At 38.7% G+C, this 287,752-nt stretch overlaps 2 protein-coding genes across 7 annotated transcripts; one reads left to right on the top strand and one right to left on the bottom strand.

Annotated features, from left to right (window-relative positions):
• The first annotated feature begins 36,585 nt into the window (after positions 1-36,585).
• On the top strand, positions 36,586-73,569 carry KLF13 (Kruppel like factor 13). The gene is made up of 2 exons (XM_030015433.2): positions 36,586-37,591; positions 67,915-73,569. Exons 1-2 carry the CDS (start codon positions 37,051-37,053, stop codon positions 68,205-68,207), a joined length of 834 nt encoding a protein of 277 aa, XP_029871293.1. The 5' UTR covers positions 36,586-37,050; the 3' UTR covers positions 68,208-73,569.
• Positions 73,570-96,244: 22,675 nt separating this feature from the next.
• Positions 96,245-243,362, bottom strand: OTUD7A (OTU deubiquitinase 7A). Of its 6 annotated transcripts, none has more exons than XM_030015270.1 (16): positions 243,135-243,362; positions 192,737-192,849; positions 192,069-192,174; positions 168,785-168,921; positions 156,383-156,539; positions 151,981-152,135; positions 132,936-133,118; positions 129,633-129,851; positions 120,563-120,664; positions 118,901-119,028; positions 117,691-117,803; positions 107,663-107,790; positions 106,648-106,797; positions 100,074-100,188; positions 99,742-99,826; positions 96,245-97,788 (listed from the first exon to the last, which is right to left on the bottom strand). In XM_030015270.1, the coding sequence occupies exons 6-16, from the start codon at positions 152,129-152,131 to the stop codon at positions 96,355-96,357; spliced, it is 2,808 nt and encodes a 935-aa protein (XP_029871130.1). In that variant the 5' UTR covers positions 152,132-152,135; positions 156,383-156,539; positions 168,785-168,921; positions 192,069-192,174; positions 192,737-192,849; positions 243,135-243,362; the 3' UTR covers positions 96,245-96,354. The 6 variants fall into 6 exon arrangements, with proteins under 6 accessions (XP_029871130.1, XP_029871128.1, XP_029871134.1 ...); XM_030015268.1 differs by having other exon boundaries at positions 192,777-192,849; XM_030015274.1 differs by having other exon boundaries at positions 96,245-97,785; positions 192,777-192,849.
• Between the last annotated feature and the right edge of the window lie 44,390 nt (positions 243,363-287,752).

Genomic DNA, 287,752 nt, shown 5'->3' with positions numbered 1-287,752 from the left:
AATGTAAGAGTAATTAATGTAGCAAAATCTAGCCAATAATAAATGAAAAAAGCAGATAAGTATTTTACAGGACCCAAACAGGAATTCTGGTTAAGAATCCACTGCCCCTCTAAGGGGCTCTGAGACAAAGAAAACTGCTGAAGCCAGAATAATACCATTAGCAGCATCTTGTTAGAAAATTAGACTTACAGCTGGTAATAAGAGACTCTTAAAACTGTTAATAATATTGCATAAACTTCTGGAAAACACATAAGGAGATTTATAACTACCATAAAAAATGATTGCTTCACTGCTATTGTAAGCAGTATCAAACCCAGGCACTAAATAATGTTGAACTAGAACTAATCTAAGAAATTCAAGATTTTGATTGAGGCTCTGCTTTTAACTAGCTCAATTTTTTAAAAAAAAAAAAGGATAGAAAGAGAGAGAGATGAATGTTCATTTTTGGTTTTGGTTAGTGTTCATAGATTCACAGAATGCCCAGCCACTGGACGTCACTGTACTGGATGTCCAGGATGTTGGACAAAAAGGTAATTAAATAGGTTAAGATCCCCAGGCCCTCAGACTTCTCCCAGAGCATTTGCCAATTCCCAGTAAAGGCATTCAGAATGTTCCAGTTCCCACCCTGGTCCATCAATCTCCCCCAGCTATTCTTCCTCCTTACCAGAAGGGAAGTAGGTGCTTCACTGCATTTGGATGCAGACTGAGAAGGAATCGGGCAATTTCTAAGCCAAAGACATCTGTGTGAGCAAACCTCAATGGCACAACCACATGATCTTATTTCTGAAACCCAGGTCTATCTTTTAGGCAGCTAGCCCACATACCAGCTCTACTGCTCAGTGCTTTTGTTCTTACACTTGCATAGGGCAGAAGTATTTTTAAGTCACTGTGTTCCTCATCTGCAGGGACAGTTTGCCTTCATCTGATGTAAACAGACCCTTCTGCGTCTGCACAGGTTCTTGGTGTTCCAAGCAGAAGGCAGTCAGAGCACACAGTGTTCATAACACCTCCACTGTGGCCCATGTTGCATTGCAGTCTGACAGATACACTGGCACACAGCCATCGTCTTTTCTAAAAGGGTCCAAGGAACAATCAGACAAAGGAAAATACATGCTTTCCTTCTGGAAAGGGTCTTCCTAAGGCTCAGCTTCCACTTGCCTATCCTTTTATGCTGCCAACATGGTACAGAGGGACAACGTATCAAAGGAAAGCTAATCTCACAAGCATTTTCAACTATGTGACATCTCTGCTGGAAATGCAGTGGGGTGAGGATTCTGAGATGTCTTGAAGGGTTTTGGGGGGCTTGGGCAATGACTGAGGGATTTTTCATAAGCTCTGAGAGTCATTTCATAACACTGAATTTGAATAGTGCCAGTGGGGTCCCTACTGCAGTGAGGCAGCTGGGCCATGTAAAATGGCTGACACAAGAAACAGGGACATAGTCGACACATTGTTTGCTCCTTTTCCTCCCTAGAAGATCCCTCCCTGTCACCCTGTGTGGCACTGTTGCAGGGCAGCTTTCTCTCCCATCCTGAGCACAGTTCAGTGATACAGGTAAGTCATACATGGGATGCATGATGCGATGCTTGTCCTCATTCCCTCTAGTAGACAGCTCATGACTGAGTTCAATAGTAGTAGTATAAAGCAGAGAGTTAAAAATAGCTCTGTCTCCTACACATTAATTAGCTTTCAAATCTCTGCAGTGCATCTGTTTTGACATCTCCAGAGGTCTTAATCTCTGTTAGGAACTAATTAAAGTTATGAGGAAAGATTCTCACCCATACCTTAGCACATTTGCTCAAGGAAAAGCGGTCCGAAAAGCCTGAAGTCAGGTAGAGCAGAAAATGCTGGCAGCTTCTGAGGACCCCAATGACAGTTCAGGTGTAAGATGTCTGCCAGGGACAGGACCACAGGGCACAATGTTGCTGACCTACGTCAGACATGAGATACTACATGTTGTAAATCTTCCTAGCTGCTGAAGCTGTCTAGAATCATAAAAGTAGAGAAGTAATTTAAGTAGTCTTCTCCCTTGCTAGGTTGCCAGTCTTGTGATCTGCTTCTTACAGCTATGTCAGATTATGGGCCAAAACCAACATTCTGAAAAACATGACTACCAACTAAAAGGCAAGCTAATTCTTAAAAAAAAGAGTAAGAAAGAAAATACTGGAAGTCAGATTCCTAAGCTGACACATTTGTTCAACAGTGCTAAACAGAAGCTATTGCAATAAAAAGTTTTACTGTGACTATTACTGGAATTACTAAAATTAGAACAAGAGGGGGAAAAAGCATCCTCATTTGAAGTGGTTAGTCTCATTGTTTTATGATTTCAGCTACACAACTAGCTAACTGATGATTTTAGCCATCAGCTGTGGCTTAAATGGGATATTGTGAATGCTGGCAGGCCCACTTACATAGAGAAAACAGACTTCTGCACCTTTTTATATATAGCTTGTAATCCAGAAATGAACAGATGACTGTGCGCAAAGTCTGGTTCTCCTGATCTCACACTGATGTCAGCTTCAAAATCAACATTTCCTTCATTCAAATTCCTTAAACACCAGCTTATTTTCCATATTTGTATTCAGAAGTAAAAAACTGGAATAAACACAGAAATACTGTACAGCAGGTGTTGTGCAGATCAAGATCTTTGTTCCTACTGGGATAGGTGGGGGTTTGTACTTTAATTGTGCTGTTAAGAAGTTTACATAAGTCACTGCCTCTCCTCTTTCCTGCCTTTCTAATGGGCCTGTACTATACCAACAGGCATGTGTGTGAGGGTATGATGGGTATAGTAAAAAGAAACTTGAAGAGTCCCTGCAGAGATACCAATGCAGCTGGTGCTGTTTCTAATCTTGATTTAGAATGACAATACATAAGAAGTTGCATTGCTAATAAAAACAAGAAGAAGGAAAATAGATAATACTAATGAATCCCAGAGAATCCAAATTAGGAACTAAACAAAAGTACCCCAGCTAATCTCTTCTGAGTGCCAGCACTCCAACAGTTATTTGATAGCCAAGGCAGAATAAATAATAAGCCAAAATTATTTTTTTTAATTAATTTATTGGGAGGGGGAAGCAGGAAGGGAATGTAAGTTGTCTTTGTGGAATGTTGTCAGATGAGAATTAAAATTCTAGTCTTTACTGAGGCCTCTGCTGGAATGTGCAAAACACTGGGTACATTCCCTTGTGCACATATACACTTTGTGTTTTATTTTTCCATGGCATGCTGCTTAAAGGCTCACAGCTGCATTCTTACTTGGTTTCTCAGTAATCTTGGTACATAAACACAGTGACCCCCAAAGCTGCACTCCTCAGCCCTGGTGCCTGAAATACAAGCTGTTTCACCCATGAGTGAGATACATCTGAAGGTCCATGCTGGGACTAGGAGGAAACTGCTGTATGGGATCATCCTGAGGTTTAGTCTGCTGCCCCCACCAAAAGCTTCTCAAACATGCTACCAAAGATGGCTTAGCAAATCTTCAGTGGTCAGCAGTAGGACAGTGTGAGGCCCAACAGAGCTCTAATTTCACTTTCAAATGGTTAGAATTTGGCTTATGCTCTAAAATACCACTGTTAATATTCATCATCTATCACACTGTTGATTGCAGTTGTTACCCAAAGCACTTACCTTTCACAAACAATAGAATATTCTTTCCAGGGATAGGAAAGGAAGAGGAGAGGAGAGATGTGATTTTTCTTCCCATGGTAGTTTCCCAGAAAATGCAGTCTGAACACCAAAGACAAGGAAGGCTTGTAGAGTGGACAAACACATCCCTTCACAAAAGGACTGTTCCACAATTCATAACAGAATGATATAAATGTTTTTCCTACTACCAAATAAACAAACTATACAGGCCACTTACTTATTGTAGGCAACTATTCAATAAATCACGAAATAACATTGTGCAATAATAAAGTCAGATGCCAATTACCGACTCTTTTTACAGTCCATTCCCACTAAAGTCAAAGGCAAACTTCCAAGACAAGTATAAATGGAGACTTGGAGCTGGATTTGATCAAGTATTTTTTCAATAGATGCCTTACGATGCAGACAATACATTAAAATATGTCACTGTATGCCTTAATCCCATTTGCTTTTCTGAAGATGAGTGAGATTTGCAGCTCTGAAAATCCCACTAAATATTACCTGAATTTCTAGGAGCTTAAATAGCTTTGAAGAAATGCATTCATGCATGAAATTCACCCTGTGTTGGGGCCAGAAGAGGATTTTACGAACTCTGTTGGGAGCTAAGGTATACTGAGCCCTTGTGATGTAATGCGCAGGGAATCTCATCCTGGTGACACTCTTTAAGGTTGCATATGCCATGTTGTAAATTAGCATTAAAACTCAGATGCTAGAAAGTAACTCCCCTATGCAAGAAGAATGTAACAGATCACAGGACAGAGACAGGCTGTATGTATATAACAAACAGCAACGCCTCACAGACTGTCAAAAATTATGTCCCTGGAAGCCCTACAGTGCCAAAGGAGATTCCCCTTGTATGGGAACTTTCCAGAGACTACAAGTACTGTCCAGTTAGCAAGGGTGGTGACAGAGAGTCCTACCCATGTGCCTTATCACTAATTGGAATGAGTCATTAGTCACTAACTGCAGTTTCTGTTGGACTCACTGAGGGGAATTAGGCCAACAGTCAAGTTTAAATTTTAACTCGTAGATACAAAACGTTGCTCTTCTAAGAGTAGTTCAAGTACACTTCAAATTCCACAAGAAAATCTCTATTCTCCATGGCAGAAGTGCTTCCTAGTTCTTGCAGCACTGAGCACATTCGAGAAAGCACTGTGCTCCAGATGACTGCCACCAAATAACATCTAAACCAATCAATGAATTCCATGAGCACAGACACTAATGAAGTCAGTTCTCTATGGATTTGTATCTTACGGCCTCACTGCTGCATATTAATACACGAGCTCATGATACAGTCTCCCTCTCATACAATTATTTGGTCTCTTCCATCCTATTAACCTATTTAGCCTAGTTTCAGACACTGCTTTGCTGTTAAAGCTAGCCAAAATTATCCAGGGAATCAGCAGTAGACAGACAAACAGTAAGGTTGCATCAGGTCTCCCTGACTTAGGAATCTAGGCTAAAAGTAATCTATCCTCTGCACAGCTATTGTTAAACTGCTGTACTGTCGGGAAAGATCAGAAGAAAAAAATTCTTAGAATTCTGAGCATGTCTGCTCTTACTCTCCAAATACAGAAATCAGAGTAAATTCTTTTCTGCAGACCAAACTCCAGTCAGCCTAGGAAAATATAGGCTTACCCGGATCTAATACTGCCTAGTGCCAACAGAACATTGCCTGAGTCACTTCCAGAGAACAGTCCCCAAGCCTACGTTCCCAAACACAAACAGGCCTACCCATTTATTTGGAAAGTTAATATTTAACAGTTCTGACCTCAGTTACTGGGGCAGCGTGTGTTTCCTCAACATAGCATGGAGAAAAGCAACTTGGCTTCATTGGAAGACACAGTGGAGTGAGGAGCCTTTTGTGTTCACAAAATTCACCCAGGTTCTGATTGGCTGTGTTTCCATGCAGACCTTAAAAAAAAAAGTCAGGAAGAGAATAAGCTTTAAGTGTCAAAAAGAACATATAGTCCATTGTCCAAGACATGCCCACTTACAAAGCCAGTACTGCTACTAAATTATTTTAGACCTGGGTAAAATCATTTTACTTCTCCATCGTAATTTCCTTGTTAAATGAAGCAATAGTATATACCATTTTTTCCTGCAATGTGTTTTTCAAAGATTGTTATCTATAGAATTTTGAAAATGCAAGTGGCCAGAGTGAACTAAACATTATGTCTTCAAGAGCAGAAAACTGAGCATATTTGACAGGTAATTTGAAGTGCATGTGAGCAGATTATTTTGTAGCCCATATATTCACTTCCATCAGTTCTTTATTTTTCTTAAGGGTCTCAACAAAACTGCTTACGTTTTTCTTGAGCAAATCTGATATTTGAAAATCCATTTATTTAATGACTTCATGGGAACCTTAAACTATTAAAGCTCATACTTGGAAAATCCTTTTTGTCACAACTTAAAAGCTTGATTCTCCACTTTCTCATTACATGACTACTTGTTCATTACTTGCTGAAAACAGCAGAAGCCTTTTCAGTTACTTTAGGTCAGACCCTTGCAACACTATAAGACCTCAGTTAAAAAACCAAGATTAGTCCTGATTTACATGAGCAAAAATGAAGGAAGAGTTACAGACTACAACTGGATCTAAATTAAGAATGGAAATTTTGCAGAACACAAAAAGGAGCTTTAACTACACTCACAGCTATACCTATTATCATCATGTCTTACAGCTGCACTGTTCAATACACTGATGAATGCCAGGCACATCTGTTTTGGTTTTTTTTTAAAGCCAACATAATTGATAACCTCAAATATTCTATTACTCTCTCACTAATATTTAAATGAATGCAACATCCATTTTATTTAATTACAGCAGCATAGAGAACCCGCAAATTAAATAGCACATTTCCAGTCAACGTAAGATTATACAGATGCAAAATCACTTGTTCACAAAACTGTCCAAATCTATTTACTGTCTCAGATATACTAAAACCAAAACCGACCCACAGTATGAAGCCAACCTTTCCAAACTTGTATAACTAGCTTTAAAAAAAAAATATATATGAGAAAATTTTATTCTTTACCGTATCTCTCTTGTCTATGTAAGACAGGTTAAATGTATCCCTTCCTTCTGTGGTACTAAACAAGTTTGACAAGGAGTCTAAGACAGATCTTTAGCTATCTCCAGAGTGGGATTAAAAGTGAAAGGACATATGGCCAATTTTACCATCAGTTGTGAAATTCTGACCTTTTATTCTGACCTCCCAACTATAATCTTCTCTTTATGTTGTTTTTTTCATTAGGTATTTTCAGCCATGACTGTGAAGAACTTCTGCAGTCCCTAAAGCTCCTAGATTGTAAACTTCAAACGCAACACATTACGAAGAGTAAGTATTTGCAGTGAAATATGTATGCACTTAAAGTTTGATCAACACAAATGAACTTTGTACTTGTGTATTCCCATCAAATTCAGTGGGACACTTGATTAAGTAAGGACCACTACAACACAGAAACGTATAAGTGATGATGTCTTTAGATCATCTGTTATATGAGGTGTGGAACTTATCTAAGTGACATTTAAAGTATGTTTCTTAGTATGCAAAATAATAATCGATCAAACAGTCCAAAAGCAAACAATACAAAATGAGCCCAAGAGCAAAAAGTGAGGGTGTAAGCTTCTTAAAGTGAGTTCTGAAAGTACCAGAAAATTGCTGTCCTTCGAAGAGTTACAATTTGGTTTACTGTGTTTCCTCCATTAGTTCACTGAGCACTTCTATTCAGTGTTTTGGCACGATGGCAGGTGTTTGGCACGATGTTTTGCCCACACCAACAGGCCAGTCTCCACGAGAGGCTTTGACACCATGAAGAGTCAGCAGTCAAGTCTAACAAAGGCCAAAGTTCAGTCTATCAGTCAAAACGTTTTGACTGAGCAAAAAGTACTACAAATCTCCCTTACATTGCGGCACCAACAGACACCTAGGATAAGCCCAAAAGAATATGCTGCAAATAGTAAGCAAAAGCCAAGGCAAAACAGAAGATTTGTCACCTTTAGTAGCCTCCAAAGGTATGATTTTCAGGGAGGCTAAGTGAAACATAAAGTTACTGTTATTCTGCTGAAACCAAAGGCAGAATGTGGGTATGCAAAGACCTGAGGTCCAGCAGATCAGTCAGGCCTCAATTCTTATCGTCACATGAAGCTGAACTAAGCAGTTAAGCTCTTTGTACACTCAGAAATATAATTTTGTATTTCAGCTTTACAACAGACAGACCATAAACTCCGGACCAAAATTCCCCATGCTTCAAAACAAACTTCACCAGATAAATCCCCTCTGGCAACATACTGAGATGACTAGTCTCAGTACAGTGACCAATACTGCATAGCAAAATAAAGGTCTGTGGATATGTAGCCCTCAATTTATTTGGCTCAGCTGTGTTCAATTTGTCAACTATTCAAAGAAAAGATGACACTCCAGAACATGCATACAAAAACAAGGCTACCTTTGAATGACTTTCTCATTTTGTCTGTTCATTTAAGAACGTATGGGGCACTCAACCCTCTCACCATTTTCAAACAATGTTGATCTTTTTATCTAGTCTCAGAACTATGCAACTTTTTCTGTGCGTATGGTTCTAGAGACCTGTATTTATCAGAATAAATTCTGTCATGAGATACCATTTGTCTCTGATTATGTAACACATTGTGACAGAAGCCCATGTTGTAATGCAGTGGGAATTTACTAGCAGACACTTTTGAAGAAAAACATGGTGCTACAGTCTCAAGAGGTTCATAGAGTATTTGTAGAGCAAATCACACCTCCAAAGAGCAAAGGGCAAAAGCATTACTAAAGCACACTTGAAACTCCTGTCCTAATGCTGTGGTTTAAGGTGCTGAGGGCGTTCCTGCACTTAAGAGATTACTTTTGCTCTCTTCACCCCAAACACCCCTAAGGTAAACTCTCTCTGCCACTGGCTGATTTGTTATATATTAAAGGAGCTGGCAGCAAAAGGTGTGGGGATGAACACAGCATTTGTCCTGAAAAGCGAGCAAATCCCCTAATATCCAAGAAAGCTATAAAATCAATGTCTCAAAGACACCCCCAACTCACTCAAACTCGGTGACTCATGCTCGTTTGCTGTAACACAGCTTTGCTGGCAGAGGCATTGAAGCAACTGGCCTTATTTTCAATGTACGTCACGCTCAGGCAGTTGCTGATCAGATATCACTGGTGCCAAAAGCGGTTGGGTGGCAGAGTACATGCAATTACCCTGTGCTCCAGGGTAAAGGAGGAGGGAAGCTGTTCTACGTAGTGGAAACTACCTGCTGCTTTTCAGATGAAAACTGTAGGAGAGATGCCAAACTGAAAGCATCAGATGTGGACACCCGCTCTCTCCATCTCCTCTACTAATGACAGAGACAGGGCATTGCTTACTAGATTCATCCTTTGTAAAAAAAGACTGACAATATGTAAATAACTTGGGGGAGGGGGAATTGTTGCCACACTCCAATGGACTTGGACTGAAATAATGTCATTTTTAATGACTAACAGGAGTATTTCTCACTGTATTGAAATAAAAAGCGTATAAAAATTAAAGTTCCAAGGTGCAGGCTAACTACCGAAGTAATACTCATAATATGCAGTAACGTACTGCAATATTTTTGAAGGAAGTACAGGAAAAGAGGAGCTACACATTCCCTTCCTCCGCAATGTCTTTTTCTGGCTAGGTTCACACAGGATACTGAAGGAGGTGGCTCTAATCCAGTACGGCAATTCCTACTTCTCATGCAGCACAGCCTCTTTTTCTCTTTGATTACAGAGGATATACAAATACATTACATTGTTATACAGCCTTTACAGTGAGACAAAGGCTCTTCACTGCTTTTACAAAGTACGGTTTGTGTGTAGTAAATGATACCCCTCTGTGGAAGGAAAGCGTTCCATTCCTTTCTCCCCAGATCAGAGCGTGGGTGGACTGCTAAGAGAACACACGTCGGCGTTTCTCTTGAATGTTTCCCATTTACCAGAACGAAGGGAAAAATCTTGGCTCTGCAGCTAGATCAGGTGGAGATTTCAGTGCCTATCCCTAAACCCGTGGGGGGGAAGGGAGGAAGACACTGTTCTCCCCTCAGGAGAGAAGGGACCGACGGAAACGTCACTTGCCTGCAGGGCAGAACAGCACTGTTTCCTCTCCCCTGCCCTCGCCAGCGGGAGCTGCACAAACGTTTGCGGCTCTGCGACGGGGAGAGAGGGACCATTTCTCCCCCGCTGCCTGGGGGAAGGGCTCACCCCCGCGCTCGCCACACGCACGGCGCGCCGGTGGCCGAGGCGCACGCAAGCCTGACGCCAGGCTCTGGCCCGACACGCGGGCTCCTCCCCTGCTCCTCCGCCCGCAGCCTCCGAGCCGAGAGAGGCCGTGGGGAGCCGGGCGCGGCGCTGAGGCCGGCCACGGCCACGCGTGTCTCGGCGGCCCGGCTGGCGGCGGGGGCGCCGGGCGCGCGCGGCCCGCGGCAGAGGCGGGCGGCCCGCGCGAGGAGCGCCCATCGCGTGTCAGGGGCCGCTCCGCCCCCGGCCCGCTATTAATAGCGCGCGGGCGGCGGCGGGCCAGGCGCGCGCGGGGCACCCGGGGACAGCAGCGGCTCCCGCTTAAAAGGGCAACGGCGCCCTCGCCGGCCCGGGCCTCCTCCTCGCGTCTGGCCCCCGCCGGCCGCGGCGCCCTCCGCCGCCCGAGCGCCCTTCGGGCTTCACCCGAGGCGCGCACCGACCGCGGGCCCTTCTCGTTGCGGCGAGGGGCCCCACCGCGCTCTCCTCGGGCGAGGGAGGCCGCCGCCTCGCCGCCGCCGGCTCCGGCTTTTTCGGAGCCTCCCAGGCTCTGCCGCTGGCTGGTGTTTTCTCATCCGCGCCCTCCCCTCGCCTGCCAGAGAGCCTGGGCTGTCTCTGCTGGGATCCCTCATTGCTCCTCCTTTGGGTCCTCGTGTTTTAGTTGCTTCAACATTAAACAGATTCCAGGCGATCTGTTGAGGTTGAGCCTAGTAAACAAGGATATACTGGAAATGGGTATCAAAAGCACCCACATTTCACATACTGCCTCATTTCTAGCAGCGAGAAATGTAAAAAGGAATGTATCTGAACACCAAGAAGCAAAAGTTTCTGTGGTTTGATCCTTTCTATATCAGTACTTCTGCAAAAACTTCCCTAGAGTTAGGCGTGACTGACAGAATACCACTTGCAGTGAGGTACATACGTCAGCAGTGGAAATTTCCACTTGACTGGGTGTTGGTTTTGTCAGAAGGAAAGTGGCTGAGGAGCAGAGCTTGCCCCTCTCCTGTGGTCCTCACGATAATCTAGAAGGGTGGGATAACCCAAACAAAGACAGACCTTCAAAGCCTTAAGTAAGTGTTCAAGCCTCTTGGTTTCTGCTAAGACCAGAAGGACATTACCCTGTATCTTCGAATGCATAACACATACTTTAACTAAGGTAAAACCTTACCAGACAGAAGGGCTTCTATCTTACCAGCCACTATCTGCACAACAGCAAGGATCCAGTACAGCTTTAATGTTCATCTTTGAATTTGCAGTTCAGCATGAATTTCACCCGAGGGTCACTAAGAGGAGGAATCCATATTCTGTGAAAAGGACTACAGAGTTACACTTAGCTGTGCACCCAGCTTACCAGGAACCTACAGTAATTGCCAATTTCCACCTCTCCTTCACTCTTAACAAGCCACAAAAACTTGGTATGCTATATTCAGTCTTTGGGGCTTAAGCAAAAATTATTGGCTCTGCCCTCAGCCTAACTGAATTAAGTCAACCTTGAACTCTGCTAGACGACTAAATTTATAATGTAGTCAGCAACATTTGCGTTTCTGTAAGTCCTGACTTAGTGGCCTGGACACATCTTGACACAAGCTGCTGACTACTACCCTTCTTCCTACTTATTCTAGCCCCATCATGTGTAGAAGCCAAAATGAGAACCGAATGAACTCAATGTGCCCACCAGCTGGAAATCGTGCTTTTGCATCAGGAGTGCTTAGCTATCTTATACCTAGTGGGATTATCATTAATTTTTGGAGAAATTAACTTAATCACAACAACAACAAAACCTCCTGCCCTCTCACATCAAATACCCTAATTTGTGTGTATTAATTATGGTACCTTTTGCTCCATTTTCTTGCTGTTAGTATGACCATGCTTGCCACAGACTGAGATCAAAACATGCCTTTTTTGACCCAGCTGAAGGGAGTAGACCCAGTTCTGTATCGGCAGCTCTTCTGTATCTGCACCTCTGTGGCCACCCAGACATATATATCCTCACTTTTTCTTGGTTTGGGATTATTCACACATTGAAATTTATTATGCAGGAAGAAAAGAAACATTCATGTATACATTTAAGTCATGCTAGCCTTTGTGTTTCTGTTTTGTTGTATGACCTCACCATGCACTTACAGTAAGTATACACACAGATACACAAGTCTACAACTGCTACTATAATTATTGCTATCTCCACAGGCTTTTAAGTGTTTAGCTGACTAGCTATACTGCATGGTGGCACAATCACATGAGATTTACCAATACCATGAATTTTGGGCTTTATTTTCTTTTTTTACCATAGTTGGACTAACAGTCATTGTTCTGGCAGATTCCTCACTGGATATTGCCCTTCACAGCATCTAATATATTGTAACCTGTTTCCACTATGTCCATGGAAGCTGTCTTCCCTGTCCTAGTGGACTTTACACACCAAATCCCCCTTTCTAATCAAACTCTTTACTCAACAAAAGTTAAAGCACACTTTGGAGTTACAGAAGCAAACATGATATTCCACCCCCTACCCCCCACCCCCACCACCCCCCCCCCGCCCCCGCCCCACTTTCCAGAATAGCCTGATGGCAGACAATACATTTTGGTAAATCTATTTACTGCATGTGATTTTCTGATGAGTCATGGAACATCTAGTCAACCAGACCTGGAACCAATAGCCTTGATTTTCCAGTTTTCTATGCCATATAGCCATATACACCTGAGCTGGAATGCTCCATTTCCAGTTTTTGAACTAACATGTACCTTTGCACTGACATGGAGTGAAACCCCAAGGGCCCAAGACAGTGAAAATACAGTAGCTAGTCTATATAAGCCTCTACAAAGAAAAAGAGAGTTAGTGAGGTCTGCCTGGAGCCATACATATTTAATGTGAAAGTATCCAAAACTGTTGTTTTTCTTGTAAAAAGCAGCTTGTTCTGGCCAACATTCTTTAAGAGGTCTTCGCCAAGTTATGAACAATGCTTCATCAAAACATAGTACTGTGCAAAGCATGTAAACCTATGCCATAAAGGTTATGCTGTTATTCTTTCCAGACACAGATCACCCTTGTTTTCATAAAGATGTTTCAAGAGGAACATCTAATTCAATTAATAGGATTCTTTCATTTTTTAACTTATGTACATACTTTTCAGATGCATCACCAAAGTTTAATCTCTAGCATGCATGCTGAAAATAATGCACTGAAGTTCACAGTGTGAAAAGTTACATGCAGATGAATTACATATTTGTGGTGGACACAACGGTGAATAGACTACTGAGACAGGAGGTCTAAACCAAGTCAAAAACCAAAATAAGTTACTTAGTCCAAACAAATTCAGAGATAAACTAACCTCCCTACTTTGGGATAACATGATATTTTGATTAGTAAACTTAGTCATGTGTGTATGAATGGATAATGGTAACAGAAAGAGAGGGGAAGAGTCCTTAAAAGAGAAGGACAACAAAAGAGAAAAGGGCTAAATTCTGTAGAACATGAGATGGAGTGGGACTAAAGGAGGATTGGGACAGTAGCAAGACAGGTGATACCAGGGCCTGTCCTTTTACATGGCTGCTGATCACCAGAAATAGGTGGTTGTGCGTGGCATCACCATGTTCATCATTCTAGCCAAGCCTAAGGGAGGCAGAGTTACTGTCTGCATCTCTGGATGTGGTCCAGACCAGACCTCAGCTGTGGTCTGCGATACTCTGGGAGGTAACATACACACATTTTGCTTTAGGATCCAGACAATTCTGGCAAACCCCTGTACTTTTGGAAACAGCTGCTCCTCCTGTCAATGGCAGCAGTTAGCCTATACAGAGCAAGGGGTGCACCTGGGCCCATGCCACCCCCTGGGTAACTAAGCCTCAAACACCCTGCTCCCTGGCCTATACAGGTGGCATTCTTGGCTAGATTGTTAAAGAAAGAATCCTTGGGGGGTCCTATAGGAAACTGTATATGCAGACCATGTGAACCATGGAGCGTGCATTTATTCACCTGATTACCTATACAACCCTGCAATCCATCTGTTGTAGTGCCATTATTCCAAGGAGCATCTACTCACTGACCATGACTAAACAATGAAAAACGATGGGATTGAAAAGACAAATGGCAGAACATATCCTTAAGAAAAATGAGCAGTCTTCCTTCTTTTCACCTTGACATCAATGCAAATGTCGGAGAGACAGAGGGGGAGCTTTACAGCACTGAACCTCCCTCACTATACTTTTGCAAGACAGGAAGCATTGCACTTTTAGGATCTTCCATTGCCTTTCCTCTAGCTCAACTATAGCTGCTATTGCTGATGACATTTTGATTCCATATGATACATACCTCCAAATCTTTGTGAATTTCACGTATTTAAGAAAGGCAGGATTGTACGCTCTGGATCTAGCCAAATCTCACACCATTTTGTTCTTGCGAGCCTTGGGACACGGAAGAGACAGGCATTACTCTTTTTTATTACAAGAGTTATTTTCACTTCTTAAATTCATGGCTTTGCATATGGAGAAAGTCAACATACCATGCTTTCCTTGCCATGGTGGGTCCCTTCCAAGACCAACACCATCAACAGGTGTCTAAGGTAACAACAGTCTGCAATCTATTTAACTGTGTGACATTTTCCAAAACATGCCAAAAGCAAATCTCACAAGGTGACAAGTGAGATACAAAACCATAGCTTAAGTGCTAAAGAAGGAATCTTAGTTCAGTCACGCTTACTGAAAATCAAAATTTGTCTTTGTGTGGTTGTTCTGACAGACAATTTCAGTAAAACATAGTAACACACTCAGCAATTAATTTCAAACAGCAAGGGGTTAAATAAGAACAGTCAGGAAAAAAAAATTTAAAAAGGCTCTTATCCAGCATGATTTATGTTGGGGCTTTGAGTCTTCCTCAATATACAACTTCCACAGACTTGAGCAAGAGTATCAAAAGGAGCACACAAGTTACGCTAGTTATGCCATGAGGAAAACATTGAAGTATATTGTCCAAGATGACACAGGCTGAACACAGCAAGTCCCATGCCTGTAAGAGGGAGGTAACATGGGCAAAAATGTACCTAAGAGTAAGATAGTATTCTTCAAGATGAACTCCACCGAATGACAGGATAGGAGAGTGGGTGTTATGATTGCCAAGAAGCATTCAGCATTTCTGCAAGAAACTTTTTGAACAAAGACACAATGACAAAGGTAATAGGAACAGTGGAAGACAACTTTGAATGGGAGGTCAATAGGAAAAAAAAAAAAAAAAGAAAGAGAACTAAAAAAGCCAAGGCAGTTTAGCAAGAAAAAAGACAAGATATATGTGTGTCTGTGTGTATATAAAAATAAATAAAATGAGCTATGCGAGCTGTTTGGAGCCTGTCAAATTGATAAGAAATGGCTGACATTGAACTCAAATCTAGCAAGAGAATGTAATTCCTTACAGTATTAAAGAATGTGCACAATATTATTTGTTCTCCAGGTTTTTGGTATCTATAAATAGTAGTTTGTACTGCAGTAACACCAAATTCAAATGTCTCTCTGCCCAACAAAGATCAGTACTCAAAATGGCATGGCATTACGTGGCAGCATGATTAGAAATGATGATGTTATCATCCTGTTGCAGGTGAGGCTGTGGAGGTAGGGATAAAAACCCCAACATTTACCAGAATGCTCTTTAGTTTTAGATTTTGCAATTTTGGGAATGCTGAACTTTGAATATACAGACCACCTCAGGTCTAGCTGGAAGCTGTGAAAGTTTTGTACTTGATTTAGCAGCCTCCAACTGGGCACCGGAAATAAAAAATCCAAAACGAATGGAAAGTTTGAAATAGTTGAGATTAATGACTTGCCAAAGGCCACACAGGAGATTTGGCACCTACTAGCTTTACTACCATCTTACTCAGAAAAGCACATATGGCAGGTATAATCTTCAGTGGGACTTTATTGTTTCAATGGCACATTTCCTAGATTCAGGTAACATAATGGAGAAGATATTTCTATAAGCAAACAGATGAATGGAAATAATACTTTAAACTTACATGTTTTAAAAATGTTTCTTAAGAAGGAAGTAGTTTTCACCATTCTGAAAACATTATCCATGAGGCACCATAAGGACATGCTGCTGAACACAAAAGTTTCACAGCTTTTAACTTCTGCAATTTTGGACCATAGCAGTCTGTTAGTCTTCCAATGTTAATGTCATTTAAAATAGAAATTGAACATCCAAAACCAAAACTGCAACTTCATTACTGTTCTGATGGTACCGTCACAGCTTTCACCCCATGCAGGAGGGCTGGCCACTTCTTCCTGAACTACACCAAAGCAGCAAGCGATACTGCAGACGGGCTGCTGATAGAGCCTGCAGTGAGGACGTACACAATCAAACCTCCAGCAACTACCAACTGGAATCAGAACACTTATCCTCATGGAAATATCTGGGCAGAACAACTTACAAACAAACGTCTCACTGTATTAACACGCTGCCTGGCTAAATTGGTATGGGCTACGCAGAAGTCACTGTCTGCAACACAGGAAGCCACACATCAACATAATTCATGCTTGTGCCCCAGAACTTAATCCCAAAGAAAAGTAAAATGTCACTTGGAGCTATTGAAAACACTTGGAAGACATTTTTGCCATGAATGCTAATTCCCAGCTCCCACAGATGAGATATGTCGTTAGGATTCTGCGTAGCAGAGGTTAAGCCACTAGAGAGCTATCTAGTTGCTAAATTTAAAATAGAATTGGATTGTTTTATTTGCAACTTTTTGTTTCCAGTCTTGTACCTCAAAAGTCTGACTTAACCTCTCCAGCCTTGTTTGGGATTTGGGACAAAGTGAATCAAGATGAAACACAAGGTAACATGAGGAGTTCAAGCAGTTTAGTTCACAGGAATCCCTGGGGGATCTGTAGCACTAAACATACTTGAGATCCAAGGCCTGAAAATTGTTTACTGTTGCACTGCACAGGGACATTGCACAGACTGATACTACTGAGGGAAAAGAATTCCCATAACAAGCCCAAACCAGTACGTGTCCTGTGAGGAAAACACTTTAGAGTTGTGGGCAAACCTTGAATCTTACGCATTAACTCAAGTTAACATATTTTGCCTAGGCATTAGCACAGGTAGAGAGATCAGACACAGTATGACACCCTTACTGAGTATTTCTTAATCAGTTCCTATTACAGCTGCTGACAAACAAATGAATAATACCTAGATGTGATCCTAATTAGGGTTTCTGCATGTCCTATGCCATGAAACCCTGGGAGGAGTATGTAGATTAACCAACATATTTTTTGTAATATGCCACTTCTTTCCCACAAACTCCATATCCCACAGGGGTTAAATGGTACAGTAACAAGAGTTAAAATAGGCGCAAGAAAGAGCATGAGACTTAAAAATAGATGAGGAATCCAGGAGGCAAAGATACAGGAAGAGGTCTCTGAGACAGGCTGCAACAAGCCCATGGAGGCCTTTGATAAAAATGAAACTTAAAATCCTTTGCTTCATTTAAGTCAGTGTGGGTTTTACCAGTGCCCTTTTACTGAGGCAGTACTTCATCCAGAGAGATCAAACTTGGATCTCATCATCAAGTGAATGAAAAGCCAGTGTAGTGGGAGACAGTGACAAACATTTCACTGTTTATGTGGAGTGCAGGGTGCAGTGGCCCTTGAAAGACACAGACTGGCCTCAAGTCTGGCTTTATGCAAGCAAATGTGATAGCTTTTAAACGAAAGTATTAGAACAAGATATGCTTTTGTTCTGCAGGGATATGAACCTCCCCCCCCTTGTTTTTTTAAGGAAAAGCAAGGCTCAAAGAAGCCTCATTGGGTTTGAAACTATGAAAGTTATTAATTTACAAGTCTTTAGTCTTAATGCAACACTGCAGCAGACTGCTTCAGGCCTAAGGTAGTACAATGCGTGCTTAGACACAAAGAACAAGACGACTAACTACACAGCTGAGTTTGCATACATCTTGCAATGAAATTCTTCAGGCCCTTTAACCTACAACATACAAGTGACTGAACCTAAAAAAAAGCATAACCATTAGGTACTGTAGCAGCAATGCCTCAAATACACGTTTGCATGTGTTGACACTTCTGAAAGGAAGGCTGTTGAACAGTTAAGCTGGGAAATAAACATTGCCTAACCCTGAAAAGTAACCACAAGAACAGAAAAACAAGTGTTACTGCAGCTAGTGTCTTCCTCCCACAGCACTAGTCTCCGATTACTGAAATAAAAAGATTAAAAGTCACCTGAGGGTCTAGCTGGTATTTAAGTAACTTTCTTATAGCTATGTAAAGCGTGCAGTTCAAAAGTCTAGTAACTACTTCCACCCCAATATCCTCCACCCCTCAAAAAAGTTTGGCTACTGGCAAAACAAAATAAGTTCTCTCTCACAAACTTTCTACTAGGTGTATTTCTAAGTTTGGCTCTGCAAGTTTAACCATGATCTTGGCTGATGGGGACATTAGGGACAGCATAATTTACTTGTCCCCAAGGAGTAAATTTCTGGACATTTTGGGCAAGGAAGGAGAGGAGGAAATCTACTGAAAGAGATGGTCTTCCTCCTCATGCCCCTATTTGCATCAAGTACTAGGACATATACATGCAAGAGGCTGAATTACTATGCTGCTTGTGCCTAGCCCCCCTCACGAATGAAGCTGCATCCAACCTTGCAGGCTAGTTTACTCTTTCAGGAAGCAGCTTAGTTGAGCCTACTCTCCATTACAGCTGCTACCTCCACACGAACTAAAGAGTTGCTTGTGTAGACTGTAATTACAGTCACCAAGTGATCACTGCCCATTTTACACTCTGATATTAGTCAGTTGGATTAGAAAGCTAGTCTAGCCCAATGAGTCTCAAAACATGGGTATGATCTCATCAGAGCCAAGCAGCAATAACTGCTTATTCTAGTATTTGGGTTCATGAGCCTGGTAGACACAAACTTGTGGCCCAAAATGGATGGCAGTTGGAATAAATTTGGAAAACTCTGATGAAGATCATGGAATTTTGAAATGTTTCCTCAGAGAAAACCACCAAGTGTACTAGTTAGCATCCTTTACCATGAGAATGTTTTGCTGGAGGATACATGGTGTTGGCTTGAGGGGAGTGGAGAGGGCCAGAAATCAACAGAATCTCTCTTTGCCCTGATTCTTTTTCAAGGGTTGGGCTCAGATTGTCTTTTCACTTTGAATTTGGTGGATAATCTTGAAAGAAACACCTTCCTTGGGAAGAGAACACAGGTGTGAGGCATCCTGAAAGATATATCCAATCTGCCATATATAGATGAATGATCCATGAACCACATGTGATGATTTGTAGAAACATTGGACTTAGGGCAAATGTGTGACACTGCCTCAGAACACTTCTGTTTGAAATTCCTAACTGAAAATAAACAGCAAACATAACAACAGAGCCTCCCAGGAACTCACTTCCACCTGAATATTTTGTAAGCTCTTGGAGGTTAGGAAAATCTTAACTTCCTCTCTTTGGAGGTTAAGATTTTCTTTCCCTCAAGCTATAGAATGAGATGGTAAGAATGAGAATCACCAGCAGATCTAGCTTTTGGCAATAAAAAAGGAGGTAAAAACACATAATGAGTTGAGCAGCTCTTCTTTCATTTGTGGATCTATATTGCAGATTGGGGAGAAGAATCACCTCCCAGATACTGCCCACAATTTAAATCCCAAGCACCTTCTGGCCAAGCAAAAGTCCATGAACATGCCCTCCCCTCCCCCCCCCCCCCCAGTCTTCAGGGGTCAGCTTCACTAAAACCACCATTGCATTGTAGTGGCTGGAACAGAAGAACCAAGTTTCTATAGTGGGAAATAAAGTTTGTGAAGTACAACATTCTGTATGCGCCTGTACTCATACAAAGCCTCATACAACAGCAGCAGCCCCAAGCTGGCAATTTAGCCTTTATTAACAGGTAATGATTTCCATTGTATAGAGCTCATGCATACATGAGCAGTAAGCATCATGAGTGCAACTAACTAGCATACTTCCAAAGTTCAGCACAACAAAAAATTACCTGATGCCAATCCAATAGTGACTGTGATCCTACATAATGAGACTGGCCTGTGGGAGAAAAAGAAATGTGAAAAAAAACCCTGTGCTGTATGTTCAAATTTCAGCCAAGAGTAAAATTGAAGCAAATGGCAGGAATTATATGCTTGCTATGAGGCATGAAGCCAGAACTAAAAGAATTGCCTCTATTCAGCGTCTCAGCTTTAGAAACAAGGAGTGGATAAACAATTAGACAATGGGTTTGGTGTACAATTTCATTGCACTGAGTCAGAAGTGGTGGGGATGTATAGACTAGTACTCTTGGAGAACCAATGCTTGCATGAGGATGAACTGCAGCACCATCACTTCTGATCCATGAGAAACAAAGAAACCTGGCAGAGATTGAAAAGCACCCCCTCCCCATGCCATGGATACCACTTACTTCCAAAGCATTCAGTCCAGAATGCCTGCTACGGTTCTCCAATGCCAGCATTAGACTAAACTGCATAGTGTAGTAAACACAGGGAAAACACATTACAAAGCCCTTTGATGGGCTTCAGGGGGCGGGGGGTGAGGGAGAGAGATTTCCATACTTCAAGGCCTTGGCAAGTACAATATTCATCCAGGCCTGACTGCAATCATGACTGACTACTTTATTCACCTATTTCTGTAGACACTGGCCTTACTCCAGGTACTGCTGATGCTTTTCAAGCAGAGTGTGCTTTCCAGCAATACCCCTTGTATGCTTCCAGCAGCCATCCTGGGCCCCTGCAACAGCACACTGCCTTGGCCATGAATGGGCTTGCTGCCCTGCCTGTCACGGCACTGCCAGCTGAACAGTCTTGTTTTATCAAAACGCCAGGACTTTGGCCAAATTTTTCAGTTGCTCTTTAAACAAACCCTCAGTTCCAGGTCTCACACCCACAATAGCACATGCCATAGAAGATAACACTCCTTAAAGCTGGGGTTTGCAGCACCTGTGGGTTATGTTTTCATTCTCCAGTTTCTAGCTGTGCCACAATGCATGTAATGGGAAAAGGCTTTTGTAGGTACCATCCACCTCCTAATGTCAGCACCCCTTGGAAGAACAAGATCTGTTTTGAAGCTGCTTTCTACCAGCAGACAACTGGCAATAATGGATATCCACTGCATGATCTAATCCACCTTCCAGTTACTAAGGTCAACCTACTATTTCTTTTCACTAGCTAAGTGTCCTTAAAACTATATACAAATATTCATGTACGATCCAGAGCTTACTTGAGGTGCTGTTGCTATAGTCTATAGTCTTGCTGAGCAGCGTTACACAAGAGGATTTCACACAAGATTTCACAATTTCCTAAATTAGACTGTGCTGGGAGCGGAAGTAGGAGATGGGGGGAGAAGAATGCAAATACTCGATAGAGCTAATTCAGTGTTACACAGAGTCAGAGCCATGCATCTGAACATCTGATTCAATTACAAACTTGAAATCAAGGATTTGAAACTCATTTTGCTTATTTTACACCCCTATTAGATACTTGCCACTAGAGGTATTTGCCACCTACCGCTATCCACTTGGGGGACAGAAGGAGAAAGGAAGGACAATATATTCTGTGAATAGTGCAAAACTGAAGCAATAATATCCAAAATCCTTCACTTTGCGTGCCATTTTCTGCACCTTATCTCTTGCCTTTGCTCTGTTACATATACTCTCAGTTCTTCATTCACCTTTTATTTTTTTCCTTTAACCTCCTCCACCCAGAAGGCCCTTCACTGAACAGTAACCTGGCAAATTGCACTCATACCGGCCTGTCTGCACTCATATTGACTGCAAGAGCCAAACCTGCTCCTGGTGAAGCATGTCACAGATGACAGCACAGCTCTTTGTGATCAGGTGGCCTGAAATGCATTGCACAAAGCTGCTCTAGTAGTCTGACTGCCAGCCCCTCTCAGAATGTCTCATCCTCCTTTCTCTTCTCATTGCATATGCCGCTTGTCAGACACTGATAAAGATTACTTATTTTCACTTGTAGCAAGGGAAACAAAATGTATCACAACCTGTAGGTATGAAGTTATTCAGAGTAACTGTTCTTGGCTTTATTGTTTCTCTGAAGTCTATGGATCCTAGAAAGCATGTTTTCCTTTCATTAGGCAAATGGCTAGCTGCGAGCATTCCCTGCCTATGGACTGCCTAGGCACTACCCACACAACTGGGCAGAAATGGAGTCACCAGGTTTTAACACAGGGCCACAAGAGGGATGTCTGAGTACAAATCCTGTCCTAAGGTGACACGCTCCCTTTCCCCCTCCAAAAATCGGTTAACATTTTTATATATCTGTACTGAAGTTACAGAGACCCACATGTTCAGCTGCCAGGTGCAGTCAGCAGAGTAGCTCCTCAGCTTCCTCCAGGGCCGTAAAATCTTACAGAATAACCACAGTTTTCAGATTTTAACCCTGCCATAAACTACAGACCTGCCCTTCCCATCACCTATGGCTGGGAACTGGCATGGGCAGGAAGGAGAAATAAAAAAGAAATAAAAAAGAAAAAGAAGAAAATTCTTCACCTCAAGTTGCTGGTTGATGGAAATTTTGTAAGTACTTTCCTATATTATAGAAGAATACTTATTTGCACCTATAGCAATAGAAAGTGACCCTTTGCTGTTCACATTGAAAGCCAAAACATACAAATATTTTGAGTATATGGACAGAACAGTGCCTTAGGAAAAAGAGAAAAAGTATTCTGCTATGCAGCACCACTGCCCTGGCATCTCCAGCAATGCTGTACATAAATTCATTTACCAGAAGTTGCTCTTTTACCTTATGTGTGGCCTCAGGATCACCAATTGTGGCTATGTCCTTTTTGCTCTAAGGGAGAAAACTGTGTGCAAAAAAAATATCATTCCTTGTAGCCCTCTAATAGTCTAGAATAGAGAACATTTAACTACCAACTTGAGGGTTCGAGTTTGTGGAAAGTGCTAAAACACCCACATCTCAGTGGAAGTCCCAAGATCTTATGCCACTTTTGAAAATGGAAAGTAAATACTTAAGTTACTTGGATGGTTTTGAAACCTCTCCCCTACATAAAAAAAAGAGAAAAAAGGCCCAGTTATGTAGACCTTGTGCTTCCAGACTTCCTAAAGGGCAAGGAATGCAGGCCCTGTAGACACAAGCACAATATAATGGATAAGATTGCAATTTTAGCAAGGTGCATCATTTACATGAGTAAGATGTGGATGTAAAGAGGCTGGCCAGTCTTCCAGCTATGCTGGCTCATCACATCCCAAGGCTATTTCACTATAAACACATTTTATACAATGACAGTGATCTCTTGAAGTGGCATTTCTTCACCCTGGGAAAAATACTCAGAACTACATACAGACTAAGGAGCACAGTGGTCTTGCCTCTACCTACTTGCCTCAGTAACAGTCATTTGTTTTAATCCGTATTTACTACCACAGCTACTGTTACACATTCAAGTAACTGCAAAAGATCACACAGGACCCCAGACTCTAAGGCTTTGCATCAACACACACCTTACTGCAGGAGCAAGGGCTCAACTTGTTGTTGTTAATGAATTTTAATTTCTAGCAAACATATTCGAAACCAGCTCAAGACTACACAGCAATCTACATGATTTAGTAAAGGGAAACAGAAAGCTTCTACCTAAAGATGGTAAGTTTTGCACCTCACCACTCATATTCATTTCAACATTTTAATGTTTGTTTCCTAAAATACTTTGGGGGGAGGTGTCATGGCAACCAGCACTCACAACAAAGCGATTTCCCCTTCCGCTGTGCTGAGAAATGGCCATTTTCCCCTCACTGACAGAGCCACCAGCTAAATTAGGTAACAAGCAACTTCTAGAATGTTTATAAAAATCAAGGACATTTGTTCAGCCTTTCTGAGCCCTTGCCTCACCCCCACCTCTCACTGTAGATAAGCAAAGCACCAGATGCTCTCCCTCCTCTCTTTGCCAAGAGCCCTGCTCTGAAAGCAACAAACCTTCTTCTACTCCAGCACTCACACAGCCAAACTACTACATTTGCCTCAACGGAAAGCTAAACCCCTTCTTCTTCTTACTGCTGCTCCACACCCACCACAGTCACACCCAGCTCTTTGAGACAAATGTTTTCCACTACCTTCTCTCCTGTCTGTCTCTCAGACTCTGCCTTAGCTAGCACCTGCTGAACTGCGAAATGCCTGTCTCCTGCTCATTTTAATAGCAAGATCTGCAGCAGGTGGGACTTCCTCCCAGAACACAAAGACTACCAGCACTGCACTGCTTCCAGCCCCAGAAGCCCCATGCTTCCTGGGGGACAATAGCCCTTGCAGAACCGTGTCTGCAAAGAGCCTGAAATCTGTCAAAGCCCAGCCATCTTATGAAGTAGAGCAATACTGTAAAGGGATAGTAATGAATTGGTTCCATTAGGCACAAATATGTTAACTAAACGCAGTAGAAGAAAAATGAATATATCTCTTGAAAGAGACTATACTACTGTACAGCAGCATAACTTGAATTAGCTCACAAATACCTAGATGCAGGGGAAGCATTAACTCATGATAGTTGCAAAGACCTGGAGACACCAAATCACATGGCATAGTAGAGAAAGGAGACCCTCAGAATTGTTAAATAGGTCCTTGATGGACATTATTGAAATATTTTCTCAACATCTTTATCAGAGAATTAAATAGGCAGTCTTAGTTGATGGGTTATTTGTGGATATCCGATACAACAGATGCAACAGAATGATAAAACTCCACTGTGCTAAGTGTTCGTCTTCTGTCTCTGACCAACAGCTCTGGGTTTTGCAATAGCTTGCTGGAAAGGTGCATTTCTGCAAATACTTATCAGACCTAAATTAAACAGAGTTACAGCAGAATGGCAGGGGGGGTGTTAAAAAATAAATTAGAGAATTAAGGAAAGGGGACATGGTGAGCCTATTCTAGATGACAGGAAAGGATAGAGAGGAGACTCTTCTAACAGTTTTCCCACTGAATGCAAGACTGTAGGACTTCCCTATTCTCAATACTGCATAAACTACGCACAGGAAATACTCCTACAAGGTAAACTGCAGTATTTGCTTAAGCAAAATTCACAGCCAAGCTTTCAGAGCCCTCCCTCTCTTGAGCGTCAAAGCATTTTTATTTACAACATGCAACATGCTAGTTAACAGTGTGGTGTTTTATTGCTCAAATCCACTCTGAGACATACTCCATAGGCTTTGACTGTAACTGTGCCATTTACTTACCACAGTGCATTACATGTCTTGAAATATACATGAACCGTATGTGTGCAGAATACAATGGGCAGTTTGTACATTGGAGCTAATCCTTTGGGTTACGAACAGTGAGCTCGAGGGTTGGGAAAAGGGCCCCTTAGAACCCTGCATCTTTGCCCCACGGTTCACACACATTAAAAATGCTTGTTGTTTTTTAATGGTGTCATTCACTACTTGCAGAAAGTCCTTCTAGTAATCTCCATAAAAGATGGAGCAAAGTACCTAACATATATGATATATCCCCTAAAGACAGCTTTGGAAAATTCAGAGATCTGGGATAGAAGAACATTCTCCAAATTCAAGACAGTGCTTGGACTGAGTATCTCAAAGTGACTCTTTGCTGCTGCTGTTATTTTTCACGTACTTAGCCTTCTCCTCCCCCTTTGTTTCCTTGTATTTTCTCCCTATTTGAATTTATTTGCCTCAGTTTTTCTTATTAAACATTTTTCTTCTCTGAGTGCTCTCTGCGCATATGTGATGCTTGCTATTTGATCTATACCCGTGCAGTGCAGAGTCATGCCATTGGCTCTACTCCCTGCTTGGGTGAGAAACTCCAAGGTTCTAGTTCAGAAGAACACTGTTGGTTTTGGTGGACCTTAAGGACACAATCAGGGAGCCCTTACTGAATACAGCTGTCTTTCCAAACCAGGGACACTGCTAGGAGGACAGTTTCAAGGAACAAAGCCAGATGTGAGGAGTAAAAAAACCTCACTGGTGGCAGGCAAAAGAGTTGGAAAGCAGGGCCCCATTTAAGACAAGCACCTAGTCAAAAAGGATAGACTAGAGCGAAGAGGAGAAATCGAGGTTGTTTTTTTTCCTTACTTTGTTAAAAACAGATGCAGGTTGTCTCTGCCAACTGGCAAAATTAGTTTCCCTCTGAAAGAGAAATCAAGGATGCAGTTTGGCTCCTTCCTTACTCTGAAGGCATCCATGTCCTGTTGTTTGATCAGAAGCTGTCAGATGCTGAACCCCGACTGCTTCCTGCACAGATTAAACCACGTTGTACATGCCCTTTCACTAAGGGTCATCTGCAGTTAACTGCCTCTGCATCATCATGCTTGTTGCTTCCTGATCTGCAAGGTTTCTCACCTGGGAAATCCCCTAGCCCAAAGAAAATCTGTTGCTCAAAGATGAGCTAGGGAGTCAACCCTCTCTTTATGCAGCTACTTTCAAATACAAAGGCATTGTCTCTACTTCTGTCGGTGCTGTGAGCTCCAGCCAGAGGGTGTGTGCTCTGACTCATAATACACACATTAACACTTTTCACCCAAACAATGGTATTGTCTTATTTAATATTTTCATCATATAATCACTAAAGCATTTACATGTGTTATTAAGTATCACCACATTCTAATCTGAACTGCGTGTATGGGATTATTTCTGAAAGGTATTGCAGATTATAACATTCAGACAGAATGGAAATAAAATCTAACTTAGCTATTAAATGCCGGTTTCTAATATACGAACAAGTGCTGTCATGGCAGTGTACTAATTAGTGCAACAAGTAATTAAGCCTGCATCTTTATTTTGCCTGTACAAGATTTCTCTTCCAACCATCAGCCTTCGTAGTGCAACTCAAAAACTAGGCAGTTATGGGAGAAGGACAGAAACACATCGTGACTGAAAGTGATTATACAATGATGTTATTTCTCTTATTCTGAGACACAGCATGGCAGTTCTGCACTATGGAATAAGTACATTGTCATCAGGAAGGCAGCACCCTTGCTGCTGGAGGCTGCAGAGTACAGCCCACTTACTTCCCCCGAAAGCATCCCACTCACTGAAGAGATTTATTATGATTTTCTTTTATCTACGTTTCTTGGAAAATGCATTACATCATGTCACTCATTCACTGTGCTTTGTTCAGCCCCTGTGCTACACAAAATCATCAAAAACTGTTGAACAGCCAGCACTGCCCCATGGCGTTTTGCTGTCACCACAGCAGGACAAGCAGTCCCTTGTTCTGGGCTGTTATTGACCACAATCATGGTTCAGATGAACCCTGATGTGCTCAGCTGGACAGAAGAACACTGGCAGCTGTGAGACGAACACATGCAATTAGCCAGCACCTGCCATGCAGAGCACTTGCAACCCTCATTGACAACATTAAGTTATCCTCTGATAAATAAGGAGGCTACTAAAGACTGAATAACCACACTGGAGAGAACATTATAAATTAGACAAGCAACTGTTGCAGTGTCTAGGTATTACTAGTCACGCGCGCTAAAACCCAGAAAATAAATATAAGTGTTACTACGGGAAGATCTATCCTTCCTCGCAGGTACAGACAGAACTAACTGCAGAGACACTGTGGGGTTCCACTGCAGGTGTTTGGCAGGGGAAGACAAGAGAGGGTTTGTAGAAGAGCTACTCACAGATTGCACCCAAAACCTAACGTAGTTGCTATTATATAGACGATTAAACCTTTCACCCCTTCCAGCTCCAGCAGGTTTCCCTAAGTTCATTGTGCACTTGGAGTTTACAGGTAAGGCTTTGTCCTAAATCCAAATGACTATCAGCATGTTATATAGTCTGCTGAATGTCACTGAACTTGTCTCCTTACTGACCAAGTTTTTCCTTTTTTTAATACACAAACCACCAAAAAGGAAACCAAGCTTCTCAGTCAGGCAATGAATATTCCCACTGTAGAATATATTCAACCACTTAACTGCCGAGAACACAAGCCGATCGCCTAGCAGATCTAGCCAGACCACATTTCCCACTACATTTTTACTCTTGAAAACAGATGAATGCACAAAACAAAGGTCAGATTCATTACCCGAGTAAATAATCTGGGCTAAGGGTAAATCAACTAATGCACTTAGAAAACTATCAGTATCTGTATTCTAAACACATTGCAGTTAGTGCTATTTGAGCCCTTTTATGTTTGGTTTCCTTGAATCTGAGTGAAAGCATTTGATTCTGATGAATGATAAATCCTCTGAAGAGCTAAGTTTAAGTCCACATTTATTTTTTTAACATGTGCTCAAAGTAAATTCTGGATTACACAATTACTCTGCAACAATACAAATTGTGCACTGAAAATCTATGTTGCCAGTGTTTTCCTATGGTGGTTACATTCAGGAAATGGAACTACTGCATGAATTGGGAAACTAACCAGTAAAACAAACTGCAGATTTTCAGACACCTGTCTGTAAACCATCTGCACACCAAGAATTCCTTAGTACAATGTGTGAATAGTGTTAAACAGCAAACTATGTTTTGTGATATATCCACAGGCAGCTCGACAATAAGCAAATAGTTCCACAGGCAGCTGAATTAAAGAAAACCTATTCCCTAGGGACATCAGCGTGGAGTCACTGATGCCCCAAAAGGGGAAAATTCTGCTGCAGCTTCCCATCAGCATGGACAGGGACCTGTCCTCTAGCCACTTACCTGTTTTCAAAGGACATCTATGAAACTGTTTTTATTACTTGAGCTCACAGAACAAGCTGAAAACCTATTAAGTAGGAAACAGACATGGAATTGAGTAAGCCTGGCTTCCATAACAAAAAAACCTAACCAACTAAAAGGAAGTGGGACCATGCAAAGGACACTCCAGGAATTTGGCTCTGGATTTTTATACATTTTTCCTTGAGCAAAATTTGTGTGGTGACTGCAGTGGTTCCTCTGTCTTCTAACGAGGTCCAGATTTTCCTTCCTTTTATTCAAAACATGCCCTTGAATACTCAATGCAAAGTCTGAAGTCTTACAGGCCAGGTGCCTTTGATTTCAGCTGTATTAGAAACAGGATGGCACACTAAGGACATTAAAGATTTGTGAGAACTATAGCAACAATTTCACTAATCATTTTAGGAAAGAGAGAAAGAAGTTTTAGGGTTCACCTCTACTGTACACTTCCATTTGCACCAAGAAGCTATTTGGTAAATCTACTTTACAGAGAGATGGCACATGCTCTTCCTCAAAGGTGGGATGATCAGCTTGAACAACAAATGCTGGAAACTTAGGATAACTCCTAGGGAAAACCATTACTGTGAAAAGTCACTCCCTGATCCTGGCAAAGCCTATTTAAGCCTGAGCCAGTGAGAAAATCACTGGCTATGGTAAGCCTTTCCTGAAGGATATTATGTGATTTCAGATGTTTACAGTATATGGACCAGTAAGTGTGCAAGAAGTCATAGAATCGTTTAGGTTGGAAAAGACCTTTAAGATCAAGTCTAGCCATAAACCTAACACTGTCAAGTCTGCCACTAAACCATGGCCCTAAGCACCACATCTACATGTCTTTTAAATACCTCCAGGGATGGTGACTCCACCACTTCCCTGGGCAGCCTGTTCCAACGCTTAATAACCCTTTTGGTGGGGAAATTTTTCCTAATATCCAATCTAAACCTCCTCTGGTGCAACTTGAGGCCATTTCCTCTTGTCCTATCACTTGCTACTTGGGAGAAGAGACCAACACCCACCTCACTACAACCTCCTTTCAAGTAGTTGTAGAGAGCGATAAGGTCTCCCCTGACCCTCCTTTTCTCCAGGCTAAACAACTCCAGTTCCCTCAGCCACTCCTCATAAGACTTGTTCCCTAGACCCTTCACCAGCTTCATTGCCCTTCTTTGGACATGCTCCAGCTCAATGTCTTTCTTGTAGCGAGGGTCCCAAAACTGAACACAGTATTCGAGGTGCAGCCTCACCAGTGCCGAGTACAGGGCACTGTACACAACTTGTGCACAAGTCTTATCTCAGTACATTCATTCCAGGGAAAGGAACAGTTCCAGTGCTCCCAAAGGGTATTACTCTCATATAGCTCAATGTAGCACATAGGCCTGCTTCAGAACAAGTTAAACTACTGTTAGTTTAAAAGGAAGAAATCACAGCCAGGAATTTACAAAATGGATGTCCAAGGTCTCCAAAAGTACATCAAAAGTACCTAAAATAAAGAACCCACTTTTCAAAATGTCCACGTGCCCAATGCTCTCAGAAATGGATAGCATTGATATGCCTATGCAGGGACATACTGGAGGATGGGGAAACTTCTGGGCCACTTCCCTTAGTGCCAGCTGGCATAGCTCATGCTCCTGTGTCATATAAAATGCACATCTTGCCCCCACTGATTTGGTTTCCTGGAAATATGTCTAAGTTTCTGCACAGTACTTCCTTAGTGAGATTGAGTGATCATTTCTGTACTTCACACTACAAACTGAGCCTTTTGGTAGTTTGATGACACATTTCTGCAACTGTCCTTCTCTGCTTTAGAGATATGATCTATCTTCTGTCTCAGGAACTGACTCAGGAGAGGAGAAAATATTGTCGTGTTAAATGATGTCATTGTCACCTAGTGTCCCTGAAACAAACAAGAGGACTCTCTGTAGTCTCTCTCCATATGACACATAACATTTAAATTGTGGGTCTAGCACTTAATCCATTTAATGGCATAAACTACACCATTAAAAAGTATTTGCTTTTCAGGTGTCAGCAAAACCTGTGACTGGGCATTTCTGAAAATGGAAGAATCAGATTCTCAACAAATACACAAAAGTATCATGGTTCTCATCCTAGAACAATAATGGCTTGGCTTCAGAGCACCTTTTTCTAGTTTATATTAGCTTCCCACATGGATTAAGTTTGGGCATCTATGAATTGCTACGGGGTAACTCATCCAATCTCAGTCAAAATAATCTGGGTTTTAGGCATCTGTAAGGCTGGTACTCAGACTTCAGTATGTGCATATCAGGGTTATTGTAAAGATGAAGTCATAACACTGTCATGAAAGTGAGAGATGCCACCACAGTGGCTGAGGAGCATGAGACATGGACCAGATGAAGTCTTGTACTGGTAGTCTCGATATAGTGCAAACATGGGCAATAAACAAGAAGAAAAGAAAAGAAAAGAAAAGAAAAGCAGGACACAGCTTCATAAATGGTTTCTGTTCATAAGGAATCAAACAAACACTGCATTTAAGAAAGTACATGTGTTAAATACATAGGAGACAATGAATCACAGAGTTTACAGTAATATCTGTGAATGTACGCTGCTTCACTGCCTTATAAGAAAGAAAGGTTGGCTTAGCTTCTCAGGCCCTGTTTCAGGGAGCAGGAATATCTGTTGGATAAATCTCCTTTACAGAAGTGGCAATAAAAGTTCTTGGCTGGAGAAGAACTGATAGTGGTGCTGAAGCAGGGGGAATCAAATCTCATAAAATGAGCCAAATCTCCCATTGCTGCCAAAAAATCCACAGCAGAGCAGGAGTCACCAAAAGCCCTGGGCTGGACCAGCCAAACCAGAGCACCAGTACACTGCCCAGGGGATACAGGATCAGGAAAAGGGACTGGTTTTGGTTAACACCAGTAGACAACTAAGTAAGTCCCACACAGATGCTCCCTCACTCCCCTGCAGTGGGATGGGCAAACGAATTGGAAGGGCAAAAGTGAGAAAACTTGTGGGTTGAGAAAAAGACAGTTAATAAGGCGAGGGGAAACCAAAACAAAACAAAGAAAAATGAGTGATACAAAGTGATCCTGACCCATAAACTCTCAGGATTAAATAAAGATGAACTGGAACTTCTTACAAGGGCATGTAGTGATAGGACAAGGGGTAATGGCTTTAAACCGAAAGAGGGTAGATTTAGATTAGATGTAAGGTAGAAGTTCTTCACTGTGAGGGTGGTGAGGCACTGGAACAGGTTGCCCAGAGAAGTTGTGGATGCCCCATCCCTGGAAGTGTTCAAGGTCAGGTTGGATGGGGCTTTGAGCAACTTGGTCTAGTGGAATGTGTCCCTGCCCATGGCAGGGGGGTTGGAACTAGATGATCTTTAAGGTCCCTTCCAACCCAAACCACGCTATGATTCTATGATTCTAATCCCGTGGCTATGAACTCAACCAACCACTCTTACACAGCTCTTTCCAGAGCCCCCCTCAAACCATGGAACCACTAAGAAGCAACCACAGGAAATCATCAGTAAAAACTAATATTCTATCAAAATACAGGATTGTGAATACAGGTACCACAAGAACGCAGGCAGAGATGTCTGCTATTTTTTCTGTTTCCCTTTTTTCTGTTTCTTCAGTTTTCCTAGACAGAGAACTATTTGTGTAGACAACATAAAATGAAACTAGGTCTTTTCATCTTACAGCTGCTGTGTAGGAGTTGAAACAGGGAGAGGGACTACATGGCCTTTTACTTTTTCCATTCTCATGAAGAGCTTCCTGAGGTGATGTAAAATAACGTAACTTCACTGAAGTCCATAGAACTCCTGTGGTTTACACTTTTTGTGCATCTGACTCACTTGATCTAAAGCAGAAGTGTATGAAAATAGGAGAAATTACTGGGCAAACTCATGCAGGAAAAGTGCTGATGAAATGTCTGCTACTATAAAACTGCATGTTTAGATCTTATCATGTTCTTGGGAATAGGAAACTAATTTTTCTCAGATCAAATTCCTCATATGTCCCACTCATAAAATTCCTGCTTCAGATTGCCCAATTTTGCATGTTGCAGACTTCCACTGTCATTTGGTTTATAAGGATGTGATACTACAGCATCCTTTAAGCTGGAATAGTGGTTTTTATACCAGTTATGAAAAATGTTGCTATAGCTCCATTTTTTAAAAGTTTCTTTTGGCCATGCAAAACGAAACATCAGCTGATTGTGAAGCAAGTCTGGCATTTGTATAAGGGCTTTGTTCTATTCTGTTTAAAGCTTTTGCTAATAGAGTTCATAAAACTATTTTCATTTCACAAAGCATTTTAGAGCTTCTTATTCCTGTAATTTTTTAAAGCAATGAGCTATTTTGGGAGGGGCAGAACAGGGTGGATTCAATTTAAAATTATTCCGCTGCTATGCATTTGTAGCTAAACAAAACTCTAAATTATGTATTAAGAAAACACTAAATATTAAAAACCCCTGCCAAAACCCAGGCTGTATTACTTGATGGATGGAAAAATAGTGCCATAACAGAGAGAAAAATTCTCACCTCAGTCTGTGGGACAAATGCCTGCAGGTGAGAACACATCAACAACATAATCAAATAAAGAAAATTAAAGAGGGAGGTAGGATCTATTTTTATTAAATGTTTTTGGTAATCTCAGTTTCAAAATTCAGCTCATTTGGTGAGAACAAGTCAACAGTTGCAGGATATTCAGCAGAGGTGAATTTAAGATTTACTGTGTACTTCCAGAAATTCACTTTTCCACTTAGAGAAAATAAATATGCAATAAATAATAACAATGAACAAATAGGCAGGTAAATATATTATCATTACAAGAAAGAGCTGATAAATGGGCACAGTATTTTGGCTAGTGATTTTCCATAAAATCTTTTTGTACTACTGATCTAATGTAATGACTGAAATTTCTTACAAAGGAGAGTCTTCACCTCTGCTGCTTGCAGGGAGGCTATTTGCTACTGTTAGTTCACACAGAGGCATTTAATATTTGGAATCCTGCACTAAAAGCCAAAGCTGGTTCCACTGGGCAGCTAGAATTTTCAGGTCCAGACAACAAACACACTACACCCTGTTCTTGTACATGCAAAGAGATAGTGACTCTTTCATACTGATAGTGTGCAAGACATGACAATTTTTTACTTCTAGTCAGCTATTAAAAAGTAAGTCAGGCATATTTTCATAGTCATGATTTAAAAGAGAGTAATACCTGAACCGTAACCAGGTTACATACCCATCTGCCGAATATTACTAACTATTCTTTTGCAGTAAAAAGCCTTTCTGTTACAAGTAACCTTCACAACATTGCTCTCTCCCAAATGAAGAAGTCACGCCCAAAGGGTTCATCCATCCAAAAAGAGGAGTAAGCTCTCATCAAAACAAACCTCCTCCTCTGAACCCCCCCAGCCTCAGCAGCCTACCCTTAACCACACAGAGCACAGCCAGTGTCACATTTCCAGGCTGATAGCGAAACAAGCTCTCAACCGCAAAATTGCAGAAGTACTAGAGAGTTCGTGAAGTTCATTGGGGACTTGGTTACGGCCATTAATTTTACATGAAAGGCACTCCTATATAACAGGAGCTGCTACCAGGACAAGGCTTTAACCTAACAGATCTGTTGAAAAAGAAAGTTAGGTCTTCTCCCTGCCATCAGCTATAGCCAACCATTACCTCCTCACAGCCCGCCTGCTGCCAGCGGGCCCACCTGTGGACACGACGCATTGCCTCTCTCCTCCGGCCAAAGACCCCAGGAATGTGGTGAGCTGTGTCCTGCCTGCTCACGCCACGAAGGCAAAACATAAGCAGCATCAGATAATCACCCAGGTAATCCCCCTGGAAATACAGGCTCCTCCACGCCAACACGGTGCCCAGCAAATGCTCCACTGAAGAAAACCTCACACAGCATGTAAGGTCCTTTCCTGATTGGCTGGCCTTCTCTGGAAGGTTCTGGAAGGGGGCAGAGCAGCCAATCACATCTCTTGGCCCTCCTGAGGGAGCTCTCCTCATGCCAGGCAGGCAGTGGGCTATGCTGAGGGAGGAGATTGTCAGGGCTTGCTGAATTCGCTGTTGGCCTCCGCCAGCACCTCTCCCCTCTGGCTAGGGCCGGGCCGCGCCAACCCTTCTGAGCCACAGGAGCTCTGGAGAAGCCGCTGCTACACAGCATGGCCAGGATAGGCTATGGAGGAACACCGCAGGATGAGAGAGCAGCAAGGAGAGGCGGTAGGAGAGGGGCACAGCTGTGCTCAGGGGGCTGCTTGGGGGGGGGGGGCCACAGAGATATCAGGGTGCCTCTGGAACCCCCCTGTCAGTGCTGGGGCAAAGGCTGCTGTTGGCTGGCAACCAGGATAGTCCAGGTCTCCCTTTTCCTGTCCAGTTACTGACGTTGGGGTAAGAACTGAGAACTTGTGCCTAAACTCTGCCCTTTGCTCACTCCCCTGAAAATGGCCTACGTTTCTCCTCAAACTGGGGGAGCTGCTGGGTTTCTGCTCTGAATCTACTACTAATTCTAAAGAACTGCCAGGTAGGTCTATTTAAGCAATCCTCTTCCCTCAAGGAAGAGGTTGAGCTTGAACTCAACTAAAATTTCTTATAAAAATGTTTTCCCCAGAATTCCTTTTTCACCTACGAACAAATAGGTAAGACCCAAACTCAACCTTTTTATTGCGGAATGGTAAACATTTCTCATAGATAGATATGCTCAGTAGAACAAATGCTATGATATGCCTGCATCAAAATTATCTGGTTTGATTCAGCATTAAACCGCATCCTCCCACACTGGTCCTATGCCTTATTCCTCCCTTTGCTGCAGTGACTCAAGTCCCACGTAGCACTACAGGCTGCACTATTAAGAGAGCAGAGATGGAGCACTGTGGTAGACACAGGTTACCAACGAGCCTGACCCAGAGGGGAATTGTTGCGTGAGAAGCTGAAGCACGTTTTTTCATAAAGTGCAGTGGTAGCATAAGCAGAGGTTGCTCCTGAATAAGGCATTTTTATGTGTATGAAACCAACCTTTTACTCAACCTAACACCAAAAGTATTTGAGTTTCTGCAACAGATGTTCACTTCCTCTGACACCCCCTCAAACTCCAAAACTTTCCATCCAGAAAGAAAGGCTTCCAAAGAAGCCCTCCTGCTTTCTGACCATCTCTGTCTCAGAGAAAAGGTCCATCTGTACCTAAGGCAGGAATTTCACAGGAATTAGTCTGGAGAAACATGTTCCAACAGAAGGTAAGAAGCACCACAGACTAACTCCTTTCAGATCTGAATTCAGATGCATTTCTTTACTTTTGCTTGGCAAGTTAGTCATACACGCAACTCTTTTGTTCATTCAGGCATTAATCTCTGTAAAACTGGATGAGCTGTATCTTTTGCAAGCTGAGAATAATAATGAAAAGCAAGTTATTTTCATTTGTACTTTTTAATAATTGAGAGGCAGCAGAGTGCTATAGTGAGGCAGGTTTTGACAGAAAGGAAGGTGATTTCAAGTGTATTCCCTGGCAGTTAGTGAAACCTGTCACAACCAATTAAAATCCGCACATGAACTCCATCTGTATAGCCGTAGACCAAACGGTGTAGCCTCGCTCTTTCCTGTTACTTGTATCAGTTCCAACTTTACAACGTTAATTTAATATCTTCCTTTTCACAGTTCAGGGCCCGTTAACTTGTCGCTAGCAGTACAAGCTCTAATATGGCACGCCCCGAATGGTTAACATCTGTCCGAGGGGACGGCCTGTGAAAAGGGCTGGGCGATTAATGGTCCCACAGCCGCCGAGACCGCTGCCGGGGGAGGTTGCGTCTGCTTTCCCGCCAGCGGAGGGGTCCGCGCCCGCCGCTCTGCGGCTCCGGACGCGGCGGGGGCGGAGGGTGCCACACGCTCCCGCGGCGGGCGATTGGGAACGCCCCCCCCCCCCCCCCCCCCGCCAGCCAATCGGCCGCTTCCTTTCATTTGCGGACTGCTGCCCCGCGCGCAGGCCGCGCTGGCGGGCACAGCCCTGCTCGCGCGCCGCCAGCCTCATCGGCGCAGGATGTGGCTTCGCGGTGACGTCAGGCCCAGATGTTTTCCCAGGCCACGCCCCCGCAGGGGTCCGGGCGACTCCGAGGAGCGATAACGGGGAAAGCTTATTCTACTGTCACAACGCAATGGAAGGGCAGGGGAAACCGCATCTTTATTTTATTGCGTTCTCGAAAAACCAGCATTAATTCATACTCCAAGCAACAAGCTGCCAGTGCCAGGATCTAGCTGCTCTTCTTTTTCTCTTCCATTGGATTTCCAACGCTTTTTTGATTTGGGGACAAGCTGGGTGTGATCGTCATGAACAAAGTGTGGTTTTGATGGCTGCAAAATCGGCCTTTACTTCTACAAAGAGATCCTAAGAAATAAGAGAGGGAAAAGTCTGCTTGCATAATCTTTTTTAAAAAGGGAAAGAGCAGTGTTGTGGTGGTGGTTTTTTTTTTTCCCCTCTTCTGTTTGGATTTCTTTTTAAACTTATGAAAAAATGGCAACAGCAGCATGTGTGGATCATTTTGCAGCAGAGTGCCTTGTTTCTATGTCCAGTCGTGCTATTATCCATGCTCCCAAAGGGGAGCCTGATCCCCAACCTGGTGCAGCAATACCTCCTTCATCAAATGGGGAAGATAAGCGGGAAGTCAGAGAAACCGGGAAAGACAATGGATCATCATTACTTGTTGTAGCTAGCATTTTAGCAGATCTGAACCAGCATGTCCCAAACTCACCTGCTCTAAGGATGGAAAAAAGAGAGACCTTTGATATCACAGAACAATTACACATTTCTATTGCTCCTAAGGAGTTTGGGGAAGAAAGTGTGTCTTCGGCTGGTAAGCATGGAGGAGGAAGAGCTGCCACACCTACTAGCCTGGCTGCAGTAACTGAGCCAAGCCCCAGACAAAAGAACAAACGCACGAGAAGCTGGACTGACCCTGGATCACCCCAGAAAAAGCACAAATGCCACTATGTGGGGTGTGAAAAAATTTATGGCAAATCTTCCCATCTTAAAGCTCATCTAAGGACCCACACAGGTTAGTTATAATCCAGCCAGAGATTTATTTGTTACAGCTTGGTAAATTAAAATGAATGTTGAAAACCCAAACCCAAACAAACTTGTATTTGGCCACCATTATGGTTTTACCTCTCAGAACTCAAGCTTGGGAAAACCAAACAACAACACCCCCCCCCCCCCCCCCGGGGAATAAACCCTTACTGGGCATAGATTCAAAGCTAATGTTGCCCTTTTGTATTACTTAATTTCACAGGGAATGGCTTGTGGGTCATCTGTGTGGATTGTACCAAGCTGTAATTTTTAGCTGCTAGCCTTCTCGTTCAGTGCATCTTCTACTTCCCTTTCCAATGCTTCTTACCCTCCCCCATCTACTTTTTCCTGCCCCATGCTGCTGTCACTACATTTATACCAGCTTATCGCTTCCCATGCAAGCATCAGTACTTTTGATATTTTAAAATTAAATGTTCTAGAGGCACCTGAATGACTGTGTGTCTGTTTCTTTCTTTAGCAGATGCTTGTGTGAAAGCTAGAGTAGGCAGGAAGGCAGATGAGAGTCTGAACATGAGTCGCAAGGAGACATTTATCTAAGCGTAGAGAGAGGGGGACATGGGCAGTCTCAGAAAAGCTTTTGGCAGCTGGGTGAAACTGATTCCAAAACAAAAAAAAACATTTGAATGCAAACACTAACTTGTTCTGATGGGTATTTAGTGTTTACTTCTTGGTGAAGACTTATCTGACCACATTTTTGTTGCTATTGTAATTTATGAGACACACGTAGAAAAAGTGGAAGTCTTGCAAGCACTGTGAAAGTTACACACTGGAAGTATTAGGAGGGCCATCTTGAAACTGGCCCCATGACTTGCCAGACCTCATGCCTCTCTACCTGGTGCTGGGGAACAGGAGGCTTCCAGTCAGACAGGGAGCACCAAAAATTGAGGAGACTGATCTCTGCTGAAGGCACTGATCATAGTGCATATGGCGAGGCACCACACTGACTAGAGGAGGCTTGTGCAAGCTGTTCCACTGAGTAATTTTAGACAGCAAATTAGTTTACTAAGATCTATGGTCAGTTCATTTATAAAGAGCATTAAGAAAAAGATCCTCAGAACTAAACATGACTTAATGACTCAAAGTTTTAGCTCAGAGGTGGCAGCCTCACCCACACTGGCCATACCTCTTAAGCATGCCTTCAGCCTTTCCTGCTGCCTTCCTGAGATAAAGCAAGAGCCCCTCTAAATTGAGGGTATGTTTTGCTTTCCACGGGAGAGAAGAAAGCCCCATCAAGTTTCAGCATACAGATGGACAATTCCGTGTGCCGCACAGCCAAAGGAACAGTGTGTTCCTGGCACCCCAGGCAGCTTGCCCTGCTTTGCACTGTGTAACTGCTTTTTGCCTCCTTGGGAGTTACGCAGAAAAGGTGCTTCCGCTTGGTTTGCAGGGAATTGTCTCCGTTAATTTTCAGTTCTTTTGCTTTTTTATTTCTGGTATTTGCCGTTGTCCTAAAAGTGAAAGATAAATTTAGCAATATTTCTGTGCTCCCAAACCAACTAGAGACCAAGAAGGGGAACTCCTGTCCCTGATAAAGAGAGCAGGGCTGGGCCGTGCCCACCCTGCGGGAGAGGAGAGGGAGGGCAGAGCCGTTGGGGAGTGTCGCTTTGGGCTGCCGGCTGAGCCGAGTCATTCGGGGACGCTGGCTTGCCTCCAAGTTTTCCGGTTTTTTTTTTTTCTTTTCCCTTTTCTTTTTTAACTCTTCATTTCCTGTATTTTTTCCAGGTCTGTAGGGCTTAATTGGTTATCGCTGTAGCCAGTGGCACTGAGAGAAGAGCGTGTGCGTGTCTGTGAGAGCTAGAGGAAAAGCAGGGAAGGGACTGGTTTTGCCCTGGGAGTGGCAGGACTCTCGGGGACTACTACAGCTTCTTTGTTTTCTTGTCTCCAGTGTCTGTGTGGGAAGCTTTAAACAAAGCTGCCAAGTTTCCCTCCTCACTGGCACCAGGTCTGTCTCTGGATTGAGTTTTAAACAGGCTTAAATACCTCTTACTCTTCTTGCAGAATGTTTTCTAAGGTGTTTGAATTTTTTTCTTTCTTTAAAAGAAATTGTGACAGGCTTGAAAAAAGTTTATATGGCACTAGGAGTTAAGCTAACAGAACAGGCAATGACTTCGAGGATTGTCAAATGTTTGTTTTTACAAAACTCATAATGGGTTTTACTGTTTTAGAACAAGGGGTTTGGGTCTCCTCTGCTTTCCAGTGGTCCTGAACTAGTTAAGTAACACATACACTTCAGTCAGCCCATCTGTCAAATGGATAGGGTGATGGCTATCCACCACACCAAGCAGTGGTGAAAGTACTCCAACTGCACATGCAAGGTGCTTTAAACAGCTACCCCAGTAACTCCCCAACCTGTTTATTAAGAAACAACCAAAACCTTCTGCTATGGAGTGGAATTTCTTCCATGTGCTGTATGACTAGATGAGCTGGTATTTAGGGGAGAACTGAAGGCTAAGAATAATACTGCAGGCTAGAAGATAGCGATGATAGTGCTGGAGATATTTGAATAGGGCAGTTTATGACCTGCGTTAGGAACTTGCTTGTCCTTGTCTGCTACTGTGCTCAGAAACTAAAGGCTTTGCTCTCCATGCTTGGAGGAAGGATAGATTAGATTGTTGAGCTTATGGTGTGGCAAAGAGATATAGAGCCTTCCAAGTACTTTCAGGTCAAATCCAGCCCACATTGGTAGGGACTGAAAGCTGGTACTATTTTCCACCTGTTTGGTGCCCTGTGTGAAATCCTTCTGATAGTTATAATCCAGATTTCAGTGCTCAAATGTCCAAAGCAAAAACCATAGTGCAGAGGATGCTAATTATCCTATTTAAAGCAGAAGAAACAAATGGAACAGCCAAGGAAGCAACATCTGCCTTTTGTCCTTAAGCCCGTGTTCTGAGTGCAGTGTTTTAGTATGAAGTTCTCTATTAGAAAAAATGTGCTAGAGCAATCCATAGTTTCTTGCGTTTGGTACACTAGCAGTTAAGCTATCTCAGCCTTGTGAATGCTTCATCTTTATTAAATCGACAAACACTTGAACCAGGCAGAAAACATTAGTCACCAAAATCTTTGCTGTTCTCTCCACCAGCTTTCAAACCCTTCCCTCCCCCTACATTTCTTCCTATGTTTATGTTTTCCACCCTACTCTCTCACTGGAGTTCAACGTGATCATCAGCCACAAAGCCCTTGAAGTTTTCATGTTTACCAGAAGGTTATATTTAGTGTCGGTGGGTAGATGTCAAGTCTGAATTCTTTTCCACTGAGGTTCCTGTGGACCTCAGAAGCTGTGTTGTGGTGCACAGATGCAGCACCCTGTTTATCCCAAGCTATATTGATCTCATTGATAGAAAAATTTCACTGGCACACCAGTTTTAAAAATCCTCTCCACTCCTGAGAAAATTCCTAAACACAAAGGACTTTCAGAAAATCAGATAAACCATTTACATGACAAAGTTCTCCTTCCTCTAAGCAGGTTTTCAGTACTGGGTCACTAGGAAGGTTTGGAAATTCTCTGGAATCGCTGGAAACCAGTTTGTCTCTTTTGGTACACCAGTGGGGAGAGGGAAACAGTGCAGAGCCCAATAGCCATCTACAGGCTACAACCTCATAAAGCATTGTCCAGGACTGCTATGTTCCAAGAGGCTGTAGAAGAGCCCCAACTTATTGCATGATACTATGTATTTATATGTAGAGAAAAACTGGATTTTGGGCAGGGACCACAAGAATCCTATGTGTTGGACCCCCCCCTCCACCAAATCACTGTGACCTCTCAAGCTTTTAGCCATCTTCATTAACATGCCATCATGAATGCAGAGAAAGCGTAACATAAACCTTCATTTAATTGCATTGAAATGTCCTTCTAAACTTACTAGTTCTACTCACCAAGCAGTACATCGTAACACAGAAACAGCTTTTCAATCATCAGAACTAAATGTGTTTCCACAAATCAGCATAAGCTAAAGAGATGTGGGCACCGGTCTCAAGTCTGGAGTCTTACTAAGATAGAGTCTTGCAGTGAAACAAACTTGGGGGCCAGGTAGCTTAATAGAGGCCCCTCTGTACTACTGCTAAACTAGCTGACTTTTGTATGGCTGATGGGGCTCAAGAAGAAGAGAAGGCCATCTTAATTATATTATCCTTGCTCATAGATGTCGTGTTAGGACTCATCCAAGAGAAAGTGGTGAAGACCTTTGTTGGTCTCTAGCTGGCAGAGTGAGCTTGGGCAGCTATGTATTCAGCCTGCTTAACCTTGCATTTATGGAGGATATGTTACTTGGTATCTGTTGTTCTTTTTTAGTCTAACCCTTAGTCATGAAATACTAGCTGAATTGAAATAGGTAGAAAAGACTGAATAATTTCCATTCACTTGTAAAGAAATTTCCATTTCTTTACATAAAATCTCTATAATCACGTTTTTGAGGACAACACTAATGAACCCATATGAAAAAAGTTAGTTTTTAACGTATGTATCTTTTTTTCCCCCCAATTATTATATCTTGTTTCCCTAAGCAAAATTTTTCTGATTACTTTGTAACTGGGGTATGTGAAGGCAGAGAAATTCAAAATGTATTTGGTATTTGAAAGCGATCTGAGAAACAAAGCAATCAGACCTCACTGTGACAAGTGTGACAACAGCATAGCAATTAGGCTGGACAAACTGGAGTAGTATTAGGTTGGTAGAGGCTTTTATATAAAGTACAGATGATACATTTTAAACAGGAGGTTGGTTTTCACTTTCAGTTCTAGTATGTCTGATTTGCTCCAACTACATTAATTCAAAACACAGCGGTAAAGCATGACATCTTTGAAGTTGGTCTGAATTGAGATGCTGCCTGTGAGCACGTGGAGAAACTGATTAACCAATGTAAGGAGAAGCAAGTTCACATATCAGTGAAATAAAGTTTTATCTTCCATTTTAGCACCTGGCAATTACCAAAAACTTAGCTGGTTAGCTAAAACACATGGACTAGACTTGGCTCTGTTTCCTTTAGCTTACCTGTAGGCACACAGTGACTCTAGAAGGGGTATATATATGCATGCGTGTGGCAAGCAGCGTTTGTGAAGACCCAAGCTTTTGCAGGAGAAGATTACAAGAGGAGAAACTTAATCTAATGCCTCCTGTGCCACTCAAGAGAGCAGAGGAAAATAGGGCTGCAGACTGCTCTTGTGTAGAGCAGGATGAAATGATGGGGTACCACTGGTTCGATCCATCCTCTGAGCTGCCAGTTGGGCTGCTCTAGGTGTCAGGACTGAATGGGAAGCTGCAATCCCTCTGAACAGGATGCCAGAGGAAATTGGAAAGGCCTTTCCCCAATGCTAATCTCCCACAGGCAAGAGTACAGACTTAACTGAATTCAGCCCTCTGCACATTGCTCAGCAGTTTCAGTTTTAGTGGCTAGGCCTTGTGTTTTTGAATTCTTGTGTTAAAAGTTAGAAACAGCTAGCTGGCTCTGCATGCCTAACTCACCAACATTAGCATACACCCAGATTATCGAAAAGCTCCAGGGTGCCTCTAGGCTGTTGTATCCCATAATGCTCTTCTACTGCCTTCCACCTCCTCTCTTTGCTGAGTGCATCAAAATCGTCTCTAAAGTTTTTCTTTGAGACAGTTCTTAGCTTCAGGACAGCTTCAAATGCCAGCCTCACGAAACAGTTGTCTTTTCAGCCTAAGCCATAAGCATTCTTTCTCAGTGTTAAATAGTTCAGCAGTCTGCTCCTGCATTTTTCTGAAAACTGATGGTCTTAAGTGTCTTTTAATAAGCCTGTATTTTTAAAAACAATACAAGACTGCAAAGCATTGTTTTTGTTGCTTTGAAAGAGCTCTGCAACTCCTTTCTTACTTCCTCTAAGAAGGTTTCAACATATTAAAAAAAAAGGATTCAATTGAAAACATAAAACAACTTCATTTACAGCCCTGCCTAGTCCCCACCCTTACATGCAATTCCAAACAATAACATTATTAGTTAAAAGTATTGATTCTAAGCCTGGATCAAACAGTGTATGTTCATTGAAGGTAACAAATAAGCAGTGTATATGCTATAAGTAGCCTAATGTTAAAATCTTTGAAATAAGCACAGGGCATAAATTTCTTAGAAGAGTAAGCAAGTTTTAGAACTTGTATTTTCCAAAAGGAGCTGAAGTCAGGAAGAAAGGCAGAACTACTCCTACTCACTCCTTTTAACTGACTGGTTCAGGATTGAATAATAGGATTCAGTTAATTCAGCTGCAAAAGAGTTAGGGTTAAATTGGTTGCATGGAGAATCCAACTGGCTGACAACTGTATTTACAACACACTTGAGTAGTATTAGCTACTAGAGAGAACTAAGTCTTCTGTCTGATCGTTACACAGGTTTTTCTGTGAAAGGCTTCCCTTCCCTTCCTTTCCCTCTTTTTTCTCCCTAGTCTTTATGGTGATATTAATCATGCAGAAGTCACAGGAGTAAAGCTTCTGATAACAATTAACAGAGTTTAGGTATTGTAGCTAAAAGCCTTTAAAGCAAAGCCGTACTTATCATTGCCATAACTGTGATGGAGAGAGGGTGTACTACAAAAAACAGTCTTCTTTTTGCCTTTTCAGCATTGTCTTTGAAACAGGTATAATCAGCATAGCTAAATACTCTTTCTCCATAATTTTTCCCCACTTTTCCTCTCTTTGCTTTTGCTGAGTGAAAAAGGAAGAGGAAGATGACAATCTGTTTAAAAGACAAATGGGCATTGCTTTGAATCTGAGGGGACACACATGGTTGTGCTGTGTTGCACTGAAACATGCTCAATAAACCAGGGGAAAAAAATGTACAGAAAGAAAATGAATCAATTTGTGACTTCCACAATTCTTTGGAAATCACATTTTGCTGAGACCAAGACAGTTACTGAGACAAATCTAGCTCAGGCAGTGAGTTGCCATCCTGGGCAACCTGTGATCTTACTGTAGTCGAGCAGAGCGTAATTAACAAAAAATATCCCAACTACACTATGGCTGTTGCAGTCAACATCATTCACAGAATATAGTGTTCAGGGACTGCCTTTTCTACCGGGTGAAAACTTTGGGTATCTAGTGGAAAATCAGAAACTTCACAGAATTCTCTTCCCCCAAACCATCTTCCTTTTAGCATGGAGGTGGTACTCAGGTCCAGTGTAATGAGATCTATTAATATTGGAAGTGGTGAGGATGGATTGCCTTCCGCATCCCAGACACCAGTAGCAGCACTTCCCTTCTCAGTAGCAAGACTGAAGTCTTACAGATAGTCTGGAGTAAACCAGCAAACAATCTTTTTAATGAATGGACGATTGCAATTGATAGCTGTGTTTGTATTAGAAATTAATCATAGCCTTATGGAAAAAGTGTTCTGGATGATCTGTAGAAGATTTTTCTGCAGTAGCACATACTTCTTTGCAGGACACTGGAAAGTATTTGTATGTGACATGAGTTGTGCGTAAACAACAAATCTTTTGCTAAACTGGAGTTCTTTATGAAACAAACTCACAATTGGATTTCATCTGAAAAGGCGGCACTTTAACCATTTAAAATACAACTTTTGCATTGTGTTATTGTCTGGCTGAACATGGTTATGGCACACTGAAGACCAGAAACCTGGAACTTGTTTATATTGGACATGTGGTTTCTAGTTCTGTTTGATAAGTTAAGCATGTTCCAACTTCCCCTCTGCCCCCTTCCAATCTTGGATCAGCTGTTTGGAAGTCAGTGCTGATGGAGCCAAAAAAATACTCTGCTCTTCCAATGCAGGACAACCTTTGAAGGGTCCTTTCTGTAGAATTTCTATAGGTATACTTTTTTTCCTTTGTTACCCACTTAGCTTTTATTAGGTAGATTCGCATGGGCAGTGAGATCATTATCTTGCTGTGTTCAGTTTAACAATAGCTAGACAATGCGGGTTATTTAAGTGCAGGCACTGAAGTCAGACACACATATCCTGTATTTTTCAGGTCTTGCAGATTCAGCAGATCTTACAGGGCCTCCACTTAATATAAAAGAAAAGTTTTTAAAAGTTCAGGGTGCCATCATTGTAGTTACTGGTAGAAAAACGACCTCAGAAGCTTTTTTGCAGCCCTAACATAAAAAGCATTTACTAACCAGGAACTTGGCACAAGTCAAATGGTATTAAACTAAGCATATCCTGAAATGACCTCTAGTGCAAGGAAAAGGTTTTCTGTAATCAGTTACAGCAATTTTGTAGTGCTCTCAGGAATTATAGGCAAAATATTTGTGACTGGGTATCTGTTGACATTGCAGTCAATGGATCAATAAGCTATCTTGGATTTATTGCACACTATATTTCTACCAGACTGCTCTCTATTATTCAGTTATAAGTTATATGAGTTTTTGGAATAAAGGCACGTGAAAAATTCACGTGAGAGAGCATTGTGTTGCTGCTACATATTTTGCAGCTTTCTGTCTGCTTTGGTCCTGCAGCCAGCTAGAGTATCCCTGGACAGCAAATGCACAAGCAGAACAGGTATGCTGGTTATGTAGCCTTTACTGCCTTCAACAGTAGCTTTTAAAACTGGTCAAGGAGAGAGACAGAAATGCTAGCCACTTAGTTCCAGAGTAAGACCAGCTGAGGTACAGCAGCCAAAAAGGATGTATTGAGCTTTTTAAACTAAACAGCTGTCAGTATTTCCACTACAGGAACGTAACAATGGAGACAGCTGAGAAAGGTTAGAACATGACAGCCTAGTCCATCGTTTCCTGCAAAATTTTGCTGAAATGGTGAGCTGTTTGTTAATAGATCCGAGAAATATTGTTTTGCAATTTGGGAGTAAATAAATGAAATTACATTGGTACAAATTTAGATACTAGACTGGGGCTTTATAGGTTCTTGTGAAGCCTCACAGTGTATTTGGAGCTTTCCTGCATTCTTAATCTGGTAGTTTAAGACCCTGCTATAACAAATATGAACAAGGATGCTGCTAAAATCTCACTGAACCACAGGCTAATTCTTGTTATATATTGTAGGGGCTTACTGAATTTAAATTTGCAATTTCTTTTAAATGCCAGCAGAAGGATTGCAGACTAGCATTAATACATGATTGCCTTGGCAGTTTTTGATTGTTCTGGCAATTGATATATTTTCCAAAACTGATGTGAATTGTATGCAGCTTTCTTATGCGTGGATGTGAAACTCTTAACAGAGCACTGAAAGCCCCTCTAAGTCAATGGAAATTTTTCATTTGGTGTATATATGTCCATACAAGCAATGCCAATAGAATATTGGCAGATGGCTAGTCATATTGTATAATAAATTCAGGGTGTATTTGCAAAGTATGTTCTTTAAATTCTCAGAACATGTCCAAAACAAAACTGAATTTCTTAGATACCCCAAAGGATTACATCTCTGCCAGGATTCTCATTGATACATTTTTTTCCCCTTTCCACAGAGATGTACAGTATTTGGACCTTCCATTTCCCCCAACTTTCATCATTCTTGGAAACAACTGAATTCTTCTCACTAATGTTTTAGAACTAGTCTTTTTCAGATTGGCAACATGTGCACCAAATTCTAGCTTAAATAGAAATGTATGACCAAAATTATGAGCAACCAGAAAAGCAAATGCTTTGGAATTTATAGATACCCCTACACAGTATTATTAGCATTAATACACCTGTAAGAAATGGATTTAAAAGCTCATTTTTTCAACAAACATCTGAAAAGATGTAGAATTTGGTCATGGGACAAAGTAGCTCTATGCCATGAGTTTAATAGATGCTATGGCATGGATTTAATAGAATCAGTTTTACTTCAAGCTATATGATATGAGAGGTATGACTATCTCTAGCTAATCACCTACCCCGTTTCTTAAAAAAAAATAATCCTAATAAGGAAACACAGATTTTTTTTTTTTTAAGCACAGAATTTTGTGTTTCATTTGGAAAGAAACCACCACCTGCACATATAGTAAGCATTGCATTGATAATATACATAAAAACGTTTTTGCACACTGTTAAAGATCACTTACGGTAAACCCTAACTCAGATTCTGTCCCTCCTTCATGTGCTGGTGAGGCTTTGAAGGGGGAATAGGGCTGTTGCATCTACGTAGATTAGCTCAGCATTGGGACATGCTGCCTGGAGGGAGGATTCTCCCTCTCCCCACTGCCTCCAGCTCTTACCTGCTCTGCAGAATAGCTGATACTGTTGAAAAGATAAGTTTTCAAATGGCAGACAGGTATGATAGCTGCCAGAGTTTGTAGAGGGCCTGAAACAGTAACTTTAAGAGGAGAAATGTCTCAATTCATAACAGTGAGTTTTAACATGCTACTGAAGGTATTTTAGAGGTTTGGCATCTATCTATGACATTCAGACCCATTACTTTCTGGTCAGCTTCATCTATGGTATAGATCCCACATAATCTGCAAATTCTTAAGCCCAGAGAACAACTGAGGAGAATTGTGATATTTACACCATAAAAATCTGTTTAAAACTGTTAAAGGAAACTGTACACATGTATCACAACTCCTCTGTAATCCTGATATGATGACTTTTGAAAGACCTGTAGAAGCACAGATATACTAGTGGGAACATAGCTGGATGTTGTGGGAACACAATGGTACTCACGATTCATGCTGGATGTTGTGGGAACACAATGGTACTCACGATTCATTCTACTATGGTTATATTCTACAGCTTTCTTAACATCTCATCTGCAAGTGAGTTCACATATCACACAAGATCAGGGTAATTATCCATGCTGAAATACCCTTTCACCATTTTTCTATGTCTTCCTTCCAGCTTGAGTGAGTTTTGTTGTGTTGGCATCTCCTTCCAGTCTGTGGGACAGTATCATTAATGGCACCATCTCATTGACCAAATCAGCCATCATTTAAGCCAGCATCTGTTGGAGCTTGGAGTTTAAATGTAGAAGTCTAACTTCTGGGGAGCTATTTCAATCAACAAGTCTCATTGGTAGCTTTCAGAAAATGAGATGGTTGGGCAGGTTACAATGTCATCTTTGCTGTGCTCACTCAAGTAGACACATACTGTACAACAGCTGGCACAAATGCTTTACAATGAACCTTGTCCCAGACTTCTACAACTGGTAAACGTACGGATGAAATGTGTTTAGGAACATGATTGTCAGATACCTTGTACTGTCTAAGGTGATAATTTGTGAAGGTCTCATTATATAATGCAGAGACAAAGCTGTAATGAGAAACAGGTTTTAAATACTGCTTGTCAAAGTACAGATGTTCAGCACCAGCACCTTGTGAGCAAAGTTTCAGGCAGTCCCCAAAGGGGTGGGTTTTTTAAAAAAAAAAACAAAACAAAAAAGAACAGAATATTTTGTCATTCTGTTTCTTATCCTAATTCAGTACATGGAATTGACCAATGTTTCTGGTAAGCAGTGTGGACTAAGCAAATATATATTTTCTCTCCAAGTGTAAACTCTCACCTGACTCATACCACAAGATCCTAGATGGTGAAGGGCTTTTCATTTTTAGAGACATTTTTGCTAACCTTCCTTACTGGTGAAAAGCCATATAGAACTCACCTGTTTTCTCTGCATTTCTGCATGTGATTTTTTTGAGCAGTGCCACCTCTGGAGAAAACAATATCACTGACCTTATGAAACCAAAATCATCTCTGTAATGATACACTATTTTAAACCTACATCTTTCACTTGATACTTCCTTTTTTCTTCCCCATCATTTAAATTGAGATTGTTTAATAGGCTGCTGTTAATTCCTTGAAGTTTTAGGGCTCCAGAACATAAAAAAGAAAAGTCATAGTTCAGCTCTTTCACTATGCTTGATAGGATAATAATAAGGATTTGAGTACTTTCCTCCCCTCTCAGTCTAACACCAAGCTTCTCAGTGAAACAATCCTTCTCTTCTTTTGTCCTTATCTTGACTGGTGTTCTTCTAGACTGTTTACAGGAACATAATTCAATTTTTGTATACAATAGACTACTTCCTTTTGAATGTACAAATCACTAGATTATTTTTTGTCACTAAGGCAAAAATGACAAAAATTTATTTTTTGACACTAAGAATGTAATAGGTTACAAAAAAGGTCTGAGAGAATGCTATCTGGCTGGTGCTTTGCTTTTGTAATGAATTCTTGGAAAAGCAGCTATACTTTCTGAGAACATATCATCAATACTTTGCTTTGTGCTGCTAAGGTTAGCACTTGTGGGTGAGTTACAGACTAATTATTTTGGAAAAGCAAATGACACCTGTGCTGAACTTCTGTGCATATGTTTGCTTAGACCTTCTTTCCATGAGCCAACTCTGGTCTTCTATATAGTGTACCCTTGGACGCATCCAAGTTACACTTACATTTCTGTATTACACATATACACCATAAACTGGATATGACCACTGTTGTTTGCAAGAGACTCAAACTCATTTGGTATAAGCTACATTTTTTCTGGTGTTAGCATGAAAATTAGTTTCTTAGATGTTTAAATGAATTTCTTGCAGAAAGGCAAGGAACTGATGTGATTGATACACTTGATATTTTTTCTTCTTTGAATGCTTTGGAGGAACTGAGCTCCACTCATTTGCAAAGGAATCCAAGTTACCACATAACTGTTTTCTCAACTAAGTAGTTGTAAAGAGGCTGTAACATTCTCATGGGTACTCTGCAAGTTCTGTGGTATTCGCTTTATGAAGAAGTGATTGTGCTAGCACACTTTTCAGTACATTTGTCGTAGTTTCAAGGACAAAGACAGTAAGAACAACAGTAACTTCCACTGCACAACTGTTTTTCACTGGGAAATCAGACCATCTTTGGGTTTTCTAATATCTGATTTTTTTAAAATATATAAACAGTCCTAAGTTCCTAAATCAAGCTTGTGTTCGACTCTTCTGATTATAAAACACAGTTGCAGCTCCTTACCATCTGTACAGAGCTCCACTGACACAGCGGTACTTGGTGAATAATCAACTCTAGCCCTTCCAGCTTCTGTGTTAGTTTCTGTGTGGACATTCCTTGTGTCCAGTTCCTTCTCCCTTATATTAAGGCATGGGAACAGGCCTTAGCTGCCTCACCCAGAGTGATTAATTTATTCTCTTAACAGCATTTACAGCCTTGAGTAATAGAACCAACGGGTTACACTGAAAAGGTGATTTACAGATGTGCATCTATGAGCATGCAGACAGCATTGTGTATACAACTTTACAGTGCGAGGTTATGTATCTTCTGCAAAAAATGGTTAACGCATACCTGTTTGTATGCAGTTTAATGATGTATCATTTTTCCTAAGACTAAGATTTTCTCTTATTTGTCCATTATTCACAAAGGGTAACAATCCTAAACTTGAGCTGTAAAAACTTTTCTTTTCAAAGAAAGTAGAAACAAGTTTCAAAGAATTGGCTGAAATTCAAGGTCAAAGTACTCTGTGCATTACATCTTTTGTGGAAATAATAAACTGTCCTGTTTGGCACTGTCAAGCTGCAACAGCAATAGTTGGATCATCTCAATCCCCCGAAGCTAAGTCAGGATACAACACAACTCGTGAAGTTGCAATTCCTGTTTTCTTTGGTTTTATTTCCAGTCAGTGTGTTGTAAACCCGATTACTCAAGTTTATGAACCTTGCAACTCTGCGTACTGCAATTCCTGAATCCCAGCCAGAGACCCCTCATGGCTGCCAGAGTTGTGCTTAGCAGGAGCTAGGAATATGGACAGGAAGTCAGGTTCAAATCATTTTGTAGTTCCCAGATTTAGGACTAGATTGACCAAGAGTCCAAATGGAAATAAGAACAGCTGGGAACTTCTGTGATCTTTTTCAAAGTAAAAATTATGTCCTCTGCATAGGGTTTTGGAGCTAGCCTGCCGACTTACACGGCAGGGATATCTTTTAAAATTTCACAATAATAGTTTAAAATAATGTGCATTTCCTATTCTATTTCACAGAACTTTTCCATCACAGGAACCTTCTCCTGAAAAAATCTTCGGCCACAGTAAAATCCTGTATTTTGCAGAGTATTTCATTAGCCCCTCTGCTTTGGGCATGCAAGGTGTAGTCAACTAATTTTCCTGCATACGCAAGGAACAGGTGTACCATCTCAAAAAGCCAGAAAGGCCAGCAGGTTTCCTCTCCTCACCCAAAAGAGCAGGCCTGTTATAAAGTAGATCTGCTCACTTCTTAAACAAAGAAGTGTAGCAGAGCATGAATAAATGTGCCTGAGGCACTAGTAATTTATGTTTTGGCCAGTAATAGGGATCTTCCAACTGCAACTTGTCTACCTTTACAGCAACTGCATTTTTACTTATGTATGACCTGTAGAATTCAGAATCTCTGCTAAGGAATCAGTCACATAATAAAATGGTTTCCATGTCAAGAGGCTTTTAAAGTGCTTACAGAGAAAACAGTGGCAGCTGGGCAGCCCTTCTAGCATGATTCATATGTATAAACCACATTCTGTAGTGAGACATAACTGGTTTTAACGCTGCTCTGCTCTGTAAAGGCAAGCAATGAAGACATGGGCGTGGCATGCAAGGGAAAAGAGTTATAGCTGGTAAAGAGGCCATGCTTGTATATATGTATAATTTGGTAAATTTCAAACTAGTAAAGACATTCCTTTCAATACTAATTTGAAAAAGGAAAGTATTTAAAGTAGTACTTCCTTTTGAAAAAAGGAATCCAGTTGATTTCTGTATGTGAGTACATGATGAGATCGTTGCTTCAAAAGTAGAGAGAAATGTTTTCAAAGTTATATGTACCAAGCTGTCCTTGACAAAGCTGTCTTTGAAATATGTCCGTGTTCTACTTAAGATCTTAGCTTTTCAGTTATGTTTCACATCCAGAGTCATACTTAGATAATTGGCTCCTGACTTGTACTCCTCCACAGCCACATACTTCATTCATTCATTTCCAGCACTCACCATGGCCTCTCTCCTACGCCATGACCCCACGTGTCAGACACAGCTGGTGAGGCTAGTCTCCCTGGTGATGCTGCAACCAGCTGTCCTGCAAAATGATCATAAAACATGGAGAGATCGCGGGAGCTGAGCTGCACCTAGGGTGTGTTATACTGTGGGTGTTAGTGCTCAGAGAAATGGTGCTCTAGCAGTCATGCTCCTCTGTTGCAGTCTAATGAAACAGCCTGTCTTCTCTCACATGATGTACCCCACTTCATGTGACTTGTTGATGCTTGTAGTCTTGCAGGCTTAGAGAGAAGTTGCTTGGCAAGTCTTATCTAAGGAGGAATGCTGAGGCAATCTCATTGCAACATCTCATTAATAACTATTTATTTCTATTTTGTATAGAATATGGCCAAGGTGGTAACACATGCTTTCAGAAACAGCTTGAGACATTGGATAGGAGCCTGATTTTTCAGAAAACTAGGTGTACATCCCTACAGGTTCACTCCAGTGATTAAAACATTAAGACAACCAAAATTAAAAGACAACCTAATCAGTGATAAAACCTTCTCTTATTTATTTTCTGCTTATATATGAGAATGAGGCCTTGATGTGTGCATGCTTACACACATTTGTAGTTTTAAAGAAAAAAGACTGAAAAACAAGCTGAAACTAGAAAGGAGCAGGTAACTGGTGCTCACTCTTTCTTTTCATACAGCTGTGGTTGAAGGAGACTGCTAGATGGGGAGATGCAAAATAAACAGGGAAGCTATTGTCAAAACAGAACATATAAATGAGACTAGCAAGAGCTGAATGTTGAACTGCAAATATTGTCTTTTCTAAAAAGCTGACCTGCTTTAAAAGTGAGCACATTAGAATATGAGTACAACTGTTATCATAGAATCTGATTCCTTTATTAAAAACAAAAACCTGAATCCTGGTTTAAACAGGAAGTGTGACTTTACAATCTGGGCAGAAGATTTTCTGAAGCGTATGCAACAGGTTTATGCATACCTTGAATGGTAGCTGCCTGGTGTCAAGCAACAAACTTACTGTTTGATTATCAGTCCATAAAACTACTTTCCAGAGCTGCCTGTTCCCTGAAGCTGGATGCTCCATATGGGGCATTGGCTGATGCTGCTCATAACCTACTTCAGCACCACCTTGTTCTCTGGCACAACAAGCCATTCAGAATGAGAATAAAGATAAAAGGAAATTCCCACTCCCTCTCTCCTCCATACAGTTGGAATAAACTCTCAGTCTCAGATTTTTCACTCAGCTTTACAGCTTTAGCTCTACTTATAAATGCTGAAGTCCCATGTTTCATGCATGCTGTGTTACTGTGGGGTTGTTGATTAAACAGTTCAAAAGTTCACAAAGAGACATTTCACAGTTACAGCCAAAGACAACTGTACTAACTTCTGTTTGCTTGGCTTCTAGTGAAATGAAATCTCATCCTGTCCCCAAATCCTGGGAGATGCTGTGCACATAAAATGTCATAACTTAACAGCAATGTCTATTCATGCCAAAGCATGTGGACTTCAGTTGGAGGCAGATGACATTCAACATCTTCCAGAATTCAGATAAATAAAGCACAGGTTTCAGTTTAGATGAATAATCCTTTAGTCTGTTATTCTGCATAGCAGGACAACCTTTCATTAATTTGATAGGCTTTGCTTTTACAAGCACTTTTCTGTTTTTAGTAGAATAGAATAATAAAAAAATCATTGATATGTCAACAGAGAAAAGACTGATTCATGGGGTCAATTCATTCCTTCTTTGCAGTTATTCACGCAAGTGCTGGGTAAAGCTCATGGAGCCAGTTTCACAATTAAAGCATAAATTCACCCACAATTCACACCAGATTAATATAATTTGTCATTACCTATTTAATTGCTCTCCCACTTAAAACATTTCAATTGTCATACCAGAGATCAGGAACATTACCGAGCAAATTTTTATGAAAGCCACCACAAAAATTATTTGTGAGGTGGACTTTCATTGAAAGCAGTCTAAACCACTACAGAGGTTTTTTCCATGTTCACTGTACAAACAGAGATGGTTTGTGATGTTTTAGTTTGATTTCAAACATTCTTGCAATACAAGCATCTTCAGGTTCTAGTTTTTAGGTTTGATCTAACTTTTAATTTCCTTCCTCCCACAGTGGTCAGAACTCAGATAAATTAAAGCTTAAGACCATCTAAGTAAGCTAATTAGAATTTTCCAACATGGACTAGATTAATAGCATTTTCAGGTAGAGGAAGAAGACCCGTGGGCTGTTAGAAGAGCAAGGAATAACCTGTCCCCCACACTGCAGGCTGAAGAAAGATAGGTCATCACATTGATCAAAAAAGGAGCACACTTATCTGTGGAGATACGTTTGCAAGACTCTCCAAAGAAGCAGTTACAACATTTAGAAGTCACTATGTTGTATTTTTCGTTCCTGCAATTTGACCTATGAGTACCTACTGGTTAATTCTGCTACACGTATAATTTCTCTGTATAAAGACCACATCATCAAGAATGAATGGCTTGACAGTTAGCCTGCTCTGTCAACAGACAGCTCTGTTGGGACATAATCCGAGGTTTCAAGAAGAGGTAGCACAGATTGGAAGAGGGGGAAGTGTCCTATAGCGAGCATGTAATCTTTTTTCCCACTGTAAGAGTGGACTGGAGAAAGACAGGATGCCAACGAGTGTAATACTCTTTAGAGGTCCCATGGAGCTGCTAACAGTCAGATGTCTGATCTGGAGCTGTTTTGAGTTTGCAGAGTGGGCTGGGTAATGGAGTGAGCAATTCTGAGGGAGCACAGGAAAGATCCAGACAGCAGTTTGTAATGGAAACCTTGTGTTTCTGTTGGTACCTTAACTACCCATTCCCTGTAGACGCATTTGATTCAGTTGTGTCAGCTATGGGTAAGATTTTTTTCCCTCCTGGAGGAGGGAGAATCAAGTCTGGGGAGTTTTCTTTCTTGGCTTCGGTTGCTGTCTGCATAACATTTTCATTAATCACCTTATTTGCTCTAACAGAGGGTGAGTGGTACAGCTGAAATCATCATCTTGTAGCAGACAACAAATCAGCATGCTAGCATGCTAGAACAGAAGTAACACGAGACTGCAAATGACTAAACAAGATCTCAGTCCAGCATATATATTCATCCAGGTCCATATTATTACTTTCCTTTTCAAGTTTTAACTGGATTCATTTGATAAAAATGCTGTGTTTATTATTATACACATTTGGAGAGCCCTCCGCTAGTCCCTCGTCACTTTAAAAGGTTTAAATTGGCTTGTCAACGTGACAGAAAAAGAAGAACAAATCCCACATACCTTCATTGATGTTAGACTCTGTTATAAGAGGCCAGACTACTCTGACCTGTGCTGAAGACACAACCTTTGTGCGTAAGGAATGAAGAAAGCCCCTTAAACAAGTTTTTGGCTCAAGACAAGAATTCTAGGCTGAAATTCCTTTCCTGGGGTGATGCAATAAGTAAGCCAGATTTGCTGATTAGCACTTATGGGTTTTGGTTTTGCAACCCCAGTATTCTTTTGAAGTATATTTATTAAAAAGTATAATTGACCAATGGAAAAGGAAAAAAAATCCCTCATCTTTTAGTTTTGTCATTCAGTAATACCCAGATGTGTTTAGAGCCTCTATTTACGGTGTTTTTTCCTTTATTTTCTATTCACAATAGAGATTTTAATAATCATCCTCCTTTCTTACATTCATAGATCTGAGTAGAACAAATTAGAAAAATACAGTAAAGGGCTGCTATACGAAGCCCCAGAGCCCCCCTCTTTGCAAAGAGTCTGATACTTCAGTGTGGTTTGGAAATGACACATAGCTAAGACACATCTTCCTCTCCTCAGAATTCATCACTTCATCATTTCAGCATAACACAATTTAATTATCTTGCATTTAAGTGCAAAGTCAAAGGGTCAGCTATTGATCTTCATCCTTGGAACAAGCCACAGGAGAGACAAAATCAAGTGGAAGTTGCTGCTCTTTTAAATTAGTGGCATTTCAGCTGTTTTCCTGAGCACTAGTCTAGGATTTAATGCCTCAGAGATAAGGAGACCCAGTAAGAATTTTAGGCTTACTAAACAGAAATTACATACTGCAATTGCAGGTGCTTAACTTTGACAGAAAACCCAACATTCAGTTTGCATAATTTTAGAACATAAGCTCTTTGACACTGAGGCTGTTGCCTTTCCTTTTTCAAGAGTTAGGCCTGTCATTGGTACTCAGTAAAAGAGTATTGTTTACTCATAGATTCCAGCAGCAGAGGGAAAAAAATGCCGCTTTTATAATAGGATGTGGCAAAAGTCCATGTAAACAAAGGCATTGCACTTAATGGAAGCATGATTGATAGAAGTTACTCCTGTGGAGCAGACAGGGTCCATTCTAGTCTGCACACTCACCTAGACATGGGAGTTGTCCCCGCTAGGTAGGATGAATTTCGGACCTCATGGGTATCCTAATGGCTCAGATGTTCCTCTTCTCTTAGATGGGAGGTCTCCATTTTGGTTGTGCATCAGAACTTTTGGGAAAGAGTGAAATGGTGAACATTAAGCTTTAGAGTTAAGACAATCAACAAAAAAGCAGCATTAGATAGCAATGATAAATCCATATAGAACTGTAAGGAGTTTTATACCTTATCTTTGAAATTGCATGCCTTGTAAACACCATCTCGTATAATCATGTAACATTACCATTTTCTGGCTGATGGACTCCTGCCTTTGTAAGAGGTAGCTGAAGTTTTGATTACTCACAGTTTTACAGACTAAGAGGTATTGCTGTACTGATAGTGCATTTAAAGTGTACATGCTATCAGCGCAGTCACATAGCAAGACTACGGCAAATACAACATAAAAGAGTCAAGAGAAATACTATATATATAGATTTTGACAAGGCCAGCTAGAAGATATAGCAGTAATGCACTTGCTACCACGAAGTTGTGCATTGTTTTTTGTAGCCATCAAAAGAAAACTTTATCTGCCCTCTGAGGCATGGGGAACATCTTTCATGCTCATTATACTTCTGTGAGGGGAAAACATACATATGCATCTCTTTCTTACCTGACATGGCTAACCTGAATACCCAAAGTATTAATGAGCAAATTTACATCCAAAAAGAATTGCTCTTACTTCATTTGTATATGATCAGTAACTCCCCCGGAAAGACTTTGCTAGGAACATCTCAAAAAATGAAGAGGAAAATACCACACCCAATGTCCAGCTTAGTGAGGCATCCTGGCCTTCAAAGTGTACAACATACAGCTCTACGTAGGGTTAGGAAATGGAAGACGTGGAAGCTAGTTTTGTCCGCTGACCTAGGCTAGAGAGGATTCCTCCTTCCTTTCATCTCTCCAGTAAGAGCTGTGAAGCCAAGTGGCACTTACAGCAGCTAATCAATGCATACTAAAGACACCATATAAATGGTACAAGTGATACTGAGTTCCTAGTTTAAACTTACAGTCTTTGCTCCAGGAGAGCTTTCATTGAGACTGCTATGATTTATAGTTCTAGAAGTGGCCAGGGGCACGCTTTGCAACCACATGGGCTGACTTCACTGTAAGGCCGCAGAATTTCACCCGCAAGCCCTTTCCTATTGTCTCTTTCGCTCTTCTCTGTTACTCTCCCGTTCCTTTTAACTATGCCACTTTTCAGACTAGTGAGAAAAAAGATGACTGCAATGGTGACACTTGTCTGACACCATACTCTACCACCATCTATTTCCTCTCTAGTTTGCAACTAACCTTATCTACAACCTCAAACACAACACAGCTCTGACTAAAGCAAGCAATACATTAATAACTTTTTAAAATGAGAGTCTTCTCTACAAGCTTAGGCACAAAGCAAATGAAGATGTATGTGGATTATACGATCATTAGCTGCTTGGAGAGGCAAGAATATAACCTCACTATATGTGAAAGAAACAGTTTGGAGTTTTAGGTAAGGAAGACTGGCATGGAGCAGAGGTAGCCTTGCTGTGAAACCCCATCATGCAGAGTGCTGTGGTGGATGTGTGGAATAGTTCACGTAATATGTATTTTTCAAATAAGTAAACAATACTGACATACAACCTTGCTGTTTGACAGATGATTAGCATATTCAAAGGCATCACCCGTGTCTTACTGTTAGAAATAACTTACAAAGAAAAGAAAGGAGACAATCGGGTATGACACATCAAATACTTTCACGGAATCTCAGCTGTATCTGTAGAAAGACATTATTTAGAGCTTGTTTGCTAAATTTCAGTGCTTTAGATACCAACAAGAATATTGTTTCTTTACCTTCTTGTCATGGTTACTAGCAGTTTTATGATGAGAAGCTGGGGAGGACAGCAAAGACAAAGATGCCTTCATCTCTCTCTTCTAAATGAACTCCATTTTGCTAGTAGGTGCAGATAGCCTGTGACCCTTGGTTAGAAGAATGACTAGGTTAATTAATTATTCAGAAAGTTATAAAATCACATTTGGTTCAATGCTTTATTCAGCTGATTCAGCCTCTTTGCTAAAGTAGCTTTAAATAGTTCTGTTACTTCTAATAGAGAGGATGTATTTGAAAGATTTGTGTCTATGTATCTAGACCCCATCATAAAAGGAAGGAATCTTGAAGGCTAAACTCACCATAGCGATTTTGTATCTGATTGATTGTGTTTCAAGAGAAAAACTCTAACATATTTAACACACACAAATGTAACTGTTTACACAGTACTAGTTTTGATATAGTCTGTATAATTGACTTCAGAGCTTCACAAGCCCTTGGCCCAGTGCAACTGATTTTTTGTAGTTTCAAAAGAGGAAGGAGCATACAAGACAGGGAGGGGTTGTGTAAGGAAGAGAGAATAGATAAAGTGTGAACTCCTCAGAAACCAGGAAGTAACAAACTGCACAGGAGAAAGCCTAGTATTAGCGATGACAAGTATTACGTGTCTTCTTAAAAGGGTGCAGTAAAACAAGTAGCATCAGACTCTCAGTGCTCAGGTGTACAGAGATGTGAATTTCAAACTGGGGAATTCCTGAAGAGTTTTTCATGACTTTTTAATGGTCTTCGATTGATGGGAAAGAATTTAATTTCTCAATTGCCCAGCAGGATTACCTAATTTTTGCAGTACTCTCTAGCAGAGAAGGAGACAGAGAGGCTACAATGTAAATGTAGCTAGAGAGAAGAAAACCAAATATGATTCACTATGTATGCATGGAACTGTAACACTCTATGTCAGTCCAGAGAAGATCATAAAAATACATGTTTGGAAAATATTCTTGGTCTTTCTAGCATGGACTTTGGGTTGGTTGCTTCTTTGCCATGCCAGTAGTGCATCTTTGTATTTTTTGAAGGGAGATCTCAAAACAGACACAGCATTTTGAAGGGCTGCATCCCTTACCAACAGTTTGCAAAATGACTCGGGAGGACAAACATACTAGGAAACCAAAGCACCTTAGCATAACATTGAAAAATAAGTATCTTGTACTTAAGATGCTGTAGGGAATCACCTAAGACTCCTTGGGCCACACTGCAATGCTAGAGGGCATGTTTTCAGTCACATCCTCAGCATGGACCTAAAATCTATTGCAAGATTTCTCTGTGAAGGGGAGGATAGACTTTCATGGTCCTTGCAGTTGGCTGGTTAGCCTTCCCTTGTTGGCTCTCTTTGAAAATCCCTTGTGCTTATAAACACGGGGAGTCCAGTGGAAGTTGAAAACACAAATGAAATTGTTCCCTTAGAAGACCAGATCTCCAGTTAGTCACCTAATAAAAATGTCAGACAGTTAATCTTCATGGAGGAAAAGCTGCCAAGAAATGTTAATGAAGAATATTAATAACTTTGCTTTTCTTTATTAGTGAGAACTATAGAAACGATACTATTTTTGGCAAACAGTTGTTCACTGACAAGTAGTCTTTTATGAAGAACAGAACTATATGTCAGTTAAACTCAGCAAATAGCTTAGGCTGATTTTTTTTTTATTTCAGAAAGGTTGTGATAGTGTGTTTCATTAATTCATTTCAGATAAACATAGTCATTGTGTTGAAAATTGTCCCCAAAGCTAAAGGAATTAAAAATAGTGTTACAAAAAACATCCCCAAAGAAGTAAAACATTTTGGTCCACCAAAAATAAAATTACTATGGGCTTCTTGGTTTGCTGAGTTCTTCTGGAGTTCAAAGGTTTTTTTCATTTTTCAGTTGAGCAGAAAATAAGTTATCCACATAGCTGTAGCCTTTATTTTGCTCTTTCATTCAAAATCTTAGCAAAGGATGTAGCAATATTTCTTTTTATTAAATTTATGGCCATTTCACTTTAAAGCCAATTTGCTGTAAGATTTATTTTCCAGATCATGGAACATAAATTTCAGCTACTTACTCATTGGTTGTGTGAAGTGGTCTGGAACTAGGCTTAGCTTAATGTACTGAACACACAGTGATGCACTTCAGCGGAGATAAAGTGAGAACTAAACAGGAGTCAAACAGGAGTTAACATGGTAGGCAGAAAATGACTTGGTAAAGATAACAGGTTCAAATTTCAGATTCTTAATTCACTGTGCAAAAATGCAGGGTAAGAAACATGGGTATTTTAGAAGTGCTAAGCTATAGATACTCACACAGACAGAGCAGTTCAGCTTGGGCATCCCAATTTGAAAAGGGATTCAGTAAAGCCATGGAATGCATATTTTAGACAACAGAAAGAGTATGTGATAAAGTGTCCTGGGGAAAAAAAAAAAAGCCTAAAAAGGCCAGAATGATTCTGTCTTAACAAAGGAGAAGGAAATGTGGCTGATAAAAATACACTAAAGTAGCTAAAATTATTATAAAAAGAGATTTAAGACATTATTATTGAGCAAGTTTGAAATAAAGGCCTAGAATATACCTTACAAAACATAATCTGTTTTTTTTTTTTTTTTTTTAAATTGTTTCTATTATGGTGAAAGTGAGTGGTAATATGTTTAAGAAGGACCAGATAGCTGCATGGAACATACCAAATCAGTTATTTTGGTTCTTGGGCGGACCTGACTGTGGTTAAGGCTGGGGGAGGAATTTTGCACTACTTATATTTCTCTGGCATTGTAGCCATTATCATTATAGTATCTGAATGTGTGTTCGTCATTTGCTATTTGAGTTGTTCTAGTTAGCTGTGGTTATACAGATAAATCACATGGTGTAATCTGTACTCCAAGGTGGAACAATACAAGCACTTCCAGAGCAAACAGTAACACACATTCACTTAAAATGTAAACTTGCTGCTTGGAAATTGCCCTTTCAAGAAATATTCGTATACGTCTAAATATCTCAATGAAAATGTTAAGGTACAGAAAATAAACCAAGGGTTTAAATAACGGATATTATGATAGCTGTTGCAGCTCCTGATCAGTAGTAGTTCCCTGTGCACGCAGAAAATGTAAGATCCAATAATTTACCAATTTAATCACTGGATTTATTAAGATTAAAATAAAGACGCCCACACTTTAAAGCGACGTTGTACTTGATGCCTAGGTCTGTGCCTGCTGGAAATCTGAGAATTCCAGTTCCTAAAAAAAGGTCACATCACAGATAATGGAAATAGAAGGAACATGCATACTTCTGTCAGCAGGTACTAATGCAGCCTAGCTCGTTGTTGCTGTGTGTCCTAGGGGCTTGGGGGAGTGTTATGTCCCTGTGTCTAATAACGTGTGATCTCTGACTGAAGTTTTTCTTGGATTTGGGCATTCATACCACACTCCCATATTGGGTTTCTGGTGTACAGTGACAGTCAAATTCACCCTATAACTTTTCTTTTCACTGAGAACATTACTAAAACTTCCTCATTTTCCTGGAACTAGTCAAGCTTAATATTGCTGAATTCCCTACCTCTGTTAGATATAGTTGAAGGTAGCCAAGACATTCAAAAGCTGTTGGACAGACACACAAAAGCAAATGCAAAAAACATGATTGAATTTGGCTTCTTTGGTTATGAAATGTCACCCCCAAAATCATTAATTTAAAACTAACTGGTTTCAGTTTATAGTAGTTTGGAATTGTGAGGCTTTGGAATTTTTTGATCCCTTGATAAAGAAACTCGATACTTTGATACTTGATAAAGAAACCACCATTTGTCTAACATCAAAGCTATGCGCTATTCTCTCTCTTGCACTCAGAAGGTTAAGGGCTTGGGTTTTGGCTATGCAAAAGGGCTTTTTATAAACAAGAGAATAAAAGAAATGAAAGTATTCATAAATACATATCAGTGCTATTGAAGGATGACCTTTTCTCTTTTTTTTAAATAACAGCCAGTCTCAAGAAACATAGTCTGCTCGGCTGATTTTTTTTTTCCCAGGATAGCATTTCCTCTCTTGAAGGAAGGCTGCTTCAGTCACATCTCTATTTAACTGTCTGCCCCTCATCCTCCCCACCCAGCCTGCTGATCTGATCTGTGTTTCCAAATACACCCTTAATTATGTATATGAAAATGTAGAAATACAAAAATAGCACACACTGGCATGTTCAGGTTTCTAGTCTGTTTTCATAACAGCATACAATGCTGTTCTGCAAAGCAGCAGAACAGATTAAAGATCACAGAAAATTGTTTCTGGCTTACTGTTTCTGGTTTTGCAGGCACCCGTGGAATTCCCAGGATACAAATTTCTTTGTTACTGCATGGCCTTGGCATATGCTTGAATGCTAACATAATGTGCAGAGCTACGACATGAGTTAAATTGAAAAAATAGCTCCTGATATGTAGTTTGTGTTAATAACACTCTAATCTGTAGGGCAGCGGATATCACATTTCAAATCGTTCAGATATGATTGCCTAATCTTTGCATTGTAATTCTGAAAATGGTTGGTATCACAGGTGTCTCAACCTGTTTTGGCATTTCAGTCATTAGTAGGTTATTTTTTAAGCATGTTCAGGCCTACACAGTACTTTGTATAATTTTTAATTGCTATTCAAATGCTGGATATCATACAAATGAATTGGTGAAACAGGAAGCAGATTACTCCAGGGTCTGTACAGGAGTGTCGCTATATAGGAGATCAGTCCTTAAAACTGTATGTGGATGGGGTAAAGTCAAGAGTGCACTGAAAGTATGGTACAAATCAAGCTCAGTAGACATCAGATCTAAGTCCACCATCTCTAGTTCTTGTTTCCCATAACTGCATCTAGGTGCCTCAATATATATAATGATTGACAAATACAGAATAATACAAAGGACCTTTATATAATATCATAAGAACAGGCTGGCTCTACTTGCTCCTGAATCCCTTCCAGCAAGAGAGAAGAGAGGTGCATTTTTTTAATGCTGTTTCTATAGCGCAGGCAACTCTACAGTTCCTTTGGCAGTTGGCTCTGGCAGAAAATTTAAGCAGTGTAAGTAGCTAGTTCTGTGCCACTGAAATGAATTCAGAAGTCAGTGCCCATGTAGATCTCACATACTTTTACGCAGTGAGCACTGCAAGTTTCTTAATGCAGCTTTACACACATTTTTTTCTTTGGACTGGGTGGAGTTCAGGAAGAAGCCAAAAATGTTCTTGCTTGTGTAATTTTCAGTTAAGATCAGTTGAATTTAATTCTTGAATGTGATGTTTTTCCATTGGTTTGTGTAACTCTAAACACAAGTTATGTGATGTCATGTGCTCTGGTAGAAGAACTAGAAAGGTTACAGTTTAGTGGGATTTAGAACATGGAAATGCTAACCTATTTAAAATTGTAAAAAAAAAAAAAAAAAAATTAAAATATTCCTTATCTTTTAAAGGCATCTCTTGCCTGCCTCTCTGAAGAGTAAAGAAGCCTGAGCTGCTTTTTGATTCCTTTATTTTCAAGCGTTATCTTTTGGAGACTTACCTCTCCTTGAGACCTGCTAGTAATGCTTATAATGCACTAAAATACCGCTGCAGCCAAGGCATAGCGTTAAGACTCTCAATATACACATTCACATGCTTTACATGTTTCTTGCTGTATTTAAGATATTTTATAACATTTCCACATTAATTTATAGGATCAAATTCTGCAGTCATTGTATAAAGGTAAAATTCTGACTTCAGCATTGCCTATGACGGAGTTCAAAATCTTTATTGTGTTGTGTACAGCCACTTTAATGGTGAAAACTCTTTGTTGAGTACAATGTGTCCACGGGTTACTGCTTATGCAAGAAAGTTGTATTGTGGTTGCATGTTCCCTAATGCGATTACGCAATCAATTCATATAATCTCTCATTCTGTTGATTGCTTTACTGCTGGTAAAAGGACATTTATATAACCTACCTGCACAGAAAACCACATCCCTTCTGTTTGAGAGATGAGACTGATGACAGACTGTGAATTTCCATGTGTGGTTTTGGGGCAGCAGCTAGGTCTTAATTAATACCCAGCAGCAACTTTGCTCCAGACTGTACTTATTTTCTTATGAGCAATAATCACTCTCGTATCTTCACACAAGGCATCCAGCATTTCATCACAATACAGCTTTTCTTTGAGGAGGTATTGCTAAACCTCAACAAAGTTGGGAAGCTCTCTAGAGAACTTACTACCACTACTAGAGTGATGCCAGTTGTGAGAGAGTGCATGGAGGGGAAAACTACTTGGCCAAGAAACTTAAAGGCAACTACCAAGAAGATATCAAATCAAGACTAGAGAGGACTGAGGGGAAAAAGTAGTTCCTAGGAAGGAGGAGAACAGGGAACAGTAGAGAAATAGTGGAAGAAAGGCCACATTTTCTTTGGCTCAACACCCAAATCATCACCACCATCATCAACAACATCAAATCAGGCAGGTGAGTAGGAACCTGAATGTTCTCATCCAGATCTGATGTGCAGTGAGGAGAGGGAGAGATAAGTTGTGCAATACCTTCATCACCTGACTGTTAGCGCTGGATAACACAGATCTTGCACAATCCTGCTCCAGAACCTCTTCTCTCATTAGGAACTGGACTGTCGTGCCTACTGCTGGCTACCAAATGCTAGACATAGAAAACAACAGCTGATGCCATGCTAACTAATCAGAAGAAAAGGTTCCATTTTCTTTGTGCTTCATGGTCTCAAAATTACTAACTCTTGTCTTCCTTGTCTGAAAGCAGTCATTTCACGGGGCAGCCCTTCTAGTGAAGAACATTAGCTAACACCATTTGTAATGAAAACAGACAGAAAATTAACTTGGGCGACAGAAACAGCCAATGGCCATTGCCTTACCAAAAAATGATGCCATAGCTCAGGGATGAGAAACTTCGATTCTGCAGGCCACATCCAGCTGTCTGACCATGTCTCATTGCCCTTCTTCCTGAGGGTCCCAAAGTCCTTATAGAAGTGTATCTGTTGTATGACCAAAACATAGGGAGAAGACTAGTGAATCTGGTCACACAACAGGGATGACTGGCGTGTCCGACTACAGGCAGGAGTGTATCTAGCAACAGATGACTGGATACATGACAAACACAGCCAAAACATATTTGTTTCCCATCTTTTTCACATTTCTATCAGCAGACTAAGAGATGAGTCCTTGACAGTTTGCAAGAGAAGTCTGAGGAGGACATTGAATGGATTTGCATGGGGTTTTTAAAATGACAAAACTATATCCATTAAACCAGTTGGTAGCGGTTTTATTCTTAGAAAGGTTTGTGAGGCCCTAAGTTTTTTTAGGCTTTAGTTCAGGGGAAGCCAACAGAAAGCAGTTCTGTTCGTCTTGGCTGCCTTTTGCAGAGCACTTAGGAGGTGGTGTTCATGGTTCTCCATATGAAAATCTCCCTTGTGTACTGTACAGATACAATGATTTCATTATGCATTGTAGTTGTAGGTGTAATTAATGAAATCCACAAAATGTGCTCAAGAACAATTGGTCTGCTGAGCCTTGGTCTTTCTCCTAAATAATCAAGAACACATCAGGGACAGTGGCTTTCTCCATGCTCTTGAACAAAATCCTATTTAAAAAAAGAATTGCCTGCCTGTTCATTAAGACACTATTTGAGATTTGGCTGAAGTATCTTGGAGGCATAATTGGAGTTCATAAACAGAGGGAAAAAGAACCTACAAATCTCTTTTTCTGAGCAGGAGCCTCATAAGTAGATCTTGGAGATAAATGTTACGGCCAAATCTGTGAATTTAAAATAGATTATTGGCTGCTTAGATTGAAGGCTGGCTGGGGTCAATTTTGCTATCAGACAATTTTAATTAAGGTGTATTGAATTTCTCCAGGAGGCTAATTTATTTATTTCCTACTTGGTGTAGTGTGTGGAGAACTTTTATTTCTTATTTTGGCACAGAATTTTTATAGGTCTCTGGGCCTCTTGAACTGGCTATTCAGCATTAGGAAGATGAAGATTAGTGCAAGTAGGAAGTTACAAAAATTACAACTACAAAATATGCTAAGTCCATGTATTCACAGAAGAATAAGATGTTCCAGATTAATAACAAATAAAGAATATGTGATGTTCAGACTCAGTGACAGTAAGAACCAAACCAATATACAGAAGTAGTAGACAGCACATTTCACGATTTGATATTTTCATTTTTAACAAATGGTGAAACTAAGGATGGAAACAAATAGTACAAGTTGCCCAAGGCTATGCAGCACATCAGTGATGAAGCTGGGAATATATTCCAGATACCCATCTACCCCACAATGCTACTTCGGTCCGCGACCTGTGCTCGCCTCCAGTGCTGGAGCTTCTCAGGCTGCACATTTACCACAGTGCCCAAGTGCAGACCTCTAGCACAGCCATGCAGTGGCATGGGCATCTGGCCCTGTGAGAGATGTTTCCTGTGTCCGAGATCTGTTGAGAAGTGCATCACATCACCAGACTGCTATCTGAGCTCACTGGTCCTACTGTAAGCATAACAGGCCATGGTTTTTAGGTTAGCTATTGATAGAAGGCTACTACCTTCAATGTGGCACATCATATACCTAGTTGAAATACAGTGCTTCCTGCCTCACTTCTAAATGAGACCTAAGGCAGTGAACAAGAGAAACTGTAGTACCTGGTAGCAAATGCAGAAAACACAGGCGTGGCTGTGGAGAATACAAGGTGAGAGCCTCACATCCAGTGCCTCAAAATTGCCATTTTGCATTTTCACCATAATTGTTTTTAAATAGCTGAAAAGAGAGATTTCACGCCTCCTGAACTTCAACATTGAGTCAGACAGACATAGGGACAGCCTGGAGGAATAAGTGAATATTCTATAGAGCTCAGTACAGATATTGTCAAAGTCCAGAAGTAAAGTCCAACGGAGTACAAGAGATATGAAATGTGACATCCATGAAAGGATCAGGAGCCCAGCATCCCTGAAGATCCAGTTATCAAATAAAGTATCACTAGTTTGATTTACAGTACTTTTTAATGGGTTGGAATACCACAGTGGCCTCTCTGGCAGAGAGTAACACCTTCTCCATCCAATTAGCACCAAGTGGCATCTACCTTGCTCCCAACCTTTTTATTCTAACTTTTGCATACAAAAAAACCCATGGAGGACATTGCTATTCCTTCTAATCATGCCGTGTTTGCTTTCTGCAGGTGAACGGCCTTTTGAATGCAGCTGGCAAGGATGTAATAAGAAGTTTGCCCGCTCCGATGAGCTGGCCCGCCATTACCGCACTCACACAGGAGAAAAGAAGTTCAGCTGTCCTCTCTGTGAGAAACGCTTCATGCGCAGCGACCATCTGACAAAACATGCCCGTCGCCATGCCAATTTCCACCCAAGCATGCTCAAGAGGCGAAGTGGAAGCAGCTCAAGAACAGGCTCTGTCAGTGACTACAGCCGCTCAGATGCCTCAAGCCCGACTATTAGCCCCGCCAGTTCCCCATAGACCTACCTGCACTGGATGTCAGCACTTTGCCTCCGATACCTAATGTGGAGTTTTGTTTGTGTTGCACACATGTAAAAAACTCTGTCGCTTCCCCTCAGTTCCCCACTCCCCCCGTCTTTTTTTTTAAATTAGTAAATAGCTGCCTCCCACTGCAATTTCCAGTCAAACTTTCTTTACCCAACCACACAAGTGGCTATTCTAACCTCATGGACAGACAGACTTACATGTTATACTTAGTGACTCCTGCTGTCTCAATATTTCATACATTTTGCAACCATTTAGAGATCCTCTTGATTATTCTTTGTAAGAAAATGAGAAAATCTAAAAAAAGAAAAAAACCCCACTTAATTCACCTCAGGTGTCAAAGTAGTTTTGTAAGACCGGATTGCACAACATGAGCATACATACACTTACAAATCAACTGTGTTGGATTGTGTCCCCCTTCTCCTTTCTCAGGGATGGATATTTAAGTTACACAATAACTACAATGAAGACACTCCCTAACTGCAGCCTTATTCTGTAAATATATTTGCACTCCGAAGCTTTTTGTTAGGTTCTTTCACACACTGGGGAAAAAAAAAAAACAACAAACAGACAATACAAAAACCAAACCAGTACTGGAATGTAGTACCAGACTCTTCCATTGTTTGTTTTCCTGATTATATACCTACATTGGGGAGTGTCCAGACAGGAGTCTTGTCTTTCTTCAAGCTGCCCTCTGCTTTTGGTAGCAAGCCATCTTTTCACTTCATGCTGAAGATGCTCCAAAATCAACTTCCTATTGCAAAAATCTTTGTGAGGTTGATAAACTTGTTTGCTTATTTGTTTCATGCTAGATAAAATTCTGAGAAAAAATTCTAAACAAGATGCCTTAAGTATATAACCTAAATCACGAGGAAACATATTTACACTGGGTAACATTTTATTGCAAGGTGGCATGGAATCTCAGAGGCATTCTGTCATCACACTCTCCAAGTTGTTAAGCTCTCTGCACTGCCTGTTCAGTATGGGACCAACAGAATATGCAAATCAAACCACACTGACTTGAACAATTTTTTTTATTCTTTTTTCCTTTTTTTTTTTTAATGAATTATGGAAATAGCATAGCTGAACCACTTCCCACCAAAACTTTTATCAAGGTACTTACCTACTGTACAGCTGTATCTTAGCCAGACAAATTGGCTAAGACATAGTTTCTGTATCCTGTTGCATCACAATTGTGATCACTGATAAAAGGAAGCAAAAATCATAAGGTATCTTCTGACTGGAAAAACAAAATATGCATTTTTTAAGTTTTAAAATAAAATGACATTTTAGCTCAGCACCACTACAAGTTTCTCAAAAATACACATACCAGCATAAAGTAAGGTGCTGTCATTTCTGAATAACTGCTTAATAACTAAAAGGCAATCTTCACTAGTTTTCAATAACTTTCAAATATCTGACACTAGATAGACCACTAGGAGGTAGATTTTTATGTTTTATATGGTAGAAAATATAGCAAAAGACCAGGAGCATTATTGATGTACTGGAGACCTCACTGGCAGCAAATACACTCTCCTTGGTTTGGCTGGATCTGATGGTGCATAGTATAAATACAGGTCCTTTTGATTCAGGAATTTTTTGGGTTTTCTTGTTTTTATTGTAGGGTATAAATACAGTTAAGTGTAGCATGGTGAAAAGAAACTCTCTACGCCAAACCTGCCGTTTGATATCAAGTGAATGCCTCCAGATTCCAAATGAACCTGTATCTTGCTGCTTTGCATTGATCCAGTTTTGCAAGTTTTTATTGTACTGTATATTAACTGTGAGGGGCTAATATAGATTTCCAAGTAGTTTCATAGGTACTTCCATAATATTTACATTATTCCTAATACTATGCATTCTATTAGTTGTATGGATAAATACTTAAAGACAGTTCAAAGTGCAGATATTTCAGTATTTTTTTCATGTTCGTTTGCTTCAGATTTCACCTCTGTAAAATCACAATTTTCCCCTTTTGAATCGGAAGTCATGCGAGGCACAATTCTACTGTTTCATTTCACAGAAGATGAAAGAACATCGTAAGGGTTTTTTTGCAAGATGACGAATATTGTTGAGTTTGTGTGATGAGTTGCCTAACCACTGTGAGTTAGGGGAAAGCCAGATCTGTTTGCCTCCATAGATTTCCGCTTTTTTTTTTTGCCTTTTTTTATTAAATCTTGATCTACTGAGATACATAATTTTAACAGCTTGATACAATTCAGGTAACAGGAATTCACATTCCAATCATTTCTGTGACTGCTAAAAGTGCTCTTGTGCTGTAGTTAGTAAAGAGGCATTTAAGATATCTAGCTAAAGGTCAGCTGTGTCTTGTGCACATACTTCAAAACAAGTCATAAACACTTTTCTCATTATCATTATACCTTAACAGAGGGATTGGGGGAGGGGGAGGGACAGGACAAAAACAAAAGGAGAACTCAGTATCAGCAAAAAATCATAGGCTTCATGTTCTAAGTTCAGTTTGTTGTGAAATCATCTTTTCCAACAAGAGCATCATTTAATCTTCGGCAAAGGAGGAACTACTCCAGTCCATTTATTTAGGGCATAGTAATTCAGCATGAATCAGTAGGTGCATTACAAATAAGTTGTTTTAATAGCCTGGAGAAAGAATATTCGCACCAAGTTTTATTAGCTCTGAGATTGTGGGATAACCTATTCTGAGTGATACAAGAACTATGTAATCTTTAACTCAAACAGTAAACTAAGCATTTTATGTATATTCCTTATAGATATTACTAATCTCCAAGTTTAAGCAGAGGAAAAAAAAAAAAAAAAGGTTCAAAGTCAAATTTCCAGTTCAGCCAGTTCATCTAATGAGAAGACTATGAGACTATATATAGCCAACATAGCTACACTTTCAGGAAATTCTCTGAAATTTTTCATTAAAACTTCTTTTTTACATCTTCGCTTTAAAGACCTCAGAGCATGTTAGGCTGACAGTCAAATTACTGCATTTTAAAATCCTAGCTAGAGTTTCAAATATCTCCATTAAATGTTTAATACATGATAGCTTTAGGGTAAAGTGATGAATTCCAAACCACTAGTAGTTTCCAAAACTGAATGTGAACAAAACTTCTCTTAATATTTTTGTATGGAAAGAGAGTGTTTGGGGTTTTCTAGCATCTGCCAGATGCTAGAAAAGAAGCAGAAGCACCAGCAAGGTCATAAGACTCCATTCTCATGATGGTTCCTCCTCAGTTTTGCAGATACGAGAAGTCTGAACAGCTCAAATTATGTTTTGAAATCTGGGTCCTTATCCAAACTATCCTCAGATTTTTACCCTTTTGTTGTTTCACCCAGTGGTGTAACGTAAAACAGTCTCCTGGCATAGCAACAAACATTGCACACTCAGGAAACACTGCTCTGGCAGGGTGCAGATTTCTTCACAGTCCTCCATTTGGAGGAGTGTGCATCTCTCCTTCTGCCTCCTCCTTTCCCCATGCAATCTGTTGAGGTGAATCCCCACAAACTACAAAATTGCCCTAATTTTTTTCTTTTAATTTCAGAATATAACAAGAGGCTTATTATTATTAAGAAAGCCCTGAAAGTTTGTTTGTTTTTCTCCAGCCATGATTCTAGTTTCCTAAGAGTTGAGCTTAACTGTGTTGCTGTAGGAAATGGGTGCAAGTTAAAATCATCACTTCACTTCCACCACTCAACTGAAACTAAAGACGCTCTTAGAAACCCATTCACCCCTTCCATTAACCTCATCCTGTGCAAAGACCTAGAGTGCATTAACGGCCACATGAATTCAATTTTCATCCTGCTTCTTACAAAGCAGTCCTGGTAAACTCCCGGCAGCTAGATTTTATTGTGAGAATTGTTTATATCTGCAAATTAGTTGCTCCTTGCTTTTATAATATATGCATAGTATCTGTTTACATTACATAACTGCAAAGGTGTATATTTGTAACAAGTCATCAGAAGCCTCTGTTTGATGGTAATGCCTAATTCTTGTATGTATCCTACCCTCTTTACTGCATTAACCCTTACAATAACTTTTAGCTATGAGGGCCTCTGTACACCTTTTAAACCTCATTACCTTCTATCCAGACATTCAGCACTTTCTGTGTTTCATGCAGCCAGGCAGTAAAAGGCTGTGTGAGGAGCTTACCTGTTTCTAGCTATTCACATTCACAACTGCTTTTCTACACTTCTTTGCCACGAGTTCTGAAATTTGTACTGTGTGAAGTGCATTGTTGTTTTGCGGAACATGGTTTGTGAAGAAAGAATAAGGAAAACGAACTCTGCATACTTAAAGCTTGCCTTTTCATTGCCATTTGATTTACTAATTTCATCAGGTGATGCCTACAAACTGACTTTCAGGTGCTCTTTTACTCCATCACACCATCTGTTTGTGCATTGGGTGCTAACATATAGTCTACGTCAGTGAAGGGTATGATGAACGCCCGTATTTTTAACTCTTTTGGGGATAAAGCTATAGCCTTAGGCAGAAGAAAATAACCAAATTATACTTGTTTACCCCATAGGCCATTTACCCCATAAGCCAGACTATAGAATGCAAAAACCCATCCACTGGTATAGATTTTATATATATATATATATATATAAAAAATATTTATATATATGGATTTATATAAGCATATGCACATATATAAAAATACATATATATGTGTATATTGTATAGTACACATAGCAGTGTGTACTATAGATGCTACACACCAAATAATGAATGGATGTCTACAGAGCAAAAATAGGTGTCCATTTCATTATAACTAGTGATGCGTCTGAACCAAAATCCTAGATCCAAACACCACTGCATTTGGAAAGTTTGAACCTGTTTTTTGAGATTTGTGGTTGAGTTTGATCTCTGGTTACAGCTGCAGTTACTTGTGTATATATGCATTCTGGGGGACGTGTGCGCATGCGCACATGTGCTTTTTCACAAGCGCGTGCCTGTGTGGGTGACAGAGAATGTGTGTGCCAATAAGTGTGCACGTGTTTACATATATACTTCCAGCTTTGGTGAACTATAATGTTACTGGTGTCATCTTCACTTGTACAGTTTTATCAGCAGCACATGAATGCTTCCATGAGTCACTTTTCAACTCTTTGAATCACTACATTGAAGTATTACCATTTGTACAGTTATATGTTCATCTATTCTTGCTCTGCTGTAACTTTTTATGTATTTTGTACTGCATAGATTATATATTGTGATAATGTCCTGTGCAACAACAATAAAACAGGGAAAAAAAAGGAAAAAGGAAGAAAATTAACAACTGTAAAATACTGTCTTAACTTGTATGCATGGTTAGTGATGTTTACATTTTCTAAAATAAAACTTATAACTATGAAATATTGGTTTTCTCTTAATTTCTTTATGTATCAGTTAAAAAGCATCAATTTTATAATATTTCTGCTGTTCGTTTGAGACTTGATATCTTGTTTGGTATCTTTGTTTAAATTTCATCCAGTGCTATTGTTTAAAATGGGAATTTAAAAAAAACCATTAGTCAACCATCCTTTCTTTCAAAGCCCAGTTCTTTGCAAATTTCTGATGTTTTAATCTCACAGCACCCTGAAATGTTCTTTCATCATTTTAAAGACGAGGAAATTGAAACACAAGAGATTTGAGCAACTTTCTCAAAGACATGAGGCAATGGCAGATATATGCCTTTATCCTCCTTTGAAAGTAATGCCACACCACAGGAAAACAATTTTGTGCCCTATAATGAATATCTGTCTATAGAACATTATAACTGATTGCAAAAATAATTTAAAACAGTGCACTACTGTTGAGAGATGACAGCTAAAATATCCTTACTAAGCTAGGAGCAATTGTGGGAATTACTTTAAAATTAGTACATTTTCTTGTGAGGGGACATGAAAACTGTTCAGAGCAAATAACTTGGAGAGCCATTATCTTTAATAGCAGGTTTCCCCATGTATTCATTACAGTGTTGAACTGTCAGTGCTATTCATTATCTCTGACCATGCGCCAGTTAGCTTGTACATCCGTATGCGTCTATGATCAACTGCTATAACTTACATAGAGGAACTGGCTAAATCACATAAACGCTTAACTATGTTAATACAGTATTTAAGGGCTCATTATCTGAGAATAACATACTCTTTGCACATGCAGTGGATAGCCCTGACTCTTTATTAGTGCACCCTGACTGGAACAGAAGACAAAATGCTTCTGTCCAGCAGAAAACCAAAGGTTTGTTTCACTCTCTTCTAACATAAGCATGATGCGGCCTCTCACTCCTTATTCTCAACATCTGTTATAACTGGGAAATCCCAGGCAGAAGACTCTCTGCAGCATTCAGGTTGTGAGAATCCTCAGGCAAAAATCCTGGTAAACCATCTAATACCTGAGTGAGTTGAAGTTCCCTTGCAGACCTTGTGTATCAGTCTGTCTGTTGAACTTCTCCCATTTCAGATCCACTTAAGTAACTAACCTCACCCCACCCCTGGCGGTCTTTCCCTTAATGCTTCCTCAGATGTCCTCTCACCCCATTCACAATTCTTAATTCAATTTTCACCCTTGAACAGACAGGCTAGGCAGCTGCTTTAGAAGTCCAGTTGCTTTTTGCTAGTTTGTTCTTATGGAAAGGGTGTGACATGTCTAACCTCTGCGGCTATCCGTTCTTTTGGCCACTCGCTCTATCTGAATTCACTCTTTGTACTAGGGGAGAAGGTGGTGAAGGTCTTTTTTTACTGATGCTGGAGAAAGTTGACACAGACTGTTGCGCCTCTTTTCTACGAAGGAATGAGTGTGAAGTTTCTTGAAAATACAGGTTACACAACACTTCGAGGCACTGTTTGTGAAAATCGGTCCCGAAGAGTAGCATTTCTGATGTCTTCCTACGTGAAGGATCCACCTCATATTTGATAACAGAAGAGTAGTCAAAGATTGTTTTCTAAACTTTCTAGAAGAATGAAAAGAGAAACAAATCCTTCTAAAAGGATACGCCTTTTCAGTTTAAGTATGGAGTTGTTGCCTTGGTACTGTAATGTGCCTCCCCACCCAGACACACACACTCTGAAATGTGTATGTTAACACATTCTCACCTGCAAAAGAAACTTCTCTCGGGTTGCTAAATGTATGGGTTTCTGTCTTGCCTGTGACTCAGCATTTGCCATGAAATGTTCATAGACTTGGCAGTAGTCCATCAGTTCAGAAGAGAAGCGATAATACTGCTAGAATTAGGATGGGATTTTCCTATTTACATTTACTTGTGTATCATATCTGGCTTCAAAGTAATCCACCTTAAGGTTCATTGCCCCAGCTTTTCAAGGAAGCAGATCCCTGTCATGCTTTGCTAGCTGACTGCAGGATATTACGGTGACGTAAATATAAATATGCAGTCAATAGAAACAAGAGAAGCAAGAGAAGATGGATCTTGAAATAAAAAAGGTGAGGACAATGAGACAAGATGAGTGTTTCTAGCAGCTGACCAGAAAGGCTCGTACAGCATCAGAATATGCGTGGGGTTTCCTAAAGAATTTCAGAGCAAGCAAGCTAGGCAGCACCTCCAAAAATGACCAGAGATCACATCATCTTTTCTAAGAGCAGTAGATGAGGGAGCTAAGTCAAAACAGTAATTCAAGCAGGCAAGCACCTGTGTCTTGCTCATTAAAATGTGTTCCTGGCACAGCGAAGAGTATAAAGAGAGAAGAAGGGATTATTTTAATAGATTCCTCAATCCACGCACCAGGCAAGGGAGGGGAGTCTGGATGCCCAGACATCTGAGCAGCAAGAGGGAAAGAGGAAAGCATGAATGAACACTGGCTTTGGGAGCCTGATTTGTGCTTTGTGCAACTCAGAGAACAAGATTACATTAAACAAGTCTGGAGAAAAAAAAGTGAAGAAAAGAGATCTGAGAAAACCTGAGTGGGGTTTTAGGCAAGAACAGGCCACAAAGGTCTGCTAACAAAATCTAAACACCGAGCTTAGTAATAACTCTACCTCACCAAGAGAAAACAGCTCTAGAGTAGAACTGCTGCCTCGTCATAATTGTAAATAAAGGATCAACCTGTCCTACCTGGTTGGCACTAGCAGGAGTTAGATTAGATCTTTGGCTCCCACTGGATGGAACAAATGTTCAACAGGAAAAGAGGGGTTAGCATAAGGGGCTGGGCTAAGAGAGGCCCTGAGATGCTGTTGCTGGCAGGTCTCTGCTGAGCTGACATTTCTTCTCTGTGTCACTGGATAAATGTGCCTGCCTGAGCACACCGCAACAGGTCTGAGCCTGCTGCACTAGTACTTGTAAGGTACACTCCAAAGGGTCGCAAAGACTTACACTGCCCAAGCTGGCTTGTTCAGAGGTAGTCCCAGTGTTCTTCCCAAGGCCTACCCAGTACAACTGGGACATCTCCCAGATAGAAGATGCAATATGCCAAGTGGGTGGATGAGAGAACACCATTGAGAAAAAAGGCCCATTTGAAGGACAAGAGAGATGGTGCTGGTTAGAGAGAGAGTTTCAGGTGTATGGCAGCATAGTAAGAGGAATGAGATGAAAAAATGTGGGAAACAGAGATGAAAGGTGCAATAAATGGGGAGGGTAAGGTAAAGAGGGGGAAGATAAGTATAGAAAAATGAGCAAGGAGTACAGGGTAGGGCAATTTTCTGTCATTTTCTAGAGAGAAAAGGTGCAAACGTGAAAGGCCTAAGGTGCAAAATCCAAAAGGGGGTCTAGAGGAAGGAGTAAGATAGCTCATGTGGTAGCATTTCCAACAGACTAGAAGGTAAGGCATGTAAGTGCATAATAAACAGGACTGTGTGTCTTTAAGAGACTGATGTTTGTGTTTTCCCATGCTCTGCTATTGTGGAAATAACTTTCTGAGTAATTTCTCTGATCCTGGAGACAAAGTGAACAGACACAAAACATAACAAAACACAATAGCAACGGGAAGAGAGAAATTCCTCCCTCCCCCTTCCACCACACACGCATTTTACGTCAGCAGTCTGAATGCACTCAAAGCCTCTGAGTGGAAGAGAAACAAGGCACAGACTGACAATGTTGTTTCGTACACACTTCTTGAATCAAGTTCACCTTCTCCACCACTGCATAAACAGTTAAAACATGAAAGCCACACTTCCCCAGTCTGTTACTTTTAAGTATGTTATCCAGTCTCTTTGGTTAAAAGTCTTACTGTCCAGATTTTCCACAGACAGTGAACTGCAACAGGAATTTGCTAGCTTTTTTAAACTTCAAAGCTTTGTACTTCAAAGACCCTGCAATTTTTCTCTCAAGCCTCATGCCCCGCCCTCTGCAAAAAAGATGTCAGTTTGGGACTCTCTCTCAAAATGCTACATTGGGAAGCTCACATACATCTAAAAATGAACATTACAGCTATGATCTTCCCAGAGGGGAGTAATGAGATGGCACCCTCACAAGTGGCTGGTCCCAAACCCAGGCTGTATCAAGACTTCTACAACAAAACGCAGGTATCACCACTGATCAGACCTGAGACGAGTCCATTTTGTTTCTTCCTTTAGTCTCTATTACTGTTCTGAGAACTGTCTCAAACCCTTTGATACTACAGACAATAAGGTCCCATGAAGTTGCAAGGCCTTACATGTTTGGTTTAACATGCAACCTTTTTGTTGACTTTGGAAGTTGTAAAACAAATCCCAAGCTTTCCAGCTCTGGGGCTGCCATACAAACTGCCGTCTGCAGCCTGCTGGCAGGAATAGGATGACCTGACAGGAAGAAGGCAGAAGAAAATTTTGCTCAGGATTGCCAACCCCTCCTCCGCCGCCGCGGCGAGCCCTGCCCCCAGCTCACAAGGCCAGGGCTGAGGGAGATGCCCATGCTCCCGGGCAGCAGGCGTGGATGCGCTGGCTGCAGAAGGCAGAGCAGGTTGGCAGATCCCTCAAAAGTAATGACCTGCATCCGCCTTCCTCCCTGCGGAAGAGGAGTCACTCTCAGGGGCTGAGGGTTTGAAAGCAGCCACAGCACTCCCCAGCTTTTGCAACTTTCCCTGAAGACTGGGTAAGGTATGGTGTCCCCTTAACGTGCCCTCGCAAGCAGCTGTACTGAGTAACCTGGGTGAGTGAACAAGAGGCAAGCCCGGGAAACAGGAACCTTATGGAGGGTGAGGGTGCACAAACAAGACTGGGTGAAAAAATCAGGCCTGGCTGTTGGCTTCCCTGTAAGAGACCTTCCATTAAGGCTCCACTGGATATTTTTGGACTCCGCCTGTCTATTTTTAGGAGGGATAATTAATGCCAAAGGAAATAAGGAAAAAATCAAGCTTTAAGTCTAAGAATGGAAAATTTGGTTTTCTCCACAAAATCACTATGATTGAGGAGGACTAAAAAGGAAGCATTACATTTAAGGAGTAAAAATATGCTACAAGTCACTGTAAAAGTTGCATGTTACATGGAGTTTGCTAAGAGAGGGGAAGCATTTCAAGAAGACATTACTTCACCGCTTAACTGTTATTAAGTAGGAGTGAAGGCACAGCTGAATGCCGAGCTTTAAAATGCAGCTGTACTCTGGCTGTGTTTATGTATAGCTGTCATCTGTGCTGAGGCTCCCAGCTTCTCTGAGTGTTGTGATCTGGCTTTGGGAGGGGCTGGCTGAGACCTCGAGAACAACTGGTGCAGGCTCTGCCCAGTTCTGTGCATGAAGTTACGCAGTAAGAAAAATCACAGCCAAGCTATGTAGCACCCTCACCAGGTCCTTCAAATAATCTGCCTGAAGTACAGGGCTATTATAAGGCTAGAAAATCATTTTATGAACTAAGATGGGAGGTTATCAGAAAAAAACCTTGCCCTTTTGGATATGGGAGCCAAAACATGACGGAACAATGTGTGCAATGCTTTCAAAATTCAGCTATTATTTTACTGATAGCAATGGTTTAGATTGATATCCCTCAGCCTTACAGCACAGTCTTCTATCAGTGTTAACGTTACTGTTGCCTGTAGAAGAAAAAAGCCTTTCCTTAGTCATCTTCTGTTCGTGTGTTCACATCCCATCTCACTCCGAACTGCAACTGCTTCAGAGCAGAGCCTCCTTGCTTGCCTGCTCAGCATCTTCTGCACAGCACCTTGCAATCAACACAGACATGAATGGCATCTTTGCCCTCCTCCAAGGAAAAACACTCTGGCTCCCTACTATCCAACCACAATCCACATTCACTATTACACACACAAATTTTTGTACTCCAGGGGTCACCTCATCTTAGACCCAGCCTAGGTTGTAAATTCCTGACACCACAGGGAATATTTGTGTGAAATACCTAACAGAAGTGGAACATGTCCGAGGGCAGCAGTCAATATCTAAAGCAGTACCTCCCTTTTAGGTGCCTCTAAAAAGAGTTGCCTATTTGCTTTGGGGAGTATCACACAAAAATTATCTTTTTAACTTAGAACTGCCATTTCCTGTAAGCATGACTGCAGTCTGGGAAGGTTGCTGCTAGGAAAAATCCCTGGAAATTATTCAGTACAATTTCCTAATCATACCTTTCCTGCCTGATAAACACTTGCCCCTGGGTCTCTAATTACACAGAACCTCTTTGCAAACCTGCTGGATGAGGTTCTGTTTATTTCTAAGCTCAGGGAGGTAAATGTCATCTCCCATGAATGATAAAACAATTGGAAGAATAAGGACATGCTAAAGAGTGTCTTTTCTAATGAATAGTTTTTCTAATTTTAAAAAGGTTTGCAGATGTGACAGGATAATGAACATTTGAACTACTTGGTGCTAGCCACACTTCAACAATATGAAGCACTATACAGTAAAAGTGATGCTGAAACATTTATATTTTGTATTTGCTTTCAATTACTTTTGAAAATAAAATGTTACAGCAGTGTTGTCCACAAATCTTAGAAGCCCAGATTCATGTGGTATTTATGCTACAGCTAATGAGCTCCTGGCTTCTCCAATAGTTTCCTCAAAAACCAAGAGTCATGGTATGAACAGCAAAAGCCAAAGACAAAGCAGACTGGCTGCAGTACATGTTTCATCAGTTATAAAGACACGTAGCTCCCTCTTGACTGTCCAAATCTAAGCCAGAGGCACAGCAAATACCTCAAAGGCCATCAGACAGCAATAGATTTAATTGCCACATGGGAAATGAGCTCAGTGAGTTCATCCAACTCTCGGGTGAGAAATACCTAACAACAACCACTGCCACCAACATCTGTGGGTACCTCACAGAGACACAGGCACGGAGCCGGCATGAACACAGGGTGAGCACTTTCCTCCTTAGCCAGATTCTGCTCCAGATAAAAGATCTGGATGCTGGAGCAGAATTAGCGCTGTCTGCCTATAAGCACAGCTCTGCCTTAGAGCTGCCTTCCTTCATGGTTGTGTCCCACTCCCTCAACCCTACAAATTCTTTAGTTCTCATGGCAAATTCACAACATGCTTGGTAACATATTAACCAGCCTTCTGCAAAATCTTCGTTACTATATTAAGTCCCAGCTAGAACCTGGAAATTCTGGAAAATTATCAACACAAGCGATGTGTCAGCTTTTTGAAAAGAAAGGGCTATGGAGCTCTTTCAACTTTGTTGAAAAAGTCAGGGAGTAGTTGGTTATTTTATGTAGTCACACATTCATAACTTGAGTTCCTGTCTGGAAACAACTTCCTTTTTTCTTTGTAATTTCTTAAGTTAAAAAACTTTCTTAAAAAAGCAGCAATTTTTACATGAACCTTCTGCCAACATTTAAAACCCCTAGATCATACATTTGCCAGTTTTATGTTTTGCTGGAATACTGTGCAGAAGACAAGAAGTCAATAACAGATTTTACAACCGACTCTGATACCAAATTAAACTCATGATTCTTCTCTGTTTACATAAATTATGTCATTTGGAGAATGTTACCCATAAGCACTGCAAAAAGAGATAGAGGAATTGTCCCCTGCAGTTACATTCCCAGTACTTACTAATTCCAATGTTTTGCATTTACCTTCAAATCAAGTTCAGTTCTAAAGCAGAGAAATCGAAACTCCTCCTGATTGCCTAGGCAGGAAATCGGACTTCAAATCTAACGGGACTCTTTTGTATTATGTTTATCAGTTTGCCAAAACTACTGTGCTGGGGACACATACAAGCAACAGAAAGTGCATATAAAACGGCAGTTGTGAAGATCTATCTTCCTGTGCTGTCAGGATTCGCTATGGGGCAGGAGCGCCTGGTGACCTTTTGGGGCAGCTCACACAACAGAAGAGCCAGCCGGGATAGAGCAGATGACAAATACTGAGCTGACAGCAGCGTCTGCCTCAGGAGCAATGAGGTTTGATCTAATGCAATCTCAAACAGCATGGACACTGCCTTGTGGAAGTAAGGATCATCTGTGAGGTTTAACAACAGATTTCATGGGGCCGGACTGGATGCTTGCTCTTCTGTAACTGTGCCAAAGAGCTTACTTGCTGCTTCTACCCATCCTACGTAGGCAGGGCCTTACGTAGGCAGCTTTCTCTTGGTCTACCTATGGTTGATATACTCACATACTTACTAATTAAAATGTATTAATAACTGGGTCCTACACTAGCCACTGCCATTTGCTCCACCTCCTTCCTACTCACTTCAATTCAATGATCAGGGTTTTTTATTATAATTGGCAGATGAAGTCTAATGTGTGATATTTTACATTTCAAAAAAAATTCAATATACCATGACTTACATGCTGTTGAATCTTGCGTAAGAGGTATGGATGCTTGGGTCTGCCTTGCTTTCATTCCAGGCACTCCAACAGTTTTCAACCTTTGAAGGCATCCCGAAGATGATTTCCTGTAGAATGAAGAAAGTAAATTCAGTATTATTCTGCACAGCACTGAGACACATGGCTTTTCTATTCAGATGGTTCTGCGACCTTCTTGAGTGAACAGAGTGACTTAACATTTTTCTGTGTAGAAAGACAGTATTTTCGCCTTGCAAGTGTAAAATGTGGCACAACAGAGGGAGGCCAGGAATCCTTTAGGAATCTCTCCAGCCCCAGGAGCTCGGGTAACTGCCTTGGCCTTTGCTTCATCAATCAGATTTCTCCTAGTTCTTATGCTGCATGTAGCTAGACATTTGGGCAAGTGCCATGACTATATACAGTAATAAAGATATTTTTGCTCATTTTTTGTCTTACATTCACAGCACTTTGTGAGTTTAGATTAGCCATTTAGCAGTCTTGTAAACCATTATTTTCAACTCCAGTGGAGCCCTGTAAAGTCTGCTTTCTCCTTAAAGTCTTCATCGTCCTTCCTAGGAGACACACAGCGAGCATGTCAGCCACAGTTTCCACTTCTGTTTTAGGATCCTTATGCCCCTCTGAGTTCTCCACTCTACCTACCTCTGGCCTTTTTTTTTTTTGTATTTAGATTATTGACCCTGAGGGGCAACATCAGTAATGCACTCTCCATTTACAGTATGTCCCCGATCTGTGACTTGTTCTTCCCATGTGGTAACTGTAATACAGATGCGTTTCAATGGCGCAATTCCATTGTCACTGTTTTTGATGTACACTGAAATTAGACAAGGGAGAATCAGCTGCTACAACATGACTGGGCCTTGCTCTCGATCTGAGTTTTATAGCTCTGTGAGGTTGTTTGAACTACTTTCATTTTGCTTCCTCTGAGTTAACAATATTAACAGCTTTATTTCGGCAAGGCATCCAAGTTAGGTGGAGTTTTGGGGAAAGCTACTCAATTTGTTCTTCATAATACACTTTTTTCTTGCAAGTGTTGAAGAGAAACATTGTGATTGTGTTGTAAGTGGAGAGAGTCTTTCAAATGTGGTGACAACTCAGAGTGATACATAGGTTTATTTAATGAGACCACAGAAAGTAGAACACATGAGGGTACATGTAAATACTGAATTCCTGAAGTATAAGCATTGAAGAATAATTCAGAAATGACTGGGAAAATATTAAGAGTGAATAATATAGGGTGAAGAGGCTCACTATGAGGTGGAACAGTCAGTAACTGTTTCACTGGAGAAGGGTTTAGCTGCAAAGTACAGCCTGATATTATGAAGAAAACTGTTATTGAACACAATTCTATAAAGTAAAATAAAGTATGTGCTTACATATGGTTAATTTTGTAAAACCTTTTTGTTTTCAAGCTAGTTGTTTACTGAAGTATTTGAAGTATTAAAATCCAGTCAGATAACCCATATATGATACACATTTTAACAGTTCTGGCTACAGAGCTGCCCTCTAGTTCTAGGGGTAAATTTTACCCAGTCAGTCATCTTTCTTGAAATTTATTGATCTTATAAATGGCAAGGTTCAGAAATCTGACTCACATGGGGGCTCCCAAAACCGCTGCTTTTTAGAAATGTTTTCTAGTTACACATTGAGTTTAACTGAGCCATCTGCGTAGAAATCAAACAAATGAAAAAAAAAAATTCCTGTAGCAAAGATGATTTCTACATTTAAACAACATTAGGAGTAAATTATGTAACTTTTTTGATAGGATTTGCAGTTACCAGAAATCAAGTATAAGTTTGGTGAGGAAAAAGAATGCCACAGAAGAGAAGTGGTATCACTTACGACAAAGCTGACAGGCTGGGGAGAATTCCTTCTTATCAGCACTCTGCAGATGTGGGGTCTTCCCTCTCTTTTCATTCAGAAATCAAATTTTCACTATATGCTATTAAAAAGAAGCATCTATCACCAGTTTTCTGTGCAGTGGTATGTGATACCAACACTGCTTCCTGCATCCCCACAGCAGGAGATCAATAGAAGGTTAACTGGTAACAGTTGTCCAGGGGCACCTGCAGTGCAGGTTAGTGCAGTGAGCAAGCCATCAGAGGAGTTTCACCCCAAACAGAGCCATTTGACAACTTTTTATAAGAGAGATTAGCAACAAGCAGCATAAATTAAAATGCTATTTTCCAAACTTCTGGATTGACTGAACACTCATCCATGATAGTTCGAGCACACAGTGAAAAAGTAACAAATCTCCAAAACAAGCTGAGGGAATCTGAATGTTTGGATTTTGGCCAGGATGCCAATCAGGAAGGCCAACCAATGCTAGATTTCAACAAGTAAAGCCTTATGTGGCTTTAATGTCCTTCCCCCAGGGAAGTCTTAAAGTGTTTATTGATTGTAAATTCCAGTTCTGCAAGCAAGTCTGCCCGGTGTTTTCCTGAAGCCCTCTTGGAGTTGATAAAGCTCGAGAAGGATTAATATTATATAATATTGAACAAATTGCATGATTGTGGCCTTTAAATTAATACAAAAAGAGTACACAAGAATTATTTAATGTACCATTGCAATAAAGATAAAATAATTCCAGTATCAATCAGCCAGGCACATAAATTTAGTATTTCAATGTCCTTATATTTAAGAACCATGTTCCTAGAAACTAGTCATGCCAGTTAAGAAAACTCTTCAGCAAATCCACAGATTTGAGCAAGTCCATAACCTCTACTGAGTTAGGTATGCTGACCCTTAGCTTCTCTTCTGCCTGTAGGTACAGTATGTTTGCACCAGGAAGAAAGGAAATCCTAATGGCAGGCTGGCGTATTAGTAGATGGAAACCTTTGAGATCTGCAGAACAGGTAGACATGTTCAAAGATTTTTTTTACACCCCCCCCCCCCATTTTACTATCTGATTTATCCCCAATTCAAATTCAAGATGATGTCAAACAGGAACTATTGAAGGTAAACAAGTGCTGTGAACACAGGCACAATAATAAAAAGGTTAATATGGAACTTGAATCAAGAATGAAAGAAAGGTAAAATAAAAAGTCAGTATTATAAAAAACAGGCCCTTTCAAACCTTTTTAGATTACTTGAAAAGATTAGAAGTTTAACTGATAAATAATTTATCACCAATCCACTGTCTCAAGAGAGGGCCAGCCCTACACTAACTAATAGTTTTATCAATCACCAGGGGAAAGTGCTTGAAAGAATTACTAATAATATTAGGAGATTAAATGACTGGATGCTAATACAGCGTAATCTGGAATGCTCAGTAAACTGGGTACAAACAAACTAAGCATGTTTGACACAATCAAAATTAACTTCGGCATTTAGGAAAAAAACCAACAACTTGGCTATACTCACCAGATGGAGGACTCTAGCTCAGGAAGCAAGGACTCTGAAAAATACTAGGTCAAAAAACAGCTGAATGAGAGTTCCTTGTACATTTTATGGCCAGAAAGACTAAAGGCATCTTTGTGAATAAATATACAATAATTTCAGTTAGGAAAGAAACTTGCACAGCAATGCAAATGCTATCACTTCTTACATAGAATCAGAGACTAATTCAGAAGAGAGGCTGTCTAACACAGTCTGCAGCAGAGTCTGCCTGAATTAATTCTTGATGAAGCTGGAGTGTATTTCACAAAAAGCTTTCAGTCTAATTCAGGTATCTACAGATCAAGGGAGATGTTAAAAGGCATGAGAAAGATTACATTCCAGGAACTGGAAATACGCCTTTGCAACAGTCTTGGAAAGTACAATCTGCTTAGCCTGACACAGAGAAGGTTAAGGAATAGCCCCATCAGAGGGTACAAGCAATTCAAGGGCAACAGACAACTCCTCAATCAGGCAGGATTGAAATGAGATCCAAAGGCAGAAACTGGAGTTAGGCAAATTCAGGTTAGAAACAAAAGGTTTTTAAAAAATGGCTAAGTAACTGTTGGAACAACTTACCACATGTTAATGTGACTTCTTCAGCACTTGGGATTTCTCTAAAGAAACACTGTAGTTCAAAAATAGTTGTTTGACAAATACCCTGCCTACTGCCTGATTACACAGGCACAGATTTCCCGAGGATGGCAACAGCGACAATCACAGCCCAGCCTGTACTGCAACAGCACAGCGGCATGGCAGCACTGCCCCTCCTTGCACGGAGAGGCCTTGTGCCTTTGGAGCCTAGAACTGGGAATACTCTGTAAAAATGAAAGCTGAACAGGCCTGGTAGTGCCTGATTTCTGGCTTTCGCCTCAGGCTGTCAGGCGAGTTATCCAATCTATGCAAATGAATCTCGAAATCAAACTGAGTGAACTTTATGGCAGCAGAATGAAAGCTTATGATGAGCCAATTAACCCCTGCCCCTGATTTGCGGCATGCCCTTTGCCCCTCGTTTCTTTTCTAGGCTTCAGTGTTTCCCCAGCATAACACTGAGGAGAGCGCACAAAAACCACAAACAAGAATTCAAGCAAACGGATACTTTAGAAATAAGTTAATTTTATTGAATAGGCATTATAGCTTCTCTCAGTTTCAAATAATGGAGAAGCCAATCCACACAGATTACAGAGCTATCAGTTACTTTGAGTAATCTTTCATAAAAGAAAGAAATTAAATACAGTTCTGCTATAAAAAGTGCGACAGTTATAACTGGAAGTTTTTCAAAACAAAAGCAAGTTTTACTACCTATTGCAAAAATTGGTTTAGTGCTTTAATACTTTACAAAGTAACAATCCAACTGCTAAAAACAGCTCTTACACATCATCTTTGTCAAAGTATGGATCAGATTAAAAATGACATTTAAATTGAATTTGAATGAAAACTGCATGTAGAAAAGGTTCTCAAGAACTCACACTTTTCACAAGAAGAAATATTCATTATCCTTTAACGTTAATTAATGCTCCTGTTTCTTTTGAACAATGGATTTAAACATGATATGGCAGTCAGCTTAAAAACAATCAACTGTTTTGTCTGCAGACAAAAGTGACTGCAACCAATTGCGTCTTTAAATTATGAATAGGGAAGGGAATGGGAAAAGATAAATTTACTCCTTTTATATGGGATAACAGTTTTGCACAAAAATGGTCAAACACAGAGAAACCTGAAAAGTAACTTCAGCTTTAAATAAATTTCTGATACATCTATTATATTGTTTATTGAAATCCTAAATCAATCTTTGCTAAAATAGTATGAAATTATAGAAGACAACAAGAAACCCAAACTCAGACTCTGAAAAATGAGGATGGTATGACTACCAAGAAGTTGAATTCTTAGCCAACAAAAATCAGTGAGACTTGCTTTATTCCTTATTAACATTTACTTAAGCTCCAGTGACAGCCAGCTACTATCTTTCTTTGAAATATGGACTTCAAGTACAAATACATTTATTGTACATTTCTACTGTTTTAAAAATGCTGAGTTTGCTAGGTTATTAGAAGGAGTCTTATTACCTGTCCTGATTTTTTAAACTTTATGTAATTAGCTTTGGTTATAATTAAACAGAGACACTCAGTTAATGAGTAAATGAACTTCTATAAACTAAGGGTGTGACATCTGTGTTCTTTTAATTCTGTTTTTGGGAGACAAGCCACTCTATATGCAAACTGAACTGAGAAAGCCAAGTCGTCTTTATTGGAAAACCTACCACAGGCTTTAAGGACAAAGAGCTTTAGAATTTGTCCAAGAGAGCAGAAGATGAAAGAAAAAATGTTAGGAACAGAAAAAGATGTACAAACAATTTGGGGAGGGCATATTATCTAATAGTAAAGTTATGATGAACTAGCTACATACACCTTTTGTGTATAATAATTCAGACTGTCCTTCCAGATTTGCCTGGATCTGAGAGGCATTGGGTTTTAACAACACAGAACTGTGTAACAAAAAAGATAAACTATACCAAATGGCAGAACTACATGTAAACAGCACTGATATTTTCAATGTTGCATTCAACTACAAGAACCAATGAGGAAGAACAAGGCCTTCCAAGGAGAACAAAGTCTTTCAGCCACACAACAGTCAACTTCAAGGCATTATGAAAAGTTTCTAACTGTATTTTATGTCTTAAAATTGAATGCAAAATAAAGCTCTGGACAGATTCCAGTAAGAAAACAAGAGCTCTACGAGATTTGAAAAACTGATTCATAGCTGAATCATGGTAAGGCTTGCACATTACAAATGCAACGTGGAGTTAGCAGGGTAAGAGCAATGGGCTTGGAAAAGACACAGTAGTAATTGCTCCTCCCCAGGAAATAGCACGAAACTAATCTAGATCATTGGGATAGAGTTTTATACAAAGCTGGCCTGCTTTACTATGGATGGGAACTCCTAGCTGCTTAGGTCTATGTGGCTATTTCCATTCATTATTTAATCTAGTCTTAAATCCTGTTTGTTCTCCTTGGCTCATGGTAAATGAACAGAGATTGGTATCATGTGCATGCAAAGCTCTTTGAGCATCTCCAAGGGAAAAGCATTTTTTGTACTGTACATGCACTATGTGCGTTATACAAAGACTGTATTTACAGTACTCAGAATCTTGAGCAAATAAACAATAAAATCATTGCTTAATTTCTGTTAGTATTAAAACATAAGTGCACACAATTTGCAAAGTTTAGAGACAAGAGCGCTTCTATCACGCCCACATGGCTGTGTTTCAATTCATACCTGATTGCAAGCCCATTAAAAGGAGACATAGGGCATTCTCTGAGCCTGAGAGGCCATGTTTTGCTGCCACATCTCCTGCCTATTTTAACCAAAAGGATGGGGAAGAGGCTTTGTGTTACTTAAACCTGGAGGCAAATGACAACAAGGCAGCGTTCCACTTAATCTTTACTGCAAAGATGCTCTTCAGACATCACTGGCCACAATGAACTGTATCTTTTTTTTAAAGGCAAGAATGACCAGACTTGCTCCATTTTGGCTAGGTGGGCCACAGCTCTCAGGCTCCCGACATACTGTCAGGCTTCATCAGGCAAAGTTGCTGTGCCAAGGGGTTCTAACTTTATTCTGTGGCAAAGCAGTTACATGGGCTTTACCTAAAAAGGTGGCTTTTACCTCTCAGCTTGCCTGAGGGGGGAAAGTGCAAATCCATTGTAATTCCATTTTCATGTTTATATTGATTTCTCACACGAACAAAGAAAGAACTGGGTCACTATCGTACAAGCTTATTCTTTAAACTCCCCTCCCTCCCCCCTTTTTAAAAAAAACATTTGAAAGGGGCAAAATGAAAATGAAACGCACAACTCACACCCAGGAGTTAGGCACTGTTTAGTTCTACCGTTGGATCATATTTTTGCAATCTCGGGTGATTTTGCCACTACAGTAGAATTTGCTTTGTTTAAGAAGGGAAGAAAACCTGCAATTTTTCTCTCCCTTCCCCAACAGCAAACCTCTGCAACAAAGTAAGAGACTACATTAAATGCAGAGATGAATGGCAAAACAACATTCCTCTGGTTTCCCAGAGTACAGGAAGATCTACAAAACTTCCAGTCTTGACAGGAAATAGTCTTTGACACATCTTAAATATTTTCCCTTTTTTCAGTATTTTGGTGCCATGGTTACTCTGCTAGCTACCACTATCTCTCTATTTTTACCCCATCTCCTCTTTTGGCTAAGGCTTCCTGACACGCTAACACTTAAAGAATTACATTTTTTAAAAGAAAAATTTCTTTTAAGATTACAGGTTATTCAGATGAATATGCATACAGTTACATAGACTACAGCAGGCTAGAGTGTTTTACAGTCATGGTTAAACGAGGAAGTGGGACAGAGGCTGCATCCAGTTAAATGACTCCCAGTCCCCAGAGAGTCATACTTTTAAGGCTGTTTAGAACATGGTGGCTTTTACCCATATCGCGTGTTCCACAGTGCAAATGTGCATCAGCCATTTCAATTCTTTTGGTACAGTACATGCATTCAGGTAATGGGAGATAAAACAGCAATCAGAACAGCATATTCACTTGAGAGGAAAAACAAACAAACCAAACAGAGTGATCATGACATCCAAGAAAAAAAAAGTCTTATATCCCCCCCGAAATCAGTGGAATACACTAGCCCCATTGAGAACACAACAGTTAAATGGACAATTATAAGGTGTTTTGGTACAAGGCAAGTCTCTCCATACTCAAGCAATCACTTTATGAATAAGCCCAATTATTTGTTCACACATGGAAAAATCACTGAAGAGAAAATGTAAATTCTATTGACTGAAGTGTAGACTAATAAGGAAAAGCCCTGAATATGCGTTGGAGTAATGCTCACTTGATTTTCTGAAACCAAGAAAGAGCTTTTGCTCCCACAGAAATTGATGCTTAGTACATCTTAAAACCAGGAGAAACCTAGATGCAGAATCTTAATGTTAGCTATCCAGATTTGAAAATTTTGGTTGCAGTACATACCTTGATAGTAATTCTTAAACAAACCAACCAACCCCAACAAACTAAACCGTGAAAGTTATGGAATTTTAAGAACTACGCTGACTCCTAACAACACATGCATTAGTTTGCGAAGTCTTTTTTGCACAGTTCATCAGTAATTGATATGTAGAGTACAAAGAACTATGAAGAAATAAAATCTGAACACTTTAATCTGCAAGAAGCTAATGCATATTTGATATAAAGAGACAATGTATCTGCCAGTTAGAGGATGACATTTGTATGATCTAGAGTGACTTTCTTCCCACAGATGCTAAATGATTGCACTACTAATTATTGATTTTCATTTTGAAGGAATAATAAATTTTTGATTCTGTTTTTTAAAGAAGTAAAGTAATCCTACTCCAATGGATTCAGGGTGTATTATGAATGTCCCAAGTCGATCAATATCTGCGCAGAAATGTTTCATTTAGTAAGAAGACTTTCCAGATGAATGTTTATTCAGAAGCTGCTTATAAAAGTGGCTATTGGTAGGGACTGGAAGGAAGAGTGGAATTAAATAGGGAGCGATAGTGTTGTACCAAAATATATAAAGAAAAATTTAAAGCTTTTCAATTAAAAATTTGTATATTCAACTCGCATTAGACATAGATGTGCACAACAGACAGAGCAGTTAGAAACAACAAGTACATTTACAAAGCTTTCTTTTCATCGTTAATTTCTACCAGCATTTCTGAAGGTAACCTACTAAAATGATGACCCTGTTTATAATAAAGGCGCAAAATATTGCTCTGTAGCATATTTTGAAAATAATATAAAAATAATTTCTATATTACAATTTAAACTTGGCTTGTAAAATTCCAACATAATACAGCCTTAAGTCTACAAACAGAACATACTTACAAACACCTTTGTGTTGTTTTCCTCTCATTTTTAACAACATAGTATTTTAGTCATATACACTGGAAATTAATGTGCAAATTAAAATAGATACTAGTGTCTGTTACTGAAATAATTTAAATTCTATGCTATATACTGTTTGGTGATCCTCTGCGTAAGCTGCCATACCCTAAAACAAATACTCTTCAAATACACTGACAGAGACTTAGAATACACTAAGCTGAAAAGCCATCTACAATCAGCATCAGTTATTTTGCTTCTCTGGACCTATGTTTATTTGAGATTATTGTGGTTTCTATTAACGTATGGGTTTTTTTACCTGTGCAAAACATTCCCAGTGTTACGAAGACCTTACTCCCTTACTAGCTCATACTTTACTTTCACGTCCAGCTTGCAAGTATTTTGTGTGTCCATGAAGCACCTGATTTAAGGCCCCCACTACTAATGGGATTCTGTCCACAGACTTCAGAGGACAGCAGATTTAGCCCAAAGAGGCCTAAGGCTTCCCTGTACTCCTCAGGCGACATTCTCATCGATTCTCTCACTGGAAGAGTAACGTCAGGCAGCCTGAGGGGAACAAACACCGGCTAAAGGCTCAGGCCTTGATCCCACAAACATTTATGCTTTTTCTTAACAGTTATGTTAAGTTTCTGAAAATAAGCAGTCTCCTTGCTGTCAGGGAGACTATTCATATTGGTGAAGTTGAGCACCAGTGTAACTGTTTGCAGAATCAGAGAGTTAGAGGGCAGTATTTTGTCAGATCTGTGCTGTGCATTTTTTGATATCTACACATTCATCACACGAGAAGTAGATTACCCTGAATATGCCTATATATGTACAAGGACTGATATTGCCTCAACAGACTGCTTTGATCTGCAGTCAAATGGTGCGCAAATCCACGTTAAGCGTCTCTTGGTGCTTTCTGTATCGAGTAATACTGCTCACATCATGAGTTTTACAATTTTAGAAAAGATGACTCTGAAGACTTCACTTGGCCTGTTTAGACTTCTTAAGAAATGAGCAACACAAAACTTTCCAAGTACGGCATCTTTCTTTCACTGATCCCCTTAATGCTACCTTTGACTTAGGAAGAAGGAACTAATTGCTAAAGAAAGCTGGGTCACACACTATATTTCCATTGCATTTATAAAGCTTAATGAACCATAATAAGAAAAGGTTAATCAATTGTTTTAAAATCCAAAATATCTCGTTACTTTTGATAGTCTACACCACCTTCTTCTGAATGAGCTGCTTGTTAGCCATATGCTACAACTGATACCCACATCTGAAAAAATACTTGTAAAGTCTAGCAATAGTTTATTAACTCTTTATAAAGCATTTTAAATGGAACTTTAATATAAAGTGTGACTGAAACCCATTATGTATTACAGGTGTCCTCTGTTACGAACAGACCTTTGTATCAGAGTTTATGAACAAAAGTAAAAAAATAGCATAATAGGTTTAAGCCTTTTTTAAATTAGAAAAATTGCACATTCACACATTAAAAAAATTCCAGCTTCCTCCAACCAAAATATCTCCCGATGACTTTGGATCTGTTCTGGGAAGCTGTAGCCTACCCAGGATTTAGTCTGTACTTTTGAAATCTCAACAACTGTTGAATCACTATCAAGGAAAGAGGGGAAAAAAGCACATACAAATGCAAAAATATGCATGTATATTGCAGCCACTTAAGCTAACAGAAGAAACGAATAGGGTCCTCCAAAACCAAAACTGTTTTCTGTACGGCTGGGACTAAGTGGTAACAATAACAAACTCTGAAAGGTTTAGAGAGGGCAGATTAGGCACGGCAAAGGACTTGCTGGCCTGTGGGCTACATTTGCTTTCAATGTAAGGAAAAATAAACCAAAAGAGCAGTCAAAGGTTAGCCACTTAGTGCAACAGAAAAATACATTTGAAGGTTATTCCCTCTCACACCTAGCTAAGGAATGACACAACTCCTTTCAGTGCTGGTCAATGCAACTCAGGAGCAGTTGGGAATTCTCTCTGAAAAAAATAGGTAGAAAATTTCCTCTTATAGCTAGACTCTTCTTTTAATGGGACAATCACTTCTTCAGGAAGAGGCGCTGTTTCTGCATGTCTGGACTGTTTAAAACCAACTATGGTATCCCCCTTTAGACAACTGCCACAAATAGCTCAGAAATAAAAAACTAAAAAAAAAAAAAAAAAAAAAAAAAAAAAAATAAATCACAGTATTACTTATCCAGAAAAAAAGGACAACTACTAGGAAGATGGGTAGATTTTAACTGGCAAATTGTGTTGTAGGCCTGCAACTTCTTTTCAGTATTAAATGTTAAGGGACAAGAGAATTGTGGGATATTTGATGAGTTCTAAAAGAAAACAGCAATATTAAGCAAATTATTCAAAGAAATACCAAGAAAAGGATTCTGAGGTAACAGGCACAACTAAAAAGTATTCTGTCAGTATTTCATACAACAGATATTTTAAAATGAGCAATCCAATATTGGTAAATATTTATGGAAATATCCGAGTGACTCGAGGATGACAGTGAACACTGAAAGTTTGGTATCCTATACAGGCAAGCCCGTTATTATTCAGAAGACCAATTACTTTTTCAAAATAATCTAACATACAGGTACAATCTATTCAATAATTTAGAAGAGAGTAATTTATCTAAATATTGACCTCTTTCTTTTGTGAGTAGTAGATCTTAAAAACATATTATAGAAACAACTCCTTTGAAAAATGGGAAACTGCAAATTCTCATGGTAATTGCTTATTTTTACATATGTGCTATTACTTTTTTCCTCGTTCAGAAAGGATACAACTGACTTAAATACACTGGTTGATGTAATTTGCTGCTAATGTAATATTTCTTAAGCACAACTTTACATAGAAGCAATTCTCAGAGTATCAAATGCTACTGCTACTCTAAGGCTCTAAGAATTCTTAAATATTTCTTTTTTTTTTTTCATAAAGTTTTATCCTGTCAGTTTTCTCAGTCTCAGCAACAAATACAATCAAGTATGATATTTGATTTGTTTTAACATGATCTGGCTTGTTTTAGCACAATCTGCAGTCACAGATTTCTTTGGCAATGACAACTTACATGTAATCACAACAGTTAACGAAAAATGGGCACTGCTTTCCAGTGTACGCAACCAGAGACATGGGTTTTAGAATGTGCTTACCTTGAGGACAGAAGTCACATGGAGTTTTAACCTCTCATTATGCATACCAATAATTCCCTTTTATGAAGGAATGCAAATTCAGTAACATTCAGCGTATGCTCAGTATACGGCAAGAAATACGAAGTACAGGTCTGGATTCATGGAACAGCTAACGTGGCAAAGACCATGACTTTTTAGGAGTGGCTAATGGACTTATTTTGAAACTATTCTTTTAACCTCCCATTCAGCAGAAAACCTAAAGATATGGTCAATTTTAAGTATGTGCTCAGTTCCACAAATTTCAGTGGGACATTAGCAAAAGCTTACGTACTTTTCCTGAAAGCCAGTACACGTCAGCATTAAGTTTGTGGATCTTGTTTCACAGGCTATTTCAGGCTTGGTTTCAAGGCTAACTAGGATTAACTGTACACAAGTGAAATGGTGCCACCCATGTCAAGAGTAAAAATTGGCGTACAGCAGAAAAGAATCAGAAACAAAGATTCGTTGGCAAAGAATCTTTCCTGTGCGGGCCAGAAAAGTGCTGTTCCATAATGAGTAAGGCAGAACTCATGTTCTGCACCTTTAGGTGGCAGAGTAAGCAGTCTTGAAGGCAGTACTTCACCTATTTGTGGAAAATGAGCTCTTTTTTAAAAAAAAATGTGGGTAGACAGTAATGAGCCATTGATTACAAGTGTAAGAACACTAAATATCTATTCTTACTACATTATGCCAGTTGATGCTGGAGGGGTGCAAAGCCAGCAAGTACTATATTCAAGAAAACTTCCTAATGTCACGCGCCTACTGTAACAGTATTTGTGGTGTCTGCTTTACAGAAATGTTTCTATAAGGAAAGTTTTATTTTCAAAAATATTGCAAATACTTATGTAAATATTTGGATATCAGACTTGTGCAAATCTGTGCTAGGAGTTGCCATTCATATTGGAGGTATTTTATAGCCATCTTGGAACCTTCTGGTGGGTATATAACTCCTTCTAGGAGAAGACTCAAAAATAGGTGGAGCCAAAAGTCTTCAAGAAAGGCTCAGAAGTAGTTACGTTTGCAGTAACGATCACTCGATAATGTTGAGAAAGAAATAAATATATAATGATTAAATTAATGCAATGGCTGAGGGAATCAATTGATACAATACATTTGTTTTGACAAGCAGTTCGTTCAGCTCTAAAATGATCCTAATTTCCTAGCTGTTGATCAAATTTCCCACATCTAATAAAATTTTTATATTTTAATTTTGTTTAAAAATTTCTCTTAATTTTAACAGCAATGAAAATACTACTGAAATTCAGGTGCCCAAAACTATAGTGTGTGGGATTTTTGCGACGTGAAGTCTTGCAAGTCGTAATGTATTTTTTATAAAACCCGTTTAAAAATTCAGTACAAATAAAAGTGGCTCAAATCTACTTTTTTTTATGGAAATGTAGAAATAACTGGTAAGAACTTAAAATCGGGAAGAGCTACAGCCCTCATGAATTCAGACCTTTCACTCCCATTTTCCCAGAATCATTCAGACTGAAGTGAGTACAAACATTAGTAGCAATGCAATATGCTGCCATGTTAAAAATGTGCAGTATGCAAAATCACTACCCTCCTGAAAAAAAAGGCTATGAAAAATTTAGGTTTTACCGAGGAAAAAATACTCTCATAATAGCTATAGAATTTCAAATGTCTGCAAGGCAGATACTACCTTACTACAACACCACGTCTCCAGTATTATGACTTTTCCCTATCATTCTACTACCTGAGTGATGTCAGTGTAAATTCAGGCACCATTAGTAAATTTTTGACCAAACATATACACAGCACTGACAAAGGAGTAAACAACCCTTCAGCTTACCAGTATATGTAAAAAAGACACTGACAAAATGGAAAATAATATTTTTTTATGATAAATTAATCTTATTATTTCCTCATTGCCCCAGAAAAGCGAAAAGCTAGACACTATTTACTCATCAATCCTTTATTCTTTTTTTAAGGATTCCTTTTACTGCAATTCAACACTGTTTACTTTGTAAGTAAGAAAATGGTAAAACTAAGTAGTCACGGAAGAATCCTCAATGCCTGTGTCCCTTGCTTTCTCTCTCCCTGCGCTTTAACTCTTCTTTGTAGCAGTATGAACAGTAATTTTCAGTCTCAGGACGACCATAAAAGGAACAGTTCTCCTTCTTACAGCGGTTCTGCTGGATGGAATATAATGGGCAAACTGTGCTTCTGCCTTGATTTTTATCATTGTTCAACCAGGTCTGAGGAGCATCCTCATCAGCATATTCTAAGCAGTCTCTAATATCGCCGGTATTGAATCCATTTGTGTATGTCTGAGACTTGTGTTCAGTAGGCATGGCATAGCTCAGCGATTCCACTGTGTTCACTGTACGGATACCGGATATCCGGGCTGGGCTATAGCTTTGAGAAGACAGTGATCTGTTTTGTTGGGGATAGGTGGCACAGGTTTTTAAGGTGCCAACCACTGGCTTGTAGGTATCATCTTGGAAGCTCGATGGCTTGGAGTTGACATCATGCAAATGGATGACACTTTGTCTTTGAACAGGTGGCGTATGGCTATAGTGGGCAGATACCGGAATGGGTCCACTTTTCTTAGCACCATTACTAGGTGAAGAAAATGACCCAGGAGTGGGACTAGTGCGATCTTTAAATTTTAAAACCAGCTGAGTTGTATGGCTTTGAGGCAAGACGGGTGATGCCCTATCCTGAGGAGATGTTTCTAATTTTTCTTTTGAATATGCTTCTGGCTCCAGTTTCCTACTAGATGACCCATTCAGTGCAGCCTTTTTCTCAGCATCCTTTCTTTTCTGTTCTTGTTCTGCATTGAAACGCTCCTGTGCACTGGTCAGGTAATAGCCTATCATCTCCTCGTGGAACTGATGCCTATGACTGGTCAAAAGAAGGCCAGCAAAAATAAACTTTCGTTCACCCTGCATGGCAGCTCTCAAAATATTTAGGCTGAGTTTCACATCAGTGCTGTACTTCCATGGGTCAGACTGCTTGTCAGAGAAGGATTTAGTGTTCATCTTTTCAATGGGTGAGTTGCTAGCTCTGTCAGTTGGAGATGGAGTGGTCTTTTCAGATGGAGAAGTGCTCGCAGACTGTCCAGATTCCTCTTTGCTCCCTTTTCGAGACTTAGACTTCTTCTCTTTGACTTTCTCTACTGCGTCACCATTTTTTCCATTCCCTGAATTGGCTCTGCTCATTTTGCCATGCACCAGGCCTCCAAGACCACCCATATTCTTTTTCAGTTTAATTCCCAGGGTTTTACTGAGGCTTCCTATTTTATTGGCAACTGAATCCGTCCTGGTTTTGTCTTTATCTTTCCTCTGTTTGTCCTTTTCTTTTTCTTTACTGTTTTTGCCATTATTGCCATTGGAATTACTACAGATGGAGTCTCGGTCCGAGTCCATTGAGTCAGCCAGAGACTGAACGTCTTCCCCGGCTGAAGCTGTAGGGGATTCTGGTTGAGCCAAAGGGGCCTGCTATGGAAAAGTAATTATAATTAGATACAGCAAAATCAGCTTCATACAGGGACTTGGTGCAAAACCAACCCCAAATCCAACATAGATTTTAACACTGATTTTAAATGTACTTTTTAATTTATGCACTGACATTTTAGACTTGTTTCTTCACCAAATAAAGCTTATTTGGCTGTGCTGACTACGCATCTTGCTTGTTCCTACAGTAGCTTTTGGCTCATTTCAAGCAGATTTGTAGGACAGAGGTCAGTCATCCAGAGGCTCTGTGAAAATCAGTGTCTGAATAATGGAGTTAGTGCTCCTGTCGAGGGGAAGGCTGCAGCTCAACCTCCCTGCTTGTGTTGACCAGCTGAGTGGTGGGCCAGCATACAGAGATCAGCCATTCAGTAGGAAGCATCTACAATACAGGCTGCCTCTCAGCCAGGGGGGAGACAGAGAGCAGGGAAAGAAACTGACAATATCGTGATGGAAGGGAAATGAGGTTCTGCTGAAAGTTGTGAGGGGGATGCAGCACACAAACCTGTATGTAGCAATACTTCAAAATTCATTATGTTCAACAACCGACTTATTTAAATTGATTTCTTCATTGTTCAGGTCTCTGGTGCATGAAAATCACAGGTTCGATGCACCAGAGCTAAACAACTTGCCTGTAATATTAAACTTCAGCAAGCAGACTGAGGAATACAATGAGGTGTATTCATTCTTATTGGAAATACAGTGCAGATAAAACTGGTGTCAGAAGTCCGAGTTCCAATTTATATTTTAGGTAAGGTGGTAAAACATCTTTCTTGAAAATGCAATAATGAGGACCCTAGGATACTTTAAAATGTGGCTCTGTTCATTTCCTCCTGCAAAACTTAGTCTTGCTTTCAGGCACCATGAAGCTAAAATCTGCTAGATATAAATATGAAACATTTAACTAACCATAATGATTCAGAGAAAGAGAAAAAAAAAAAAAAAAGCTCTGGAGATGTATGTACTTCCAGTATAGAAATGCACGCCTACTTCTTGTCCCTGGGTACTTAAATGTCCTCTCTCTCTCTGGAATCCCTGAGCACTACACCACCCAGTCAGGAGCAGAGCTGTTATCCCCGCTTGGCAAATGAGAAAATGAGTGCTAAAGCGACCTGACCATGCTCATGGGGCAAGTGTGAAGCAGAGGGAGGTAACCCAGGTCCCACAAGTTTTAGGCTCACAGCTTACAACTACAGGACCATTTTGCCTCTCCTTTTTCTGATGTGGTAGCTACCACTGTAGAAACCGTAGAAAAATGGATGTTTCCCCTCTTGCAGCATGTTAAATGCTTTCTCCTTTTGTGTTCTGTTCCTCCCTTCAAATCCCATCTGTATAGGCTGTCTAAATCACCTCCATCCTCTCCTAGCAACCTTTTGCCTCCAGACTAACCCCTCAATCTATTCAATGTAATTTGCAGAGAAATTTGCAGCTGACTAGATGTCAGCTGGGCATGGTTCTAAAATAGCTTTCTGAAAGAACCAGGCTCCAGTTCAGTGCCAGTCTGTGGACTTTTGTCAGCCACTCTAAACTGGGAGCTGTCCAGGGGTGCAAATGTATTCTCAGAAAGAGAAAGGACTTGGGATTGGTGACCTAACAGTGGCATTAGGAGAGCAAGCCAAAGTTCTGAGAAAACAATGGTGAGAAAAGGTCTCTTAAGGTTTTTCTGAACTACACGAACTACTGAAATAAGTAACAGAAAGATTAAGCTAGAAAATACATTTCGGAACAGAGTACGAGTTGCAAAAGATACAAAAGCAACTGTGTCATTAAAACTACTAGACAAATCTATAAGACTGATTGCAATGACAATGAGCCATGAGTGACTTGTCCCTGCTGCTAGGACACTGAGGTGTTTCCAGGCAGCTGGCCAGTCCCTACACAACACCCTGTTGTGCCTCGTATCTCTCATCTTGTTTAGACCGAGGTGGAAGTTTACCTTACCCGTGTCTCAGATGGTATGCGTATCCATGTTACATTCATATAGCTGTGTAGAAGATTAAGCTTTGCCTCAAGAGACAGAATCAAACTAAGGATGAAAAAAGAAGGGAACAAACAGTCAAAAAGCCTGAAAGAAAAAGCAATACTTCTTAACAGGGAGAGATGTAACAGCAGCCTGAATTGTGACCGTCAGCTGGAGACCCACCCACGTCTTCTCCCATGTAACCAGAAAACATGAACAAAGCCCTCTCTGTGAGCAGTTCTCCCAATACTTCAATCAGGTATGGCTCAAGACATTTTACTGCTTAACACTAAAGTTACAGAAAAAGTCTTACTTGGCCAGTCTGGTGTTATCGTTGTCATCTTTTCCCCACTCCCAGTCTTTCCCAGGATCGACCGCAAAGTGCAAAGGCAGTAACTTGTGTTCAGAGTCAGTCAGAGGGATCACCGCTAAAGTAGAGAAGAAACAAGGATTTTGGTGGGGGAAACAAAAACGATTAAAAAAATGATTCAGCTGTGAAAAGCAGCATAACTGGTTGAAGAAGAAGGGCAGAATTTGAGTGTGCTGCAGAACTGTCTCATCCAGAGCACCACAAATGATTTATATTGGGCTCCATTTCCCTATTTTGATGTTTGTGCAATAGAAGAGGAGAGGGAGAGGTTAATACACTGATTGCTCATGGAGTGAAAGACAGTCACCTGTGGAGGAGGGGAGACCTCTGGGAGAACAAGGTTGCCATTCTGTAATGCACAATAAACATTTCCTGGAGACAGAGCGGTTAGAATAGCAGAAAGCAATAAGAAGTTGAAATATTCCTGCCTTTCTCACACAGATGCACATACTTGTTAATTATTTTGTCTTTTCAGTTTAGTACCTTTTTGTTTTCCACTGTCAAAGAAACAAAAATATATTGATAACAGCATTAAGAAACAAAGCAAAATGCAGTTACAGCAATTTTGGACTCAAACTGTGAATTAACAAATTGAGGAGCATAGATTAACATATATATGGGTTAAGAGGTCAGTCTGAGGCCTGTCTTGAGTGTAGTGAAATGACCATTACTGCTGTTACATCCCAGCATTACTGTCTAGCTGTTTTGGCTCTTCTGTCCTTTCCCCTCTCTGCTAGGGCTCTGCCTTCTGACACATCTCTTAATGACTCTGCTTTATACTCAGCATGCAGGGACTGCAGTCTGATTTTACAGAGTGTCTATCATTCATCAACAGCAAGAAACTAAGAGAAAAAACACTCTCAGCTTTAATTAAAGCCAGCAATTTGCTTCCATTTCATTGGCAAAAAAAAAAAAAAAAAAAAAAAAAAGGTGTTGAGGGACTGGGTGGGATCCTCAGCATGGTGCAGGTCACTGCTGCTCCTCTGACAACCAATCAAGGAATTTAATTTTCTATACTAGAACCCTTAAGGACTTTGCCTAGGTATTCATTCCAGCAAAGCCAAGGGACAAAGAAACCTGGAGAAATCACCCAAACATCATGGTACTGAATTATTGAAACTGATTGCACTTACTGCTTATATGCTGTTTACAATATTTTCTGCAGTTCAGAAAACATACGTGGTCAAAACAAAGGTACAGCATTTTTGGTCAAATATTGTTCCTCACCTAGCAGAATGCAGGAAATTTAATCTGCATTTTAGATTAACATGTTGAAGCCAGTATTTGATTCAGACAGTTTGACAACTGCAGAAAGTATATATGTATTTTCATCTTTGCAGACTGGAAATAAAAAGGTCAAATCTCTACAAATTTTGTGGAGACGTTGCCCCCTACTGCTTATAGTAGGTAATTCTTGAAATATTTTCCCCATATTAACTGCAAATATAGTATAGAACAGCTGGAGATTTATCAACTTTAGTTGCAGATACCGCTGTAAGATGCAAGCACAGAAATTAATATTGTAAGATAATTTAGCTCCTTAAAAAACTCAATGAGAATAAGTAGCAGAGAGTCTAACTCTACAGTTCAAAATACACTGTAAAGCAAGCTCCTGAAGCACAAGAACATAAGAAATGTACAGCAGAGTTGACAACTGAACACACTTTTTAACACTCGTTGGTGTAATACGAGGGCTTACCCTGCTGCATTCAATGAAATTATTGCATCAAAGGGGCGGGAATAACTGAGAACACAATTAACTGATCATGTTTCCCAAGGAAAACACATACTCTCCAATTAACTGAATTACTAGCAGGTACTGACTGGATTTACAACTGCCCTTAAAATGCAATGTATCAGCCATTTAAAGGAAGAAGGCAACTTAGAAAAGACCAGCATTATAAGTTTACGACACACCACTTCCACTTCTGGTAGTACCTGACCTTACAGGTACAGCCTGGTAGAGAACTGGGAATGTGATCCTGAGGCAGGTGATGTTGGGAAGTGTGGACCAAAGAACTGTCACCAAGAGTTGAATCAGTCTCTTTGGGATATAAACCTCAAAAAGTAAATTTGAGTTTCTTTTCTAAGGACAGATTGAAACTAACTAGTTTTCATATAGTTCAATAAATAATCATTTTTATAAACAAATTTTAAAGGAAACCTTTTTAAAGCTGGCTGGTTCTACTGATACTGAAAATACACCTATTAAAAATGTTTAGTGATACTCACTTTTATTGAAGTCTTAATATCAAAGTACAAAACAAAGCTTAAGAGCTGATTGTCCATAGCATGTCACTGTTCTCTTAACTAATGTACACATTATGACACATACTGTCTCCTTCTTCACACAGAAATTTGTTAACTATTATTTTTCAAACTCTGAGTTGAATGGAAACTGTATACTCATTCTAAGGGATATTCTGAAGTTGTATGAAGCTCTACCATCTTCATGCAAAAAGTATCTGCTAAAGTAATGGAGTTTTAAAATTCTACCTTCACTGCAAAAGTTTTCCTCTCTCTTGGGGAATTCTGTTTGATAGCTGGAGTTTCTTGTAGGATTTCCCCACTTTTCCTGACAGAAAAGTATTTTAGTGTTAGGACTGCAAGCAGGATCCATCACATTCATTTCTAAAGCAAACCCAACAGATTGTAGCACCTTCCTGATGCCCAGTCACAGCAGAGTTTGCAACTTTGATGAGGTAGTTTGGTTACACTTGGTTTTGGATGCTCTGTAGCTGAAACCACACTATTTGAAACTCGGTCTACAAGTCCTAATGCCAACAGATAGGATACGTCAAAAGTAACGTCAGCTATTTTGTCCACTGCAGTTTTAAGACATACAACGAGGACTTCCATGCCATTCCTCAGTTGGCTGTATTGCCTTCTGTGAAGTCACAATGCTTCCCAGCACTCATCTTCATGCCTCAAATGTCATTATTAATCTTCTATAAAGAAGAACAATTTAACTATTTCTGAAAATACTAGTAAAATAAAATGCTGACACAGATACTGACATACTGCTCTTAAAAACCACTGTCACACCTCTCGCACTCATTACTGCAAACTAATTGTGGGCAGCCATTTCACTGCTGATTGACTGTCAAAGCATGGGACTGTGGGAAGCTCTAAGTTCAATGAAGCAGTCTTAGGGGCAGTTGAGAGCTGGTCTTTATTTTCCAACACCAAAGATACAAAACACCTGCATAAATATAGGCTGCATGAATACAGAAATATTCACAGATTTTTAATCAGACATTGTGGATTTCAAAACAAGAGGGCCTTCAGTAACCATCAGAATGCCAGCTATGTGCTGGTGAAAAGAAGATGTGTCAAAATGTGTTTTAAATCCTCTCTAGACGAGAGGATGTTGGCATGTTTTCTCTTTTTATATACGTTTATAGTAGTGCTCAAAATGATCTGATAAACAACTATATGCCAAAGCAGAACTTCAGGCGTTCACATCAGCATTTACTTGACCACACATATTTCACAAATATAGGACATACTGTCTCCTCCACAAGAGAGCTTCTCAGCAGCTTCAACATGTATGTATGTACATGCAATAGTTCAGACAGCTTCAGGTGCTGCTCCTGACATCTGGTTACATGGTTAGAGTATAAAACCTATGAGTCGTGAATAGCCTGGCTATCAGAGATGCTCCTTTTAAGAAGTTGTAGAGCTCTCAGCTACATTCTGATAGTTCAAAATCTGGCCATGTACTGTGTGGCACCTGTGCCATTCTTTTCTGACTCTAACAATTGTGGCTCTCCCTTCCTCTGTGCCAAAGCTGCTAACATCTCTATGCTGACAAGTACAAAATATAGGCATTATTAGAGCATCCTTGTGCCAATCTATTTCTTGTCACAGCATTGGAAGAACAATAGCAATGCTGTGGTTGCCGTTAGACTGCTGCAGTCTCTAACAGCAACCAGCTTGGCAGCTGAAAGCTAAAGCATTCCCTTCATCCCCAACTTAATGCCAAGTGCTCTCTGCTGCTCCACAGAATTGAAGCCTGTGTGTTCAAGGCCCTGCAGTAAAACATGCAAAATCAGATCATACAAAACAAATACTATTTTGATTCAACAACCCTTGTAATTAACCTGGATGAACTTATACATGAACAAAGCCAATATTTAATGTTACTGATGCTGTGCTGGATATTTGGTAGCTTTTTCTCTCCCAGCACCTTTCCTGTGTGACTGCATGTGTAGGAGAATCCTACAGAAAGACAGCTTCTAACCACAAGAAGTATATTAAACATTATTGCTAGCACTTGTGGAAGAAATGGAATGTATGACCTTGTTATCAAACCCAAGATCTTGCAGTGTGTAATTAACAGGAATACCCCGCTTGTAATATTAGGAATATTTCAGTAGGTGGCACCACTGAATACTTTAACACATACTGAGAGGTAGGGTCAGAGCAGCTGAACAGTAGTTTCCCTCACTACCTTTCGTCAATCCTGTCACTTAGAGGATGCCACAACAGCAAAAGGTTTGGTGCGTGGTGGTTACCCTATCTGCAAAGTTATTGTAGATTTAAGTTCTGTGTATTCAATCAAACTATTTATGCACACAGACTCTTGTAAGACCTGTGATAACGAAGTATTGTATAAAGGCAGATAGACATGCCTGATATAAATGAGGTTGCTGTCAGTCTACTGATATTATTCCAATCCCAATTGTTAGAAAGGCAGAAACGGACTCTGCCTACTCCAGAAATTGTCTTGTTTCACCACCAACAGAACTCAGACCTAAAAAGGATCAAGACCAAAGACATGGACCCATGTTCTACAACAAGACAACTCTACAATTTGTAACATAGACGTATATGCAGGCACTGCTAACTTAATAGCATGCTGACATTACAGTCCTGGCTGCAGTGTATCATCAGTAATCATCAACAGTGAAACAGTATCCTTAAAAAAGCTCTCCAAAAGTTTGTCTTCATTCATATCACATTACTGTATTAAAATGGTATGAATTTGCTCTGCAGACTTTCATTTCTCACAAGGTGTTTCACATCATACCTCAGTGTACTGCTTTGGAAATGGTTCCTATGTGAAAAGCATTTTCCTTAAGGGCCGCTCTTCTACAGATTGAGGGCTGGAAGGCAGCTGCAATGTCCCAGTGTATAATGCAAAGGCCAGACCTATTGCCAAGCACCTACTACAAATCCCTGAAATAGCTATGTGCCACTGAAGGCTGAATCGTTGGACTGGATTGATTTTCCCATTGAATATCTGACATTGAGATCAACCTTTTTCTCCATTTCTGTCTTATGATTCAGTCTCCTCTTCACCAGCACAAAGTTTGCCAATACCCCATGCAACCCTTTGTAGAGTGTTTCCCATCTCACACAACCTCATGTAAAAAACTCTTTGCTCCTTCCAAGGACGACTTAACTAGATGTCAAATTCTTGCACGAAGATGTCTACAACAAAATCTTGTTTGAGCATTTCTTTCCTCCTTTGCATCATTTTAATGAACACCTTGCTCTCTACATTGCACAGCTACAGCATGCTGTCTCATGCGCATGGAAAATGCCCAATACATCCAAAACCAGATGAAATGCAAATAGGGTTAGGAAATTAAATGAAGGCTATTTAGTTGCCTCTAAACTACTCTCTAGGAAGGAGGACTAAATGAAATTCACTCAGGAGATCTCAAAAACCAGCACACACTCCATGTCTACTTTACAGGTATATGCATTTGTAAGGGATTTAAAACACCTCTGCAGCGTCATCAGGCAAAAAAAAGGAGGACTCATGCCTAACAGCAAAACTCCACTGAATTTTTCTGAAGCCTCACCCTGTTTTTGGCAAAACTCTTTTCACTTCCCCACAAAAGGAGCAAAGACAGATAGGAATTCATCTCACAGCTTTCTATTATTAAGCAAACAGGTCTTCCAAATAAGGGCAGTTATAGCTAGCTCCTAGGCTACTGATGCAAGAACAAATCCAGTCCTGAAGCTCTTGTCACTCCAAATCCCATATCCAGGAAGCTCAAACTTCACACAGAAATATCTGGTCAGACTTTGTTGTCACTGTTCCGAAGTAAAACAGAATACAGCAAGATGATAAGACAAAAACATTTCGACTACATGTTTTTAAATGTGAAAAATACGTTTAGCACACTAGAAGAGATATTTTTCCATTACAGGAGTTTTCAATAGTAATCTGACTCACAGTCTTCTAAACACTTTACCAACCCATAGTAACAAAGGCCTTCAAGAACCCAGAAGCACAGTAGGTAACTATGACTATACCTATTTACATATATGGAACTGACAGAAAAGGTTTAAGTGCCAAAAGCAGTGACAGCACAAGGATTAGGACTGAAGAGTTCTTGGCTCCCAGTCTTGTGATTAGACCACTTAAACTCCTAAGAATGCAGCAATAAAATTTAGCGGATATTGTTTTGTTCCTAATAGATAAATATACCTACAGGTAGAAGAAAGTACTCTGTGCATTGCATTTAGTGTATACCCTTGGGTTGCTGTGTTTATAGCATACCTTGTTCTCTCTGTTGATCTTTTTGTTCCATGGAAACAAGAGCAGAGAAATGGGCCTGATCATAGGCTAGCACAAGAGGTGAGCAATGGCATCTGTTAGGTAGAACTTCAAGTGGTAAATAAATTCCTCCAAATGGTATAGGTGCAAACGCTGTAAAGAAACATGAGATTTTTTTTTTTAAAACTGTGTCAAAGAACAGACAATAATCTTGGCTCTATTGTATGTAACAATTGTGCTAACGTTACTTGTAGTAATGGTAATTACTACAAGTAATCACTACCATTACTTGTAGTTCACAATTCAAATGGAAACTGCAACTACCCAGCACTTTCCTGTGGAAGTAAATTTCTGTAAAACTCCATCATGTGTTTAAAATCCCCCTTTAATCAACCAAACATTCCCCTTTAGTTAAACAACATACTATCCTTAAGTAGTATTCTATTAGTTCATGGTAAAAAGTAAGAGAGATTAATTTCATCATTCAAGTCCTGCTCAGACAGCTGTCCAGCTGGCTCCACATGTGGATCTAACATTTGTGTGCTCACATGTGCAAACTGAATATAACATTCTGGAAAATTTTGAATGAGAGGCTGCAAAGGAGTTAGTAAAAACAAAAAGCCAAGATATACACAGTTAAAATTCAATTTTTCAAAGTCAGATTAGATTGATTTATGCAGAGTTTTATGGGGCACCAAAATAACACAGCAAAATTAGAACCTTGTTAACCTAGACCAGTAAGAAGTGTATTGTGCTCTGTAATTTGGTGATTATTAAGTTAATAGTAAATATCTAGGATAAACAGATTTTCAGCGAAACTTACATAATTATCCTTTATTTATTACTTTTATCTAATAGAAATGGATTGAGTATAATTCTGCTCTTTTTTTTTTTTTTTTCCTCTCAGAAAAAGGCAGCAGCTATCCCATAAACACTCAGATATGCTACAGTTGGGTCTTTTGTTTGACGATTGATTCAGTTTACATAGGTGCATAAATTTCTAATGAAAAACTCTTACCTTCTCCCCCTGAGTCTCGTAACATTGTGTCTGCTACTACAACAATAGGTCTTCTCAAAATATGGGCTAAGACAAAAACATGGAACTCTTCTAAGCTCTCATACACTGGATCTTCTGAATTATCAACTCTGGAAGACACAGCATTGAAACTTTTTGAACCAACTTGAACCAACCATTGCAACTTTAGTGAACCAACACATCGCAGCAGCTATTTCTTCCTTGTCGCTCGTATTCCCACTCTTCTGAAACACATATTCCAATTACTTAAATGGATGAGAAACCGGAAAGGAAAACATATTTTTGGAAATAAAATAATAACAACAGAGAAAATGTTTTAACTTGCAGACTCCACACTAGTTTAGTAGTCCACAAAATTCATTACTTTCTGATATTGTTTGGTAGCCTAATGGGAATAAAAAAGGTAATTCTTAGCCAAGCTCCTGGTGTAAATCTGCTTTTGTCACAAAAATCATAATTTCATGTGACACCCTTGACACCTAGACTCTACAATGAAAGGTAAGTGTTTTTCTAGTTCCTCTAAACAAAATACAGGTGAGTTTACCTTGGCAACGTAAGAAATATTGATGTCAGCTTGAGCAGGAGGAATTTAACTTACAAAGTTGTCAGCTTTTTTTTCTTTGATGATTACCAAAACGTTTTTTTTAAGATGGGGAGGGGTACCTATGTAAGGAACTGGAGATTCATTTTGCTATTAGATTTTCCAATGAGATGAATCTCACCTACTTTCAGACATCTAAAATCAGAAGTCTAAGCATTTCACCTTGACCACCTCTACAGATAACAAAAAAAGATAGGCACATCTGGAATACGATCATCCCTCTCCTCTTAAGCATTTGCCCAGAGATGAGATGAAAATTCTCATTTCTCTTTACAGACTACAGAAGGAATCTAGGTCAAGATGTAGTTAGGTGAGACAAGGCCAAGCATTTTTGCCAGTGGGGCTTTGTGCTTCAGAAAACACAGAAAGAATCAATACAAGTATTTTATATGGTAGGAGAGCAGAACATAAAATTCAAACAGTAAGACAGCACTACGGAGAAACCCAAGTCTTTTGTTTACGTTGGCCTTCTACAGGTCTGATCCAAATACCACAGGAATTAATGAAAGTCTTTCCATTCTCTTCATCTAGCTGGAGCAGATACAGAGCACTTCAAAAAGTGAAGAGATGATTTCATTTTTAGATTAAAATAAATGTTTAATTGAGCAGTATTCCACAGGTCTAAAGAGAGTTAATCCTCAACCAGCTCCACAATGAGCAAGTAATTTAAGACAAAGACAAAAAAGTGCTGTTCTTGGAAGGAATTTAAAAAAAATAAAAAATCAGTGTAAAATATAATTGGAAGACAATTTGAGCACTTGAAGAGTCTTTTGTACTCTGAATAGTTGTTTTTTCCTTTCGAACTGTTGATACCGTTACAGAATATACATCTTGGAAAAAAATTTATTAAATTCATTATTGTCCTGGTTTCAGCTGGTCTAGTTCAGTCTTCCTAGCAGCTGGTACAGTGCTATGTTTTGAGTTCAGTATGAGAAGAATGTTGATAACACACTGATGTTTTCAGCTGTTGCTAAGTAATGTTTAGTCTAAACTCAAGGATTTTTCAGCTTCTCATGCCCAGCCAGCGAGAAGGCTGGAGGGGCACAAGAAGTTGGCAGAGGACACAGCCAGGACACCTGACCCAAAGTGCCCAAGGGGGTATTCCGTACCGTGTGATGCCACATCTAGTATATAAACTGGGGGGAGTGGGGCTGGGGGGATCGCGGCTCGCAGACTAACTGGGCGTCGATCAGCGGGTGGTGAGCAATTGCACTGTGCATCATTTCAGTCCTTTTATTATTACTGTTGTCATTTTATTAGTGTTATCATTACCATTATTCGTTTCTTCTTTTCTGTTCTATTAAACCGTTCTTATCTCAACCCACGAGTTTTACTACTTTTCCCAATTTTCTCCCCCACCCCACTGGGTGGGGGGAGAGTGAGTGAGCGGCTGCGTGGTGCTTAGTTGCTGGCTGGGGTTAAACCATGACAATTATCCCTACTTGGTGAAAATGCCTTTCAACATGTAGTTCTCCAAAACATGGGTATTAAGTGGTAATATCCTGACAGTATGATGTATTGTGTCAAAACCATGATAATTAGTCCTGAATTTCAAATGTGGCCAAAATGAATAAATTACCTATTGAAAGAATTTGACAAAGACAAGTACGCACAATATGTTTTAAAAAAAATGAGACTGAGCTATCCCAGTCCTATCTGGGATGGTTGCGGCAGTTTCTGTTCTATTCATAATCTGATGTCTGAAAGACATAAGCAATGACAGAAGACAAAGAAAAAATTAATAACATGATGTCTATTAGAAAAGATATCTGGTTGCAACAGGAATATCAGAGAAAACTCACGTTAGATTACATAATTACTACTACCTAGAAGAACACAGAGATAAGACACGCTAGAAAGCCAAAAATGTGTACAACACAGAGCAAGATTTGTAATTTTTTCATGTCAGTACTAAAAAGTTACAAAGCACCCCGGGAACCAGTCCCTGTAAGATCCATCTACAGCCTATACATCCATTCCCAATAGCATCAAGTGTCAAATTTTACACCACAAATCAATAGCATTAAACCATCACGTACATATAGAGAGGCAAATCCTTAGAATATAATCTATGGACTAAAGTCCTTAAGTTCCTTAAAATACACTTGTGCTATCCTATTCATCTGAATACATTAGTCTTATTTTCCCAACCTATATAAATTTCAAAGAAACTTTTTCTTCATGCATGAATGTACAAACACAATTGCTAAGTTTGTTTTAAACGTTCTCTCTTACTGAAAAGCTTACCAAATGCACAGTTACACGTTTCATGGCTCAAAACTTTTGAGAGCAAGAAGAGAGAAACTTTATGTTAAAGAACATGTGCTACTAACTTCTAGGGATATTCTGTTGATCACTAAATGCAATGTGGTACTTTTCCCCCAAAAAAGGTAAGACTGAAAACCTGACATAAAATTGAATGACAAAATTTAAAAAAAAAAAAAAAAAAAAAAAAAAAAGGTTTTCCAGCTAGCATCAGTATGCTTCAGATCAGCCCCACAATCTTCCAGTAAACAGAAATGCCCAGCACCTTTGGAAAGCTAACCTATAAAGTCAATCATTTATGAAACAGATCATTCTTTTATCTGGACTACAAGAATAAATCTGTTAAATTCCCCACTTCTCTAGCTGAACACTTCCAAGACCTTCTATGACTCCATAAGCATTTTACAGAATTTTTGGTTTCAGTTGCCTCCTTTCCTATTTTTCTAGTTTAATGTCATTAATGTCACTATCACATTTTAAAGCTTTGCCTCTGCCTAGAAGACAGAAATAAACACACTATATGGAAGACAACTGAAAAATGGTAGGGTTGTGGGAAGCAGACAAAAGTAAAGATGATAATTCACAGCTGAGTGCCACTTAAAAATATAATCCACACAGAGCACAGCTTCTGTGAGACATGACAAATAAAGGTGGGCAACATAACCTAGGCACACTCTTAAATGAAGGCAGCAGTCGTCCTCTTATTAGGTGTGCAGAAAACTTCCATAATTAACTGTCATTAATTTTCATTATCTGTTTGGGCACTGCTCTAGAATATGTGGGACAAATACAGTAACCTTCTCACAGGTCTGATGGCATCCAGCCCATCCCTGGAACTTTACGTTAAAATCTTTCATCCCAACCTAGGACCACAGCAGGATGGAAATTCTTAATAGTAGGCTGATGCAGGGGACAAATTCTCTGATAAAGCAACGAGATACCTCTCCTTCCCTGTATCCCTCTTCCTGTTACCCAAACTCGTCAGGAAATTTTTCCTGATGTTCAAACTAAATTTCCCATCTCATAATTTCCTCTCATATTCCTTACTGAATTCTTCTCCATTGTTGGCTGCGATAGCTTTTCAGCATTTGCACTCCATTATGTCACCCTCAGAGTAATTTGTTAGCCCAAAGGAAGTTAGAAGAATCATGTTATTGGCAAGACAATATACCACAAAGATTTCCAGCTATTTTCTCACATTAGGATTTCCAGACTATCAGTCCTAAAGTTTTTCTTCAAATCCTCTAATTATTCCTCATTTCCCAGTTAATGAGGTTTCTAGAAGTGAAAGGCATATTCCAGATGCAGCTGTATCAGAAAGACCTTTATCCGTTTGGTCAGCTAATGGCAAGTCTGACTGCACATGAAGTTCAAAATTTCACTGGGCTTTTTTACTCTTCAATATCACATCACCAAGTTGCTTGATTCACTATTTATGAACATATTCACACATTTCAAATCCTTCTCTTCTACTACACATCTGTTTTCCATTGCTCATTTTCAAAGAATCACAGAGTGGTTGAGGTTGGAAGGGACCTCTGGAGGTGACCTTGTCCAACGCCCCTGTTCAAGTAGGGCCACCTAGAGCCAGTTGCCCAGCACCGTGTCCAGACAACTTTTGAGTATCTCCAAGGACGAAGACTTTACAGCCTCTCAAGGAAACCTTTTCAATGTTCAATTTTATTTCATCATTGCCAGTAATTCATGTGGGCCATCTTATATTATTTCAGTGCTACTGCTGAGGATTCAGTACAAATTTTCCTAAAGATTAATGAGAATGAAAAATCATCATTAACAAGTATCCATAGCAACTTGCCACATCCTTTAATCCACTTACCATTCCACTTTTTTTTTCACAGTCCTTTATTTATGCTAACTACATGGCCATGAAAATTGTGAACAAAATAATTTTGTCAATATAACAAGGAGACAAAGGAAATTTAAGAAACTGAAATTAATTCCTCTGTTCATGTAAAGTTAATTTTTAAATAATGAAATCCACATATTTAAGAGCATATAAATCTGCATTGCAGAATGCTGCTCAACCAGGGCACTCTGACTAAATAATTTATCTTGATTGTAAGAACAAATTTAAAAAAAAGAAAAAAAAAATTTAAAATCTCAGTCTATCCTACAGGATCACTGATACCTCAAATCCAAACAGAGCGGACACCTACTCAGCACTCCAAAGATATTCTCTCTCTTATGGAAAATCCAATTTGTACTGCAGCCAGTAATGAAAAAACCTCAAAAAGCTGAAATGGGAGTCACCTACTCTGCTGTTCCACGTGGCTATCTGCTGTCTGTTCCTCTGTTTTGCCTGTAAACGCTGAGCAAGATCTGTTATCATATCCTTGGATTTCCTTCTAAACAGCTCCCTATGGTAACCTTGCTTTTCTTTCCCATACATACGCTTCAGATTCTCAGTTTGTCCAACAGACTTGTAACAGCTATTCCAAGTTTAGATTAAGTTTCAGGATTCATGCAGAGCAAGAGACCAACGCCTGCAGACAGTTGAGATGTACTGCAACAACATGACAAGTATCAAGTTCTTCAACCTGGCGATTAGGTACAAGCATGAGACCAGAATAAAATCTGAGTTCATGTCTCAGTCTGCCACTATTCCATTTCTGAAACCTTTTCTTTCCCTGCTTAAGAATCCCCAAATTAAAACCAACATACACCACAGCTGCAGCTTACTAGCAAGTACAAATTTCTGCTGTAGGTAGGTGTAGGAACCTATCCGTTGATTTTCTTATATAGTATTTCAGCAATTAGCTTCAACTCAAACACAAAAAATTACACAGTAGTGGGACATTTTCTTTTTCTTCAGGGGAGGAAAAAAAAATGGTATACTGCATTGACTAAAGGAGATACAGAATGTGAATGTTTCGAGTTCCAATTTTTATTTCTTAGTCTTTAAAAATACCAATACTTTTTTTCTCAGGCAAAAACAATATATAAGAAGCAGTTCTGAAGGCATATAATAAAAGTGAAAACCTAAATCAACTTTTCCTAGGTAATTTTGGTTTGAATGTTATTTTGTATGTAATTGTGTGCGAATGCATGCTTTTGTGTAAAACATCGTCTTTGGCATGTGAGATGCAACCATCTGTCAAATAGGAAATATCTTTAATTCAACAAAAACTTGTTAAATAAGGAAAAACCCAATCACTATGTAGGTACTAGTACTTAATTTTAATATGACGTAATTCTGATCCCTCCTTTGCCTTGAATTTTATCTCTTTTCTAGAGTCTGTGGGATATCCAACGTTTTCAGATCTGAAGGGCTGTCTGAACTAGTATATTTGAATCACCATGGCAATTTGATTATTTCCAGGCTGCATTTGGCTTAAGTACAGTTTACATCAACTGAAAATAGGCCAGATGAAAAGATGTATTAGCCGTCAGAAACTTCAGCTAATAAGGAAAAGCTACACTGTTGTAATGAATCTTTTTCTATCTGCACCCTATAATTGCCGCGTATACTGAAAAGTTAAAAAGGAACAGCAGTCCTATAACAGACAACCAGACCAAATTAAAATAGGTTTAAAGCCATGTCTTTGTTGAATGATCTAAATTCTCTACAAGATGAGGGTCTTTGATGGACACAGTAGTTTTGTATGAAGAATTCTATGTTGAAATACTCTGAATACCTAGCCAAGTCCGAAACCTCAGAGATCACATGCATTTGAGAGGGACTTCCTGTTTAAATGTTCTGGTTTTCTGCCTTAAATAAAACTCTAATGACACACATGAAGATTACAGCAATATTCCCTCCCTTCTTCCCCATTTAAAATCACTTGACTTTATTAATAAGATAGTGCCAAAAGCATATGAGACAGCTAGCTAGAAGGTGACAGTTAATACTAAATAAGAATACCATCCACTTTCAAAATCTGTATTAGCTCACACCACGACACAACACGACATCTTGCTTTCAGCTCTGCTAGGTTTTCAAGAAGCAAATAACAACAGTGACATTCAATCTAGCACTAGAAGAGGCTTTGAAATCTCTGACTGACAGTAGTCTGCAAAATGAACGAATGGGTTGGAATTTTCTCATTAGCAGGATTGCAATAGTTAAGTTCTTAACAAAAACAGAGGGTACTAGACATTTTCCTTTTTTCAAAGCAGTTGCTTCAATTCAGTACCCCTGGTTTTGCTTGTGAACAAAGATAAATGAAACAATTATGTTAGTCTGAAATTTATTTTTCACATTTACAGGAAGATGTGCAACTCTGTTTCAAAACAAGAATCTGCTTTGTAGTTAATTAGTTTGCTCTGCTTTAGTGCTTGACGGATTTTACAAGTTGGAAACAAGAACTTAAGAACCAGGTTTTTCTGTGTTCCCTTTATCTTTTTCTTTTTAGCCAACTTCCAAGCCTCAGAAACAAGAGTGCTCTCAAAGAAGTCATCTTTGGAGGTTTAGCAACAATTACTGATCTCCTTTGCATGTAGTTCACTCTGAAAAATAACTAAAAGGAACTTGCAGGTGAATGAGGCAGCATAATTCCAGACTTAGGCTTGTCACTGAAGTCTTTTGAAGCAGATACAACTTCTGATGCTTTAGCTAATTCTGACACCAAAGGAGAACATCTCATCTACAACTCAAAGACTAATGTGCAAGCTTTCTTAATATAGTACCTAACTAGAGAATGTAATATACCCCATATCAAAAATGCTATTTTGATACCCCTTTTCCTTCTCAAGGGCCCTATTTTGAACATGGGTACATTAAACTGAGAAAGTAATTCATTCTGTCAGATTCATTCTGTCTTTGGAATGATTGTAAAGAGAAATACATATTCACATGTTTAATAGGCTAAGTTTCTTGCCTGATTCCTCTTTCACTATTTTAAAGGAAAAATTAACTGTTGTCTATTTATCCTTACTTTGTTTTGATTTGCAAAAAGATAAATGCAAACCATGATGAAAACATTAAAAACAATTTAAATTAATTCTTTATGTAATAGTGATACTCCCTGTTTAAGTATCTGGGAACTAAAGGTAAAGATGGTTGATTGACTGGCAAATACAACATTGGAGGACATCTCTGACTGGTAGATATTGAAATTACATAGTACATGAAACATAAAGAATGAAACAGACAGAATAAGGCCAGAGAAAATTGATGGTGAATGGCCAAATTTAACAGAAATGTGAATTGAACTTCATTAGAAGACTAAAGCGTATCAACAGGAAAATATCTACAAACATAGGCAACAAACTAAAGAGTAAAATGAAAACCAGGTGGTTTTTTTTGCCTCAAAACAGAAGAGAATGAGACACATTATGGCTGACAATTTTCTAAACAATGTCCTCCTGCATTAGTAGAATTACCTATCCTTGACATCACAGGGTTAAAAGGAAAATGTAATATTCTTTCAAAGCCCAGATAGTATTTCCTTAAGACTTTATTACTCTCATTGTGTTGTAAGCCCTATTTTGTCAATTTACTTATCACCACATGCAATTTTCTCCAGGGGAAACAGTAGCTAGAGAAAAACATGCACTGAGTAAACAAACACTAAATATTTTTAGTGATAAACACTAGACACATAACCTAAAGTTTCTGCATTGTTAAGGCTGGTCAATAATTCTGTACTTTGGGAACAATTGCACTGAAAGTGAGGGATGATTTATCATACCAGCTATTTAAAGCAGACCCAGTATGTGGGTCAGGGGTATTTAAATATTGTAGATGCTATTTCATCCCAAGCTTTTTCACAAATATGTTTCTATCGATTTTTTCCCAATAGCTTCTGAACATCTAAACTCAATACATGCTGGCAGTAAAGTAGACAGTACTGTGTTTTTTCGCTGCCACCATCAAATTTTCTGGTACTGTTTATAATAAACAAATTGACTGAAATGCTACTAATTGACTATTACACAAAGATTAAACACGCATACTAAGCTGGTCTTCAAGAAAACACACTCTTTTCTTGCTTGCCTGTTAGCACTGGGTAGTAACTGGCAAACATTGCAACTTCTGCAGAATGTAATCAAAGTAGCTGCAATCAGCCATACTCTTACAGAATCAATCTAGATAAACAGATATGAAATTAGGTAATAAAAGAATCTGATGTGGTTCTTACAAATACAGACATAGCCTATGTAGAACCTTCCAGCAACATCAAACTTTACTAGGATGATAGCGAATCAGTTTAATTTGAAATAACCCCCCCTACAATTCTTATATAATTCTTGCATTTGAGAGCACTATTTATGTTACATGGGTTTAATAAAAGCTTGAATGGTGAAAGAAAGGGCAACTGTTTCTATCAGTGCAATATTAATAATCGTAATTTTTAGATAAAGTTTTTTATAACTGTTCAAAGACTGAAGTAGCATAATGATTTTTCAGAAGGGTTTCATGAGACTACAAAGTATAACTCGATATTCTACTTTCTGTTTAAAAAGACACTGCATCCAAATATTTAATCTTTAGGTTTAATACAAAAAAATATTACTTTTTTTCCCCCTGTACGTTTAGGGGGAAAGCATTTTAAAAGTAGAAAATGTGAAGAGTTACTTGGTGACTCGCCCTCAAAAAAGATCTCTCTGAAGATTTTCTGTTTGAACTACAAAGCAAAAAAAGCAAAAGCAAAAATTACTGAAATAAATGTATGAGTATGAGAAGATGGCTTTAAAGCTGTGCTGAAGCACAGAAAAGGTGATACCTGGGCACAAATTACTTTCTTCTAGAATGCTATTAGAAGATGTGATGTTATTCAGTCCATGTTTTAGTGAAAATATCTGAGCAGTGGCTACCTTTCTGTCACCTCTTCCTCAAATGAAAAGCTATGTATCTTCAGTGAGACAAGGCACTTCATCTCCTTGAAGCTAATGGTATTGCCAACATGCTTGCTCCAGAAACCAAGAAATTAGGATTTATGAAATCCAGACTTTTTTGGATGCAAAGTAACCTCAAGTTAGTGTGGTAACTGTACAAGGAAACTTAAGCAGAATGCTAAATATTATAATGGGATGTTTAGGTAATTATATTTTACCATGCAAAAAAATTGCAACCAGTTGAAAAGGCAGTTTGATGGTCCTATAGACATCTGCATTAATTTGTACTGTATTGTTTTCCTACTGAGAACAAAAACGAAAAGATTTTGTCATACTCTAAACTTACCTACCACCAGTGCCTCCATTTTTGCTGAAATGTGTACGAGGCTCACTTGATGCCAGTTTAAGTAGTTCATTCCACTCCCGTTCCCATTCTTCTTCTGTATACACTAAACCTGACTATGGGAGAGAATGAAATACCTTTATGATTATGCTGGTACAAAATGTAAGCAGAGTTCTGTGGTAGTATTTATGACTAACTTATTTTGAGCTTCATACCGGACATAGTTTAATATCTTGGACCACTAATGGTTCAACATTTCTGTTCAGGTGAAAGAATATTAACTTATTAGAAAAAGATCTAAACCACTAACTGTACGCTGGATTACGTTTCTGGATGTGGGTCTGCTGCTGCTAACACAGTGCTCTGCTATTGGAGATCCAGTTATTCATACCCATATGAATTCCTTGCAACCATGGTTAGCATGCTTTACTGCCCATTTCTGGAGGTTTGCTTTCTTCCCCAATATCTGGAACTACTATGAATGCCCTCCTTGGCTGACAGGTGATGCTTTCTCCCTCTGTTCAAGAGCAGAAAGGGTATATAAGTGCTTCTGTGCCCCTGTGTTTTCAGGTAGCCTGAAGTAGCTGAGTCAGTCACAGCTCAGCTGTATTCTCACTGACTGCTGCCAACAAAAAGCAGATTACAAATAAGTCACAAACATTTAAGCATATTCACTCGATTGCATTCAGGATTACTCCTGAAATTGGCTTTTCTAGCCACTGTTTAGGCCCAGACATCTTCAGAAAATAATACATGCTGATGTACAGCTCTTAATCAACAGTCAAACCAAATCTACAGATGATTTTAGTTAAGAAACATCCACTCAATATTTGGTTACAGCTCTAAGAAACCTAATTCACCATTCTGGGGAACCTTTCCTAAATGGGGTTTTCTTTCTTTTGTGGATTTTATCTACTCATTTTATAATGCTTGTGATAGCTAAATTATACACTTAATTTTGCAGCCCCAAATTTTCTACAGGTTCCAAACTCATCTTAGACCTTTGTAAGTACAAAACTGTGCATATTTATGCACACAAAGCTACAAACACATTTGCATTCAGATACAAAAATTCTAAATACAATTATCTCCTTCCCCATGCAAAATGGAAGCACGAGGAATTTGATAGCAGTTACAACTTTCACACCAAACTTCAGAATAATGCTTTTGACCCTGAATGATATTAACAAGACTGCCTTCAGGCCGTACAGACCTCCTTATTCTGCTGGGTCTGTTGCCATCTCCATCTTCTTTTCAGTGCTTCCCTTTCAGCTCCACTTCTCATCATAGTATAGAGTGCTTTACGTAAAACAAGGTCCCGGTCATGAAATCCCCACATCCCTGAAGTAGCACAAGACAACATTCAGTTTTAAAGAAGCTACAGTAAAATAGAAATAGTGAGCACTAATACAATTAATATTGCTCTATTCGCAAAAGAAGCATAGCTTACACATTATTTAAGATTCTCCTTGGCAAATAACTCATTATTTTTAAGGTTTCCTAAAGAAACAGTCAATATAGATAAGCTAATGAACAACAAGAGGGAATTCTAACAAAGTTCAAACTTTGATTAAGGAATGACTAAGGAGTTGAGTTGTTTCAGTGTTCGCTTGCAGGCAACTTCAACTTTGCTGCAAGCAATGGAATATTCAATGCACAGGTTGGCTTTAGCTGTAGCTGCCAACAGAGCTTGCAGACACAAGAATGCTAATGACAACTGCAGGCACTTTTGTGAATCGCAGATGATACCAACACCCAAAGGCCTCCAACTCTTACACATCACGATGGTAAATTTCCTTTGGCTTCAACATCCAAATAAAGAGATGAGCATTCAAGGTGATTGGAAGTCTGAAAATACAACCAGCCACAGGCTTTCAAGCTCATTTTAAGATAATAAAACCTCTTCATGTAGTTGAGAATAGTAACCTACAACAAAGGATAGCAGAGCTCTCACCAAGACATGTGCCCATAGACAGCCACATTTCAGTTACCATATTGTCAGGTGTTGGCATTATATACGTTTATTTAAGACTTTGCAAGTCAAAACACTCCAAACATTTGTTGTAAATGATATACAATTCCTCCTAATTAAAAACAAAGTGGACAAAGATAAAAGGATCCTTGGAAACAGCAAAAGCTCTTTTCTTACTACTTCTTTCAAAAAGAAGAGTCTCTTCAAAATATTAAAAATCCCAGTGTTTTTTAAAAAGTCACCTTTTGGAGTTCCGCTGGTGGAAGATTTTAGCAACTGCAACAAAAAAATAAGTTTCCTCATAATGGGTTAGGATATAGAAGGCATATCAAAGACTTTCAGCTTCACAGGTTTCTACTTATTTGATTTGAAGAAGGGCTTCAAAGATCTTGTATTAACAATCAATTAATCAATTGGAAATTATTTTAATTCACCCCAAACTCTGTTTCCCATATACTTAAACTCTACAAGGAACCAACAGAGATAATAGCTAGATACTGCATTCTTGAAGACAGCAAAAGAACTGTTTAACAAAAGCCAGAGAATGAATGCAATTCCTCGCCCACAATGAGGACAATCCTGCAGAAGCACCTGGAATTTGCCTGTTCCAGAGCTGTTAGGTTGCGCTCTGTAAGGAAAATGCAAATCACTGGTATTTATGATACATGGGTTTTGATACTGTTCCAATTATACTTCTTTTATAACCTGATAAAACTTTTATCTTCCTCCCTCAAGCATGCCTAAAGCAAACAATACTTAAGTGAAATTTGAAGAATATATTGTTCCAGAACTAGGCTTTTAATGAAAGTCTTTGCATCTCATGTGTTTCCGAGCTTTTGCTGGGGGTAGAGAAAAGTGGTAAATATTTTTGGCAGAAGGTTTCATGTACAGACTCTCCCTTACCTAAAGATGCAGCATGCAAGAGGCAGTTTCCATCACCTGTTGTAGCCAAGGGAAGAAGACGTTTGCAGCTTGTACACACTGTGGACCACCAATTCAGTCGTCCTGAAAAGAAAGCATCTATTAAAATGGTGGAGTGGATACTAAAACAGGATGCATACTGGGTACAGGCATACAGTGATGACGTGTAATGTTGAAGGTTAATCATGAACACCCTTTCTGCCAAATAAACTTAAAGGTAATGTCAGAAGTGAAACCTGAAAAGATTAGAAGTAAGAGGCAGATAAACTTTAACTATTCTATACGTGTATTTGGAATAAGAAAAGAGCACCTTTAATTAATTTGCACCTTCCATTCTCATATGTGGCATTCAGGGATGGATTTCCAAGGATTCATTGCCTAAATACAATTATGAGTCTTGGTATCAGTTCTCAAACATAATCGACATTGGCCTCCCATACACAGATGACAGATTACATTACAGTAATAAGTCTCAAAAGACAAAATTAATATGTATGTGTTAATAAACTTATCTAACAGTAACATATCTTGACTAAGTAAAGTACTATTGTTTCAATCAGATGGATTGTTTCAACAGCTGATTCTCCTCTCATTTACCATAGTGTACATCATTATTAGACCTAATAAAATCAACAGCTACACTACCAGAGAATTAAAATGAGACCAAATGCATAGCCCAAGGTGTAGGATAGCATGTGGCTTTCCTCTCTGAGAACATTTAGAGAACCACTTATCCATCATTACTACATGAAGCATGTTTTACAGATTATAAAACAGAGATGGATTATGAAAAAGACTGACAAGAGGACAGATATTTGATGTATCTAGATGAAGCAGATAAAGCCATGAAGAGTATCAATGCCAAAGCCAACACTGGAAGTACATAATTCCTGGCACACAAGTTGCCATGTGGTAGCTTACTGGAGTGTTAAGTCTTGTTAAACGGTCATGTGAACATTTCTAATATAAAGAAAGAGAATGTGACTAATTTTATAATATCTTTGGGGATAAGGAGGAGCAGATGATTAACAATGATAAGTAGAGCTGATGTATTTCCCAAGACCTTTGGGAAGTCTGCGAGTAGTGCACAATTGATAATTGAATGAATAATGCAATAGGCAGCCTGTGGTGACTCCATTTCTTTGTTTGTCCTCTTCTGCAGACTTTTCTCCTCCAATTCCTTTACTTACAAGCTGAGAGGAAATAGTATCTATATATTTGTACAGTCAGTCTTGCATTTAAGGTTAAATCCCCCAAAGAGAAATAAGATCAAGCGATGAAAAAACTTTTCTCCATTAATATGTTTTCATTACAAATGGCAGGTAATACATATTGTGCAAAATATAATGATATTTTAAAGTATAATGGTATTTTAACATGTGTCCCCAATTACTTGTTCCGGGCACTAAGAACTATGTAATTAAATTTCAATTAGTCAGAATGGGTTGGGAGTTACTATATTGTAAAGGTAAAGATGCATAGCAGATAAATAACTAAGCACATTTGGTAATCCTCATATGATTTTAGCAGCTAGTTTGTAAATGCCCAACATCGCAGACTAGGCTTACTGAGTTCTAAATTAAATATGCATTAAAGAAGCTTAATTTAAAGCACTATTGGACAGCCTTTGGGAAAGATACATCTGAAATAACAAGTTACCATTTTTAGCAACTCCTGTCTCTGTGGGCTGTGAAATAACAACTTGCCACCTGTTTTTTGCAGAATGTTTTCATTGTACTGTATTCAGTACTAAGTTATACCAAGGTGCTGCTTAAAGCATACTTACAAGACCTAAAGCAGACAGACCTTAGGACTTAAGGGAATAATGAGTGGTATTGCTTTGCAGATTAACTAGCAGCTATTGGTAATAAATGTCAAAGTCTGATGTTTATGAATCTTTTGAGTAACGGGAGGTTTCTATAAAAGCGATCTGCTTTCAAGTAGATTATGCAAAAAATGTTTGTGGGCTTGGTTAACATCACAAAGCTTATGGCTGACCAAAAAATTAGCAGAAATGCATTGAATTTTAACAAAAAAAAGCAGTGAATTTTCATTTTTCAAATCTAGTGGTTACGGTGGATCCCTTTAGGGAAACAACAGGAAAGCGGAGCTTAAATGAAAACTGGAAACAGTTCTGCCTCAGGCTTATTTCTGTCTGCTTTTATAAGACAATATTTGTGGACAAACTAGACCCATTTCTCACTCTCCCTCCCTCTGTTCGTCTCCTACTTGATCTTGCTTCTTACTTTCTCACAAAATCTATTTAATCTTAAAAAACGATTTCAAGAAATTGATCTGTTGTTTTACAGCAAAAATACCCTGAGAATTAATGTAGCCATATTCTAGTACATTACATTTTTATCTTAATTTTAGATCAAGATTAAAAGTCCTAGCCAGGTGTCATGGTTTAACCCCAGCCAGCAACTAAGCACCAGACAGTTGCTCACTCACAACCCCCAGTGGGATGGGGGAGAGAATCGGAAGGGTAAAAGTAAGAAAACTTGTGGATTGAAATAAGAACAGTTTAATAATGTAAATATAACAATAACAACAAAACAACAACAACAACAATAATAATAATAGTAGTAATGAAAAGTAAAATAACAAAAAGAGAGAAATAAAGCCCAGGAAAAACAAGTGATGCAAATGAAAAACATTTGCTCACTACCAACCGACCAATGCCCAGCCTGTTTCCGAGCAGCAGCCCCCCCAGCCAGCTTCCCCCCTAGTTTATATACTAAGCATGATGTCCTATGGTCTGGAATACCCCTTTGGCTCATTGGGGTCAGCTGTCCTGGCTGTGTCCCCTCCCAGCTTCTTGTGCATTCCCAGCCTCCGCTGGCAGGGCAGCATGAGGAGCTGAGAAGTCCTTGACAGTGTAAGCGCTGCTCAGCAACAACTAAAACATCAGTGTGTTATCAACACTATTCTCATACTAAATCCAAAACGCAGCACTATACCAGCTACTAGGAAGAAAATGAACTCTATCCCTGCTGCAACCAGGATCTTAATTTTAGATCAAGATTAAAAGTTCTATCCAGGTCTATGATCTAGCAACGTACAATCAGAGAGGCAGACACAAGCACACAATATTGCCCTTTCTTTGCGTGGTACTTAAGACTTCAGGTGCAAACTCAAAAGAAATGTTAACAGAATCTAGTATCCTCCGTGGATGAAGATTGCCAACTATTTCTGTATTCTGATATTATCCTAGTCCTGCACTACATAAAGTGTATCAGACTTCACAAAATACAAAGCATATACTGGCTCTCCCTGCTCCCTTATTTGCAGCGCCCAACAAGAATCAATCATTCTGGTACAGAATCAGATACATATCTTGTATTCCATGCAAAGAAGGTAAGCTGAATCTCAGAGAAAGTTAATGTTGGAGTACTATTAATTGACACTAGAAAGGTTTAAGTCTTATTGTCATAAGCCTCCGTATTGTATTACAAGCCACAGGTGTATTGTTTCTTGCCACAGGATTTATGGGAGGAAATTTCTAAAGAGGATTCTAGATAGTTATATGACCTGAAGGGCTCAAAAAGAAGGCAGCAGGGAACAGAGAATGCATTTCCAGTATTAACAGGGGCCAGGCTTGGCTTTCGATATCAGCCCCTGATGCCTAATGCACTGGTACTATAGAAGGTAAGAAAGCATTCAGCACGATGTCCTCTATGCAAAACTCCATTAACATTATAAACAGGAAGATAAAAATATGCAACAGAAATTGTTCTAGTTTATGACTATCCCATAAAGATGCTCATACAGAGCTGCCCTCCAGTTTACTAAGGTCCATTTATAAAGTATTCATTGCCCAAACATGCACAAGGTTGGTGGTACACATACAAACCAACCAAATTCAAAACAAACATGAGGTTGCATAATACTAAAGAACCTTTGCAGAAACTCTGCATAAATCTTCTGCTCCTCTTTGATTTCTCTAGTCCATACTTTCTTTTTTCCAGTTTAAGCTACTGATAAAGTAAATGGTTTTACAGATTTGGGATTTTTCTGGTAGAATTAACCACCAAAAAGTTAAAAGGACTTAGCAAACAGCAAGTTAATATAACTCTCTCTTGACAGGGGAAAAGGAGATGCTACAAAGGATGAGCCCTCTCTCCAGCTCTACATGATTGAGTGCGGCTGAAGTTTCACTGCAAAGCCAGATTGCATATCACTGCCTCCAAGGCAAACAGTCAGTTTCTTGCCTGCAACATCACTGTGCATTTATCATATCAAAAATAAGTCAGAATTCTTACAGAAAAAAATGGAATACTCATTAAGAGAAAAACAAGGATGGTTAAAGATGGGAAAAAGTGTGAAGTGTCATGTCACAGCTTGTACAATTTTACCTCAGATTGAGTGCGACTGTCTTTTAATGCACTTCACTGTACTATTAACAGTACTCTCTCATACAGCTAAGTAAACCAGTCTTAGGCCAACTCCTCAAAAACAGACTGGACAGAATAGACACGTCACTGAGGAAAACAAGTCAATCTGTGCACAGTGGGACTCAATGTCCGCTTTCCTGCGCTTGGTACATGTGGCTAAAGGTGAAACTTCTGGTGGCTTTTCTTTTATTTGTGGTTGGGCATTCTGGAGGTCTTTCCCATGTGGATTCTGTAGTGTTTAATAATATTCACGTTGCAAGTTTTTCTTCTATGGAAATACTAAAAATAACCTAGCTGCTTATTTTCATGAAACTTGTAAAAGCTTACTCACAAATATGTTTGAAATTGGCAGAGTTAAATTTAAAAAATAAACAGTGGTACCATCTTAAGAGACAGCTTGCTGAGACAAGCTCAGTTTCCTTAAGAAACTAGACTAAAACCAGACTTTCTTTCATTTCTCCAGCACTTCATATTTCCAGAAATCCACCTCTCATCCGTCCTCCAAGACAAGCAAGTCACAAAATAGTATTTTCAACTTCCAAAGCAAGTCTAATTCTGGACACCCCATACACTCTCAAAACCAATCGTTCACCCTAAACACTCACTAATTCCCTTCCGGAATCCAACAGCACTACCTGCTCTGGGGTGTGCACAGGACTGACTGGCTAAGTCAACAGAGGATTACGCAGCCCAGTCAGAATAGTCAGACAATTAGCAATAGGTGCAGGAACGTCAAATCCAGATTTCAGCAGAGCTACTTCTATGCTTTACATGTTTCTTACATGACTAGCCAAGAGGATTTATTTGTTTGTTTATTTTTAGTTTTAGTCCTTTCATACAATAAATGTGTGCTTGCAAGTATTGATGTGAAGACAATTACAATAATAGATTTTGTATATGGATTTATATTAATCATTCAGTGACTGTTTCCTTTTTAAAATAAGTGAATAAATAAAGCATTTACCAATACATTTTCTGTACTTCAAAGAAAGGACCTTCTTGTAGGAGCTCTCTCTTTTAGTCTAGATGATGAAATCATCTTCGCAGTAGCATCTGCAAGGCTATTCATATTTACTGATGTCCTTGAAATGTAATGTTGAGCTGTGCATGTAGAATTAAGTAAAACTGAGCAATCAAGTAAATGCTTCTCTCATAGCCTGATGCATAAGCAACACAGACTCTGTCACAGAAGCTACTGACCAGAACGCAAATCAAAGATTGTAAAATAAGATGGCACGGAAATATATGACTAGGCCTGACTGGCTGCAGATACCTGATACTGAGTTCAGTTATCTGCAGGTAACTGCAGATCCAGTATTACCGGTTTTCTTCATTTGTTTCTTTCATAACCTGAGACAGATGGTTTTCTATGACATTGCATTTCATCCTCCTCTGTGATACAATATTTGTCATTCATATTAGAACTGAATTACACAAGCATGCATTTCAAATCTTGGAAATCAGGAAATTAATACAGTTCTCTTGTAATCAAAATGGTTGCTATCCCAGCACCCTCCATATACTGTGTGAAAATCTGTTAAAAATTCTGGGGTAAGAAAATGTTTCTACAACCTGAAAAGGCATCAAATTTTTTTTAACAAAGCTTAATTTTTAACAGTTTGAAATTAAACATTTCCAGAATTTTGGTGGATTTGTTTTTGGGGATGTGAAACACAGACTTAACATATTACTGTTTATTTTGCCTGTAGCTTCATAGAAAACACAAAACTGAGCACAGAAAGAAAAGTGTAGGAAAGCAATATTCTTGAAGGTTCATACAGTTTAATTTTTGTATTGAATTATATTTCAGCACTGCAATAGAAGCTTTTTTCTTTTAATTAGAAACACTGTGCTAGACCAGCCATTCTTCTGCCTATACTATGGTTTTTTGAACTCATCAGTACAGCAGAAGTTGTTTTCATATCTCTCTTTGTGCCAGCCTACACATTAATGATACATGGGGGAACACGTGTATATAATGAAAAACAACTTGCTGCGGCAAAATATTTAGATTTATAAAATTGCTTTCACACAGACTTCATTTAATATTATCAGTATCTGAGCCATCCTCCATCGAAGAACCACACTGATTACTGCAAAAGCACTCAGAGATCAGCCTGCACATTACTTACAAGCTGACCTCACTCTAATTCAGGCAATAATGAACAGCTGAGTTTATAAGATGCACAAACCCCTAAAATGCCTTTATGAATGTGGTGAATTCTATCCTCTAAGAGAAATATTCAGAAAGCAATCACACAAAGAGTAGAGGATACACTGCAGCAGCAAAGTAAATCATACTGCCTTTATCTGGGCCTTTCCTTTACACAGCATTTCTGAGTAAATCAGGAATTTTGCTCTGAGTTTCTATACAGGCGGGATCTAACCTGAACATCCTTTCACGTACCGATGTAATGGTAGCAAGTGCCTAAGCATATAAAAAGAGAATATGAAAACCTTACAGGCTTTTATAGACATCCAGCTCATACAGCCACTTCAGACAACACTTGCGACAGTCTGTTAATAGTAATTTTGCTCTCCCAATCTATGCTTTGTGAGTAGTAAGCTGCTCTATGTTCCTAACAAAGTTCCTCCTCCTTTTGCCTAATCAGCTTGCTTTTTTTTTTCCCCCTCTCCTTTCCCTTGAAATTCATGCCCTTAAACCCAAGCACACACCTCTTTTCCTTTAACAATATCCCTAACCTCAGCTACAGAAGCTACTGTCCTTTGTGGGGTTTGTTTTGTTCTGAAATAGATTTTTGGCCCTTTGCAGGGAATGCACCTGATAGGTTAATTTTTTTATGTCATTGACCAAACCATAGTCAAACTGGGCCCTGTTGGTAGGAGACAATAAAATGTCTAATGCTAAATGACTTTCCTATTAATTCACTCATTTCAGAAAACAGTAAGTCTAAAATAGGCAGGAAATAAAAGGAAACTGAATATCTTTATGTCTTAAATAGAGACAAAAGGTCAGTTTACATGAAGTCTTACATGATTTTCTTAAACATTCACTGTTTGATCTGTTTAACTTGCTTGAACTGACAAACTGGCATGCTTCCTCCCCAGAGCCTCTTGCATCCTGGAAAGGAGGGTGTTTTGACCACTTTGCCAGTGTGAGTCAAGTTATTGCCCTAATTAAAGTAATATGATGAAAAGAATAAATTATTTATTCTAATTTTCAGAGAGATTTGAGAGAAGAATGCTGAGGCAGCAAATTCAGTAGTTTCTGCAGCCCTATTTCAAGCTCAAAGCCAGCCATCTCTGTATGAATTAGAAGATATCAGCTCTAAATTCACATATTCCCTGATATTAAGGTCAGAAAACCACTGTGGTCCTCTGGCTCGTACTCTTGCATTAACTAACTCTAAAGGCTGTCATTCCACTGAAGTGGGTAGGTCAACAATGATACTGTATTTTCTGATAGCCATATGGAATTTGGAGTGTTTGGCAGAGCTGACAGAGGAAGTGCCATCCTGTTTTTTCCCTGCCCTTCTTGTGTTACGTGGTTCCTAGAGAAACTAGATATATTTTCTTGATAGGTGACTGACAGTTTTCATACTTCATAGTTGCCTGGTAGCATTCCTGCATTATTTTATACTGCTGTTTTTTCCAGAAGGCCTTCTGAATACTATTTGGGGTTTTGTTTTTTTTTTTCTTAAATATTTATTGTTTGATGCTATTATCTAAGTATGTCTTGCTTTTCAAATACCAAAGCCAAAAAATGAGCATATGATAATACATGGTAAGTACTCATTGTGACACCAGATTAGCAGAGGTCCTGCCTAAATACTATGATGCAGTGCCCTGATCAATAACAAGCAGCAGTTTATCAGTTTGAACACACAGAGTATGACTATGCACCGAGTTTTGAGAATGAACTCTCAGATGAATACATAGTGTTACACAAGCCAGTATAGCAATCAACAGAAAAAAGAACTGGCTGTTCGATACTCCACAGACAGCCATGAAATCTGATTTTATAACTCCTTTATATCACCAGAGTTGGGCATTTCACTACATAGATGTGTTCATTTTGTGGTTCATTAATAGACTTGCTATTTCATAAGGCACAGACACTAATTTTAAATAAATTTCTCCATATCCTTCAAAACTGACTTAAAACTTTAAACTACTACTAAATCTGAATTAAAATTAATTTTAAATGTCTTCATTTTTTTCCCATGGCAATAATGAAATATTACTTTAAAATTATTTAGTTTCTTATTACAAAAATAATAATCAATACATAAAACACATATTTAAAAACTATTTTCTCAGGCTGCAACAGAACTTGAAGATATTTGCTTTGTTAGTCATTACAATGTAATTTCCTCACAAGAACTGGAAGTACCAACCCCATCCGACCATCCAGACTCACATCATTCTCTATTGCATGACTTCCCCATCAGTCGTCCTTTCCTTTCTCTCTCAATTTCTTTGTTTTATTAGGTAAATTTGACAGTTTTCTCTATAACATTTTAAAAGAAAGAGAGGATCAGGGTATGTGTCGTTTCACAAAGAGCACAGTATTTGCTTTTACTCTCTGGCATTTATTGCCCATGCAGGATGCACAAGCTCCAGAAATGAAGCATGATTAGAAATGTCAACCAAAATGTCAGATTGCCCAGCTGCTGACATCTGAAGTATTTACCCACCTGCTTGCTCCAAAGCAACCATTGTTGCCTGCTCAATTAAGTCACGTTCAATGAAGCTTCTGAAATCTTCACTGTACACACTAAGGTCTGGTAGCTGGAATGTGTAGATGGGCATCTCCAAAGGAAACTGTTCATTGCTGCACTCATTTGCTACATGTGATCGAGCAAGGGAGACTATGGCTGAACTGGCATGAGAAATACCTCTGGAAAGACGCTTTTCTGTAGAGAAACCAAAGAGATACTATTAGCCTATAAAACTACATAAAAAAACCCAATCAACACCAAGTCTGGCAAATACCTGTTCATTTCACTTAGGAATTTATTCCACTTCTTGTTTGTTACCTTTTTTGGGTTATTTCCCTACTGTAAAAGAATGCTTAGTTCTTACTATGGATCCCTATGGCAAGTCACAGGAACTCCACTCTCCTTCTAGCAAAATAGATAAACAGTAAAATTGATGAGATATGAGAGACAAATATTTCTGTAAAAAATTTTTTTAATGTATCTTAAGCTTCCAAAGATGCATCGGAAGAAACATTTATGGGCAGACAGATGATAATCAATTAATGTTTTGAACTCTTAAATTAAGTTGACTTCTTGTAAATCAAAAAATCCAGCATTCTACAACCACTTCATATCGAACGTGCCATACTGTTTTAATCTCAGAACAACCTACCTGAAAGCAATTTTAACATCATTATGCTGAATTTAAGACAAACTCAGTTTTTATGGATATGTGTTTTCTAAAATCCTGACCTAAGAAACAATACATAGTTCAAAAAGAATGATGAAATTTAGAAGCCTGGTACAAAAGAATGCATTATTTTATCAGAACAACTATGAGCTAATATCTTACAATTTATTGAATTTCTCTGTGGACAAATGCTATATAAGGAACAGTGAAGGGTCATTAAAGCCAAAAAAGCATTAGAATGTCAAGAAAGGGACAAAATACTACTATTGTATCATTTCACTTCTCTATATGGCCTCAGTTCTGGTATCAGCAAATGGGTAACAGAAATACTTTCAAGTGCTTAAACCATGAATCATTCAGTCAAAACTGACAGATATAGTTTCCCTCTGTTTACTTTCTGCCCTGTACTCCTGTTTATATTTTTAAAAACTGAAATGAACATTTTGTAGCTGCCTAAAATTTACGTTCATCAAATGCTACTAGTCTTCTCTCAGAAGTTTAACATTCAGCATAAAGTTTCTTTCTGCATCTGAGAAGTGGCACTCCTTAGAACCACGGTACCACTGCCTTTCTGTGTTTCAAACAGATTGACCTCAGGTCTTCTACCGAGTTGCGCTCTCTCTAGCCATCCTTCGCAATGGGGATTATCTTAAATTAATACTAGAAAGTCTCCTGGGCATTTTACTGAGTTTTATTAGTGAGTTGACACCAGGTTTATGGAGTTTCTTGCATTTCTGAATACGCAGAAAGCTTCCTGGAGAGATTTACATGATGTTAAGTCAGATAATATTTTCATTGATTTTTCCTTGGAAATGGGTAGCTTATCATACTGGAAGCTTTTGTAAAAAACTATCTGGCACAACTTCACCTCTGTAGCTTCATAAATACTACCATAAACTAGCCTTTAGTGATCAACTCTCAAACACGTACAATGCTATATTAAAATAAAAGAAGTTCCTGTACTTCTGTGCCTTCAGAAATTAACAAAGAAGCTTACTTAAATGCAGCTGATCATTTAAGCTAACAGTGTTTTTAAAACATCTCAAAATGACTAATGGTTGTTAAAAAACTAATTTTCCTGGAGTTTGTGAATTTTTGTTTCTTTAATAGGTCAAAGGTTTTCTAATTTTAAGAGCTAAATTGCACTCCCTAAAATATCCTAAACTGGGGGGAGGGGAAGAAGGTTTGATTACAGTTGCATTTTTTTCTTCTCCCTGTACATCTCAGCTAAATCACTTTTAAACAGGGGAGCTGAAGTATAGGATAGCATCTCCATTGGACATCCTCTTGCTACCTACTCCATCACCCCTTCCCACCACAGTCCCGTCCTCACCTGTTGGCTGCATCCTTCACTCCAAGTACTTGGTCCATAACAAGACCCTTCTTTCCCTTCTCTGCTCCTCCCTGAACATCCTACTTGCTCCAGTTTCACATTTCAGTCAGAGATGGCTCTCTGATCATGAAGTTGTCAGTTATGCATTGAATTGGTAGCAAAGTTACTGTCAGTCCAGGCATTTAAAGACAGCCTTACCCCACACTACCTACTACACCCACTAAAATATCAAATGGCCACTTCAGTGTAAACTGAACAGTTTAATAATATGGATTTTTAGAGTAAGCTATATCCTAATGAGGATGAAGGGACACAGTTTTATCAACTACAGTGAGCTACTCTTCCTCCCTTTATTTGTATTCAGTGCTTTTAAGGAATCATTAAGAAGCACTACAGTTCCTTTTCTACCGATGGAAGTTATCAATTTTAAAAAAGCTTTACTGACACTCCTAAGTACTGATGCCATTTCCTGTTTAATAGGAGAGAAGAGCCAGCAGAAGGGAAGACTTTCTGTTCCTTTTAACAATTGCATAGAAAGCCATCACCAAGCTAATGCTATTACTTCCCTACATGACAAGCTGTGAGACCTGTAGATTTATTTTGGTGCAAACTACAGTTCCTTGATAAATTAATATTAAAAAAAAATGCATTCCAACAGTCTCTGAGAGAGCTAGAGATCTGAAATACAACCTATAAAGGGTCTGCAAACAAAAAAGTAAATTCTAATGCTTATCATCCTGTACTGGAAATCAACTGCTAGAGGTAGTTGACTCATTTTTCTTAAGGTTTCAATTTCTATTTGGTGGGGGATAGGAGGTCGTCCCTTCTTCTGTGGAACCTTAAAAGAACAAAATTTTAAAGCTGAAAGTTATTCATAGATTTCATACACCCTAATCACATACTGTAAGAATGCAAAGATTGAAATATGGATTTTTTAAAACCTTTTTTTGGTCTCAATAAGCATAAAAAACTATATACAATAGTGGTCTGTGATACCCTCTAATTAATTCCTTTTATATGTACCATAGGACTGCTTGGGGAGAATGCATTTCTGTACTTTAATCACACATTAAAAAAATAACTTGCAGAACTGAGGCAAAGCTCATGACAACATGTGAAATGTAGGGTCCAGCAGCAGCTCTGTGAATCCCGTCACAATGACACAGTTCACAGGCTGATGGCAAAGGACTTCCACCTCCCTGCAGACAAGCACAACTCACAAGCAGACAAGCTAGAAAGCTGCTTGTCCACAAAAGCCCTGGAGAAGAGCTCTTACCTTGAGCAATGTCATCCTGCCTTTGCAGGCAGGGTCGCTCAGCCTTCGTCACCTGGGGAGGCTGCTCTGGCTCCTGCTGCTTGTAGTATTTGCCCTCATTGAACACCTGTGGCAGGTTGGCGGTGTGTACCTGCCGGAGCTGCTCGTAGTCATTCAAAGCTGCTGTCAAGTCCCAATTTTTGCCTGCCAAATAGCAAAAGGACATTCTGCTCACATCTGTATGTGACCAGATTGATAACCTGGAAACCATCTTCATATGCACTTCAAATATAAACTTAAATCACTCTTACTTAAAGCATCAGCAAGGAAACAGAGGTTCTGTGGATAAAACATTTTACAACCACTCCTCCCTCAACAAAAACGCACAGTCGGTAAACACCTTGAAAGTACACAGCAAACGGACAAAGATAGAAATATTTTTATCTCTTCTTTCTAATTTATATTTTAGTTTTCTTTATATCATAATTGGAGAAGGCCTCAGGAGAACTCTTGTCCAACCTTCTGCTCAAAGCAGGGTCAGCTATAAGATCAGAGTTTGGTCTTTAAATCACCAAGGATGGAGACTGTACAACCTCTCTGGGCAAACTGTTCCCACGTTTGACTGTCTTCGTGGGACCTATGTCCACCCTGAACCTCTCTTGTTTCAACTTATACCCATTGCCCCTTGTCCTCCTGCCATGCACCACTGTGAAGAGCTTGGCTCCAACTCCTTGATAACCTTCTTACTGGCACTGGAAGGCTGCTGTTAGATCCCCTCAAAGGCTCCCCATTTCCAGCCTGAACAAGGCCTACTCCCTCAGTCTCACCTCACAGGACTTGTGCTCCAGCCCCCAACAACCTTTGTAGCCTTCCCCTGAACTCAATCCAATTTTTAACTGTCTTCCTTGGACTGGGAATGGGGGGCAAAATTAGACACGGTATTATAGATGTCTAATGAGCGCTGAGTAGGGAGGTATAAATCACTTCCCTCCATCTATGGCCTATGGTCCTGTTGATATAACTCAGCATATTGCTGGCATTCCTAGCTCTCAGGGTACATGGCTGGTTCATCTGCAGCTCGCTGGCTACAAAGACCTCCAGGTCTTTTTCTGCTAAGCTGCCCCCCAGCCTGTATCATTGCAGGGGGTTCTTCCTTTCCAGGTGCAGAACTCCGGTGTTCATCCTTGTTAAATTTTACCATGTTCCTGTTGGTCAATTCCCTCGCTCTGTCTAGGTTCCCCTGAATGGCAGCTCTGCCCTTGAAGACATCAACCAGTCCCCCCAGTTGGTGTCATCCGCAAACTTGAAGTTGCCTCACTAATAAAGAGTTTAAACAGGTATAGACCCTTGAGGCACAGCATTTGTTACCAGCTTCCAGCTAGAAAGCTATTCATTAACCACTACCCTCTCAGCTTGACCATCAAAACAGTTATTTGTCCATGTAGTTGTCCACCCATCCAGACTGTAACATCCTAACTTGAATATAGCAATACTGTGGGAAACAGTGTCAAAAGCCTGCAAATGTTGAGGTAAAAGGTATCCACTGCTCTCGTCTCATCCACAAATCCAGACATTTTATCATACAAGGCAATCAATGCCAGGACTTCCCTTTCTCGGATTCCGATCAAATGGCTCCAGAAACTGGCAATTTAAGATGAACATTAAATCCCACAGAATTTAACAAAATAATGAGAGGCAGTAATAATTCTCATTTGTACAGTTGTATTAATAATAAATAATAATTAGCAGCAATGATGGAAAGACATGACTGTTAAGTGTTATAACACAAAAGAGTGAGAAACTTTATCTTTCTATTCACGGAGCAGCTAGAATGCAAATGCAAAATACTTTAGATCCCTTTACCTTATGCATCAGAAAGAACTTGCGCTCTCAGAGATTTTAGAAGTCTTTTAGAAAGCAGATAATATAGGATAATGTTTTGTAACAAAACATGCAGTGAGAGGATTCAATCAGTGTGGTTCCATGTCTGTGTGAACTGCTCATGGAACCGGCCAACAGAGAATCCTCTAAAAGATTTGCTTCCAAGCTCCCACTTCATCATATTGCTATGACCAGTGGTAACAGAATGCAGGCTAATATCCAGAGATAAAGAAGTCTGTTTAGTACAGGTGGTGAAATGGTACTTGTCACTCTCAAAAAATAATAATGAAAAGAATGTTGAGATTTTTGTATGTTATTTTCGAAACAATCCTGCTAAGTTCAAATACATAGATGTCCTAGCACTCTCCAAGTACTTGTTTTTAATTGGAAAATTACAAATATTTAAATGAAAGAAAAAAGACACCACTAATTATATGCGACTTTCACAGCATTCCATGAGCACTTATTCTGGCAATTCGAAAGTAACCTGATTCTGACTAATACATGATTTATTACACCATCAAAGGTTGTCACTTTGTGTACTTTGAGAAGCTACATCACCTGAGTAGCAGTTAAATATAACTTATTTGCTTACACAAAGGAGAATACGCTAAAAATAGTACAAAGCAGTTTTATACAGATAAAAGAAAGTCTTCTACTGTTACAGTAATTTCTGTGAAGAATAAAAACCTAACTGAAGTTGGAAAAAAACCAGCACAAACAGCTGTTACCTACAGGGTTGAGCTGAACTATCTCAGGTTTTGAAGTACTGAACAAAATTGTGAAAGAAGAATTAATATCACTGAGCAAGAATGTTACATACATCCTGAGTAGTCCATAATATAAGGTACCACGTCAGTGATATGGAAGCGTTATACATATTATGCTGTAATCTTCTATTAGAAAGCCTGTAGGAGAAATTGTAAATTCAGGGAAAATTGTCAGAGATCCTAGAACAAGCACTTGAGTTACCGCCAGCATTTTTATTCTAAAAATCCCACGTAGATTGAATGGCTATAATCCAGTCAGAGCTCTGACTTAACTACATATATCATCTGAATCAAGTTGCCCAAGCCAAACATCGAAGAATCATGAGCGTGTTCCCAAGATTGATGTGATCACGTATCAATGTCTGGAGCAGGGATTGCTTTAGTTTGGTCCTGTTTTTAGGAGGCACTTAAAATATGTTTTTTAAATCTTCCTCTCACCATGAGGACAATAAAGTAGAACTTTTTTTAAAAAGTAGAAGCGACAATAAATATAATTCTAGGAAATGCAGGTTTAAACAAAAAGGTATTATCTGAGTATTGTCAATGCTACAAGTCCAGTGCTGCATGACTCCCAGCAGCAACCTGACTTTATTCAATACAGATCCTTGAGTAACAGACCTATATTAATGGAACACAGACAGCATTTCTCTAGTGTCAGGGCATTCCTTACAGGTCACTGCTCAAGATATTTTCATGTTTAAGTCCTGAAATCTAACAAAAATCACTATGCATGTGCTGTAAGTGACTGCTTACTGTATGATGGGGCTTTGATGTAGGTAATGGGAAAGCAGAAAATCAGTAGACTAACAGAAATCCCACTGTCCTTAGTTTTAGGCCAAATGCAATCAACTTATATAAAAGCTCTATCATAAAAATTACAGGCAGCCTTCAGAAACTAGGTTGACTGTGTTGCATTTAAAACTAAATTACACAGTGACTCCATGGTACAATGTAGCAACAGAACTTCTAATACAGACTTGAAACTATACACAAAATAAGATTTCTATAACTACAGGTATATTACACAGAAATATTTTATTTTCAAATCTCTCCATCTCCCTGGAGTTGTCCCCATCTCCTGAACAATTTCTTCTATGGGAAGCACCAATTCAGCACCAAAGCCTTAAACTTCAGAGAACCAACATAGGAAATGATTACTGGACTCGCTTTCCCCAAATTTGCTGGAGCCTCCAAGCATTGGAATGCAAGAAAAAAAATCAACCAAATTAGAGAATATCTAAAGTACCCTTCCATCTCCATGAAGGAGTGTTTTTGAATATTAGCCACCCTAACTGACTAGTGTGTTTTCAGCTACTCTCTGTACTGGAAACAGGTAAACTTGCCCCCTTTGCCAAGGCTTTCTCTCATTTTGGTTTATATTTTCAAAAGTAAATACAAATGACAGACCTTTTGTTTTTACCATTGCCCATAAAAAAGAGGAGAATTCATCAGTTTGGGAGGAATAAAGAAGACAATTCGTAAGTCAAAGCAGAGGAAATTGGAGACAGCAAAGAGAATTAGGGAAAAGGAAGAGAGAAAAAAACCAGAGCCATTTATAAAAGACACCATGTGAAGAAATACAAATAAGTACAAAAATTTAGTGCAGTGTAAAATAAAAAAAAAAGAAGTCAACAGATCTAATAAAAAGTGTGATGTGATTTGGACCATAGAAACGGACTGCAGTGGACAAGCTGGGAACAAATCAGAAAGGTTATTAAATTCAGAGATGCCCAGAGCAGATCATCTCAACAAAGATTTCTAGCAGTGTGACATGGCAGGTGAGAAAGTTTCAGCTGGAAGTTACTGAAGAAACTAGTGGGGTTTATGATGGTGGAGAATAGAGTTAACTCTGCCTAGCTCTCCTCCTTTAAACTTTGCATACCAAAAGCTTTTGAATTTCTAAAGCTGTATGCTATTACATTCCAAACTAAGTTTTGAAAGAAGAAAAAAACCCAAGGTATGCTGGGTCAGAAACAACAAAAAAAATTTCATATAACATTGAAATCAAACATATCCCCCCCCCCCAGGCCTCATGGGGTAGTTCCCTCCTGCCAGTCTTGCTACTTGTCCAATGAGTTTCAGCAGCCTTCTGGTTTGGAGCAGAGTGCATACAGTCCCTCTAAGTCCCTAGGAAAAGACTTAGTCTTTCTGTTATCTAAGTTCTGTTTGTATGTCTGTTCCCTGGTCTTTTCTGAAATCTCCTAGACCCTGCTCCTCACACAAGTCCCTGCTCTCACATCTTTTCATTTTCTTTAATTGTCATCTCCTGCACAGGCCCTCAACAGAAAGGAACAATCTTTCCTATCCCACAGAGGTTACAGCTGACATAGGGACTCACATGCCCTGCATTGCAAGGCTGAAGGAGAAGCAACAGGTAAGTAACCTATTTTGCATAGTTTCATCAACTAAATTAAGTCAAGTGAGACTCTTTGTTGTAATGTGAAGGACAAAAACAACACAAGACTATTTTTCAGATTGTCCGCTATTTTTTTTTTACTGTTACTTATCTGATGCACCCTACTGTTCACTGACTGCTAACTTCTTTGTTTATATGAAATATTATTGTATTTAAAAGGGTACTTCACAGACATAACAACCTTATTTCAGTACACACAATCACATCCGATGACAAGTCACTGGTAACACTGTATCAGTTAGCAACTGAATTGCTCCAAAGCAGCACTGACCCAGTGGGTTTACATGAAAGGCTTTGAGTTCCTAATGGTCAGAGAACATCAGTCAGCAAAAAGCTGGAGCAGCACAAAGCTGGTTAGGAAAGACAGGTAGTGAATCATGATCAGGATGCTGGAATCAAATTAATATACTAACTCAACAGAAAGAATACTCTTACTGAACAGTTATTTCCAGAACAGCTATATGTGCTATGTGCGTCAGCAAGTGTAAAATTTAACAGGACTGAAAGGTCTCTGCTTTAAAACCAAGTATTTCTAGTGTGGAGGAAAAACAACAAAACAAAAAAAAAAATTGCAGCTGAGTACAGAATGGAAGACGCACTCTGACTGAGGGCTGGTACTGATGTTTTAGTGTCAGAGACAGCAGACATCTACATGAAAGGGAAATTCAAAAATAAACTCAGTTACACTGTGAAGTTCCTGTCCTAAATAATAGTTGCTTGAATAACAACAGGAGGCATTGTCAGCCTGAAGAAAAACCAAAGACTTAGATAAAACAATGTATAATTTAAGAAGCCACTTATCCATTTTTGCCTTACCACCTCAAAGTGGATTAGTAAAGGGTTAAAAAAAAGATGCTGAAGAACAGCAAGAGTAGGACTCACTTCAGAAGCATTCCAGGTGATTCAGTTTAACCTGATCATCAGAGAGGACTGCTTCCCCCTGCCCCCACCTCTGCCCTATTTAGACAACCTGAGTCGTCCAAGAAGTGTTCAGAAGTAGGTTTCCCAGTGGTCTGATGCTCTGAGGCCAAGCTGACAGACATAAAATTTTCCCAGGCCTTGGTCCTGGATCCAAAAAGCCTAGCTTTCCTTAGGGTGCCTCAACTGGGGACAACACAAAAGTGCCAACAGTAGAAGAAAGGGTCAGGGGATGAGAGCCGAGTGTCCAGTGCCAGGGCTTTCTGTGGTAGGTTCACCGGACTCCAAATCCCAGGCTAGAAAGAAATTGAAGAGGAGGCAGCAATCAAGAGCATTCTCTATGCAAGAGTACTACTGCAGGATCCCCAGAGAGCATGTTCTCCCCTTGGCACACTGCTCTTCGGGCATCACATCTTTAGTTAACACTGGAGAAAGCCGCTTACTATTAAATCTAACTTTTGAGGGAGGGAAAGGTTGAGGTGACCTCATTAGGACTGACCACATTGTGATCAGAGAATACACCTCCTTCCTTCACCTTTCACAGCCCTTCCATCTTGCCTTCTTGTCCTTCTCAACCTGTGGACGCCATCCTCTCCTCAGAAAACATTTGATAAAAGAAGCCAAAGACCAAGACCCACGTTTTTATATTTAGCCTTGACTACTACTATATTCCTCTCGAGGCAAACTAGCAAGAAAACCAGCCCAGGGACAAGACTGAGAATTAGATGGACAAACTACTGAGCCAATAGGTTAGTCAGAAATTTAGAATAAAACACGGATTTTCCTCAGACTCTGCTGCCAGGAAATTGGGTGCATGCCAATGAAGAGGTCAAACCAAACCACAGTAAATGTCACAGGACAAGAAATATTCCTGTAACCGTTTTTTTGCATATCTGGATCTGCCCCAAGCTGCATGTAGGCTGCATCATCCACCGCATTGGATCCATGCACTATGTACATACACATGGTATAGCACTGTAACAAATATGTAAATATTTTACAATTACTTTTTCCTGAGTGGAACCAGAAATGTTGTACTATCAGACAGCCAAGGGTTTGTTTGCCCAGGTATTATTTTAAAACATCACCACTTTGTTGAGTTTTAAATAAAATATTGGACAGTTTAAAAAAAAAAAACCAAAACAATTCAACTATACAGTGCTTTCTACAGGAAGCTCTCTTGGAAAAGTTTCAAAGTCCTGATTTCTTTCTTTTAACAGATGTATTTCCAACTCTCTCCACATTTTAGTAAACTGGTCAGCTTGAAAGCTGAAATCTGAAAGCAGAAGAGCACTAGAAACTTGGGACTTTTGCTTTAAACCGTTTGCTTCGAGACTATCACATATGGTAATTTTTTAGATGAGAAATACACTCTGACTTCATACAGGTAGTACGATTAGCACCACTCAGGTTTTACAGTAGTTTTCATAGTGCTTAGACAGCTGCATTCACCCTTGTTTTTCTGGAGAATAAAGGTCCATCTTTTTTTTAACCTAGCCTTTCTCTAGTCAAGTCTTAAACTTGATTGTGCTGTGAGGAGAAAGTGACTTAAAGCTTTGCAGCACATGAGTAATCCTTGCTTGCTCAATGTTAAGCACATGCGTTGTCAGATCACAACTCGTACTCTCTAATAACAAAAATCAGGCACCCATTAAGCAGCCTACGCTTAGTTGTACCGATACTAGATTTTACGTTTTTCAGGCAGATAATACTCAGGCAGCAAGACCTGAGCGACATGTTATTAGTCTTTGGGTTTTTTTGCTTTTTATTGTTTTGGCTAAACCAGCGTAGCTTAGCAGGGTTGTTACAGTTAATGAATCTATTGTCTTTCACTTCTTAAATCAGATATAATGAAACTAGAGGACATTTATCATTAATTAGTAGGAATAGCAAGCATGTAACTATAAAGCACTCCCCCCTGCCAAGCTTTCAAATATCCACCTACTCCAATATGTAAAAAAGAACATTTGAAAGGTCACCAGCGATTCTTGATTTAATGATGAACAAAATGCTAGAAGGGATGCAATTTGAGATGGGGAACTAGGAAAGATCTAAATAGTAAGGACCACAACGAAGGGCAACTTGTAGCAACAACATATACACAGGACTTCAGCAAAGGAAATTTTAAAAGGAGCAGGAAATTCTGCCTAAAGCTAAACAGGACCAAAAACATGTAAGAAAAAGGATGCAGAAGGGAAAGGTTAGACAGAATTAAACAAATTATGATGCAGCCTGTGTTTACAGTTCATGAACTGCTGGTCCATATATCTAAGAAGCAGAAACAATAAAAATACTCAGTAAGAATTAATGTGGAACTTTCACAAAACCGTAAAGGAAAAAAAGAAGACAAAATGCTACACAGCTCACAGAGAAAGCAACTTGGGCAAGAGTACAGAATGATGTATTTCAGAAAATAAAAATGAGGTCTACAGAAGCACAAAAAGATGACGAAACTGAACAAGAAACTAAGCTGAAAGGAAGACAGAACGTCATTTTTCAGTGTGACAAATACAAGAAAGTAAAAAAAGGTATTTTGGTGAGATGGCAGTAAAACTAAAATGGATGCATCTTTTAGAATTTTTAACCATCCTAATCGGGTACAATATCTGCCCATCTACTTTACATTTAATGCCATTTTTGTTGTTAATGAAACTCACACTTGAATGCAATACCATTTAGAAAACATTTTTTAAAATAAGACAGAGACTACTGAAGAACCAGTACCAGCAATGTAACTTTCAAGTTTTTTGCCACCATTTCTTAAATATTTTACTATCATTGTATGTATTTTTTACCAATTAATTGGAAAAAAATTACAATCCCACTATTACTAAAGCTAATGCAAAGCATCCACAGGATAAAAAACCCTCCCTACTAAAAAAAAAATAAAAAATCAACAACGCATCCCTGCCCACAAAACAGCAAAAGTCTTGTTGGCAGACAAAACCTTTGTTTTCAGTACCATCCCAATCATTATAACTCCTTCAAATCTACTGCAGATAACATGCCTCTGTGACTCTAATACTCCATGCCAGTGTATAGAAAGGTGTTCTTGGCATAGCAGCTGTCCCACAAATACAAAGCATCAGCTGTTAGGTGGGAGGCACATCATCTCCCCTTTTAGCCCATTTAACGGAACCAGCATTTTACATGAGACTATACTGTGGATCAGTAACAAATCAATTAAACAGGCACAGGAATTTTCCGCAGGGATGCTTGATTCATGTAGTCCTTCCTCTTATGAGGGTGAAAACTACCTGTAAGGATGTACAATCCGAGATCTTTACAAATGACCAGACACAAATCCAGTATTTGGCAGGCTGTATAGCATACTTCTAAAAATAAAATCCAGGGCTTTTATTCCATCTACGTTCTTCTATGCCATCTTTCAGCTTATATTTTCAGCAGTTATGCATGTCAAAAAGTAAAACAATATGAATCTCTACATTGTTATGTCTTCCCTCCAAGAACACAGGAAAAAGTTCTTAGCTGAAAGTGTTGGCTAAAAGGCTGAGAGAAATGAGTAACAGTGTTTTACAGTTAGGTCTGAACAAGACAAGTCCTCACGATGTTTCATAGCATAAATCTAGTACAAGTGTTATCATCTTGACTCACAAGTCATCAACTTGACCCAATGGAACACAGACAATATGGGACAACATAAACATAGAAGGCAATAAGCTAACTTTCAGGTAGAGAAGAATAACCAACCTGAGCAAGGCACTGAATATCAAGACACGATCTATGAAATGGACCTGTAAGTTCAATTTGAAGACAACACAGAAAGTAACACTCCAGGCTAATGCATTTATGATGATCTCTTGCTAATCTACTGGGATTCACACTTCTGTGTAGTTTTACACTTAGATGAAATAATATCAAATAATCAGGTCCCCAAGAATTCTACATTAAGGGCTCCTCATCAACAAGGATGTGCCTAAGACAGACCAACTTATGGGCAACTGCAGCAAAAGAACAATTTTTATTCCTGGGGTTACATGGGTATTCAATTGTACAGGAGAATTCAAAAATGCCTGAAGGTTGTGAACTGATTTAGCTCTCCCAAAACAGAGGAAAGCTTTTGCAATTCTTCCTCTTCCTGTCAACCTCAACTCTGTCCTGTCTAGGTTTAAAGTTCATTTCTGTGCTCCTGATACCCTGTATATTTAGGAAATGGAAATGTTCACATTTGCCACAACAGAAATTAAAAGCTGAGCATGGTTAATGTACTTTGTCATTGACAGGAATTCTCCCTGCATACTTGTGTATCAGGGCGGATGATATTTTGTGAGATGCTGTTGGTTGAGAGAATTCATAATTCCCAATAATTATATGAAATCTTGAATTTTATTTAGGACCACATGGGAATATTGTTACCTTTACACAACTAGGGACATTGTTCAGTCATTCTAATATCTTCTCCAAATCTTTGCAGGAGGCTTTATTTAAATGTCTCAGCTGAACCTGACTAACTTTTATATTCTATCTTTTTAATGCAGCTTATGTTTATAGTTCTATGTGCTGGTGAAGTTACAATTAACTGTTCTGAACTAGAAGAGTTCTGACATTTTACCCTCACAATTTCATAGGACTTTTTGTTCCATAGGACTCTCCAAATATTTAAAATTGTGATTACAGGCACAAGGCAGAGTTATTATCTAACTAACTAACTAGCAATTCCAGCTTCAGCTGCAAAAGTTCTTTTACTTCTTCAATTTTTGCTAGCATTGATAATGCTAGGAGATCTTTTACTGGATACAAGCTATTTATTAAACCTAGGAGCTTTAGGTGACTATGCTAGAAAGGCATTTGGAGAAATGATAAGCAGCTTCTGTCTTTCAAGACTGTTGACTGATTGTTAGTTTTCACCAACATAAAATGATCCTCGTTTTGTGCCATTAGGCCAGTGCACGATGATTAATTTTTTTTTACATATATAAAAATTTAAATCCCCCATATTTTACAATCTGTTAAGATATGAAGTCTGCCATCAGCTTCTTTCCCATGTAAGGAAGTCTGTTCTTAGAAACCAACTGCTAATAAAGCAATCCACAACTTCAGCTTAAATGCAGTCACTTCTTCCTATTTCACATGAAGTAGATTAACAAATATTAACAGGAATAAGATGAGGAACTCAAGACCAGCTTTATTCCTTGTAAAAAAACTTATATGCAAAACTAGGATAAAATTAGACCAGAGGTTTTAAAACAATATTTAATTTTGGTCCATGTTCTCAAAGGAAAATAATGTAGCAAGGACATTTTAATATTTGCCTCATTTTCTGCTAGAATGCACAGTCACTCAAAGCTGAACAGACAGCTGGAAATGACAATTTTGATTTCTGTGTAACGAGACATTGGTAGCAGCTCAACTTCCTCTTCCGTTTGCCAACCCTTCCACAAGAGAACTAAAAAAGGAACTGTCTGCAGGAGAGGAGAATAGACTATTTTGGGGGAGTTAGCTTTGTACGCTCAATCACATGACAGTACTGTAAATTTCTCTCTCCCTCTCCATTAATTACACGCTTTTCTTTGAATTTTGCTTATATAGACTATTCTTTGAGGAGACATCTATCTACTGCATCTCTGTCATTTTCCATGGGGTCAGTCTCCTTTACCGCATACATTTCATGACTGTAAAGCCAACCTCCTGATTTCTGAATTAATGGCAAACTATGTATACCTCAATTAAGCGCTATATAAAGCTGGAAATAGACAGCAATTACTTTTATATAATGGTGAAATACTACATCATTTATATAAATAAATGAAATCATTTATACAAAGAAAAGGGCAGTTTTTCAGTTAAGTATATTTTTTGATGCAGTTTGGATTCTTTTTAATGTTTTTATTATTTATTTTATTATTATTATTGTTATTGCCAGTGAATTTCACAAGTCCTCCAGTTCCTGATGGTTGTCTATACTGTTGGCATTTAAAAATATTTCATCCTATGCCTTCCCCCTATATTCAAGTGGTCATTGCCTGCACACCTGCTGCTTCCTGAAAACTAATCTGTTTTCTAACTGATTTATTAGTAATCTCCAAGTCCATCCACACCTACAACCCTGGCACTGTAAAGAAATATAGCATAACTTATTTTAAAGATTAAACTATTTTCTTTAATGGTTTTCTTTCTGCCTTAGGCCACATTTTAAGTAGGTTATACTTAACAACTCAAGCATCACTGCTATTCTATGCATGGGAGATTCAAGGCGCCAGCCTAGACTATCCAGAAGGAAAAGGGACATGCCCTCCTCATTCCTGGATATTGGGGAAGTTGGAGATCAAACACAGCTGAAGATAAATCAACCCTCTACCATGCAGACCTATCTGTTTACGCTTAAGAATTTTCCCAAAGCTTAGTGAGGCAAAGAAGTCTTTCCCCTGACTTTGAGGTGCCTTTGAGTCTGGCTGCCATTAACAAGCATGCATATACAAAGATGACATCTGGAGAGTCTTGCAGCTGATTTCACGTTTTCCTGTGACACTAATCTAATACATATCCTAATTTAATCCTGTACAAAGAAGCGATACACATGCCTACCAGCATGGGCTGCTTTTCAAACTATTTTGCTAAGATTGTTGTTTCTTTCACCTGGGTCACATTTACTGTCAAATTGCTCTGTCAATATTAACCACTTGAGCGTGGGCTTTTATTTAAGCCTGGTTTTAAGTAAAATTAGGAATTTCTGTGTGTTTGCTTGTTTTTTTCCCCCTTATCCTCAAAATTAAGTGAGGGCTGAAATACAGATCTCTGGGTAATTAATGGAAATCCTGTAGCATCTAGATGGCCCTAACTCAGCACATTTTCATTCCATCAAAGTAAGAGGAAGGCAAAAAGCAATACTAAACCTTCCATTGAGCTCTCCCCACCTTATGCTGTGTTCACCTAACTCTCATGTCTGAAACAACTCCAGTTTTTCTATTACAGGTGGGGGAAAAAGGGTTGGGGTTTGGTATATAATTTATTATGATAATACTCACATTACACTTCTTTCAATTCTTTTGCACAGCAATTGATAGGTTAGTTTTAAAGTGAAAAATTATCTATAAAAGTTTGGAAATGGGGTCATTTTAGACTCAATCCCTTTCAATGCTTTAAATTTGGAAATTTATGATTTGTTCACCTTTTTGAAAAATGAGGCACTGACATCAGCAAATAATAGAATAATGACAAATGCTTCCTAGAACAATCAGACCTAATCTCAGGAAAAGCAATTACTGAATGCATAGCATAAAACTGAAATTACAAAAACCATATAAGTGGCATATGCAGCACTCGAGGTCAGGTCACAAAGAGCAAATGAAGTAACAGTTTCAGGTTCTCCAGCAGATTTGTAGAGGTTCATGCTGTCTTTATTTCCACAAGGGGACTGATAAACAACTGTCCCAGTCAGTGATTTCTCAAGAATTTGCAATCTTAATTGCAAAAACAACACAAATTAATTCTATCCTAGCTGAAACTAGGACATACAGAATGAACTGTGTCCTTCTATGCCCCAAATTGTGTCCTTTTTTTAAAGTATCTGATTGTCTTTTAACCATCTAGTTTCCTATAGCTACTAAGTTCCTCATGAAAGACAGGATAGTAATACCAACAACCATAATTTCAAAAATAGGGGGTAATATATTTTGGAAGAATATACAGGGGAAAAGAATTGGTGATAATCTTGTCCTGGTGCACAAGACTCAATGTGAGATTTGAATGCAATTTTAAAAAGTGGTTCTAAACTTAGAAAATATATAGAGGTTCACACTGTGCTCTTGGATGCTGCTAGTTCAAAATGAAGCCTTTGTCTCAAGGAATTATGTGAAAGGTTGTTAAGAGTAAGATTTACAGTAATGGGAATGCTCTTGTTTTCAGGCATGTTACTTGAATAAATCTGTTGTTGTTTTTTTCTGAAAGAGAGACAAACTTCTACAGTCTTACTTCCTCCTGAATGAAAGTGCAGAGAAAAGATCTCAGGTCTGCAGGTCTGTAGCATATGTTTTTGATACAAAGGGATCTGCTTCAAGCATATCTGATTCCTGAACCATCACACTGTGTAATGTCAGATCCAGTTTCCGCATCCCCTGAGTCAAATGCTACTCAGAGAGTCAAGCAACTGTCACAGTCACTCTCTACTCTGTAATTTGCTGACATATGTGGTGCTAATATATTCTCCCCAACCTATGCTTTTACTTATTATCTGGTACAGTCAGCAAATAGCTTTTGGTGTCCTTTTATTTGCATTGGGACATACTCATCATTCTTTGGTTGGCTTGTAATTATTAACATAAACACATAAGGATTTATGATGTCTTGGAGATGCCATGAATTTGAGGACAGTTATCTGTAGATGTGCAGGCTCTCAAAAGGTAATTCCTGCTGGGTGTTTACTTTAAAGTCTCTGCAAGATTAGAGATGAAGGTATAAATAGCTATCAACGAAGTCTCCTCCCTGGAGTCCTAAACAACAAGAATGAACATTCCGAAGTCTTGTAATCATAACCTAGCTGAAAGAACTGTGCTTCCCATTTTAATAATTCAGCCGTAATAGTAGCTAAGAATTTTGGCAGGGCTGGTAGAAAGCTGTTCTTTCAACTGAAAAGAATGATGGAAGTAGTCTGGGTGGTCCAGGACAGCATTCAGACAAAGAAAGCAAGGAGTGCTGAGTAGAGGAAGAAAAAGCCCTTCAGTATAAAAAGTACAGAAAGGTACCAAGAAGAACAAGCAACCAAAAACAAGCATGAAGTGTTCTATGCATGAGACACTGCTAGCAACTAACAGAGTGAACAAAGAATACTGCAGCTTCTGATAGAAGATAGATTCTGATGTGGAGACAGGTCATCTGGAGAATTCAGCCCAGAAATAGCTCACTCGGCTATTGCTCAGGCATGCAGGCACACTGTGGGCACAAGAAAAAATTTATACTAGTACAGAGAAGGCTAGATGAGAGCCTCCTGAATTGAGAGAGATAAGATGCTGTTTGGGTTAGCTGTACACAATCCCCATGAAAGGATTTTTCTCATGATCTCAGCTGCCTTGGGTTCTTATTCTAGAAGTGGGCATGCAGTTATTGGGATATTCAAAAGCAAGAAAAAAAAAAAAAGCTGGGGGCAGAAAGGGGATAGAAGAGAATTCACACTTTAAAGCCATAAAGTCATTCTAAGCTCTCATTAAACAGAGCTACTAAGCATCCATAGCACAGCAGAGAGTGGAATAAATTTTGATTACTCATATGATTGTATATCTTTAATAGATGCACATGAGTAATAAGGTAAATGGTTTTGTGCTGTGAAAACCTCTGCTTGAAAACAATGCATAATCAATTCTTTACAATATGCCAGTTATATAACTCTACATGACTATAAATCTAATGTTCTTTGCTATGCTTAATTATTATTTAATGCAAATGGTGTAGATTTACAAAATATATCCAGTCATAAATATCACCACTGTTATATTGAACAGTTGGGAAAAGGCCTTAGTTTTGAAATATTTATATACAATTTAATGAAAAAAAAAATCACAGAATCAATCATAACACATAGCTCTACAACCTATCAGATTGTAATCTCAAGTTTCAAAAATTTTCTTTAACAGCAGAAATGGGCTGTTTATAAATCTACCAAATTATCAGAATAAGCTGTAATGGAAGGAAGGTTCTTTACAATACTCAAGAAAACTTTAAGAAAACTCAAACAGTAAGACAGATGACTTACTAAAGTGTAGGTCTATGTGCTAACCCCCTTCTGCCTCCACATACCCTTACTTGTACTTTCTCCAAGTCTGTACATGTAAGTTCCCATAGCTGTATCACATAAATAGCAAATAGCAAGTAACCTATGAAAAGTAGGAATGAAACACAAATTGTGCATTGGACAAACACAAACTAAGCAATTTCTAATGCAACTTTATCCACCAATGAGTGGCTGATTAGACAGATAAAAGGCTTTTCTAAATGTAAACATAGCAATGTCATGAAAATAAAATTAATTTCTTAGTCAGAACTAAAACAAACCCATTTATAATTTTGATGCAGTTTTAAAAGTCTGCGCTCACATTCATTTTCAGATGTGCATGACAAAGTTCTCACACCATTAAAATAATGCCTTTAAGATCTTAAGTCTGTGAAATCTGAGCTCCTTAACAGTTAAGCAACTGCACAGAATTCTAGAATTGGTAACTTTGAAACACCAAACTGAGCATAGACTTGACCACAAGCTCCCTGTGCAGGCAAACTTGGCCAAAGATACAAACAGCAGCATATACAATGTAATTGCAAAAAGGCAATCTTGGCACTAGAAAGATGTATACCAAAATAGCCAAAACATTTCTGTATACATTCTTTTGAATGACAGAAAAAATACAGAGACAGAAAGCAAGACTTGGAGCTCAACATGTTTAGCTTATCAAAATTAGATAGAAAAGCAATTGGTTTATAGTATTATTTATTTTAGGATACTAATAGCTGGCAAAAAGAACTAGACAAATAAATTAGAACCAATATATGTGTGTATCTCTTTATATCTTAATTTCAAATCAATACGGACACTTTTTGGAAGATATGTGTCAAGCACAACAAGTGCAATGTTTTAGTGAGACAAGTAGCTGTGCTCAATACAAAGTTCAACAGAAAAAACCTGCAGGGATTTTACCAGCAGGACAGGCAGAGTATAGAAACATCAACAGAGCCAGTATTTAGGACAGCTTCTGGCAATTTAGAAAACCTATATGCAATCTATACGCAATGTATAGATTTTTTAGCTATCTGTACAACGGTCAGTGTGTTATTTAACTCGTCGATTTGTTGCTGGGGAGAACACCACATATTGTGCCCAGTACTGTCCCAATGCATCCACAGAACAATCAAAGCAAAACAATTAAAATAGTTGGATAAGGAAGCAGAAACTGGTATCCTTGATTGTCTACAGGACAGTGAAATTCAAGAAATTTCCCCAAAAAGATGAACAAAGGAAACGGTATTAGAAATGGCTCTGAAAAAGATATGTACACTCCATAGTAGCATGATATGAACATTCAGCCTGAGCAAGTTATGAAAATAGAATCTGTGAGCAGATCAGAAAGAGAGAAAGGCTATGGGACCCTAGAAGAATTGACCGAAACTTGTGATTACATGGAAATGAGGGTTTATACAAGCAAGTTTTTTGGCTCAAAGCTCTCTATGACAGTCATTTTAGGGCTACAAACTACAACCACATCTTGAAATTTCTCAAAAATATTGTTGCACACCTGTTTCCAAATTTTGAATTGAAAATGTTATAGAGACATCATCATTCCAAGACCAGGTGCAATACATTTGCTATAGCCTTTTGCACCATGGTGTGGGGGTTGCTCTTCTGAATATTGTTTATCTTTAAGAAATTACTTCATGGGTTTCAGTGTTGCTCACAGAGCCCAGAGCATCTATGCACTGTGGCAACTACGAAGACAGTTATAATGCTGTAAGGGTAGCAGTCCCTTCTGTGTCTTTTTTAAACAAATGAGAAACCACTGGATCAATTACTGTCCCCCAGCACAAGACATGGCCAGTGTTAGAAGCTGTTACACCAAATGTGGCCACAACTACACGTGCTGAAACTTTCCTGTGAGCACATCTTGTCTAGAACTAGCAACAATCCCTTTTACCTTGATAAATTCCATATGTCTATTGGCCTGTTCAGAATAATTAAATTGCTTATTGCTTATTTATTTGTTAATATGTATGGTGTGAATTTATTCATCTACAGAATTGAGAAGTACAACACAGAAAAATCCTATTCTATATTTATTTGGAAGCACTATCCTTTACAGCAAGGAAAAGGTATAGCAAGGAAAACAAGGTAAGTAACTTCTCTGAACCACCTCTGATATGTAGGAACACTTCTCAAATTTTGCTGCTGCTCTTAGCACAATAACTGACAATCTGTCCTGATATTGCTGAGAAAAACCTTCTCATAGTCTTTTTCAAAAAGACGAACAGACCAAGAGAGAATCTAGAACAACAGGTTGAGCAAATCAGTCAGACAAAACAGAGGTCTCTTAAATAGAGCGAGCCAATGATGATATTCACAGCTAGGTATTCTAAGGTTTTATTACACGTAACACAGATGACTTGGGAAATGCTGCAGAATTGTGTGTACCTCTGTGTTAATAATGTATCACTCCTTATTACTGAAAAACCCAGAGTAAAAGAAGAACTTATAGCAAAATTTAAAACTTTCAGCATACATATGATAAAGTGAAATTGCCCTTGCAAAAATGAGATACATACCCTGACGTACACTTTTAAGTCTGCTGTGGCTGTTCAATAGTTACTTTGATTTAACACACAATTTCTTAAAGCATATTAAGATTTAAAAAGAAAAAGTTTTCAGGGAAAAAGTCCAGTGTGCATGTATCAAGCCCACAGAACTGCCTTGCAATTTACATAGATACTACCTACTCATTTCTAACTTCCCATCTTCACAACTGTTGTTAGCCTACATCAGAAGAAATGAACAAAAACAACTACTACAAAATGCCTTCAAATATCAAAGGTGTCTTTCCACTTTTAAGCTTATAAACTTAAAACAACTACAATAAAATAAATAAAAAGACCCAGTTATTTTCCTGATATGGCTTCTTAGATGTTTTTCAACCTAGCCATTTGACTCCCATACTGTGAAGTTCAGGTATGCATATTAATCACTGGGCCCCAAAAGTATCTCTGGTTTCTCTATTACTTTACAGCAAGTCCATTTCAGACTAAACTTTGCTGCTTTGCACAGCGAGCCGACACATTTACAACTACTTCAGGCAGCTGAAAATGACAAAATTCAGCTAAATCCCCCTCCCCCCTCTCCCTGGCACATATACTTTTAAGGCATGACGATTAATATCCTAAAATACCGCAATCTAACACTAAGAACTTTTTAAGGCTTTTGCTGAAAACACCTACCTTAGTATAAGCTATGGTCGGCTCATTACAAGAATTGACTTACTAGTCAAAATACTAAGAAATGTTGGTTTCCGTAGACCAGAGTTCTCTTTTTATGACTGGTTCTTGCTTTAAGCAAGCAGTGAACATAGGAAATACTTGTGTCCTGAAAGCTTACCTTCCAGTAAGTCTCTTGCCAGACCTGGTTCTGCCCCTGTGGACCGAACAAAGTCTGACAGGACCGCATCCATATCAAGAGTCATGTGATCATTCAGAGATGCTGCCAGACATGCAGCAGCAGCAGGAATCACTGGTTGACTAGAAGGCATCCATCTGCCAAGAAGAAAAAGAAACAGAATTTTAGAATATACTCCAAAGTGATGTAAACCATATTTTTCTTCTCTGCTCCAAAAAAGACTATTAAAAATGCTAAAACATTCAAGCTACCGCACATTAAAATAAACAGCATTTGTCATTCATCTCTGCCTTAGCCTAGAAGCTGTTGATCATGCACATGGGAAGGTTTTCTCTTTCTTAACATTTCATATTTTTATTGATTTTTTTCTTATGTGCAGCTTGTAAATGATTCTGCAACTTGAAGACTCCAATCCAGCTAAACACAGGCACTGTTCATTCAAAGCACAATCATCGTATCATTGTCACTGCTCATACATTGAAGTTTAGCAAGTATTTAAATGTTTGGCTAGCCTACAGCTCTTTTGACTTACTTACTAATACTAACATATACACAACAGAGCTTAGTATTTGTTCTTTTATTTGCCCTGTAAACACCACTGCTGTACTTTATAGTTTCTCCACTGTACTGGGTCTGGATGGGATGGTGTTAATTTTCTTCATTCATTTTCTAGAATTGCGACTAAACCAGCATTGATAACACATCAATACGTTAGTCATTGCTAAGCAGTGCTTACACAGCCTCAAGGCCTTTTCTGTTTCCTACTCTGCCCCGTGGGTGAGTAGGCTGAGGGTGGACAAGAGGCTGGGAGAGGGGACAGCCAGGACAGCTGACTCCAACTGACCAAAGGGATATTCCAGACCATATAACATGCTCAGCAGTAAAACTCGAGCAGAGTCTTTCCAAAGTAGCCATTGCTCAGAGACTGGCTTGCCATCAGTCTGCTTGTGAGAGGTGGTGAGTGATTGTCTTTGCGTCACTTGCTTTTTTTCCCCTCCTTCCTTCACTTTAATGAAACTCTCTATCGATGAGGTTTTTTTCTTGCTTTTGCTGTTGCGATTCTTTCTCCCATCCCACTGGGGGGATGAGGAGAGTGAGTGAGCAGCTGGGAGGTGCTTAGTTGCCTGCTGAGGTCAGCAAACTCCAGGGCTTTGTACATCAAACTCCAGGATTTGTTAATGGCCACTTTCAGATTTTGCTGTTTGCTGTGCTGTTTATCACTTTGTTTTTCTTTGCCTGTGAGAGCTATGATAAAAGCACTAGCCTTGAGCCTAATCTGGTGTTTGGCCCATGTATAGCTGCCATCCCAATACTCTGAGAATCATCTCATGGAGTGAATTAAGAATTACACCTTTCTCCTCTTCTCCTCCAGAAGGAACTTTGTAGGGAAATTAAGAATGGCACCTCCTCCTTCTTCGGGGTAGATGTTTCCTGCCTGCAGGCAATGGCCCTTCAGTTTCTCAAACATCCCTGCATATAACCAAAATGCTCACATTATGCAGAAAGATTATAGCTGTCAGCCAGGCGATCAAATTATTACCTGGTTGCTATGCCACTGGGATACTGAGGTCCTTAGTCAGAAATTAGAGGGTAAGGAAGCCCAGCAGCTGGGATCCCTAGCTGAGGACCAGCGAATCGGCAAAGGGGCAACAATCCACAGCTTCTGGAGGCAGTTCCTGTTGCGTGTGAAAGCAAGGTATCCCCTCAAGTAAGATGTGCAAGCTACTAAGGCAAGTGGACCACCACTGAGGAAGGTATCCAGTATCTGAGGGAATTAGTGGAGGTGGAGGTGATTTACAGCAACCTGGACAACAACCAGTCCTCCAAAGATCTAGACAAAATCCAGTGCATGTGGTCCATGTGGCAGAAGTTTGTATGGAGCACACCGACACCATGTGCCAGCACCCTGGTGATAATGGACTGGACAGACATCAGGGTACCAACTGTGGACAGATTGGCCTGCCAGCTCCAGCAGTTCAAAAAGTATCTCTCTTCCTCCCCAAACCTGTGGGCCTGTGTCTACCTTGTGCTGTCTACCTTCTCCAGCCTCTCAGAGGATCCTTCTGTTGTGGGGTGTGTGCTGAAGAACAGCAGGTGTTGATTGCTACCATGAAGGCACATGGTTGACAATATCACACCAGCTGAGGATTCCTGGTTCCCATACATGAGCTGATTAACTGATGAGAGACAAGGAGTGATCAGCAAGACTCACTCACCCTGTAACAGTCCCACATGGCCAGCATGGAAGTCTGATGGTGGGTAGAGGCTAACAGTGGACTACGACAGCCTGAACAGTCATGGCACTATTGTGTGCTGCTGTACATTATTGTGTGCATGCTAGAACTCCAGTATGAACTGGAGTCAAAGGCAGTCTGGTATGCTGCAACTCACACCACCTATGTGTTTTTCTTGAATCCTTTGGCAGCAGACTGCAGGCCACAGTTTCCTTTCACATGGAGGGGTGTCCGATACACCTGGAATTGACTGCCCCAGGCATGGAAGCACAGCACTACCATTTCCATGGATAGATACTGATCGCACAGGGAAAGGGTAAAGCCCCCAAAACCCCACAGTACATTGACATCATCGTATGGGGTAACACAGTGAAAGAAGTGTTTGAGAAAGGAAAAAGAATAATCCAAATCCTTCTGAAAGCTGGTTTTGCCATAAAACAAAGCAAGGTCAAAGGACTTGCACAAGAGATCCAGTTTTGGGGAATAAAATTGTAACACGGACACCATATCGCAATGGATGTGATCAATAATGTAACAGCCATATTCCTACCAGTTAACAAATACTTAACACAAGCTTTCCTAGGCATTGTGGTTTTCTGGAGAAGGCATATTCCAGGTTACCGTCAGACTACAAGTCCTCTGTATCGAGTGACATGAAAGAAGAACTGAAGAACTATTTCAACTAGGGTCCTGAGCACTGATAAACCTCTGAACAGATCAAACAGGAGATAGTATATGTGGTAGCCCTTGGGCTAGTTGAGCCCTTGGCCTCAACTGGAGCCAATGGTAGAAAGCACTCAGAGAGACTCAAGGTCAATCTCTAGGGTTTTGGAGCCAAGGGTACACAGGATCCAGGGTATCAGGATATTTCTAGCTTCCTCTATTGTAGTATTTCTATAGTTGAATTTTCAGTGGAGAAGCCACCTCCATAAACCATATCGGAAACACCTGCAACAAATATACAGTATAAACACTTGGACCGACTGAGGCCCAGCTGGGAGAGGCAGAAAGGAAGGGTCTGGCAGGATTTCACCCTGTTCTTCTTCTGAGAGATTACAATTATAGTACTAGTTAATACAATCAGGGTACACAAAGTTCTTTTCTGTTTTTATATCTAATTCCCCATGCCCCATAAAAAAACCCCCACCAAACCCAGCCATCTATCCAGGGCTTTCTAAAGTAGTTATTATGTAATACCACCTTAACCATAAGAGAAAAGCACCATGTTTTTGCCCAAGTGGAGGGCTGTCAGGTTTCCTTCCTGGAAGGATTTGCCTGTCCCAAGGCAAAGTGACAGCAGCTTACTGAGAGAAAACCAGCATCACACCAATATGTCACTGCACTGGGTGTCAGTGGCCAGGTTCTGGCAGTGCAGGCTGTGGGGGTGGCCTCTGCGAGGAGAGGTCGGAACTGCTCCGTGCCGGACTCAGCAACAAGCCATGGCAGGGCACAGCTGAGCCCAGCAGCCAAGTTAGTGGCACCTCTCTAAAAACAGTCCAACTTCACAGGAAATTAGAAGGTTGATTTTAAAAGGAAGAGGAGAAAGAAGGAGCTGATATTACAGTAATTTTTAAGTTTTGTTTTATTTATTATTTTGTTTTATTTTGTTGTACGGTCATTTATTGATGACCAATACTGCAGCTCCTGTACAGTTTTTACTGTGTTTTTAAACAGTCGGGGGGGGGGGGGGGGGGGGGGCAATCTTACCAGGGTACTCTTTTGGGGGCACAATCATCTAGGGACCTGTTAGGAAGCAGATCATGTTTTGCCTCAAGTGAAATGTGACACAATGTCCAGCATGGGAGCTTTTTCTGCCAAATCCATGGCTAACAAAATACATTTGCCCTACTGCATTTTGTACCTACTTTTTTGTTCCTGAAAAAGTGAAACCCATCCTTCTAGGCAATGTTCTTTACAAATATCAAATAAAAATTAAAGCAGGCACTTCAAGAGTAGTTGGTGCTAGACACGCTGTTAACACATGGCGTTCAAAACACAGTTATACTAAAGGTACCTCCATACTTCTACCCTGCCTGCACAGCTGCAGAAATACTGCAAAGCAAAGCAAACAGGATGAAGTTAAATGACACAACATAAGCAAAAGCGTAGGTTTTACCTTCATGCTTGTTATTGACTTGGTCAAAGTTTACCTTTGAACAGGAATTAGATTTTTCCTGTTAATTCCTCCTCACAGGCTCAGTTGCAACTTTACCACATGCCAAGGGTAAGGACTAGCATGGAGATTTCCTACTGGTAGCAGACGATATTGGTTGGCTCTTGCTTGTACCACAGCTACAGAGAAATAAACTGTGAAAGAAATTGGAAACCAGTTTATTTCACTGTTCCCCAAATGAAACACAGTCCTTTCCTACTCCATGTGCAACTACCTGGTTATATTTAACCTTCAAAATGGAATGCCTTTGCTTTCTTAGCAATTGCCTCTTTCTGCAAGTACATATCCCAAGTAGAATACAAACATCATTTACCTTCTGCCCCAGGAGGGTGTTGTCCTTCTCAGCCTCATGCATGAGGACTGCCTGCAAAACTCAACTTACTCCAGCAAATTGAAAGCGTGTGGGATATGGTTACACAATTATATGTTTTTCAGTATCAAAGCAGATTACGCTGTTGCTAATCCTACCCATTTCACAGTCTTCTGGCCCCTACACTGTACCATTGTATGTTTTATAACACTTCTACATTTATGCTTTTATACTATTAATACAACTGTATCATTATGCTGGGGCCGCATTAGGATAGCAGGGGAGGTGATCCTTTCCCCTCTATTCAGCCCTGGTGAGACTCATCTGGAGCATTATGTCCATTTCTGGCTCCCCAACACAAGAAAGACATGGACATACCAGAGCAAGACCAGTGAAGGACCACAAACTCCATAGCTGGATCACCACTGGACAAGGGAAAGACTTCTAAAATGTAACATAATGAAGATGTAGTAACAGAAGGAAAGCTGGAAATATTGAGGAGGCTAGTTAAAAAGGAATGCAGAAACTTCAGGAAGAGAACTACCTTAGTGGATTATGGCCAAATTTGTCATCTCAGCTTTGTAACAACTGAATCTCTTTCAATGCAAATGCAGGACAAAAATGCTACTGTCCTTTAAAAAAAAAAAAAAAAACAAAAACCAAACAAAACCCAACTCATATGTAGATCCACTGTACTAAGCAGCATCCCTACAAAAAGATCACAAGAAACTGAATACAATTAATTTCTTTAGTGACTAGGAGAAAGAATGAGGTAAGTCTTAACCAGCAGGATGGAAACATATGGATCAAGCTAAAACAACCTGCCACTGGTGAATGATACAAAGCATTCGTGAATTTCAGATAACAATCAAAAGTGACTCAGTGGTGTAATGACTGCTAATTTAAAATGCACCAGCTGGGCACTCAAGCACAGTCACTATGTGTGGGGGCTAGACTGCTCAAATTTGGAAAACTGAAGTGCGTATCAGTCTGAAGAAGTCAACTCATGAGTTGTCTCGGTATCAGCATTATTGCAGTATTTTCAACAGTAGTATTGAAAAGATAGCCTTTTAACAGCAGAAGACGAATCTCTTTCTGCATTTATGACATCACCCCTCACTCAGAATTGCTTCTTGACTACATGATCATCAGAACCCATATAGTAACCACGTCAACAGACACATTTCATTCTTAACTCATCCCAGCAAAGGTTATGTAAGCTGCCTATGAAGATCTTTTCGACAAAAGAGGTTCTTTCTGGTAATACAGAAAGTTCTCTGTCTATATATAGAAAACTGGTAATATCTGTGCATTGACAGCTGATGAAAACACAGCTCACATGCAACAGAGCCAGAGATAAGGCTAGCTGTTGTTTTACTGAAAAAGAATAATTTAAAATTAAATGCTATCCAGGTTCCATTATATAATGATAAATAGCTGTACAGGTAGAAAACACCTGCCTTGTGTTGGGCACCAAGGAAGCACACCCAATCCAGACCTTCCAAATCCATGACAGTGTGAGGAAGAAGTTTTCTCGTCAAAGACCCCCTCTACACCTGTGCACTATGCTATGTAATTCTCTAGGCTCTGGGCCCTGCAACTGTGCTTAGAACACCTGCACAAAAATATCTGTGCTATTTAATTCTTCCTGTTACTCATCAGGCCTAAATTAACTGCACAACATATATTAATAGTGTTTATTCAGATGGATGCATCTGAAAAGATGGAAGAATCAATGATGAAACATGTTAATGAACATTAAAAATGAAAAAACCCAGAACAAACGCACCACCGGTTAGCTGAAGTAACACTGGTCCACTGTGTTGGATTACTTAAAAATGAAATGAGATCTACAGAACTGTGCTGATTGGAGCTGGACTCCTGGACAGTTTCTATGCAAACTCCACATTTCAACAGTGCTGAATTAAGCACACCCAATGCTGTAAGAGACAACTAAAATCTCTGCTACATGTGCAACTGAGGAGCAACCTTATGTGGAAACTCATTCTTCGTATACTGGTAAAGCCTCACAAAGTCCCTGAAACATTATAAACTGAGTGTGGTGCTACCAAACACACAAATAGTAACAGCTACAGTAAAAACCCACAAACACACCCAAGCCCCAAAACCAACCCACCCCCCCATCCCCATCCCAAACCCTCTCCAAAACTCAAATACTAGGTTTCCTACTACAGCAGTATTTTACTAACTGTTACTACTAATTACTAACCATGTATTAACTTTTTTCTTTTTTTCATCCAGCAAACATCACCTCTCTACCCCATTTTGAAGTCATAATTATCACAGGTGGCAGGTAGTCTGGCTGTTACTTGTACTACTTCATCCTGAACAAAAACCTTTACAAAAAAAGTCCGAACTATGCATGCTCTACACTCTGAAAGCAACGAGCAGAATTGGTAGGATCCTCCCTGTATACATTTGAACTAGCACTATTTTCGTCTGCAGAGGGAGTCATTTTCTCAGCTCTCTAAAATGTAGAGGGGGGGAAAAAACCCAACAAAACAAAACCCAACAAAAAAAGTCTTAAAAAAAAATATTATCTTTGCCAGAAAACTACTATTAGCTGTGAAAACCCACACAGATGGAATAGTAAAAACTACTAAGCAAAAAAAAAGAAAATAAATTGTAAAGGAGGCGGCAGTGACTCAGAAGCCAGATGGCTACCAGACGTAGTATTCTCACCACGTGAATATAGTCTCTCCTCACCTACAAAACCATCACCACCACCTTTGCTCCGGATGGCTAGTCAAAGCATTAACACAACTTACACTTTAAATATACATACTTGGAAAAGATCTAACACAATCATCCATATTATATCCACCTGTCAATAAGCATCACTCCTCTTGTAGTTAACAGTATAGACACACAGATATACTTGCAGTCTTCCTTTCAAATGTGTCACACGATACACAAACGGCACTTTGAATTGAATGTAAGTGAAAACATCTTGATCCTCAAAACACAATTAAGACCTTGGTTTCCACTCACTTTCAAGCCAAATTTCTTCCTTAAATAATTTCTTACTTATACAATGCAAATAGAAGAGGCAGTAAAAAGGGATAATTTGTTGTATATTGTAAGAAAAAGCATTTTAAAAGTATTTAAAGAAGAGATACCGATTACTTCTAAATGTTAAGATGGGTTAATATGACTTGAAATCATTTAAATACAATTTAATACAATCTCAGTTATACTTGATCTTTTCTTCTCCTTTAAGTACCTCTCTCTCAAAACTGAGCCATACTCAGAAGTAAACAGTCTTCATCTGAATATAAATTTGACTTCTTCAAAATCAAATAGCTTCACCCAGTTAAACAATAGGTAGACACTTTTTCCAAACAAGTGGAAAGAGATGCATAGGGCTAACTAATGAAGCAAAAGCAAGTATGTTAGAACAAATCCCATGTGTCCAGAATCAGAAGTGAGGAACTGAAAGAAAACAGCACACAAACAGTGCACAGTGGGCAAATCCTCAGGAAGACATAATGACTAAACTGCAACTAAGATCTTCCACTTTCATAATTTTCAAAGAAAGGATGAAATAAGCACCATCAATAATATGACCAGCCTCAGCGCTCTAGGAAGCCAACGGAAACATGCTCGCCAATTGCATTAAACCAGTTCCCACACACACTTTTTTTACTTTCCCTGCAGTGTGACACGGCTAAATGCCTATTAACATTACTGATTCCTCTCAGCTGGTTTGGCAATATACAGACTAAGTGCAGACCGCTCTTGTGTTGAATGTTCATGATGCTTGCATTTTTGGTTGTGAAGGCAGAAAGACCCTGTTTGTGCACAGCTCCAGACTTTGAAAGTAATTCTTTCTGACATGCTGTGTTTGATGGAGAATACCATAATTCTACAGTCCTGACAATATAATGAAATTGAACCAATGCAGTAAATAAGACCATTTATTCTTAGTGAAACATTTACATTTTTTGAGCTCAGGCTGTGCAATTTCTCATTCTTTTCTGCATGCAAAATGTATTTACTTACAGTTTCAGAAACTTTAATTTTTTAGTAAGCCAGTTTTTATTTGGTTATTACATTTCTAAAGCTCCTCCACTCTTCATTAGATAACGCTTTGCCAAAGTTCATATACAAGATAAAAACTATTAAGGGAAAATAATGTAATTAAACAATCAAGTCCATTAGAAAAAATTTGGTTAGGAGGGGAACATCAGCTTTAAGGGAACTGGCAGTTAATGTAGGCACTCAGCTTCTCAGATTACGTAACAGGAATACCATGTATATGTGAGAGTAGTTAATTGTTCAGAGCATTTGTTGCCCAGGTAAAAGGTGATTAAATATTAAGATACAGGGCTAATCTGAAATATAGAAAGATGATGCTCTGCCAAGAGTAGCTGAAAGGACTGACATTGAATTTCTCATGTTTTTGCACCAATGAAGACACATTCTTGTGACTACTGTGGTTTGCCTACAGGAAGGCTACCTTATTCCCAAAATGAAATTTCTCTTTACCCTTTATTTGGGTTGACTTCAACATTATTTAATACACTATAACCTCAATTCAATAAACTTTTTGTATTCAGAGTAACACTTCAATTGTGCTTTGTTGCAGTATTCCCCTAAACAGCTGAGGAGTTTTATTTCTATGTTTAGATACGGGGGGGGGGGGGGGGGGGGTGTCTGTGCAGATACAGTCAGGGCTGTGTCCAAGATATAGTTGGAAAAATCAGAAACAATTACTCATACAAACATGTTTATGTTTTCCAGTATTCAAAATGGACCTAGAAGGTAAAAACAGAAGACAAATGTTGGCAAACCCTCTTCTGGAATACTGGGAGCAAGTTCAATAACTTATGTTTCAGAGTGATCACCTCAGACTGAAACAGGTGAAATGAAAGGCTACAGATCATCAGAAGTCAAGCATTTTATCTTATGATAAATCACTAAAAGCCTGGATTGCAGAGCCAATGAAACAAGGTTGAGAACGGGATTAAGACTGCTCTTCATAAATATAGCAAGCCACAAGCAAACATAGTCTGGAAATAAAGACAGGGCTCCCAGTGACAGAAGTACTGCAAACAATTTTTCCTTAGAAGCTGGGGAGAAAATACTGAATTATTTTCAAAAATAGAGCTATCTAAATACATGTAAAGTACAATACAACATCCTGCAGTGATAGGAAACAAGACTGTCCTGGTTTCAGCTGGGATAGAGTTAATTTTCTTTCTAGTAGCTGGTATAGTGCTATGTTTTGGGCTCAGTCTGAGAAGAATGTTGATAACACACTCATGTTTTCAGTTGTTGCTAAGTAGTGTTTATACCAAGTCAAGGATTTTTCAGCTTCTGATGCCCAGCCAGCAAGAAGGCTGGAGGGCAGAAGCAGTTGGCAGAGGACACAGCCAGGACGGCTGACCCAAACTGGCCAAAGGGATATTCCATACCATGTGACATCATGCCCAGTGTATAAACTGGGGGGAGTTGGCCTGGGAGGGATCACTGCTCGGGACCTAACTGGGCATCGGTTGGCAAGTGGTGAACAACTGCATTGTGCATCGCTTGTTTTGTATATTCCAATTCTTTTATTATTATTATTGTCATCTTATTACTAGTATTATCATATTATTTTCTTCCTTTCTGTCCTATTAAACTGTTCTTAACCCACGAGTTTTACTGTTTTTTTTCCCTGATTCTCTCCCCCATCCCACTGGTTGGGGGGGAAGTGAGCGAGCAGCTGCGTGGTGCTTAGATGCTGGCTGGGCTTAAACCACAACAGTCTTAAATTAGCACCTCAATAAAATGCACAGGCATATTCCAACACGCTACTATCTGGCTTGTTATTTATCTTTATTTTGCACCAGGATAAAGCCTTGCTAGTACCATCCAGCATAGTTGAATTTTTTGGTATGGATGACCAGACCTGTTCTGTCACCTTATCTTCTTTTGAAGCTTTAGAACGTATTTTGGCTTGAGAAACTTGCAAAATGATGTACACATACAAATCATGGCCTTCCATGTTTCACTTGTAACTGCTGATCCCAGTCAGCCAGCAAATGCCACTTGGGATCATGCGCTGGTGAAGGAAATGCAGAAGTGTGGGTGATAATACTGTCTTAACACTTTGAAGTTGTCTGCTGCAGACACCTTTAAACTTTTTAACCTAGCATGTTTCAGCAGTATTCTCCTGCTACATCATCACAATGGTCCTCTGCCACTGACAATACAGGTTTGGCTTTACATACCTACCTAGCTTCTAATGCCAGTAGCTATCTCTGGATGTATATTTAGTTGTGGGCATCTCAGAATGAACCCCTGCTTGTAACAGAGCAGAAGTCAACCCCTTTTTAGGTTGGGGTGGGTGGGGTTTGGGGGGGGGGGGGGGGCAGGGGCTGTGGGTTTTTTTTGTGTATGTGTGTAAAAATCATAGAGCTAGTAAGTTTAAGTCTTAAGTGGACTAAAATGTTGCTTCTTAATACAGTTTGCTGGTTTACAGAGCTAAAGGGCATTACAGATTACAAAGTAGGCAATCTCCCTGCATTTGCACAAAGCAGATGCAGTTATGAAGTATATTCTCATCCTGTTTGTTTTGAATCTATAAACTTCTCCATAAGCTACAGGTAATCCTTGCCCAAAGTTTGCATAACTATGCAAACAACTACTAATGGATAGTTAAGAATAATTGTAAAAGTCTACTTCAAATTTTCAGCAAATGAAAAGGAAATAATTCTATTCAGGACACCGTTATGAGTTAAACAGAAGCTACCTGAATAATCTCTTCACTGAAGTGCTCACTCTAACTTATTTGAAAACCTCCAAATGTTTCTGAAAATGTTAATTATTTTGAATTAGTCTCACATTTGACAATTGTTTCATTGTTCTTTGCTTGTTCCATTAATCCTGAAGGTTTAAACTTTGGCAGTTTAACATCTGTATTTGTTTAAATACCAATGGATGAAAACCTCTGTATGGCCCTTCATAAATTCACATGTCGCTTAGTTCTTCTCTTCTTGATACATTAGTATACTTACAATTAAATTAATTTTACTGCTTGCAGAAAGAATAGCTTATTTTCTTATTTTTCCTGGTCCTTTGCGTTTAAATGGCCCAGCAATTTGACAACTACATTTAATAGACACTTGCTGTTATCTGGGATTTCAAAGGGGTTTTTGTGTGTCAATTAGAATCCAGTATATAGACTGCCATAAGCCATGGGTCATTTGCAGATGAGTATATTACCCAACCAATGCACTGCTAGAGTGACTACACTAAATCAATAATGCTTATTTATGTACTACTTCTATAAAACGTATCCTTGGACAAATCTACCATAGTGATTATGTTAAGTCAAAACTGAAACACGCTGACTTTGATTTCTGAATAGAAAATTTCAGCAATAACTACCTTTCCCGGGGGCGGGGGGGCACGGAGATTCTTCTTAAAAGGTGCATATTTTTGCATACAATTTTCTCCTGGTTTCTTTTTGCTTGTTGGTTGGTTGGTTTTTAACAAGTGTTAGTATGACTATAGTACTTAATCCTGGAAGCATGATTTTTTTTTTTTTTTAAAGTCAACTAAAAAATAACCAGGAGGAAGAACTCAGAGAAATTCCAAAGCAGGAGCTAGATAATGTGAAGTCTTTTAAAATTCCAGCCTGACTGATGACAGCCGTGTATGACATTGTGCAACTCTCAAAATTTAAAAGGAGAAATTTTCTGGCAAATTACTCAACAGCATCTCTAGCTATATGAAAAAAGGTGTACAGATTAGTAATTCAGTTTTATTTATTTATTTACCACAATCCAGTAATTGGAAAGAGGAAGACAAACACATAGGGTTCAGAGAAAAGTTACGTCAAAGAGGAGAAAGCAGAGGTAAAACATGACTGCACAGTCTAATAAACCATGTAGAAATCAATTCAGGCACATAAAGCTATGTAGCTAGTACTACCCTAGATATCACATAGTATCTTCTGGGTTTCACTCGCTGCTCCAGAAGTGTATGGGTCTGCATCATACTTGCTAGTCCCATGTGGCTATCCCAGATGATTCAGAGCTTTCAAATTGGCAATACACATCTATGTGTAAGGAACGTACCTGAATCATCTATTTCTACCTATAGGACTTATCAGGTGCATATTTAGGTACTTGAATCACACCTGAAATACTGAAAGATCCAGGACTTGGGGTTTTTATTTATTTATTTAAATGTTCAACTTAATTTGTCAAGACTGCACAAGACCATAAATACAAACAACTGGACAGAAATTCTGACAAAGTTTTTCCAGAAAGTTCTTAAGTTCTCAAGACAGTTTTTTCCTAGACAGGATGACTTTAGTTGGAAAGACTTACAGTGTCTCAGTAAAGACATTCAAATAGAAGCTTGCTGTTTCCTAACAAAAGTAGCTCTCAGGTGATTGAGTGACAAATAACAAAACTGGTTACAAAGAAATATTCCACACCTTTTGTTCACTTAGGACATCCTAGCTCCCTCTGCAGTGAATTCACTGTTCCCAGAGATTCCAGACCTTCAACTTCTACAAAATCTCTCTAGTATTGCCTTAACTTGTATGGCACTGATGCTGCCTACCAGCAGGGTACTCTAGCCCAGCAGAAATTCAAATTTGACCATAGATCACTGGACACAAGGCAGCTTTTTCATACAATGCATAAAGCTGCTTAAGCCAAACACTCTCAGAGCAGATCTCATAGATCATAGTGGACTTAATAATTGAAGTTAAGACTAGATATTTATGCTCAGACTCCTATATCACAGAATTTTAAAGGCCAATTAAAAGAGAGTATATCTCTTAAGAATTTTATCTTTACATTTTGTAACCATCCCATTCAAATTAGAGATTACTTCACCAGCCTCACAAGTTTTGTTTTAAACAGACTTTATCTTCAAATAGCTTCCAGTTTTAGCTGCCAAGAACATAAAGATGAAAGCCAGTTTTTAACCTCACAGTCAGAACATCTCCCATAGAACTAAATGTATATTATACACTTCTATCACAGATGAAGTGGACCTAAATTTTGCAATCTGTTTTATACAACTAAGCCCACGCTGCTCTCAGAACTCCAATGAAAGAAACAAAATATTATTCAGGAAACATATCTGTACAAACTGTTCCGTTTAAGCTATTGTACACTTCACCAAAATGCTCCTTACAGCCTCTGTACTGAGCTAGGAAGACCAGCTCTTAAGTCATACAAGCACCTTTAGTCTGACTCCATTCAAATTAGCTGCAGTTGACTGAGTTCTACTACCACAAAGGCAAATCACTCCATTAAGAGGCACTGCATAATTCCATTATAGAAGGCACATGTGGTCACAACTTATTTGCAATAATAATCACCCAGTTCTGCAAAATCTATAAAAAATGCTTTAAAAAGGTGATGGACGGATAAGATCTTGACAGCAGATGTAGTTATTGATGAATTAAAAGGCATTAGCTGAAGAAGCCAAAATGATGGTAACTACCTAACAAAAGGTAACATGCACTAGACCCAATGGCAAAGTGGGGTATTTATATGCTAATTATAAAACACAGACTCTCAAAACATGTAAGATAACAAGACAACATTTAGTGACTAATACAATTATGGGCTATCTACCTTCTCAAGTATAAAATATCAGAGTTATAGGAACAAAAGTTGAAGAACAAGAAAGCAGAAAAATAAAAGCTTCAATCAAGCATTACCACCAAGGTTTTGTCTACACAATGGAACCCAGGAAAATTAACCCAAATTAACTGGATTTGTCCATGTCCATTAAATTCCTTTGCAAACAGTTTCATCTGGGAATAAAACGTGGCCTTAATTTGGTTTGGCTCATCTTGCCTTCGAAGCGAATTAAACTAAATTTGCTGGAGGCCACTTTCATTATGAATGGGAGAGTGCACACAGAGACTTGGTGGGATTTAAGCTGCCCTCTTTAAATTCCTACATTTAGTTGACTTGCATCAATTTCCCTTAGTATCTTGTGTAGACAAGCCCTGATACGTTAGACACAGAAGTGAAAAAATAAAGAACGAGGGAAGCTATGCTGAAGAATCCCCAGTCAAGACGCTAAACCCCTGTGGGAACCATTGAAGAAGAGCTATTATCCAAGACAAGAGAACTGTTGAACTATTTTAAGTGTAGTTCTAGGAAGAATACCACCAAAGTTTAGAGACCAACTGGGAAATATTTTAAAAACACAGCTACATTTCTTTATTTAAAACATCCACTATTGGCTTATTTATTTGAATTATTTGAAGCAAGAACTGTTGATAAAGGACACCACTAAATCATCTTTTGAGGCAATTTATTTAAGAATTAAAGGTTCTAACCTATTATTGGAGGCGAAGATAAAAGAAAGTAGAAAAGAAAAATTGAAAAGATCATGATGCGTTTAAGAGCTATGGCACACTCTCACTGAAGAAACATTATGGAAAGCTAGAGACACTCAATACCTTAAAATACCTGAGTCCCCATAAAATGTTCTGAAACACCTACAGTCACTGATAACACTAATAACAACTGAGAGGTCCTTTACTTGCACTCCACCACTGATGGCAGCCTAGCAAAAAGCACAGCACCAGTCCTATGTCAGATTCACATGCAGGAGGATTAATTCATCTGCTCTGATGCTCTGCTAGAACATTTTTACAACCACATTTTCATGGGGCTTCAGAGGGTTTTCATAACACTATTGTTCTTACTCAAGAATGATTACATTCTTGGAGAGGAAAAAATGTCATAGATAAACAAGAAGTCCACAGAAATAGGGATCTAGAACTGAAATAAACTGACAAGCAGGAGACAGAGCCTTTCCAGATAAGGATCCTCTACATCCCTTCATCAGTATTTTTTCAGGCTAAAACAACACCGTTGCTATCATGTATTTGCTTTCATACAGGACAACAGATAAAGAGAATGAACATAAGGCAATTACAGCGTTTCCCTTATTTTATTCACGAGGGCCCTCATAGTGTGTTAATTGTATTCTGGCAGAAAGCAGCAGTGCAAGAGATAAATATAATGCCACTGATAAAATTGGAATTTCCATAAAACAAAGACCTTCATTTTAAATCAAATTCAAGTATCAATTATTCTTTTATCTGGGAGAGTGATAAAGAAGTAGGCAGTATTATACTGTACTGGAAATATAACAATTAGGGTTTCAAATGTTAATCTCAGGCCTCTTACTAAATGCATGGTTTCATTAAGTAACGTGCATCTCTTCCACTAGAATATATCTCTACAGAAGCAGTATGAACAAGCTAGATATTTCCTCATTCAGAATTTTTTCCTTTTTTTCCCCCCTCATTTTCCTCATTTATAAATTCTTCCTGACTCTCTTTCCAAATATTGAACATATTCCACCAAATATCAACCTTTCAAACAAAGAAGGTATGCTGGCCAAAACTCTAATCTTAACACAGTTTTCTCTCACAAAAACGTATATCATATACTCTGCATACATAAAATTTACTTCAGTACATAAAAAGCAAGCTGTCTGAATAACCGTTATTGGATATATATAATGTGGAGTTTCATTAATTTTTTCAAGTTTGCACTGCATTAAAAATGAAACACTTGGGCCTATAGGCACCACAAAATGCATGCAGCTCAACAACAAACACGAAGACCAGCTTAATCACTTGCTGTTTCTTACATTTTGAGTTATTTAGCCCCCTATTTCTACATTGCGAATTCTAAAATTAATTGTCATAGCAACAGGAATCTAAGTCTTCATTTACAATGCAGATAATCTTTTCGATCACGTTATTAATGCATAACCCCATAGCTGCTGATTTGCAATGTATCACAGTCAACTTTTAATGGGGGATGGGGGGAGACAAACAGAACACACAGGTATGACACATTGGCATGCAGTAGTCAGGAAGCAGCTCAGCCTCAACCTCTGCTTTACAGCAAGTTAATTCCTCCTATACTTTCATTTAAGAACAGCTACTGCTGAAAAGCCAGACTGCTAAGATTTGTTCTCCTGTTAAGGCTGCTTGTTCTTGAGCTGTAAATAGATACATAGCTGATTAAAGCTATCTTTAAGCAAATTTTTAGTTTGACTTACTTACAACAGACTTTAAATAAGAGTTCCTTGAGGCATGTGTCAGATGGGCGTTATGCTGCTGGTTTTTGGTGAGGAAAATAATCCATTTTTGCCACAGTAGAAGGTATGAATAAGCAAAATTTTGTCCCCTGAGAAATCTGGAAAAAAATAAGTAGTATATTAATTATTGTACTTATTCTATGCTATTTGAATAATAATAACTAGCAAAAATCAGCTTTACCTTTGACCTTGGGAGCTTAATGGATACTACTCTCAATGCAGATAAACTACCACATACAATAATTTGCATTAAGATTACTTGGGCGTAATTAAGTAACCCAGACAATTAAGGAAAAAAAAAAAGAATTATGAATGTACAAAAACATCCTTATGGCTATCCTACATCCAAATGGTAATTCATGCTTAAAAATTCCCCTAACAGTTCTCTTAAAATTTATCAAATACACCTTTGGAAGTTTTTCTTCTCATAAGCTATCAAAATCTAAGGCAATGAACTACTAAAGAGTTATCCAGGAGAAGACTCAATTAAGATAGCCATTTTCTTTCATGGAAAAAAGGGAGAAAAACATGAAGAAAGAAGGAACAGTACTTTATTTCATAGGATTTATTTAATTTTAAAAGAAACTGCATTTCCCTTAGCATATAATCTACTCCTATCTCTTAACTATAAGTCCTGCTGCTTGCAAATACATAATCCAATTACTATAAGCGTCACCTTATTATTTTAAAAGGCACTCACAGTTTTCCCGTTTCTGCTTTTTTAATCCATTCACAAAATTCATAAGCTTGTAACTGAGCCCAGCCTTATCAAAATCATGATTTAACAGATATCTGCCCAAACCCTTTCATCATGGAAAACATTCCTTCTGATAATGCTTTTAAAACAGGCAGAAACATAACAAGGTCCAGAATTTTTATAAATTTGTAGGAATTATGATATGAAAACAGAACATTATATTATTACTCATTATTTCCTAGAATACCTACAGAAATAACCAAATCTCAGTAGATAATAGTCCTTATGCAAAAAAATCCCAGTTGTCTGTGTAACAAATCAACTGTAACATGAAGTGTTTGTGAGCTAATATATAGTACTTCATAAGATTCCTAGCTTTTTTTCCTCCTTCACTGTGATATATTTTCATGCAAGAATCATATATCTGACCAAAGAATTATCTTCAATTCTTTGTTGGAAATTAGTTATGAATGTACCACATCACAGATATCCTCATACAGTAGATTATTTTAAAGTTCAGAATAACATAAAAAAATCATTTCATACATTGCAAAGGAAATATAAGCAGCAATCAAACTGCATTTGCCTACGACCCTCATCTTTATCACCCTCACAGAACTTAAAAAAACCCACAACTATAAAACCCTCATCAACTTACAGAAGTAACTTTCAATGGCTATAACACTTTCAAAGATACTTCAACTGCAAGGGATAGAAATAACCATCAAGCATGAATATGCCTCAACATTTCCATGTATACCATGTTAACAAACTGCAATATCTACACTATGAAACTCATATTAGCTATGGGGAAATAACTAAAAACTCTGTTATGCAGCCTTCAAAAATCAAATGATGATGTTTCTGCTAAGGAGACGACGTAACTTTTATCGCTGGCCTGGAAATAATTAAGCAGTCAAGGTATATTCCTCTTTTCAGCTATCTATTAACAAACAATTGAAACATTTTTATAGTTTTGTTCAACGCATCAGCTGCACAGAAAAATAAACCCTTTCCATCCAACACTTGACCTACTTCTTCAGCTGAAAGAGAACTTACATGTATGTACTGCAAGCATATACATTTTTTTTAGCAAATCACAATGTACCATTTAAAGTATACTAAAAATTATTTCATTTAGTTTGCTGTCATAAATAAGCGATCTGAAAGATTACCATGGATACTATGATTGTTAGGGCATAAGGAAATGCCTTCTTGGCATTTCACACACAGACACAGACACACACTGCAGCCTCAAGAATTTATTTAGTTTTCTGGGTTTTTTTTTGTTTTGGTTTGGTTTTTAGTTTTTATCTGTTTCACTGAACACTATCTTTAACTTGATAGTACAGTGTGCAAAACCTCAAGCTTATACATAACTTGCAGTGAGATTTATAGCAGTTATTGCTATCCTATCCCTGCAAATAATTTCTTCAGTCATTCTGTGAAATGCAAGTTCTTCCTTACAAATGGCCTTTCACCTGACTAGCGTATTGGAGATTATAATCATAATCCATGTAGGAATCAAACATTAAGGCTAACTTCAGATCTTAAGAACTGAATTTTGTTGTTATGAATAGTCCTTCTGAACGAGCCTTCTCCCTTCTCTTTACCCACTGACTACAGAGTAAGCATAGGGTAAGGTTAGCAGCTGTGAATACCCAGTTTAAGATCAACCTTAAATACTGCTTACTCTGTCCATTGTATTCCCCTGTATAGTGGGACAATAAACTGAAGAATGCTCCCCGTATGACCACAGCTTGGTCCATAACAAATTATACAGAGATATAAATACACAGAATAAAATTACCATTAGCTATCAAAAGCTTCAGGGTATAGAGTAATCTCAGCTGCAATTCCTTTACAATTCTGGGGACAAATTTTAAATTTATCTTTTTACATTTGCATGGTCCCTGCGATAACTTCTGTGTGAAGTTAGCAAAGAAAATGAGGAAACGCAGATTAAAGATGCTACAAATATATTTCAAAACAAAGAACTTGATCTCAAACAGGTCTTTTGAGGGTAAGAAGGAGTCTTAGCAAAATCAACTGAGGCCAGATGGCAGAGAAATTCTTCATTAAGAATGAATATTCACAGGAACTTTCAATTTTTCCCTATTTTTGTCTGACATTTCAAAGTAATCACTGACAAGGAGCTGAAGAAGCTTCCTCCACTTAGTTTTTAGAAGTACCTCAATTCTCTTCTGAGACTCTCATGCAATCCTTGTCCTAAAATTAAAAGGGATCCCATCTTCCCCTTCTACTTCTGACAGGACTGAAATACATCCTACAAAGTTCTCAGCAGCTTAGGACCAGCCACACAGTGCTGAAAACCTTCTCTGCTAATACTCTGTTGAAGCTGGATCAGCATCTCCCCACAAAGTCTCAAGTGTGTGCTCATTTCCATTATTTTTATTTCATGCATGCAATCTGAAGTAGTTTTAGGACAAGACAAAAGCATTATCTTTTATAACATCAGCTTTGTGCTTAGTTTCTTTAAGACTAGGCTTCTTCAGTATAAGTTCTACATTCAGAACAAGGCCTTACCTACAGTTACATTGCTCAGTGGTTCTTTGCAAAGATTTCATTTAGCTCAAGCAACGTATGAAGAAAAAGATGTCTCTAATAATAAGAAAGCAGTAATATTTAAGAAGTAATAACAAGATCACCTGAAGGAAGAGGTTTTTGTTAGATGGCCACTATCAGTACATAGGTCCTCTTCAAGAGAAGTGACAAGCATCAAAGAAATTATTATTCTAGTTATGGAAAGTGGCTCTGTTATGTCCTGCAGATGTCTGTGTTGAAAACTGTGGGGGAATGGTACAAAACTTGACACACAGCATCTGTCTATAGCTCATTGTCGTGGTTTCAGCCCAGCCGGTAACAAAGCACCACGCAGCCGCTCGCTCACTCCCCTCGACCCTGGCCACAGTGGGATGAGGAGAAAATATAAAGGCAGGCTTGTGGTCGAGATAAAGACTGGGAGGGACCGCTCACCACTTATGGTCAGGGGGAAAAGACAGGCTCAACTTGGGGAAGAAACAAAATCAATTTAATTTACTACAAATCAAATAAAAAACAAGGATATTGGGAAGTAAAACCAAACCTGAGAACACCTTCCCCCCAGCCCTCCCTCCTTCCCGGCTCAACTCCGCTCCCGGTTCTCTCCCCCTCCTCTCCCCGGTGGCGCAGGGGGATGGGGAATGGCGGTTGGGGTCAGCTCCCCACAGCCTGTCTCTGCCGCTCCTTCCTCCTCAGGGGGACACTCCTCACTCGTCCCCTGCTCCGCCGTGGGGTCCCTCCCGCGGGAGACAGTCCTTCACGAACTTCTCCAACGTGAGTCCTTTCTACGGGCTGCAGTTCCTCACAAACTTCCCTGGCGTGGGTCCTTTCCACGGGCTTCAGTTCTTCCCAAACCTCCCTGGCGCGGGTCCTTTCCGCGGGCCGATCTTCAGTGACAAACTGCTCCAGCGCAGGCTTTCCCATGGAGTCACGACCATCTTCAGGGGCATCTGCTCCCCCACTCCCCTCCACGGGCTGGGGGGGACAGCTGCCCTCTCACCACGGGCTGCGGGGACATCAGCCTCCTCCAGCACCTCCTCCCCCACTGACCTCGGTATCTGCACAGGTGTTCCTCTCGCATCCCAATCCCACTACTCACTACCGGTTCCCCTTCTTAAATCCGTTCTCCCAGAGGCACTACCACCGTCGCTGATGGGCTCAGCCTGGGCCAGAGGTGGGTCCGACTTGGAGCTGGGGAAGCTTCTAGCAGCTTCTCACAGGAGCCACCCTGTAGCCCCTTCCCTGCTACCAAAAAAACCCCGCACCACACAAACCCACAACACTCATCTACAAAAGTTCTGTGACTTGCTAATGTTTCATGTTCTTGCAGACACCTTTGACAGTTACGTTATTCCCCAGTGCAAAGCAGCACTTTGATGATCTAACTTTTAATGACCAGTTCTTGAGCACAGTCTGAAGTGCTAGCACAAACAAATTTTCTTTTTGTACTGAACCTTCATCACTTGAAATCTCTTTGTAACCACTGCATGAGAAACATCTATCGTTTTATCTACTTCCTGAGTCTCTATAGCGTGTCACTGATGAAGGAAAGGATTTCTCCTCTAGCTAGAAAAATTCTTATTTGCCCTGACTAGTGGTTCTTCCATGTGAGAAATGGAACCCATTTCTTCCCGCCTTGGCTTAAGCTAGTTTGACTTAGAAAATGTGTGCAGTGGACTGAGCTGACAAGGATATGAAGGCAGAAGCTTAAAGGACATCAGAAGTGTTAGCATTCTGAGCTTTGTATAAATAGTCTTATTGATATACTTCTCCAAGCATCCTTTATCTTCTTGTACAGAGATTAGAGAAAAGCACAAATGCTTAATTGTATGTCAAGTGCACAGTCAACATATTAAGAGTTCAGTATAGTCTTTTAAAATGGAGTCCTCATCGTATTCATGCCTTGAGGTAGACAATGCAGCTGCTATTTTAAACACAAGGCTTGACTGTCTGTTACTCTTCACATTGCATTGTTCCTCACATCAAGGCAAAACACATAATGGTGATTTTCCCACGTTCTCCTTAAAAATACTGATCCTAACAACTGGTTCATCCCACAGCTTCAGTGACAGACTGATGGGAAAGTTCCCTCTCTTACAAGTACCCTAAAAATAACAGTAGAATTGAACTTCTGAGATTCAGATCACGTACAAAAAGCCAGTCCTGGTAAGTCCCTGGACGCATATAATGTAGAAAGAATAGCAAGAAATGTAGATGCAGATGTACTTAGATGCATATAATGTATAAAGAATGCCTAGCTTGCCAGGTGTTCATACAATGTGCTGGAATTCAACAGTAAGCATATCAGCTCAGTGTATACAGCAGCTAAATAAGCTACAGCAGTAAAGAGCTCACACAGACACATTACGCAGCAAAACAGGACTGGTAATTTCCCCCAACCCTGTGACTCCCATCCTCGTTTCTGTGAAACATGAAGTTCCTCAGTTATTGTATTTAGTTTGGAAAATTAAACTAAGAATAGAAGGCTTAATTCTTTTTCCTACTAAAAGCTATACTTTAATGTAATATTCAAGACTTTCAGAACAACTAGAGATACAAAGGAGAAAATACAGATAGGAAACATGGAATCTGGAATGATTCATTTCACAACGTTTTGAAGATGCATAATTTAATATAGCAACTGTGCATTTCACTTAAACTATATAAGTAATTGACAATCTGTGAAGAACCCATTAGGAAAACTGAAAACCATGCATCAGACAAATCTAAAGAGAAAGCACTCCTCCTCCCATTTGAATAGTACAGAACAATATATCACAGTTGCCATATTAAAGGCCATTAAACTCAATAGCTATGCTGGTGACTGAGCAGTCATAGCTTGCTTGTCGTGTAGCTCATCAGAACCCGAATCTTGAACTCTTCCTCAGCTCAGGGTATCAAGCTGTAGGGAAGTCATGCAGTGAAGGTCATACATTGCATTTTATACTGAGAAACAATTGAAATATGACTATAATCAATTATAATGGATACTAACCTGTTTTAAGTACTCTGAAGACACTCATTCCTACAGGATTAGCAGGATTAAAGCAGAATTCTTACTAATCACGTTCAATTGTTGGAATCTTTGCTGATGTTAAAAATTTGTGAGTCAGTATCAGGGTTAGGGAAAAACACCATGTTTTTTTCAATTATGGGTTATTTCTAAAACTTTCTGCCACGGTAGAGTAGGACAGGTAGGTGTAAGTGCGTTACTTTCAATGCCAACTCAACAGATCACTTTTCATGGTGGAAAGGGAAAAATGTGGCGAGTTTTTTTCAACTATCTAAGCAGAAAAGTACCAACTATGAATTAAGTCCAGAAGAAATTGCTGAGAGACATCCTACTGCAGTTGAAAAGATCTCTCTCAAGTCCTAGGGAAAGAAATAATAGGGATCTGTACCAAGTGAAGAGCAATGTCAAAGGAACACCTTGCAATAGGCTGAATGCCTCAGGTTTGGCCTACATGAAAGACTTCTGTTGATATAAAAAAATGTTTCTTAGAGGGGAGGGGCGATTTCTCTGTAGCCAACAATCACATGCAGCTACAGTTGCACTGGATAAAGTGTGCCTGATGGTATAAATTAATTTGTTTGGAGAACTGCTGTAATTGACAAAATCAAATCAGGGTTGACTTACAAATCAGTACCTACAGAAGGTGGATTTGCAATGCTATCTCTGACAGCAAACTTTTAACAGAGGCAACGCTTTAGATTGTCTGATTCTGGCCATTTTTTTCAGCTAAAAGTGCTGTTGAGGAACCAGTCTTGACAGGAGGAGGAAATGGAGTCCCCCATTGCCAGGCTATGTCACACAGTACAATCTGGGTTTACTTCCACGTCACTGATTTGAATATGACCTGTTCTAAAACCAACTGAAACTTATCCAAGTAGTGTTTGGTAGCCTCTGAGGATGTTAGCAGTACTAGTCCAGTGCATATGAGAAGCATATATCAATTTATATGCTGCTGTGAACTATTAGTATAGCAATGAGTAGAAAAGACAAGACGTATGCTAAATGTATTTTTCAAAACTTGTCAGAGACCTCTCACACTCCAATTAGAGATAATCCTGGGGGGACAATGGGAAGAAGTGAAAACCATTTTCTTCAGTGAAATAAAAGAAACAGTGAGCTTAGTCATTTGTGCCTTTGTCCTGGCTTATTAAAGATTTGGTTTTGGGGCTTCTTTTTGGTCAAATGACAACAAAAACTATGCAGATCTTGTTTAAAAATAAAGGCAAAACTAGTACTGTACCTGTTACAGTTCTCTGCGGTTTTCTTGGAATTTGTTTCTTTTTTGTGTTGCTACTCCTTTTCAGACTTATGCTTATACATATTAGCAAACTAAATTTCACTTCTTTTTCAAACAAAATGTCTAGTGTGAAACTAACTAGTATTAAGAATGGCTGTTCATCAAAACTCAAAGAAAATATAAGATGCCTCTAAGCAGCAAGAAAATCCCTCTTTCATTTAGTCAAATCAATGTGGTAACATTCTGTAAGTTTTCTTTCACCACAAATAAGCTATAGCTACGTCTACAGTTGTAAAAATTTATAGTATCTTTGCATTTATAATTTTTCCTGTAATTAAGGCAATATTAAAAAAATAACAATAATTAACAGGAAATACTCAGGCTCAATGAGGAGAACTGGAAACTGATCAATCAAGGAAAGTGTTATAAGGAAACACGCAGAAGAACTGTACGCAAAAAAAAGCATTAGCAACTAACTATTAAGATATTAAAAGTTTGATGTTAAAATAGCACAGCCTGATTTTTGAGAGCTTTTGAACAGTTCTGACCAACTGCAACAGGATTAATGGATATTCAACATCTCTAAGAAGTAGACCATCAGTTCTAATTGCCACTGTTGTCACTATCTATTATTACATTCTATGAAAAGCCGGACACAGTTGGAGTTAAATACCAGTGTGCGAAACAGGAAATTTAGAAAGCCAGAAAAAAAATGGAAATTGCTACTGATTGCAAAATAAGCCTGGGGGTGGGGGAATAAAACCCTTCACCACTCTGAATATTAACATCTACAGGCAACAGCTAAAGAAAATAACAGTGCCTGTTTTTTTTAACTTATGTACCAAATTCACATATGAAAACAGCACCTGTAAACGACACGAAGAACAATCTCTTCTGAAATAAACTGCTCATCATAGACTACTAGACAGAAAAAAAAGAGGGGAAAATACAAAAGAATTTGCCTTAGTCGACAAATGTGATGACAACATCACTCTAAGGAATTAGAACATGTTTTGTAGAGCTTACTGCAAGCTTCAGCACATAAATATCTTTCCGTTCAATCTACTGCAGAAGGAATTATTTATATATTTTTCTAAACATCTCAAACTCATCGATTTCTGAAACACCTGTATTTTTCTCTGCTTTTTATAACAAAAAAGCCCTGGAAATTAGACAGATTCATAAAACAAAAATTCCCTGAAGCTATCCAAAGTGACATTCTCTTTCACATATTTAATTTTTGGGTTTTTTTTTTTTTTAATTATTTTAAAGACACATTGATCAAACTCCTCTGCTTTCCTGCTGATCTGAAGCTAAATGCATAGCAAAGCTGATTGGGAGTTGTTGTTGATTATTTTTAGAAACAACATATCATCACTTGGGACAATACACACTGTCAATTTATTAGAATTTTTTCAAAGCATGGCAGAAAATTGCTCTGCCTGACTAGCAGGTCTGCTTATTAGCTAGAAAAGCAAGGAAGAAAGAAAGAATCCTGATACTGTTGGTTCAAAATAAAAAGCTGTGGAGGTGGAACAGGAATGATTTCAGTGATGATCTATAACTTCAGTTAGGTGTTATATGAAATACAAATGGCTGGGGGGAGGGGACGGAAAAACAGAAAAATCTATTATTTGATGCAGGGAGTTGGTCCCACAACAACAGATCAGTAGTGTTTGGTAAGACAGATGCTCAACAGACAGGCAAGACTATAGACCACATAAAAGGGAAAAAACCAAAACAGAACAAAAACATTTTGCTTGAAACCATGTTCTTCTGTCACCTGCAAAAAAGCAACTAAATGAGCTGATCAAAATGGTGGCTTAAGAAGTGACCAACCACAGTGCAAGAAGCAGAGAAGCAGGATTACTCTCATTTCCCTGTTTAGTTTTGCAAAAACCTATTTGAAAAATTATGTTTTTATTGTTTATGTCAGTCACTTTCCACTAAATCAGTCAGTTTGCCAGAGAGAATACGTGCAATATTCACTCATCTGAGTCAGCTTTTCTCTTATTTACCAATGTTTTGGAAAAACCTCTTGCTTTTCAGTTTGCTGAACCAGTCAATTAACCAGCAGTATTCTCCATTTCATGACAGACAGAATGAGCCAACTTCTTGGAGCTGCAGTCAGTAGACATTGAAAAGCAAACCGTCTATGGGGGAGTTCATAATACTTTAAAATGTAAAAAGGTACAAGCTGAATTTTATCTAGTTGATAATAACTTGTTTTTTCAAGCACTAGCATCAAAGTAAAAGTGGTGGTATGTGGAAAAGAAGGTTACTACCATCAACTAGACAAATAGTTAAACTTGGATCTGAACTAAGCTCATGCCACCAGTATCTGTGTTTTAATTAATATAGAAATGGATCTGGTTATGTGCAACATAACACATGCGACTCAAACTATGCAGCAGCTACTATTTTCTTATGTATAAAATCAATGTTTTCTATGAAGATGATCTCTAAAAACTAGAAGCTTTAACTAAAAGGAAGAAAAAATACTACTTTCACAAATAGATTTCATCCAAAAGGGGTTTAGTTGCAAAGAATGCAAAGAACTTCTCGGGCAACTACAAACAGTCCTGAATATGACCTGTGATTTTTTTTTTTTTTTTTTTTTTTTTTTTTTTTTTTTTACACAGCTTATGTGACTGAATATCTAGTCCACATATACAAATCCACATCTGCTTGATTAAATTAGGCTGTCAGTCTCCTAAAGTAAAGCCATAGCTGAAAGGCCCAAAATTATGTAAACAACTTCCAGCAGGAGGTTGAAAATCTGGCTCTGTATTTTCTCTATATTTCAAATGATAGAATTAAAACCTCTAAGTAGCATGCCCTCAAACAGGAAGACATTCAGAGAATTTATATTATAATTATCATTGCTACTTACAGATAAGCAGTAAACTTTCCCATAATACTTTACCTCTTGGAAGTCAGACACTTTAGAGAATGTCACCCCAGCCAGTGTCACCACTGAAAGCTGACCTTGAAAGTCTTCCTGTCCTATTAGTCCTTCTCCAAACCACTACAAGAACTTACTAAGTGACAGATTTCCTCATATTGTTCTCTGTTCTTTCCATGACCTAATCTATCCATTAAACACTACCAAGATGAAGACACATGCATCTGTGGAAGCAAAGACTTCAGCGAGGGCCTTTTTTTCCACACGGAGACAAAAAGTTAAGGACTAGCATAGCTAAAGTGTATTAAGTTTCTTACTGGAGAAACCTGGCTGAGGAGAAGACCTGAACTGCTAGAATTATATCACTTTGCCTTCCTCACGTGGAAAAGAAGTAATGAAGTAATGTTTGTAATGAAAGGATTGCAGATAGGTCAATAGACTTACCTTGCCTTGGCTGAATGCAGGAAAAATGCAGAGTATGTATTGCTCTAAAGAGTGCTAACAGGGTGTAAGGACGAGCAGGGAGGAACTGCAGTCATTTTTCTTCTCCTGCATCTATATTTTAAAGAGTCTGAAAAAATACTGAAATCTTTTTCAGCTACCTTGCTCACTGTATGTGGAGGCGTACAGATGAAATTTGGGGTTTAGTTTTTATAGCACTTTTGCTCTTACTTCTAGGTGTGGCAACTTTCTCGCGGACATGACTAAGCTTACTGTAAGATCAAACAGCAAACATATACTATGTACTCTGAAGAGAAATAGTGAAGAGAAATACTTCAGTTTTATACATCATTTGCAATTTGCTGCACTGCTTCAGTGAAGAAAAACTATCCAGTATTCTTGCACAAGGACCCTAGACCTTAAAAAACAGAAAAACAGCATTTTGATTGTGAAAGCTAGGAATAAAGTGAATTATAAGAGCACACGGGAAGCTGCACTAACAAGCATAAGCATAAGCAACATACAGTCCTGTGACCTTCTGGATTTACAAATAGCTCCAACATTTTTCACAAACAGGAGACAGCTGTCTCAATGCTGCAGGTGCTGATCTCTTCAGTTTTGTCTGGACCCACCTATATACCTTTAGTTAATAACAACACACAAATACCAGCACGCTTTGAGGCACAGTTAACATCTCTGAATTCACAGAATCAATAAATCAATTCCACATGTCGAAAACTTATTTGGAAAATCCTATCAGGCTTACAGGAAATTGTTCTGTGAGCAGCAGAAAGAAGGAAGCCTTGTTTTCTTTAGAATTCTGACCTTTAATACCATCAACTTCTGCAGCCACCAGCGCATCCCAGAGTTAGTCCAGAACCATGTATGCACTAGACTGTGCCCCAACTGCTGTCAAACAGTGTAGAAAACAGTACAGTTCTAGTTTCAGTCTTTCTTCTCCACCAGCCACAGACTTTGACAAATTTTGTAAGAATTTTATTAACTTTGACAATTCTAACTATTTTTCAAATTGTACAAAGGTTTCAGGGGAACTGGGAAGAATGATGCATGGATGGGAATAAGTCTCATTAGAGAGACTGTTAGAAAAGCAGGCTAAAAATGCATTCCCCTTTTCATGACACTTGACATCAGTTCAAGACTGCATGCCTGTGAGTTTGCTAGCATGACATTATCCAGTGATGTCGGATTTTAAAACTTCATTTCTGGCTCAGGATAACCCTGATTTGTAGATCCTAATGGCAGAGTTAAAGGTTTACCCATTTAATCAGCCTTTCTTCTTACCAAGAGGTGGAAAAACCACAGTGCAAGAATTTCAGAACCCCTAGTCTGTAGCCAAACAAGTCAATCTGCACATGGAGATCTGAAGTTCTCCCTGCACAGTTAACAGATGTAGACAGGCTCCACTATGGTACTCTAGTTGCACTTTGGAGTCTCCATTAACTATTTTGGGAGACTAGGTTCTTAATTCCAGGAAGCTGGTTGAAGTCACATCATATAAATACTCTGTTATATAGATCGCTTAAAAATTGCAATAAATTTTTCAACATGTTGGATGAATTCAAACATTACAATAAATGGTAGTGTAGTATTTAAATATCTGTACGAACAGTTAAATACTAAATATACATACATTAGTGTTTCCTTATACTGGCAGGACAGGGAAATATCTTTTTTTTTTTCCCTGTGCAGCAGAAATAATTTTATCACTTCACTTTCTTTGAAGAAGCAGACTATTATACCTACTTATTAGTAACTGCAAGAGAAATTGAAGATTTTCTTTCACTGGTCCAGAAACATGACCTGGAAATTAACAGGCACAGGGCATCTCAGTTTTCACTGTAACACTGTTTACCAAACCAATTTAATCAGTTATAATCCCTTTTTTTAATTGCTGGGCTTTTAGAAGCTGAACTTTCAGGAAGAAAGCTATTTTGCATACAGCTATGCTTAGCTCCAGCTTTCAAATAAAAGTCATCTGCATAAATACTAGAATGTGTTATGCCCTTTTCTTATTTCTTTCTAATGCATAAGACATATTTTTCTATTATTTTTAGACGCACACTGGGAATTCCCCCAGTGCTTGTCCTTCCTATACTGCAAAAGATCTGATACAACAGATAAAGCAACTGGTCAGTCATCAGCTTTGCTATTTTTACTGCTCTCATGAGTGGTTCCAACCTCAGCAACTTACAGAGTATCCCTGTTTCACAAGTATTGTAGGTAAGTCAGGTAGCATTCAAGAACACACAAGCATCCCTTAGTACTTCTAGGGTCCTGTCATTTCCTACTACAAAAGCTGTTCTCAATAACCAGGGGGATGGCTTCACCAAGTAAGAGATACAGTGAAGAGACAACTAGCTTCTTCTTGGGTGACATCCCCCCTTGGTGATGCTTTAATCATCACAAGAATCAGAAACGTGTTTAAAAAATTGTCTCATTCCATCACAGCATCAAGCAAAATTCAGCATATGCTTTCAGAATCACTGAAAAAAAAATTTATTGAAATGATTTCTTTGTATGTATTAAAATCTCTGTTAACAACAATCACTGAAAAGAGTGCAAATCTTTCTTAATTTCTGCATAAAGGGAAAGATCACTCTCACAAAATAAAATACCTCACCATAAAAATGTATCCAATCACTTACACAACTTTTCAACCAAGGTATTTTAATAAGACATCCTTTTCATCCCTGCCTGTTTAATAAGACAAGTAAGACATTTGTCAGTTTATTACACCACCAGTGCACAATTCATTTTTATGATACAGCAACAATAAATAACTTAAGAACACAAATGAAACAGCCAAATCCCATAGCCTCCAGTGAAACAATATATGGAATGTAATTACATGCAGTACACATTTTTGCAAAAGATTTTGACTCAGTTCCAAATTTAGCAAAATGTGACCAGGAAATAAGTGTCTGGAACTTAACCACAGTATGTGTTTGACCCTCTTCAGTCTCGAAACCTACTATTTGCCAAATGTCATTTCAGCTCATAAGAGCGTTAAAGATCCTCTAGTCCTCTGTAAAGAATTAACTGATCCATGAGGAGATTTTTTAGAATATTACAGGTCTGATTTACACTGAAACTTACTTTAGTTACTCAAAAGGATTTTTTGCTCTCTAGATAAAGTTTCCAAAGACTTCTAACATCCGTGTGAAGGCAACAGCATCAGCCTTTCATGCTTGAAATATATGGAGGTAGTTCAAGAAGAAATGAGAAAGGAGATTATTTGCTTAGAAAGGAGTTACTGCCTGTCTTCTCTATCAATCTATCAACCAGCTCCTTCTTCTTTTAGCTACACAAACAGTACCAACTTCTCCATCCATATGCTCTCTGCCCATATACACATTAATAAAACTGAGATCACATATGAATAGATTTTGTCTAATTTTACTGAAATTCTTTTTGTCTTCACCAGAGGGAATTCAAGTAATTCAAAACTATGCTAATTTACTTATAAGTATGTGAATCTGAATGAACTTAGGTTGGGCTACAGTTTGGTTCTGCAATCCTAAAAATTTATTACAGAGCCCATGCAGCATCTAGAACAGATGACATTTATTTTGAACTGTCCTGATTTTAAAGGTTTAATACATTAGAAACTGGAAGTTTCTAATCACTTTATCTAAAATAGTAATACTTCGAGAGAGACAAAGATCATATTTTCACCACGCAGCCACTGTCTGCTAGCTTAGTCCATAGATGCTACATCAATATGCACATCATAATATTAACAGTAAAAACAATGGAATAGAAATTCTCATGGACTTCATGCTAAATAGCTACAAAAAGAGAGTTTAAGTACTATAAGTCTTTATACTGCATGAAGTGTTCAAACAGTACCCTTCTACTTCTCTATATTGATTATTTTCACGTTACAATATATTAAGGCCTTTTTAGATTAAGACTGATTTCTTTAGAATGACAGACTCTTGCTCTAAACTGAACCAGTCAGTATTTTTTTTCTTAAAAATACATCCTGATGATTGGACTGTCCAGTGAGAACACTTTTTTTTTTTTTTTTAAAGTATACATTTATTTCTTTCCACCCAGGTCTAGGACTACCTACCTTGGAAAAACACAGCTTTACTGTGAAAAAGGAATCTTCAAGACAAACAAATTTCCTGGAATTCCAAGAAAGCCTACCTTAGACAGAATTGACTAAGACATGAATTTTTGTTTGGATACACTGGCCTGAAAAGCTGTGTGAAGTTACTGCCTTGCAGGCACAGCTTCTTTCAGAGGTGACATGATTCATATAGTTTGTACAAAAGAGGATGAAACTAATTTCTCACTATGGAATAGGGCTTAGAAGTATTTTACCCTACTCGTGGTAATTAGCAAAAGTATTTTGATTTCATGAGGACTAAGTAAATTAGTGTAGTTCACACTGATAAAATAAGTAATGAAACCTATAAAGGCATATACCAGAGGTAAAGAGCACAAACTAGAATGTTTATGTTTTCTACATTTGAAAAAGCAAAGCTATATGTTTGCACTCACTGACAATATGTACCTCATACAATAACAATATTGTTGTTGTTATGTAACAAAATTGCCTCATAATAGACAGTTACTAAAATAGCCAATCCAACTAGCAAATAAATCTCAAAATGACAGAGCACTGCCTGTAATTAAAACACACTTCTACTTCTACCCATGTTAGGCGGAGCAGCCCGAGTATCCTAATACAGCAGTTAGTCTTTATTAATTGTCTCTTAATGAGGATTCCTAAGACAAATTCAATATTGAAATTCAAACAGACTACAATAAAATGGTACCTAGTCTTAAATTAGCCTAGAATTATCAGTAGCTGCCAAATGACAAATCCAAGAGTAAGCTGCCTGTAGTGACAGGTAACGTGTCCCAGTTATTTGCCAAACCAAATGCCACTGCTCTATAATAAGCCAACATCAGTAAAAACACTACCACACCAACAGCCAAGATGACACTTAAATAAAATGGAGTAACAGTTCTGTCTTATCACTCTGACTACAAGTTATATGAACTGCATCAGAAAATTAAAGGTGAGATTTGTTTTCTATTGATAACCACCTCCTCATCACCGGAAAGTTCTGGGATATTGCTTACAGCCCAAAGAAGGCAGTTTCCTAAAAACTTTTAAGTGGTAGTTTGTTATGCTTTGTGTGACACCATCACCAGCCCTGTGGAAAACAGCAGACACCTGATGCAGATGTGGAAAACAAACTAGAAGTTATCAGATTTCTTTGCAGAGGATGAACCCAGAGCAGGCATTGGGAGAGAGGGTGAGACACACCTGGGCTTATTTACAAGCCAGAAAAAACCCTTGTCAAAGTAGACATTGAGCTTAGTAGGAGCTGAAGGGCTTGCACAGTACAAGCTACAGCTTCAAGACAGCAACACAACAGCATCTGTGACTTTAAGCTTTAGCCATCTAAGCCAGGGTTTTCTTTTCCAAGTTGTGCATCAGGGAACACACAGATAAGAAAGTTCTGTGAAGTTGGTAAAAGGAGTATCCAAGGAGTATCCATTTGCAACAAATGACTAAATGCTTAGAAGTGAATTTTGTCATCAAAAGATTTTTACATTAGCAACGTAAGGTGGAATAATAGATCATTTCATTTCCTCCTTTTTCTTCAGATCTGCAGGTTCCCTGGTCTACTCTAATTTCCTACTCTTCTAGTCCTTGAAAAGCAAAATCTAACAAAAGTATACTGTAGAATTATACTTCCGATACACAGATGAGAGACATCAGATAGATTTGATTTAGATTAGATACATAACAGCTAATAGCATATAGAGTGCTAACTGGTATTACCTGAAATCAAGGTTGGAGAAGGTAAACAACATGAGCCATGCAATGTTATGACTCCTGAGAACGAATTTTAGAATTTTTTTCAGTTCAATTAGGCACAAAATGTGGAAGGATTAGAGCCTAACTTGTCTTATGCAGGCACTGCTTATCTCTATTTGACGACTATCACTAGCAAGAGACTGGAATTGGCTGGAGTCACTGCCCCAAATAAAATAATCACTTTTAAAAGATTAAAGAAGCCATTAACGTAGATTGACTTTGCCCCAGCAGAAGAGCACAATGCAATCTGTTCAGTGCTGGTGAACTGGCAAGGATAAATAAAATTAGTCTGACACCCAACTACAAAGACAGGGACTTGTGGATGTCGAGTGCGGTGTCCAAACTCACAAGGACTTTTGAAGTGACAATGCTTCCAGAGTAAACATTCTATATGCAACACTTGGATACAGCTTTTTCTCCATGATCAGACTGGATACTTGTAAAATTCTCAACAAGAATCCCAAAGGTTTTACGAACATCATTCTTAATCCTCAACAGCTTAAATAAAAACCAGTTCCCACAGAGGAGGGTGGAGTTCCGAAAAAATCTGTGCATCAGCTATAGAGAGAACTTATGAGCTCAGCAATAGTTCAGGAGCCTTAAAATAGTTTGGTACATCAACTCCCACTTCTGAAAGGGAGAGACAGACAAAGAATCTCTATTCAAGAAGAGACCTTTGGTAGCCAGACACACAGAAAACCAGGATCTGGACACAATTCAGGCTTGAAAGTAGGCAAGAAAGATCTGTGCATTCTAACTTTGCTTCTTTGCTTGACTTCATCTACACACAATCCAGTCTGTTTACATGTATTTGGTATGAAGGTTTGCTTGTAAGGAAACATTTTGTCATCTCTCTTCTTCTAGACTGTATGACAATCTTATTACTCAGAATCTGTGTGGACAGAAAAAACACGCTTCAATATGGAACTGTTACCCAGGTCTGTGTATATGTTCTTACTCCGTACCCTGAAAGTATTGAAGAAAACTATTTTCTCTTGAAACTGTATCAGATAATGTTTGGATAATTACAACTCAACAAGGAAAGAAAACTGAAGAACTGACAAAAATAATTTCAGGTCCCCAGATCAATACAGTACGTTCAACAAACTTCACAACCGTCCAGCTCTTTCTGAATGACTGCCTATTGATTTCATAAAACAGCGTAGCAAAAAAACAAGACCATGTATGCCAAAGCACAAGAAAGCACAACAGCAGAATGCACAACCAGTCTGTTCAGCTGTTATACTTAGGACAGAAAAATGAAAGCAGTATTGGTCAAGGGTACCTTTTTCATCTCCTTGAGAGACACTTCACAGTTGAGACCACTTCAAGCATTTACATTGGCTGTTGTTCTTGAATAAACAGGTCAGCTCACAAATACTCCTTTTTTTTGTAATATCTGCATTTTCTTGCTAGCACCCAGCTCGCTCTCATTTCAGAACTCCGTACTATAAGACAATGTTCTTTTGTGCCATTGCTCTTCTGCCATTAAAAGAGAGCCCCCCCCAAGCTTTTTTTTGTTTAATCACAAATGTATTTATCATTGCTTTGCAATGAATTTGAACAAATCAATGTTTCTCTCATTTCAAATAAGTTACAAAAGGACTTATAAGGAGACAAAAAAAAAAAATACATGTCCTTCCAGCATGCTGTTCTACGGAAGAGAAGCATACCTGCAGTACTGTAGTTTGTTATTTGATTACCTAAATATTTTTCCTTTACCTCAGACATACTTCCTGAACGAATTTCAAAATTGACATATTTTAAATATTTCAAAATAATGAAATACTGAGGAATCCCCATCTTTTGTTCAAAAATGTTTAACCCAATTAAAATATTGATTCAAATTCATGCTGTTCCTCCTTGATGTTTGATGACAGTTACGATGACAAAATGTAAGCAAATCAAAAAGAAATACAATGTTGTATTATAATACTTTTACTCATCGTTCAGTGAGTTCCATAAGAGTTTCCCTTGAAATTGCAATAGCATAACTTAATAAAAACATTAGTGAAGAACTGTGCAGGCTTTAATTTTTAATGTCTGGAATTGAGAGACTCATTTTTTTTAATCCAAATAAAATCCATGTTTTCCATTATTTTTTCCTGATTTTTTTAAAGTTTCACACTACCTGCAAGTTAATGACATTTTTCCAATCATCTTATTTTCGAAACCTGTTTTAAGGCTTGTCAGTGAGACGTTTATGAAAGCTCAGAACTCAGCTACTGACAATCGCTCCAGTGAAGACTGTAATGCCAGTAGCAGAACAAGGTTATGGCTCAGGCTTTAAAAGCATAGTCTCCAATTTAAACAGAAAAGTTTAGTAGAAAAATACACCATTTCAAACGCAGCTAATACCAGCACCTGCAAGACAACAGTACAGTTTGCCACCCAATAGTCTGCCCTAAACTCTATGATCAATGATGACTATTCACCATCTTTGCTACACAAATTTCTTATATTTAGAACAGATTGGGAAATATCAAAAGTATTAAAAATAATTCTTCTGAGGTAAGAGAAGATTAATTTAGAGTTAGCTACCTTAGAGGTTTCTTCTATTTGACTTTCACATTTTTTTTCCCAATTCCTTTCTAATCGAAATACCATGAACTTGCCATCACATTCCCTAAGTTTTGCTAGAAGCGCTGTCTTGATATTTTTGAGCTCTGCCTCCCCCATTCATCCATTTCTCATGTTCAACTTACATCATGATACAAGCTCATGTAATTCTGAATAATAAAAAAATAGACATAGAAATAATTCAATAGAAAGATTTATTTTTTTTTATTACTGCAAGGGGCTAGGTTTGTATCTATTATCCAGTAACGAAAAGGCCCTTCTGTAAAGCAAGCTGGAAAACAGATGCTGTGAATTTAACCATGAGAAACACTGCTGAATTCTCTGACATCTATAGGTCTCAAGTTTCAATACTGACTGATGTAGAATAAATAGTTACTAAAAACGCTCAATAAGGTATAGCGTGAATCAAGACACCTACAAGAAACTTAAGTACATCTACTTTAAAGCTAAAGGGCCTAATAAGAAAGAGCTTTATGTTCTGTCTGATCTTCCAAATCCTATTCCTGACACTGGAGTGCGCTAAAAACCTCCTCTCCTCATACCTGCACTTTCTATTAACAATCTATATCTAACAACACAAATAAAGTATTTATGCAAAAATCTGCATAGCACTTATTAACGCCATTCTGAAGGCATTAACACCCAGCCACACCTTGATCAGTCAGACAGACCATCACAAATCCATGCTACTCTTGAAGGAGGCTCTGCAGACCAGCCTTACGACCAGCCAGTCATCAGAGACACCAGGGTAATAAGCATTATTCCTCTGAGTGGTTTCATAATGCTTGCCTCCTACCACGCTGTACATTTTAGCAAAAACTGAACTGCACACCTTTCCATAGATTTGGCATTCCCCCTCTTCTGCTCAATAATGTGTTTCCTTGTTTTCAGAACAGCATCCCATTCCCATAATATTCCCAGCAGCTTTCTAGATCCTCATCACAACTAACCAGTTCATAAATAAAAACATTTAGATACACTTAAAAATTGTTTCTCCTTCTTACACTCCAGGCCCAATTCTAACTGGTTCTAAACCACCTCATGTATTTCACAATTTTCATCTGATTTAGCTGCTTGCACAAGAGCAGGAAGCATGCTTGAGTGCACTTAATATTAAATAAGGCTTTCCTCATTGCTCCAGCTCAAGGAATACATGTTTAAAAACATAGTCAAATCATTGTTTATATGAACACCTTTTGGAAGTTGACAGAGCTCGCAAATACTGGATAGGTTTGGTTTTGCAATGGATCCAATACAGTTAGTAGGTCATAAGTACTGTATCATCTTATAAGGTGCTATAGACTACTATGAAGTTGACATGTTTCATGAAGTTGGTCACACTAAAGCTATCAAATTTCACACTAAGAAAGGTTAAAAAGAATTTCCCTTACAGTTCCCAGAATCATTCCTAGAATTTACAACGATAATAGAAGATATTGTGTTTGCTTTTGCTTAAATTAGTTCTGAATCAACTCAAAACTGTCATATTTGCAGATGCACAAGTGCTCAGGCCTATCTCTGTGTGCAATACGTGGGAAGCCTTTGCCCAGAAGCTTGACCTGGTGCATCCTTACAAGGCACTGAGAAGACATGTGTGAGAATTGGGATAAGATAGAAGTGGGAGTCTAGGAAAACCTGAAGAAATGAAGGCAACAAAGAAGGGAAGCCATGAGAGAGAATTATTGTCATGAGGAGTGGGGACAAAGGCAATGCACCTATAGCAAACTATAGGCTTCGTTAGTCCCCATTGCTGTTGAAAAAGTTGTTTACAGTGAATTTCAAACCCAACGTTAAGCTTCAAAATTAGAAACAAATTAAATCCATTAAATAAAGACACCAAGGTAGATACACTTTCCATGCTGCAGTGCAATGGACTGTTAAAAGTTCTGTTAGGACTCCCTCACAATGCCAGTGAACAATGACAGGAAACATACATTTGCAGTAATGGAAAATTGATCTCCACTAGGTATTTTGTTATCCTGACATCCTTAAGCATTGAACTTTCATTTTATGATCAAAAAATTATTAGGATTCATAGCAGTTAAAAAAAGCAAGACCCCAGCCTCCAACATCTGGGGGGTAGGGAAACTCACAATAGCATTACCACTGCTGTCCTGAGTTCAGCTGGGATGGAGTTAATTTTCACAAGAAGCTGGGAGGGGGCACAGCCAGGACAGCTGACTGGAACTAGCCAAGGGGATATTCGACACCATATGACACCATGCTCAGTATATATCTGGGGGAGCTGGCTGGGGAGGGGTTATGGCTCAGGAACAGACTGAGCACTAGGTTCAGGGTGGTGAGCAATTGCATTATGCATCACTCATTTTATGCATTCTTTTATTAGCATTATTGTTATTATTACTTCTTCTCTCCTTGTGTTGTCCTGTTAAGCTGTCCTTATCTCAACCCATGAGGTTTTACCTTTTTCTTCCAGTTCTCCTCCCCATTCCGCCAGGGTGGGGGAAGGAGTGAGTGAGCAGCCATGCTGAGCTTAGCTACCAGCTGGGCTGAAACCACAACAGTCCTTTTTGGCACCCAACAAGGGGCCCAAAGGGTTGAGATAACGACAGATCTGACCAGAGCATGTTAAAACAAATTTGTTATACGCATTCTTATATTAGTTAAATAGTCACTGGTCACAATGTTGGTTCCTTTGTTCACATAGTGGTGTTATGTAAGTTCTTATATGCATTATGTATTCCCTGTGGTGATGTTTATCACCTCTGGGAGAGGGCTCCAGACTATCCCTTTGCTGTACTAGGTAATTATGATACGATTACATCGCTGGTCATGAGGTTAAGCTGGTAGTTGTAGGTGGCATTGTTGTCATGTCTGTACCTCGGGCGCCCTCTCTCGGAATTTATTAGTATCGCACCCAATTTATGGGGAAGACAGGTGGGAATAAATCATGACAGCTGCTCTTTATGAAAACGTTACAGAACACTTCATGCATGTCAAATATAATAACATCACAAAAAAAAATTAGAGCTTCCAAAGTTCAAAAATATGCACAGAAGTCTTCTATATCTATATGAGGATATTATAACACATTGTGCATTCTAGCAAAAAAAGTAGACAGATCTAAAATTTGAACACTGCACGGCCTCCAGGACATGATTCCCCCAATGGTATGCACAGCCAAAGGTGCTAGAAGAATATCCTGGCCATAACTCCCTGTAGGTCAAATACAGTAAATGCAAGAACACCGAATTTTCATTCCGTTCTCTTGCACGTAAGCATTATAATACAGTCTTTTTTATATCCTCAATCTGGTATTTTCATTCAAGATCCCTGCTTTTAATCAACAGTTTTTTCAAATGTTCAGCTGAACACAGCCATGCAAGTGTGGTGCCAGGAATTTGACTTGCTGTAACCTTTTCAACCTCTTGAAAGGAGGTTCAGGATTTTTTTCTTTCCTTCCGTGCTCATTTGTTCAGTACGTACATGTCTCTCAAAACATTAATGAGCTTAGTTAAGAATGTGCCTGTAAGGTGTGCAATTACTATACTATTAAAAAAAACCCTGCACTTTATTACAATTATTTAGAGGGTATTTAGCAGCTCAAAATTAAAAATCTAGTTCCCATGTACTTAATTTTCAGCATAATGTTCAAGACAGACCCTGTGTTGTCAAATCAAGAATACAGACCACAGTTTCTCATATTTCTCTCACGTACATGGTAGAAAGTAATTATTTTCAGCTCCATTTAGTTTGCTGATTTAACTTATTGAGGGTCCCCTCAAGCAGTTCTGTTGACCTAATGTGGCAAGGAAGAAAAAAGCAGTAGGGAAGAACTTCTCAATCCAGCACTGCTGCCAAGGAAGTGTTAGGTGTAACATACTTCCAGGGAAGGAGAAACATCTGTGTGAAAAGTTTGGTTTAAGCAATGTATTTAGCATCACTGAGAAATCCTGTAGCAGAAGCAGGGACAAAATCCAACTCACCATGGTAGGTTCTACTTGCAGAAATCTCCCTTCTCTCCTGCATGCCCTATCTCATTTTGGTGAAGCAAATGAGGCAGGCATCCACACCACTAAACCCACTTTCTCCCTAGAAAAAGGGCAGAGAAGTCAGCAAGTAAATGGCAATCTACAGCAGCTGATAATCAGCTGAACACCACTTATTTAGCAAATGTATTGTTCAGTTCACTATCCTTACCAAGGTTATTACTATGGGGATCTTCCATTTAAGTCTCACAATGGGTTGCACCATGTTATTACAGAATGAACTGTTAAGAAATATAAAAGCAAAGAACTAAGCCCAAAACAGAGGTGCAGTGACAGATCAACTGCTACAGCAGTTTAACATGGCAATGATATGGATGATTTTAGGAACTTTTTTAGCATCCAAGCTTTAGGAAGCACAGATAAAGATTCATTTAATGAGTAACACTGCATCATCCATCAGCTCTATGTTGCCACAGACAATAGGCATGCTGTTAGCTTGTTAATAATTTTAGTTGGTTTCTTTGGTTGGCTACACTTAATTGTTGTCAACCAGAAAACAAATTAAATTCTTGTTTTCTTTGCAAGGCCCCTATGCTCAGCATTGCAAAACAACTAAATGACAGATGCTAATTTGGGGGGTGGAGGGGATGTTTATAGCTACTTACAGGAATGAGGGAGGTAGGCCCCTGTTTCTAATATGTTTACCTATTTAGGAAGGCAGGAGGCAACTGTCCAGCTGATTTTACTTCTGATTCTGAAGCTCTGCAGTATCATGTGCCTGCGAGAACAGAGAGAAAACCAGAATATGTTTTACTCCAAAAGTGACACTGTAAAGTACCATTCTGCATCCATTTATCATTCCCACTACGCACCCTGATCCTGGAATCTTTATCTGCAGCACTATTGTGGAGAAATAATTTCTTCCTTTCTTCCAGCTTTGACCATTCCCAAGATGGTTATAAGCACTTCAGTATCTCACTGTTGAGATCACAACAGTTTTTCCATCAGGAACTTCAGCCAGAGCCCAATCCAATTCAGATTAAGCAACAGAAACATTCATTACCAGAGAGACAGAAAGCAAGCTTTTTGGAGGGAAACATTGTCTGACCGCTGGCACACGTTAACCTAGACATAAGGATTCTAAAAGGTAACTTGATAAACCCATTTGGGTTTATCAAATGTTTATAAGATTGAGATCGCTTTGCCATTGCAGAGCTACATGTACATTAGATGACAGCTTCTTAGGACTGCAGCCCCCTTATTGTTTGGTTCAGAGAAACAAAGGCAATATACCTCAAAATCCAGTTTAGAGGGCTGGTTTTCCACCAGTTTGTACATTCCATGTCAATGACAGAACTGAGTAAATTATTCCAGCTGATCCAGTGTATTTAGTCCCTTTCTACTCATGAAACATTCAACTGCAGATAGAGATCTACTGATTTTGTTCAAGAAAATGTCATACAATTTAAAAAAACAAAACAAAACAAAAAACCAACAACCAACAACAATAAAGCATTACAAATTGATCTACAAGAATCCTCAACATTAATTAAATTAACCATGAAGCATAGACCCAAGTGGTTTAAAGAGCTATATGATAACATTTTGCTTCCTGACTGGATATGTGAGCATGTTGTAGTTTATCTAGCTTTTTATCTGGTTTACCTGTTAAGAGAGCAAAAATGATCAGCACATACTCTTCTTTTAAAGCTTGTTTAGTGATACTCTGCCCAAATATCATCCTTTCTGACCATGACTAAAGTTTGCTTCTCTATTAGTCTAAGTACCATTAATTAAGATCTTAAAACATTATGTCTTCTGAAGTTTTTATGGCTATCATACTTGTTTTCTCCAAATTCTTTGAATTTTTTGTTCCTCCTAGTTACAACATATTACACTTTCTTCTCTATATACAATTTGCTTTTTCTTACAAATTCATATTTACATTCACTTGTGTATTCATGTAAGCAAACCCACATATATGTTAAATACATTTATTTTTATTAAAAGACAAACTCTCTTTTCCATTTTCCTTCTCCACACCCTTAGCTATATTTTTCCTAGTACATGTTGTCGCACAAATTTATTTCAATATAAACACACCTTCACTGGTCATTTTTAAAGCCATAAGACGCTATCTGCTTTTCAGGTTCAGTTGAATTTTCACCTGGTCAACTCGTGTCAGCCACCTAGAAGACTAAGTTCACTCTTCCGTGAAACTCCCCTGAAATGGGAAAATAGCTATGGTAACCTGACCAGAAAGAACTAAATATCCTCCATATTTATACATAGAGTATTTGGAACTGTTGGTGGTCACAAAAATAACATATTTAAGGTGTTTTACAAATGTCTACTGAAGTCCATAGGCAAAACCGTACTTACATTTTTTACAAAAGATATCACACCTTTGATTCCCAGCGTTACAAGAAACAATCCAAAATGCCAAATTAAGATAGGTTTTTAAAAGATTGTCCAAATACTTTTTTCACTCTTGCTGAGATCTTTATTTCAGACTTCTAGATTGAAACATAACCCACACTTCACTTCAATTTCACCGTAGTGTTTATATCGTTATGTGCAGATTGTACAAGTACACATAATTACGCTAAAATTCTCGTAGCCAAAGAATGGTGCTCAAGATCTTTGAGTTTGTCTGATTCCTTTCCACCAGCAACATTTCATTCACAACACACATTACAGTCACACATACAAATCATTGAGAACAAGTGGTGCGTCAGTAATGCTGTTGGTGGAAACAAAAAGAGAGCCCAAGCCTGTTGTGCTGTTCTGATGCCCTCACATCCTGCTGAACCGCTTGACACTCACAAAACTCAATTAACACTTCTAGAAACAGCACACATGGAAGAACTACTCAGAGTATCACTGTCCACCAAAGTGTCTTATTTGTTCCTCTGAAGTGCCATTAAAAACAGCTGTTATAATTGCATAAGTTAAAAAATAGCCAGAACAAAGCTCTCTCTAGATAGCAAAAACGTGAAGTTAAGGAATATATAAGAAACTGCAGAGAAAAGTCTCTCCGGTTACTTTGCCTCCATCTAAAACCATCCTGGACACTTGCATGCATCCATTGGATAATAAAACAGATAGGAGAATGAGAGGAAGTATATTGGTCTCATCTTAATTGGTGAAATTCACTCAACAGCGCAAGCAACGGACAAGGAGGCACAAAACTTGTCTTTCAATGCAGAGGCCATAGCAAAAGCCATAGTTATCTATGATTGTGAACTACAGACTTAAATGAAATTCTAACTGCCAATATAAGCAATTAATTTGACCTTAGTATTCAATTCTATATTGTTATTTAATAAGTGTCAAAATTATTCATACATAATGAAAGAAAGACAAATTACACTAGATTGACACTGAAACAATCACAAGAAAGTTTTTATGGAAAGAACATCAAGCATTTCCAGTAAGTTCCTATAAGGGTAATTAATGCTTTCAAAATTCAGTCTGTGTCTTGTTTATGGCATAACCAAAATGTGACAATCTGTCACTAATGAGTCATGGAGGTTTTGGTGTAGTAATACCTTAACATGATTACACTCTAATAAGTACTGTATGTTCTCACATTTGATTATGTGATACATATTATCAATATATTGATTATATTACTGTTTAAGCTCAGATTTATTATTCTATCTCTGAAAATAAAATAACAGACACTTCCAGTCATGCAGATGATAGTTACATGTGTTTTTTCATTAGCCTGAAGAAACATACCTACTGAAGATTTCCAACTTCAAAATGCAAACAAGGACCTTTGTGAACAATTTTATTCTGATCAGTTTCATCATGAAAGGCTGTAACTGGACAGTACAGGAATACTGGAAGTGCCCACATTGGAGGTTTATGGCAGACCTCAGGTTTTGTCATATGTACTAAAGTAGTTTTTGCAAAAGCTACTGTATTTGAACGCTGACAGAAACAGTATCACCAAAATCTTGGAAAGTTTTCTATACGTTCCCTTTAGCTCTCAATAGCGTGTGTCACTTTGACGCAGCAGTTTTTTTGTCCAAAGCTCTAATTTAAGACATGATAAACCTCTTGGTTGTCGCTGCTGACTTTTAGCATCCATGGTAATAGCATGAAGTCATGGAAAACACAGCAACTGTTTGACTGGTCAAAAGCTAAAGACAACTTTTTACAATAGAAAATGCTCTTTTAATTAAAAGCCCTTATATACAACACATACTTCTTTATCACATAAAGCAGCAGAGACACTTTTCCAGGCCCATGCTAGAAAGCTACCAAATCTAAACTCCCAAGTTTATCAGTTAGCCACATTCATCTTCTGAAATAAAATAGCTAAAATCTGAATTGAACAAACAATGGATGTTATCCCCAATGTCCACATATCTGCTTTATCCTACTTTCCTAGCAAAACAAGCCTGTACTGACTGAAAGATGATGCTAAAACCTAGTAGCTTTAAAAGATGGATTCCTCTTCTTTCTCTGAGGCACTGGTTTGGGCCACTTGGTGCCATTTGCTCTGATACCTAAGTGGTCTGCGGGCCACTTCAACTCACTCAGCCGACAAAAAAATCCCTGCTATTTTTTTTTTTGTCTGGAACAATTTTGTGCTGGATTGAATCAGCTCACAGAAGGGTCTGTAAAAACACCATGGCTAGAACAAAGTAGGCAACATGAAGGAAGCGGGGTAAAGAATCTCTTTTCTTCAGTGCCAGTGACCTTTCAGATTAGCTCTCCTCTTTTGTAGATCCACAGCTTCCACATACTGCAGTTGAGGCTGGCCCACTGCAACTGTACTTAGAACAGAAGTGAAGTCTGCTCTGCAGTGCTGGTGCCCTGCTGGCCCTGGGGAACACACAGGTACCTTCTGACGTGGTGACAGCTGGAAAACCAGTCTTCACCTTTAAAAGTATAAAAGTAAGCTGGGTTGGAGCTTAGGTTTGAGGGCGTTAGCGGCATGTTGTACACGGGTTGTGTTTCAAAGAAATTTCCAAACACGTGTCTGCACATTTCTCAGCAATCTCACAAATAAAAATCCATGGAAATAGCACCAACCCTGCCTGTCCTAGAAAACTGGGGCAACAAAAGTGGATTGGAACATCTTCCTTTCCTTCAACAGCCAAGGAACATTCTACTAAGAGTAAGAAAGACTAAATTATTTGATTGTCTAGCTACACATCATTAAATTAATCTGACTCTTCTGTGCTGTCAGAAATGCAGCCAACTACTCTCATTAAGTCTCTGTAAACAGGACTGAGAAATACAAGATCATAAAACTTGTTTTTTTTTCCCCAATACTGTGAACACCTACACTTTATTGTACGTATTCATTTTTTTAAAACGCCATCAAATAAGTAGCTCTTTTTTTCCTAGCCGTTGAAAGCTCAAAATTCTCAATTAAATGACTTCTAAAGGTTTTTTGCAAGTTAAAAATGGTATGGATCTAAAGTGAACTCCAGAAGTAGATCTTGACTACATAACTATCTGTACACTTGCATGTACACGTGCATTAAAACATCTTAAGAAACAGGAACCAGAGGAACTCCAATACTGGGAAAACACTTTGGAAAAAAGGGTTATATTTCATACTTAAAGTGCCTAGCCTAATAAACTCATACCACTTCTGTTTAACTTTATGAAGAAAATGGTTTTGGTTTTTAAAAACTAAGTAGTCTGATTTCACCTATTAGCTCAATAAAAGCTCATTCTGTAGCCTCACTTTCATTAAAGGAGTAAGTTTCAGGGAATAAAAATTATGTCACATTTCCACACATACAAAAACCCTGAGACATGTAATTCAATTCTTAGTTATTTTTCTCTATGTAAACCAGTCATAGGACTTCCAAATTACTTTCTGAAAAATGCTTCCCCCCCCCTTACAGTCAGAAAATTGAAACAAAAACCACATTAAATGATCAAATTAAGATTACCTGTAAACTAAAATATGAATCTTGTAAAGAATATTTAGTATGGTGTGTCCTGGCTTTTTGTTAGCACGTGAATTCACTTTTTTATTACAAACTCTCAAGAATTGTACTGTACCCTAAATCACGAACATTAAATTCCAATTCTAAGGTGTTTTTTTCCTCTCATATCACCATCAGTACTAACATACTATATTAAAGTACAATTTTCGTTGTGAATAATACAAAGTCAGGAAGTGCATTGATGTAGGTTTCAAAATAATTATCATTTGGCTTAACATATGAAAAGGTTACTTTTTAAATCATGTTTTCATTTATTTTGTCCAGAATTTAGAAGAGTTTAAACCCATACAAATCTACGTGTATGATTAGTTGTACTAACGTCATTAGACTGCTAACACAAAAGCAAACACCTAGTCACCAACATGGCAATGTGTTTCTGAGATCTTTTGGAACACAGGAAGAAATCCTAACTTCAATGAGGTCAGAGAAAGTTTTCCATGAACTTCACCTATAAACATCCTTTAAATACTGTGAACTCTGTTACTAAGCAAACAAAAATTTCAGGGGAAGATCAATCAATACATCTCATCTTTAAACAATGCTAACAGTAACTGACTTTTACCCGTGGATTCTCATTTTTCATGGTTTGAAAACTTTCATATTAGAATGCGTTTCAGTTTAAAATATATACAAAACACATTTCTATATGTGTATGTATGCGCATATATACATAAAAAAATCTGCCTTGCTTGTTCATTACCCTTTCCCATGAGCCTCTCAGACTTTGGTACAAGATGACAGATCTTGAACTAGTGTCTAACCACTAGTTATTTTCACTAATCAAAGTCACTAATCCAAGTTTCTAATCATAACTCTTTTCTATCATACTCCATTATGGGAATACAAAGTTATATCTTTTACTTATCTAAAAGTATGTCCTTCATTCATTCCTAGGTAGAAGATGAATGGCTTTTATTTGAAATGTATCTTCTTAATTTCTGATGATTTCTAATTAACTTCTCTGCATTAAGTTTCTGAGGAAAAGCTATTTTTAAATTTTACACACATGCAAAAAACCCACAACAGTAACTGAACAAAGCTACATTATGAACTTTCTCTGAAAGCTATCAGCAGAGTAATTTACAAGCATACAGACACTTCAATAGTGCACTATGTTAGAAAAACCTGTTGCTAGAGAGCTGTACAAACTTTAGCAAATAAATGGAGTGCATTGTAATTGCAAACTGAGCTACCCTCTTCTAAAAGAATATAAAATGCAAGCAATTCACGTTACTCTTGCACTTTACACCAACCACCCAGTTTGCTGACTTTGCAGGAAAAAACACAGCCATAGTGTTACCCTTCAAGACTTCTTTACAACACTTCCATCAACTTCATAGGGACAGCTTCACCTTTACAAACAATAAATGCAATTTCACTTTTAAAAGAATCATACTTTACTAACTATAAAACACAGCTCTAGATACAAAACCTGACAAGCTCCATAGCCCACTAATGAAGAGTAGTACTATACCATATTTCAAAGTATCTGATCAGGTGTGATAGGACCTTTCTGGTCACTACCGGATGAGGAAATATAATGCAAAACTAGAGCACGCAGTACGTACTGATGCCTAAAGACTCATAGCATAAAGCTCAGTCTCCTATTGATTTTAGCTTAATCTCATGAGACCTATTTTCATTTAAATCCTACTTCACCAAATAAGGCCATTTTCCAGTTGCCACTCTCTTGATAAGGCAAAAAAAAGATTGACTTGGAGGTTAGTGAGAGCTCACTGTAAAAACTGGGAACCTGCTACTGCTTTATATAATCATGGAAGCATTGTTTCTCTTCAATCAGCTTCTCAGAACTGAGGATTGAGAGAGAAGAAAGGCGGACTATGGCCTGCCTCGTCGACACTGTATGGCTGAGCCATGGTAATTTCAACAGACTGTATTCAGAGAGCTACTTGGTTTGCCGCCCATCTGCGCTTCTTACCAGCAGCTTCTCAAGGGTGAGGGGTGGGCGGGAAAAAGAATGGAGAGCATCAAAGACACTGAAACATGCAAAAGTCTGTGCTTTGCTATGTGATTACTTCTGCATCGTGAAATGCCAGCAGAGCAAATCTGACCTCTGTAAAAGAGAAGACGATTAAGGAAAAAGAAAAATGACTAGGGGAAATTCTCCATATGATTTAATGAGGTGGGGGAGGGATAATATATTTTGAACCATAGGCAATAACTCTTTGTCCTGGTTTCAGCTGGAATAAAGTTAATTTTCTTCCTAGTAGCTGGTATTAGTGCTATGTTTTGGATTTAGCGTGACAATAATGTTGATAACACACTGATGTTTTAGTTAGTATAAACACTGCTTAGGAACAAGTCAAGGACTTTTCAGCTTCTCATACTGTCCTGCCAGCAGAGGCTGGGGATGCACAAGAAGCTTGGAGGGGACACAGCCAGGACAGCTGACCCAAACTGGCCAAAGGGATATTCCATACCATGAGACGTCATGCCCAGTATATAAACTGGGGAAGTTGGCCAGGGGACACCGCAGCTCAGGGATCGGCTGGGCTTCAGTCAGTGAGTGGTGAGCAACTGTATTGCGCATCACTTGTTTTGTATATTCTGTTATTATTATTATTATTATCATCATTATTTTCCCTTCCTTTTCTGTCCTATTAAACTGTCTTTATCTCAACCCACGAGTTTTACTTTTTTCTTTTTTTTTTTTTTTTATTCTCTCCCCCATCCCACTGGGGGTGGGGAGTGAGTGGCTGTGTGGTGCTTAGTTGCTGGCTGGGGTTAAACCACGACACTCTTCTATCACTCAAAATATATATCTATAGCGCAGATGCCAAAGAAGGTTTTCCAAAAAATAATTACTAAAAATCTCTTGTTAGAGGAAGACAAAAAAGAATTAAACCATTTTTCTTGTTTTTCAGAGATGCTCCAAGTGGAAAACATGATGATTATATGATGAGCTGTCGCTCAGCTACAACCCACTCAGTTCTATTACTGCTCACTACAGCTGCTTTAACATTCAGTCAGCTCAGTTACCTTTTATATTCATTACATGTAGAAATTCTCAAACATCCCTTATCACACATGGCAATCCTTGCCCTCAGAGTCCAAACTGACTTGATCTCTTTTTGCTTTTTTGGAATTTAGGACAGAATTGTGAAAGAGAGTAGGAACGCTGTTTCCATATCATTTGAATTCCTGCCCAGCACACATTTTTCTCTGCTGTTCCTTTTGCTCTCTAGAAGACTGAGGTTATATGGTACAGTGCACCATTTGCATATCAAAAGCAACAGCACTTTACACAAAAATGAAAAGCAGCCACTTCTCTGGTTTCAGTGACTAAGAGCTTAAGACATGAAAAGAATTTCCTTCCCCAAATCTGTAACTCCAAATTCAGGTGTAACTCAGTTCATCAAGACTGGTTCAGATAAGTATCTTAAAAATGCAGAAGCTGCCCCACTGCCACTGCTACCTGATACTTATTTGCCAAAGACAGAGTTCATTTTCTTTCCAAACCCTTTCCTTCTGGAGCAGCGAGACTTCACTGTCTGACCTGAAAGAACATAATTAAGAAAAACATGCAAACAAGTTCAAAGGTCATAAAGAAACAATTATTATTTATCTCAAGTTATATACAACTTGTCTGAATGGCACTACCCCACGTACTGGGGTATTTCAATGTCTTTTTTCAGCTGGCCACCATGGCCTCAGATGTGTCAGATTTTGTTATTAAAATAAGCAGGATGACTCCCTGCTCTACTGTAAACAATCTAACAGAAGAACATATGTACAGAACACTATTCCAGGTTACTCTAACTTCATGCTAAGGTAGCGACCTGACCTTGCCTTAAGTTTCAACATGGAGGTGCCTTTTCTGAAGCAAAATGTCCAATGCTTGTGTTAAGAACATACACACACACTATTAGTGCAGAATAGCTAGCACACCATCAACTCTAAACTAACTTGTGACCTTCATCAGGCTCCAAGAGACACAGCCTGGATACTACATTACTGCAACCTGTTTTTCTCAACAGGAGGCAGAAGTTATTCAAGCACAAGCATTATTACCTGCTAAAGTTCAACATGCCCCTAACTGTATCACACCTAACCTTTCTGCCCTGAATACATCAGATCAACCTGCATTAACCTAAAACCAGCATCTACCCTCCAGAAAGCAGACAGGCAAATAAATACATAAACACAAAGACATTCATAGTTCTGTTTCTGGGAAAGACCCTTCCTGCACCTTCGTATGAGTCTGTAGCCTAGTGCTTGGCATACTAACAAACAGGTGAGACTAAAGATACAAGCTACGGTATACTTGTGAGGCACAATAACTGGCCATCTATATGTTGTTCCCTTACCTTCTTACTGATTGTCCCATACCTCAGGTAGATGAGTACATAAAGGCTTTAAATGGGGTAAGAGAGGGGTGCAACCATGACCCCTCTCCCCCACAACATGACTGTGATTTGTGACATCAATTTTAATGACTTCCCTGCCTAGAAACGTACCTGGCCACCCACACACCCTAGACAGAATGATGAGGTGGGAACAGCAGAATGAATGACTCAGAAATACCAGCTGTTTACCACAGCGTCTCACTACTCCCAATATCAACAGTAGTGGGTGGTGTTTGAGCTTGACCCTGCCAAATCCCTCTTCAACTACTTCCCACCATTAGAAATGGTGATGTGTTTCCAAGTTCTGCCATGAATGCATTACCGATTTCATAAGGAAGACCTGTCTGCTTGTCATGGTTTAACCCCAGACTGCAGCTAAGCACCACACAGCTGCCCACTCACCACCCCACCCCACCCGCCCCGTGCCGGGATGGGGGAGAGAATCAGGGAAAAAAAGTAAAACTCTTCGGTTGAGATAAGAACAGTTTAATAGAACAGAAAGGAAGAAACTAATAATGATGATAATAACAATAACAAAATGACAATAATAATAAAAGGATTGGAATACACAAAACAAGGGATGTACAATGCAACTGCTCACCACTTGCCTACTGATGCCCAGTTAGTTCCCGAGCAGCGATCCCCCCAGGCCAACTCCCCCCAGTTTATACACTGGGCATGATGTCACATGGTATGGAATATCCCTTCGGCCAGTTTGGGTCAGCTGTCCTGGCTGTGTCCTCTCCCAACTGCTTGTGCCCCTCCAGCCTTCTTGCTGGCTGGGCACGAGAAGCTGAAAAATCCTTGACTTGGTATAAACACTACTTAGCAACAACTGAAAACATGAGTGTGTTATCAACATTCTTCTCAGACTGAACGCAAAAGATAACACTATACCAGCTACTAGAAAGAAAATTAACTCTATCCCAGCTGAAACCAGGACACTGCTTCAGGTGGTTTAAAAGAAAAATAGCTAGCAGACAATTCTTACACTCAAGAGAACCATGCTGTATTATAAGTACACTGGATTACACATTAATTTGACTTGTACCAGCCAGTCAAGCTAGCTTATCACTCATGAGTCACCTAAAACCCTTCTTAAATCTTCAGAGATATCTGATCTATGTCCCTATACATCTTCAGTTAGAGTCAGATCATTTAAAGAAATTGCACTGGATCAGAAACAAGAACCAGTATTTAACATCAGTCAGTGTCAGCAAACTTCCTTCCATTTTTCATCTATTTCTCATTTAATAAAGCACACAGTGCAATGGCATACTCATTTAACATAACAAAAAAGTGTTTATGAGTACATTGCTATTTGCATAGGAATCTTAATGTTAACCCATTTTCATTTTAAAATAAACTTTATCAAATTCTCGAACATATTTCTATACTAATGTTTTGTGCCTCACATGAAGCCAACAGTCACGCCACTACCATGTTTTTACAGAGAAGTAACAGGATAGTGGATCCATAGAAGACTGAGAACTCAAATGCAGATGTAATGGGATTGTATAGTGGGGTTTTGGTAGCAGGGAAGGGGCTACAGGCGTGGCTCCTGTGAGAAGCTACTAGAAGCTTCCCTGGCTCCAAGTCAGACTCACCACTGGTCAAGGCCGAGCCCATCAGTGATGGTGGTCGCGTCTCCGTAAGAACGTATTTAAGAAGGGAAAATCTGCAGCAGAGAGGGGAGTGGAATGTGAGAGAAACCCCTAGGGAGACACCAAGGGCAGTGAAGAAGGAGGGGGAGGAGGTGCACCGGAGGAGGCGATTCCCCTGCAGCCTGTGCTGAGACAGCAGGCTGTCCCCCTGCAGCCCATGGAGGTCCACAGTGGAGCAGATCTCCACCTGCAGCCCGGGGAGGACCCCACACCAGAGCAGGTGGATGCTCCTGAAGGCCGTGACTCCATGGGAAAGCCTGCATTGGAGCAGTCAGTGCCTGAAGGACTGCAGCCCATGGGAAGGACTGCAGCCCATGGGAAGGACTGCAGCCCATGGGAAGGACTGCAGCCCATGGGAAGGACTGACATTGGAGAGGTTCGTGGAGAACAGCCTCCCATGGGAGGGACCCCACACTGGAGCAGGGGAAGAGTGAGGAGTCCTTCCCCTGAGGAAGAAGGAGCGGCAGAGACAACATGTGATAGACTGACCCCAACTACCATTCCCTGTCCCCCTGTGCCACTAGCGGGGAGGAGGTAGAGAAAACCGGCAGTGGAGTTGAGCCCAGGAAGGAAGGAGGGGTGGGGGGAAGGTGTTTTAAGATTTGGTTTTGCTTCTCATTATCCTGTTTTGATTGATAACAAATTAAATTGATTTTGGTTTTTTTTCCCCGAGTTGAGTCTTTTTTGCCCATGACCATAGTTGGTGAGTGATCCCTCCCTGTCCTTGTCTCGACCCACGAGCTTTTTGTTACATTTTCTCCTCCCCATCCCACTGGGGCGGGAGAAGTGAGCAAGCGGCCATGTGGTGCTTTGTTGCTGGCTGGGCTTAAACCACCACAGCAGAGGAACAATACCATTGTCACCATTGTCTGTAATCCTTATAGGATTATAACTCATCTGAAACACTATAGTCCTTTATTGCACTTTCAGGTGATAATAGGGAGACCCTCCTAAAAGTGTTAGATGGACTTAGCTGATGAAGTCATACATCTTCTGGTGAATAAACAGTTCTCTCATTAATGGTTGCCAGAGCAGACTTGAATTTCTTATTAATTATTTGGAGAAAACTACACCCATCTTTCTAGAAGGACTTGCTTTTTTGTGTTCTAGATCTGTGCTGATTCTTCCAAAACACTGAAAAGCCTACATCCTACACACATGGGGAAAAAAAAAACAAAAAAAAACCAAAAAAAAACCAAAATCAGGTGCTCGAGAACGTGGCTTCCCCATAGTCTGACTAGCCTTGTTTGGTTGGAAAAAAGTATGAAAAAAGTAGCCATGTTTCAGTACACGTAGTCCTACTCTCTGGCAGTCTACACCAGACACAAATGAAGGAACAGGATCTTTCTATAAAACTTCATAAACTGGTAAGAGATAAAAGGCATACAGAACATAAATAGGTATTGGCACCTGGCAAAGACCAGTGTGATCTAAGGTAGCTTAGCTAACCACTGACAGGTTCACAAGACTAGTCAAATTCAAATCAAGGCTGACTGGATAGGCATGTGTTTAGAAGTGAGCATTTTTCACAGCTCTGTTTCTCATGAAGCACAAAGAAGAGACTTAAAATTCCCAATTCAAACAGCATATACAAACCTCTTCAAAAAGATCACAAGTCAGCTGTCAAAACTATCTTTTATGTCCTGCACCATCTTCAGTCCAATCCTGCCTTCCTGCCTGATGTATTCAGAGGTTGTTGCTGGAGTCGCTTCCTCTTGTCTGTCCTATTTAACTAATGTAATTCAATAGAATAAAATAAACTATTTCTCCAATAGCAGGAAGGCACATAGTGAACCGTGGAATACCAAATATACCAATTCACTTTATTCAGTGGATACAAATTTTACCCAGAATACCTCACTAACTGACTGACACTAAAACAGAACAAATAATTCAGTAATCACACCTGCACCCGGAACAGTCTGTCTTGTTCAGGACTGAGGTCATCCAGAGAGGGGAGTTTGCAGTGCAGCTGCTGTACTTTACATGAACACAGAGCTTCCACGGAAATTCGAATGCTTGCTTCTCCCTCCGTCCCCCCCCCCCCCCCCCTTTTTTTTTTTTAATATAACTTTCCTATATACTTTGGAAAACTATAAATTTCTATCCCCCCCCTGGTTTTTGTAGGCAGCTGGGTTTTTTCTAATTTGAGAATTAACTACATCACAAAATTATTTCCTATTGTAAATGACAGAAACGTCTGATGATTTTAGTATGATATTAACAGAAGGTTCTTAACTGTTTTTATAGCATAAGAAACAAAATTTTAAACTGCTTAACTCTACTTTTTCAAAAGCAGGCAAGGCAGAGTTTTAAAGGAGAAATGCCCAACAATTCAGGTAAGTGTGACAAACTCATGTTTTATGCTTACATGTTTATAGTCTTTTGGTGGTAAAATGACCCAGTGTGCACTCACTTCATAATGCTAAGTTCCTCTCCAAGACTGACCCTCCTCCACATTTGTCATTATACTAAAGCAATAGCTTGCAATAATGGAGAACAGTTACCGCCATTTCTCATGTGCTAAACATGTAATATTCTCTTTACAACAGCCTTAATGGTTCACTGTTTTTACAAGCATTACTCAGTATATACCTTCTCAGTACTTGCCAAAGCCACATTCTAAACATTTCCCAAACTATGCTGGTAAAGTATGAAATTCAGATTTAATGTACCTGATAACCAATCTTACATTGATAGCTACCATTTGACAAAGACACTCTAAAAATTTTGCAACACAAATAAATGTTTAGCAAGCCCCAAGATAGCTTAATTATAATACATATATATATTCATGTATCATTAACCTACATCAAAACAGATTCAAGCTCTCATTTTGTAAACAGCTCTGCAAGAATGCACCTTTTTTTACCCATGTTCCTGAAACAAGCTGCAAAAGATAAATAGCAGGTGTTTCAGTATCGACCAGTCTAGGTGTCCTAACTGAGCCAAAGCCCGTCACTGAAGAAAGCTGGAAATCCTGCTTCAATAAGCATTCTTAATAGGACCCATTCAAATTCTCATATACACTGGCAGAATAAGCAGGAAGTTCAACAACAACAAAAAGGAAATATATTTGCACATTTCAATGTATTAAAATAACGCAGGACTTCACTCTTCTCTATTCAAGTTCCTGTGTATGTAAAAGAAGATGAAGTAAAATTTTCCATTTTAACTATGGATTAGGCTAGAAGCAGCATCAAAAGATAGAAATGTGTCTCTGCCAGTCCAGCTACTAAAGTAACTGAAACAAGCAGCAAAATCACCATTGCCTTCAGTAACAAAGAATCCTCTATGAAGCTAATAAAATACAACATGGTTGTTTTGCACTTTTACTAAGTGTGCTTGCATTACATCAGCTTTTGCATCAAAACTGGTAGCGCAAAGAGGAAAGCAAAGCCAATTTTATGAACTGATGTAATCAAGCCTAGCATCTCTGTGGGATTTTTTTGTTCCTATGGTCACAATGACATCAGACTACTTCGCCTATTTAGTAGTGGGGGGGGGAATGACAGTTCTTCACCTCTGCTCACACACTTCTCTATTCTTTTCCTCCTGCTTGTACATCCTGACACACTAGGAGTCATCTTGCATTTCAGTGGGACATGAAACAACACTTGCCTCAAATCTCTCCCTCTCTCTCTCCCTCCTCCTTTCCCTCAATGTTTCCAGCTCTCGCAGGCAAAGTCAAAACTTTACCTAAGAAAGTGGAAGGGGGGGAAGGAGAAATCTCAGGAATTTAACAAAGCACATCTAAACGCTGTGAAGTAGGTCATGAATTTACACACTGGAACACACACTGTTCAAATAACAGCTGTATTTTAAGCATAGCAGATATTTATCCATACACAGAGCTGACCTGAAAGGATTAGGAAGCTGTTTGTCTGCCTCATGGCACAGGGAGATGCTTAATTAGTACTCCAACCTCACAGACACCCACATTGCAGTTAAATTAATAGGTTTGGTACTCTCAGCTTTCTAGTTTGCATGGGTCCGTATATGTGTTTCAAAAGGCTCCTACAAACTTATGTAAGTAACTTCACTTTTCTGTATCGGTTTCTACATCTCTAAAATGGGAATAATCATACTAATCTTAAAAAGAACTTAACACATCAACTGAAGAGAAGTTGATAGACTTTCTGTTCACATAATCCAGCCCTGGAATTCCCCATCTAATTAATTCTCTCATCTGAGTCACAATATCTAGGCCAGATACATCTACACTCTGCTCTGAAATTAGCTATAGCTATCTTAAGAATCCAAAACACACAAACATACTGTAATACCTCTAAAAAGTATATTTTGCAGTTCTCATTTGTACTGTAGAGCACTTGTGAGCAACTTTCATACTCTACCATTAGGGAAAAGACATTTTTTCCACAAAGTGAGTTCTTACACAGCCTTATTATCTAGAAACAAACTTCAACAGAATATAGTAAAGAAAATATATTTATACATGGAAAATACTGTAAAACTTACTGACAAATGTAATCTGTTACCAATATACACACAGTATATTTTGTAAGTTTTCCTACTAAGAGACTTCTTGAATCTGCCCTGCTGTATAGCACACAAGCATATCTGCACAGTAGTTGGTATTAAAACTCATTAAAAAAAAATCCACCATCAAACCAACCTATTAACCAAACAACGCCCCCATCCCCACCTCTTCCTCCATGTCTTAAACTATTGGGAGAAATTAATAAAGAGAAATAGCAGTATGTTAGATACACCAATTTCAAGATTTTTTTTTTTTTGTCTTCTTCACTGAATTATATCTGTTGCAAGGTTTAAGGCAGGCACCTGATGAAGCACCTAAACTACAATAAAAGTAACCTTGCCATAGACTGGAAAAAATTAAATGGCATGCAGATGGTTATGTATATAAGATTATCACATCTTTATTTTGTTATCCATCTCATATATTCTTCAGCTGAAGTCAGATAAATATTTTCCATAGACATAGTTTTTTATAAAATGTGGACAACAAGAAAAATTCTTCTCTATAGCTGAATTACCTACTTCAATCCCTAAAACTGATGTTTTTATTTGCCAGTTGTCCTTCCCATTAATAAAATCCCCCCACATCTGCTATTACTTTTGAGCAACTTACCAAGTAACATGCAAAGAAATGAGCCAACATTTTAATAACTAGAAGTCAAATGCATTAGAGAAGAAGTATTATGAATATAAAAAATACAAGTATGTGTTTTTATGGACAGAAAATGCCATGTACATGTTGAAATATATATAGGTATTATATGTTTATATAATATATATGTAATATATAGGTATAGTATATCTATACTGCATCTATGTTATCTATATGTCTGTATATTAATGATATATTTATATAGATATAAATATTCATACTTCTCTATATAGATAACATAACTATCTTAACACCACTTTTTTTGTTGTTGTTCATTTGGGATAAGCTGTCAATTCAAAATACAGAACTTGATATACATCAGCCATAAACCCTACTGTAAGCCATGCAGTTAGAGCCTATAGGATTTATTTAATATTCTTCTTCCTGGCAGTTGACAGACATCTGACAACACAGAAATATAACATTTCATTTAACTTATCCATAGGCTTATACCACTGAGCACCAGATGTTTTAGCAAAAGAAAGAGAAAAGAAATTCCACAATTTTAGGGTGGAGGATGGGAAACCTGTTTATAGCAAATGGCCCTTGCTTTATTAATTTCTACCAAAAATTAAAAGGCATTAATTTTAAAAAACAAATAAAATTTATCTTAAGTAGTTAAATGTTCTTGGTTCATTAGCTTGCTTGCCTCCTTTTTTTTTTTTTTTTTTTTTTTTTCTTTTTTTTTTTTTTTTTAATGTGTGTGTTAAGGTACCATATGTTGCAGAAACCAGTAAGAAATTTTCTAGAGGACATTCCATATTATCCATCAAGCCTTTTCCCCCTTAAACTTATCAATTCTTCTCTTCTTTCTCTGGCAGAAAGAAGTCAAATTACAACAGAAGACATCTATCTCTTTCTAGTTTTGTGTCACATGCATTAAGCAGTACATAATAAAATGCAACTAGAAAAAAATCATAATAATCCATGAAATATATTGTAAGGTAATTATGTACCATTTCATTTCAAAAGCCTTCCAGCACCATTGATTTCATGCCTTTATTTAACCTGCAAGATCTTGAGAAATTACTAATTTTTTTTTTTTTTTTCCAGACAAAAAGACAAAGCATACTGTGACAGAGGTGGAGATGACAAAAGGCAAGGGTTTCTAACAAAGTCACACCTTCCCCAACTCTTCACAGTGGTTCAGATGAATCTGTAACGTCCCATGGGCAGTGTGGAGAAAGATAACACTCTGCCAGGTATCTTGACCTTGATCCCACTCAGGTTTTCTCCTTTACACTCAAAATGTGTGTAATTACCATCAGGTGAACCAGTCATTCACAGAAGCATTTTTGAAGTGCCTGAGATTGCACCAATGAAGTCTTTCAAATAATCAAATTCAACATTTCGAAATGCAGTCACCTGCTGTAGTGATAGACAAAGTAATGAGCTATGAACTGCTGTACAAAGGTCAAATTAGAGATCACAAGACCCCTGAAAACTGGTAGTACAGATAAAAGTGATTCAAAAACACTGAGAAGATATAATCAACATGTAATTTAAATAAGCTCAACTTTTCAACAAAACAACTTGGCCAAATATATCAGAAACTAAATTGAGTATGATGGCATGTATTAGCTTTAAAGATAAGTATTTAAGCTTTTTTTGCATTTCAGTTTGCTAAAGATTTAATTTTGTTTATCCTTTCTGTCTGAAATGCATAGTGCAAGCAAGACAGTTGGAGAGTGATGAGTTACAGTGGTGATGTAAAACCACTATTGCCTGATAACATAGATATTACCATAATCTAGTGGGGCGGGGGGGGTGGAATCTTTAGCCTGACTATAAGTGACTGAATTCTGCTCAAGGACAAAATATTCCCAAGTTTACCTGGCAAAGTTTCATCAACTCTAGTTTTCTTTCAGTGAAAAGGTAATCTTGTACATTAGTTATAAGACTAACCTTTTATGTTGTCCATTGACTAATGAAGAATCACATATACAGCAACTTATATATAATTTGTAAACTTCAGCAAAATATATGATCCTTCCAGAAAAGACAAAGGTGTTCCATAATGATACTGGCAGAGCATCTTCATATACGAATAAAATGCAAATGCATCCAGCGTGCACACAGCTTAACATTCAATAGAAACATTGTCATCCTGCAGAAGTAAAAAGCCGTTCAAGTCAAGAATAGAACAGTGTCTCTGCCTAAAACCCCAACTGACCAACTGCGTTACTGAATAGAAGGACACTGGGCAGCACAGGAAAAAACAGACACAATTTCAGTAGTCAGAAAATATAAGGGAGCTTGCAACTGGAAATTAATTAAGCTATAGGCTGGAGTAAAAACAGTGCAACTGACCACCATAAACAGAGTTTCAAGTATTACTAAGTTACAGTATTATTATACCAAATAGCACAAAAGAGCCTGCAATGCTGTTTTAAAAAAAAACTTCCCATATAAAAAACCAGTAACAGTGCCTGGCAAAATGAGCCCTGATCTTCAACTAGGTACATCTGTGACATAAGTTAATTGTATTATTTCCCACTGACACACAAACTGAAACAGAAAAACCCACCATAAGAAGAGGATGAGATGTCAAAAACAGAAGATGAGAAAACAAAATCTAGTTATTGTCTTTCCCTCTCTCTTTTCAGATGTTCATCTATCAAAGGTGTCAAGCAGATAATATGCTAGGGCAGCAACAGCAGAAAAGGGATACCACATACTAACCTCCTGCTTTGTAACTGCTTCTCATGTGGGGCATCCTAAGGATTGAATTACAGTTCAAACTTTAAACTGAACAGAAAAGTTTTTCATATACTACGCAAAACAATAAACCAATTAACACTCGAGCAGACTTCAGGGCACACTGTAGATCATTGGGATAGCATTTACAAAAGTCATAAATAGCTTCAGCAAAGCTGTAGCAGGGATGTACTTTGTGTCAGTTACTCAGATTTTCCCGATGGCTGGTACTGCTCAGTGCAGACCCAGTATTTCAGAATAAAAAACAAGAACAGGAATCCCAAATTGTGCACACAATTTGCACTGTGCTTCTCAAGAATCTGTGGAAGTTTTTCCAAATAAAACAGGTTTCTAGATTAATGTGTATTTTTTCCATCTCTGAAACTACATCTCTGCTATTATTCACAGGGTAAAATAGCTTTTTTTGAGGGGCAGAGAGGGAGTGCTTTGCGGGAGGGCTCATAACCAAATGATTTCACAAAATCAGCATCGTGAATGGTGGAGGCGGGCAGGGAGCTCTGGAGGTCACCCTGTCCAGCCACCCTGCTCAAGCAGGGCCACCTAGAGCCAAGTTGCCCAGGTCCATGTCCAGCTTTTGAGTATCTCCAAGGATGGAGACTCCACAACCTCTCCGGGCAACCTGTGCCAATGCTTGGTCACCCTCACAGTGAAAAAGTATTTCCTGATATTCAGACAGCATCTCCTGTGTTTCGGTTTGTGCCCATTGCCTCATCAATTCCTAGTCACTATTATTTGTACCGAACACTGTCACACCTAAAGCTTTAAAAATCCCAAATAGACAAACATACAAACCCCCACGCTTACAAAGCAGTTAAAGGAGGACAAGAATCATTATAAAAACTCAAGGAAGCAAATGAGGACAACGATGTTTAACCTCAGCCAGATGAGAATTCAAAGCCTAAAAAGCCACAACTCAAATAGAACCTTACAGACTAAAAGAAAGGAGTGTCGCTCTGAAAACAGACATTGGTCCAGGGCTGCATGTATGGATGGCCACCAATAATCACATGGCTCTGCAAGCAGATACAGCTTCATTGCTGCCTTGCACATCCACACAACTACCTGATCATCTCCTTAACGTTTGCTGTCCTATTCCAGCTGGCACCAAGCAGAAGACTGATTTTGTCCATATGCTGCCTACTGCAATTTGGTCCCTTCTGCACCCCCATTATTTCTAGTCAGGTTCTCTAGAAGCTGCTGCATTGGAAATTGAATATGGGAAGAAACCTTTAATTATGTCTTACATTGCCATTTAGGATTTTCCTGATATAAAAATAAACCCAGTATTTAGGTCAGATGGGACGCAAAGTTCTCTGTCTCATGCAAGCTGGATTTATCAGCCATGTGCAAATCACTCCTATTGCACATACATGGTACATCTGATCTGAACAACACATGCTGTCAAAACATCTAGGATTTTTGTGCATCTGTAGCTCCAGAGGAACTATGACTCTGACTGAATGTCCCATGGCCTGATTAGAGTCACTACAAGAATTCCCAGGCAACCATCCAAAGGCCTTACAAAGCACCCAGACAAGAACCAACCTCACACAACTGCCAGACACGCAAACCCACAGTATCCCAGAGAACAAATCACTGAAATAGCACACTAAGCCCTTTTTAGGTAGAAGCTGAACTTCATTAGAATTGGTCATTCTGACATTGGCTTCAGGAGGGAAGAATTGTCTCTGTAGGGACTTCAAAGTCTTCAGACCACAAATGGCATAATTTGATACATTAGAATGCTGCTTTTATTGGGTTTTAATTTACCTAAAACTTTAAAGCCTTTGTGTGAGTTTACCAATGAGCAGAAAACAAAATCACTCTTCCTGCATAGCTTCATCCTCAAAAATAAATGATGCAGTGCAGTCAATATTCTCCTCATCCTTTGGAAATTCTCACTCTAGACAAATGTTTTTTATTGCTGCAGCAGATATTAACCAAAATATTCCAAGAAAGAATGAGCTCCCTGTTCAGATTACCTCCATCTCCCTTATAAGAACATTTCTTAACCACAGAAAGGCACTTCTTGCCAGAGAAGGAGGAAAAAAAAAAAAAAAAATCCCTACCATCTTTCACAAGGAATTTCTTGTATAGATTAGCTTTAGGGTTTTGTGTATATGTGTACCACGGACTTTACGAATACTGTCAATGTCACACTAAAAAGAAACCTCTGCTTCCATAATTGTGTGTTCCATCTGAGACATCAGAAAGAAAACACAATTCCAATTCTATGACCTGTTCATAGGGGCAAAACAAACATCATGAATCATATTAGACAAGCAAAGACACCAAACCACCGACTCCCATTGTTGTAACCTGAACAGAGAAAGGGTCCTATCTTATGAACAAACATTGAAGAGATGTCTGGGGAGAAAGTTAACTAAACTGTAATCAGTTTTTCCCTAGAATATATGAATGTCTCCAGATGATCAGAAAGAAACTTTAAAAATCTAACCCAAAACAATTTTTTTTGCTGAATTTTTGTGTGAATTCTTACAGACTTCCACCAGAGAAGCTGTTTAAGCAAGGCTTTTACAATCCACCCTAGTACATGCACCTTCATTGTTTTATGTAATTTAACATCTCAGTTTGCTTTCCCAACAAGTAAAGGTTTTAAAATTATTTCCAAACATGAAATAGCAGAGAATTGTCTGGCAGCTCAATGAAGACATTTGCCCCTGAATGAATACGGATAGCAAATATTAATAACATAGATATTTGTACTCAGAGAAGGCCAGGATTTACTCCATTGGTAATCCTGTCCCCCATGGACTATTCCAAATGCACAGACAATTGGAGCCAAATAGAACAGCTTGCAGACTCAGAATCTACCTGAGCAATGCTTCTCTTGACCTTGCAGGCACTTGTCAGACCCAGTTGAGGGCTGTACACACTCATAACCAAAAATACTGCAGTGCTACCTGACTTGGACAGGTTGTCTAGAGCAAGTTACCGAAAATTGCTGATCAATCACTAGGTGGTTAAACTAAAGCCACTATTAAAGAAATTTATACACTGCAACAAGGCAAACGAGACATCTTGAACAACTAAGTAGAAAAGAATAGAAACAAAAAAATTAGAACTGAATTTCCCTCAACGCTGCATTTCCCTCCTCCTCTTGGCTTCGTGTACCACATGAAAACATAACAAGAAAGGATGGAGTTCTTATGTAAATGGATAGTAAAGTTCCTCAGTCAGATAATGCAAATTGCAAAAATGGCTGCTTGTGAGCACGTAAGATTTGCTGTGGAAGAGTCCTGCTGGAGCAAGGTTTTCAGCTATGACCTCAGCTGAATCCCTGAACTATTTTTTAAAACCAGGTAATTAGCATAATATAGATGCTTTATATATAGCTATATATAACCTAATACATTCTTGACATTTTTATATTAATTTCTCAGATTTTCTTTATAGGTTCTCTAGAATCTCTAGTTTCCTTAAATTCAGTTTAAAACAATGTTTCGTTATTGTAACAGATTTAAAGAACTAATAGATTATCAAATGAAAAAAGGGTCAAAAGATCTTTAGCAAGTCTAGGAGCACCTGATGCTGTTCTGTGGATCACAAAACCCTCATTTACTGCATGCTGTTCATAGTTTACTGGAATTTTCCCCTAGTATTATATCTATGCAGTGTGCCAGTGGACAGATGGTAGCAAGGTGCAAAATACGTAATGGACATAGATCAGCTGCATAATAGGGAACTTGAATATTTTTCCATTGTATCCAGATTTATGTCAAGAATTTAGGAACAGCCGCTCACATTACCCTAGAACCATGAGCTCTTAGGAAAAGCAAGTATATTTACAAGCATGTATATATAAAACAAATATGTAGTAGTACATTCCCATATACTTTTCTAATTTAATTTTTTACATGCACAGGAGGGGAAGGGATTTTTCTTCTTCAATTACAGCCAAAATTGCCCATATTGAAAAAGGAAGGTGAAACACACAAGTGGTGAAACATATTTACACCATGCTATGCAAAAATGATGAAAAAAAGAAAGGGGGTCAACAATTACCAGGGATGCACACAACAAAAGCCTGTAATATGTCCTGTAATAGACTTACAGTGGTCATAGGTTTTTATTCAGATGGACTGCCTTGAAGGACAGTACCTTATGATTACAACATGTACAAATTCATACTACAAAAGACTTCCTCTGAAAAAAAATGTCCACAAATTTCTTTATTCATCCAATTAGTCACACTGAATGATGTGAATACTGAGAAAGGTTTTGTTCTTAAGTAGTCTTATTTTTTCATTAAACGCAATGACCACAGGAATACTGAGTTTCTATAAAACAGCAAGACTGTTTTTTCAGTTGTCAAGATCTATAATGCTAAAAATCATAACTAGGGAGCTGCATTGAATCCATACTGAAAACTTGGCAAATCATTGCTGTTTTAACCTGAACTGACAATGAATTGTTATTTGAAGTTTCGCTGAACGTGAACCAGAACAATTAAAGTTATAGCTGAACTCATCTAAAAAATAAACGGAAATATTTACTGTTTCTTCAGCTCCCTCCATTTACAAAAAGTGTAACAGAAAGGTGTTTACTGGTGTTTGGGTTTGGGGTTTTCTTCCTCCCCTTTCACTGGCTTTTTCTTACAACAACTGAGTAGTTTCTTTTATTTTTTTGGACAAGCAAAAATATAGTTTTTCACTCTGATCATTTAAATTCCTTCAGAAAATTCCAAATTTTAGGAAAATTATTAATAAAAGATACATCATAGATTTTTAGTGAATGAAGAGGGAAAATTAAACAAGGCATTTTTAAAGCCAGAGTTTCAACCAATTAAATTTCTCCTGACTATATCATCATTACAAAAATTGCTGTTGTATCCTCTTGTAAATTTCAGAAAAATATTTAAGTCATTCATAGAAGTAATTCAGAGGACAGTAGTGTAATTCAGGGGCTCTGATCGTCTAGCTCCTGTATAAGACAAGCCAAAGAAATTCATTCTGTCATCTCTGTATCAAGCCCATGACTTTCATTTGAGCTATGTAATTAATTTTAGGAAGAAAATCAGCACTGATTTAAAGACTTCAGCTGATGGAAAACCAATCAGATTCCAGATGGTTAATTAGACCTGCTACTGAAAATTTGGGGAACTTGGTTCCAGTCTGTTTTATCTAGCTCCAGTTTCCAAGTCATGGATCTCATTATACCCTCCCAGTGCTAGGCTTAGAAATATACTCCTACTATCAGAAGTCTTTTTCTCTGTTCTGGTAATTTTAGAAAATAATTAAATGTCCTCTTATCCTTCTTTTGCATAAAGTAAATAGTTTATTCTGAATTTTGGAAAGCTTGTCTTGTAAAAGCAGATTATAGAAACTCATTTCAGTTCTTATCTCACATATATGGATATGGCTGCTCCTACAGCACTGAATACCTGCTCTCAAAAAATAAATAATAAAAGATTTACCCTTAGGTTTTAAAAACACACTTTTACAGCCTGATACAGTCACACCTTGGTGCTGCAAGCAGATGCAGGATTGTGCATGACAGTACAGAACATTTGGGCATTCAGAACAAGGACCCTGGTAGTCACACCTGACCGTCACTGCCATTTCTTTTTCCTTCTGAAGTGTTCAATGGCAGTTTGCACACTGACAGCTGAGGACACCATTAAATGGAGTTACATGTTCACCATGCCTGTTTTAACCTGTGGACTGTCAGGCATGGTAATAGATTTTTATTTCAAGACATTTTCTTTGTTGGGAAGTAGTTAGTGCATCTCATAAGAAGGCACAATTTATTTTTTGTTCATAAAGGGCAGCCTGAGGCTGATTGGAAAACATTTCAGTTATAAATACGGACCTGTCCACACTGCAGAATATTGTCCCTCACACTTGCATGGCTGTTGGTAAGGGTGGGGCGTGAGCCTTCACAGATCTTGGATCTCACACATACCTTCCCAAAACAAACCTCACAGTTTTGTGAAGGGGCTTCCTATTTAAGCCAGTACAACAGACAAAACTTTCAAATAGGATCTGCAGAACAGAAACAAACACATCTACTGAAATGAAAGAGGAACTGATAAACAGAAAGTCAATTAATCTTCAAAAACGCTGTTAGAAATAGAAGAAACTTCTGGGGACACTCTTTTCAGAGATGTCAGAAATGCTCAAGTTATAACCTTGAAATCAGTACCTAATAAGTGACTTTATTACAAAAGGCTGCATTGTAATAAGTACACACAAGACACTGAGCAATAAAACTACAAATAAATTTTATCACTTCCTAACTTCTCAGTCCTTGGATTTCCAACCATAATCTTCTGCTAACATAGCTCTTGAAGTATGGATTTTTGTACCATTTGCTTATTGTAAAAATATATAAACTGCAGGCTTTCATCTACGTATTACAGAACAACAGAACAGTTTTTACTGCAGTGTGGATTACAGGGAATGCCTTTTTCAGTCAAACTGCTGGAAAAGTAAGATGAATTTTGATGATCAAGTGTGTTCTGAAACTACATAAACTAGTTTTCATTGTGTTATTGGAATAAAATCCAACAAACTGCATGAAAAATCCTTATCTTGATATTTAGGTCTCAAAAAGGTTTCTACCAAGCCCCTAGAAAGTTTGTCTTATTTAGAATGACATATATAGGAACTATTGATAATAGCAGGTAACCCAATAGCGGGGTACAATTAATGGGTTTAAATCCAAAAAGGATTGATACCTTCATTGGTGTGGCATCCAGCAAACAATGAAATGGATCCTAACACAGTCTTCTCTCTCTCTGAAGTCAAAATGGCACAAGAAAACCCTGCTATATTCTAGTTGTTGTCCTAGTTCCATCCTAGCGGACACACATCCTCCCATCTCACAAAATCAACCTAGATATTTTGTCCACCATTTTCTGCAAAGAAGAGGAGAATCGCTGATTCCCTCTACAGAATCTACTATCTCCTGGCCACTTCTCTGAAGAATTTGAGAGCTCATTAGAAGAGCTACTTCAACATCAGAGGCAAAGGTCTTTGGACAACTGTACCAGTGCTATAACCCTGATCTTGCAAAGGAAGGCTTTGGCACCTAGAAGGCATAAGTAAGATACCATGGCTCTGCAAGTTACTTGGCTTTCACATATTAACAAGCGACAAGAACAGAAGGAGAATTTCACTCACTGAAGACACTGACACTGTATATACATCTAAAAGGGAGTCCCTATCACAGCCAGTCTGACTTCACTCCAAAACACCAGGCTGCAGCTATCAGCTATTCTTGGCTATCCTTTACAGCATCACCCCCACTTAAAAAAAAAAAAAAAAAAAAAAACCACAAAAAAAACCAACCAAGAACTAGTGAAACCAATTATCTCAACTTCAGCTAGAAACACTTTGAATTATCCCACTGATTTTCAAGGTCTTTCTGACTGAAAAGAATGAGAAGCTCAAGACTGCTAGCAAACAAAACAAAACAAACAAAAAAGGACAAAACCTGAGATACAGGCTAGAGAAGAAAGAAAGCCATAGTGCTCTGCATATTAACAAAATGTAAGGCATAGCAGCTTATGCCTCTTTTGCAGACATCTTTCTTACTGAATTATTTTGATGGGGCAAATAACTGCTACTCTAAGTGATTTCACAGACACTGTAGAAGCAAAGCAATGAGATTTTTTGCAAGTAGGCAACCTTCTAGTAAGCTGAGCTCTTAAGTTCAACAGGATTTTTCCAGTATCTAAATAATATCAAAATATTTAGTGTATCATGGCCAAGGCTGTCTGGGAAAGCTGCAAAGTCAACTGTTACTAAGCCTGGAGGGAAACCTGTGTTTTAGTATTCCAAATTAAGTTTAATGATCATAGCTCATAGAGGGGATTATTTAAATTCTTTTCCATTAAATGATAATTGGACCATGTGATAAATATTCCACAAATATGAATGTTAATGATTGCAAGGAAAACCAGCTATGATGAAACTTGCATAGATAATAAGGTCCCTCTCCCCAGTAAAGAACAAGTGGACTGTACACTGAGAAGGCTATGTAAACGAACACATAGGATGGCGGGAAAGGAATTAACAAGGATTCTTCTAGCTACTCAAATACCTAATTTGATCCTTTGTTCAAAACCTTGGAAATATACAGCATTAGTTATTTAACCCCTCAACAGAAGCCTTTTTTTCCTCCACTGCAGGAAGCAAACATGTCAAAACCTGTTTGGACTTCGATATTCCACAAAATAACATACCGTGCTATAGCAATGTTCTTTGCCATGTTCTAATTTTTCCTGCTTTTTCATTTAGAGAGATATCAGCTGCCAAAATATGTTTCAAGCTTGCAGATAAGAAAACACCTTCTAAAATTAACACTATGATAGCTAGAGAAACAAATAAAGTTGCTGCCTTGGTGAACCAGTAATTCATATAGAATCAGTCAGCGAATGTATTGCCAGAATTGTAAATATTACTGGAAGATATGCTGGCAAACCAAGTTATCAACATACAGTCCCAAAAGCCTCTTGGCCTTTGTTCAATCAATCAAATTATTGATAAGACAGATAATCCTTCTGAGATACAGAAAACAAAAGAGCAGGGAAGGAGAGAAGAAAATGTCAAATTACATGAAAGTTATCAGAAATAACATTATTATTTATAGGAAATCCTCGATCCAGTTCCTGGAAAGAGAAACAAATAGAACAACTTCTTGAAACACAACAGCTACTACATCAATTTAATAACATAAATTAATAGCTACTGCAGTAATGTAAATATTTCATTAAGTAGTAAGTTGCTAAATTCCTTTCCCTGCTAAAACATCATATTGTAGAGTCTCCAAAGCTCAGTATTTTTGCTTTTGTATTAGGTACATCTTTCACTGACCACTGCTGTAGCTTAGGTTTTGGAGAGAGACAATTACAAGTACAGATCCAGCACTGGAAAGCTGTATGTGTTTTTGCAACAACAGCTCCCCAGCAAAAGCAAACCCTATTGTCAGAGAGCAGGAGCACTCTGTGGGAGCAGAATCTCTCTCCGCCTCTCTCTTCAGGAACAGCAATTTCTAGAGTATTGCATCAATAATTATTTGCTTCAGAACTTGAAAAAACAGCTTAGCTCATCAATCAAGAGAACAACCCCACACAAACCAAAAAACCCCACCATTCTCAGACACCCACATGCAAAACCACCCCCAAACACTGTAGGCAAAATGTGTATGTGTACCAAGAAAAAAATAAAATAATAATTTCTGACAGATGAGCCTCTTTTTTTTGCAAAACGAGTCTGTTGCCATTTACTTATCAGATTTGCAATCCATCTTTATCTAGCCAGTTGCATAGATTGCTGTACAGGCACTAGATAGAATTTACTGGACTTTCAGTCTCAAACTCCCAGCCTAAACTGTCACATTACAATGATTCTTGTTTGAATAATAATTTTAAAATGAACTGGATGACATACTAAGCAAGAACTTATTTTCAAAACCTTTCATAGGTTTTGAAACCTATAGAAAAGGAGATGGAAAAGTATTCAATCATACCTTTACACCTCTAGATTTGAAGTATCTGTTTCCCATTGTTACGAATACATTTTACTACTGTTTTTGTATGGCATCCTTTCAGAAAGCTACAGTACAAAATATCATAGTGGGGTTCACATTTTGTACCTGCTTTGATTTAGAGATTTTTTTTTTCACTTAGATATCTGTTAAATTCAATTCTCGCTTTAGCCCACAGCATTTTAAACTCTGAGCGTTAACTCTATCAGATTTCATTCTCCATTACATGGAATCTCCTACATCAAAGCTGATTGTTTTTCAGAAAGACATCTCATCAAACTCAACTGCTCTTCCTAAAGTAAAAACACACAAACCCAATTAAAAAAAAATTATGTTCTCAGTATTTGTAATTCTTTCAGATTGTATAATCTGGCCTATTGAATTCAAACCTAGTCTTAATGTATCCACCCAAAATATGAAATAAATAAGAAATGTACGCCCTGAACATTGTCCTAAACAATTTTCTACATAATCTATTTATTCTGTCTGGACTACAACCCAAATTGGATATTCCATCTGCCATCTAATACCTGTAGCTATTTATGGTATTTCTGATTAGACAGAAGTACATATTCCTCAGGTTAGACAGAAGTACCTATTCCTCAGATAAACAGTTATATCCAATCATGTAAGCCAAGCTCCTTTGGACTTTCTAAAAGGTACAAAAGTGAAATATTTTTGCCAAAGAGAAAATACTCATCAGAACTATGATAAAATAAAAAATGGCATGAGGGACAGCAAGCTGGAACTTTTAACAACTCTACTGCCTCTCATACTCTGGAACTGAAAATTATACCGGTGATTAAAAAAAAAGCTTTTATTCCTCATGAACTGTGAGCATGTTTTCTGTTGTCTTACTTCTCTAAGGATTCAGGAAATGCACAGTGATTGTGTTCATCAGAATATGCCTGCAGGCCTATAGCAATATGCTTACTGACACTTTCATTTTTCTGATACAAGACTGCTGCTTCATTTTGGGGGCCTTGCCCAAGAGAAGGCTCGTGACTCGTGAAACATCACATATTTTGCCTGTATTTTGTGCCTTAATGGACTATGCAGAGTTGTTGTACAGCTTTTGATACATGCAATAAAATAATTAAAAAAAAAGCCTGTATTAGTAACAGAAATTTCTGAGAGAACTGGGACTCCTGAGCTTGTTTATGGCTTCGGTGAGGTGGGGGATGACAGATTTGCTGACATTTGCTCTTGGATAGCATTGAAACATGAAACAGAAACGGTTCCTAAAACGTATATTACTTTCTCCGCAGCATTGGAAAATAACACTACCCTTTTCCCAAATTACACATAAAAATAAAAGAACGCTTCATGATAGCTGCTTTCCGCAAAGCTCTCATAAATGGTTTCTAGCTGTCACTGTCTGGCCCAAAGCTTAATTCCACCGAGCTGCTGAGAATAAAGGATAGTGATTAAAGGAATACAGTGCCACTTCAAACACAATTTTTGTGGTATACTAGGAACAATATCATAGATTAGCATCCCTAATGTATTTTGGAATTCCAGTATGTGTCTGCAGTATACCCCAACCCAGAAATCTGGCTGGTAGACTGTAGTCTACGTTTGTCTATATAGTTGAAGACTACTGGTTTCATATAAAGCTGCATTGATCTGATTTTAATACCTTTCCAGCACAGAATGTGCTGAATCTGATTTCCAATGCTGAATTGCAGTAACAGGTTGAATATGCAATTGTGCTGAGCTATCAGGCAAAAGTGAGCATATGAAAGACAAGTATATGAATTTTCCCTTCCAAAACACAAGTATCTCTGTTGGTCAGTCTCTCCTCTGGACAGATGTAGTAACTCCCTCTCCTATTTCAAGATGTTTTCTTGATTATGAAATCCAAAAGATTTACTACATACTGTAACTTTTACTTTACAATCCAGGCAATGATGGGAACACTCAAGTTAACTCCAAAACAAACCTGATGAGCAACCTTTCTTTGCATAATTTCAGAATTTTGGAGAATATCAGCAATAATGTATGTAATATTATATTTTTAATTTTTATTAACCATGATCCTTTCGATACAAAAATCTTCACATCTTGCTTCTATTGGACACTGCTCAGGCTTTTACCTCAAATACCCTTCAGTAACATCCAGCTTGATATATACCTAATAAACTGCCCCATCTAAAGAGATTTATCAGTTCAATTTTATAGCTTAGTTGATTTTTGAAGGCTTTAATGGCTTTTATGCAGTGTCCCCTCAGACCCAGTTGCAGCACTTTGACCAATTTCCTTCCAGGACTGTGCAATGGTCATCACACAATTGTTAGTCATGACTTAGATTTCATAAACAAGTTCCAAAAAAGAATATTTCACTTGGGAGAGTAACTTTTAAAATTAAAATAATCAAAGCAAAGAGATTGTTTTAGTTTGCCTGAACTAAAAGGAAGAATTCCAGTGGATTTTCAGTTATACTCAAAATGTCCTGTTCATGTTTTCCCTTTTCCATTTCCCTCACAAGCTTTATCTATTAATACATTTTAAGATTGAAAATTTTGGCACAGCTAAATAAAAAGACCCACAGTAAGCTTCACCTATAGCAGCCAGTGGTAAATCTCTGATTATAAGAGAGAAAACTGATTCAGATTTTGCTTTTAATAACAGGAACTGCAACATACATACTTTCTGAAGCAAAAAGCGTGAAAAATTAATAAAGCAATTTGAGAACATCTCAAGACAGAGAGAAGTGCTATGAATTTCAGTGGGAGGGAGAGGCTCAGAGAGATGACAGTAATGTAAGTAGGGACAGGGTGAAGCTCTTGGGTTCCAGTCCAAATCTTTCAAACCCAATGCTCTAAATGAGAGTCCAAAGTCTAAATTTAGGTGTCTAAAATTAAAATGGCCTATCTAAAGGGTCAGCCATCTGTATCTTCCATTTAATTTAAGAGACAGTATAGTTACTCAGTTGTGTGAAAAAACAAATCACTAAGAGTTTACATATAGAACTCATGTCCTAAATTTCAGTGCACAGGTTTAACATATAATCATTTTCTGGACTCCATGCATCAATTTTCCCCAAAGTTAAAACTTTTGCCTCAGACACAGGGGTCTCCTTGCTCATAGTATTCTCAGTATCAAAAACCTTCTTCCAGAAATAACAGGGCATGCTTATTCAGGCTAATCAAGTTAGATTCTTCATTTACCATGGACAGTAATACAACTGATTAACACATGTATTAAGCAGCTCTTCTCTTCCAGTTTTTATAAGTTTGGCAATTATCCCCTATACACTCCCTTACTCCCCAGTTAAGTGATCTATCAAGGGAAGAATAAGGTACATACAGTTCAAAATCTGAGTGTTAATCCTCCAAATATTTAGTAACTTACAGTTGAGAATGGTTGAAAGTTGTAGAACCACCGCTGCTGGAAGATGCAAAGACAGGTTAATAGGATGTGGACATTTACAAAACATCTAGTTCCAAAGGGCTGAAAAGCATTTGATTTTAAATAAGCTTTTTTTTTTTTTTTTTTTACCCTCCTCTTTTCAGTCTTTTGAGAAATTTTTAATAGCAATACAAAATAGAAAGCATTTTCTTGCCTCTCCCCTAGCAAGAAAGAAACAACCTCAGACACAGATTAGAAAGATGACATCCATGATTAGGTGAGAAATCTATTGGGGACTTAATTTCTATCCCATTTCTGCTACACATATTAAAACACAATCCACTGGCTCACCATGTGTTTTACCTGCTTTTAGAAGATGCGGAGCTATTACATATCCTGGCTACAGCACCTGACTAGCTCAAGCTGAGGAGAGACACAATGTTAGTATTCTATGTCTGCACTTCAGCACCTGATGTATCAGTCAAGATGGTGATTATCATAGTATCATTTTACAAATATTCTTTATGAGGCAGGAAACATTTTAATAATAAGAGATCTTGGATGATAGGCAAATAACCACATAGCCACTCAGCAAGAACCTAATTCCCCTTCCAGTGCCAGGTCTGCTACAAGAAACGTCACATAGTTTTGTACATGACATTCACTGTCTTGTAGAAATAGAGACTATCTGTGACAGTTAAATCCCATCTTGCAACTGTGAGGTTATTTTCATCCCAGGTCACATACATGAACAAAATAATGAGGTAGATTTTTTTGGTCAGTTAAATTGCCAATCCTTGCTGTTAATGATCTTTATATTAAACAGCATAAAATTCTCCTTTGTAAGAATACAGGTTCTGTAACTCCAACAGCTTTCTTGCTTCTCAAGAAATTTCTTTCTCCCGTAGGGGGGAAAAAAAAAAAAAAAAAAAAGAAAACCCCAAACCCTCAAGGAAGGAAAGAAAAACAAAACGCAACTTGAGTGCACTGTGCTCGTATTATGCAAAGGCCCTTCCTCGTCACCTTATGAAAAAGCTAGTAGTTTCACAGGAGATAATAGTTAGATGTAGGTTAGTTTCTTTGTCTTTCCAGGATGACAGAAGGAAACTTCTGTTGAAAATGTAAAATTATGGGGCTTGATTTTCATCAAGCATTTGGTTTAACGCACTAAATTATGCGAACCATCTAGAAAGCACTTAACTCGCCATTAGTAAGTAGCTACCATAAACACATTCTCTCATTTTAGCTGAAGAAGTAGTCTAGACAAGCTACTACTATATCCCACAATTTTCAGTTTTCCTGTGATTGAACAGGTAAATAAAACATTTTGGTACAGCTGTAACTTTCAATGGATGCTGACTATTTCTTTATTTCTAAGCTTGTACATGAATCCTAAGCAAAAAGTCATTGGCACCAAAATATTTTAAAAAACCAAGCATTTAGATGCTTTACCACAATGAACATAAACTATGTACAATAGCTGCTAAAGCTGCATTTTGCTAACAGTAATGAGACTGTTTATTTGAAGCAATAAATAGCCCATATGTTGCTTGGCTGTCTGGTAATGCACAATGAAAATATCTCACATGAAAAATGGCTTGAGATTTTGGGGGGAAACTCGAAGATGATTATGGCACTCATACCGGAATGCTGCAGCGGTTCTACAAGTGTATTATGCTTTTGGGGTGGGCAAAACAAAAACAAAAACACCACCACAAAAATGAAACACCCATGGTACAACATTAGAACAAACCCAAACAAATGCAAAGAAAACCCACACTGAAGAGCATAAAAAAAGCCCTGCATCATTCACTCCTAAAAATCTCATTGCCTCCCCAATCTTCTCCCTTGAGAAGTCAGCAGGGCCAGAACTTCACTATACACTACATTCCCACTGCACTCCCTGCTGCGAGCTTAGAGCAGATACCTGAAAGAGAAAGGAAGGGCCTATGGAAAAAGCTTATGCTGAACACCAGGAATGGCAAGCTGTCCTGTTCTAGATGTACATGCACACACAGAGGTGTGTACATGTGGACATAAATCCATGCATAAACATATGTGTATATATATTTATTCTATCCTAACAGTGTACAAACCCCTGTGTGGCAAACATGCTTCTCCGCCAGAAATACAGAGAAGGCTTATCATCTAGAATGTGTGTTTTATCTTTGCATAAAAGGTACTATTTTACTTCTCCAAGGGTTCCTGACCCCTTTTCTCCAATTGATTAAATTAAAAATAAAAAATATTAGGACATCTCTTTTGGTTCTGCCACGTAAGTAGAGCATACTGCCTGAGAATTACTTGATGAATATCCTTCCAAATAGAACAGCAGAGGTGCTTTTGATCAGCACTGTGGTAAGCATACATTTTGCGACTATTCCTTTCGTTTCAGTCAGCAGCACAGTTCTTGGAGCTGGCTAAAATATTCTCAATAAAATTTGATACTCAGCAGCAGAAAAGATGCTAAACCAACAGAAGAAACAATCAGACTCCATATTGTTTTCTCTTGGGAACACTGGAGGTGCACATAAACCACTGATTCAAATAAATCAGCAGAACCAAAAGCTGCAGAAACAGTGCAGGGAAAGAGCAAGATGAGTAGCTGCTCCTTGAAGGCCTATGGCATGAGAAAATGAAGAAGTTTCCTCATCTCTGAGGCTGTTCTACATATTCCAAAAGTTTTCTCTTCTACATATCCTGAAATACAGAAATAATAACCAGATAAAGTACTGTGTTGTTTCTACAATGCAATCTAAGGAAGTCCATTAATATTTATGTCAAATATACAAGCAATTTAATCAAAGTTTTGGAATGCTAACAGTGAGAGGCATAAGCAATGCCTTTGGACCTTGAACCCCCCCAAAATGCTTTCTGTTTCTGAGGTCAGTTACCTCCAGATATGATGTAACAGCCAGCTAGACTTCCGACTCTGAAAAGTGAGGGGAAACTTGACCCCTCCCAGTGCAGCAAAGGGACACCCTCACATTAACCATGTAGGAAGCACCAAAGAAAAGGTCATCAATAAAAAGTCAGACAAAAAGTTAAAAAGAAATAATCAAAATTCACAATAAGAACAAAGACATTTTCTTGCTACTATTAAGCCACCTTCCTTTTTTTTAAATTTTACCTGTGTGTTTCTACCCATATAGTCAATAGGGGAGTCTTTTGCATGATTAAAGGACTGTAAAGCTACCTGAAATTTGTCATGTGAAGTATTGCAGCATGTGAAAGTTCTCACGTTATATAATTATATTATACTCCAAATACAGTAAACCCTGAAATTGTCATATGAGATGTAAACTGACAGTCATATGCTGTCCCTCCTGATTCAGCACCAACCCATGTTTGGATTCTTTCCCCACCAAGTAATCTTAGAAATTCAGTTCCTGTAAGAAAGATGCAAAAGCTAGATATTCGTGTTACTCAAGATCAGAGACACTGACAAGGTGAATGAAGGTTTTCCTAGTGGCACCAAACATAGCTTTTGGCATAAGTATATCGGTTGCTGTCATAGTGAAAAAAATAGCTTCAATTGCAAATGCTGACAGGCAGCAGATAACTGGCCATATGTGTGCATCTGTGGGTGAATGCCTGAAACTGAATTTTGAACTCTCAAGCAGAAGACTGGTACTTGCTCCCTGCAATCTGTACAGGCTGCTTGTAAACTTTGGTAACACCTGGGCTAAACAGAAGGGTCACATTCTGAATCCTCCAATTAACACAGAGGCAGAACATGCAATTAAAAGGCTACTCACACTGACTATTTAGAATGGGGAAAAACACAAGTTTGGGTGCCAAAAATATGGCTTCCCAGAAAGAAGTCATAGTCTTGGAAAGAAGGGGCCAGGAAGGAAGGCAGCAAAGACCATGACTGGAGAAGACTCTGGAAGCAAGGGAAAATCCTAGAGATCAGAGATGCATGGAGACTAATGAATGCCAGGGGATGCTCGGGGACCCTGGCCAGCGATGTCTAAGATTGGTAACTACAAGGAGATGCACAGAAAAACCAGCACAACTTTCTACCCAACCATCCCAAACTAGCAGTGATCTCCCTGCTGGGAAGGCAAGTCAAGACCTAGTGAATGTAGTGCTGGCAGCAGAGAAGGTGAGTGAGTGTGCAAAATGAATCAAGTGCGATAAAAGCCTAAATTTTGATGGTTCTTAAATAAACCCCTGTACATAGCTCCACTACACATTGGTTTTAGCTCTGTCTCACCTTTAACAGCTGTTAGTTCTCCTCAGCATGCTGTGGCTTACCTTATGAAGAGTAGTACCTGTTTACAAAAGTTTAAGCACATTGTGTTCGCCATTTACAAAACAAAAACATAGAAAGAAAAGAAGAAATCAAACTCCCCCAAACCAGAAAACATTTACACAATTCAACTTTATAACTGCAGGTCTCAAATTGAACTTTTGCATTACGAACACAAAACCATTTTGGTAGAAAACAGAACACACATTCTTTCAAAAGAAAAATTAATTTCATACTGCTAGTTCCTGCTACCTCATGGAAAAACACAGCCTACCAAATTAAAAAATGAAACCCTAATCTAAAATTGAAGTTCACAATTAATAATAAAAAAGTTCTGAATCCATGGAAGGGTATCAAAGAAATACACTTTATTTCACAATTTCCATTTCATGTATCATGAAAGGAAGCAGGCAGAGTATAAAAGCTTGGGAAAAAAAGAGCATCTTAGTCTCTTGGGCGTTCATTTTATGCTGTAATTGGTGAAAAGCCTCTCTAAAAAGGTTATAAATGCCATATTAATTTCATTAGGAAAGCTCCCATGGCATATTAATTTAGTCTCTGGCACTGTTACTGCATCTTTTCAGATACACAAAATCTTAGGAGGTAATTTCATTAACAGTAGAGATCTGAGAAAGGCAACTAAAATATTTTAAACAGATTGGTGACAATTCAGCTTGGAAGCATGCATGTTTATTAATATACTATCATTCTCTTCTGATTAACAACACACTGACACACAAGAGCTAGCAGGCTCTGCTACTGAAATTATGTTATCCTCAAGGGCTCTGTATTTGCAAAGATTGCATGAACAGCTCTCAAAAGATTAATGACCTACTCCTTTATTTAAGGCAGATACTCATCTTCAGTGATAGCATATAAACTCTGAAGCTGAGCATGAAATTTAACAACTGACTTAGCTTACAATGCTAAGAAAGAAGACTTTTTTTTCCCCAAACACTTGCTACTGAACACTGTAGGTAATTCTGGACATATAAAATACTTTAAGTGCCAGTTTGTACAACTGCATTAGCAGCTTCTCCATCCTGGCCTTGATTCTGCAGCTTGACTCACACATGCAGGCCTCGAAGCTACCTATGGTCTCATTAGTTAGTAGATAGGATAAATTTATAAAACACAAGTAGATAGAAAGCAAGTTCTATCAAAATAAGTATGTAGATACTTAGAAATCTCACAGTCTATGATCACTTTTACAAATATAGTATGTACGTTTTGCACGGTTTAGGTCATGACAATTCTAAAACCTGCATACACTTACTGGTTAATTGAGACATCGTGAGCTCAGCTATCATATAAAAGCAAATTCTTTCCTCTTAGTCATGTTTTAAACCCAGGCTGTTCATTCAACTTCACTCTTAGTCATGAGAAAGGGAATACAAAAGAGCTTCTTTAAGCCACAAAGGTAAAACCTGTGTGACCAAAGCTGCTACTTTTTGTACATTCATTATATTCATCTAATGAATTAAGAGTCTATAAATCAGGATTGAGTGTCTTTCTGAAAAGGATGTTATAGTTCAACTAGACCTATAGTTTTTAAGCAGAAACTCCACCACCAAGTTCTAAAGCTTAAGTGGTATCAGGAGATCAGATCATAAAACCTCATAAATGTCCCACTGGACTCAGAAATCTAATGAGTCACATGCTAGGCATCTCTTCATCAAAACATTAAATCCCCACTGCAGTCAACAACAGATGCGAAGTCTCTGAAGAATTTACCCATTAGTACACAGAAAGTACATTCTGGAATAAAAAAAAGATAACTTTTAAGCCCTACTTCCCTGAACACTAAAGCAAATTTTATTATTCTTAGTACATTTGCCCATTCTTTGGGTAGTTTCATTTGAAATTTTTCTTGAGAGGCAATGAAAATAAATTTGTTCAAAAATTTGTTTCGTGACTGATCATTATTCACAAATCAGTAAACCCTATGACTGGTAAGCATGTGATTCACAAGACAACACATATTTAGAGCAGTTCCACAATATGTTAGATCCACAGCAGTAAGAATGAAGTGTAACTGGTTGCCAATCAAGTACTTTTGTTATTTTCAGGAAAATAAGTAATCTGAAATTAAACTACTTTAATCTAGAATCAAAACTGGAACCAAACTTAATAAACAGCATAGGCATTACTAAACAGAAACGCTTCTAAAACCAAAAGGGTGGGAACACACAGAAAATAAAGGCACTCAATATTTCTGGGTACACTGGATTCTTAGGCAAGCATGGATGGTAACATAGCATGAATGGTAGTTTTCTTTCAATACATACTCTTCTGCATGAAATTAAGAGCAGGGATGCCACAGTATCACATATGATCAACTAGCTCTCTCAGATTAGGAACCTGCCCAACTGACTAGTACTCACAAACTTTGATTATTCTTACCGAAGTGTAATAATTATTGAATTACATGGTGCTTATTTTAGATTACATGTTCAGTTTGTCATGACCATGTTTCATTCTATTCCCACCCTCCAAAGTTCTTGGAGTATCTCCTGTCTTTTTTCCACAGATAACACAGGTACTCTCATCCAAGACAGTAATGAAAATATTAACTAATGCTGGATTCAGGACATTTTTGGATTTCTACAGAACCCCAATTGTTTTTTCAAAGCTAGTAAAGGCATACAGAATCATACCCAGAAAAAAAGCAGAAAGAGTGTGTTAGCTCTCAGTTAAAAAAAAAGCTTGCTTTTTTAGGCTATCATCTGAGCTGACATAAAATACTATCTTCCAACTTATGAATTATCTCCAAAAATATGGTATTATCAACAGCAATGTTTGCCTGAATGCCCTGAAATCAACAAGTATTTTCTCACATATTCAAATCCTATCGTTACAGCAAAAAAAAGCAGTAGACAGAACACCTAGCAGAGACATGACAGTACAAAATGTATTTGCCATAGCTTAGGAAGGACTACACAACTGCAGGTTCAGTTTTAAATAGACATGCCTAAGGGCTAAGAAACTGTTTATTTTTCCAAATTACAGAAGAACAGACAAAACACAAGGGTTTGGGGCTGATACGCAGCTCCACTTTTTCAGGTATAGAATCAATGTTTTGAACTGGGGTTTTACATCTTGACTATTAATGAAGTTACAACTTTATCTGGCAGTTTAATCATCAGGACAAGAATAAACTTTTAAAAAAATACTTCATATGACCTAGAAGCCCAAATCCCTATAAGAAGTTATGGGATCTCTTAAGGACCTGTCATCAGCTTTTCAAGTGAGTCAAAGAGCTTTGGAAACTTTTAAAACAATTCTATCTGCATAGGCTCCTGATATTATAAAATAATTCATTTCAGTCTCTCTGTCTCTCAAAAAAAGTAGAATTATCTCAACTGTTAACACACAAAACTCAAATGTTCTGTTGCAAAACACTAATCAAAGATCTACCAAGCCACTGAACCTCAGAGCTACAGTCTGCTTTCTCTTACATTTAGTCAACTTTATCAAATCCTGTGACATTTACATACACAGGAAGATGTATACCAGAACACCACATTACTTTGTGAACTACTATTAATGTATTTAAAGGAAATGTGCTTATTTTTAACCATAATACATTTCCTGTAAAACTATGAAATCCTGCTACTAACTTTTCCTGTAAATACAGAAAACCCTCTTGTCTTATTTAACATGCATTATATGCAGTGACCCAATTTAACAGTGCAAGGCTTGAAGAAAAGAAGAGCTGTTAGATCTACAAATATATAACATCACTACATTCCAGCCAAACAAACAGTGGGAACATGCAGAAGCAACCCAGAACACTGTATATTATTAACAGCTCCCTCCATCCAGATATTTTATTAAATGGGTAATAAGCTTTTATCTTACCTGGCTGCTCAGGAATTTATAAAAGTAAAAAAATAAATAAAAATTTAAAAAAGGCAACTTTTCTGGCAAAGTACTGTAGGATTAGCTACTTTCCTACTTCAAAATAATTGTACAAGGTTTAAACACTTCTACAGGTTTTTTAATAAATATTTTTGCTAACTGACAATAACTCATTCTTCCAGAACACGTGCTCATAAATCTTAAGCTACACTTTCAACGGCCTTTTCCTTTTCTTTCAAAAACACTGGTAGCTCCTTATAACTATATACATATATATAGTTTTATATATACAGCTACTGCATTTCATTTGCTTTGTAACTTCAGCTGGAAGATCAAATAAAGGTCACATTTTGCATGAACATCTGTACAGAAAGTTAAGTCCTGCTTTGGCATTTTTACCTTCATAACACTAGCAAACCCCATTCTTAACTGTTGCATTTAAAGAAAAAAATGAAACAGATTGCCGGAGTGCTCATTGTCTCGAATTATACAATTATAATTAACACTACATTAAATTTCTCACGGTATGGTGATGAAAATAAATAAGATAACCACAAGCTACCATAATTAGAGTTTCACTTATTAGAGATTTTCTCATCTAGATCTCAGTATTTTACTGCACAGCACTGAATCAGTTATAAAATTAGCACCTCTTAAGACCATGAAATATACTGTACAATACTGGGAGGGTACAGCGTTCCTGGAAATCTTTTTTTTTTTCTTTCTTTCTCTAAACATAACATATTTTCCAGAGCCATATCCAAGAACGATATGGCTTGCAGATAAAACATCGCCAATAAATCACACCTATATGGCAAACTTTTGTACAGTTACATTTTGCCCCGCTTTAAAAGTGAATATATTGACATGGCATCATTTCAAGCAGCACAAAATATATTTTTTCCATAGATATCAGTCATGAAAAGTGTTTTGAAACATCTAGGACTTAATCTGAGGCTCTCCGACAGCAAAAGATTTTGTTTTCCAAGTGTGAACAGAGTAATGGTAACAGTAGTGAGCTAAATCCACTTGTTGGCCATTCACTGTTTTAGCATTTCAGCTGAAAATGTATTTTATTGCCACAACTATTCCCTCCAAGGTCACCTTTTGCCAAAGACACTCAGAACTCCACAACTCAAAGGCTATTTTCTGGCATTATTTTACTAGGAAAGAAGGTCCTTTTCAGTGGTTTGGGGGAGGTGGACTGTTTGGTTTTGTATTTCTAAAGCTCCAGACCTCTTTTTCTCCAGTTCCCAAGGACTGTGGCAGCATGACCCTCAAGGAATTTGTTACAGACAGAATAATTTCCTCCTCCACTGATAAGTCTCAGATTTCTATAAGAAAAATGGTTCACAGAAAACATACATATTCATATGTTATTATAACTTCTATAAGATAATAATTGGGGTACAACCAGCCATAGGGTTATTTCTACCCACAATGACATACAGTATGCAGAGTAAAATTATGTGCTCCTCCAACCTTTTCCTCACAAAAATAAAGCATCTTTTTATGGATGTAAACTTTATTAAGAAATTCAAAGAAGGGTATTTCATATTTTTGTTTGATAGCTGTAAATACACATTTAATGACAACCAATTGGCTTCAGAGATACCTTCTCTCGTGAGTACATATCCCTCTATTTATAGTGGATAGGAAAATATTTTATATTAAATGGGAGGCATGTGGAATGAAAGCTAACAACTGAATAGCTCTTGAAGGAACCATTTCTCCCATTTTCATGTAAAGCATATTTTAGGAGACAAAACTGGAGGAAGGAAAATTATAATGGCTCTGTTTCTCAAATTCTTTATCAAAGAAAGTCAAGAGATTATCAGCTAGATGCAACCATCTCATCAACTCCAGATACTTACAATTGAGCTGCTCAGGCATGAATATTCATCTCCTGTGGTAGCAAAAGGCAGTGATTTATATTTCCATGTTAATTGAGGTCTGCACTTCACTAGTGCAACATTTTGTGCTCCTAAGAGCTTATCTCAAGCACCTGATCTGCATTAGCACTGAGGGAGAGCAGCCAAGCTAGCAATACCTCAACTGGATGCACATTCATCAGGTTTTCCAGTATGACTACATATTGCTTATCTGCCGAAATGAGCATATCATCTTTTTGCGGTCAGAGTGCTATCAGCCTGCAGATAAGCAATACATCATTATCAGTAAGGCGCATGTGCCAGTAAATCAGTGCCTTCAGGCTTGCTTTAAAGAAGATTCCCCCATGTGTAATAAGTAATAAATAGTTTGTAGCATCTGTTTACAATCACAAAAAAAAAAGCCAGTTCAAACAGACTTGGACCCTGTTGCAGAGTTGTTAATTTTTCCAGTCGCAAGTCCTGAGATTCAATTTCCAACCTACTAGCCTCTATTTGACCCATCCTCCTTTGCCAATTACAGGGATTCTCCCTTTGACGGGTAAAGGAACTGAGAAAAGTATTTGGGATGGATGAAGTGATAGAAAACGGGTATCTCCTGTTACAAAGATGATGTAGCCCAGCGAGAGACAACATAAAAATGATTACTGTTACAAACAACATAGCTCTAGACTTTACGGTGCTGCTCTTTCTTCTACACATGCTTTTATCTACCAACGTCAGAAGAAATTTTGAACAATGCAGAACAATAAAAACGTAAACTGTGTTGCCCAGGAGACATTACATTCCTCTACACAGGGCTTCTTCAAGAAAACCTTCTTTATTGAAGGAGGAGAAAAAACTGTGTAACCTTCATAGAACAAGTTTTTTTCACAGTCTTTAGCTTCCTCCTATTCTTGCCAAGAATAGGCATACTTTTATCACTCCTGATTAAATTTGCTTTGAGCATTTGTAGTCTGCCTATACAGTAATGAATATCTGTCTTCGTATTTCCTGCTCAAGACTGTTATATAGTCCTTATCTATTAAGCATCTTCAGTTTGGAATATTAGAGCAGAGTGATACAAGTATGATTATAGACAGAAAAAAATATGAGAGAAAGAAAATCAGTAAAGCACTTCTGGGTGCCTCCCAGAAGAAGATGATTACTTATGTGAGTGCAAACAACTTTTCCTAGCTTATTTGAAACTCTGCCTCCAAGTATTTAGCAATGTACAGAACAGAGGAACTCTACCATAACACAAACATGCAAGAAAACTTCCATTATAAACAGATAGATACAAGTTCTGTATATCTGAGGTCCTAAAATATTGCATTCATATCAAGAAGCCGGAAGAAACAAACTGTCTATTGCTAAAAAACACTTAGCTTCTACAGGACATGTCATTCCAAGTGTTCCTCATCCACTAAAAGTCATCCCCAACTACATGGCTCAAAAATTCATTCCTTCACACAGGTCTTTCAACACAGAAAGACATTGTATAAAGCCGAATATTTGGATATCTGATTTCGCCCCCTGCCTCCCGGCATATCAAGACTATACATCATAAGAAGCTGTGAGAATAACTCATAGGACCTCAAATCCTTGTGGCAAACTGCCACTCAGACCTGGAGCTTCCCCTAAATGCCTTGGCATTGACATGCCCTCCCATGGTTTTATTTCAAGTCTTGCTTTTATGATTATTGAAAAACCAAACATGAAACACTGAGAAAAAATTAAATTGATATAAAGCATCTCAGCTGTTGTGATTTTTGTTTTAAACCAAATCTTCAGGTTAACCTCACAATCTCTGAATTTAATCCTCAGCTTGTAAATGCTGGGGCATCCCAGTACTCACAGCTAATTAAAACATTACTACTTTTCAATGGCAACTTCTTAACAGCAAACAGCCTCAACTCATCAAACTGCAGACACTGTATCAACCTGACTTTATTTAATGTTACCCTGCTGGCCTTCTCTGGGAGACTACTGTTAATTTGTGCTGAAAGGAAGTTTCCTCCAGCTCTTACTCAGCTGTACTTGTAGAACTGATGAACACATGATACCCCTTGAATCTTTCCCACATATGAACTTTTATCTATAGGTTGTATATTCTGTCATTATTTCTGTTGGAATTACATAAATCTGCCTTTCCTTTATACTCTACCTCTCCTTTAATTCACCTGTACTCTTCCTGAGACAAAGATGTAAAGTTAGAGAGACATGGGAGGTGATTTCATTGCTTCATACTTAATTATAGTTTGCTAAATCAATGCTTTCTTCACACTAAAATAATCTTTTCCCATTACCACAATGTTATTTAATACAACTGTACGTCCTCCTTTTCTCTGGAATTGACAATGTAACAGGTCTCAGACTTAAAATAGAAGCTACTGGGATATTAAATATTCTCAGGTGAGAGACAGGCAGGTTTCTGGTAAGGGATGGTAGATCCGAGCCTAAGTGTTCCTGACATAGCCACCTGCAACACTTTGGTCTGGGTTCTGTTTTCAGGTAAGTATGTTATTCTGATTAGAGCAAGTGTACTGTCATATCTGTATCTAAGTGTAGAGTTTGATAGCCTGTGTTTTACTTCTACTGTTTGCTGCTTAGTACAGACTAAATCTACCACCATCAAGAATCTCTCCTTTACACTGATCTCAGTGCTAACAGGGGAAACTATGTAACCCAGGAAAAAAGCTCCTTTGCAGTATCTCGGAAAATTTGAAGGCAATATAAGTGTTTGCGCAGAAATTTAATGAGTATATACCTAGACAGATATATCTGTCCTTGCTTAGCAATTTCCAATAGGGTGTAAGTACCTGACAGAGTCACCTCCCAGTGGTAGAGAAATGACTCATTCCAACCAGAGACAGAGCAATCCAAGTCAGGGACTGTTTCTCACACTTTGTTTCTTGCTGCAATGGATCTCAAAAGAGATGGAAAAAGCTAATCAAGTAAAGATATTATCTGCTCTATGATCTCATTTGGCATTCTTGCATTCATGATTTGCATAGTTCAAGACAGACAAAACCTTTTACAATGTCAGGCTCCCAAATTAAAGTTCTGTCATTACTGTGCTTTGAGTGTCTATGTAGGCGCTGCCTATGGGACACAGCTGTAGCCCTTCTTTGCTGGAATAGTGCTTTTGAAGAAAATTATACTTACCACACTATTTAGAAAGTAATTACAGTAAAAGAGAGTAAAGTGACTTACCAACAAAGATCAATGCTGTAAGAAAGGCCTCTACTCCAATGCACTTGTTCTTGAGACTAGAAGTAGTTTGTGGAATGACTGAACTGTCAGTCACTCATGCATTTTATGTTTTGACAGTACCAATACAATAACCTTAGCCTGGTCTGCTGTGTAACACAGAGCAAAGGAATTTGTTCAATAATTTCTTCTATCAGGAATATAACATCAGCAGAGTTTCATTCCAGCTAAGGTGCTGAAACATAAAAGATAGAAAAATAGAGAGGAATTTTTTCATTCAGATTTCCTAATAGGCAATGATTATTTTACCAGTTTCTATGGTATTATCACCATGGCAGCTAGCCATTTTAATCACAGGCATTAGAACACATTTCTGATAACATCACAGCAATAGCTTAGAAATATATTACATCTCCTGGTCATATGCAGCAGTAACAACTTTGTAAATTTCCATATGACAGAGATCACTAATGGCATCAGCCGACATCAGGATTAGAAACGTGATACTTCAAGCATCTAATTAAAGAACAGGTTCTCAGTGTTCCTTACTCTAATTCTGAAAACAATACTGGAAATATAACCATTGTGACAAAAACAAGAATCAAAATTCTTTCACAGCTTGCTTAGTTTCTACATGGGTTTTGCCCCAACTAGTCAATGCATATGATTACTCAGCAGATCCTAAGAGAATGTGCAAGTGAAAAAAAATTCACTGTAGAGCACTGCATATCTGAGAAACAGACAGATAAAAATGGCTACTTTACCCTTGTATTAAAAAAAAACATACTTTGTTCTCTGTACAGTTTAAATGGTATTGAAGCATCACATACAAGATTTAAATCATGATCAGAGAGCATAACTCACTGTTCTGACTGACGGAATTTTCAACATACAGTGTGAAACATACTAATTTTACTAAATGTATCACGAAGTATTTACAGATATGCTCATTCTGAAAAAAACTGGAAGTATTCAAAAATACTTTCAGCAATAGCAATCCTCCGTTTCTTCTATAAATTACATAAGAAACTACATTTTCAAACTATCTTAGAGCAAATTCATACTCTTATCCTGGAATTTCTGATTTTTTTCAAATTAAAGCTTATTTCAAAAGGCTGACTCTAAAATATTAAATTAATTTATAAATCCTTTTAATAAAAGCTAATAAGCAAGTTCAACAATTTCTCTATTTCAAGCCTAAAGCTTTGCCAAGGGTCCACCCAAGAGATGTTAAATAAGATAAGTAGAGATAATGTCAATAATATTCTGCAGTAAAACACTACGGCAATGCACTATGACTAAAAATCACTGGTATAACCGTATCCTAAAATAGACAGCATTGGCCTCAAATAGAACAACAAAAATCTGAAGTAAACTGAGAATGAGACTTGAAATACATCACAATTAGCTTTGTCTCTTCAAACTACTTAAAATCAGAAATACTCATCACAGAAGCAGTTACGCTAGGAGAACAACATAAAAACAGAATGGTAAGTCAAGTCTTTCAGATCTCCAGTATCTCCATGCTTGTTAGAGTTACAATTTTTCCTCCCTTGGGTCAGTAATTGGGGAAGGACAGCTAAACAAAGACTAGAAGATATCTGATGGTGAAATAGTTGTATTGTTACATTTACATGCATATACTAATTAATCTGCCTTTAAAATAAAACCAATTACTATCAAGGATTTGAGGACAGTTCTGCCATCTTATCTGGGGACACTCAACTTCCTCAGTTTTGTGTCATGCTTTGTCTTAGGAAACCAACAACAAAGAAAAACAGGAAGATGCAGTGTAACATCTATGCAACATTTATATCACACTTGAACTGGTAAACTTCTACTCTTGCATAAGACTACACTGCTGAATTTTCAGACCATCTAAGCAGTCAGGTTAGTCTCCCAGTTTTTTCATTAGAGCAACACTGATTAATTTGTTCAGAAGGTCCACATACCATTTAGCTCTATACTTTGGTCTAAATACCTATGAATGCATTTGCATGGCTGAGCAGTGCATATCAACTATAAATGAACTGGTAGACTACAAAATCTTCAACAAGAACAACAACAAGAACAAAGCCTTTTCTACTTCTTTCAGTCCTCAATTTAATAACAGTTGCACTTCACATTTTAAGGGCTTGCCATTTCCTTAATTAAAAGTTTATGTTTAATTTTTGCTTAATATGAGTCCCAAGTTATTTTATGAAATTCAAGTCAAAAGGAGATTCAGATTTCATGATGTTTTGGGGAATGCAGAATATATTAAACAGAAGGAGACCTCATTGAACGCTGTAAGATCTGAGGTCTGGACTATCTGGTGACAAACATTCTGCTAGTTTCCTTAGGCCTTTCCCTCTTTCAACTCCAGCTTTCCCTCCAGCTATACATAACTACATGGGAACACCTTGCCAGTGGTGTTCTCCTCCTGTTAAGACTATAGAAGTTACTGTGTCTAAAGGCAATAATGAGCTAAATAGCAATATGTGACAACAAGATGATATATACAGTTCGTATGCATCTATGCAGTAAATTAAAAATTTTACAAAATACTATTTTTCCCCAGATAACACAGGTACGATACCAATGAACTCATATGAGACTCTAAATGACATGAAAACATCATGGTGAATAGATTTTAAAATATATAGTTTTAAACAAAAATTAGATGTTCTACATATAGAGTACTTTGGCTACTTAAAACACAGATTCCCTAATTTTTTAATAAGTAACACAAAGGGCAGCTATGGCAATGATTAGCACAACAGTTGCATTGGTAAGATCTGAGTCAATGTTCACACACCTGCACGTATACAGCGCTACAAAATTCCTGACCTGAAGTCCCATTCACTGAAAGTCTCTTCAGTCCCTGGCCTCTTTGCTGAGTCCGCCAACATGCCAATAAGGGAGACGTGCCAGGGGCAATGAAAGATGCAGAGGCAGGCTTACTATGAAAGGACTAAATACCTTCCCACCTGGTAATTCCATGCTTACTTGGAGTCTATAACATCCAGCCTTTAACACCCTTATTTGAACTTGTATTGGTAAACCAAGACCAAAATTTTCTAGATTCCATTTGCAAAAAACCGACCTTTTTCAAAAACAGATACATTATGATTAAGCAAACAATCAGTTATTTTTGCACTACACATATAGCAAATTATTAGTCTATTAGACCTGACCCCTACCCAGCCTCATACTCTTAACAGTTATTATATCATACATGAATTAAGCTGCCCTGAAGATGACTGAGCTTCTTGTAAACTACAAACATAAACACGTAATATCACAAAAGAGCAAGATTCACAAAAAGGTCATTTCTATTCCACGTCATACCATCGTTTCTGCTGCGTGAGCATACATAGTCCACATTGGTTCTATACTCCACACAACAACCGATGTTACAGATTTATCAAAAGCATACTGGCTTGTAACAGAAAGTATCCCAGAGGAAGCTAGACATTGATATTCAGCTACATTCCTGATTCAAATGGGGAAACTCTAGCTTGCCCCTGTGTGAGGAGCACATGCACACCTGGGAAAAATCTGGCCTTCATCCATAGAAGGGAGACCATTTAGTCAATTCACATCAAGAGCAGAAAACAGATCCAGATAACAGATTATAAATAACAAATCAATGCTTTTCCTACCAACAGCACTTTCAATTCCAAAAGCTTAATATACTTTGCTTTAAATCTGTGCCATAGCAACCTTTTTTTAAAGTCAATGTCATCTGTAAGGACTGAGTTAAAATAAAATGTGGGCCAAATTTATCAGACATCAGTTTCCTTTGGATATAGAGCTCAGAACACTGACTGTGTGTCATCCTAGATGTGACTGGAGTTGTATATGTTGCATCCAGCAACATATTTTAAACCAGTCCATTGCAAAATGCCTGCCCTGATCATCAGTTTCAAGTATTTGTCCGAGACGCTGAAGGTCAAATGAAAATTGTGAAAGGTTTCTTTCTGTTTACATTAAATTTATATCTGTATGCTAGAAATTGTAGCACTATTCAGGCCTAAGCAGAGAAGCCTCAAGAGTTTGTTAAAATACGACAGCATTACAGTTGGTCAATTTAAAGGCGCATCTGAGGGACAACAGAAGAGACTGTTCCCTCTTGCAGTGTGGAGCTATGTATGCCCACATAGCCATGAGTATCACTGTGCGTGCGTGACACTGACCAGAGATGAGGAACTTATTGTGACAGAACTACAGCAAAAGTAGTCAAGAATTTATTCTTTTATTTTCAGCACTGGCTCACAAGGGGCTCTGCATCTTTCTGTCAGATAGATACTTAACAAGCCTCCAGAAAGAGCTTAGAACAGACATATTCCTACAATCTCCAGGGTAGGCATAGGGGTAGCGAGCTTTTTAAATTTAGATTATGTAAGGTCGTGTACCTCACTGCATTACGTTTTATACGCACATTATATCTCACTGCACTATATGGCACCCTGTGAACTCCAAATGATCATTATTCACACAGATCCTGACAGATTGCCTTTTGTAGCTCTTTCAGAGAGAACAAATATCATATGTACTTCTAATATTTATCGGAATGAGGTCAATCCCCCAGATGTCCTGACAGGGTCCAGGAACCACAGGAGATACCACCTGCCCAAATCGGCCTCTTGCCTGAGCAGCACCGGACCACCCGGCCAGGGAGCAGGCTCCTTTTATCACACACAGCCGCGAACGCAGGAGCGAAGCTAGGGCGAGAGTCTGCAATGCAGAAGCCCTTCCCGGAGCTCGTCGATGAGCTGGGGGAGACGGGGCGGGGGCAAAGCCGGCAGACCTGCCCGCATCCCCACTACAAAAACCCGAGGCGCGGGGCGGGAGGTGTTTCTAAACGCCAGCCTTTACCCTCACCGGCTACGGCCGAGGGCTTTGCCCTCCCACCGTCCGCAGCTCCGCACAGCGGGAACTTCTGCAGCCGGGGCGGAGCGGGCAGCCCGCAGGCAAGGACACCGCTGCGGGCCGGGCCGGGCCGGGCCGGGCCCACCTGTGCCACCTGCCTGCCGCTGAATGACACCGGCCCGTCCGCCGCTCTGACCTGCCCCTGCCACGCTCCCAGCCGGGGGAGAGGAGGAGGAGAAGGTGGAGGAGGGAGAAGCAGCTCTTACCTGCTCCCGCCGCTCCTCCCGCAAGCCCTTACTAACCGAGCTCCATCTTCCTCCGGCCGGGGAGGCGGGGGGGGGGGGGGGGGGGGGGGGGGGGCGAGTCAACCTAGCGCTGCCGCTGCCGTCCCCCCCAGCTGCCGCTTTCCGTCACCGCTGTCCCCCCGCCCGCGCTGCCCGGCGGAGCGGCCGCCCCTCGCCCGCCCTGCAGACGGCACCGGGAGACGGAAAGCGAGACCCACCTCCCGCCGCCGCCCCCTTCCCATGAAGTCACCGGCCGCAGGGCCCTCCCCTCGGCTGCCCGCAACGGCCCGGAGAGCCGCGCTGCGCCCCGCCCCGCGCCCGCCCCCGCGGCAGCGGGCCCGGCCGCGCCGAGCCGAGCCGAGCCGAGCCCGCCGGCAGAGCCGCGGCCCGGAGCCGCCCCGCACCTTCCTCCGCCGCCTGCCCTTCTTGCGAGCTCGGCCTCGCTGTCCCCAGGCGGAGACAGTGACGGCAGAAGCAGGCGGCAGCGCACGGCCCGGGAAGAGGGGCCGCAGCCGCCCCTGCGCACCAGCGCTCCTCCGCCCCAGGATGGTCCCACCGGAGCGGGAGACGAAGAGAGTTGCTTCCCTCCCGCATCCACCGTAGCTCTGGAAATGACCATGCCTTTTTTTTTGCCTTCTACAAAGAGGGGATGTTATTCTAAGTTACTGCTTTTCATGTGCCTTCTGTTTCAATACTTTCATGGGATTTGCTCAAGGGATGACAGTAAAGTTTTCTTCAGCCTCCAGCAACTTCTCAAATAACCTGGTTCCAGCTGCTCCAGTACACACACAGGTGTCTTCTCTCTCACTTAGTTAAAGCTACCTCCCACACACCGAAGCAGTCTTCCACTCTTCCAGTAACACTAGAGTTGGAAAGGAAATGGATTAAGGAATACACCTCTAGAGCTGAGCATTCCCTTTTTCCACTTACTGTGACAAAAATAGAAACGTGCAAGACCAAGAACTAGGCAAAATATGTGAAATAGATGGAAAAAAACCAAAGTCACAGGTACAGGAGTACCTGTTCAAGAAAAGCCTCCTTACACACTTAAACACTAATTTTCACTTGAAATCAGCCAACTACAGACAACACATGATCAATGACAGATAGAGCAACACTAAAGCTTTAAGGAAACACCAAATGTAAACAAAATGTCATAATACATTTTGTACCAACACAGCACATCTGGAGAAGTACATCTGGTGACATGTGAAGACAGTTTTGCAGAAATGCATTTACATATCATAAGCAAGTGAGGTTTGACGGTTGGGGAAGATAAACAGATCAGTTACATTCTAGTTCTCTGCTAGAACCCCAACATCAGTTTAGAATATTGTTGAAACCCCCAGAAGAATCTCACCTTACCTTTGAAAAATATTTCCTTTTGTAGCTAATGAGGAGGACAGAAATGAAAACATTTGAAAAAGCTCCCAACTGTTCCATACATAACCTTTTGCTGCAAATGCAATGAGCTACTAGCTTTTGACATACAAACCATGACAAGCAAAAAACCACAACAGTTTGGTCCAATGCTATTTTAGGCCTGCATCAAATGAACTCTCATTGTCTGCCCCTCCCATCCTCTATTCTCCTTAGAGAAATTCTTTACGCTCATGATTGAAGATTACTTAGGCAAGCAGAGTTCTCTGCTGTGCTCTCAAGTTCCTCCCAAAAGCAAAAGTCATGAGCAGAACAGTTCCTTGGTTTCTTCCCCAATGCAAAGTCCAGCATTCTTTAAGCGTGGCAAAGAAAAATAAATTGTGAAGTGTATGGATAACACACTCAAAAAGAACCATAATTACAGAAGGAGACGCTTTTTTGTTTTCCTTGATGCAACTGTCTGTACGGATTGTCCTACAGGTGATTCCCAGATAGTGAGAGTTCTATAAAAGATAGAACAGTTTGGCAGACTTTTGCCAAAAGATCTCTAATCTATTTGCCTTGCGAAGGAAATCCATTTGTGAACATGTGAAGAGACCCTCAGGTGGCTACTCCAGAGCTCTCAGGACTAAAGATACTCTAAAACTAGTCACAGAAGCTATACAGGCCCAGGGGATCAAACCACGGTTTGCTCAGAAGGCTCTGGGTTGGCCAACTGATGATACAGAGTCAGAGATTCATTTAGATGGCTGCTGCAAAAGAAGTGGCCAGTTCTCTTTCTTTCAGGCAAAGCCAGATACCATCTTAGCAAAAGTCTGAAGGACTTAGCAAAGTAAAGGGTACCTAGACCCATGCAGGGAGAACCTCTCCTATTGAGGCTTGAAGTTTCCTCATTCTTCATCTTTTCGTGCCACTAGCAAAACTTCCTTTTAAGCCACGATTAATGGGAAAACAAACATGTCTAACAGTCAAAGACCCAGAGGAAGCGTGAAAATGCAGAGATGCTGGATCTAGGTGAAGTCTTGGCATACTTTGGGCACATTATGTTCTGCATCCACAGAAGTGGTAGTATCTCCAATAACAGCAGTCTTAACAGATTCAAGAACCAAAATTCTTTAGTCCGAAGAGATGCAATGAATGCTGCAATCTCTCATCTGTACATCTGCCCCCTCTTTAAATTAGAAAGCAGGTATGCAGTAGTCCACAAAGATCAGGAACCCAGAGATCACAAAGTCATTCAGAGATCTTAAGTTTGCAGGCTTTAAGAGAAGGGAAGCATCCATATGACTGACATTCCCTGCAAAATCTATTGTACTTTTTCTGTGACCATATACAGATGCAGGGGGAAGAAAAGAAAGAAAAGAAGTATCTTCACAACTGATGTTCTACACTGTTCATTAAACCTGGCAGTTGGGTGGCTGTCAGCGTAACATGACTCCATAAATAGACAGGTTCCTGTCATTGTGAAAATGATGCGGTTTCTCCCTGCCTATTCACATAAAGCATTGCCACTGTGTTGTCTCTCATCACCTGTCTTGCATTGCTCTGGCTCAGAGGCAGAACTGATCAGAAATTAAGCAAATTCTTTGAGCTCAAAAATATTCTGGTAAGATCAAACTCATTTCTTGACTACCACCAAACCAAAACATTGCCTTGGGTGTTCTCACCCTCCAAGGACGGAAGCAGGTATCCTCTTGTCTTTATAGGTAGGTCAAGACAGAAACAGAACATGTCTGCAAGTATGGTGGCAATTCTTCTTATGCTTACTTAATGCTGACAAAATGTCACAGCAGAACATCATCAGTACAAACACTTTTCAGTATTTGCTTGGAAAAAGATGGGCTTTGGCCTTCAGCTGCCAGCTAGGTATGCAACGGAGTGCTGTATTGATCTATGCAGCCTTTAAATTACTTACACCACTATCACAATCTCATGGGATATGACCAAGTATGGTTTTGTACACTTCAGAAATGTCTTCAAAAGCCCTGTCTTTGGGGATGGTGTGAAAGAGGGTCTTTGTTTAATTATCCTGAGCCCCAGTTACACGAAGGCATAAAAAGGGTATAAGAGCTGTTGCCCATAATCTGATAAAGAACAAAACCCTAAATAAGCTTGTTGCATCACCTTGATTCCTTAAGAACTTTGCTGTAAGCAGAAGACAGATGGTGAAGGCTTTTGTTGCAATTGACAACTCTAATGAAAATGTCCATACTGGAAATATCATAACCCTAGTAAGCATTCTAGACATATCCTGTGAACAGGACACGTGGAGGTACCCATACAGAGAGTTGAAAGGCACAAAGCAGTCTCATGGATCTAAGGTAAATTTACTAGATTCTGCACTCTCACCTTGCACACACATTAAAAGCTATGCTGAAAGCTACTGCAAGTTAACTAAGAATTTATAACAAAACCCCTCTCAGGGTAAGCAGGTAGAGATGAAGCAACAAGCAGCTTTCTGTGGTTAATAAATAAAAGGAGGAAAGCAAGAGGGAAGGCTGGCTCCTCCCTTCCCTTTTCTGTTCTATGTAGGGAGGAAAACCAAAACTGTAGACCAAGGGTCCATCTCCCATGAAATATTTATACATATCAAAGGAAGTTTGTAAACTTATTAAATTCAAAGACAACAAAGAAACATTTCGCATTCAAACTGGGCAGACTAACCTGTGCTCTTCAAGCAAAGTAATGGTATTCCTAATAATACAGATTTTGATTTAAATTCTGTCAAAAGAAAGCATGCTGCAATAGTAATGGAATGGGGGAGAACACTGAGATACAGTTCTACAAAACGTGTGTTACTAAAATATATATAAAGTTCATTTGAGTCCACATGACTTTAGAAAGAGCACTGAACTTTCCAGGTATATACTAAAATTGAACACTTGGCTAAACAGAGACAGAAATAAGAGCAAAAGCAATGTGATTTGGTTAGCTGAATCTAAGCAGAAGACAAATTCTGTGGGTACTGAACTTTGTAATCCAAAAATAAATGGTGAGGTATGACTGGCATCATTACAACTTTTCCAGTTGGTAATAAAATACTAAAATGTCAACCTTGCGCAGATACAAATATCCAAAACAATGAAAAATCATGTCTCTTGTTGTTTTCACTCTCTCATGGTAGTTTATAGTAATTGTGGATATGAGCCTGACAGTCACAAACATGTTCACAGCGTTTGAGGTATACTTAAGTTACCATTAAGAGTTGGACTGCAGCATTTGCAAGTTAGCTTTAATCTGACTAATACAGGTAGCCATAGCAGAACAGCAGTATCAATACACTCTTACTTAAATTCTGTGCTATGCTCCTGAGGACCCTGGACTTTGAAGAGCTAATATATAGAATTACAGTTTCTTCTCAAGAGATGTATGGAGTTTACACAGATATGCCATTTCGGTGTAATATCCTCTAAAGCACAGAAACCACACATCCAGTTTCCATTAATGTTAAGACAGCAGAACTCCATTTTCTTTCATGGAAACAATATTTGGGTTGCACGTTTAGTTTACTTTTCAGTTTCATTGTCAGTGGCATTATGGGAAAACAAAACGAGTTTACAGTTCAATAATGGCTTGTATTTACCATTGATCAAAATTACTGCTAAAGAGATTTTTGTTAATCATTAAAGTGATATGAGAAACTATATTTCTAATAGGCCCGCACACACTAAAATAATGGCAGTGCAGTAACTGAAGGAGAAGTAGTTTAAAAGGAGCAGCTTCTATATAATAGCAAATTTTAGTACACAAATGTGTTGACATCAATCATTGCAAACCATTTGAGAACATTTTATACATTCCAATTCATAAACTTGGATTTATTATGAAGTATACTGCAGTCATTAAATAAACAGTTGACAATTTATGAACCCTGTATTTTTCATTTTTCCTAAGTTTGCCCTTTTCTTTTTATAATATATATTTTTTCTTTTTATCATATATATACTTTTAAATATATATTCTGAACTTAAATATTATATATACATGGTAAGGCGCTGGTTTTACCTCCACCCCCCAAAAAAAACAACAAAAAGTTCGGGGACAAAAAAGTTAATAATTACTCAGGAATTATGCATATGCTTAAAGAGAAGAAAGAGTCTGTGGGACATTTAAAATAGAAACAGGACTGAAGTCACCAATGTTCAGGTATAAAGAAAGTTCATTTTACTAGTTTAGTTCCAGATTCTCTTGCCTTGCTTTATTTCCCTGTTCAAGGCATAGCTGTTTTATCTTGGCTACATATCTTTGGCTCTCAAAATGCAGGGTTTCATAGAGAGGGAGAGATGCTTGTTTCCCCTTGTAGGATGTCACTGAACAAGCCTCCAGGTTGCTTTTTCTCAGCGGGGCTTCTTTATAGTGCAGCATTTTGCTTTCCCACAGTACTGCAACAGTAACAGCAACCATACGTATGCAGACTGTATCCCACAGAGCACTGTAATTCCCATTTTATAAATGCAGCAATTACACAGAGGTTAAATAATCTGAACAAGAGGAGATTCACTACCAGTCTATGTAAAGAAGACATGGAATCCAAGTGCAGGCCTGCTTATGATTCTTAAGAAGTTTTTGGACAACATCTTGAAAACATAAGCATTTAAATGTAAACATGTAAATATCATTATCTACCATGAGCACTTCATGACCTTTAAGACATTCTGCTGTTGGTACCAACAGGCAAAAAGGTCTCTGTCACAGTTAGTGCAATCTGTCAAGAATTTTTTAAAAAAGTCAGCAAGTAACATTAACAACTACTTCAGTCACTTACTACCTTATAGCAATTACAGACATCAGCTGCATAAATCCACCAAGTCTCCTTGCCCAGATCCCCAGCCTCTTTGGGGGTTTCTCATCAGCCTCACAGCCCCACTCAAGTCCTTCTTTCCTTCTCTCCTACCATCTCTCACGCTTCTGCCTTCCTGTGGCACAAAGCTATTTATAAAGAGAAACCAACACATATTGTAGCCTTCTACAATGCATATTATCCTCTCTAATTTCAGTTCTACCACTGCCATACATTCGGAGCCTGCAATAAGTTACAGAGATTCCAGAAGGGACATTAGGTGAGTTCTGGATGGAAAGCTTATAGAAAGTGAAAGTAAGCTTGCAGTTATATTCCCCAAAAGATAAGAACATTAGGTTTTATCCTTCTGGACCTTTTTGAAGAGTTCTGGATAAACAACTTTGGCAGATGAAACACTAATAATTTCTCTCTCCTATACAGTAAATAAGCAGAAAATTCTCTTCTATGAGACTCCATAGAAGACTGTCACACTATAGTGGGTTGGGGGTTTTTTTGTTGGTTTGGGGCTTTATTTTGGTTTGGGGGAGGGAGGTGGTTGGGGTTTTTTTTTAAAGCTTTGATGAAAAGATTCATGTAAGTATAATGTGACATCTATGACTTTGTAGAGATACCTAAAGTTTCCAAACTTAGTTTGGTCCTCAAAGCTCTACAAGAGAAAGCTTGTGGGAGACAACTACGTTTAAACAGCAAATAAATTCTACAAGACAGTCTGCAGTTCAAGTCATCCTTAGGAAGCTCATGAAGGGTGCAAGAACTTGATGCAGTTAATTAGCAGTTAAACGAATGATGTACCAAAGTCTAACAAACTCCCAAGCCTACCATTTTCATTCTAATTGTATGAAGAACTAGTGATAGATTACTGAATAAAAGAAAGGTCTAGGTTCAACTTCTACTGAACACTCACCACACGCTCCATCAATTTTTTCTGATGTTTTCTGTAGTATCTCTTTATGGGTGCTATGTGCAGAATAACACAGTTCTGTCTCATGTCTGGTCACTTAAATCCAGCCCAAAAAACATACTTTCAACTTTTGATGGAAAAGAGCTATTTTGTAGAGAATGATCAAAACACAGTATTCATACAATTTAGTGGACAAAAGGAGCTTAAATGAATATCTGCTGAATCCTTCACTTTGGGAATGAATAGTATGTACATCTCCTTGACTTAATTTCATGTTTTCTTCATCTGTCATACTTTTTCCTTCAGCCTATCCACATTTCTACAACTCACTGATTGCAGGAAGTTCCTTAGAGAACCACAGGCATCCTGAAGCTAAGATGATAGATAGATATATATAGATACAGATATGACAAAACAAATTGTGAAATGAGGTATCTGATCAGGCTTCATTGGTCTATATTAGATATATCACCTTTATAAAACAACTTTATTTCTATTCCATGTCTTTTTTCTTTAATATAATGAAGCATCCACATCAAACTCCCACTTCAGAAAACATGGAAACTGGGGCAAAGCTGTTAAAGACAAGTTATATACCACAATTTAAATGATACAACAGAAATGCAAATTGGATTCCTTCTAATAAATGTCATTTAGGAAAAAAAAAAAAAAATTAATTATGACTGATCTTGAATGTAAGTGGTAAGCACAACTTTCAGTGTTCTTATTACTGCTAATACCAATCTGCAAGATCATTAGAGACTAGATATGAATGGACAGACAACAGAGTTGTATCTTGCATACAGTGAGACATTTATGCTTATAGATCAATAGAAAGTTTTTCAGAAACTCTATCTTTCTCTAGTAAAGTAAGTGAAGACACAGTCAATTGTCCCTAAGAAGAAAAACTCCTCTAGTCATCTTTTAAGATTGCTACATGAGCAATAGCCCTTAATGAGACTTTGATGGTAGCTCTGTAGCACCTGGAAGAGTTTCTAATGAAAACCCGCTTTTTATTATTCTATTTGGAAAAAGTAACTTAACATACAGTATCCACAGAAAAAGATTTCCTCAAAGGCATAGGAAAAACCTTCTTTAACTCTAAATGTAAATGAAAGTCTAAAATAAATAAATAAAACCACACGCACACAGAGGCCAGTTGAAAAGGCAAGAAGGACATACTTGAGTTATTAATACCTCAGAAGATTTAATTTGAACTAGAAATGAGGGGAAATAACTTTTTTTTTTAAACTGTTTTTGAGTAATTGTAGCTAATAGTACTTAAAATTAGGGTTCCTGTGAGTTATTGCTTCCCCCCCTTATGTTTATACAGATCAAATCATCAGCATTTTCACTGCTGAATTCTAAAGTTTGAAGCACATACACTGCAGGCCAGGACAGAACAGGGGCAGGGGAGGAAATCAGGCTGGTTACCTCCTCCTCCTCCTGACCTGTGAGACTGGGAGCCAGAAGAGGTTAGCTGTTTCCTAATTAATTTGATTTTTAAAGCTGTTGTTATTATTAAATGTCACTGAAATTAGCAGCATTTCTTGCCAGCCAATTGCTTTTATTACTTGTTAACTCTGGAAATATCTACTCAACAAGAACACATTTTTCTATCAAGTCAGCTGGGAAGTTTATTTCTCCTGTCATTACATCAGATTATTATTTTACAGTTACAGACAGATTGTCATCAGCCTTCAGAGGCTTTAAAAATAATGCAATATGGTTCCTGGCATTCCCAAGCAGACTGAGAAATGCCACCCACACAATTAGCAACACATTTTTTTACACAGCAAGCAAGAAGATTTGTTCTACAGATGTTTTGGAGTTAATTCTGCACTAAAATCTGGCACAGAACAGAACCACTAATGCACTAAGGCATGACACTTCTAAACTGAAACTTACAGCAAATCTGCCATGCCTTTGCTGCTCACTGGTAAGAAATAGGATCACTTCAAATATCCCTCAGGATATCTGACACTTCACTAGTACATGACTATAACTGTACTTCACTAACAAAATGCTCTTAGTATTAACAAGGTTAGGCATTACAGAATATTGCAAAGGTATACGCTGCTGCTGAAAAGCCTAGACCTATAAGCACACAGTGTTACTGATACAGTTGCACATGCTTCATAGATCTCTATTTAGAGAGCTGTGGGGAGGAGCAACCTATCCCACTTCTAAATAACCCTCCTGGTGTGTACAGAGGCTCTGGAAGTTGTTTGTGACAGGTGAAGGTATCATGACTTTCCAATTTAAAAATTTTAATTTTTTTTTTTTTTTTAAGTCAACTGGAATGGCTAAAGACTCAGCACTGTTATACCTAAGAGACACAGATTTATAAATACTCAGGATTCCTAAAGGGAAAGTTTTGCTTTTTGTCAGTGACATTTTTGGCTGACATTTGAGGAGCTCTCTGATTAGCAGAGTAAACATTTTTTAAAAAATGCCAAGGCAAACCTTCCTAATCCATGGGATCTCAATGAACAGAGAAAAGTACAAAATTTAGGACTTGTGGAAGAAGATAGCTGCCTATATGCAATGATAGCAAGCACCTGGAACAGTCAGTTCTGGACACGGGCAATAATCTTGTAGTAAGGGTCATCTCAGCTTTCTTTAAGAGGGAATTACCCTTGCATTATCATTATTACTGCGAGACATGGGACTTGTTAATTTACCAGATGAACCAACAATAGTGAAAGAATACCTGTCTGCATTCCTGACTTCTGCTGATCTGTAAGCTGCTAATATATTTTTCACACTGTGCAAGGCACAACAATACTGTTCCAAAAACCACAGAACCAATTAGCAGACTTGGGACATTTCAATTGGTTTGAAAAGAAATAAACTACTACTTTTAATAACTCAAAGCTTTTGCAAAGTCATAAGAATTAAAAGTGGGAGAGACATTCTGCTTAGTTTGTAGAAGCCTTTGAAATAGCAAACAAAACACTGTCTTTCAAAGGCAGTGGTGATCTCAAATATTTTACTACTGAAAGGTAAGTTTTCTTCTGGATTATTGTGTTCAGCCTAAGAATGCCATCTAAGGGCAGAAGCTGAAGAGATGCAGAAACATGTAAAGACATGGAAAGGCTTCTAGGTGAGGAGACACTACAAGATATGTAGTTAGTAAGAAAACAGTTGTGGGCTTCTATTACTATCCTCACAGTGGAAATCCAAATGAACTCCAGTGACTGAAATTACAATACCTCCCCCTCCCTTTCAATGCATTAACTTACACTGGAACTCAAATTCACAACACATCTGAGACCAAGAGATTAAAACAAAGACTGGACAGCCAGACAGCTCTGTAATTCTCAAGATTGCCTCATGACATTAGGTACCCACTTCTCACCAAAGTGTATATAGAAAGAAAATTATTAAGGAATATTTTCACCTATTGGCTCATAAGAGAATTTATTTTACTCATCCATAAAGGAAAAACACTATGAACTGTTAAAAGACTTGTTATGGTAATTCCTGCCAAGAAAAAGTTTCCTACTCCCATCTCGCCAGCACACCAAAGTTAAGTGTCTAATAAAAGGTGCCGCCTTCTTTATGATACAACTTTGAACAAAGATCTAAGTTTTCAATGCTAAGAATTCTTTAAAGGTCTCCAACAGCCTTTAGTCAAAAAAGCTAGAAATTTTGATCAATCTTTAGTTGTTTTAGTTAAGATTAATATACTCAGTTCACATATTCAATAGTAGCAAATGGAACATGAATCTGAACAGTTCATTACTACCATCTTAATTTTTTAAATTCTCAATCAACTTAAACGCAATCCTGCTAAAATCCCTACATGATTATTTGAATTTGCAGCAAAGCAATTCCAGAACATGGCTGTAAGACTAACTTAATGGTCCAAAGACTGCTTCAGGCTTGAAGCAGAAATTAGACATCGGTCACACTGAATTAGCAGTTGTCATAGGGATGTTGGAGACCATTATTCTCTGTGTGCACATGTAACTCCTACTAACATTAATGGGGTTACCAAACACACTGAGAGGAAAACTGGCCCCATTATGTGAGCATTGTTGCAAAAGATTAACTGATTTCTCATGCTAGATGGATGGAATGGAAGTTTTCAACACTGATTCTTTGAAGAATATAAGAGCACATGCTGCTATTAAATGAATGCATGACATAGAAAAGGATTGAAAGTCTGCTTTTGGAAACAAGGGGCTACAAAGATCAATACATACCCTAAAAATCCTCTCCTTCAGAACTTGGACAAACTACAGGTCTGGGAATGAGGCTACGTGGACTTCATCCAGGTTTCTGCCATGGATGCATGCATGATGAACCACACACACAAATTAATCTCTTCAGGGAACATTAGTGCCATCTAATACAGGTGTCCAAATTAGAAGCCTGCACTCCTCAGTCAGAGCCTTCAGAGAGCTCACAACCTAACTCTACCACTCTCCATTGAATATTAAAGAAGGCCAGACTGCTGCTGCAGATGCTTAAATATAAATGGTTACACTTCCACTAGCAGTAAAATACAGTCTATTTTTTCAAGTCTACAGGAAGAAAAAAACACTGAGGAAGTGAGAAATGAAAAACCATGGAATATCTCTCATTTGACTAATGGTACAACAGCACACTACATACAGATGTCAAGGCTACCCAGGGTCACCCTTCCTGATGAATAAAACTGAAAATGAAAGAACAGCTCCCTGAAAAATTATTACCTGCAGGTATATCTCACCACCAGGTTTTGTAGCAAAGAGTTAAAGCAAGGTCATAAGATTGAGAAGTCTGAATGACTGAATGCCAGAAGACATACACATATGCACTCTCCCTTCCTGGAGCATCTGCCACATATCTCATCAACATCAATGGGCACATTTAAGAGGCAGAATGCAACCATTTAGAAGCATTGCAGTCACATGGTGGGGCAGAAGAACCCAAGTATAGTACACTGTGTGTGATACAAGTAGGTCAGTGGAGCATGGAAGAGGATGGTATTTCTGAAAGAGCCTTCTAAGGAACAGCTGAGGAACAGCATAGAAAACCTGTCCTATGCAGGTTTGTAACAACTCAAGTGACTGAGAATTTCTAACTTGTGTGCATTCAACAGCGATGAAGTATCACAGTCCCATGTTACATGAACAGTAGTGACTTTTACAGTAACTATAAAAATGAGAGGATAGAAAAACACATTTTAAATACAATTTTCCCCATTAAATAATTTTGGCTTATCTTGTCATAAGGGAGAAAAAGAGAAAAAACCAAAAAACCCCATCCCGGTCAAGCTCCTTTGTGAGCTTTAGCTTTTTTGACACCTTGTTTTCCCTTCCCTCTAGCTAAGACTAGCTAAGACTAGAAAAGTGATACCACCTCTGATTTTTCTTTGACAATTGCTTGGTTACCCTTCTGGATTACTATTGCCTACTAATAAAGTAGAAATTTTGCTGAAGAATAATAAGAGATGCGATATTGACTAGATGAGACTTAATTTTCACTCAGTCATAAAAGCTCCTTTTCCGATCCAAATGGGCAATCCTATTTGGATCATCAGATGCTTGAACTGCCTCTGTTAATCTTGAGAAACACATCATTAGTGAATATCATGAATGAGCAAACACTGAAAAGATATGCAAAAAGAGTGGACCATCATTGTGTTATACTACTTTTAAGGCAGTCATTAATTTCACCGTGCATGATGCATTTTGCGTATATATTCATTTAATAGGACTATAATCCACCTTTTGATACAGCATTTAGATATCTGAAAAAGGGCAGTAACAGTACTTCTTATTCCTGGATTCACGATATTGCTGTAAAATAAAGATTGGAGTGTGTTTCAAAATGCGCATAACAGAAGGAAAGTACTCTAATAACAAAATTGTTTTCTTTGGTTAAGATCTTCTTCATATAAATGCATACAATAAAAAGTAAAAGCACACAAATAGCTGATAAGAGGCAAAAAAGTCTATGTAATGATACAGGATTTTTGACTCACATGAAGAACTTCTATCCATGTGAACTTGGAAAGATAAAATCCATTAGTTTAAATATGCAGTATTTTTCAGAGGGTTTCCACTTTCCTGTTGCTTCCTTAAAGAAACTCTAAGCCACTGGCACCACTGGGGGAAATTTTCCATATCCACAGAGGGATAAACAAGTTCCTTACTGAGCATACAAATCAGAAATTCATCTACTGCAATAGTGGACTTGCTCTTCTTCCCATCAGTTGGAGAAGAAACAATGGTAACCTGACTAAGAAGGGCAAAATTAGGTGTACATAGAGCTAGTTTTGCAACTGATAGCTCAAGGGCCAGGAACACTGCAGAGCACTACACATTTCAAGACCAGTTGATAAAGGTAGTATGTTTCTTCCTTTACATTCCTTGCCTCCTCCAAAAGGCAATTAAAGGTAGCAACTCAAAAACCACAAAAAAGAATATTTCTCTAATTCAGATAAGAGATGCTGTAAATCACTGTTCAATGGTAATCAGTCCCTAAATCAGTCCTTATCTTCATTATTTAGTTTTAATAGTTCATCTAGTCTGATATAATAATGAATTGGATAATAAGCACCTAACCAAGTTTATAATCCTACTACAATAATTAAAGGGCTAATTAACACACACGAGACTATCTGCAAAAAATCTGACTCCTAAATACAATGGTTTAGGCATTAAGAGACAGTTTAAGCCTGAGATTCAAAATCTGAGGGTCTTTAAGCAAATTATTCTTCATGTTTTCAGATTTTACTATATCTCAGCTCACAAAGGCTGCCAATTAACCAGACTGAAAAAAACAAAACACATTCAACCCAAACTAGCTACTAGGGCTACATAATCCTATCTGTTCAACATCAGTGCCAGCTTGATGAATCTCTGTAGGCAACAGTTAAGTCATAATCATGACCATTAGCACTTTGATTTAAACCAATGAGTTATGTTTGTCAAAGCAAGATCAGACCATACTATGGTAACTACAGATGGAATAAAAATAGATCAAATTTTGAATATTAAACTCCTTATTAGTGACTCACAGAAGAGACCAGGTATTACTTGATAAACAATTTGGCTATGTTGAACTAACAGACTATGTAAAGATATTTTCCGATTCTGTCTTTATTTTTTATTCAGGGCAAGCTACAATCCAAGAACTAGAGAAAGCTTTACCATTAAATCTAGTTATAAAATATGCAGCGTTGTTGAAAGGTTAAATCATCCAGTAATTTGTGATCAAGAAACAATTAATGTCAAAGTTGTTCTTGGGGGGGGGGGAGAACCAACCAAGAAAACCCCCAATTGCCAAAGCAGCCAAAAGGAACAAATAGCTACTATTGTTTTTATCCAAGGATTAATGCTCTAAGCTTAGTGACAGTGAAGCATTTCTTTTCAAGTTTAACTTTCTTTGGAAATGGCTGGATTTGGTTAAATTGCGTGTATCTAATGAGAAAACATTTTCAAAGCAAGGACACTGTACCTGTTCTTCATCCAACCTGCTGTCCTGTACCACATCCAGCTGCTATCTAGAACAGGAATACTTGTACCTTCGGCAGGGTATGGAACTAAAGAGCAGTGGGACTTTCCTTTCTGGTTCCCTCTGTCTTTTTCCTCTTCACAGTTTGATAGAAAACAATGGATCAACTTGGTTTATTTCCTGAATTAGAAATAAAGTGCTTCTCTGGTCACTTGTTTTGCTTCTTTGTTCCCTTTTATGATCACATTGAGCTGAAATATCCTGACAACCAAAAATCATCACTAAAAAGAACCTGTAAGAAGTTTATCACCTCCCTGCTGTCCAGAGAAGCAGTGGCATGAGAACCACCATTTGGCAATGCACAACCTGATGTTTTGGGTGCTTTAGCTTGTCTTTTTGTCCAGTTATAGGCTATTGGAAGGGTCACTGTCCCAACCCAAATTCCTGCTCAATTCCTACCCGCAATGTAAAAGAGAAAATAAAAATTATCACTTCCCTGCTGCTCCCAGACATTTAAAAAAAAATAAAATTTACAAACAAACAAGTTCTTACTAACAGGCAGTTAATACACCGGTATTTAGTTACTGACAGCTTCTTGATTAGAATTCTATGCTTTACCAAACAACACATTCCCCTTTGACTCAGCACAGGGCTATTACTTGCCCCTGGAGAGGAAAGGAAGAATTTAAGGACAGAAACAGCAAGCAGGAAGTTCTTTGTATCAAAGGAGGCAAAACTGTTTTTCAGAAAACACTGGCATGCATCTCAAAACACAAAGGGGCAGGATGCTTCCTAATGCCAGTCTTTACTGTAGGGTTTACTCAAAGCTGAAAAATTAACTACTCATGTATCCAATTCTCTGCCTGAGTTCCAAAACTGGGCAGTAAGTGAGAAAATCCTTAGTCTTTATTGCTTTTATTACATTTCTCAGTTCCTAATCCCTTCTCAAGCAGGAGCAGGCTATATGCTGACTAAAAGCAACCCCAGAGTACATTTAAGCTAAAGATTCTACAGCATTGGCCGCATCCCTTGTGTCAGGCTGGTTTCCCACACTGTCCAATACAACCAAATCCAGCAGAACTCAGCCCCCACTTATAGACTATGAAAAGAGGGCAGCTTTTGCCAATAGAATTTACTGGAAGTGTTACCTAGACAAAAATCTCAGAAAAAAATCCCAGCTTTGGCTGACATTACAGAAGACCTAATTAAATAGTTGATTTTTTTTTTTTTTTCCTCTCCAGGCAAAGAGCTGAGTTAGGTCCCATCAGAGGTTGCTGATAGAGAGAATGTTTAATGACAACACCATAAAATTCATCTAGTTTGCTCTTATACATAATGCAGACATTCTTAACTAAGAGCACTAGAGGGTCTGTGAATCTGAGATAAGATTTTATCCTCTAAAGCCTCTGAAGAAATGACTTTTCAACAGTTACCCATTTATGCAGCTGATTTTGGGTTAATTTGAAGGGAGCACACGGTACACTGTTGGGCTTGAAGTTACCCCTGGACACTTAGCTGTAACTTATCATAGTAATTTTGCTACACTGTTACTTCCGAGCAAACAAGCACTCCCTGGGCAGATGGGTAAATGCCACAACTCAGTGGACAGATTTAAGGACAGGAAGAAAAGCTCACATGCAGCAGTTCAAGTGTTTGCAATGTCTGGGACTTTCCCAAGCACATATTAAGTAGGCTAGATGCTTCTTGAAGCCACTGCTCTCAAAGCCATGGGCCTTACTTGCACATGCACACTTCATATGTATGATACTCCTAGATGTGGCACAGCCAGGCTCCAGCTCCAATCAGGCTGCTCCAGTAGTCTGAAAATCTGGACAAACATACTAAGTCTTCACATTTCACTACCCAAATTTCTGGGAGAAACATAGGATGTATTCAGGCTGGCTGAGAGTCAGAGAGACAAAGGGAAAGGCAGACAGACAGCAACTGATCCAAGTTTCTCTCCTCCTGCAGCAGTTCAGCTTAAGCTCAAAGACTACATCTCATCTTCCCACAGCAGCCACTAAAAACTTCCCTATGCCAAAACCAAAAATCAATACTCATCTCTCTGCTGATGGTGGAACAGAAAAGTGAGTAACCCATGGAGGAAAAGCAAATAAAGAGACATAATAAAAAACTAATTTCATAAAACATGGCATTAAAGGTGGATTGCCCTTAGGCACAGGGTAGGGCCTTAAAGACATGGGTGGCAATTATATGTGTGACTATGTGCAGACAATGACACATGGATAGGTCTGATCCTGACTGTGATGAAGTCAACAGGAAAAGCCTCCTTTGACTTCTATGACACAGGATTAAGCTCTCAAATGAATGGGCTTCCTGTACATATAAATTTAGAGATCTTTAATTATTACAGAAAAATCACACTTCGTCCCTCTATAGGTTTTCACGAATATGATCCTTGCATGATTCAAGGGTTTTTTGTATGAGACATCTCCAGACTTACGTTGCCTGAATAGATGACACTTCCATGAAAAGTAATTGGACATGCATTCTTTTTAGTGATTTCAGTCTGTCAACATCTGTTTAGATTGACTTCATAAAATAAATGTTTCTTTTGGCAAATATATTTTTGCCATCAGCTAGAGTTCTTTCATATAATCGCAACCAAAACTTGGACTTGCAAGCCTGAAAATTTTATAATTAAACCAAAATATGTATACACACACACATGCAGAATAGACAGTGACAGCATAGCCTGTTTTGTGCTTGTTTGGGTGTTTGGTTTTTTTTTCCCCCTCCATTATCATGCAAGGATGTTACTTTCTGACATACATATGCAGCAATCCACAGCTGTGATTAGCTCTGCCCCTGGACATGCATTCTGGACAACAGTTGTGAGAAATGAAAGCTTCCCAGTGGCAAGAAGGAATAGAGAACTCCAGAGCTCTACCCTGATTCATTAGAAAACTGTTTCTCCATGATGCTGAATTCTGCAGTTGAATATCCTCAAAATGAGTTTGGGTAGCACCAGTCTTTTTTTTTTTTTTTCCCCCCATATTAAATTCTATAACCCAGAATAAAACAAGACTAAGCCAACTTGCTCTGTCAACATCTGTGGCAGACACAGTCCCCAGTGCTCTATTTCATGCAGCATGATTGTTTGCACCACCTCCAGGCTATCCTGGAAGTAAGGCAAAAGTAATTTTTATTGCTCACTCCATTATTTTCTTCAGTCCACAATAAAACATGAAGATGAGACCCATTTTCACCAATTTAAATAGAGAAGAATTACTATCAGCAAATACTAAACATTTCACATTACAAATATGTTGTTTTGCCCCTGTTTTCTCACATGTACCAACACTTTCACTTACCACTAGAGCAGCCTGCTGGATATCCTGCTAACTCGATGCAAAGCACACTACAAACTTGAGCTCCGCCATGAGGAATGGCATTTAGTTCATGCTCGCTGTCTGAGGTGGCTGCCGTTCTGAGCCTATTAGAGGATGGTTGGGCTAAGGTTATGCCTCTCAGTTTCACTGGAGTGAGACTGCAGCTTCCACATGCACACATCCAGGTTTCTAGAGTGACTCCATGAAAGATAAATCACAGATTTTTAAAAGGTTTCACCCTGGACCCCAAAATTCTATTGCCTTACAGATACTGCCACACAAATCCCAAAACGCATATGGCACAACACTGAACTCAGCCACAATGCTGCACATCTACTGCAAACATATCACTATCATGTACACAGATATGGAGATGTAGGTCATAGCTGTCCACAGGGACGCAATTATTTTCTGAGAGCATTATTCTGCTACAGTTAGAATAGAATGAAATCAACTTGCTACATAGTTTGCTTTTCCTGAACTTGGCTTTTCTGGTTCTAGGATTGCTACCGTCACTCCTCTGAGAATTACTAGCACACTGCTCATAGCCTGAAGGGCAATAAACACATGGCACAGGAGAAACAACCAAACATACTACACGTTATTCTAGTAGACTGGTCAAAGGCATTCTCATCTTGCTTTTAAACAAAGGAAAATAAAACAGTGGGGCTTACAGATAGTTTTTAATCACAATGTGTCTTTCATAACAAGCGGGAACCCTGCAGGAAGTCTGACATCAGCCCATGAGATGCAGTCATTACACACTACTACCTTCAACAAGAGTTTTATTTCTGAACCAGCATCCTTTCTTCCCCTGCACTCAGCAAAAAGATTACAAACAAGACTTTAAGGCTTTCTTGTAAGGAAAGAAAAAATAACCTATAAAATTATAATGTTCTCTAGTTCTCACAAAAATCTACAGAAAGTGTTCCATTGGCCTTAGGGACTGAGAAACGTGACCCACAATAACAGGTTCTTTTCTCACTCTGCTCCAAAGTGCTTCAGATGGCCTAATTAAACGTACGCAGTAAGTGTCATAAGGTCTCTTTAACTGTTGCACCTCAGAGAGGAAAAAGAAAGTGTGAACATCAAATTCTACTGAAGGCATGCAAGCAATCTGTTCCACAGAGCTGATGCACTGGACAGAAACATTCCATATTTCATTGCTTTGATGCTGACAATTAAGTGCAAATTACTTCTCACTAAAACAGAAATCTCTTAAGACTACTGAGGTTAAGAACACCAGAATATTAAAAAAAAATTATTTTGATCCATTTTGCCTACATTTTGATGTTTATAGCAGCAGCAACAAAAATACCATTCATGTATATGTAACAGGTTTAGAATAATTATTTCCCTAAGTAAGAGAAAGTTATTTGGCTTGGGTGAACCATCTCTGTTAAAATGACACTCCTTAACCCTTCCAACTCAAACGCTCCTTAGAGTTGACTCATACTGATTCTCCATCCTCCTTCCCCTAAAAAAGCATTCAAAAATCACACTAATTTGCCTCTAAATTTATAAATGTTGTAATATCAACGGTGAATGTGCACTTTCCTCCAATTTGTTAAAACTGTGTACTGGTAATAGCCAAAAAAAAAAAAAAAAAAAAAAAAAAAAAAAATCTGTATTTGACCATCGTACTTTTAGCCTGTGGAAAGTTAAAGAAGGTGCTTCTAGGCACCTCTCAGGCCTCCACTATGGAGTAAAAGCCATTCAGTAATGCAAAGACTAATGGTAGAGTAAAATCTCCCTTCAATATTTTTACATGAGTGCTTGACTTGAGTTTCCTTTAGGAGAGGAGGCATATCTTACCAGAAGAAGTGGCCCACAGCTTCAGATAAGCATTGGTCCTTCTAACAGCAGTTTCACAACAACCATCTTTGCCAAAACTTATGTTTCTCTGTAACACTAAAATTAAAACCTAACTGGAAATAAATACAGATAACTGCTTCTATCATCCTTAGTCCATTTTACACATGCCAACTCACAGATAATGTTTTGAAATCACAGAAAAATTTAGGTTGGAAGGAAGGTTGCTAGTCCAGCTTACTGATCGAAGCAGGTCTAATTTTAAAGTTACCACAACATATCTTTATTTTATAATAAAGTTACCAGAAACCCTAAGGCAACTAAAGCATGTGCTTACATCCATGCTTTTCATTTCTTGCACAAAACCATGAAGTGAGATGTTTTCATTGGTAGTAATTCCTATGGAAGTTTATAAGGTAACTTCAAGTGCTTACATACTTCTCCCTTCCTTCCCAGTCCAAAACATTCCCTGATGATAGCTGTGGGTTCTGACTTTAAGCCATCTCGGTCTCCAGTCAATACTAAGAGCTGAAATTATGCTCACGGATGCACCATTGACTTAGTGCATTTTAGCCTTGGTTGTGTCAGATGATACACCTTGGTTTTCTTGGCTGAAAATGCTAGAAACCAGTCTAGCTGATAGAGAGCCCAAATGCTTGATGTTACCTTTACCCTCTGCCTCCTGGCAAAATGTTGCCAAGAGGTAAATTAACAGAATAGAAAATAGCTGAAACATCTTCAAGTTGTTTCTTTGAAACCGGCTGGCAATGAGAACCTTACAAATGAAATAAATGATACTCACTTTCAGGAATGCCACAATCAAGATAGAATCAAAACCAAGCATTATTTACAAAAGGAGGAGTAATTTATGATAGGCATCCAAGGGAACGCCCTCTCAAAGAAGAGAGGCTTAAAGAGCATGTTCTTTGGGAGGGGAAATACAACTACAAGCTTTCCCTATCCTGATAATAAATGCAGTATTAAAGCATCAAGAGTTTTTCCAAAACTACATTTAAAATTTATTTAAAACGGTGGGTAAAGCTTTAACTGACCCGACTTAGTTCTCTACAATTTAATGATACTGAGAAGAATGGAAAATTGGAATGGTTGTAAAACACTTACCAGATGACTGTAAAGGTCAAAACAGTACATTTCACTATCAGTTTTCATCGGTATTATGTAACTTATCTGAAACTCTACTCGAAAGCAAGAAGACTACAATGGTGGTTTATAGTGTGCTCCTCCTCCCCCTCTCTGACAGGTACTAAAGGAGCAAGGGAGAAATTAGACTTGCATGGAATTAATTCTGACTCATTAAATGAAGCTTTTTAAGAGTCAGTGAAACAGTATTCAACTATTACAGCTCATAATCTCAAAAAAATGCAACCTTCTGGATATGGCAGCTGCACTGTTTCTCAAAAACCTCCCTCTGCATTCACAGGGATCATCACTGCTAACTCCATCTCACACATTTTATAAGCCTTCATTCAAAGCGAAGCATTAGGAAGCAATAATACTTTATAGCAATCTGTTTCCTACTATCCACATTACATTTCTCTATGTAACATGAATTTACCTTTCTGAATGAGAAAGACTGAACTTTTCGTTAGTCAAATAACCTACCTCACTTATAAATATCAAGCAAAATAGAATCATCAACTAGTTTTGTACCACAGATGTACTTGGGAAGAGAAAACAGATGCGCTAATTACCTCCAGCAGATCTCCTGCGAGCTTCCTATAGGACACTTCCATTCTCTGTGTATCTCATTCCCATAAACCAGAAGCAGTGCAATATCCCTACAGGGAGTTTGTTTTCCACAGTTAATCATGAAAGAGTAAAATTTAGATAATAGCCCTTTTCATCACTCTTCCAATCTGAAATAGATCCTAATAATGAATTTATTGCAGCAATTTATGGTATTTTTATATTTTTAGACACAACTTCCTAGCAAGATATTCGAATTATGTTAAGATTAACATTTACCTTTGCACTGTGTGGACTGCTAAAAACTACAGATCATACTGAGGTAAGCATTAGGCCTTAACATGATGCAATTTCTTTCTTTTATACTACGGTAAAGATTCAAATGGAAAAGAAACCTCATAAATCTACATATGTATATATGGTACACAATAAACCTACTGTTAAACCAAAGGTAATAATTTTGCTAGAACTGTAGAGAAGAAAAAGTCAAGATGAAAAATGAATAATTTGTATATATATCCATGTGACTCAGTGATCTTAATATAGGGAAGAAACACCAGCTCAGAACGTATTTAGCCTATTCCACATTATCGTCAAGGTTGGCCATCTCCCTTGTTTAAACTAGAGATGCATAGAACAAATCATAAAGATACTTCAACCAAAGTGAGGTTTGAGTTTTAAAGCAGGTAATTAGACCCATATATATGATCATTAGAAAGACAGAACTCTGCCAATACCAGGCAATTCAGATCACATTTCAAAGCAACTGCTTCAGGGTAAACCTTGTTACAAATATCACCAGGAGGAAAGATATACAATAGCATGAAAACCCTTGTAAACATCCTAGAAGAAATACATGCTCTGGTAAAGCCAAATGAATTGAACTGCCTGAAACTCATTTTAAAAGCATCAGACTTCCCCACCTCCCCGACCCCCTTTTTTTTTTTTCCTAGTTGCAAATTTAAAAAAATTTACCTTCAGATGCATACTCGCAGCTCTGCTTTGGACAAGTAGCGCTTCATTGTCTCTTCCACCTCTTTACTAAGACATTAATACAAACAAATTACCTCACCATCAAAGCTCCCTACTCTTCCCAGAAGATAGTTTTCTGCTGTTATGTTTTTCTTTTTGCCCCCCTGGAGGAGGGGACATCTAGGTCTCTTGACCTGAACAGCCCTGAGCTTTGCTGGTTAGACCTGAATTTGGTATGGTCAAGCTCTTTCCCTGACCCTCTACCACTACAACTCCAACCCAACCTTATCAGACCTGCAGATTATCACAGTCTCAACCTAGTATTTCATAGGCTTCCAGCAGATTTGTTAGAAATACCTTGCATTTCATGAGGCAATGACACTGATAAACAATAGTTTGCTTTTTAATACAGAAAAAAGAAAACTGTTTCCATGATTCCTGTGTGTTTGAGAAAAGGGGCAATCTTTCACCTCAATCCCATTCTCAGTCAAAGCCTCAATACATGCCAAGTTGTTTTGCTTGCCTCAGTAAAAAAAACCTCAGCAGGGTGAGCAGCCTCACAGGTGTGCTGGAGCACAGGCTGGGCAAGGTTGCATGCTGCCCTTCCAAGGCCCACCACTGCCAGAAGTTACTGCAGAGCACAGCTGTCCAGGCCCTGAAGCAGCACTAAATGCAATGTGAATAGCAAGGAGAGCAAGACAATGTTTACAGTTACATACCCATTAAGAAGACACACATACTCCAAAAAGCAAACTCTCCAAAACATCAGCTGTCACCACTGAATAATTACAAAATTTGTTAACTCTTCAATTCTGTGATTAAGTAATACTGCCTCCTTAAGGCCTCTAATGGATAGATTTTTTTTTTGCTGAAATTTTCCAGGAATGCACCATGAGGCACCTCACAAAAATGGAATGTTTCAGCCCAAAGTGTGTCAAAGTCATAAGGAAATGGGGAGCTGTTTTACAATGCGAAGCACCTGACAACTATAACAACCTAATCTGTAATGCACACAAGTACTACAGCACACTACTCTGTCTCAGTTGCCTCTTTTTTCAGAGCCCAATTCCATTGTCAACTGTAATGTGTTTTTCCCCAGTGGCAATCCCAACAGGCAAATGCAAGGTGCTTCCTGTTCCATGGGTTGTAGTGCTGGGTTTGTGCCAATCGCCACCAGCCCTGTCAGTGTTTAGTGAAAAGGGAAGTAATTCAAAGACTTTACTGAAGTGACCAGTGGTAAAGCTCTGACTGGAAAGGACCATAACAAATGTGTATTTCTGAAAGGAAGACAGGCTATTTTGTAGGGCTGTGCAATGGAAGAAAGCTGTACTGGGCCATAAAGAAGAGACTTTTACCTGCTTCTACACCAAGAAAACACCAAAAAGGAACAGAGCCTGCTCCATTTATCATCTGCCTTCCCTATTTCATCTATTCCAACTGTATTCCTTCTTTCAGCATTAAATGGGCTAAGTTTCAGCCACTTGAAGCTAGCTGTAAGAACATTAGCTCTTATTAGTTTATTTTACTATGTTAATCCACTGTTTTCTGGCATATCTGATTTTTTTTGCTCTGCCCATAAAAGCTTGTGTCATTCTTTGGTTTATTCTAAATTTACTTTTCTGTAAATCTAGACAAGAGTTAAAAAGTAAAGGAAATTATACAGATTACTCTAAGTCTCCATTCAATCATTTCTGTTCAGTGATGTGCCTGCAATCCCTTAGCATATCCATTATTCTAGCTTGAAATACGTTTCCCACCAGTTTTTTTAAGCTGCTGGTACCTTGCATAGGATAATAAAAAGGCAGCATTAACTCACAACAAGAAAAAGTTTAGGAAAAAAATTATTCATATGCAGACAACTGGATAGGGACCATCATTGCATACCTACCAATATGTTCTCAGTACCATAGGCAAACACCTCATAAGTCAAAACAGTAGTTAGGCAGCCAACAACATTGCAGCTGAGGAAAGGAAGAAAAGGTATGTAATGCACTGAGAGGGAAGTTCACATAGTTGATTTTGTTTAATATGCAACAATGTCCAGGACATTTCATGCTCACCAAGGGCAGCCGCTAGAGCTTTGAGAATGAGTGATCAGAATTACACCTCTCGGACAGGATCAAGGACTTCCATGAAGCAGAAGAAAAGCAGAAAGGTGTTTTGCCAGTTCAGATTGCTTCAGGCACATGCTGTTCTGTAACAAGCCAACAACTGCGTATTCATCTGTGGAGGAGAGTCCTGTGTCATCTCTAAGGATGGTTCAGCTGAAAACACTACAAGGGAACCTATTACTAGCAAATAAGAAACCAAAGAGCCACTGGTGTTGAAGAGAAATATTTTAAAAGGTACATGGTTTGCGACTATTTTTCCGATGAAGGATCATGATTGCTGCGTTTTGTAGAACTAAAAGATTACAGCCAGTGTTGGTATGAACTGACTGAGGATCCTGACAGATGCTAAATGTGCTACTTTTGAGGCCCCAAATACCCTTCCCAAACAAAAGTTTTTCTTCAGGCCTCCACATTTGTGGATATTTCAATAAACCTGTTCTGCTTCATGTGCACAGCACTACATGAAGTAAAATCTGCCTTCCTTGGAAAAAGGGGGACCTCTGTTATCCAGATATTTATCTTCTTTTTTTAAAGCATAAAATAATTGTATTTTATCCTAAAGAAAAAAGCTTTAAGGAATTTACAATATACACCTTTATTGGATACTATGCTAGCTTCTTAAGCATGTTTTGCAAGAGAACAATGAACAACTGGCTAGAGCAACTGCATTTGAAAAAAAGAAGATGGAAGAGAGATCTTTATCCAAAGGAAGTTACTAAAGTGGTATTTTCCTTATTTCATGTGAAAAGCTTGTGCTACAACTTGCAAGGACAGGCTGAAGTGCTAGCTGAACTTTAACTCAATCTGACACAATCCTCAACAGACCTTTTTCATTTTTTTCTTTTTTTTAAAGTAGCCCAAAACAGCAAAAAAAGAGCTGAAGCTTTAAAACCAACTATTTCAACACTGGGGAAAAAAGAATAAAATAAAATGGTGTTTCTCAATTAAAAAGAAAGTTTACAGAATTTTTTCCAGTCTTATTTCCCACACACATGCAAACACACAATTCTAGTTCTAATATTTTCTAGAGTTGTTAATGAATTGATAGTTGCTTATTGAACAGCATGATCAGAGAGTCCATCTCATCATGACTGCATAGCACTTAACCTTCTTGTATACATACCAGTCATATTTCTCCCATAAGAACTTTTCCGTAAGAACTAAAAATTGTATTATTCTATTTAAATCAGAGGCATAAAAATGTGATATAAAATGTGAAACAGTATTAGGAAGTGGCTGGAGAACATTTGCTTTGCTCTGTATCTTATACCTTCAAAATGGAAATCTGAAGCAGATAAAGACTGACTCATAATAGCAGTTAATGAATATATATGTAGGCTGCAATTAATTAAGCAGATATGTTGCTTTTTTAAACTTCCCTTCTGTGTTATAGTCTTCCTTTTTATCTCATTCTGCTCAGTCCAACTCTTCTGACAGCTATTGACAGCAATTGCCAAAAATACCACAGGTTTTCCTACAGAAAACCCTACTGATACTGACTGCTAAATCCAGTGGTGCATGTCAATTTGATGACTCACATCTCTTATTTCATTTTAATCTCCTTTCCTTCCATGTTGAGGACCTGAAGTTTTAGTTTCATTACAGTCTGCTCCTTTGCCTTTGCTCATATACCTAGGACTAAGTAGGACAAGTACGAAAAGCCCACACTGGCTGTCACTAGCAGCATTTGCGCTGTTGCGATAGCAGGCTTTAACAATTTACAATTTCTCTAGAGCTTAAACAAAAGGAACAGAAACAGGAACAACTCTCAGTAATGCCACTCTGCTTGCCACAGAGTAGTAAGGTTTAAGAAGGAAATATCCTGTTTCCTCTTTCCTCTTGCTTCCTTCTCTACAATGCTGAAGTCTAGAAATTAGAGGAATAGCCAGATTCCTGTTTTAAGCTGTGCATTAAACAGAACCAAAACAGACATTTAAATCTAAGACTTAAGTGCTTGATATTGTGGTTTTTTACTTTCCTGCTCAAACAGAATGACTACACTTACTTGAGGCCGTGATTAAGGCTGCTCTGTCATTTATATTATTAAAGATAACCATACCAGTTTGTTTTTTCATTAGTCATTTAAAGGTCAGAACAGTTTATCTTGTCATGTGTTTTGGTAGAGACTGGAACTCAACTTGGACAGATAAAAGATATTTCTATTATACATTTCCATTAAACATCTGCAGCTGCCTCCGACTTAGATTGGGTTTGGATACTTAAACACAGGCATATGAACTCCAGCATGGAGGCAGGCCTCCAAAACATCTAGTCTTCTTAAACAAACAAACAAACAAACAAAACAAAACCCCCAAAAAATCCCCACCAAAATGTCATGGTTTAACCCCAGCCAGCACCACACAGCCACTCACTCAGTCCCTGCCCTGCCCCATGCAGTGGGGTGCGGGACAGAACCAGAAAAAAAAGTAAAACTCGTGGGTTGAGATAAGAACAGTTTAATAGGACAGAAAGGAAGAAAATAATAATAATAATAATAATAATAATAATAATAATAATAATAATAATAATAATAATAATAATAATAATAATAGGATTGGAATATACAAGTGATGCACAATGCAATTGCTCACCACCTGCCAACCGATGCCCAGTTAGTTCCCAAGCAGCGATTCCCCCACAAACCCACTCCCCCCAGTTCATATACTGGGCATGATGTCACATCGTATGGAATACCCCTTTGGCCAGTTTGGGTCAGGTGCCCTGGCTGTGTCCCCTCCCAACTTCTTGTGCCCCTCCAGCCTTCTTGCTGGCTGGGCATGAGAAGCTGAAAAATCCTTGACTTGGTATAAACACTACTTAGCAACAACTGAAAAACATCAGTCTTATCAACATTCTTCTCATACTGAACCCAAAACATCGCACTATACCAGCTACTAGAAAGAAAATTAACTCTATCCCAGCTGAAACCAGGACACAAAACAAAACCAGAAAGTTCCTAGAAATTATGGTACTTCTTTCAGGACCAGTAGTGCTAAATCAACTACAATGCACAGTTACAGTTTAAGAGATGGTGGGATCTAAAAATTCACTCTCATGCCGGTTGATATTCTTAGACATTTGTGGACTTACACCTACAAATGTGCAAGTCTACAGTTGTAACATGAACCCAGTTCTCTTCTCATTCATCCAAATAAACAGGAGAGGGGAAAACTGAGTACATGATATACTAGCATATGGTATGTGCTTTCCAAAAGCAAACCAAAGCTAGTTGCTCTAGGCACTTTGACATGTATGAATACAGTATACTTCCTACTCTAAGTCCTTAACTTCATGATCTGTATCATACAGCCACCTACAGTAACCAGGTCATCAGTGAACTTGAGAGATAAAAGCAGCATTTCTTCACAGAAAATTGGGGGTTTGGGTTTTGCAAAAGATTATTTACAATATAATTAGCTTCTGACAGTCAAATTAATTCCAGTTTTGTTTCTTATATGTTGCAATGAAAAACGTCAGGTAACTGTCAAGCTAAATTTAAATACCACATTTCACTTATGAGGAAACATCATCTGAATAAACAGATGGTGTTGCTATGGGGTTGCCATCATTAGTAGAAGGTGTGGAAGCACACATTTGACTCTGAAAATGGCAGACACAAAGGACAAGAATATGATATGTAATATTGGGCATTTCCGGAAGCAAAACCATGGTTACACTAAATCTTAGTTTGCTTCATTCCTCCACTCAATAACATAGTTTTACTGTGAGCATTGCTTGAATTCCTGAGAACTAAATAAGAACTGAATCTTGCTAACTGATTCTCAAATAATTTCATGAGTATTTGCATTCCTAGCTCCTTTGCTTCCTCCCCTGAAATCCCTGGGAAAGTGAATGTACAATTTTGGTTACTTCAGCAAACCATTCGTGTAGCTGGGAATCTATTGAAAAGAGACTGTCATGCTATTTCAGGAACATGAATGCCACTAGCCAGCTAATGTATTTAGCCAACGTTATTTAGATGTTATGTAAACAGCTAGTATGGAATAAAAAAAAAAAAAGCTATTAAAATAAAGAAATAAGAGTATTCCTGTTCATCCAAAGATGCGCAAATAGAAGGACTGTAAAGATGTTTATGATACATCATTACTTGTATTAGGAGTTGAACTTGACTAAAAATGGACTTCACACTAGGAGAGAGGCACTGTCTTACTTCCAAGAATTGCTTTAAAACTGCAACAGCTAGAAATTTTCCAACCCAAAACAAAATTTTCATCTGCTTAAGCACTGAAATAACATTTCAAGTTCCAAATCAGTACCAAGAGGGCATGAAAATGTACTCATGGACAATGTTTCATCAGCTGGTTATATAAGTTAATCATAATTCAAGAACACTGAATATAATTTTGACACTATACTTGTGGATTACTTTGAGATTTAAAAAGTGATTGATTAGATTTCATTTTGACCTTGCTTGTATTTCACTCATGTACATGTAGAAAAATAACAACCATAACCAATCAGTTCAGCAACACTTAAAAGAGCATTTCTGAGCAAAACTAATTCTGATATGCAGAAAGGACTGTGAGTATTATTTACTTCAGAATTTCTCAGTGTACTAATACAAGGATGGACCTGCAGGAAAAGGCTTAAGCTCCCTTGAAAACCTTACCACTAACATGCCACTGCACTACAAAATCTAGCAAAGTCAGATCAGTTGCTAGGAAAGATTAAAATACAGCAAACAGGAAAATCCCATTACTGACATAATGTTCATATAGGATTTTATGTACAACCATCACCGAGGCAACAAGGGTATGGAAGTACTGACCAAAACAAGGGCACAAAAGAAGAACCATAACAAGTTAAACTCAATAAAAAACAGACCATAAAAATATCAATGGGAACCATCTTCCAAGTGTAATACAGTAAAATAAGAATGTGAAAGGTCATGTATTACATTGGACAGAGGTGAATATGCTTTCTTTGTTAACAACAAATATATATAGTAAGGAAACTTACCTACCTTCCTATAGACATCACACAAATTACTCTTCAAAAACTTAAATTCTGAGATTTTTTTGCTGTTGTGACAAGCCCAGTTTTGATCTGGAGCAGAAGTTTCTATGCATTACAACCCGAGAAGTTTCTTTCTGTGTTTACTAAACATCTGGCACTAATGGCAAAGCAGATTAGATGTTTTTGTTTCAGTACCCAGTATCATAACCTTTGGAACAGCTATTTCCACTTTCAAGGGTATTTCCTTTATAAGGCACAGCTGTTAGATTTACATGCACTATCTATTCACCTGAGGTAGAAGGTATCATAATAAAACATTCCAATTTGGAAGTAAAAAGAACTTGGCTTAGTTTTTAGCCTCACACATCTAAGGTCCCTGGGTGGAACAAATCCCCAAGCCAAGTTGCTGGCCAAATCTGTTTCCATATCTTCTTTCACACTGTTTTGTAGAATTATGAGCACCCCCGTGCCCTCCTTCCTTCAAAGTGAGATGTAACTGCATTTTATTTGCATTATACCTGGCAGTGATCATAAAGCTTTTACACTTTAATGATAATGAAAAGAGTGCAAGCATAGATAGCTGCATGCACATAGAACCTTCTTGCCAGATATAAAGCCAGTATTCTCTATGCAGAAGCACTATTATAGCATCTTCTTAAGCCATAGGTATTACAACGGAGACCAAGTAGCACAATCATTAATTTCAATTATATCATTGTGCCTAGCATGCAGATATCTTTCCAACACCTCCAGATCATTACCACTAACCAGAGATTAGCACCCATGACATTTTATCCAAAAAATTAAGCACGTAAACAGGTTCAGTCTACCTGCAAAAACAAAGCCATCCAGAAAATTATAAATAATCTGAATTAAATGTCAGATCTGTAATAATGAATTGTAAATAGCAAGTTATTGTAATGGTTATAAACTACCTCAGAGCATTCAGACAGGAGTTGGTTTGTAAAGAGTTTTTATAATTCTTTCAGCAATGAAAGAAGCAGCACCCTAGAAAAAGCAGCTTAACTTCAGAAGCCAAATTAATGAATGCATACAAATTGAGATTCCTCCCCACTCCTCTCAGAGGCAACACTTCCTGCTCTCACAATTTTATCATGACTCTTGCTATTTTTAGTGCTTTTCTTAAGAGTCTCTGCTGCTGGAATCACGCCTGAGAGTCTTAGCATTAATTTTAAAAGAAAAGATTTCCACTCCCCTGCATCCTGAGAAAAGCTTTAAAGTGTGAAAGCAGTGCAGCCTACAGGCTAAAAAAACTAGAAAGAATACAAGAAAATCAGGGTGGGTTTGGTTTTGTTTTAAAGAAACCTCATGATTTCTAAGCTGATTCCTTGAGTGGGAGGAGCTAGATAATGCATCGACTCCTCATAGCTTACTGTCCACTGGAATCTCTCCAGAGCAGATGTAAAACACATCAGCAGTTTTACATGGAAAAAAATATACAATGCCACTTTCACTGCTCTTTCTATGCAGTGGATATTCTTCAAAGTGCTAATCCAGCTTCTCTTAAAAATCACACTGTTAAAGAGAACATTTGACCTTTTGAACTAAGAATGAATATTATTTTGTGCACAAACTACTTTTTGTTTACAACAAGATAATTTTCTTTTTATTCTCTGAAAAGCTAACTCCTCTGCAACTAAGAGCACCTTCTGTGAGAAGATAAAACTAAGAGTTATGTTACCTGCAAGAAAGGTGTAAACACATGTTAAGAAGGAATATAACATCAGGCTTCCTTAGAGGAAAGATGATGCTTTTACATTTGCCTTAACATAGCTACTTGCTTTAATTATACATGCAGTTGGAATTTGAAAGAGAAAATTAAATAGATTACGTGCTTTTATCATATTCTATGATTGTGCAGCTTTTTAAAAAAGCTACCACTAGATGGTGCAACAGCTTAAATAATTCATAAATCTACAGCACTTTCCCCTGCAACTTCCTTCCCTGCCCCCAACAAAGTGCACTCAGCAACAGCAAGAGACAACACACAACTGGGAAACAAACTTATCTTCTATAATTTGTATTTGTCAAAGTAGCAGTCAAAACTAGCTTTCCCCTTGACATAATAATTCACTCCCTTCTTTGGCATTTCTTTTAAACAGGAAGGAACAACAGTTGCTCATCTGAGGGAAAACTGAACGGTAACGAAATTGCTATGACTCCCTATGGCTCTCTGACTAAGAGCTACAGGAGGAGGGAAGTGAGCGACCACTGCGGATCAGGGTAGACAGAATGCTATTCTTAGATTTGAGAAACACAAATTCAGCTCCCTCTTCTGCTGGACAGACTAACTCAGCAAACCCAAAAGCAAGTCTCTTAACCTCACTGCACCTCCGTTCTCACCTGGAAGTAAAAATTATGGAGCTGTTTGTTAGTACTTGCCACCTCAGATAGACGCTGAAAGGACAAATACACTTTAAAATTATGCCATATTCCAGAACCGTGAAGTATTTATTTAATGTATGAGAGGCATGTAACAGCTTTGGCATTCACTTTCCCTTGGCCTACAGTACTCCAAACAGATGCATTTTGATTAGTTTTAAAATGAGCTATGATGACTTTCAGAAGTCTCTTACCTGCTACTGCAGGAGATCAGACCCAGTTACTCAGGAAATGCTTCTACTGTGCCCTTTCCTCTTCTTTTAGAGCCTATGATTTCGTCTCCTGAAGCTCTGGATTTTGAAGAAAGCCTGGTGGGTCAAGTGTATTACTATGCAGCTAAAATGGTTAGTTATGCCTATCCTGGTGGTCAAGTATAGCTGGATTTTTATTTTAGTAATTTAAACATTTATCAAGAGTGCCAGGAACCATTTATTACAAATGAAGTTAAACTGATAAATAAAACAAAATGTCTTCTCCAGTTCTAGATGCATAGCATAAGAAGTTCTGAGCTTACTTTGTTCACAACCAGCAGAACTAGAAGCCTGAAGTGTATGTTATCCCAAACCACATTTTTTAATGATCCTCAGTAAACAGATTATAACCAAAGTTATGAGTAATGTACATTTAAGCCTGTAAGAAAAAGGAAAGTGCTCGGTAGGTAACATTAGAAGTAAGTCATGTAGAGAAGGTAAATTTTCTATCAGCTAGTAGACGTCAAACAGACTATTTAATTAATCAGGTATGTGAGATAACACACAGAAAGCACACACCTTCATTTTACAGTGACGAAATCTCCACCCAGCCATAGCTACCCTCCACAAGAACATTAGAAAAAAAAAAAAAAAAAAGAAAAAAAAAAATGCTGACTAACACATACACCTATGAAATAGCCCAGGAACTGCTACAGGAACTATGAGAAATCCCCCACAGCACACGCAACTGGGAAGAAGAACACTAGGTTAGAAAACAGGTTTGAAAAATAAAGGAGACTGCGTCTAATACATTAACAACTAAAACCTGAAAACCAAGATAACTGAGGAGACTCTTCCCACTTTGGATGCATCATGGGATAAAAATTCCCCCAGTGGATGACAGGACCTCCCATACGCTAAGCTAAAACTTTGGTGGAAGTATCATCAGGGTGCTCACATGGGATGGAAGAGATTCAAGTTGTGGCTTTCACTACAGGAAAGAACATTTCTTGGATATACACAATACATTTAGCTGTTAAGCCTTTTACTGCTCTGAACACATTTACTCTGCTTTAAAAAAAAAAAAAAAAAAAATCAATCAAGTCTATAACTCTTCGCCAGATTGTCAAAGGGAAATGGAACTGGCAACCTCAGAAAGGTACCACAGGATTTATCAGGAATTAAACTGCTCAAAAGGGATAGCAAGTATGCCCTTTTCCCCCTGCGCTGCACTAAACAGAAGTGTGTAATAAATATGTCAACAATATAAACAACATACATGAATATAGCTGCAAAGAGATAGAATGAAGTCCAACAATAATCCAAGTAGCTTGATTATTGATGGGGGAAAATGAATAATAATAATTCAGTTACAGTCAATTCCTTTTTCATACCATATAAATTCTTTATACAATAGAGTAATGCAGCTTTATAGTTACTAAATAGCTTCACTGTATGAAATTTAGAAATAGTGATGTAGCCTCTGTTAGTTGGTACTCTTCCCACAGGAAGCAGAACAAAATCTCCTTTTCATTTAAGGATGGCCAGAAAACAATACAAATAAATATTGAGGGCACATCTACACTACAAGGCCTTTACTAGCTTAGCAAGTAATCTGTGTCACTACTATGATATAAAGAATGGCCTATATCACTACATCAGAATAGCTGTTGGCCAACCCCTGTACTGAGAGGCAGTTTATCCCAAAATGAACTATTATGCCACCTCCTTAAGTACCATAAGGAGAGCTGATCTAATCACATACTTCTATGCTGGCAAAATTATGTTTACATTGGCAGGTTTGCTAAGACGGGGACTTTGCCAGGCCAAGCCTAAACTTAAGTTCACACAAATGCAACTACTCACTATGGTTCACGAAGTGCCACCTTCAATATCTTCATCCTAAAGTACTGCTAGGGCACCTCCCTAGCTCAGTACACTTCACTTCCTCTAAGATGGAGGATGAAGCCACTTCAGCAAGATCTGTCCTTTCTAAGATGGTATATACTCCTAACATCTAAATTGGACGACAATCCCATTCTACTTACTCCCTTTTCCTTTCCGAACAAAGCTCCTGCCACTTGGTTGCTGAATTTGGCCTCCATCCTTAGTTCTAATGCTGCTGCACACATGGCAATATATTCTCACTGCAGACAGGGCCACTACACAGAGCAGGGGACCATTTGAAGAGAAACAAGGAACAGGGGACTCCAGACCACTCTGAATCGCAGCCTCAGCTAACCCCTACATCTGCTGTGGGAAAGTTGTCTTTGTTGCCCCGTGAGCATGACTGCTGGCAGTTCTCTTTTGAGGCCAGGTGGTTAGTTTCAAGATCAGCCTCCAATTGACAGAATTTTAGCTTAACTGCCCCACCACAGGCAGGATGACACTTAAGGCCGTTCTGGACAGCAGCAGGGATCCAGGTATGACCCAGTCTTGCAACCTAAGTGAAGCTGTATCAGAAAGCATTTCATGACCCGCACCCCAGGGTCAACCCACAAGGAATTACATACAGCACATTGGAACAAATAGACATCAGCACTTGGCTTCTAGCGGGGGAAGACACACACCCACCCCCCACCCTCGCAGCACGCATAGGATAGCAGGAAAAATAGTTGTCAGCTTCATTTTAAATACGCCACTCCTGAGAAATCTGCTGGCTGATATGCAGCTGTCACAAAAGCAAACAAGGAAACTAGATGAGAGATGCAATTTCCATGGGAGTCTGTGCTTTGCATAAGACTGAAAAGAATGAAGAGGGGTCATAAGAGAGACTACAAGGGGTTCTGAAGGAGACAGAATTTGAAAGCCTGTATTGTATATCTAGTGTTCTGATTAAGGTCATAGGTCTTAGTCAGGGAAGATACTACTGCACATTTTTCAACAGATCTCTTACATTTGCAGACCTGATCCCTCTGGGTGCCCAAGAATATTCATGAGCCAAAATGCCAATTAAATGAGGAAGATTATCTTTATGATTAAGGCTTAGGTACTCACACAGCACCTCATACTGTAAAAGAGATTACATAGTGAAAATATTTAACTTCAGAAAAGCCCTGTGAGACATGGAAGATCAGTTCCACAAAAGGAATATAAAAATGTATCAAAAAATTAAATTGCATTGCTTTTCACCGTGGCAAAGTCTGCCACTAAACGTGAAATTGAATCTTACTCTCCAAAGTCCCAGGCTAGCACTCTGAACATCCTTGTCTTCTCTGAGGCAGAAATAGTCTCTTTTCTTTTTGCTTACCTTATCTCTTTATTGTTAGAGAGAGTAATAGCACTGGAAGAATACCAAAATATATGTACAGATTGTACCCAAGCTGCACCTTTTCTCGAAATATTAGCTTCCAGATTAGTATTCTGTGAAATCTGTAGGATACCTAACTGAAAGATGGCATGACCAAAATTTATGTCAGTCATTAATTAGGATAGAGCAAGGTCAGGCAATATAGCTATAAAAAGAAATCTAAAAAGCTTTTTCTCTATTACCTGAAAAATATACAACTTTTAGACTGTAAGAAGTTCAGACTTTAGCCCAGTATATGTGCACACTTGTGTTTTACTGGTCATAAATGTGGACTTGTAACTGCTATCTAGACAGACATCAGAAAAGGTAACTGAAAAGCTTCCTTTATGTCTCCCCACACACACACATTTTTTTTCCTTTTTAATCCAGAAGTTTTCTATTTTCTAATAAGGAGCACCACAAAGTATAAGAAAAGATGGAAAGAACTGAAGGAAAGTGTAATCTGTCTGAAAAATAACTTCATTTTAGTTATTCTAATAACTTTAAAAGTGAGATTTTCTAAGTAAGTATAAGCATGAACTGATGCGCTCATATGAAGGAAAGCATTTCTAGTGTATTTCTTTCTGGAGTTCAGTTAAATACTTGTGAGAGAAAGCATGTGGAATGCAGAGAAAAAACAGTCTGTTGTTCCTGTCCCTCCCCTGCAAAAAATGCTTATGTGACTGTGACTTCCAGGTCACTGAAATAATCCGATACAGATAAGTGAGTATATGAAGAATATAGTCTGCAGCTGCTGGCTGGCTTGTTCATCAAGTTGAAATCTTGACTCCTTTTCTGGTATGACTGCCATCATTACAGTCATCCCTTCCACTGCTAGCATAGACAAGAGAACATGGAACAAGCAGATCTACCTTTACTTTAACCAACAGGTGAGTGGGCTTATTTCATCCAGATAAGTGCTATGCTAAAAGCTATGGGATTTTTTAGGGGGGGTGGGGACAAAAAAAAAAAAAAAAAAAAAAGAGAGAGAGAGAGAGAGAGAGACATTAAGTTATTCTTGCATTACTAAGCAGGCACTTGCCCAGGAACATTGTATTCCTATATTTTAAAAACACAAAACGCGTTCTGTAGTAATTTGTGATTCTGAAAGGTGACAAAAACTAATTAACTTTGTTTACTCATTTCACAGAATGAATTGGAAATCTGCAAGAAAAAATACACCTGGTTTTGCTTGAACCACATGTATACAACCAACAATAGTTTTTAACTTAAAAAGATAGTCAGATTACTTTGTGATTCAATTCAAAAACAGTGCTGCACAAAGCAAATAAATCCACCCAGAACCTGTAATGTTTGAGAAGAGTTTTGACACAAAGTTGTTCTTCCTTTCTAACCAGCAGTACTGGTCTTGGTGATTATTTTAGTGAGGGATTATTTATTTTTCCCCTCGAAGAAAACAACATCCTTTTCCTTTTGTCTCCATTAGAACTAACTCATAAACTCAGAAATTACCCCACACTAAAAGGAATCTAGAGTCCTGTGTCTCAGTAGGATAGAGATTTGGACAGACAGGAGTCTGTGTATACAGAAAACAGTCATACCTAGCTGAGGAAGAATATTCAAGGATATAGACTGAGAACACAAAAGTTAACAGGCAATGCGCTATACATAACTTCAGTGTTAGAGGCAGTGTCTAGTTCAAGTATTCACTACGAGACAGAATGGGATTTGTTGGCTGTGGATGAAAGTTCTCTCTCATAATACTTTTGTACTGATGCTACTCAACAGCATATTGGAAGCCCCTTACAGGCTACAAAGGAACACAGGGAATAACTAGATTACATTTATATTAACTAATAAGACACATACAGCTTTTTCACCATAAAAGAGTGTAATACTATCGACTATCACATCTGACACTGCTCAGAAGAGGCATATTATCTTTATGTTAAGTATATTTACATGTACACAATATAAAAATTATTTAATTGAAGTTCAGAATTAGCAACTTGCAGAATGTCTCACACTCATTATTTGAATCACCTGCTGGAAACAATAGAAGAATTTAAACTACAGTTGAACTCTTCACCTACAATTGAAGAACTGGGCTAGTCGAGGGAACGTAGCCAGTTCCCTGAGCTGTAAATTAATCAGTTTAGTTAGAAATACAAGTTGACAGTGGAACAGTATTAGAGCCAGGTCCTGCAATATATACTGGATTTGCCAGATCCCCTAACTCAGCTGGCAGACAGAAGCTCTTGATGATACAGCTAGTTAACTGGAAATGCTACACCTACGTCAAATGGGCCTTTGTCTAATTTAGTCCCACGATTTAGCCCATCCACTTAGTGTTGAGGGTTGCAGAGATATCCAACATCACTGGAACTCTGCTAATTTTTCATGGATCCTGAAGTTGAAAGGAAAAGCAAACAATGCTACAATGACTCAGAAATACACAGCAATTGCTTGTTGACTAACAAGTATGACGTGCTTCAAGTGTACTTTCAGGGGGGATTTGAAAACAAAACTTTTTTTTTTTTTCTGGAAGATTTGTATCTTCCCCTCAGCTTTATCCACCTTGCACTAAAAATGCTAGAGAAACAGTTGTAAAGTGGGGCACATGCACTTTATTATTTGTATCTACTTCTGTAACTTGGCACTTCCTCTAAAAGTCTTTTGACCACATCTGCAGTTTTAAACACGTGCAAAAATTTAGTAGCAAACAGAAAACTGATGGCATACAGATAATCCCAAAGTAATCACCAATGGAAGCTCCAAACACAACTGGAAACCAAAGAGTTGGGCAAACAATTTACATGAATCCCCTTATGAAAAGCGGAAAGAAAAATGGACTTCTGCTGTTAGCCTTAAAAAGAATATCTCCTGCTCAGTCTTACCGAGAAAATTCTATATATTCCTGACTATCTAGTATTTGTTGTGGGTTATTTTAGTACCTTGTTTTGAAAAATAACCCATTTTTCTAACCCAGCATGCAGCTCACTACACCTGTTATGGAGGTAACAGACAACTAATATCTGCTCATCTCTCCACATGCAGCACTGTTGCCTTCCTCTCATGTATCTTCTCTAATTAATGCCTCTCCATATCCTAATTTCTGAATGTACATAAGAATTTTGAAGCTTACAATTCTGACTATACCAGAAATAGCATTCGGGCCCAGAGAGTTTGAGTAGAATCACTACATTTACACACAAAGTCCAACAAGACTACCCACCCAAAACCAGTGTTCAGATTCTCAGACAGAGAACATACATAGCTGTGGGTTGTCCAGCCCTATTCTACCTCACCTCCATACCCATCGAATCAAATGCCTCATCGAATATTAAGCACACAGATTTCTCTCCCCACTAGGAAATCCAAGGCAACTCTGTAATTGTGATTTACCAGCAGCTAGGGGGTTCTCTTGTCTCTATGTCTATGAAGGCACCTCTACCCCCTCAAAAAAAAAAAAAACCACCAAAAACCCAACCCCCAAAAAAACCACAAAACCAAAAAAAAACCACCCCCAAAACACCAGAAAAAAAAAAAAAACAAAAACCAAAAAACCCCCCAAAAAACCAAAACCCCACCAACCCAAACCCACCAACTAAACAAACAAACAAAAAAAACCAGATGGGAAAATATGGTGTAGTCCCTGAATTCCAGTGCTGTATTCTTGATATGCTATATTTACCTGTTCCTTCAAAAGAAGAGAGTCACTAATATCTAACGAAAAATCTCATGCCTGAGGCTGTTACTGACAAACTAGAGGTTAAAAAAGAGAGCATGCAGGCCTGTTGAACTTTTCTCTTGCAGGTGAAAGACACTCACTGTCCTAGTTTGGGCTGGAATAAAGTTAGTTTTCTTCTTAGTACCTGGTATAGTGTTGTGGTTTGGATTTACGATGAGAATAATGTTGATAACACACTGATGTTTTAGTTGTTGCTAGGCAGTGTTTATACTAAGTCAAGGACTTTTCAGCTTTTCATACTGCCCTGCCAGCAGAGGCTGGGAATGCACAAGAAACTGGGAGGGGACACAGCGAGGACAGCTCACCCAAACAAGCCAAAGTGGTATTGCATACCATATGATGTCATGCCCAGAATATAAACTGGGGGGAGTTGGCCAGGGGGCACTGCGGCTCGGGGATTGGCTGGGCATCAGTCAGCAAATGGTAAGCAATTGTATTGTGCATCACTTGTTCTGTATATTCTAGTAGTATTAGTAGTATTTTCCCTTCCTTTTCTGTCCTATTAAACTGTCTTTATCTATCTCAACCCATGAGTTCTACTTCTTTTTTTCCCCCTGATTCTCTCCCACATCCCACTGGGGGGGGGGGGGGGGGGGGGGGGCAGGGAATGAGCAAGCAGCTGCGTGGTACTTAATTGTCAACTGGGGTTAAACCACGACACTCACTCAGTTGTTTAAAAAAATAAACTACCAAATCATTCTCCATAAATTAACCATAAGCCTGATTGAGATCACAGAGATTTTTGGAAAGCTGCACTTGGACATTTTTACCATTTGGTTTCTGAAAACATATCTTCCATTCCTGTGCTAGTATAAAAGTCTGATGCAACTCAAATATTCAAAGATACTGGTCACAATCCAGACTCACTTGACACTTCTGCTTCTTTTCCTGCACTTCATTAGCCATTTAATTTCTCTAAGACAATGACACTTAGAACATGATTTAAAAGGCAGGGTAAAAATAAACAGTCACAACAGATGACAAACATCAAGAACATTACATATTTTGGTGTCTGCATTGATTAAAAATTGAATTCGTGCAATACGCTCAAATACATTTCTCACAGAAACACTACCTTTCTGAGAAGCAGCCAAACATGTAGCTTTACTTTTTCTCACTACTTTGCATAGTCACAATGGTTTTTACTCTTCGCTTCTTCAGCTGCACCCCTCTTGTACATAAAGTATACGTGAAGGCATGTATGTACAAGCTAGTTCAGGGCTTTTCTGTGATTCATTCCTTCATTCATGACTAAAGTTTTTTCAATGAATAAATGTTTGTCACTTAAATTTCCCATCTCATAGAGAAATGGCTTTGCTTGATTAAGCAAGTTAGTGCTGCTCCTAAAGTTTAGAGAATGGCAGACTTTTCTCTAGTCTAGCTTGCATATGAAAACTCTGTTATCAAATCCAGTGGTAAAATATTAGTGAAGTTTAACTCAGAAGGGTGGGGGGTGAGGGGGCACACATAACATCAGAAAAAATACCTGTCTGACGGCAAGTTCCTTATTGCTTTAAAACTCTTTTCAGAGAGATTACACTACCAGACTGCACTGCAATCACAAAGACACTACATGTGTTTCAACAAACAAACAAAAAGCAGGACTTCCTTTGTCTCTGACATACATGTAGTTGTATACTGCAAGCAAACACTGATGAAGTCTGTATTATCCACAGAAACTGTGTGAAGGGGAAGCTGGACAAGACTACAGAACTGGAACAGTGCTGCAAACTCACTGTGAGTCAAGTATTCCCTTCCAAAAGCTCAGCTGTTTGTTGCATATTGCCCATACACTTCTGGTGGTTTTCTGCAGTCACTAATGCAAGTTTTCCTGAGTACTGCTAGCCTAGAGATTGAGCACTGTCTCCTCTATGAAAGGACACAGGGTGCTCAAGTGTCATTAGCAGATGGCAAATTCAAAACTAAGAAAATACAACATCCCATAACATGCTCAGCTGTGAAACTCTGCACACAAGCCCAGCCACCTTCCATGGTCCATTTTCTCACACACCTCCAGCATTCACAACTCTAAAAACAGTATAAATATGGCAATCATAAAGGAGAAAGTGCATCACCATCACCTATTGTTCTTTACCAATCTGAAGTGAGACCACACATATCAAAAACATGTAATTCCTTAAGGCCTAGAGGCACAAACCATCATTTTCTAGCTAAAACCTTTTCATTCAGGCACACAAAAGGTTTTCCGAACCCTGTGTGTTATTTTGCTGCATTTTTATCTCATACATTGGCAAGCATTTGCTTTAACATTACATTTGGTCACTTCTGGTACTTCAGAAGACAGGAGAGTCAGCTCCTGATAAAAAACTGTGTCATTTTAGTTCCTGTTAGAGTCCACTATATTTTCAACATGCTCCAGGCAGAAGATGATGAAGTAATGGCAAAACTACCCAGATACAAAGACTGTAGTTCATATTCTCCTGTGTGCAAAAGACAGGTTTTCATGTTCTTTGGTGAAGAGAGTTTAGTCTGTGATGTGTATTTTTTATTCAAATGAACAAAACCACAAACACCACATTTACTGATCCAATTTTCTGTTACATGCTAAATATTCATGCTAGTAAGTACAAATATGCCTGTCAAGTCTCAGCAGTAAAACCATGACAGTATCACTAGTCAGACTTATGGTTTCAATTACAGTAACACCCTTACAAGAAGCAATATAAAGGTGTATTTAAACAAAACAAACAACCACCAAACTATTGACTACAGATACCCTCCATTTCCTCTTGTCCATTAGCTTTAGCAGTAATGGCTAACACCACGTGTCAGCAGCAGATAGACAATGCTATCAGAATTTTAGCAATTCTGTCCTGCAGTGGCATGGCAGAGGGCATCATGCCATAGCATCAGTCAGTATTTATACATCAGTGCTAGGATCTCACCATTTTAAACACAGAACACTGTAGACCTTTTTGTTGGATTATTTTCAAGTAGTTTCTAGAAGATCATGAACCATAACCTTCCTGAAATAAAGGAACATTAGTACTCTTAAAGAACACATTGTTTCAGTATGTAATCTATTGTTCGCTAAACTATATACCCTTGCAAAGTGTGGTAGGTTTTTTTTTTGTTGTTGATTTTGTAAGTCTAACTGGGAAAGTGGGGGGAAGGAACAGTTCGAACTTACCACCTGGGTTGAACCCAGCCTTTATTGCCCAAGAATTGCTCTACAATTAGTCAAACACACATTTTCCAAACATTCTCATCTTTTATGTGCTTATATACAGCAAAATTTTTCTAACCTAAACTTTTTTACATATATACCTCAGGAATCTTGATGGAGGAAGGGGGGGGGGGCATTGTTTTAGTGATGATTCCAGCAGCTTTTCTCTGAAACAACCTGAAAAATTTCATCTCGGTTGTGACTAAGAAAATGGCCTTATAAGCTAGCTCAGTTAACACATGTGAACAAATTTTTAACTGAAAATATATCTTATAGTACCATCTCACTCTTCTGCAAGCTGCCTAATAACCAGAGATGCAAATACCTATTGGAATATATATTTTTATTCCATAACCTTGAAGACTTTGGCTTTATGACTTTCAGTTGCTGTGACACAGTCCAGAGATAAAGTGATTAATTGCTACTCATGACAACAGCACAACTGTTTTAAATAGGTGGGTGAAATGACCTGGAAATACTGTTCATTGCTGGCATTAGATAATATTAAAGTCATCTAAAAAACAGCAGAAATGGCTAATCACTTAAACACTCTCTCATTGAGGTATATGGACTATTCCAACAAGAGGAGTTAAGACACTGCACATTTTTTAGCTAACTAATGACTGAGCAAGCTAGAACTAAGAGGTTCAGGTATAAACTGCTGAAATTCTCCCTGTCTGAAGTAAAACACAAACCAACTTATCTGTTCTTCCTCTCCCCTCTCTGCCTGTTTTCAATGAAAAAGAGTTCTTACGTTCATGTATCTCAGTTCAGATTTATTGTCACTGCTTTACATATTGGACCCTAACACCATCACTGCTGAACACAGAAGCAAAAAAGACTTCATTCAAGTTTAGAATTGAAAATAACAAGAAGATAGGGGCATGCCAGTGTCATATCTTTTAAAGAATGAACTACTACTCTGCTCCCCACCCTTGAATTTGCAATTAAAGGTGTTTCCCATAGGCCTACAGTTTGGTGCTCCCGCAGGGCTAACTATTGACCTAAATCAAGTGCCAAAATCATAAAGAATGGTGTTTTCTTATAAGCAGAAAATAAATGTTAGAATCTTAGAAGTTGTTGGGTTGGGTTTGGGTTTTGTTTTTGGTTTTGTTTTTTTTTTCCAAATAAGCTTACTAAGTAAAAATACATATGCTATTCTTTGATTTATGAGTCAGGACATACTGATACCTAGCACTACCATAAACTACTTTGTTCACATGAAGATATGCTCAGTCATGCTTACCTGCAAGTACGGACAAACACAACTTTCAGTAAGCAGCCATCAACATTTCAGTCTTTCAACAGTAAATGCTCCTCAAAAACCAGTTTCACCTTTGGCCCCTTCTGTACGGGCAGGACACACTAGCACATAATAGATGCCAGAAGAAAGACGAAATTGGTGTCTGTCTCATTAGCACTACTGGTACAGAACCATTACACAATCCAGGTCCACCTATTCAGGCAGTTCTCGTTATTTTCAAGTGGGATGCTCTAATACCTTAGTGGTTCTAAATTTCCGTTGCTTACCTACTGTACAGAAAATTTATCTTATGGTATTGCTATCTTTTTCCCTGGAGTTAGTTCACAGCAGTCTGGAACAATGTCCATGGACAGAGAAATACTATGGAGACATGCTATGAACATGGAAGGAATGAAATAATAACCAGTAAAAACCTTAAGGATTTTCTCTGACATGAAATAAGTGCAGCTAATATTTCTTCTAGGTTTGCATGAGAGGAAGCAAAAATGTCAAGTGTATAGGCAATTTTTAAAGGGTGAAAAATAGGAAGCAAATAGATCACCTGAAATAAGTAAAAAGTAGTAAAACACTCCCACACAACCGCTTTTTTGCCCCCCCTACAAAGCAATTTTGTATTTGACCATTGCTGTGTAGCAGCATGTATGGTAGAGTAGGCAGGGGCACTCAAACTACTATGAAATACTTGGCTTTCTTTGCAGAATAGCAGCCAAAACAAGGACAGCACACTGCAGGAACCTCAGATGAAACCGAACAGCCCACAGCAACAGTTCTAGAGTGACAATCACCTTTTCCCTGCTGATTCCTCTTGTGGCTTTGCTTATATTGCATTTCGTAAGTGTGAAGGTAAGAAGTGCTCTGCATGAATCCTACAGGCATTGAAGGAAAATTTACTGGACTCACTAAGCCCAGGACACACCTATTCAGCAATTGGATAAACTCCCTGCCCGAAGTATCCTTATCCAGCTGTGGGACATTCAAAGGCACTCAGATTAACTGTAGCTCTAAACATATACAGATACGTTTCTAGGCAGCCACAGAGACATAAAAAACCCACATTACACAGATGCTTTGGAAACAATCCGTATGTT

Source organism: Aquila chrysaetos, chromosome 5 (genome assembly GCF_900496995.4).
Source record: "Aquila chrysaetos chrysaetos chromosome 5, bAquChr1.4, whole genome shotgun sequence".
Lineage (NCBI taxonomy): Eukaryota > Metazoa > Chordata > Aves > Accipitriformes > Accipitridae > Aquila > Aquila chrysaetos.
This window is presented reverse-complemented; position numbering and strand designations above follow the sequence as displayed.

Excerpts from the sequence above, each read along its gene's own strand:
- KLF13 (XM_030015433.2), top strand. The coding sequence starts at position 37,051 with ATGGCAACAGCAGCATGTGTGGATCATTTTGCAGCAGAGTGCCTTGTT. Across the intron at positions 37,592-67,914 it reads TCATCTAAGGACCCACACAG|GTGAACGGCCTTTTGAATGC; the intron begins GTTAGTTATAAT and ends TGCTTTCTGCAG.
- OTUD7A (XM_030015270.1), bottom strand. The coding sequence starts at position 152,131 with ATGCCTTCTAGTCAACCAGTGATTCCTGCTGCTGCTGCATGTCTGGCA. Across the intron at positions 129,852-132,935 it reads GCAGGATGACATTGCTCAAG|AAAAGCGTCTTTCCAGAGGT; the intron begins GTAAGAGCTCTT and ends GTTTCTCTACAG. Across the intron at positions 100,189-106,647 it reads AGATCAACAGAGAGAACAAG|CGGTGATCCCTCTGACTGAC; the intron begins GTATGCTATAAA and ends TCTCTACTTTAG.